Source organism: Bos taurus, chromosome 9 (assembly GCF_002263795.3).
Source record: "Bos taurus isolate L1 Dominette 01449 registration number 42190680 breed Hereford chromosome 9, ARS-UCD2.0, whole genome shotgun sequence".
Taxonomy (NCBI): domain Eukaryota; kingdom Metazoa; phylum Chordata; class Mammalia; order Artiodactyla; family Bovidae; genus Bos; species Bos taurus.
Window position 1 is genome coordinate 39,421,361 of NC_037336.1, and position 243,793 is coordinate 39,665,153.

Sequence of the window (243,793 nt, forward strand, 5' to 3'; positions counted from 1 at the left end):
AAATACATGGGTTCAACCTCTCAAAACGTTGTACTTATGAAAGCATTAAGTGATTCAATTTAGTTTCAGAGCTGGGATGGGGAAGGAAACCCTACTCTTTAGTGAAAAAAATCTGGATGGTAGTTAAACTACCTAGAGTAACGCTTCATTGCTTAGGTAGTGGTATAAGGGAACTTTCTTTGGTCCTGATGTGGCTGTGGGCCAAGAGTGTACATTCTTAAAACTTGTAAAAGATTTGTATATATCAACTTTTTGTAAATCTGACCTAATGAGGTGTGTGTAGCAGATAGTTCAGTGTACCAGAGCAGAACTGAGGACTCTGAAGCTAGAGTGTGATGGTTCAAGGAGAAATTTGAGTATACATCCAATTTAGATGTTTAATTATAAATATCAACCTATTTGGGGGGCTTCTAACTCACGTGTGTTGTCAGTTGCTCAGTTGTGTCTGACTCTTTGTGACCCCATGGACTGTAGCCCGCCCGGCTCCTCTGTCCATGGGACCCTCCAGGCGAAAAATATTGGAGTAGGCTGCCATGTCCTACTTCAACAGCATATGGGACATCTCTTGACACTGCCAAAAGTTTTCTTCCAATCTGAGTTACATCACAAACCTCTCTGACTCTGCCTCAATTTCATCCTAGGTTTCTGGTTTGGGCACTCAGGAAAATGCTGGATTACAAGTAGTTTGAAGATGGTTCAGTTTGGGAATAAGAACTGACATTTCTTGCATTGTAAAGGACTAACAAAGTAAATCCTAAGGAGCAAATGGACGTGGGGAGAAACTAGGGAAGTAAAACAAACTGATGGGGATCAACAGTGGACATGCCTGCAGTGGCCTCCTGTAGTCTCTAAAGGTAGAAATGGGTGGGTAGGAATTCAAAGGACTAACACTTCTTCCACTGTAACAATAAGAGAAAGGCAGATGAAAACGTCAAGTTTGAAGGTGGGTAGCTGGGAAGTGGTGTTATCTGGCTAAGACGATACAAGTCTTTTCTCTTTCATAGTGTGTCACATTTACCACATTCAGATTATGTCCCTGAATCTCATCAGTTAACACCAGGTGTTTGCCGAACAAGCCACCTGTCCCTATAAAAAAATCTGGCACTGTAGGACTGCACACACCTTTAGCATCTTGCTTTTCTAAGATCAACCTTTTCTTTTTAGAGCTGGGCTCTGTGGCACTCAGGAATCTTGGTTCACTGACTAGAGAGCTAACCTGTGCCCTCTGCACTGGGAGCACAGAGTCTTAACCAATGGACCGCCAGGGAGGTCCCTAAGATCAACCCTTTTTAACTCAGATTTTGGACAATATTCTGATAAGCTTATTTTAAGAAAGATCTGAATATAATAAAGATTCCAGTTTTTAGCTTATTGTATATGAGACTGAAGAACTGAAATTTCGCCAAATGATGAGATACGTATCTGCATGGCACAAAGATCAAAAGCTTTTAACTATGTTCTAGTTGCAAGAACTGAATTAAACTCTGCTCCCCACCCACCAGGAAGTACCTATTCCATAATAAATGCTGGAATATTCCATCTCCAAACTTTTCTAGTTCCAAACTCTAGCATTCTTATTCTACTTACACTTTTCCTACTCTGATGACCTGGGATACAGCCCAGATGATTTCCTTTCAGCTTCAGTTATGAAGCTACTATCAACAACAAACGTTTAAAACTGTTCTCCCAGAACTTAAAGATCTTTATAACATCTCCCATAACCTTAAAAAAAAACATTAAATATTGATTCCTTCAATTAATTATAAAAACTTTATATAGAGTCTACTATTTGGTCATGTATACTATTTAAAAAAATACATTGACAGAAAACTTTCTGAATGTCACTAGACAATGAATTAAGCAAACCTTTATTGAATCTTAAATTGTGGGTACAGAAATACATTCCAAGTGATTTATGTCCAACACCATGAAGAGAGAAATTATGGCACCAAAATTTTCCCTCCTCTATCATACATATTAGGATTAATTTAGATTACTAGTCAATCTATTTTTCATTTTTTTCTAGGCTTTGTTCCATACAAAATTTGTGCAGGTCTTCAACATGAAATAGAAATCTTTTAAATCTATTAGGGGAAGGAAAATCAGACCTCAAGCCAATAAATGTCATCAAATCTACTGGGACGCTGTTCAAGAACAAAATCCACTTTGAGCATTGGTCCTCATAATAGCACCAAAACATTAGGTACTGTGCGTAATTATAGAAAATCAGAATGATTCATTGATTGAAAGCTTCTTCAATGAAGCTTTGAATCAACAATGCATTTAAAATAAAAGTCAAGTGTTCCAACCACTTGATTTCAAATCAAGCAGATTTTATGTTCAGAAACACTAAAAAAGAAGTGTTTCCATTATAAATACGGAAGGAACAAAAGCATCACTGCATCACTCCAGAAAGAATCAAAAATTGTTTGAGGACAAGAAGAAATACAAAATTGAGTCAACTTTGCTCTTTTATCAACTGCTTAAATGTCCATGTTAGCAAATACAGCTAAAAGATGCCAACTCTTTTATGCCTGTATTTTTAGGTCATTTCCCAGCAATGATTTTGTAATTTTGTGTGTAACGTTTTGTGGATAGCATTCTGCTGCACTGAATATGTCTGAATAACCTTAACAGTTCTCATTCATCACCTGATCCTATTCCATGGTGAAAGGAATACAAACAAGCAAGAGGAAAGTCAGAACACTATTACATGTAGCATAAAGTCATGGAACTTTTAAGTCACAAGATGGAAAAGACATTGACTCTGCTTTGAACCAAAGTTCATGGCATATCATTAACAGAAATTAGTGGAAATGGCTACGAAAGTAAAAGTTAAGGTGAATCATCTGACCTGACTTGATTTGTTGAAACCGATACCTTTATCTTAAATCTCGTTAATAAATTGTGATAAAAATGCTTTTGTACTACTGAGCAAGTTAATAACGACATGGTACTTATGAGAAGCTCATTTCATTTAATGGGGGACACCAAATGGCACAGTTTCCATACAGTTCTACCAATATTCCCTAGTACCAATCTACGCCGTCTTTGCTAATCAACAATAGTTTATTCCAAAAGAGTGCATGGCAATGAAAAATGTCAAATTCCATTGACCTTAAAAGAAAATTAAGCCTAGGGTCTACCCCCGCCTTCCCCCTCTGGGGTATAGATTCGTATAAAACCCACAGTGTAACAGTGTATTGCTTTATTGAGGGGGTGTGGTTGGGAGGGGAGACACCATGGTAACAGTAGGAATCCAAGTAATACAAGTACAGGAAGCAGTGTTAAAATATAAATACACAGAAGGGATAGTTTTCTTAGAGGACTCCACTCGTGGAAGAAAAACTTTAATTGCTGTTGCAAAAACATCTGTATGAAGTAGAAATTGGTTTCAATAACGTTAGTAGAGAATATGTTCTAGAAACTGGAGGTAACTGGATGTAAAATCCTGGCAGCAATTAATAGAACAGTCCCAGATGGCTAGGCTGAGGCCAACACCTAATGAGGACGAAAGCCTTGTCTGTGGGGAATTTTGGATGACACCTGGAGAAATATTACACTGTGCGTAAACCAAATTGAATTGTTTTCACAAGTGTTGTAAAGTTTCGTATAGTAAAAGGTTTTTTCTACATGCACTTCAATTTCACAGCAAGAGTGGCATAGGATACCTAAACACAGAAGAGAGCATTCATGCAAGATATCTAACTCCTTGATATAATAATGCATACAATTCAAAATGATTACACTATCATTACATCTAGGGCTTTCTGCAACTACGAGGTGGTGGTTATGGAAAGCATGGCCCTTGGTATCAATATCTAAAAAGCAGCCACCACCTTCTTCTATGTGTGTTCTCTTTTTGCGTTTTTTCTTCATGTTTCTTAATCAACTCTGCTGTTGTTGCTGCTTCTTAGCAAAACTGGTAAAAACAAAATTGTAATCATTGAACAAAGCGCTCTGGCAATCAAGACGTTTAAAACCTTCAATCTTCTGGGGTGAGGAAAGCACTGTGCGACATTTAGAACTCTGGGGGAAAATGAAATTAACCATTAGCGTTTCCAATATGCAGTAATATTTTCAAACAAAGTATTTAAGACTGCTATTTTAGTCAGACTGTAGCACTGGGGGCTTCCCTGGTGGCTCAGAGTGATAAATAATCTGCCTGCCAGTGCAGGAGACACAGGTTTGATCCCTGATCCAGGAAGATCCCACATGCCACAGATCAAGTTAAGTCCATGTACCATGACTGAGCCCTTGTGCCCTACAGCCCGTGATCCACAACAAGAGAAGCCACCATTAATGGGAAGCCCACGCCCTGCAACGAAGAGCAGCCCCTGCTCTCTACAACTAGAGAAAAGCTTGTGTAGCAACGAAAACCCAGCACAACGAAAAATAAATAAATAAAATTAAAAAACCAAAACAACAACAACAAAACCAACCCCATGGAAATGAAATATTTTAGCTGACTTCCTAGGGGCTGGATGCAGTGGGACACTTTATGTCTTCTGGCACCACCATCCCCAAGGTCTATCAACAGGGAAAATAGATAGGATAAGAGGAGCTCACGAACTGGGCTAGATATAAAGTCTAATGATAGGCATAAAGCTTCTCATCTACCAAACACCTCAATTAGTAGTATCTCTGGTTATCTCTGGCTGATTATATGGCATCTCAGAATACATTTTATGACATGCCTCACTATCCTTATTTTCTGTCAGATTTTATTGTCGATGAAAAAAATGTATTACCTGATTTACAAACAGGGTGGTCACAAATTTTCCTGGCTTGAAGACTTCCACAACTTTCCTGATCAGGTCATCATAGGAGGTCTGACTTAAGTTTGTTTCAAAGCTAACATAAGAAAATTCTGGTTCTGGAGTGATGTGAATAGTCCAATAAGTTCCCTTAAGAGAAATAGCTTTGTGTTAATAATGGAAAGGGCACACTTAAAGGTTTAAATTATTAAGCAAGATATTCTTACTTACATCCGATTTCATCCCATTCATTGAATACCCACAAGGATTGAACATTGTGGCATCAATGACAGAACCTGGTATCAGGTCACGAATTCCACTCTCCTGGGAAAAAAGCCAAAGACTGATTTAAAAGCAAATCTGGAAAAGAAATAGAGAATGAGCCAAAATATTTAGCTGCCAAGCAGGATACAGAATTATTATTGAAAATGCTTACACGAGTGACATCCTTTGCAGTAACACCATCTTTCATGTAGAACTGGTCCATAACTGCTGGGTCAAGCTCACTCATCAGAATTTCCAGGGTTTGATCTGGCTGATTGATTACCCTACTCTCTGGGAAATCCAAAGTATACAAGTACCTATATAAAAGTACAAAATAGTTTCTAAAAATGACAACTGCAAGTTTAAAAAGAAATCTTATATAAAACAAAACTTCCATCAGATTGGGTCCAACATACCAACAGTCAGAATTCATGCGTCCCATACAATATGCTGCTCCATCTGTTGAGGCAGGAGAACAAAAAATAAATTTAACAGATCCATCTGATAGCAAGTAGGCAGGATCCCCCCCCCCCTTTAAGAAAACATTTTATTGGCTGTCATTTAGAGATGCTCTTCAGCTAATAAGCCAGTCTGAATGGTGCTGAGAAAACTATGGTTTACTCTCCCCTAAGACTCCATCAGGTGATGGAGTTTGGTCGCCTATTTACCTACTCTCTCCAGGAAATGAAGTTATGCAGTGCGTCCTCCTTTCCATGGTGTTTCAAAGCCTCACTCAACAAAGTTAACAGCTGGTTGAAATTTAAACTAAATTATGCACGGCACCCTGATATAGCCTAGTATAAAGGATGAGGTAATAACAGGTAGGATGGAAATCTTTTAAAGATTTTCTTTTTCAAAATCACCCTTGTGAATGACTCTGCGCCAGGTTACTAAAATCATCTTAGGTTTTTAGCCTCTTCTAGGGTATAAGGGTGTTAGATTAGGTAACCTTTATTTCCCTGTCCTTGAAGCTCAAAAAGGAAGGTCTATAAATAAAAGCTTATATAAATGGATAGAAGTAAATCTTGCCAATTTAGTTGAAGCGACACTACAAACTCACTTCGGTTGACCATTCTTAAGCCAGCTCAACTCCTGTACAGCATGGTAGACAGTTTCTTAACATGGACCAGTGTCTTAGCATGGGTTTATGAAGTCATGGGGCATTTTTCTGGATGAAGGGATCACAGCCTTCATACCCACTAAAACAGACATAAATGACAGCAACTGGCTAGAAGATGAGTCCTCCATCTGGCAGATGATCAGTTACTTGATTTTTTTCTCCCATCATTTCAACAGTTACACAAGAATACTCAAAAATTTGTAATCAGCTAAACTGATACATTTAACTTAACTATATATAGTGCTATGTTTGATACACAGGCACACACACACACACATCCAACTTCAAGAAGCAGGACTCAATTCTACTTAAACTTACTTGGGAAAATTGCATTAAGGAACTCTATTTCTTCCTGGAAATTCCGGTGTGGGTACCCTTGGTGAGAAGGCTTCATGAAATTCTTACGAGAATAAAAGAAGCTCTAAAAGACAGACAGATAATTTCACACACAGAATTCTATCACCTTTCCTAAACCAATATACTATTTTCTACATATACATATCAAAACCAAAACTATCTCCACAAATATTCTTTCCCAGTGACACTTAACATATATTGTAGTGCTTTATGTGTGCGTATGCTCAGTCGTTCAGTTGCGTCCAGCTCTTTGCGACCCCGTGGACTATAGCGCACTTTGCTGGCTGACAAAGAAAAACGAAGGCCGCTGTGTCAAAGAGCAAAGTTTCACACCAATACCCATGAGTTAGTGTTATATAGAGACACAGAGTCCTAACCACTGGACCACCAGGGGATTCCCTAGGGCAGGAGTTTGTGAGCTTTAAAACAAGCATGTAATAAAAATTTTGTGGGAAAATATGTATTGTATATATTTAGTTTCAAAAGAGTGATCCAAAAATTAACATATTGCTCAATTTAGATCTTATAAGGATCAACAAAAACAGTTTTAGGTCCCAATGACAGCTGTCCTTTGCCCTAGGACAAACTGAGTAAATTATTTACTAATATTTACAAATTAAGTTAAATATTAAAATTCAACATCTTATCACAATAATTAAAATCCAAGTATAAAGTCTGATAGCATTCAAGAATTAACTGACTATTGCTCTTTAATACAATCAGTTCTTTATTATGAAGTCTAGATGATTTTCCTTGCTTTCCCTTCTTTTCTTACTTTCTCCACCATTCATAGTAATAATGTTAAAGAATTAACTACTGAAAGTATCTGGTTTTCTTTTCTTTCATTTTGAGTTTTATCCCAATTCCTTCTCTGGTTCCTCCACATTTTCTGTTGTCCATGAGTAACAGGCATTCTTTCTCTCCATAGTGTGAGTGTCCTTAGTCATTACAATTGAACAAGTATACAAATTTATTTACCAGGCACATCACCGAACTCTTAACGTTTATACCCGACCAAAGGATAAATGTTTTTTTGACTACTTACTTGAATTGAGTCAAACCCACTGTAATCCCTAGCAAGTTTCAACAGGGGAACCAGTGCTTTCAGCAAGAGGGTGGTACCACATGTCTTCAAAATGAAACGTCTCTTGGAGACAAACATGCTACTCTCACTGCAGTTTAAAAGAAAGTCACAATATTATAACAATGTTTATGTACTACTGAGATGCTTAATCTATTATTATTGGACTATCATTTAAAGTGTAAATTTTTGGCTAATAATTTTAAACATTAAGTTCTCAAGGAAGCAAATAATTCTTCCTCTTCTATTACATGAAAGATCCCACAGAAACATAAACTAGGTATAAAGCATACTAACTCATTACACAAACCTTCTTTTACAGGTCAATTTTCCTCCACACCTAACCTAACCTAGGACACTTACTAAATTCATTCTTTACCTCGTCTTGAACTGCCTGCTCTCATGTGTACGTCTGTAACCATCTCATTACTTTTTACTGGATAATAAGTTCCATGAGGAAAGGAATGTTTGCTTTTACTATTATATCCCTAGGGCCTGGCACCTAATAGGCATTTGATAAACATCTGTATATGTCAAATATAGACTTAGTAAAAGCAGGCACCGTGTTCAATACAATAGCCTCAAGGCCCAAAATTCTATCTCTGTACCTAAAAAAGAACTCCATGGCTTTCGTCTCTTAAATAACAGCAATCCTATTTCTATGGTAAAGCTAATTTTCACTCTGCTTCAAGCTTTGATAGAGAAGCACATACTAAAAATAAAAGAAGTGAGGGCAAGGGAACAATGCCATTCAATCCTCTTTTACAGAAACTCCCTGCTAACTCCAGGGTAAAAAAGATGGCAGCCACCTTGAAGAGCTATTAGGTAAGACTTCAAAAACCCTACTGCCTAGGGACACCTGAAGTAAACATTTTATTTTACACCGTATTTTTTTTTAAAAAAGGTAAAAACAATTATAGAACCAGTATACAGAGAAACAATTAACTCTTCCACATAAAGTATGATTCATACTGAAATCGGTTAACCAATACTATTTCAGAGGACTTACCTGAGTACATAAGCTTCCTGCTTGTCAGTTTTTGTCACACTTATGATTGAACATTGCACATCCTTCAAAAGTATGTCCCACTCGGATCTATTATTTAACCAAAAAGAGGATGATTAATTTATAACAGTACTTGCCTACTCTCATAAAAATTACAAAAGTCTCACCATGATTTAAAATCATACTTTGTATTTTTTGTCTCATTCTTGCTCCACCTTCTCTTATGAATGATATGTTAATGAAGTAACTTTTGGAAGCAAGTGAGGTTGGACGCTTGTTGCCAGGAAGGCCCACCTTGTGATTAGAAGGCTGGAATGTCTTATCCAGCCCCTGACCTATGGATGGGGAGAAGGGCTGGAGATTAAGTTCAATCACTATGCTGCATGCCTGCTAAGCTGTCCAACTCTTGGCAACCCCATGGACTGTAGCCTCCAGGATCCTCTGTCCGCTGAATTCTCCAGGCAATACTGCAGTGGATTGCTGTGCCCTCCCTCCAGGGGATTTTCCTTCTTTTATGAATACCGACATTTAATTTTCTTTCAAAACAATCTACATTGACATATACACCAAGTAAGATGGATGCATTTTGCTACAGCATGTTAAGAAGCAAACCAAAATCCAGGAAAGTATACTATGTATTTGCAATTTATTATGAAAAAGACAAATAAGACCCAAATAAGACATTTCTCCAAAGACGACATACAGATAGCCAACAAACACATGCTCAACATCACTAATTAAAAGAAATGCAAATCAAAACTACAATGAAACATCACCTCATACCCATCAGAATGGCCATCATGGAGGGGGTGTGAAGAAAAAGGAACTAACTCTTCTTGCACTGTTGGTGGGAATATAAATCAATACAGCCACTATGGAGAACAGGATGGAGGTTCTTTAAAAAACTAAAAATAGAGCTACCATATGAACCGTGAACTTCCAGATGTTCAAGCTGGATTTAGGAAATGCAGAGGAACAGAGATCAAATTGCCAACATCCACTGGCTGGATCATGGAAAAAGCAAGAGAGTTCCAGAAAAACATTTACTTCTGCTTTATTGACTACACCAAATCCTTTGACTGTGTGGATCACAACAAACTGTGGAAAATTCTGAAAGAGATGGGAATACCAGACCACCTGACCTGACTCCTGAGAAATCTGTATGCAGGTCAAGAAGCAACAGTTGGAACTGGACATGGAACAACAGACTGGTTACAAATTGGGAAAGGAGTACATCAAGGCTGCATTTTGTCACCCTGCTTATTTAACCTATATGCAGAGTACATCAGGAGAAATGCCAGGATGGATGAAGCACAAGCTGGAATCAAGATTGCTGGGAGAAATATCAATAACCTCAGATATGCAAATGACAGCACCCTTATGGCAGAAAGCAAAGAACTAAAGAGTCTCTTAGTGAAAGAGGACAGTGAAAAAGTTGGCTTAAAACTGAACATTCAGAAAACTAAGATCATGGCATCTGGTCCCATCACTTCATGGCAAATCGATGGAGGTACAATGGAACAGTGGAAGACTATTTTGGGGGGCTCCAAAATCACTGCAGATGGTGACTGCAGCCATGAAATTAAAAGACTCTTGCTTCTTGAAAGAAAAGTTATGACCAACCTAAACAGTATATTAAAAAGCAGAGACATGACTTTGCCAACAAAGGTCTGTCTAGTGAAAGCTATGGTTTTTCTAGTAGTCATGTATGGATGTGAGAGCTGGACTATAAAGAAAGCTGAGCGCCAAAGAATTGATGCCTTTGAACTGTGGTGTTGGAGAAGACTGTTCAGAGTCCCCCGGACTGCAAGGAGATCCAACCAGTCCATTGTAAAGGAGATCAGTCCTGGGTGTTCATTGGAAGGACTGATGCTGAAGCTGAAGCTCCAATACTTTGGCCACCTGATGAGAAGAACTGACTCTTTTGAAAAGACCCTGGTGCTGGGAAAGATTGAAGGCAGGAGGAGAAGGGGATGACAGAGCATGAGATGGTTGGATGGTATCACCGACACAATGGACATGAGTTTGAGTATCTCCAGGAGTTGGTGATGGTCAGGGAGGCCCGGGGTGCTGCAGTCCATGGGGTAGCAAAGAGTCGGACATGACTGAGCGACTGAACTGAACTGATGAACCAGTAGTCTCACTCCTGGGCATATACATATATATATCTGGAGAAAAATATGGCTCCAAAAAATATATGCACCCCAGTGTTCATTGCAGCACTGTTTACAATAGCTAAGACATGGAAACAACCTAAATGTTCATTGACAGAGGAATGGAAAAAGATGTGGTACAGGTATGCAATGGAATTATTACTCAGCCATGAAAAAGAACGTAATAATGCCATTTGTATCAATATGCATGGACCTAGAATTGTCATATTGAGTGAAGTCAGCCAGAGAAGAAATATCTAATGACATGCCTTACATGTACAATCTAAAAAGAAATGGTACAAATGAACTTATTAACTAAACAGAAACAGATTGGCAGATTTAGAGGAAGAATTTATGGTTAGGGCGGAAAGAACAGGGAAAAGGCATAGTTAGAGTGTCTGGGATCAGCATGTACACAATGCTATATTTAAAATGTATAACCAACAAGGTCGTGCTGTGTAGCACAGGGAACTCTGCTCAGTGTTATGTGGCAGCCCGGATGGGAGACAAATTCAATGGATACATGTATATGTACGGCTGCCTTCCTCTGCTATCCACCTGCAACTATCACAACATTATTAATCAACTATACCTCAACATAAAAAAAAGTTTAAAAAAAAGAAAAAAAAACTAAATTCCTACATGATCCTTTACTGTTTCTTAAAATGTCACCCTCAGGGTGGGTTATTAAAAATATTCATTTAACAGAATTATTCTGTTAAAGCACCAGATATATATATATATTCCACTTGAAATGTTATCTTATTTTAATCTACATAAGTGAAGCTTACTCATTTCATTGCTAATATCTTAGCTGTTTATAGAACCCATCCATAAACTTAAACATAGATTATTTTTTCAAATATTTTTTCCATAATACACTCTTCTGTCAATCTGACACAAAATGCTAAAATGTTTGACCAGGATTTGTTCATTTTCAGTGTCCATCTGAAATTTTTTCTTAACATTGTTCCAACTGGGCCATTCCTACTGATCTATCTTCAGTTCACTCACTCTTTTGTCATTATTCTACAAGCCCATCCAGTAAACTTTCTATTCCAGTAGTTATTTTTCAGTTTCATCTTCTGCTTCTTTGCTAAGATTTGTTATTACTTCTTATAGCATGGTTATGATAACTGCTTTTAAATCCTGACCTGCACCACCTTGAGGTTGAAGTCTACTAGACTATCTCCCTTTGAGGCAATTTCCTTATTGTTTTTTATTTTTACATAAGGAAAAATTTGTGATTGCATCCTGGATATCACATTATATGATTTTAAATCTTCAAACCCTATGGAGCATGCTGATTTTTAAAAAACTATGTTAGCAGACAGCTGAAATGGTTAAGTTCAGTCTTCTTGTTCTTATCCAACTTCTATGTGTTAGGTTACTATCTCCATAATCTCCATGACAACGCCTAGCTCAATAGTTGGGGGGGGAGAGGGGTGGGGGTGGGGTGGTGAAGATGGCCTGCTTCTTGGTCCGCTGGCTAGAAAGCCCAGGCTTTAGTTCCCGGCTCTGCAGCAGTCTACTACAGGACTGCCTGAGCTACAGCAGCAAAGAACAGGGTAAAAAAAAGCAAAGCAATACAAAAACAAAAAAGGGATTTTCCCCACTCTCTCTAACCCAAAGGGGCCCCCTTCCATTCCTTGTCCACATTCCAGAAAAAGACCTAAGAGCTCAGTTTGTGTGCAGTTCCGGGTTTATGGCAGCTTTTGAGACCATCCCAGGAGATACCAAGAGAAAAAAGAAACAAACTCATGGATATTTCAGTGATGTTTTGAGTTTTGGCTTCCTTCTCCAATGCACCTAACTTTTACTTTCCAGAGTCCTCAGCTGCTGCATGCATTCTGTCCAGGGTTTCTAGATGCATTCAGTGAGAGTAGAGTGTGCTTACTCCACCTTGATGGAAACAAGAATCCTCCTGCACTCATTCTAGCATTGTTAATAAAGTCTGCAACCATACTCTTCCTCACCTAAAAGAAACCCTTAAGTAGTCAGTACTTTTCAAAGTCATGGTATGAAAGGAACTGCTTTAAAACATTCTAAGTCAAACACAGTTGAATAGTCTATCAACCAAGTGATTATAAAAACAATCTAGAGAACTGCTGGCTCAAAAAACACAGGGCAGGAAAAATGTGACAGATTTAGAGTTGAAGAAGTCAATACAATGCTATCCATAAACATAAAGAGGAGAGAGAAAACAGTTGAGAATTTCAGCAAATTATTAAAATCACATTTTGGTAGAAAAATAAGCCCCTTATTTTTTTCCTAAATAAAGCTTTTTTGGATCCTAGCCCCACCCAGATCATGATAAATCTCTCAAATACTATGCTCTTTACAAATGATAGTACATGGACTGAATGATCTTAGTCACTCTGCCAGAAAAGTAATACATAAATGGCATGCCATATTTTATTTATTTTTAATCAGTTAGTTAATTTGTGGTTGAGCTGAATCTTTGTTGCTGCATGTGGGCTGTTCTCTAGTTGCAGCGCATGGGCTTCTCACGGCGGTGGCTTCTCCAGGTGCACCGGCTTTAGCAGCTGCAGCAGGCAGGCTCTAGAACACAGGCTTCAGTAGTTGTGGCTCACGGGCTTCGTTGCTCTGAGGCATGTGGATCAAACCCTTGTCCCCTCCATTGGCAGGCAGATTCTTATCCACTGTACCACCAGGTAAGTCCCATATTTTACATTAAAAGTTTTTAGTCTGTGGTTTAATAAAAATAGAACAAATTGAAGTGTTTACATGGGAAAACATACAATTAAGATAAGAGACTTCTATGTCATCTGACTAAGTAAGACTAGAAATGGCTAACCGGCTACTTTTTTTCCCCCCTGATGTGGACCATTTTTAAAGCCTTTATTTCAATGTTGCTTCTGTTTTATGTTTTAGTTTTTTGGCCCCAGGGTATATGGGATCTTAGCCCCCTGACCAGGGAATCAAACCAGCAACCCCTGCATTGGAAGGCCAAGTCCCAACTACTGGACTACCAGGGACGTCCCGTATCCTTTTTTTGGGGGGTTGGGGGTGGCAAGCAGAACAGATTGTGGATTGGGAAAAGATAGTCTCTTGGGCAACTGGTGTTGGGAAAACTGGATCTGCACACAGAAGAATGAAATGGAATCCTTACCTTACACTGCATAACTCAAAATGGATTTAAACACCTCAATTAAGACACAAAACTATAAAACTCTTAGAAGAAAACATGGGGAAAAACTTTATGATATTGGACTTGGCAAAGCTTTCTTGGATGTTACACAAAAAACACAGGCAACAAAAGCAAAAATAGGCAAATAGAACTGCATCAAACTTAACTTCTGTATATCAGAGGAAAACATTCAACAGAGTGAAAAGACAAGGTACAGAACTGGAAAAGTACCTGCAAATCTTACATCTTATAAGAGGTTAATATCCGGAATAAATAAGGAACTCCAACAAGAAAAACAAATAACCTAATTTAAAAGTAAGCAAAAGGTCTTAAATAGACAATTCCCCTCCCCTCAAAAAAGATATACAAATGGCCAATAAGCACATAAAAAGATGCTCAATGCCACTAATCATAAGACAATGTGAATCACAATCATGATACCACCTTGTGCTCATTAGGATGTCAGATACTGAAAAGGAAAGATGGAAGAACAAGTGTTGGCAAATGCAGAGAAATTTTAACACTTGTGAATTACTACTGGTGAACGGATGGATGAAGCACAAGCTGGAATCAAGATATATCAATAACCTCCATATGCAGATGACACCACACTTATGGCAGAAAGTGAAGAACAACTAAAGAGCCACTTGATGAAAGTGAAAGAGGAGAGTGAAAAAGTTGGCTTAAAACTCAACATTCAGAAAACTAAGGTCATGGCATCTAGTCCCATCACTTCGTGGCAAATCGATGGGGAAACAATGGAAACAGTGAAAGACTATTTTGGGGGGCTCCAAAATCACTTCAGATGGTGACTGCAGCCATGAAATTAAAAGACGCTTGCTCCTTGGAAGGAAAGTTATGACCAACCTAGACAGCATATTAAAAGGCAGAGACATGACTTTGCCAACAAAGGTCTGTCTAGTCAAAGTAATAGTTTTTCCAGTAGTCACGTATGGATGTGAGAGTTGGACTATAAAGAAAGCTGAGCGCCGAAGAACTGATGCTTTTGAAGTGTGGTGTTGGAGAAGACTCTTGAGTCCCTTGGACTGCAAGGAGATCAAACCAGTCCATCCTAAAGGAAATCAGTCCTGAATATTCATTGGAAGGACTGATGCTGAAGCTCCAATACTTTGGCCACCTGATGCGAAGAACTGACTCATTTGAAAAGACCCTGATGCTGGGAAAGACTGAAGGCAGGAGAAGAAAGGGATGACAGGATAAGATGGTTGGATGGCATCACCAACTCAATGGACATGAGTATGAGTAAACTCCGGGAGTCTGGTGATGGACAGGGGGTGCTGGCATGCTGCAGTCCATGGGGTCACAAAGAGTCAGACATGACTGAGTGAATGGAACTACTGGTGAAAATGTAAAATGGTACAGCCATTATGGAAAAATTATGAACATTCCTCAAAAAACCATAAAAACAGAACTACCACATGATCTAACAATTCTACTTGTGTGTGTGTGTGTGTGTGTGTAAATAGTCCAAGACAGGATCTGGAAGAGCCATTTCCACATCCATGTTCATTGTTATTCACAACTGTCAAGAGAAGCAAGCAACCCAAATGTCCATCAAGGGATTAATGGATAAAGACAATGTGGTGTATGCAAAAAATGGCTTATGTGGCCTTAAAGGAAAGTTTATCACATGCTTCAATGTGAATGAACCTAAGAATTTCATGCTAAGTGAATCATACCAGTCAGAAAAGGATGAGTATCACCAGAAAAGGATATAGGTTTCCACTTATATAAGGTATTCATCTCACACATTCATATGAAGTATCCAAAGTAGTCAAATCATAAGGAAAGGTGACTGATAAAGGCTGGAGGAAGAGGGGAGGGAAAATTAACCTTTAATGGGTAGTTTCAGTTTTGCAAAATGAAAAGTTCTACAGATCTCTTGCACAACAATGTGAATACATTTAATACTGAATGTTCACTTAAAATGGTTAAACTTAATGTTAGACCTTCATTTTTTAATAATTATTTATTTTTGGCTGTGCCAGGTCTTCACTGCTGTGTACAGGCTTTCTTTAGTTGTGGTAAGCAGGGGGCTTCTCACTGTGGTGACTTGTCTTGTTGCGGGGCACAGGCTCTACGGTGAGTGGGCTTCAGTAGTTGTGGAACATGGGCTCAGCTGCCCTGTGGCATGTGGGATCTTCCCAGGCCAGGGATTGAACCGGTGTCCTTTGCATTGCAAGGCGAATTCTTAAACACTGGATCAACAGGGAAGCCAATGTTAGACTTTTAAAGAAGTAAATTATAGAGGGAACAGAATGCTGCTGGCAGATGCAAAAAACCCTTTAGAACAGTTTTGCTTTTATCCCTTGGATTCTACCCTCAGATATAGTGGGCCAGAAACTGTGCAGATGGTGCCTGGAAACCTGCATTTATTTAAAAGGCCTCCATGTGATTAGGTTCCTCTAACAGATTTCCTCCTTTAAGCAAAAATCTCTGATTTCAGAGTTATCAAGTAATTTACCCCAAAAGTTACCCAACTGAACTATTTGAACTTTCCTGAAGGGTGACCTTAGTCAACAGCCTGACTCATCTGTTTCAGACACTATTTATCACCTTGCATTCAGACCTCAACACCACAGCCAAGGTGGTAGCAGTCGTAAGAGCAGTCTGAGTCAAATGCATCCTAAAACATGAGATTACTCTTCAGCGAAGTCTAGGCTGACCAGAATTTAATTCAGATATCCAGAGAAATAAGCTTTCATCTTCTGTTCAAAGCAATCAACCCAGAATGCACTGTTAATTATAATCAGAGTAACTTAAGTTCTCCACCTCAAACTTTCACTGAAAAATTAAATTAGCATCATTACTGCTACATTGATTTATTACTATCATGTGTACCTCTCAAAAAAGGGTGGTTTGAAGATAGCAGTTCAAGTTTTTTGAAACTGCTGTGAGGAATGTATTGAGAAGCTTAATTCAATAGGAAGCCCTTCTACTCCAAAATATTTACCCTAAAAGGTTTTTGGCAAGGGGTTGTAAATTCCTTCAGTGTAAATTACTGATATTGCAATATGGTGCAATGATATAGTCAAGTAAGGCATGAGTTCTGGGAAAATTAATGCTGAGGTGTAATTTACTATTTTTGCAACTGCTCCCAGTCCTTTGCTGAAGATTTTATCATATAAAATTTGAGTGAAGGAAAGTAAGAATAGCAGAAAATACCAGTAGTCCTAAATGTCTTGCCCAATATTAACATTACAGATTGTAGTTTTCATACTTTCACATAGCTAAAATACATCTAGCTTTCCACAGTTAATAAACATTTACTCTTTACCTCCATTTACTACAATTTCCCATGTGAACCCATTTCCTTACTAAGAGTCCAGGTCTGTGATGAATTCTAAAGCAGAAAGGAAAGTCAATTTTAGAGCCCTGAAAGATCAAACTATCGTTCCTCACCAAAATTTCTTATTTTCTAACAGACTTCCTCCCCATAGCTGCCATTTCTTTTAAAAAGGTTTTTGTCTGGTCCAGCATTTTAGTCCAGCAACTCTTAAGAAATTATAGAAACAGAAATAAAGGTCTATTTCTATTCAACATCATTTGAAATCTGAAAATTCTAGTAGAGAAACCTGCAGGTTAAACCTAATATACTACTCCCTCTTTTTATATTTCAACCTTAATTACTTTGTGAAGTAGTCACTTTTAGAAAACATCACCTGTCTTATTCATTTGGATATCTGGACTATTGCTTTTCTCCAACATATTGTTAATCAGTCTTATTTAATCCAAGCCATGCCAGAAAAGATAAAAGCTTCTCACTTCATTCAGATTACACTGAAGGGAAATTCTACTAAGTGGCCTACAGGACAGTGGGAAATGTTAATAGACAGTGGGTTCCAGCTTGGAGTTAAAGTTTGGAAAGATGGGCCAATTTTGCTTCAAGTGTGTTCTATTCCTTCATACCGTATTAAAAAAATTCCAGATGGGCTGCAGATCTAAATATGAGAAGTAAAACAAAGTTTACAGGGAAAAAAGAACATCTTCATTACCTCCGGATGAGCAAAGATCATTTTAAACAGGACAGAAAAACCACGAACCATTAGTGAAAACACTGATAAATGAGACATTAAAATTATGAACTATTTTCTAAACTGTCATTAATAAAATGAAAAAGGAAACCAGAGGACAGAAAATGTTTGCAATATACATATTGGAGAGATAATTCATCTATAATATATTAAAGAACTCCTGCAAACTGAAAAATCATCCCTAAAGAAAAAGAAGTGGACTTGAACAAGCATTTCACAAAAGATAGCCAAATGGTGGATAAAGATATAAAAGGATGTTCAACTCCATTAGTCTGAAGGGAAATACACAGACCACTATACACCCACAAAACAGCTAAAATTAAAAAGACAACACAAATGTTAAATGAAGATATTGAGCAACTGCACCCTTATGCTGAATATATGCACCCTGTACCGTGTAGTCTCAAACTGTGTCTGACTCTCTGGACCCCGTGGACTGTGTAGCCCGCCAGGCGCCTCTGTCCATGGGGATTCTCTAGGTAGGAATGCTCCAGTAGGTTGCCATCCCTCCTCCAAGGGATCTTCCCAACCCAGGAGTCAAACTCAGGTCTCCCGCATTGCAGGCAGATTGCATTGCAGGCAGATTCTTTACCGTCTGAGCCACCAGGGAAGTCCAAGAATACTGGAACTGGCAGCATATCCCCTCTCCAGGGGAACTTTCCTAACCCAGGAGCTTTACTAAACACAGAAGCACTATATGTACCCTATGACTTAGCAGCTCCATTCCTCGGTGTGTGTGTATCTAACAGGAGAGCATACATGCTGTTTACAAAAAGACATTTAAACTAGTGTTCATAGCAATGTATTTGTATTAGCAAACTGGAAATTATTGATGTAAACAGTAGACTTGATAAATTGTGGTATATGGACACAAAAATACTATACAACACTGAGAACGAACTAAAAAAACCCCAAACATAATGCTGACCAAAGGAGGCATATAATACATAACAAATGATTCCATGTTATAAAAAAAACTAGGGAAAACCATGGTGTGTTAAAACTCAGGATAGTGGTGTTCCCTTAGCTGGAGAGCGGAATAGGTTATAATTGGAAGGAGGCACAGGGGGACTGCTGACTAGTTACATTCCTTAGATATGAAGGCTGGTTACATGATGGGATCAATTTGTCAAAATCTGAGATGTACTTACGACTTTCATAACTTTTATGACTGTAGCCTGCCAGGCTCCTCTGTCCATGGGAATTCTCTAGGCAAGAATACTTTAGTGGGCTGTCATGCCCTCCTCCAAGGGAACTTTCCGTCCCAGGAATTGAACCCTGGTCTCCTGCATTCCAGGTGGATTACCATCTGAGCTTTGGCAGATTAGTATCACCCCTAAAAGTTCCGTCATGCCTCTCTGTAATCCACCATTCTCCCTTAACTCTCATCCTTTGCCTATCGTGTATGTATTTTCTGGTTTTATAGACATGAAATCTTATAGTATAGGACTTCTCATGGGGCTTATTATTGTTTGTTCTCCAGCACAATCATTTGTTGCATGTGTCAATAGCAGTTCATCGTTCTTTTTTTAACTACCAAGTAGTATTCTATAGGATGAATACAGAGACTTGTTTTCAGTTCTGGAGCTATTGCAAAATAAAGCTTCTAAGAACGTATTCATGTAAAAGTCTTTGTATGGATATATTTCCTGTTCACTTGGGCAAACACATGAGTGGACTAGACTGGCTAGATCATATGAGAGATGTATTAACTTAGTGCTTCCCAGGTGGCTCCAGTGGTAAAGAACCTGCCTGCCAATGCAGGTGACATAAGAGATGCGGGTTCAACTTCTGGGTTGGGAAGATCCCCTGGAGTAGGAAATGGCAACCCATTCCAATATTCCTGCCTGGAAAATCCCATGGACAAAGGAGCCTGGCAGGCTATAGTCATAGGGTCACAAAGAGTCAGACACAACTGAAGCAATTTAGCAGGCACAGTAACTTATTAAGAAACTGCCAAACCATTTTCCCAAGTGGATACACTGTTTTCCATTCCCATCTGCAGTGCATGAAAATCCTGATTCCTTCACAGCTCTAGTCAGGGTGTGGTATCAAAATTATACAAACCCCAAAAGGAACTGTGATATGTGTTCCCTCTCTATTAACTAATTAGAATGTAATACTATGAATGTAAAGTATGAAAAAGGTCTTTAGTTTCTTTAGGTAGATATATTCCTAAGTATTTTATTCTTTCCGTTGCAATGGTGAATGGAATTGTTTCCTTAATTTCTCTTTCTGTTTTCTCATTATTAGTGTATAGGAATGCAAGGGATTTCTGTGTGTTAATTTTATATCCTGCAACTTTACTATAATCATTGATTAGTTCTAGTAATTTTCTGGTGGAGTCTTTAGGGTTTTCTATGTAGAGGATCATGTCATCTGCAAATAGTGAGAGTTTTACTTCTTCTTTTCCAATTTGGATTCCTTTTATTTCTTTTTCTGCTCTGATTGCTGAGGCCAAAACTTCCAAAACTATGTTGAATAGTAATGGTGAAAGTGGGCACCCTTGTCTTGTTCCTGACTTTAGAGGAAATGCTTTCAATTTTTCACCATTCAGGATAATGTTTGCTGTGGGTTTGTCATATATAGCTTTTATTATGTTGAGGTATGTTCCTTCTATTCCTGCTTTCTGCAGAGTTTTTATCATAAATGGGTGTTGAATTTTGTCAAAGGCTTTCTCTGCATCTATTGAGATAATCATATGTTTTTTGTTTTTCAATTTGTTAATGTGGTGTATTACATTGATTGATTTGCAGATATTGAAGAATCCTTGCATCCCTGGGATAAAGCCCACTTGGTCATGGTGTATGATCTTTTTAATGTGTTGTTGGATTCTGATTGCTAGAATTTTGTTTAGGATTTTTGCATCTATGTTCATCAGTGATAACGGTAACCCTGTATACGAGACAGCAAAAGAGACACTGATGTATAGAACAGGCTTATGGACTCTGTGGGAGAGGGAGAGGGTGGGAAGATTTGGGAGAATGGCATTGAAACATTTAAAATATCATGTATGAAACGAGATGCCAGTCCAGGTTCAATGCACGATGCTGGATGCTTGGGGCTGGTGCACTGGGACGACCCAGAGGGATGGTATGGGGAGGGAGGAGGGAGGAGGGTTCAGGATGGGGAACACGTGTTTTAAAATTATTAAATTAAAAAAAAAAAAAAAAAGAAAGAAAAAAAATAAATAAAAATAGTATCCTAGCCTAACTGAGAATTTGAATTAAAAAAAAAAAAAAAAAGTATGAAAAAGGTTGGAATTATTTCTTGAATGTTAGAATACTCCAGTGTAACCATCTGGGCCTAGATTTTTCTTTATGGGTGATTAAGTCAATTCATGCAGTGGTTATAGGACTATTAGGATTTCTATTTCTTCTTGCATCGATGTGGGAAGGTACTTTCCTAGGAACTTTCCTGTAATATGCTGCCTTTTAAATGTCTTTAGCATTGGTAGTGACACCCTCTTAGGACATCTTAACTCCTACCATGCCCTTAGGTTTTATGTTTTATAAACCGTATAGTTATTTTATTCCAGTTTGTGAATGTCTTTTGACTGACTTTCTTCTATTTGCATTTTAGTGTAATTACTGAGGTTGGAGATGTGAGGCAAGTAAAAAGAAGGATTTTCTGGCTTCCTAACATTTATATCGTTAAATAAAAACAAAGCTACTAAAGATTATTCCATGGAAGAATTAAGGTTTAACTTCATTAAGCAATCTAAAGCTCACCATCTCTTCTACTTGAATAAAAATACATCAAATTGCTAGGGCACCATGTAATTTTAAATTGCCTATTAGACTATAATCTGAAATACTTTCTCCTCCAGCCTGGTTTGCTTAAAAACAAGGAGAAGAGAAAAAGATTCTGTCCTTAAGGTAAAGAATGGAAGATGAAGATTTTAAGGCTTACAGAGTGGTTACTATGTCTCAGACAGTTCTAAGTACTGTATATGTATTAACCCACTTAACCCTCACAATTACACCCATGAAGAGGTACCATTATTTTCTCCATTTTGGAGAGGCAAAAATATCAAACAGCTAGCTATTAGATGATGTTTGAACTCAAATCTAGACATGCCATAGGCAATGTACTAACCATTTCATTATGCATTACTCTTCTAGATGACTGATAACTCTTCTATGGGATTTAACGAATTCCAAGTATCTACAAAACTTACACTTAATCACACTTAATCACAGATTCAACAAAACCAACATTCTGTCCCTGAAGGTATAATCTTTGCCATCACTTTAAGATCCATGCTGAAGCAGTAAAACAATTTCAGTTGATCAAAGTGCAAAAGTCGTTCTCGAACATTTAAAAGCAAGCAAGCTGCCTATTTATAAGCCTTTCTCCTCCTTCATTCGGATAACTAATTCTTAACCAAAAAAGCTTAAATTCAGGCGTTTTTGCCCAAGAACTCGGGGAGGAAACACTCCCTTCCCTTTATTAAGAACGGGTGCTAACTAACAAAGCTTCAACTCATTTAACGAGCCGGAGCAGAAAATTTTGTTATTCATTTTATGATTTGTTTTTTGCACATTAGTTCTTCCTGACAGTATTTCCTAGATAATCCTATCACAATCGTCTTACCAAAGGCATATCACCAACACGAGGGAGCTCTTCCATCTGTGAAATGGAGGAAATACTAAGCTTCCCCATATTTATAAGTAACTGCTTCCTAGAGTAGGGGCCATATTACGACCTCTTAAGTGTCGCACAAAGCTTGAAAAATGAAACTGGTCACATTTTAGCTAACAGGAGGTTTTCCTACGGGAGATTCCTTCAAGTGAGACCGCCTTAAAAGTCCCAGCAGCACGTGTCCGCCTAGATTCCCTTCTCCAGTTGCTTTTTGTCAGGAAAAGCGGCGAGCGCAGCCAACATTCCTGAAACGCCCATTGGCCTACACCCCGGGGCAGGCTCCGGGTCCGGCCCAGCAGCTCTTTGGTCGCTGCCTTTCAATGAAGCGGCCGCGCCGGCTCCTCCGCCTCAAGGCACACTAGCGGCACTTATGCACCCAGGAGCCTAGAATGACGAGAGATGTCTAGTGGTCCGAGCGCCCGGGAGGGGAAGCCGGCCCCGCCACCATCGGGGTCGCTCGCGTCATCTGCGCTGGGATCGAGACCACTGCAAGCCTTATCTTTTTCTGCGCGGTCGCCCAGCTCTCTCGCATGACTGCCCGGGGTGGGAGGCTGGAGCCCCAGATTCCTTTGCAGGATTAGGCATTAAAGGCATTATGTCCGAGCTCCGACCCGCCTCTAGCCCGTAAACGCAGGCTAGCCTCATTCCACTCTGGACTCCGCCGACTCGGTAACAGGTTACACAGCCCAAGGTCAAGAGACTCGGGCGCCAGTCTCGGTGGGCTCTCCGGCCGTCTTCCCGGGCAGCCCCGAAAGGGCTCTGGTGCAGAGCACATTAGGGCGGCGGTGCGGCCCAGCCACTGCGGCACAGCTGCTCCCGCCCAATCCCCGCCGCCCGGGCGCCACATGCTGCCAGCGCCGACCACGGGCGGGGAGGCCTGTTAGTCAGCCCCTCGGCCCCAGCCGGGCCGCCCCCCCCCCCCCCAACACACACCCCTTCCCGCCGCACGCGAGAGGACGAATCCGGCTCCCGATCCGCTCCGCTCCCTCCCTCCTCCACTCCCGAGGCGGACACGCCCGAATTAGCGCCTGACTAAGCCCGCCGAGCCACACCTGCCGGGAGGGAGCCCGCGCGGCCTCCACCTCCGGACACCCCACCCAGGGTCCCCGACCGCCAAATCTGGCCGATGGGGAGTAAGTCGGGAGATGAGGGCCGCTAAACTACCCGGAACGGCGCTGCCCGCCGCCCCGCACGCCGCGCCGGGGACGTTACCTGAGCACGCGGCTGCGCCGGCCTCCTCCCCTCCCCCCGGGCAGCGCCCTGCCCGGCAACGGTGGCGGGAGAAGCTGGATCGGGCCCCGCGTGGACCTTTGGCTGCTCACCCCCAGCGCCGGGGCCCTTTCCACGACTGCCAAAACGACCTCCCGCACGCGGACCTGCCCCCACCTGAAGACTGTGGGAACCCAACCCTCGGCCCCCAGCCTCAGGCTGGTGCCTCCCAGGCGGCGACAGTCCCCCAGACTCGACTGTGGGCGAGAGCCCCGAGCACTCACCTTGGGATGGTGCGAAGATCCCCAGATCCTTGGTTTGCGTCGGGTTGCTGCCTGGAGAACCAAACCTCCAGCAGTTTCTCGGTCCCTTCGAAAAAATGTGCAGCTTCCATCACCGTGAGACTAGCGAACAACCAACAACCACAGAAAATCAACTAAATTAAATCTCTTCTCCCGCCGCCGCCGCCGCCGCTGCGGATTGTTCCAGCTGTGTTACTAAAGTTCAGGTTCCTTTTTTTTTTTGCTATAATTTTATATTAACTTTTTTTAAAAAAAGGATTAATAAAATTTCCCCGGCTTTGTTGTGTGGGTGAGCGAAAGTTGAACGTGAGTCTGTTGGAAATAGAGGCAGATACAGCTCAGTCTCTTGTAGTCCGCTGTTTCCCCGTTAGAGAGAGTAGAGCGAGCGCTAGCTAATGTCGCCGGCCATACTGTGGGAGCGAGAGCACTGCGTGAGCACCAAATTTATATACCCCGGCTAATCCCAAAAGAACAGGAAGTGACGCAACGTCCCGCCCTTGCAGCTGATTGCTCCAGGATCCTGTCAATCACCAGCCGCCCAGTTGCGGCTGGCTGGCCGCCCGCCCGCTAGCAGCGCGGGGAGCAGCCAGCCGCGTTGCGGTTCAGGGTTCGGGGTGGCCGCTGGGCGGGAGTCGGCGATCTGTTGTCCTACTGGGGACTAAGAGCCTGGGGTCGAATGCGGAGTGGGTGGGAGAGCGGGGACGTAGGGAGGGAAGACTGTGTAGCGCTGCGTAAAGCAACTGGTTATAGCGGGGAACAAGGGTGGGTCCTCTAGAGAGTTGGCGGGGTTCGGCGGGGGCTGTGGCCACTGCTGGGATGGCGTGGTCGTTTTGATCCCGTGCACTTCGCCGATATTGCTGAGGTACTCGGCCATTCTCTTAAGTGTGCTTCCCCAAGGCGAACGAAGCCAGGCATTAAAACTCAACATTAGTCCGTGACGCACACGTTGCCAAAGGATCGGATTAGAAGGCGCTTTAATTCTGATCACGCTTTAGCTGATGTGCGGATGAACGCAGTTCTCGGTCGATTTACACAATAGCCAGAAGCGTTGTCTCCCTATTCAAAAAGGGAAAAGCAACGTGGCGCCCAGCCTTGAAGGGCTCCGGCTCTTACCTACCTCCCACCATGTGGCTCGCCAAGCCTCGGAGTTGGCCGAGCTCAGTAGCTGCCATGAAGCACTGGCAACAACGTGCTCAATTAGGTCAACTGGTGGGAATTTATTCTGCAAAACTGTTTCTAGAACCTGCTTTATTAAATAGAATCTGAAATTGGGGCGTAAATGGGTAGGGGAAAGAGAGGGGATTATATGAAATCATCTCTGTGAAACTCTTGAATATTGTGAAGCGCTATAGCATTTAAAGAATGGTCATTCAACAAAAAATGGTAAAAATTAAATATCTGAAATTGAGTGGAAATTAAGGATTCAGAGTGATGATTACTCGTGATTTAGAGTCATGAATCTAATTTCAGTGATCAAGTAAAATGAAAAAGTTATCAAGTAGTAGTCAAACAGTTTGACCCCAGGTGGCAAAATTGTGGTAACAAAGTTGTGACTTTTACTTAGAAATATGGGAGAAAAAAACCCAACCTGACATAAAAATCAGCACTGTTACCAGACAAAGGATTTTTCCTTATCATCTTTGCTGCTACGCTACGTCGCTTCAGTCGTATCCGACCCTGTGTGACCCCAGAGACGGCAGCCCACCAGGCTCCCCTGTCCCTGGGATTCTCCAGGCAAGAACACTGGAGTGGGTTGCCATTTCCTTCTCCAATGCATGAAAGTGAAAAGTGAAAGTGAAGTCGCTCAATCGTGTCCGACTCTTAGCGACCCCTCCGTCCATGGGATTTTCCAGGCAAGAGTACTGGAGTGGGTTGCCATTGCCTTCTCCCCTTATCATCCTTAGAGAAAGACTTATTCAACTACAAGTGAAATAAGACAATGTTGTAAGCATGAAAAACTTAATGAAGAAGATGTAGTTTGAGTGTGTACTCTAAATTCCCTGCTGGGTAGTTAGTACTTGTCTTACAAGAACATGAATTTGTTCACATTTCTATGTCAAGTCTGTTGAAAGAAACTTTTGTGCAGAAGGTGATACATACAGCTACTCTTGCCATGTTTTTAAAAGCATCCAACTCAGACTGGGGATTGGGACAAAAGATAATGACTTGCTCATTTTATTATAATAATAATTCAAAGAATGTGGTGGTTATACTTGGAATAAAGATAAAAGAGGTATTTATGTGTTTTACAAGCTATTCAATTATTTGATGGTTGCTTATTGAAATGAAGACTTAGTCTACTAAACCACCTCAAACACTAATTGTGGTATAAACATAATTTGGCTTGTAATTGCTTATAATTAGTTGCTTTTCCATTACTATTATGCTTTTTCCCAATGTAATTTTAAGTGAATATAAAAGTGCCAAGAATCTTGGCAAGGTAAGGCCTTGTTAATTTGATACAGAATAATTTAAATGCTGTCTACCAACTGAACTGATCTTTTGTAAAATATCTTTCTTAAGCATCATTACTGTCATGAAGCTCAAAGTCTCTTGTACTAATTACCAAGTTAGTCAGTTAATCTAACTATTTCACTGAACTTAATATGTCCAAAACACATCTGTCATTCTTTTATCATCAGCCCTGTTTCTATCATTGAAGATCTTTCCCACTTCACCAGTCTAAAAACAAAAAATTCTTAACATTTTTTTGCTTTGCACATGAAGGATTGCCTAAAGAACTTAAAGTGAGTCCCATCCCCCAGACCTTCTTAAAGCACCTCAAATTGTTCTCCTTATCCCTCATTCTCTTTAGTAATCCTTCTATTGAAATCTTATTGAAATTTAAAAAAAATCCTTACTTGATCCCACTTCTGCCTTCAGCTAACACCCAATTTTTCTGCCCTCCTTCACAGCAAAACTCCCTAAAAGACATGTCTATACTTTCCGTCTCTAACCTCATCTTTTCTTCAAACCCTTGAAATGGATATTTCTCAAAGCCCACATCTTGTCAAAGCTAGTGGCTCAAATAATGGTGTCAGTCCTCATTTAACTCGTTCAGTAGCTTGTGATACAACTAACTATACCCTCCTTCTTGAAACAATTCTCTCGACTTTTGTGACACATCTCTTCTTTGGTTTTCCTTTGACACATGTAGATCCTATCCAACACTCCAACGCCCTTGGCTTCCTCTCTGCTACTTCTCCATGTGCACTTTCTTCCTGAGTGACCTGCATGGCTTTGTGACATCCATACACTGCTGCTGCTGCTGCTGCTGCTGCTAAGTCGCTTCAGTCGTGTCCGACTCTGTGCGACCCCATAGACGGCAGCCCACCAGGCTCCGCCGTCCCTGGGATTCTCCAGGCAAGAACACTGGAGTGGGTTGCCATTTCCTTCTCCAATGCATGAAAGTGAAAAGTGAAAGTGAAGTCGCTCAGTTGTGTCCGACTCTCAGCGACCTCATGGACTACAGCCTACCAGGCTCCTCCGTCCATGGGATTTTCCAGGCAAGAGTACTGGAGTGGGGTGCCATTGCCTTCTCCATCCATATACTAATGACTTTCAAATCTGTATCTCCAGCCCAATCATCTCGTTTGAATTCCAGATCTTTGGGACACTTGCCTACCTGACGTTTCTGTTTGAATGTCTAATAAGCATCTTGAAGCTAATGTGGCTAAGAGAGCCATTCCTTTTCATGCAAAACTTGCCTGCTCTTCACAAAAAGAAAAATAAAATACCCAGCTGTCCTCCATTCAAGCTTTCTGGCTGACCTCTCTCCTCTGCTCTTGTTTGTGTATGGTCCATCCTTCTAGCAGCAACTATCTCATTAAATAGCAGTTGCTCAAGCCCAAAGTTACCCTTGATCCCACTCTTTCCTGCTTTCCTACCAATCCAATCTATCATTAGCCTTGTTGATGATATTCCTAAAACATTTCAAGTGTTTCTTTTCTATCTTCACTACTACCTGAGTTGAGAACACTGAAATTCATTCCCCTGGACTACTGCAGTAGTTTTCTAAACAATCTCTCTGCTTACACATTGGTCCTCTCAGATGATTTACCACTGAGCAGCAAGAGTGATTTTTTAAAGTCCAATTATGACACTTCTCTTATTTTAATATTATAAAATTCTCCAATGGTTTCCCATAACACTTAAAATAAAAATGCCCTACCTTAGCCTTGAAACCTCTATATGATCTGGTCCCAGACTAATTCTCCAAGCTCATCTCTACCATTCATTCTCTGTTCCCAGCCATACCAACTGTATGCCAATAAAAAAAATTTTTTAATAAAAATATAAAATTTGCATTTTCTGAGGATAAATATTTATAGAAATTCAGTTATTTTGCTTATTGCTTATGGAAAGGTTTTAAGTAGTATGTATGGGAAGTATGTTCTTTTGAATATTTAATTTATAAATTCTTAGAGAAAATTAGCCCTATTCTCCCCTCCCCCCAGGTCTAAGGGTTAATAATCAGAAAGCAGAATCAAGTTTATATCCCAGAGTTTGGAGGCTTCTACTCAGTAGAAACGCAGTAGCTCAAGTGAAAGAACTCACCTACAGACATTTGAGGCTCATTTCAATTAAAAATAAACACAACTTGGTATTCCTATGGTGAGATCCACAAAACCAGAAATCAATAGCTTACCATCTGTTTTGTGGTGCTTCACACTTAAATACTAATAGCCAACTATCAGTCATTTGAAGAAAGCCTTCAATGTTTGAAAAGAGACCAAAGTAAATATTAATAGGAAAAAAAGGAAAATAATTATAGGAAGTAGAAACAAACTTCTAAGAAAAAAAGACCATAATTATACTCCATAGGGATGAGAGAAGATAGTTTATCCATAAAAACCAAACCAAACAAAAACGGAATACTAAATAAAGAAACATTCAAAGATGTTTGTTTGAAACAAAACAACAAAAATAAAAGAAAACAGTGCTTGGAAATTAAAAACAGGATAGCTGACAGTGTTTAAAAAAAAGAAAAAAAGGTGGGGGATAAATTTAATGTAGTCTCTGAGAAAGTAGGAAAAGCCAGAGTTGAAAGATAGGAGAAAAAAGATAGAACATTAGTTGACAAATACAAGAGTCCCCAAACTCAAATAATAAGAGTTCTAGAAAGAAAGAAGAGGGAGGAGGTGATTATCAAAGAAATAATAATAAAAATTTCAGAACAGAAGGACATTGATTGAAAGGACTCCCCTATTACCTCATACAATAAAAAAAAAAAAAAAATCCAGACCAAGATACATAATTGTGAAATTTCAGAATACTTTGGATAAAGATTTTAAAAGTTTCCAAGACCAAAAAAAGGGTCAAAATCAGAAGATAAAGAATCAGAGAGCACTGGACTTTTAAATAGTAACATTGGAAGCTTAAAGACAGGGGAGCAACATCTTTAAACTTTTCAGGAAAATGTATTTTTACCTGAGAACTCTATACCTAGTCTCAAGCAGTACCTAGACTGGCTTTTTTTCATTTTTCTTTTTTGTCAATTATTTATTCTTTTGTTGAGGTATAACTAACATATAACATTATATTAGTTTCAGGTGTACAATACAATGATTTTATATTTATATGCGTTGTAAATAAGTCTAGTTATCATTCGCTACCATCAATAGTTACAAATAATTTCTTTTCTTTTATGATGAGGACTTTTAAGATTGACTCTTTAGCAACTTTCAAATATGTAATACAGTATTACTTTATTAATTATAGTTGCCATGCTGTACATAATTAGTGCCTTAGTTTCTTGATAGACACTGTGCTAAACTGAATGCAAAGCACTAGTAAAAGCAAATTGTTACTACAACTTATTATAACCTATTAAAAGTTAATTAACAAAAGCAAGTGATCCTTATAAACTATTAAAAATCTGAAGCCAAATGTGATTGTTCTGTTTTCATCACAGATAGAATGGTATTATAGTTAGGGTGTGTGTGCATTCTAAGTCTCTTCAGTCATGTCTGACTCTTTGTGACGCTATGGACTATATAGCCTGTCAGGCTCCTCTGTCTATGGAACTCTCCAGGCAAGAATACTGGAATGGGTTGCCATGCCCTCCTTCAGGGGATTTTTGCCAGCCAGGGATTGAACTGGTATCTCTTATATAACTTTCCTGCATTGGCCAGTGGGTTCTTTTTACCACTAGCGCCACCTGGGCAATGGAACCAAAATATTAAAGAATTAAGTTCTGTTCATGGCTTTTTCTCTTGTACTCTTCTTGTTTGAGAAAGACAATTAAAGGAATAATTGGATCAATAAACTATCAGTATTGATATGTTGGGCTTCCCTGGTGGCTCAGTTGGTAGAGAATCTACCTGCAATGTAGGAGACCTGGGTTCAATCCCTGGGTTGGGAAGATCTCCTGGAAAAGGGTATGGCAACCCACCCAGTATTCTTGCCTGGAGAATCCCCATGGACAGAGGAGCCAGGCGGGCTACAGTCCATGGGGTCACAAAGAGTTAGACACAACTGAGCAATTAAGTACACGTTGATGTGTTCTCTCTCTTAGGATGTCTTTGTTTGGAGCTTTAGAACAAAAGCTATTCTGGCACCTGGAAACAGGTTTTAGTTGGTTACCCAAAGCTTCCTCTCATCCTGGACACTAGAAAATTCCTTGGGAAACAAGTAGCCTTAGTATACCCACCTCCCATTTTTAATAGACTAAGCTATAGTTGCCATATACCAGAATCCTACCTTGTTTTGGAATAAGGAGAATATGCTGATATGATTAGACTCTTCTGTCTTCCATAGCCTGAACTTCCAACTTGAAAGAAACAAAAAAACAACTGAGAAAGTCCAACTTCCAACATATCCTGTATCTGGGAACTTGAGATAGTAATTGTTTCATTCTTACCCACATGCCCTCCTGGGAGAGTCAGCCCCACCCACAGTCCATGGTAGGGGCAGCCCTATGGGCATTAGACCTTGTCTCCTAAGCCACAGCTGATTGGAACAGAGGAGAACACCAGGTTTTTGTGTGTGTGTGATCAGTTGAATCTAGAGACCTAGATACTGAGTAACTCCATGGAGGGTGTAGAGCATAAAGTGAGGTGGAGTCGGGACAGGCAGTCATTTTTATGCCTTATGCATGCAAATAAAGAGAGAAAACTGGTCTTCAGAAATACCCCATAACCTAGATGTACCAAAGGAAGCAAAGATCATACAGCCTTAGAGAAAGAAAACAGTGGTCTGTCAGATATGACCATTTCTGTATTTATGTTTGGGATCCATGAGATTTCCCTCTGGATTTCTAACTTAGTGCTTTTTAAATGAATTAATTTAATATAGCTTCTTTTTGCTTATAACCAAAGAATCTTTGACTCGACAGTTGTTAAATATGCATTTTTGGAACCCCACACTTTTTCATTTTCATACCTCTTGTAACCCATGTTAAGTTGGTTGTGGGCATGGAAATATCAGAGAGGAGAAGACATTTCCTTTGCAATGTCCCATAGAAGAGATGCCTGGATCCTTCTAGTCACAGGGATTCAGAGCTTTTCAGCAGTTCTGGTAGATGCTAGAAGAAACCAGATGACCAGCCACCTGACTAATAACTTATATAATTGGATACCATTTATCAATTTATAATTATGTCAAACTATAATTTGGGAGTAAATATTGTTATAAAGTTATTAAATGTGTTATGGTTTGTTATTATTTCAGTACTGTTTTGGAAAATAAATCTATTAAATCTTAGTTGCAGGTTCTTAACCATCAGTTTTTCTGTAGATTTAATACATACAGTTACAGGTTTTTTTTTTTTTTTTTAATGTTTTAAGTATTTATTTGACTGTGGTTGGTCTTAGTTGCCACATGTGGGAGCTAGGACCTAGTTCCCTGACAAGGGATTGGACCCAGGCCCCCACACTGGGAGCTCAGAATCTTAGACACTGAACCACCAGGGAAGTCCCCAGTTACAGTTATTTAAGTATACATGCACATTTTTAGAAGTTCTTCACTTACTTCCTTGGTCTCAGGATTCTTAAAATTCTGTTGAAAAATAAGGAATTTTGCAAAAAACAAATTGAATGTGATTAAACTATCAACCTTGTTAGATTTTATCTGCTAGAGAGAGCAGATTCTAAAACTATAGTAGGGGGATTTCCCTGGACTTCCCTAGTGGCTAAGATTCCACTCCCAATGCAGGGGGCCCAAGGTTCCATCCCTGGTCAGGGGACTAGATCCCACATATTGATACTAAGAGTTCACATGCTGCATTCTGTGTATAGTAGTGAACCCATGCAGTTCAAAATCACGTTGTTCAGGGATCAACTGTATATACTTTGTGTGTATGTGCTCAGTCGCTCAGTTGTGTCCAACTCTTTGTGACCAGGTGCCTTGGTCCATAGAATTTTCCAGACAAGAATACTGGAGTGGGTTGCCATTTCCTCCTCCAGGGCATCTTTCCGACACAGGGATCAAACCTGTGGCTTCTGCGTCTCCTGCATTGGCAGGCGGATTCTTTACCACTGAGCCACCTGGGAAGCCCAAGTATATACTTTCCTCACTCAGAATTATGATTAATTAATAATTAACACTCAAGGAGTATTTACTTTATCGACTCAGATTTACACTTACGTCTAAGGAGTTATATAGAAAGGAGTCATTCCTTTCCCTTTTGCACTCATTTATTTTCCTTTTCGTGTACCTTAGTGACTTACATGAAAGTGAATTGTAACTCATTAAAATTCTAGTCTCCAGTGTGAAATAGTTTATTGCTTAACTCAACAAGGCTCTAACCGGGAGTGTGAGAAGGGGAGTGTCAGCATTTCCCAACAGCAAGGTCTTTAGCAATTAAGGCGTGGTACTAAAGAGCCCCATTCCAGTAAAACATGTTCCTGCTCTGCATCTTCTACTATGCAGTAAACAAATACGTTTGTTCTAATCCTTAAATAAAGGGAAAAAACTAGAGAAAAAAAAAAAAAACACTATCCAAAACCAAAAGTCATCTATAGCCTCAGAAATTTCCTGGACATAAACTATCAGTCACTGGATTTTCCTTCATCCCTGCCAAGTTCCACAGCCTCTGAGCAGGTTTCCCAACAGGAGATGAGAGAGGAGGGGCAGGCAAATGTTGCTAAGTAACACACAGGGTACAGTTGTGCAGTGGGCCTATCAGATGACACAATCTTGAGCTTTGTGCTGGTTCACAATCATTCCACGAAGTAATACAAGAGCTGCAGTATTATGTAGATACAGAGAGGCAAGATAGATCATTCTTAACCCCAATAGTTACTTCTGAAAGATCACGTAATTTAAGAAAGATAACAGTTACTTACACCTATGAATTTTTTTTGTTAGTCTTATCTTTCCCTGGAACATTTTCAGGGGTAGGTATCATCTTTTCGTATTTGTGAATTAACAAATTAGTTCAATCACTTATTCATTCAACAACTATTCATCCAGTACCTATTAAAGCATTGTTACAACTTAAGTATTAAAATTGAGACTCACTGATATCATGAATTTTCTTTAGAAGTTGGTTATAAAAATGAAAAAGAAAAAAAAAGAGGGAAAAAGCATAAAGATCAAAATCAGCAATTCCTTAAAATATTTATTATTGTTGTATTTTATTTTTAAGCTTAGAATGTATGCTTTTATTTGATATGCTATGGGTTACAAAAACAGGTTTTTCCCAATTATTATGGAACTCCAAACATGAATAGCTACATAATACACATTGGAAAAGACATTGTTATAGAAGCATTTACCAGAATTCCCTTTTAAACAAAGCACTGTTTTGTAATCCAATTTATACACATTTTAAAAAGCATAATATTGTCTAAAGTGACCTGTGCCTGTTATTTACTTATACATATTTATCCCCTATTCTATACCTAGGATAAGTTTACTTTTTTGGGGGGGGGGAACAAATTTATTATGCCTAAAATATATACACAATGCTAATATTTATTGAACATCTAATTTATACAAGCTGGAGTGATGTTAATTACGCATGCTTTGTCTCCTTTACGTTTTAAGAAGTAGATACTGTCATCATCTCCACTTTACAGATAGTAAAACTAAGGTTAAGTAAATTGTGTAAAGTCATAAAGCTTGAGTTACCAGAAGCAGACCTGGGCAGTCTGTCTCTAGAACCCTCCCTATTAATCACTATACTATACAACTCCCCATTAGCTTCATTGTATTTACTGATCAAAATTTCATATGGTACACTGAGATGTTTCTAAGACTTAAGAGTGTTGACTAAAAAAAAAAAATTAAAAAAAAAAAGAGTGTTGACTAGAGAACTCTATCTTCCCTCCATTCTTTCCCTCTGGTAATCAGAAGTTCATTTTGAGTCTATGAGTCTGTTTCTGTTTCGTACACAAGTTTATTTGTGTAATTTCAGATTCTGCATACAAGAAATGTCATACAGTAATTGTCCTTCTCTGACTTACTTCACTTAGCATAACACTGATTCACTGAGTCTTGACTGGGCCCAGGAATCTCATTGCTAACCATCTCTTAGGTAAGTCTTACTATTTGGGGTAGGAAATCTCTCTGCTATGTCTGTTTTCATACATTCTCTTTGTCTTTGGCATTCTGAAGTTTCATCATGATATGACTATAGATTTTGGCTAGGCACAAGTTCTTTTTATTCTACTTAAAATTGATTGAGATTCTTGGACATGTGGATTAATGTCTGTGGTAGGCAGAATAATGAACCCTCAAAGATGTCCATGTCATAATCTTCAAAACCTGTGACTCTTAGGTTACTTGACATAGAGAGATTAAGGTTGCAAATGAAAATAAGATTGCTAATCAGATGACTTTAGAGAGAGTATCTTGGATTATCCAGGTGGGCCCAATTTAATCACAAAGGTCCTTCATCATGGAAAAGGAAGGCAGAAAAGGAAGGGTCAGATATGAGAAAAACTTGACCTGCTGTTGCTACTTCTGAAGATGGAGGAAGAGGGCTGGGAACCAAGGAATACAGGCAGCCTCTAGCAGCCGCAGGGCTTCCCAGGTGGCTCAGTGATAAAGAATCCACCTGCCAATGCAGGATCCTCAGGAGATGTGGGTTTCATCCCTGGCTTGAGGGAATCCCCTGGAGAAGGGCATGGCAACCCACTCCAGTATTCCTGCCTGGAGAATCCCATGGACAGAGGAGCCTGACAGGCTACAGCCCATAAGGTCACAAAGAGTTGGACACAGCTGACCAACTGAGCACGCACACACACAGAAGCTGCAAAAGTCAAGAAAACAGATGCCCTCCTGGAGACTCCAGAAAGGAACACAGACCTGCCAATATCTTGCTTTTAGCCCAGTGAGATGCGAACTGGACTTCTCACCTACAGAATTTTAAGATAATAAATTTGTGTAGTTTTAAGCCATTATGGTATGCTAATTTGTTATTAAATACATTGTGGTTCAGTTCAGTTCAGTTGCTCAGTCGTGTCCGACTCTTTGCGACCCCATGAACCACAGTTGCCAGGCCTCCCTGTCCATCACCAACTCCCGGAGTACACCCAAACCCATATCCATTGAGTCGGTGATGCCATCCAACCATCTCATCCTCTGTCGTCTCCTTCTCCTCCTGCCCTCAATCTTTCCAAGCATCAGGGTCTTTTCCAATGACTCAGCTCTTTGCATCAGGTGGCCAAAGTATTGGGGTTTCAGCTTCAACATCAGTCCTTCCAATGAACAGCCAGGACTGATCTCCTTTAGGATGGACTGGTTGGATCTCCTTGCAGTCCAAGGGACTCTCAAGAGTCTTCTCCAACACCACAGTTCAAAAGCATCAATTCTTTGGGGCTCAGCTTTCTTTATAGTCCAACTCTCACATCCATACATGACCACTGGAACAACCATAGCCTTGACTAGATGGACCTTTGTTGACAAAGTAATGTCTTTGCTTTTTAATATGCTGTCTAGGTTGGTCATAACTTTCCTTCCAAGGAGTAAGCGTCTTTTAATTTCATGGCTGCAATCACCATCTGCAGTGATTTTGGAGCCCCCCAAAATAAAGTCAGCCACTGTTTCCCCATCTATTTCCCATGAAGTGATGGGACCGGATGCCATGATCTTCGTTTTCTGAATGTTGAGCTTTAAGCCAACTTATTCACTCTCCTCTTTCACTTCCATCAGGAGGCTCTTTAGTTCTTCTTTACTTTCTGCCATAAGGGTGGTGTCATCTGCATATCTCAGGTTATTGATCTTCTTTCACCACTTCTGGAAAAATTTCAGCCATTATCACTTTTAATATTGCTTCTTCATTGTTTCTTTTCTTTTGGAACTCTAATTCAACGTATATCAACCTTTTAATTCATTTTTCGTGGCTCATAATTTTGCTTTTGGATCTGCTCTCTTTTATATTCTTTAGATCTATTTTCGTGTACTAATTCTCTTTTCAGTTACATTTCTAATGATGTTTAACCTGATCATTAAAATTTTCATTCAACAATAACATATTTCCTTTTTAAAAGTCTTATTTGGTTCCTTTGCAAACTTCATTGGTCATTTTTTTAACATTTTCTTGTTTCTTATTCAAATTTTCAACCTTACTTTTTTAATTTCTTTAAAGATAATAAACACACTTATTTTATATTCTGTAACAATCTAATATCTGAAGCTTTTCTATAAGAAAGTATTAGTCACTCAATTGTGTCCGACTTTGTGACCACATGGGCTGTAGCTTGTCAGACTCCTCTGTCCATGGAATTCTCCAGGCAAGAATACTGGACTGGGTAGCCTTTCCCTTCTCCAGAGGATCTTCCTAAACCAGGGACTGAACCCCTTGCATTGCAGGCAGATTCTTTACTACCTGAGCCACCAGGGGAGCCTTCCTTAAATTGCTTCTAATTCATGGTACCTTGTTTTCTAGTGTGTTTTATACATTGACTTAAAGCTCATGGTTCCTGTGGGAACTGTTTGAGGCTGGAGTTGAAGGATGTTCTCCAGAGAGGGACATCCTTTTGCTTATACTAGCTGCCTGAGAGTAGTACCAACTTAGGACAACTCTCATATAAATTTTCAGCATACAGTGTTTGGGACCACTTAGACATTAAGACGGAGAAGGCAATAGCACCCCACTCCAGTACTCTTGCCTGGGAAATCCCATGGATGGAGGAGCCTGGTGGGCTACACAGTCCATAGGGTTGCTAAGAGTCGGACACGACAGAGCGACTTCACTTTCACTTTTCACTTTCATGCATTGGAGAAGGAAATGGCAACCCACTCCAGTGTTTTTGCCTGGAGAATCCCAGGGACGGGGGAGCCTGGTGGGCTGCTGTCTATGGGGTCGCACAGAGTTGGACACAACTGAAGCGACTGAGCAGCAGCAGCAGCAGACATTAAGAACTGTTAAAGGGTTGAGATTTTACCCTGCTATAGTTAGCCTGCCATAATTGCACGACTTTTAGAAGACATGTGACCCTTGGTTCAGAGACTAAGGACAGGTTATTACTCAAAGCAATAACAGTAGCCAGAGTGTCAGCATTTGTGTTGGTTCCTCACATCCCAATCCCCACAGGGCACACAATGTGGGTTAGGTGACATCTATACATGCAGTAAGTTGCATTATAGAAAAGGAACACTGAACTTATAGGACATGGATATTTTATAATGGGCAGAAAACATGCCTGCCTTTTTTTCACAGAGGTAGACATGGCTATCTTCCAAGGTTGTAAGTAAATCTGTCTCTAGAGGGAGATATTATCAGTATCCTCCAAAACTATAAAAACTGTTGAAAAGATAGTCTGGAACAAAGACAGTTCCAGAAACTTAAGACAGTCATGAAGAATTCTCTCTTAAGAGGAGGTAGTTTTAATTGGGCCATGAATCTCTGCTTGTGTTTGCAAATTATTAGTATAGCTTTTCCTTCCCTTCTATCCAGAGCCAAGGTCAAGACTGGTAAGGTGTCCAAGTTTGTGTGTGTGTATATATATGTATGTATTTGTGAGAATCTCCTATTAGATACCCTACCTTGACGAGGATTTTGGATTTGTCTCCTGTCCCTACATCCTTCGTGACCATCAGAACTCTAGTTCAAGTTCATCAGAATTTAGAAGATACTCCCCCATAAAATCTTCCTTATGCGTTTACCTCTCCAAATCCCTGCTTTCACTTGGCATTTGGCCTTTCTTAACTCTTTGCTAGTTCAGTAATGTATTTGAACAGATGTTTCTTATGTTCTATCCAGTTTTGTGTGTGTGTGTGTGAGAGAGAGAGGGTTATTCTGTGTCTCTAATCTCCCATACTGCCAGGATGGCTAAAATGGAGGGAAGATAATAATGACTGAAGTTCAGGGTATCATGAGTCATCTGTATGAGTGCTGGATTCATCCAGAAAGCTGGCAGGCTTAGACAAGAATATACTTAACCAACATGATTAGGAAATTGGGTTTTTCAGTTAACTAGATTTTTCCACCAGTTATCTGAAGAACTCTCTGCTCTGAGAGTAATATCACCCCACAAAGGCTGGTATACACAGGAAGCAAAGCTTCAGTTTTATCTGAGTTGTATGTAGTCACTGCACGCAGGTGAGAAACAGGAGGGAAAGGGGCAGGGCACAACCTTTAAAAAATAACATTGCTGTTGAAGATAAGACATAAACTGGTTAGAACTGATTAGACCCAAGATGGTGGAAGATTTGACTTCCAGTAGACCTTGAGCTTCATTATATGCTCATTGCAATACAGAAGCATGCTCAATCACACACCCTCAGGTGTCAAGACAGTTCCGAGGCTGACCATAAAAGAACAAAAAGTGGACGGTGGTCCAATACCTGGAAATCTCTATCCCTTCTTCAAAATAGATGGAATAATCCTCCCATTCCTTAGCCTTTGAAATTACTCCGCCCATATAAAGTAACCACCCTGTATTTGGGGGCCTCACTTTCTGAGATGGCCCACACTCTGTCTATGGAGTGTGTATCTCCTTAAATAAATCTGCTTTAACACTTAGTTCTCAGAGCAGAGCCCCCTTGCCTGCCCACTTATATCCCTCACAAGTGTCCTATATTAACACAACTACTTCTTGCCTATCACTTTGTTTCTCACTGAATTCCTTCTGCACTGAGACATAAAGAACCTAAGCTTCAGCAAGTCCAGACACCAGGTAAGTGATTTTAATTAAAAGACAGTGGGTTCCAGATGCAGACATAGAGAACAAACTTGTGGACCCAGTGGGAGAAGCAGAGGGTGGGACAAATGGAGAGAATAGCATTGAAACATAGACATTACCATATGGTAAAATAGATAGCTAGTGGGAAGCTGCTGTATAATACACGGAGCTCAACACAGTGGTCTATGACAACCTAGAGGGGTGGGATGGAGTGGAGAGTGGGAGGGAGGGCCACGAGGGAGGGGAGATATGTAGACTTATTGCTGATTCATGTTGTATGGCAGAAACCAACACAACATTGTAAACCAATTATCCTCCAATTAAAAAATAAATTAAAAGAATTAAAAAAAAAAAGACAGTGGGTTTGAGTCCCAGACTGTGGATTCAAGTTTCAGTCTGAGTTTTGGCTGGGTTTGAATCCCATCTGAGGCGCGATTGGGTTTGAGTCTCAGTGTGAAACTAGGTGTGTGGTTTCAGCTGTAGTCACTAATTATTTTGTTGGCAATTTTAGAGATGCTGCATGTATTCAATTTCATACTTTTGACATAGTAACTATTTAGTCACCTTTGACCTAGTAACTACTAGGTCACTGCAGGTGTTCAGACACTCTGAAAATTTGCTCCTCTGAGTGGCCCAGGATTAGCAGCATTGGCATCAAGACCACCTGCAGTGCAGATAGAAATGTAAATCTTAGTCCTCTGCCCAGCCCTACAAGAATCAAAATCTTCACTTTAGTCAGATCTTCAGATGGTTCATTTGTGCATTAATGTTTGAAAAGTACTGCCCTAGAAAAATACTTTAAAGGTATAGTTGCTTATGACTCTATCAGTAATAAAATTTGGAGGTGGTTATAATAGGATGGAGAAGGCATGGTTAAAACTGCAAGGAGATCAAACCAGTCCATTCTAAAGGAAACCAACCCGGAATATTCATTAGAAGGACTGATGTTGAAGCTGAAGCTCTAATACTTTGGCCACCTAATACGAAGAGCTGACTCACTAGAAAAGACCCTGATGCTGGGGAAGATTGAGGGCAGGAGGAGAAGGGGACACCAGAGGATGAGATGGTTGGATGGAATCACTGACTCAGGGGACATGAGTTTGAGCAAACTCCAGGAGATAGTGAAGAACGGAGGATCCTGGCATGCTGCAGTCCATGGGGTCGCAAAGAGTCAGACATGACTTAGTGACTGAACAACAAGAAAAGAATCAGAATCTAGGAATTCCCTGTGGTCCAGTGGTTAGGACTCTGAGCTTTCACTACTGAGGGTGCAAGCTGAATCCCTGGTTGGGGAAGAAAACCATGCTGTATAGCCAAAAAAAAAAAAAAATAACAAATCAGAATCTGAGGCCCACTTCTAAGTAACAGTGTAACAGTCAGCGAATCACTTAACATATCTAAATGTGGGATCAAAAAAAAAAAAAAGTGCCTATGACAGGGCCTTCCTGCTGGCTCAGTGGTAGAGTCCACCTGCCAATGTAGGAGATATTAGAAAACTTAATTTAGACAATCAGAGGAATACTTTATGTATCAGCTACAGGCAGGGATACTAAAACTTCAGTCAGAATTCTTCTAATTTCTATAGAAGGAAGAAATATTTTCTGGAAGAGAATATTCTTTTGTACCTACTAAGAGGGACCAACTCTTCATCAGGTTATATATATTATTAACTTTCTTTTCTCATGAGGTTCATTCTCAGTAAAATAAAGGTGTATATATATATATTTAAAACCTCTGAACTTAAGCCAGTTGATGTCATGTTTTACTACAATTTTAAAATGAAAATATTAACAAATTAAAAAAATAAAATTAAAACATTAGCATAGAATTCTTATGAATTTACTAACAGTTTGAAATAAAACAGTTTGAAATAAAAATGCATGATCAAAAATGTTTGAGAGATACTCTATATAAAAAAATTATGGCAAATTACCCACAGTCTATATACTATTGTGAGTTTTGCTTGTTTGATGTTTACTCCACAGTATGAATGGACATCCCTTCCTATTAATATGTTTCCTTATTGGCTCAAACAGTAAAGAATCTGCCTGCAATGTGGCAGACCTAGGTTCGATCCCTGGGTTGGGAAGATCCCCTGGAGGAGGGCATGGCAACCCACTCCAGTATTCTTGCTTGGAGAATCCCATGGACAGAAGAGGTGCAGTCCATGGGTCACAAAGAGTCAGACACGACTGAGCGACTATGCACACGGCACAGTGGCTCAGATGGTAAAGAACCTGCCTGCAGTACAGGAGACTAGGTTTGATCCCTGGGTCAGGAAGATACCCTGGAGAAAGGAATGGCAACCCACTTCAGTTCTAGCCTGGAGAATTCCATGGACAGAGGAACCTGGTGATACAAATTAGATTTATACCATTTAAAAAAAATATTTCATTTTAATTTTTTTGGTCATGTCCCAAGACATGTGGGATCTTAGTTACCCAACAAGGAATCAAACCTGTGCCCCTGAACTGGAAGCACTGAGTTTGAACTGCCAGAGAAATCCCATAAACCATTCTTGTAAACAGCTATGACATAATCCACTGAAAGGATGTGCTATTATTTATTTAACCATATTTTAACTCTTTCTAATTTTTATCATAAAAACCATGGTCATGTACATCTTTGTACATATGACTTTGCACACCTGCCTGATTATTTTCTTTTTGTCCACTTAAGTTAGTGCTTTATTTTTTCATTCTCCATAGAATACTAACACTGTGATTTTCTAACACTGAATAGTCTGATATGTACCATTACAGCAAAACTTCCACATTCTGAAAGATTAGGATAAATAGATCATCAAGGATATAACTAGTGCATTTACTAAAACATATCATAATGATAAAAACAAATGATCACACAATAATCTTCACATTGACATAAAATTGATATTGTCCCTGTTGAATAAATTTTGCATTTCATCTTTATTATGTTCTAATACTCTTACTGATTTATCTTAGTTTCAACTAATAAAGAATTAATATTTCAAACTGTTAAGACTGATCAGTGTCATTGCCTACATATATTGATCACCTGCCAAAGACACTAGCTTGCCTGATTACTTCTTTTCAAAACTGAAGTAAAGTCGACTTACAATATTGTCTTAGTTTCAGGTGTACAACACAGTGATTTAGTCATATATATACATATATTTTTTTCAGATTATTTTCCATTATAGGTTATTATAAGATACTAAATACAGTTCCCTGTGCTACACACAAAATCTTTGTTGCTTGATTACTTTTTTGAAAGTTCTCATAAGTAGAATTGTTAAGTCAAAAGAGAAATATATTTAAAATTTGAGGGGTTCTGGGGGTCCAGTGGTTAAGAATCTGCCTGCTAATGCAGGGGACACAGGTTTGACCCCTGGGCCCAGAGGATCCGCCCACATGCCACGGAGCAGCTAAGCCTGTGTGCCACAGCTACCGAGCCTGCACTCTAGAGCCCATGCTCCAAAACTACAGAAGCCACTGCAGTGGGAAGCCTGCACGTGCAACGAAGAGTAGCTCCCACTCGCCACAACTAAAGAAAGCCTGTGTGTAGAATGAAGACCCAGCACGGCCGAAAAATAAAAAAATAAATACATTTTTAAATGCATATTGCCAGAACGCTTCTGAGAAAGTAATTTTGTTGTTTAGTCACTAAGTCATGTCTGACTCTTTGCAAATGGACAACGTGGACTGCAGCACACCAGGTTCACCTGGCCTTCACTATCTCCCGGAGTTTGCTCAAGCTCACGTCCATTGAGCCTGTGATGCTATCTATCCACCTCATCCTCTGTCACCCCCTTCTCCTCCTGCCCTCAATCTTTCCCAACATCAGGGTCTTTTCCAATAAGCCAGCTCTTTGCATCAGGTAGCCAAATTGTTGGAGCTTCAGCATTAGTCCATCCAGTGAATATGCAGGGTTGATTTCCTTTAGGATTGACTGGTTTGATCTCCTTGCAGTCCAAGGGACTCTCAAGAATCTTCTCCAACACCACACTTCAAAAGCATCAATTCTTTGGTGCTCAGCCTTCTTTGTGGTCCAATTCACATATCCATACATGACTACTGGAAAAACCATAGCTTTGACTATAAATGGATGTTTGTCGGCAAAGTGACATCTCTGCTTTTTAATACACTGTCTAGGTTTGACAAAGCTTTTCTTCCAAGGAGCAAATGCCTTTTAATTTCATGGTTTCAATCACTGTCCTCAGTGATTTTGGAGAAAAGTATAACATTGCTCAATTTCCCTTTCTTTAGTGAAAATCAAGCAGCAATATTTGCCAATCATGAGAGGTGACAAGTGATTCAGGAATTATTTAAGGCTGTGCTCTCAAAAGAAAGGGGGTGAGGTAAAAAGGATGAGTAGGAAAAAAGTTGTCAACCTGATCCCAAGGGGAGCACTGGAATATGGCTTGCCCCACAAGGGGACTGATTTTTTGTACTACACTATCTGCTGGTCATTAGTGGTGAGCCGCCTCTGGGCATATACTGTCTTGGATTAAATAGTTCCTTTTGTCAAGGGTCATTCTTTAGACTCTAGGGAAAGGAGAGCTGTGAACTTTTAGCTGCCAACACTCACAGAAACTCCAGAATGGGTATACCCTCCTGTAGGGAATATTGGTGGCTGTAGTTGAGTTGTATCCCTTCAAGTTCATGTCTACCAGAACCTCAGAATGTGACCTTATTTGATGAATAGCTCTTTGTAGGATGTAATTAGTTATAAGGTAGATGAGGCTCAGGATACACCACCTCAACATATGGCACTTAGCGTATTTTCACCTGAAGGAGTTTGAGAAAACCGCAGAAGTAGGAAGGTCATTGTGAACAATCCACCACTCCCAAAGCAGGCCAAAAAACTTTCTTGTGAAAGGTGCCTTCCCTATATCTAGAGGAAGGGAGCATTCTTATCTCTTGAAGACAAAGGAATGCTGAGAAGAATGTGAAAAAACAAGCCTTGCTAGTTTGTTCCCCATTTTACTATACTTACCCTATACACATCAAGTTATCATTCAGTCCAGTTCAGTCGCTCAGTCGTGTCCGACTCTTTGCGACCCCATGAATCGCAGCACGCCAGGCCTCCCTGTCCATCACAATTCCTGGAGTTCACTCAGACTCATGTCCATCGAGGCGGTGATGCCATCCAGCCATCTCATCCTCTGTCGTCCCCTTCTCCTCCTGCCCCCAATCCCTCCCAGCATCAGAGTCTTTTCGAATAAGTCAACACTTCGCATGAGGTGGCCAAAGTACTGGAGTTTCAGCTTTAGCATCATTCCTTCCAATGAACACCCAGGACTGAGTCTTCTCCAATACCACAGTTCAAAAGCATCAATTCTTTGGCGCTCAGCTTTCTTCACAGTCCAACTCTCGCATCCATACACGACTACATAGCCTTGACTAGATGGACTTTTGTTGGCAAAGTAATGTCTCTGCTTTTCAATATGCTATCTAGGTTGGTCATAACTTTCCTTCCAAGGAGTAAGCGTCTTTTAATTTCATGGCTGCAATTATCATCTGCAGTGATTTTGGAGCCCCAAAAAATAAAGTCTGACACTGTTTCCACTGTTTCCCCATTTGTTTCCCATGAACTGATGGGACCAGATGCCATGATCTTAGTTTTCTGCATGTTGAGCTTTAAGCCAATTTGTTCACTCTCCTCTTTCACTTTCATCAAGAGACTTTTTAGTTCCTCTTCATTTTCTGCCATAAGGGTGGTATCATCTGCATATCTGAGGTTATTGATATTTCTCCCAGTAATCTTGACTCCAGCTTGTGCTTCTTCCAGCCCAGCGTTTCTCATGATGTACTCTGCATAGAAGTTAAATAAGCAGGGTGACAATATACAGCCTTGACGTACTCCTTTTCCTATTTGGAACCAGTCTGTTGTTCCATGTCCAGTTCGAACTGTTGCTTCCTGACCTGCATATAGGTTTCTCAAGAGGCAGGTCAAGTGGTCTGGTATTCCCATCTCTTTCAGAATTTTCCACAGTTTATTGTGATCCACACAGTCAAAGGCTTTGGCATAGTCAATAAAGCAGAAATAGATGCTTTTCTGGAACTCTCTTGCTTTTTTGATGATCCAGTGGATGTTGGTAATTTGATCTCTGGTTCCTCTGCCTTTTCTAAAACCAGCTTGAATATCAGGAAGTTCACGGTTCACATATTGCTGAAACCTGGCTTGGAGAATTTTGAGCATTACTTTACTAGCATGTCATGAAATTAAAAGACGCTTACTCCTTGGAAGGAAAGTTATGACCAACCTAGATAGCATATTCAAAAGCAGAGACATTACTTTGCCAACAAAGGTTCGTCTAGTCAAGGCTATGGTTTTTCCTGTGGTCATGTATGGATGTGAGAGTTGGACTGTGAAGAAGGCTGAGCACTGAAGAATTGATGCTTTTGAACTGTGGTGTTGGGAAGACTCTTGAGAGTCCCTTGGACTGCAAGGAGATCCAACCAGTCCATTCTGAAGGAGATCAGCCCTGGGATTTCTTTGGAAGGAATGATGCTAAAGCTGAAACTCCAGTACTTTGGCCACCTCATGCGAAGAGTTGACTCATTGGAAAAGACTCTGATGCTGGGAGGGATTGGGGGCAGGAGGAGAAGGGGACGACAGAGGATGAGATGGCTGGATGGCATCACTGACTCAATGGACGTGAGTCTGAGTGAACTCCGGGAGTTGGTGATGGACAGGGAGGCCTGGCGTGCTGCGATTCATGGGGTCGCAAAGAGTCGGACACAACTGAGCAACTGATCTGATCTGATCTTACTAGCGTGTGAGTTGAGTGCAATTGTGCAGTAGTTTGAGCATTCTTTGGCATTGCCTTTCTTTGGGATTGGAATGAAAACTGACCTAACCCAACTCTAAGCCTATAATCATAAGGGATTCCTAAATCAAATTAGTTCTAGTGGTTTTCCTTACTTTCTTCAATTTAAGTCTGAATTTGGCAATAAGGAGTTCATGATCTGAGCCACAGTCAGCTCCTGGTCTTGTTTTTGCTGACTGTATAGAGCTTCTTCATGTTTGGCTGCAAAGAATATCAATCTGATTTCAGTGTTGACCATCTGGTGATGTCCATGTGTAGAGTCTTCTCTCGTGTTGTTGGAAAAGGGTGTTTGCTCTGACCCATGCGTTCTCCTGGCAAAACTCTATTAGCCTTTGCCCTGCTTCATTCCGTATTCCAATGCCAAATTTGCCTGTTACCCCAGGTGTTTCTTGACTTCCTACTTTTGCATTCCAGTCCCCTATAATGAAAAGGACATCTTTTTTGGGTGTTAGTTCTAAAAGGTCTTGTAGGTCTTCATAGAACTGTTCAACTTCAGCTTCTTGAGTGTTACTGGTTGGGGCATAGGCTTGGATCACCATGATATTGAATGGTTTGCCTTGGAAACGAACAGAGATCATTCTGTCATTTTTGAGATTGCATCTAAGTACTGCATTTCGGACTCTTGTTGACCATGATGGCTACTCCATTTCTTCTAAGGGATTCCTGCCCACAGTGTAGATATATAGGTCATCTGAGTTAAATTCATCCATTCCAGTCCATTTTAGTTCGCTGATTCCTAGAATGTCGACGTTCACTCTTGCCATCTCCAGTTTGATCACTTCCAATTTGCCTTGATTCATGGACCTGACATTCCAGGTTCCTATGCAATATTGCTCTTTACAGCATTGGACCTTGCTTCCATCACCAGTCACATCCACAACTGAGTATTGTTTTTGCTTTGGGTCCATCCCTTCATTCTTTCTGGTGTTATTTCTCCACTGATCTCTAGTAGCATATTGGGCACCTACTGACCTGGGGAGTTCCTCTTTCAGTATCCTATCATTTTGCCTTTTCATACTGTTCATGGGGTTCTCAAGCCAAAAATAATGAAGTGGTTTGCCATTCCCTTCCCCAGTGGACCACATTCTGTCAGACCTCTCCACCATAAACCGCCCATCTTGGGTGGCCCCACATGGCATGGCTTAGTTTCACTGAGTTAGACAAGGCTGTGGTCTGTGTGATCAGATTGACTAGTTTTCTGTGATTATGGTTTCAGTGTGTCTGCCCTCTGATGCCCTCTCGCAACACCTACCATCTTACTTGGAAGTGCAGCCACTGCTTTTTTTGTCATGCCTCAAGGCATTCAGGATCTTAGTTCCTCTACCAGCGATTGACCCCATGCTCCCTGCAGTGGCAGCGAGGAGTCCTAACCACTGGACTGCCAGGGAAGTCCCAAAATATTTCTAAAAGACTATTCTGACAGATATAATAGAGGAAGCTGGAATCTTCATCTAAAAGGCTAGAGAGATGCAGGTGGTCTGCCATAAACCTCTGAGAAGTTCTGGGGCTGCTGGAATTGGCATACAAGGGAGTGCACCAACAGACTTAAGAACCGGGATGTTAGTTGGAGAATTGCATATAGGTCTGCTGACCCTCCCTTATTAGCGCCTTTCCTCCTACAGGCAAAATTGTCAAATCAAGGGCATCAGACATTTAGCCAAAAACAGAAGTGCTCTATTCTGAGAGGAGGGAAATGCTAAGCCTCCTAACATAAATAGTAGCTCTGCAGAGGAAGATAAAGAGACAACTGATAAGAGGCATTAAGAGTCAGTCTGCAGGAGACTTCCCTGGTGGCTCAGTGGTAAAGAATCTATCTGCCAATGCAGAAGACACAGGTTCGATCCCTGGTCCTGGAAGATCCCACATGCCCTGGGGCAACTAAGCCTGTGCTCTACAACTACTGAAGTCCCTGCATCCTAAAGCCTGCACTCCACAGCAAGAAAAGCCGCAACAATGAGAACCCGGCACACTGCAACTAGAGAAAAGCCCACTCCGCAACGTGCACCCAGCACAGCCAAAATTAAATAAAGTTAAAACAAAACAAAACAAAAAAGAATCAGTCTGCAAGGCAATGAGAGTCTAAAGTCAAAGGGTGGAAAAAACGGGGAAGTGACATGATAGCACTGGAGAAGAGGAAGGAAAATACCAGAGAGATTAAGAGAGAAAAATGAATGGAAAATACCCTCATAAAAGATCGTATCTTCAAGATTACAGAACAGGGACTTCCCTGCTAGTCCAGTGGCTAAGACTCTGCCATGCAAGGGGCCAGAGTTTGACCTCTGGTCAGGCAACAAGATCTCACGGGTCACAAACGTGAGTTCACATGCTTCAGCAAAGATGTGCTGCAACCCCGTGTGCCGCAGTTAAGACCCAGTGCAGCCAAAAAATAACCCAAGAGAGATTACAGATCACATGCTAGACATTTCTATGGAAAAAACAGGACACTTAAAAAAGGTTAGGTAAAACAGTCTTAAAACACATCTGAACCACTGAATGTTAGACAATAGGTAATACCTTCATGGTTCTGAGGAAAATTAATTTTTAACTTGGAATTGTATACCTAGACCAAAACTAAAAAATATCAAATGTAAGAATGTGGAAAGCAACCAGTCTAATCCTGGTTCATTGAGAAACTCATAGCCCATTTGGGAAGAAAGACACGTAAACGTGATACACATAAGATAAGCAAAGTGTAGAGAGGTCTCACAGGATGTCATCATTATGAATGCTGCTGCTGCTGCTAAGTCGCTTCAGTCATGTCCGACTCTGTGCAACCCCATAGACTCCCACCAGGCTCCTCTGTCCCTGGGATTCTCTAGGCAAGAATACTGAAGGGGGTTGCCATTTCCTTCTCCAATGAATGAAAGTGAAAAGTTAAAGTGAAGTCGCTCAGTCAGGTCTGACTCTTCATGACCCCATGGACTATAGCCTACCAGGCCCCTCCGTCCATGGGATTCTCCAGGCAAGAGTACTGGAGTGGGTTGCCATGTCCTTCTCCACATTATGAATGAGGGGCACCCAAACTTGTCTCAAGGTAGGAGAAGACTTCTTGAAAGAGATGATCCTGAGCTGAGCCTTAAACCATGAGGAAACAACTCAGTGAATCTCTTCAACAAATTTCCCTGACTTAGATAAGACTGTGTTAAGAGAAATTTTATTCATATTCAAATTTGACTTTCACATAGCTTAGAATCTGGTCATGACTAAGGGCATAAGTATTAAAAAAAAGTCATGACTTTGCTTACTATTCCCATCACATATTCACAGAACCTGATACACAAGATCTGCAGCTCAGTTCTCCTCATGACTAATCCATTGTAAGTCGGGCATACCCACATTTTGACTTGAACAAACTGTTGAAACCATCACTTTTTTCTTTCATTGAAGTTCTCTACCTATGTCAAATGAACTAAATTTGTAATGTTTAGATAAAACTTTTCAAAGTCCTTACTGGCATGTGATTAGGCCTTACTAATTTCTGGGTGGTTATCATTTATTTTTTTGTTTGTTTGTTGGAAACTTAGGGCAGGCTCCTTTCTGGTGTCAGGGAATAATTAATACTATAGAGGGGCTAAGAAGTTTAAAGAATGACTGGCAAAGTCATATTTGTGGACTTTTTCTTTTTTTGTATGTTTTCCTGAAAACACAGTAAGCCAAAGAAACGAATAAGGTTCCAATGTAGTCTTTCATGTATTCCTTCCTACTTGGAATTCATTTTTAATTCTCTTTTTTTTTAATTTTTAATTTTCTGAATAAAAAAGTCCCCTCAGCAATCAAAATGAATTAAGCATCCACGGTGAGACTGATTAACCTATTTTTTAATTTTTTTGTAGCATATTGTAGTTATCATATATTTGAGGACACCTGATATTTTTCTGTACATGAACTACCAAAACAAAGACAATGAAAAAGATTTTGTAATCTGTCTGCAGAAAATTCTAATCTTTAAGGATCAAATTTATTCACCATGATGTTTTAGTTATTAGAATAGAGAGATTCAGCTAAAAGATAAAGAGGGAGTGTTTTAGTAACATTCTTGTAGTTAGATTCCCCTTTATGAAAAGAAAAAATGTAAATTAAAAGCCCTAGTCTGGGGATGGGAGAAGGCAATGGCACCCCATTCCAGTACTCTTGCCTGGAAAATCCCATGGACGGAGGAGCCTGGTAGGCTGCAGTCCATGGGGTTGCTATGAGTCGGACACGACTGAAGCGACTTAGCAGCAGCAGCAGCAGCAGTCTGGGGATACCAAAAAGTCCCTCCCACGCCCACTGATTGCGATGTAGTCAAGGACCATTTTCTTCTCCTTTTCAGGATGGGGGTTTCCCTCGTAGCTCAATCGGTAAAGAGTTTGCCTGCAATGCAGGAGACCCGGGTTCGATTCCTGTGTTGGGAAGATCCCCTGGAGAAGGAAATGGCAACCCACTCCAATATTCTTGCCTGGAGAATCCCATGAACAGCGAAGCCTGGCAGGCTACAGTCTATGGGGTTGCAAGAGTCGGACGGATGGAGAGACAAACAAAGACAGGGTCAAAACTCAGGCTGTGTCCTGGGTTAAATAGTGTCTCCTCCAAACTTCATGGCCACCTGGAAGCTGAGTGTGATCTTATTTTGGAAATAAGGTCTTTATAGATGTATCCAAGTTATGATGCAGTCATACTGTATTAAGGTTTGGGCCATAATCCAATGACTGATGTCCTTTTAAGAGGGGAATCTGGACACAGACACAAATGAATGAAGAGCATGATAAGAAAGAGGCAGAGATTGGAGTTATCCTGCCACAAGCCAAGGATTGTCAAGGATTACTGCTAACCACCAGAAATGAAGACAAGAGGCATGGAGCAGATTTTCCCTCTGGGTCTCTGAAAGGTACCAACCTTATATACACCTTGATTTTAGACTTCTGGCCTCTAGAGTTACAAGAGAATAAATTCTTTTCTTTTTAAGCCACTCAGTTTACCGTAATTTGTTAGAAGAGTGCCAGGAAACTGACATAGGCATGAACCTCTTCCTCCACTGGATCAGCACCAGATGGGCATCCCTCTCTTGATCTGGCCTGCATCCTCATTCCAGTAGGTAGAGAGGTCTGATTCCTAATCCCATTGCCTCCAATTCCTCTTCTTCAGCTTCCCTGGCACTGACTTTGTACTCAAGAGTCTAGAATCTGCTTCCCCACTAGCCTTTAAACTTGAAGCTTTATTCCCAGACTTTAAAATCAATGTTTAAGTAAACTAAATATGCCTTCCAGAAGAGTAACAGGTATTTACATAGCAGCTAATACTCTGAAACTTGACTGACTAGAGAACTGCTGCTGGTTGCGTGGAAACAGCAAAGGCAAGGAAAGCCTCTTACATATACTGAGAAAATGAACATCTCAGTGGCAGTGGCAACTATAAGTTCTGTGTATTTCATAAGTCCTATGGCTCAGATGGCTTCCCTGGTGGCTCAGATGGTAAAGAATCCACCTGCAATGCAGGAGACCTGGATTTGAACCCTGGGCTGGGAAGATCCTCTGGAGAAGGAAATGGCAACCCACTCCAGTATTCCTGCCTGGAGAATCCCATGGACAGAGGAACCTGGTGGGCTACAGTCCATGGGGTTACAAAGAGTTGGACACGACTAACAACTTTCACTTTCATAAGCCCTGTGACTCTTCTATGCACTGAGAAGGGGGACCTAGTGACTGATATCAATCAAATATGAAGGAAACGAAAACAGACATGGTAACTTTAACATATAAAAGTAGAGTCAATGACAAAGAGGATGAATGTCTCAACGGGATAATTTAATCTTGATTTCGCTCAGTTGTGTCTGACTGTTTGTGACCCCATGGACTATACAGTCCATGGAATTCTCCAGGCCAGAATACTGGAGTGGGTAGCTGTTTCCTTCTCCAGGGGATCTTCCCAACCCAGGGATTGAATCCAGGTCTCCTGCATTGCAGGTAGATTCTTTACCAGCTGAGCTACCAGGAAAGCCCAATGTACACTAACAATACTTGGCAGTGCAGTCTATCCTCTATTGTCTTAGAGACCTGGGATTAAATTGTATCACTGACGGACCATACAAATTATCCTCCTGGAGCCCCAGTATTGTTATCTGTAAAATGGAGATAATGCATAACTTCCTCACAGAGTACTCGTTAAGGATTACATTAGCTAGCTTATATAAAATACCTGCTGCTGCTGCTGCTGCTAAGTTGCTTTAGTCGTGTCCAACTCTGTGCAACCCCATAGACGGCAGCCCACCAGGCTCCCCCGTCCCTGGGATTCTCCAGGCAAGAACACTGGAGTGGGTTGCCATTTCCTTCTCCAATGCATGAAAGTGAAAAGTGAAAGTGAAGTCGCTCAGTCGTGTCTGACTCTTAGCGACCCCAAGGACTGCAGCCTACCAGGCTGCTCTGTCCATGGGATTTTTCAGGCAAGAGTACTGGAGTGGGGTGCCATTGCCTTCTCCGATATAAAATACCTAGGATTCAGTAAACATTAGCTCTCATTCTCACTCTACTTACTTGCCAAAGATTGTCATTTTTTTCCTCAAGCCACCTGCCCTTACTCCCACTGATTCTTTTGTCCTCTGCACTTGATCGTGCTTCCCACATCATATAGAAATGAAAAGTACAGATCTTCCTCAGTTTACGATGGGATTATGTCCCATAAAAACCCATCGTTAAATTGAAAATAAAATGAATTTAATACACCTATCCCACTGAACATTAGAGCTCAGCCTGGCCTACCTTAAATGTGCTCAGAATATTCACATTAGGCTACAGTTGGGTGAAATCATTGAATGCAAACCCTATTTAATAGTGTTGAATATCACCTGTAATTAATTGAATATTATACTGAAAGTGAAAAACAGGATGGCTGTAAGTGTATTGGTTTCACCTTTTTTTCCTCCACTAGCTCGTCTCCTTCAATATATGAGAAGTTCCTTCCTCTTATTAAAAACAAACTAATAACAAAACAAAACTCTGAACTTTTCTTGACTATGGTAGCTACAATCCTAGCTTTCTCTTACCTTTTTTAGCCAAGTTCCTAAATTTTTCATTTAAATTTTATTTACCTTTTGGAAAAACATTACATGAATCAAAATTCCAAAAGGTATGCAGTACAAATTCTCCCTCCTGTCTCTGATTCTCAAGCAGTTTTTCTCCCCTGATCAGTTTCTTGTGGTCCTTTTAGAGATAAGTCATGCCTATATAAGCAAGTATATATATATTTTTTTCTTTGTTTAAAAATGTTATCATATTAGGGACAATCTTCTAATTCTTGCTTTTTTTCCATTTAAAAATATATATTAGAGGTCTTTCCATTTAATTACCTAAACAACTGCCTCATGGTTTAGGTCTTCTGAAAAGCACATGATGCCAAGATACAATTAGACCTGTAAGAGACTTACTGGAGGAAATGCCTATGTGAGTGAGAAAGGAGGGAGCTGAAGGAGCTGTCAGGTCCTGATGATCTGCTCTTGTGAAGGAGAGCGGGAAGGAAGGAGGGTTGGGTAGGCAATGACTCAGACTGCAACACAGTTCTAAGAAAGTTTCAGATAGGCTTAAATCTGAGGAGTTTTTAAGCTAGAGTCACTTTCAGAGGAACCTGGCATCTTACACGAATGGACCTGTCTCAGTATCCTGCTATGTTCAGTCATAGGCTAGGAGCAATTGTTGGGCACTGTGAGCTTACTGCAAATGCAGTGGTAGATTCAAAGCTTAGCAGCTGGGGCCTTCCTGCAAGGAAGAAATCAGAGAGGCACATTCATAGCTTTTACAATACTTTTAGGGCCTTATAATAATCCATTGGTGCATGTACTATAATTTATCCATTCTTCTTCTAATGAACATTTTTGTTGTTTCCCAGTCCTTTCCTTGGAGAAGGCAATGGCAACCCACTCCAGTACTCTTGCCTGGAAAATCCCATGGATGGAGGAGCCTGGTAGGCTGCAGTCCAAAGGTCTCGAAGAGCCAGACACGACTGAGTGACTTCTTTCATTTTTCACTTTCATGCATTGGAGAAGGAAATGGCAACCCACTCCAGTGTTCTTGCCTGGAGAATCCCAGGGACAGGGGAGCCTGGTGGGCTGCCATCTATGCGGTTGCACAGAATTGGACACGACTGAAGCGACTTAGCAGCTTAGCAGCAGCAGTCCTTTCCTAGTAGAAACAATGCTCAATGAATAACCTTAAGGTATATCATCTTGCACACATAGGGAATTCCACAAATTGGGCTCTTGGGGAAATACACGTTGAGATGGAGATTAACATGAGATCAGTTAATTACAGAATGTTGATGAGATCAATACTTCTGGAAGGAAAAGGAAGAAAGCTGGATGGGGGAGACTGACAAATTGGTCTAGGATGCATGCTCAGTGACGGCCTGAGTCAACCCAACTTGGCTTAAGAGTCTTCAATGGCTTTCGACTGCCTATAGAATGAGGAAATCTAAAGTGTCCACTTACTATATATAACTCTTCATAATCTGAACTTTTGTTTATCTCTCCAGTCATTTCTTAACCAACCCCTTTTCCTGCCTTAATTAATCTGTAATGTTCAAGCTAGTTGCATTGAATATATTAGGTTCTCTCATGATACATGCACATGCCATTTTGCGAGAAAAAATTCTCTGTTCTTTACTTCTCCACTTGTTCTCCACATAAGATTCTTCAAATTTTGGCGAAAAAGCTACCTCCTTCATGACGCCTACCCTAACCCCTCCGGAAGTCCTCCTATTCTATTGCTCTTTGTAGCCACACAGTTTGTTTTTAATTTGCTTGCATGTTTATTACTTCAATACGTTTTAATCCCTAATGAAAAAGACCAGTTTTCAATCTGGTATCTCCAGCACTCATGCCGGGAAACAACAGAAACTCAGATACTTCATGATTTACATCAAGATCTGAGGAAGTTTCCCAGGAAACTTTGTAATAAATAAACGGTCCTCTTTCCTCCTCCCTCCAGGTTTCCAGGTTTCCTCCAAAACCTAGCAGGCAGGTCACTATTAACTTTCCTTGCCACCTCAGGTGGAATTGGCTATTTCCTCCTCTGCTGCTGCGGCTGCTAAGTCGCTTCAGTCGTGTCCGACCGTGTGTGACCCCATAGACGGCAGCACACCAGGCTCCCCCATCCCTGGGATTCTCTAGGCAAGAATACTGGAGTGGGTTGCCATTCCTTCTCCAATGCATGAAAGTGAAAAGTGAAAGTGAAGTCGCTCAGTACCAGGCCCCTCAGTCCATGGGATTTTCCAGGCAAGAGTACTGGAGTGGGGTGCCATTGCCTTCTCCTCTATGTAAGTCCTATTCTAGCACTAACCAGGTTTAAGATTGTATCACAAGCATCTGATACATTTTATGCACGAGACTTTCTTGAACATTCTAGGAAAACGTCACTATTATGCAAAAATCACACAAAACCAAAAACCCCTCAACAGTCCAATCCAAATGATTGTTTTCAAACGCTTCATCCCGCAGATACTTTTATTGTCCTTAGACAGATGGCCAAAACCTTGGCTACATATGCTATGAAGAGACCATGATTAGAATGCTAAGAAAACGAAGACTTGCTGCTGGGGCGCGAAAGTTCTCTAGCTGATGACTAGGAGGAAACCGCTGAATGTTCAGCTTTTGAAATACGGTTTTTGCATAGCAAAGAAAAAAGATTAACCTATCAGGAAGAACCGAGCACATCCAATTACCAATCAAGAGCCGGAAAGAAGCCAAAGCCAGGGGATACCCACGTATCAACGAGAACGTCATTCTCTCTTCTTCGCCAATGAGCAGTCGGATGGGGCGGGGCAAGAGGCGGGCCAATGGCCATAAAAAACAAACAACAATCTTCAGTACAACTACCCTAACCCCAGTCCTTGCCTAGCAAACCTCTGGAGCAAACTCCTGGGCAAGGCGCTTGTTAAATACTTTCCACTCTCCTTCTCGCCCGGGGACAGTTTTAATAGAATACTTTCCTTACATCAGAACAAGGGCCTTCTTTCCACCAGCTCCCACAGATTCGCAGAAACCACACTTCAACTTTGCGCTTTCTACCTTCTCAGGAACTGGCAGTCCAGCGCTACCTGAGGTGGGGGCGACCTTAGTGCGCAGGCGTACATGCCTCCTGGAGGCGGGGCTATAGCGACCCATGTCAGCATGGGAGTTGTATTTCTTTCGGCCGCAAAACTCAATTATCTCGGAGGCAAAAGGAACTACATTTCCCGGGAGTCTCCGTGACTGCGGGGCGGGCGGGCTGATTCGTTAATGAGCTCGAGGAAGCCGCGGCGCGGCCCACCAGGTTCCAAAACAAGGAAATGAAGGGGGGAGGCGGGACTGGGGGTGCCTGCGGGAGCTGCCGCCGCCGCCGCCGCCGCCGCGGAGGAGGAGGAGGTGGAGGAGGTGGCTGCAGCGGCCGCCGAGAAGTCCCTTGCTGAAGGCAAATCGCAGGGCGGCGGGCGGCGCGCGCGCGCGCGCGCGCCCGAGAGGTGGCTGTTGAAGAAGTGGAGCGGCGGTCGCGGGGGGAGGAGGAGGAGGAGGAGGGACTGAGCGGCGGCGGCCCCCGCGTCCCGGTGCCTCTATGGGGAAAGCAGACAATGGATTATGATTTCAAGGCGAAGCTGGCGGCGGAGCGGGAGCGGGTGGAGGATTTGTTTGAGTACGAAGGGTGCAAAGTGGGACGCGGCACCTACGGGCACGTCTACAAGGCGAGGCGAAAAGATGGGTAAGAGCAGGGGCGGGGGGAGAAGGCTTGCTCGGGTCCTCGCCCAGCCCGCGACCTCGCGGGATGGGTGGGTCGAAGCCCAGTCGGGCCGTGCCCGGGCTGGGGGCGAGGCGGAGGTGGTCTCGGGGCTGCGTCCCGGGGCAGACTCTCAGGGACGCGGGTTCTGCCAGACCCCAGCGTCGCGCCCGTCGAACTCCCGCGGCGCAGCGTGGTTGGGGGGCGTAGGTCTGGTCCCGAAGGGCGCTCTCCGCGTGCCAGGAGCTGGCGGCGGGAGTCGAGTTGGGACCTCGGTTGGAGGTGGAGTTTGGGGCGGGGGGGATGTCTGGTCTCCAGGGGAGACGCGGAGGGCTGGGAGAGCTCCGCCGAGGAGTTGCCGCTCCGGCCCTGGGCTGCTGGTGACGGTCGTGGTGGAACTTCCAATCGGCTGAGCGCCTCCCGGGGGCGGCGGTTTGAAACCTCGCGGAGGAGTCTGTCGGGCCGCCCAGAGCGCCTGGGTCCTCGCCAGCCTCATCAGTGTGAGCCGTTGGGCACCTTGGCCCTGGGGGCTAGCCAGCCCGCTGGTCCCTCGGCGCGGTCCCTTCTGTCCCTGTCGTGTGCCTGGCGGCCACTTCTTCACGCCGCTTCGCCAGGCTGCGAGTTCTCTTTCTCCCATTCTCAATTTCCAGTTCCGCGCCTTCCCCTCGAATGTAGGACCTTCTGAGAGAGGAACCGCGTTTTACTGGCAGAACTTCCGAGTTGGTTCTTGTACCTCATTTCGCCGCACCTTGGGTATTCTTACGTACTCCACTGCATCCTCTGCCAGAAGACTGCGTGCTGAGGTTTATCGGGCACCTAGATTATCCAGAACGGAATTCGAGTGACACAGTGCTGGGCCTGAATCTTTGTTTTCGTGGCCTGAGATAATTTTAGGGACCCCTTAGTAAGCTCTTACTGATTGTTCTCTTAGGAGAAGAGCTGGACGTTGTATTGAAAAACGCCTGTCCTTAGTCCTGGAGGGCACGAGGCTCGTACTCCAGGACAGGTGGAACCAGTTCCCTGCCTGAGAAGCGTGGGTTAAGTCAGTCATCACCTGAGAGCCCATCCTGGCAGGAATTCCCCTTCCCCAGAGTTAGGGAGCCCAGGAACATCTGCCTATCCCGCTTAAACTTTAAAGACGGTCAAACTATGTGGAAGAGAGTTTTTAGGATCGTAGCGAAACATTTCTGAATGAACTGATTATCAGCCATAACGAAGATGGAAAGATCTGAAGTCCTACTTATCGTTCTGCGCACGCTTTTGTAATTGACATGGCTGATCGATGGACTCAAGGATCAAAGTAGTAGTAGTATGTGGGTGTGTGTGTGCGCGCTTGCTTACTTGCTGATTTCATACGGGGAAGGAGCAAGCACAGCTTTATAAACTTTTATCATGAAGGATGGTGAAAACTACAAGGTACTTTGCAAGCGTAAAGGATTGTTATTATTGCAAATAACTTTTTTCTCTTGTTATAGCTGAATGGGCCCCAGAGTATTTAGTTGTTTGTAAACTTTTCTCATAATTCCTTTAGTTAATTGCCAGGTGTCCTTGAATTAATATCTTGGAGTGCGAAATACTATAATTGTATTTTGTTTTTTGGAATATTTATGCTGCTTGTTATACTGGTGTTCCTGTGGGAGTCTTAGCAGATATATTTGGGGAAAGAACATCTAGCTTTTCTGTTTGGACGATAGTGTTACAAGACAAATCAGAGGTGGTGTTTTTCATATTCCTCATGCTAACTTCTAATATATTTGAACTGGAATTTTTAAAATGTATTTTAATTTTGTTGTTAAAAAAGATTAAAAAATTTTTTAAGCAGGCAACTTTTGAAAAAAGTTAAAATTCTGCTTCTGAATTGTATTTGAATAGCACAGGCTACAACACCGAATAGATTATTTAATTCCTGCTTCTATTCTTTTTGAATATTTTCCCCTCTAATAAAATTTTTGATTTGAATACACTTCCTTCTTGAGTGATATTTGATTAGAATTAATAAAGCCTCTTTGGTAGAGTAAGATCAGTTGGTGTGTCTTCAAAATATTATACTTAAAACTGTTAGGATCTGAAAGCATTAGTTTAAATAAAAATTACATGTAAGAAAAATCAATATAAAGACTTTTTTCTTAGACAAAGAGTCTAGTTGAAATTTGAGGCTTTATAGTGAACACCCACATCTCTTGTGGCTTGGTAGCAAGATTAGTTCTGTGTTCATTGATACCAGCTGATTTGAAAGAACAGAAAGTTTTTAGTGATGACTCTAAACTGATACAGATTTGCATCCTAAAGCATTTTACACTCTGATCATGGTAAATTACAGTGTAGCTCTTTCCAGAACTTATTTTGGTTAACTCAGAAGTATAATGCTATTTTAGGGAGCAAGAGAGAAATCACATGAGTACCTTAAAGAGGAACTATTCTGGTGTATATAATGTAGCATATAGGCAAAAAATTGTTCAGGTCTCTGGAAGAAACACTAGAAGAAGTAACATTCATTAGAAAAGCTTCTGGTTATAGTTCAATAGTAGAGTTTACAAAACCATAGAATGTTATTTCCTTTGAAACATGACTTTAACTTAGGCCCTGTTAATTATGCTACATAAATTTGTAACAGAATGGAGATGCAAGATTTACAACTGGGTTTTTCACGTTTAATAAAAATGAGATTTGTTTCATCTTTTTGTTCTGAAGGAAGGGGATTTTTTTTGACTCTTTGACTCAACTTTTTTTTTTTTAATCAGTCATAAAAGTTATTCTTGAAGAGAAACTAGACTTTCTAGACTTTATGAGCAAGAATTTGTAGTACAGTATTTTTTTCAACATTAAGAAAAACTCATAACAGTATGGTTACAAATCTCAAGACCACATTTATCACATTTGAAACACTTCTTGTTTTCTTTGATAAAGGAATATTGTTAAAAATGTTCTTTTGTAAGAGATTCAGGCAAATACAGTTCCATACTAGCGTTATGTCTGAAAACTGTTATACCCAACAATAATACCATTCAACTTTGCAGACATTCATTTAGCTCTTTGAAACCACTCCAATAAAAGAATGCTCCTTTTTGGGGATATTTTGAAATACAGTAATTGAAAGTGAAATGGCTGACAGAGCCATCTTACAGAGTTTCAGTTTTGCCTAAGGGTTTCAGATGAGAAGTAGTTGGTAACTACATGTCTTAATGTCTGTCATGAAATCCTTCACAATAAATGTAATCAGTCCATGTAGATACATTTAGGTAAATGATAGGTACAATAGTGTCTGCCTATTTTTGATGGGTTTTTCACATTAGTTTGTAGTTAATATAGGGGATAGTATTTGCGTTTTTGGAGACCTCCCAAAGATTTAAGATACGTTATTAACGATCATAATATTTTAGAACTTTCAAAGGTTTTAGGTAATCTAGTCTAATTTCTTTTTACAAATGAGAAAACCAAAGTTTTAAGAGATTGTCATGCCCATAGTTTTGGCAAAGACACGCCTATATTCCTGGTTTCTTGAATCTGAGTTCCTGCATTTTCTAATGTGTTTTCCCTCCTAATACCTTGGGAGAAAAAGTGAAGAAGACCATATTGCTTCCAGTTTTGACTATCTTTTTGTGTAAACTTTCCATGCAAAAGATAGTACATCTATATTGAAAAAATATGGACAAGGGAAAGTGTCCCATATGAGGGGCATTTTAAAAAAGTAGACGTTCAGGCCAGTAGATGCTGCCTCATGTAGTTGCTTCTCTTCATCTGGTTTCTCTTCATCTTCACTATCATCGGCTTTGACCATCATCTCTGATTTGCACGATAGCCGAACTGGTCTCTGCCATTAGTCTTTTCTCACTGTAGTCCTAGATCCAAGTTGCTGCCAGTGTTACTTTCCTACGAAATAAAATCAATCATGTCGTATCTCTTCTTGGAAAACTGTACATTCTCTGTGGCTCATCTGGTTCCATCAGATCTTAATTCCCTAGTTTGGCATGTAAAAACCGTTTGCATTTGGATCCTAAAGTCTTTAGTCTTTACAGCCTTTATGCCTGCCACCACCTCCCTCCTCTTTCAGTGTGTTCAAGCCATATGCTTCTGTAGCATTCAACTGCTCATATTTTTCTAGGATTTGCTAAGTCCTTTTCATGTCTCATTTTGTTTTTTCTATACTCAAGCCAAAATGGTGTTGCTCTGTGATTTCTCTCTTCTCTTTCCCCCTCACACAAACCTGGGAAACTCCTGCTCACAGTTCAGTACCCAATTCAAATAGCTTTTCTTTAGAAGTCTTCCTTAGTCACCCAGTGTACTCATCTGTGTTTCTGCCCCTCTTGTTCTTGTATGTATAATATCACTGTGATATTAATCTGTTCTGTAAACTATTAGGTACAAATGGGTCATTGTCATCCTCCTGTCCCCACCTTGCATAGGGTAGAGCATGTAAGAACGCTCAAAAATTGCATTAAAATTTAAAAAATGCCCTAAATTGGAAAAAATATATATTTTTTCTTTTCAGGTAAACATACTTAACCTATGTTTTCAGTATTTGTTTTGAAAGCCTGAAATATAGTGATATTACATGAGATAAGCAGTTCAATGTAAATATTTCTATAGCATTAACTAGGTCCAGTGTAATTTTTTTCTCAAAGAAATTATATACTGTTTTTCAAGATAGTCCAAACATTTCTTTTAATAGATTGATAAGTAATGTGGGTAATTTTTGAATTATTGAACATTTTTCCCCCTCTTAGGCCACCTCTTCTAAAATTGCTAACTGTAGGAATCTGTCTTCTGTGCTTTTACTATCGGTTTTATAGAGAAGCTTAGAAAATGTCAGCATTCAGACATTTTAGGAAATTTTTTGATATGGATTCATGTTAAAAAATTAAGTACCTTTAGCACTTAGCAAATAAGGTGACCACGAGCTTGTTTAATTGGTTCTTCATTTGTGCACTTCAGGCCTTCAAAACTTTGTTTTTGAGGCCCAGAGGGAATACTCTTTTCAATGAAATTTGATTGTCCAGAGCAGTGGTTGACAAACTTTTCCTCTAAAGAGGCAGAAACTAAATATTTAGGTTTTGTGGACCAGACCATCTATGTCAAAATTACTTGAATCTAACATTGTAGTGCCAAAGTATCCGCAGACAATGTATAAATGAACACAAATTAAAATGTCTGTGTTCCAGTAGGAAAAAAACCAGGTAGTGGGCTGTATTTGGCCCACAGGCTATAATTTGGCACCCCTTAGTCTAGAACAGTGATGTCCAATAGGATTTTCTGCAGTGATGAAAATGCATCTGTGCTGTCTAGTAAGGCAGCCGCTAGCCACACGTGGCTCAAGAAAGGTGGTTAGTGTGACCAAGAGACTGGCCAGTAGCAATGATACTGGACTTAGCAGGAAAAAAACTTGAGTTTTTTTTTTTTTTTTTTTGAGCAGGTGGCTTAGCAACAGTTCTTAAATCCATGAAGTGACCTTTCTATGAAAATGAGTGACAGTGTGAACAAATGAAATCAGAAGGTTTGGGTCTTTTCTTTCAAGATAGTAGAAGAAAATTTGAGGCTGAAATAATTTGATAAAGCAAACAAGTACTTGAACTGAAAAGCTTTCAATTTATGAGTGGAATCAAGGATAGTTGATTACTTTTAAAAAAAGTGTTTCATTAAAAAAAGTGTATGTATTTAGTAGTAAATGCACACGCATAAAAAGATTATACAATCTGGTTGCCACCCTTTATATTTTACCAAATCGCTGTAATTTGTGTACGTTCGATGAGTTTGTTCCAAGCCAAAAAAAATAACGTTTGCACGATGTATTGAAAGTTTTCCTTTTCCCAGTCACCCTTTTCTCTTTCTCAAGGCAGCCATTCTTGGTTTTCCTTTTTAGAGAAATTTTCTTGGGAGTATATGTGTTTAATAAGTTGTAGTGTGCTTTAAGTGGGATTTCCAGGTGGTTCAGTGGATATCAGTATGGATGAATTAAGAATTTTTAGTTTTGTATACTGTATTTTGAACTGGATATGCTGGATCAAAAATTAATATATGATGTTAAATTATATTTGTTTTTTTTCAGAATTCTCAAGTAGTGTAGTGAAAGTTGGACATCAATATAGAAAGCTTGAAGGGAATATATTACAATTTGGAATTTTCTTGGTGGTAAATGTCTAAGAGTATTTGACTAATGTGTTTTTAAAGATCCACTTATTTCTTTACTTGTGATACTGTGAGTATATAGTTTTGTGCAGCGTTGGATTCCAAAATAAAGGTACACAGTCTTTGCTTTTTTCAAAGAGCATTATAACATTTTGAATTACCAACGTGAGTATTTCTTTAAAAACAGGTAGTTTTTAAGGTCTAGAACCATAAAGAGGTAGCTGAGAGAACTATTTAAAGATTTTTGTCCGTTTATAAATAGCAGATAGTCCAACACTTCCTGTAATAGCCATTTTGAGCATGCATTGTGCAGGATAAAAGAGAGTCTCCAGAGAGAGGACAGGATGTAATTCAAGATACAAATGTGGAGCAGTAGTTTTTTATTGAGGGTTTAGTTCTTATACAGAAGTGGGTAATGGATCAAAGAGAAATAAAAACCTGTAAAGTTCTCAAACAATTTATGTCTCTATAAAATATCTTTAATTTCTAATAGAATAAGTCTTTCTAAGGGAAAAATATACCCTCCTTTATAGAGGTTTGAAACTTATGTATTTTCAATTTAAAGAGATTATTTCAGTGAGACTTTGGTAACTGATCAGTTACTAATATGAATATGATTAGGATATGGATTTAATTACCATGTAGGCCAGCTAATTTTGTTGTGTTCTGTGACCACAGACCAAAGTCCTGTCATGGCAAACTATTTTACAGCTATTTATAGATATTTACATTTGAACAGAAAGGTAAGTCTGTGGCTGCTGGAAAAATAAGGTAAAACTTTCCTCATAGAGGGGTTAGTTGTATCTTTCTGTAGAAAAGTAATTTTTTGTTATGATTGTTAAATAAATTCACTTGGTAAAAAACCTAAGCAGTTTGAGGCACAAACTGTGTTGCTTTTTACAAAAGTTAGTTTCCTTTTTCCGCTTTCCCTTTTACAATTATATTTGCATTTTAAGAGTCTTAGACACTGAGCGAGTCCTATTGTTTTGGATTATAGTGCAAATTAAAAAAATCTTTTTGACTTTCTTTTCTTCTGCATATATGTAATTTGAGCTTGTGTAACTTAGAAAACCAGAGTTCTATTAAGTTATTAATATTAAGTTCTATTAAGTAATTTCTCAGCAGTCTTTTCATATTTATAGTATGTTTGTATCAAAGTAGAAATATTTTTTTTGTGCTATTAAAATTTATCAAGTAATAATTGCAGACGAGTAAAAAACAACTCCCAACAATTTATTGCTATGTAAAATGAAGACTAAAAGCCTGCCTTCTTACTGTCTATTCCCAGCCCCCTTGACTTCTCAGAGATAACCTGTATTAACTGTTTCTGTTTTAAGTTTTGCTGATGCTTCCCATTATAACTCTAAGAAACGTATGTATAATTCTGTCTTGGTTTATCAATTTTAGGCAGTGTCTGTTGACTTTCCTAGAAAAGCTGGGCAATTTTGTGAGATTTCACTATCTCATCTTTTCTCTTTTTCCATCTCAAGCTTCAAATTTATTACCTTTGTTGTTTAAAGATTTTTGTGAGTTCTTTTATGACTTTGAAGTGTAAACTTAGATGTCTTTAATTTTTTAGTTTGTCAACTTACATGTTATCTGTGATCTTCCTGATATGAATGTTAAGGAAAGTAACAAAATTTTTTCCTGCTCTTTTCCTCAGAGTCTTGGATTTTTAAAGTATAATTTTTATAACTATAAGTTATAAAGTTTTTAAGTTTTATAATTTTTATAACTTCCTAGTTGATCCACTGCTTTTTGTCAATGGGTTGATTTTTTAAAAGTGAACTCTGGAAACCACTCAACAGCTTTAAAATATTATGATTATGGAATTTATTGCTGAATTAATTAGCATACTGAGACCCATAGGGAGGGAAATGTGGACTTGTGTACCAAATAAGTGCTGCTTGCAACAATTTTCCAAGTATCAATGCCCAGTGGATCTTCTTCTTTTGCCCTTTCTTCAAGTCTTTTGGGTTGTACTCAGCTAGCAGTTTTTCTTTATATCCTGTGGTTGGTTTTTCCTGGATTGTCTTTTGTTGTTGTTGGTTAGCTGAAGATATCTTTTTAATTAGCTTTTTCATATAGGATGTGCAGATTTTTGAGTTCTTGCATATCAGATAATGTTTTTTTGTCCTCATACTTTATTGATTGTTGGGCTGAATATAGAATTCTATATTAAGAAAATTTCTTTTTCTTAGAACCCAAAACTAAGCTTCATGGCTTTTGGCATTTCTTGTTGCTCATGGGAAGTTTCTATATTAGAAACTTGGTTTTCTCCTCTCTCAGCAGTTTTCACTTATCCATGAATTCTAAAGTTTCACCAGAGTCTGTCTAGAATGTGTAGATCTTTTTTTTCCTTTCCATTTATCTAGCTTTGTTTCTTGTGTCTTTTACAGATTATTTTTTGAATAGATGATCTATGAACATAGTTGAACTTCAGAAGTTAAAAAGTGGTATACGGTGGCTTTAGTTTCATCTTGCTACCTTCACTCCTTCATTGCCATTTTCCAATCCTGCTAGTTTCTTAAGGATCTTTTAAGTGGGCCTTTCTTTTCTTAGGTTTAGGGCAATTTTTATTTCCTGTTATTTAGTTCTTCTCCTTCTGTTTCCACTTTTGTTCTGTTCTTCAGATATGTTTATTAAGAAATGTTGACCTTTTATGCTCTGTCTTCCCTGTCTCTTAAATTCATTCTCAAAATTTTCAACTCCTCCTCTCTATAAGACATTTGAGAAGATTTACTTTATTTAATCTTCTACATTACCAATTTGGTCCTCAGTTGGGGTTGCTATTCGTTTGTAAAAATTTTTATTTATTTATTTTTTGGCTGCACTGGGTCTTCATTGCTGCGTGGGCTTTCTCTAGTTGTGGTGAGTGGTGGCTACTTTCTAGGTGTACTGCGCGAGCTTCTCGTTGTGGTGGTTTCTGTTGTGGAGGTTTCTGTTGTGGAGCTCAGGCTCCGTGTGCGAGGGCTCAGTAGGGATCTCTGAAAGGCGAAAGGGACCAGTAGAAAGGTCAGTTAGCAAAGACTGACACTTTTTTTGGCCTCCCCACATGGCTTGTGAAATCTTAGTTCCCTGACCAGGGATTAAACCTGGGTCCTCAACAGAGAAAGCATGGAGTCCTAACCACTGAACAGCCAAATAATTCCCAAGAGGACCACTTTGAAGTCATGTGGTAGTAATTTCTCAATAACATTCATCTCTGCATGTGTTCATCCACCAATCTGTTCTCTATCCAAGTTTCCATCTGTCCAGTCTTCATCTACCTATCTTTTAGCCATCTGTCCATTATCTCTTTTCACCTGTTTTCCACTTTTCTGGCTTTCCATTCATTTATCCATCCTTTACTGTTTATTGTTTGATTCCTTTCTATGAGCCAAGTATAATGCCATAGGTAATGAGGATACAAGAGTAAATGACATGTAATCTCTGCTACAAAGACTGAAACTGGATATATTCACAATAATTTACTAATAGTTGATTGTTGGAATGAAATTTGGGTTGAGAGGAAGACATTTGAAAAGAGATGTGAGAGATGAGGGTTCAGTCCCTGGGTCGGGAAGATTCCCTGTTGGAGGGCATGGCAACCCACCCCAGTATTCTTGCCTGGAGAATCCCATGGACAGAGTAGCCTGGCAAGCTACAGTCAGTGGGGTCACAAGGAGTTGGACACGACTAAAGCAACTTAGCACACTGGGGAGAGAGCAAATTAGCCATGATGGCATGGTCAGGCTCTCTTGCCCCACTGCCTCTTGCTCTTGCCCCACGTTTTGCAAATGACTGTGTAACAGCTGAGATCCTTTACAGCACTGTGCATGCGTGTCTTGAGGTACTTGCTTGGTCACAGGCTACTTTGTGCTGTATACATACATGAGCTCCACCTAGAAAGCGGCGGCATTACTGCTGTGTCACAGCTGTGTCTGTTGGGTCAGCCACGAGAGGAGAGAATATAGCGTGTCTAGTGCTATGGCTGCTGTGTCAGCCAGGAGAGAGGTTGTGTCGTGTTAGGTTATGCTACGGTTGCTGCATCTGCCAGAAGAGAAAAACTTGTCTGCGGTTCCTACAGCTCGTCGAGTCTTCTTCCAGCCTCTTCTTCGAGCCTTGCCTACCCTGGGTTCAGCAAACAGTGTGCACAGTGAGACACAGCAAGGCAGTTGGTGTCACGAACAGGATGAAGAGCGATACACATACATACTCTTAGATTATTTGAAAAATATCTATGTATGTTTATTTTACTATGTATATACTATCTATTCTAAAGAATAAAACATTTAAGAAATAGAGTGTATATAACTTTTATTATTGGAAAAAGGCAAGTATCTTTTAAAAACAAAGCAGGTTTTATTTTCTTATAAAAGTCAACATGTTAACAGAAACCCCGTATGTGTTCATTAAAGAACAGTTGAGGGGGGATACATTAGAAGTTTGGTATTAATATATACACGCTGCTGCTGCTGTCGCTTCAGTCATGTTCGACTCTGTGCAACCCCATAGATGGCAGCCCACCAGGCTCCCCCGTCCCTGGGATTCTCCAGGCAAGAACACTGGAGTGGGTTGCCATTTCCTTCTCCAGTGCATGAAAGTGAAAAGTGAAAGTGAAGTCGCTCAGTCGTGTCCGACTCTTTACGACCCCATGGACTGTAGCCTACCAGGCTCCTCCGTTCATGGGATTTTCCAGGCAAGAGTACTGGAGTGGGGTGCCATTGCCTTCTCCGAATATATACAGGCTACTATATATATAAAATAGATAACTGACAGATACCTACTGTATAGAACAGGGAATCATATTGAGAAACTGATAATAATCTATAATGGAAAGGAATCCAAAAAAGAAAAAAATATAAATCACTTTGCTGTTCACCTGAAACATTGTAAATTAACTATATTTTCATTTATTTGTTTATTTTTGGCTGCACTGGGTTTTCGACGCTGTGCAAGCTTTTCTCTAGTTGCAACACGCTGGGACTGCTCTCGAGTTGTGGTGCATGGGCTTCTCTTGCTGCAGAACTCAGGCTCTAGATGCATGGGTTAGTAGTTGTGGCTCACAGGCTCTAGAGCACAGGCTTGGTAGTTACAGTATGGGCTTAGCTGCCCCATGGCATGTGGAATCTTCCCCAACCAGGTGTACAGGTAATGTAGATATACAGCCAAGTGATTCAGTAATACATATGTGCTTAGTCAGTCAGTCGTGTCCAACTCTTTGCAATACCATGGACTGTAGCCCGCCAGGCTCCTCTGTCCATGGGATTTTTCAGGCAAGAATACTGGAGTGGGTTGCCATGTCCTCCTCCTGGGGATCTTCCCTAGCCAGGGATTGAACCTGCATTTTCTGTGTCTCCTGCATTGCAGATGGATCCTTTACCCACTAGGCCATTAGCAGAGCCCCTCATTTATACATATATTCATTTTTAAGATTATTTTCTCATACAGATTATCACAGGATATTGGGTGAAGTTCCTTGTACTGTACAGTAGGTCCTTGTTGGTATTTGTCTTGTATATAGTAGTATGTTGGAGAAGGAAATGGCAACCCACTCACTCCAGTATTCTTGCCTGGAGAATCCCATGGACAGAAGTGCCTGGCGGGCTCCAGTCCATGGGGTTGCAAAGAGTCAGACATGACTGAAGCGACTTAGCATGCATGCATGCATAGTAGTGTGTATGTGTTCATCCCAAGCTCCTGATTTATCTGTCCCTCCCTATCACGTTTCCCCTTGGTAACCGTAAGTTTGTTTTCAATATCTATAAGTCTTCTTCTGTTTAGTAAATAAGTTCATTTACATCTTTTTAAAAATTAGATTCTACATTTGAGTGGTATATATATTTGTCTTTCTCTGTCTGACTTCACTTAGTATGATAATTTCTAGGTCCATCCATGTTGCTTCAAGTGGCATTATTTCATTGTTTTTTATAGCTGAATAATATTACGTTGTGTGTGTTACACCATATTTTCTTTATCCATTTGTCAGCCAATGGAAACTTGGGTTGTTTCCATGACTTGGTTGTTGTAAAGAACACTGCAGTGAGCATGGAGGTATAGGATATTTCTTTGAGATAGTGATTTTGTTTCCTTTGGAGATATACCTAGAAGTGGGATTATTGGATAATCTGGTAGTTCTGTTTTTAATTTTTAAAAAATTTATTTATTTTTGGCTGTGCTGGGTCTTTGTTGTCTCTAGTTCTGGCTAGCAGGGGTTACTCTCTAGTTGTGGTGCACGGGCTGCTCATTGTGGTGGCTTCTCTTGTTGCAGAGCACAGGCTCCAGGCCGTGTGGGCTTCAGTAGTTGTGGGTGCCAGGCTCTGGAGCACAGGCTTAATAGCTGTGGCCCATGGGCTTAGTTGCTCCAGGGCATGTAGGGCATCTTCCTGGATCAGGGATTGAACCCTTGTCTCCTGTATTGGCAGGCAGGTTCTTGACCACTGAGCTACCAGGGAAACCCTGTTTTTAATTTTTGGAGAAACCTTCATACTGAAATTGTTAGGTAGGTATCTCTTTGGACCTGGCGGTGCCATGAACAAATTACTAAAATACCTAGAGCACTATGAATGAAGTTGGGATCCTCTGGCTTAAGGTATGATTAATGTTTATACATATTATCCAGTTTCCTTCAAAGACTTGATTTTGGGTGGATATCTGTGTTAGTCTGTCATGTGGCTATTTAATGCTTTAGTTAGCGCTTTCTAATTATTGAACATTTAAGTTCTTTCCAGTATTTTAATAATATAAATAATAGTAATAGATGTTTCCATATATAAATCTTAGTCCATGTATCTGATTCCTTTTTTTTTTTTAAATAGAGTCAAAAGGCGTAAGTTGTTTTAAGGCTCTTAATACATTTATCTCTTTTTTTAATAGGGAAAGAGAACAAATACGTTGAGATGTTCCAAGGACCCTCTGAAAATCTCAAAGTTAGTTGGAGGTCAAAAATGCTTCATTTAGAATTCAGTTTCAGGGAATTTGTCAAAATATCAAAGGTTTTAAACACTTGACTAAAAATGATTCAGATCATTATGAAAATTATCCATTTAACGCAAGTGACAATTAAGGATTTTCAAAGGCAAATACAGAAGACCTCATAGTTCTGAGCAAAACTTTAATATCAAGAAGAATTAGGTTTGCTAATTAATCAAAGACGTGATAAAGATAGTATGAGACAGAGGAAATTATCTTGATAAAACACAAAATTGTTACTTTCTAGACAGATTACTTAGAAAGGAAAAACCTTCATAGTAGCTTATCAAGAGTGACCCTTAGTACAATAAAACTTTGCCTTTTTAGCAAATGAAAGAAGATTAAGTTTTAGTTTTATGTAAGTAGAGTATTGGTATTAAAACTTATTTTAAAAACTCTTAGAATTACACTTCAGTTTTTAGCCAGTTTGATCACACAAGATTCCTGGTCTCCCTCCCTCTCTCCCTCCTCACTTCCCTCTCTCTCTCTTCAACTTCTCTGTCCATAGTTTGTCCCTTATTTTCCTCTTTCCCGTACTGAAATAGCCATCTTTACTTTAGAACATTACCTTCTTCCCTCTTAACAAAAATACATCTCCATTACTCACGTGTTTTCTTTTTGAAAACACACATCCTACTTGCCTTGCATACAGAGATATTTCTCTTATTTCTAGTCATTTTGAATTATTTATATTTTTAATTCTTAAAAATTAAGGTTTTTTAATTCTTAAAAATCTGATTTCTAGTTAAAATTAAGTAAATAGTTGTGAACTTTTACTGGCAAATTTGTGAATACATTTCATAATTTCTTAAGCATATTTCTCATATCAGTGTGGCACAAAATATGTTTAATATAAGACCCAAATATTTTTAGTTCCTTTGTAAAAGGATGTGTTCAGCAATTAATGTTTTAGTATTTTATTTTCTTTGGGAATGATCTAGATAGTCAATAAATAGCCATCATTTAACTTATCTCAATATAACTTTAAGGTTTCAAGTAACCAAAAAAATTTTGAAAAGTATTTTTAAGTACACATACCATAAAAAAAAAGTATTTTTAAGTACACATACCATAAAGCACAATTATTGTTGGAAAGTTTACTTATAAAGCTTATCTTAGATCTGTTTTATGTCTCTTGTTCTTAACAATTATGTTTAGATTACTCATGAGACTTACGTAAGACATTAATAGCTAACCATTATCTTAAGTTGATAGATTCTTGTTGATTCTGTAACAGAGATAGCATGAACTTGACTTTTGTTAAATCTTGGTAGAGTAGATTTTATATTTCATGTTGATAACTCTAAGATCTTGCCTATATGAATTAAACCAACAAACACACTGGCTTTAAAAAATTTTTTATTTATTTATTTTTGGCTGTGCAGGGTCTTTGCTGCTGCTCAGGCTTTTCTCTAGTTGTGGAGAGAGGAAGCTACTCTCTAGTTCTACGGGCTTTTCATTGCGGTGACTTCTCTTGTGGAACACAGGCTCTAGGGTGCGTGGGCTCCCGGCCTCTGGAGCACAGGCTCATTATTGCCGCGCAGGGGCTTAGTAGCTCCCGGGCATGTAGGGTCTTCCTGGATCAGGGAGCCAACCCGTGTCTCCTGCATTGGCAGGTGGGTTCTTTACTACTGAGCCAGGGAAGCCCTGGACTGGCTTTTATTTACTAAAGATTTATCCTGGATCACATGAACTTGTGGGAAAAAAATGAGTTTTTGTATTTCTGACAGTATACTTGTTTTATATAGTAGCACTTGTTTGTTTTTAAGCCAGTTAAATCTTTTCACAGATAAATTTTAGCAATATCATCTGAAGATAAGAAAATACCCCACACATAGACATTCATAAACATTTAGACTGCAAACAGACCTTACAGTTTCTGTTCCAGCATTTTAGCTATGAGATAGGTATGATAATGCAAAAATAGAAATTAGTAAAAGAACGGTTGGGTCCATGTTTTGTTTCTGGTAGATGGAATGAATTCAGGGTACCTACTCAGAAGCTTACACTTTTTACTAACATGGACACAGTTTTTCATTCGCCTGGTTTTCAGATAGCCTTTCATTCCTCTTTTTTTCTTTACTTTTGGTAAGAACTACCTCTTTGAAGTTTTGTTTCAAAGACAGGACCTTCAGTTTCTAGAGAAAACCAGGTAGAACATCTATATCTCAAAAGCGCAGAGAAAGAATGAAAGTTCCTCCTAAATGGACTTTTGGTTCCTAAGGGGAATTTTAATAATAAACTACAAGCTTCCTGATGAAGGTGAAAGAAGAGAGTGAAAAAGCTGGCTTAAAGCTCAACATTCAAAAAACTAAGATGGCATCTGGTCCCTTCACTTTATGGCAAATGGATGGGGAAAGAATGGAAACAGTGACAGATTTTATTTTCTTGGGCTCCAAAATCACCGCGGATTGTGCCTGCAGCCTTGCAATTAAAAGATGCTTGCTCCTTGGAAAAAAAGCAATGACAAACCTAGACAGCATGTTAAAAAGCAGAGACATCACTTTGCTGATAAAGGTCTGTCTAGTCAAAGCAATGGTTTTTCCAGTAGTTGTGTATGGATATGAGAGTTGGACCATAAAGAAGGCTGAGCACTGAAGAATTAATGCTTTTGAACTGTGGTGTTGGGGAAGACTCTTGAGAATCTCTTGGACAGCAAGATCAAACCAGTCAATCCTAAAGGAAATCAACCTGAATATTCATTGGAAAGACAGATGTTGAAGTTGAAGCTCTTAATACTTTGGCCACCTTATGCGAAGAGCCGACTCATTTGAAAAACCTCTGATATTGGGAAAGATTGAAGGCAGGAGGAGAAGGGATGACAGAGAATGAGATGGTTGGATGGCATCACTGAGTCAATAGACATGAGTTTGAGCAAACTTCAGGAGATAGTGAAGGACAGGGAAGCCTGACATTTTGCAGTCCATGGGGTTGCAAAGAGTCAGACACTATTGAGTGATTGAACAGCAAAAGTCTTTTTAGATGAATAGGGGAGGTTTGGAGATTTGAAAAAAGATAGACTTTGAATTTCTTCTTGAGCTGCATTTTCTGTTCTTATAAAGACTCAATTTATAAGATGAGGACAGTTACTTTTTAATTCCTTGAAGAGTTAAAGAGAGAAAGAGAAGTTGCTCAGTCATGTCCGACTCTTTGCAACCCCATGGACTGTAGCCCACCAGGCTTCTCCAACCGTGGAATTTTCTAGGCAAAAGTACTGGAGTGGGTTTCCATTTCCTTCTCCAGGGGATCTTCCCGACCCAGGGATTAAACCCCGGTCTCCCGCATTGCGGGCAGATGCTTGAAGAGTTAAATTGCAACCAAAATGACTTCAAAGAGCTGATCTCTCCATCCGTCTGGCTTTTCAATTTGCTTCCTTTTGTCAGAGAGAAGATCTTCAACTGAGATAGCAATCAGAAGATTCCTGTGTTCTAGATCTAAGCCTGTTTGTCTTTGGAATATTTCCTACCTCTCTGGGTCCATAGTTGCGTTTCATATCAGCTTAGGGGAGAAGGCCTAAAGTAAAGTTTCTGTCAGGCTTTGAGTATCAGCTTACAGTTTGGCCAACTTCTGACCCAGAGAGCTACTTAAAAAAAAAGTCCTTTCAAATGTCTTACCTGGTTTCAGTCGAGACAAACAGTAAATATTCCTGGCAGTGTTGGATAACCCCTTAGACTCGAGGCATCTCCAAAGATGGTGCAAAATACACTATCTTCTCAAGACCCTGAGTCACTCCCAAAGGTAGCCAGAAGAACGAACGAAAGACTTATACAATCCTCAGGACCCAGAAAGACATACAAGAAGGCAATAACTGTCTCTAGGAGAGGAAAGATTAATAACCAATGGGTCTGGATTTGGAAAGGAAAGGATGACATTAAATTTTACCTTTCTCAACTGGGCACTAGAAACATGTTCAGGAGAGGTGATTCTGGCAAGAATTCTCATCCTTTGCCAGCTTCTGACAATTTCCCCAGGATCACATCTGTAGGCTTCAGAGTGGATGTTAAAGTAAAGAGTGTACCTTTGATGTCTACCTGGATTTGGCAAGGTTTTTCATTAATTTTAGTTTCCCACTGGCTGTTTAAGGGAATAACCAGAAAATCCCTCAGAGTCTTGTCAACCCTGAGAGAGGCCTAGCTGGGGGCCCTCCTTGAGGGTAAATATGGGGGTGTTTGTAAGGCCATTTATTGGGAGATTTTTGTTTATGGTCTTGTAGTCTCTTCATAGTGGAAGGATGATTCAGACAGAGGATGAGTTAGTTGAATGAGTGCTCAAGTAAAGTAGGGTAGAGTGGGGTAGTAGGAGTCATGTCAGTCTTGGGGTGGTGGTTCAGTTGCTGAGTCGTGTCCCACTCTTTGTGACAGTCAGTCTTGTAGTCTTTTGTTTTAGGTGCCTCTTGTGTCTCTAATTTTTCATTAGCATTTTACAAAGAATCTTTTAATGAAGCTATTTAGAATCTTGAAGCTTTTTTGAGGCTTCTGCACGCATCCTGTTCTGTTTGCTTGCTTTGCAAGTTCTTGCTTCCAGGTGCACCTTTTAAATGGATGATCTTGTTTAGTTGGAATATCCTCCTCAATGGCCATTGTAATTCTAGGTTGTCTTTGTAAGATTTTGCCATTTTCCTAGGTATCAACAGCTTCCAGGACCACAGTTCGTAGAATTAAAATAAGCAATTGTGTCAGAAGGTGGTGTGCTCAGTCCTTTGAACCTTGAGGATTCCATTTAGCTATGCTTTAGGTCTGTAGGAGCCAAATTAATACCTGACAGGAATGTGCTGCTGGGTTGGGGGTGTGTGATTGATGTTTTAAAGTGTATCTTGTTGCACAGTAATTTTCTTGAGATTGGTGGGTGACCTGGTGTTAATCTAAGCTCTTCCATGACCAACTTATTCCAGCATGAGTCTCTTAGAGTTCGGTGGTGAGTACTGTGACAGCTTTTAAGTATCTGTCTTGTACTCATCAATGTTGTCACTTTGGCTTCTGAGGTTCCCAGTCACAGTATATATGTTATTCCTTGACCTCATGTGCATAGTAACAGAAACTAACAGTAGCCAAGGAAATGGAACTGTGGACACCAGCAGTAACCAAAGAGATGGCATTGTGGACTTGTCAAGGGAAGGCCTTATGTGTTCCTAAGTGGAACCATTGGTAGTTGCTAATGTAGAATTTTGAAGTGAACTAGTAAATCCCAACAAATGGGCACTGTGCACTAACCAAGAGCTGGAAAGTCACATTCCAAGTGGAACTGTTTGGAAGCTCAAACTGACCCCCTCAGCTTGGACTCAAAGGATTCACAAGTACCAATGCCTTTGTTTCTCATCCCCAGAGTCGGTAAAAATCTCCTTTGGATCCCATCATTGCCACCAAAGTGTTTAAAAGCAAAATTCAACTGAATATATTTTAAAGATCTTACTGGATTTATTCAGTGATTCAAGAATTGAGCAGCATTCAGTCTTAACAGAAAGGTGTGCCAAGGGGCTATACAAAAGGAAAGAGCTCTAAGCAGAAGGGACCAGGAACAAGGAAGTTATAGTAGACCAAAAGTGGATTGGTTATGGAAAGTGGAATGGTTATGGCAAGGTCACATTCCTTTAGGAGATGGCAGACATCTTTAAGGCAGATTATCTAACTAGTGCTGATCGAGTGATTCTTGATTGGTTTAGCATTCCATTTCTGAAGGAGACCAAAACTGTAAGTCTCAGTTTATTACCATGGGACTTTGCAAAAATGACTCCATTTGGGGCCTGTTGTCTTGTTTTTTTACAAAGCTTAGTAATCACCAAAGGGCTTAATGATAAATATGGTTAATGAATCATCATTGTCTCTCACACTGTGTAAAGACTTTCCATAATTAACCAAATTTTATAGATCTTCAAGTTCATATAAATATAAAAGTTTAAAATTAAGGTGGATAAAGATGTGTTTTTAAATAAAGTTATATTGCATCATGGGAGTCCTTATCTTTTTGTACAAATGATAGGAAAATGTAACAGAAATTTGGTGCTTTTAGCACCAAAGAATAGAAGTTAGACATGTTAAATTTTACGTGTGACCCTTGCTCCACGCCAGCTGACTAAGCTTTTCAGACTAGTTTATTGAGGTTGCAAATTCACTGCCTTTATCAGAAGGATATTTTCCAGTCACAAAGGCCCTTAAATAAAGTACTTTGGGGCTCAAATGATTTTTTTAAAAAGTCTATTCCTTCTTAAAGAACTATGTGAATTTTCCTTTCTCACAGAGGGATTTTTACTTCAGATTCTCAATAAAGATACATATAAATGAAAAGCACAACTATAGTATAAGGAAAACTTGAAATTGGAAACCCATATTTCAAATTTGGGCTAATACTCTCTAGCTATGGTATTTTGGTTAAATAATATATCTGAACCTCAGTTTCTTTACCTGTAAAATGTATATGATGATAAATTACTCTCATATGGTCTCTATGAGGAGTAATTAAATCATAATGTATAAAAGTCCTTAGCAAAGTGGTTTATTTTTTTCTCCAAAAATATAAGGGGGTTTCCGTGATAAATTTCCCTGCAGCTTAAATTAGCAATAAAAAGGGTAGGTATTGAGAAAAAATTACAATCACCTGGTGGTTTTGAAAATGAGGATTGACCTTATTAGGTTTAGTAGGAAGATAGAATTTTTTTCTCCACCTACAATTAGTTGTTGTAAGAAACTTTATTAGAAAGAAAAAATGCATTCCGTGATGGGCTATTTTACTTTAAGCCTTCAAACTAAAGAAAATAGATTAAAGAGGAGAGTCTTAAGTTTTTTAATTAAAAATTTCTTCTTATAAGTAAAACATGTTTAAGAAAAATTAAAAAAAAATAAGTACACACATATTTTTAGCTATGAGATAATGGATGTATTAACAACCTTATTGTGATAATCAGCAGTATGTATACATAAACTGTCACATTGTACACCTTAAATTTATATAATTTTCAAAGCTGGAAAAAATAACCAAAAAGGATTAAAATAGATGAACACTATGAATGGTGTAGGATATATTTTTATACATATTTTTGTGGGCAAATATATGCTTATATTTTCTCAAGAATGTGATCATGTTCTACATGACTTTTGGTATCTTGTGTTTTCTATTTAACATTGTATAATGGATATGGTCTCAATTCATTAAATACATTTTTTTCAGCTGTGGTTTAACTGTTTCCATGTACAAGCCTTCGATCAATTAAGTATCAATTATATGTAGTTATGCAGTTATTCTTGAGGATATGGGTTAAAAGTCTGCTTTCTGACTTTTCTGCAGAAAGTCACTGTTCTGTTTTTTATTTTTCTTTTTTATTCTATGTTTTTAATGACTATGTTTCGCTGTATAGAGGTGCCATTATTTGTTTAACCAGTTTACTTTGTTGATTGATGCTTAGGTTGTAACTTTTTATTATTCCAAGTAGCACTGTGATCAATAGACACTTAGTTAAAACTTTTTCTGAGAAAGGGAACTTTCTCAAGGGAAAACTGTAAAGTGAAAAGATGAGCATACATAAATCAAGCTGTGCTTAACAATATTTGACTTTAAAGTGGAGGTCCTGATTAGGAAACTTCAAAGTTAACTGGTGTTTCCTAGTACTCCCCAGTATTCCTATATTGATCTGCATAAAGTTGGGGTTTTAAGAACTATACAATTTAATTAAAAATTTAAGTATCTCTTTTTAGATATGCTTATAGGTAGCAATCAAAAACATAACATAAGCTTTTAGAACTTCATGGAATCTTATATCTTGATCAAATTACTTGCCTTAAAAGAACAGAAATTTTAAAATACTTCCCTTAAGATTCCATAGTATGTTTCAGTTTCTAATATATTAGTATCCTTGTCTAATTCCTACCTAAACACTCTTATCTGTAACAAGATGTCTAATATAAAGGTAATGAGAACTGTTTGCCTATGGGACATCCATGATGATTAATGAAGAGACTGATAAAGGCAAATTAATTATTGTCAGTTGTCAGGATGTACTTTTCTGTAAATTTCTAAGGTATTGATTGATAAGTTACTGTATTTTTCATCATTGAAATATTTATTTAGGTCCATTGTAGTGCAGATGTTTTTATTTTTTGACAGTTCACTGGTTTTAGTATATTCATAGAATTGTGTTATCGTTACCAGTATCTAATTTTAGAACATTTTATCATCCCCAAAAGAAGCCCTTTACTCATTAGCAGTAGTCTCTATTTCCCCATTCTTCTTGCTCCTGGAAGTGAAGTGAAGTCGCTCAGTCGTGTCCGACTCTTTGCGACCCCATGGACTGTAGCCTACCAGGCTTCTCCATCCATGGGATTTTCCAGGCAAGGGTACTGGAGTGGGTTGCTATGCTCCTGGAAAGCACTAATCTTCTTTCTATCTCTAAGGATTTATCTAATCTGGACATTTCATACAAATGAAATCATACTATATGTATACTATCTACTATATAGTATGATTTCATATAAATAAATCATGCTATATTTATTTCTAACTTGTTTCACTTAGCAGAATGTATGAGTACCTCACTCTTGTAAGTGGCTGAAGAATATTCTATTGCATGGACATACCATATTTTGTTTATGCATTCATCACTTTGGTTGGTTCCACTTTTTGGCTATTGTGAATAATGCTGCTATGAACATTTATGTGGAAGTTTTTGTTAGACCATGTTTTAAGTTGTTGGCTATATACATGTGAGTGGAATTGCTAGGTTGTATGTTAGCTCTATATTTAACCCTTTTGAGGAACTCTTGATACCAACTGTTTTGCAAAGCAGCTGCACCAATTTACATTTCCAAATGCAATGTGTGAGGGTTCCAATTTCTTTGTTAGAATTTGTTTTTTTTTTTTTTTTTTTTCTTATAGCCATCCTGCCTTGCCTGTGTGGTTAGTCATGTCTGACTCTTTGCAACCCTGTGGACTGTAGCCCACCAGGCACCTCTATCCATGGGGATTCTCCAGGCAAGAATACTGGAGCGGGTTGCCATTTCCTTTTCCAGGGTATCTTCCCAACCCAGGGATCGAACCCATGTCTCCTGTGTTTCCCGTGTTGCAGGTGGATTCTTTATCTGCTGAGCCATTGGGAAGCCCCTTTAACCATCCTAGTGGGTATAAAATGGTATCACATTATAGTTTTGTTTGTGTTTCCCAAATAACTAATGATACTGAGCATCTTTTCATGTGTTTTTTGGGCCATTTGTGTATAGTCTTTGGAGAAATGTCTGTTCAAATCCTTTTCCCTTTTAAAAAATTGGGTTGTCTTTTTAGTCTTTGTAGTTGTTGAGTTGTAAGAGTTTTCTGGATACTAGACCCTTGTCTGATTTATGATTTGCAAATATTTTCTCTCATTTTGTGGATTGGTTTTTCACTTTCTTGATGATGCCCTTTGAGGCATAGAAGGCTTTAGTTTTGACAATGTCCAATTTGTCCTTTTTGTTGTTGCTTATACTAGAAAACTGCTGCTTGATCTTAGATTGTGAAGATTTAATTCTTTGTTTTCTTCCAAGAGTTTTGTAGTGTTAGGTCTTTTTTTTATCTGATAGTGTTTTTTCTTTTTTTAAAGAAATTTTTTTAAAGTAAAAGGACATGTGACAAAATTTCCAGCCTTTAAGGATTTATAATATATTTGGCTAAATTAAAAATATATGGTGAAAAAAGATAACTGGCAATATCATTCATTCATTTATTTGACACTTACTGGATAACCCTATGTAGGAATTAGGAGTGTAAGGATAAAAGACATAGATCCTTTTCTTATAATCTAGTGAGAGAATGAAAGAGATTACAGTACAGGGCTATAAATTCTGTTTTCCAGGTATACACAGGATGCTGAGAGGGTGACCAGGAAAGACAATGAATTGACCTAGGAGTGTACAGGTGATTTGGAAAGCTTTCAAGAACAAGGAAAGCTATGATAGCTGAGTTTTGAGGGATGAAGAGTGAGCCAGAGTAGTGATTTTTAGTAGAACGAGTGGTAAATATATAGTGTAGAGGTGAAAGGAATAATAAACTCAGAGATCTAGAGATTTTGGGCAAGATAAATTCTAATTGTGTATTAAAAAAAATTTTTTTTAATACCTAGGGCAGAACCAGGAAGGTTTAGGGTCTGAAAACTCTGTAGAAATGGGGGTAGTGATGTTTCCTTATGAGTTGTGAGAAATAAAGGAGATAATGCTTTTGTACTATAAATAATATATGTGTTAATCCAATTACCATTAATTTTCTAGCATGAGTTTTTGATGATTGTTGGCTCTTTAGTATCTTTATTTCTAGGATGTCATGAAGTCCTTAACAAGTTGTTCCAAACTCCTTAATTAAATACACAGTGCATGTTATAAAGAAATGGTTGTGCATGATTTAAATGAGGAAATAGTAATTATAGAGATGTGAAAAGCAAGTATTTAAAATTGACTATGGTTTTTAAAAATAGTAATATAAGTTACGCAATTAGGAAAAGTAATTAGGTAATAAGGAAATAAGGAGAAAGTAAGAAATATTCAAAACCCCACCACTTTAATATTAAGAAATTAGAGATGATTGCTTAATATTTTGGTTCATTTCCCTCCTGACATCTTTTCATCCATTTGTGGTCTGTACACAGACACACATACTCACTTAAAAATTTACAGAAGTGCAATCATCCTATATATGTGGTTTTAATCTGTTCTTTTTTTAAACCTAAATGCTATGTGTGGTTATATCTTTCTGTGTTAGTAATATAGATTTATATAATCACTTTGAATGACTTTATGGTATTCCATTGTTTGTATTTTACTGTTATTGATAAACATTTAGGTTGTTTCTAGTTGTTTTTTTTTATGATAGTAAATAATGCTTAGCATATTTGCCCACTTGTCTATCTCTTTAGCATAAATTCTTAGAAGCAGAATTGTTGGATTACAGCATATGCTCATTTTGAATTTAGGAGCATATTGCCACACCTTTGACTTTACTTACACATCTATCAGAAGGACACAGTGCTGCTTCTTTCTCCTTACTCTTGCTCACGTTAGCTTTTTTCTGTTTATCTAGTTGACAGGCAGATGATATTCTGCTTTTATTTAATTTTTCAGTTCAGTTCAGTCGCTCAGTCGTGTCTGACTCTTTGCGACCCCCTGAATCACAGCATGCCAGGCCTCCCTGTCCATCACCAACTCCCAGACTCCCTGTCCATCGAGTCAGTGATGCCATCCAGCCATCTCATCCTCTGTCGTCCCCTTCTCCTCCTGCCCCCAATCCCTCCCAGCATCAGAGTCTTTTCCAATGAGTCAACTCTTCGCATGAGGTGGCCAAAGTACTGGACTTTCAGCTTTAGCATCATTCCTTCCAAAGAAATCCCGGGGCTGATCTCCTTCAGAATGGACTGGTTGGATCTCCTTGCAGTCCAAGGGACTTTCAAGAGTCTTCTCCAACACCACAGTTCAAAAGCATCAATTCTTTGGCACTCAGCCTTCTTTACAGTCCAACTCTCACATCCATACATGACCACAGGAAAAACCATAGCCTTGACTAGACGGACCTTTGTTGGCAAAGTAATGTCTCTGCTTTTGAATATGCTATCTAGGTTGGTCATAACTTTCCTTCCAAGGAGTAAGCGTCTTTTAATTTCATGGCTGCATCTGCATGTGATTAATTTCACCATCTGCAGTGATTTTGGAGCCCCAAAAAATAAAGTCTGACACTGTTTCCACTGTTTCCCCATTTATTTCCCATGAAGTAATGGGACCAGATGCCATGATCTTCGTTTTCTGAATGTTTAACTTTAAGCCAACTTTTTCACTCTCTTCTTTCACTTTCATCAAGAGGCTTTTTAGTTCCTCTTCACTTTCTGCCATAAGGGTGGTGTCATCTGCATATCTGAGGTTATTGATATTTCTCCTGGCAATCTTGATTACAGCTTGTGCTTCTTCCAGCCCAGCGTTTCTCATGATGTACTCTGCATAGAAGTTAAATAAGCAGGGTGACAATATACAGCCTTGACGTACTCCTTTTCCTATTTGGAACCAGTCTGTTGTTCCATGTCCAGTTCTAACTGTTGCTTCCTGACCTGCATACAGATTTCTCAAGAGGCAGGTCAGGTGGTCTGGTATTCCCATCTCTTTATTATTTTATAACCAGAGAGATTGAATGTCTTCATTTGTGTATTGGTTCTGTGTATTCATCTTTGGAGTATTTTGTCCTTTTTTCCAACAGGCAGAATTGTATGGTGATTCCGATTGAGCTTTGAAGTTTTATCTGAATTCATAATCCCTGTTATACCATTTATTAGCTGCATGACTTGGGCAAATTAACTCTGTGTCTTAGTTTCCTCACATGTAAAATGGGGAGTATAGTAGTCCTTAGCTCCTAGGATTGTTGTGGGGATTGCATGACAGGTGAAGTGCTTGCATCATTGTCTGACAGGTAAGCACTTCTACTAATCTTTGCATACTTGGGTATTTCTATAGGATAGGTATAGAGTAGGAGTGTTTAAAAGTAGATATCACCAAATTGCTGTCCTAAAAAGTTGTTTGTTCTGTACCCCAAACAGCGTAATAGTGTTTTTAGAATCATATCAGTATTATGATTGTATCCAAGCTCTGTGTTTCAATGATCTGTTTCTGTATTCATCTGTATTCTAGAGAAATCAAAAGATTTTTGTATAAAAGTGTATGTTTTTCTACCTTTTTATTGAAAAATTTCAAACATACAGAAAAGCTTGAAGACTTGATTCTGTGATCACCTGTATATCCACTGTCTACATCAGGACTTAGCAATTTTTTTTCCATAAAGGGTCAGATATTTGCTGTACTTCTGTAATGGGCCAGTAAATATTTTAGGCTTTGGAGGTCACATAGTCTCTGTTACAGCTATTTGACTGTGTAGCTGTAGAGAAAAAGCAGCTGTAGACAACAGGTGAATGAGTGGGCATGGCAGTGTTCTAGTAGGTTTATTTACAAAAACAGGCTCAGCTGGATTTGGCTTGGGCTGTGGTTTGCCATCCTCAAGTCCAGATTAAATCGTTAACAGGTTGCTGTATTTGCTTTGTCTGTAAATATGTTGGTACATACTTAAATATTTTTTCAGAACCACTTGAAAGTAAGTTGCAATCATCATGCACTATACGCTTTAGTATTTTAACATGCATCTCTTAAACGCATTCTTCTGCATAGCCATAATTCCATTATTATAGCTAAGAACCTGTTCTTTTTAATAAAACTTATATAGTGTAACACAAAAAGTATGAAAATCCTTAGATTTGCTCCTTAGCTACTGCAACCTGTTAAGCTTTTTTTGTCCTCACCCCTCTTTCCCTAACTTTTCTTCATTTATTTCTCTAGGTAGAAATGTGTATTGGGTAATGCTGTTTGCTGGTTTCATTTGACCCAATTACACAATCAAATGAAAGGAATGTCTTCTTTTTTTTTTTCTTTCATGTGTTTGGTTTATATTTTTAAAAATCTGGGTTTTGTGTCTTTTTTATGCAGTTTGAAAGAGAATTATATGTAATTTATAATTAGAAGAAGAGATCTCATTAAGTTACATACAGTCTCTGTAATTTCCATATGGTTGTTTGTACTTGTTTACATAATATAAGAAACTGAAGGAAGGTAAATCCAATTATGTGCTTTGAAAAAGTGGCCAACTTTTGAATTTTCATGCTAAAAGAAGGAGGGAAATAATATAAATACTTGTACTATTTTCCAGTTTAACTTTATTATGCCTTTACTTGATAAAGATTTATAACACTTGAGATATAGCTGTTCCACTCTCCAAGAAGTTGTGCTGAAGATTTATCCAGGGTACTTGACCTGTTTTTCTCTACTCTTCAATCCCCCTACCCAAATTTAGCACGCTGCATCGTGCCTCTTCCCATGTCATCTCTTAGACTATGGATGCAAAGTGCCGTCTTATTTATCCTTTTAAAAACAGCAATTTCTTTCTGGTTAGAAGGAAAGAATTTAGTGTGTTGGTACAACTGTGGGACTGTAGGCTACAGTTAGAAATTATGTGGTGCACGATGAGGTAGATAAACCTGTTTTTTCTTTAATGACATAACTGTTAGTGGGCGCTTCCTGATGGGAGGGACTGGCTGTGGGGAAAACTGGGTCTTGCTCTGTGGGCAAGGCCATGCTCAGTAATTTAAATTTAAAGATTTAAATTGGATTAAATCTTTAATCCAATTTCTGCTGATGGGTGGTGCTGTGTTCCCTCCCTGAGGCCAAATGGTAGGGATAATGGCAACCTCCTCCAAAAGGACTTATGCCAGTCAGTGTCCCTGTCCCCACAGCAGGCCACTGTTGACTCATGCCTCTGCCAGAGACTCCCAAACACTCATAGGAAAGTCTGGCTCACTCTCTTGTGGGGTCACTGCTCCCTTCTCCTGGGTCCTGGTGCGTACAAAATTTTGTTTGTGCCATTACTTCACCAAAAAAGTCTGTGTAGTCAAAGCAGTGGTTTTTCTAGTAGTCATGTATGAATGTGAGAGTTGGACAGTACAGAAGGCTGAGCACCAAAGAATTGATGACTTTGAATTTTAGCACTGAAGACGACTCTTGAGAGTCCCTTGGACAGCAAGGAGATCAAACCAGTCAATCCTAAAGGAAATCAACCCTGAAAATTCATTGGAAGGATTGATGCTGAAGCTGAAAGTCCGATACTTTGGCCACCTGATGGGAAGAGCCAACTCACTGGAAAAGACCCTGGTGCTTTGAAAGATAGAAGGCAGGAGGACAAGGGGACGACAGAGGATGAGATGGTTGGATGGCATCACCGACTCAATGGACATGAATTTGAGCAAGCTCCAGGAGATGGTGAAGGACAGGGAAGCCTGGTGTGCTGCGGTCCATGGGGTCGCAAAGAGTCAGACATGACTGAGCGACTGAACAACAAAATTAGTGAGAGGCAGTTTGATTATTAGGAACAGACTCAAGATTATTGTTATATTTCTGTATTCCAAATGGAGGATGCTTCCTCTGTGTATAAAATTAGAATATTAAGGAACATAATAGTAAGTAATTCAGGATGGCTAAAGTATTCAGTATGTACTAGGGATGGAGGTTAGAAATATGTCAGAGAAAGGCAGAGCAGGGTTAGCCTGTGCCTGGCTCAAGAATGTGGCCTTTAACGTGATGTTAAAGTGGGATTTTGGATTCCAAATGGAATAGACTTTAATAGTTCCCCCAAATGGAAATAATAAAATTTTTTTCTGATTGTAAAAGGGCACTTGCTTGTTATAAAATGCAAACAACACAGAAATGTAGGCATTCACTAGAGATAACCACTGCTGACAGTTGGGTGTGTAGCCTTGTTGAATGGAATTTCTTGATTAGTTTTGTAGCAATGTGGATGGTGGAGAGGACAGGAGAGGGGGGAGAGTGAAACAGGAGGCTATTAGAGAGTTCCAGGTGAATGAAACACGAGGCGGACCTGCTTCTTAGAGGCGGCAGTGAGGGTGGAAGGAGGGTAAAGCTGCATTTGCAGCATTGGTTGGGCCTGGAGATGGCCGTACTCAGTGGGCTCGGTCAGACAGAGAAAGGCAAGTACCACATGATACCGCTTATATGCCGAATCTAAAAATAAAAAAGAACAAATAGACTGATAGGTTTAGAAAACAAACTTAAGGTTAGCAAGGGGAGAAATGGGAATGGGGAGGGATAAATTAGGTGTTTGGGACTGACATGTACAAACTACGATATTTAAAAGAGATAACCAACAAGGACCTACTATCATGGATAACTCTGCTCAGTATTCTGTAATAACCTAAATGGGAAAAGAATTTGAAAAAGAATAGATATATGTATATGTAAAAGTGAGTCACTTTGCTGTACGCCTGACACTGACACAACACTGTAACTCAATGATAGTCCGGTATAAAATCAACATTTTTTAAAATGGGACAAAGCTAGGAGGAAGATAAAAAAATATTTAGGGGAGAGGTGGGATTCAGTGATCAGTTGGATGTGTGGGGGTGGGGAGTCTTCACACCTCCAGAATGGCCAGAAAGGTAGCTGAGTAGATTGCCAGAATTTGGGTCCAAATTGTGGGGTCATTGAGGTGGTATGGAGAAGGCAATGGCACCCCACTCCAGTACTCTTGCCTGGAGAATCCCATGGACGGAGGAGCTTGGTAGGCTGCAGTCCATGGAGTTGCTAAGAGTTGGACATGACTGAGCGACTTCACTTTCACTTTTCACTTTCATGCATTGGAGAAGGAAATGGCAACCCACTCCAGTGTTCTTGCCTGGAGAATCCCAGGGACGGGGGAGCCTTAGTCACACAGAGTCGCACGCGATTGAAGTGACTTAGCAGCAGTAGCAGCAGCAGCTGGGGTGGTATAAAAGGAAAAATAGCAGTTTTTCCATCTGCATAATTCCAGAGTGGAAAGTGTATCTTTTGTTCTTATTTTCTTCTTGTAGTTACAAGTTTGTTTAGAAAGGGAGTGTAAAAGTAAGAATTCTGTTTTGACAAATAAGAGCTATTATATCATATCCTTTTCTCCTAATTGTGTTTTTCCCTTAAATTATTAATAGTTGAAGATAGGAGTTTCCTTTAAGAACTTGCTTCTGTTTTGGTGTACAACTGTAGCATTAGCTTTTATATTTCACAGATTCCTGTTGGAATCTTTCAATTTTAATTCTGAGGAATTGGGATCAGAGTGCGGTGAGAGAGGCTTTTGGGCAAGTTGTTGGCAGGGGTTCTTTGACCCTGAATTAAGGATAGTTTGGGTCTCTGAGTAGGATCTGACTTTCACCAGGTTTTGCTGTGTGTCTGGCTGTTGGGAACAGGGCTATAGAATTCAGTGGGAAACCTCTTCTATGTTGTATAACAGTATGCATAGCAAGGCAGTATTAGTGTGGACTTGAAAGCTGAGCACCGAAGAATTGATGCTTTTGAACTGTGGTTGTTGGAGAAGACTCTTGAGAGTCCCTTGGACTGCAAGGAAATCCAACCAGTCCATCCTAAAGGAGATCAGTCCTGGCTGTTCTTTGGAAGGACTGATGTTGAGGCTGAAACTCCAATACTTTGGCCACCTGATGCGAAGAGCTGACTCATTGGAAAAGACCTTGATGCTGGGAAAGATTGAGGGTAGGAGGAGAAGGGGACGACAGAGGATGAGATGGTTGGATCGCATCATTGATTCAATGGACATGGGTTTGGGTTGACTCCGGGAGTTGGTGATGGACAGGGAGGCCTGGCATGCTGCTGTTCATGGGGTCGCAGAGAGTCGGACACGACTGAGTGACTGAACTGAACTGAACTTGAGTTCTGGGAGCCAGTGAAGGATCTTCAGTATCCAGGTAATGAAAAGATGATTGGTGGCTTAATGTCTGGGGGTTACTGAACTAAGGCATTTGCCTTTGGTCCTGGGTGAGAAAGGCATGGGTTGCTGATGCCAACCTCTTTTGTTTTCAGATAGGATTAAACATGAACTTTCATATAGATAAAATTTTCTGAATTTTTAAGTATTCCTGTAGGAGGAAATTTAATACTCTTTTGATTATTCATCTTTGCATTAAACCATCCTCCTTGTCAGGAGCCTTTATCTAACTGAAATGCCTTGTGTCACCATTTTGGGGGCACTTCTTGTTTAGTTTTATGTTATGTCCTTTCATGAACCTCTTAAAAAGAATTGCCTGAATACACACACTGTCATAATAATACATCTCTTTTGAGGTTTGAGAAGATCTGGGTATGGATTGTCGAATCCCAAGATCACAGCATTACATTAATTTTTTCCCTAGAGTTATTTTCTTGTTTAGACTCTGTTATTCAATATGTTTACTAACCTTTTAATGGATGTAGTTACTCATCTAAGGTATTACTCTAAATATTATGTGGTGAGAAATAGGCAGGGTCACTGATTGGGATTGTTGAACATACATAGAATTTAGGAGAGACACTGTCCCCTGCAGTGTATTCTCTTACTTAATACTGGAGGGAATGAGAGAAGATTGTAATGAGAAAGATTTATTCTGGAATTTTGCTGTTAGTTTTTATTTATGCTTTAAAGCTTATTTCAGAAAGTTTGAATTTTGATTCTGTCAGTCATGCTCTTATATCCTCATCACTTAAAAACTGGCTTCCTTGTAACTCAGCTAAACTGTTGTAAATAGTGATGAAGCATATGGAGGCTGAGTTAATTGGTGAGTTATTTATCGATAATTCTCTCTTGGCCACTATATTTTATGTTTATATCTAAAAATTTAAGAGCTAATATGTAATGAATATCAGTTGTTAGAAGCAGATATTTCTGAGGTCAGAGCCTAGCTATTTAACAAATTATGTACTTCTTAGCCTTTAAAATGAGGTTAAGAACTATCTCATAGAAACTTTATGAGGCTTGAAAGAATTAAATATAAGGAACCTGATACAGGGCTGTCTGTGCTGTGCTGTGCTCAGTTGCTCAGTTGTGTCTGACTCTTTGTGACCCCATGGACTGTAGCCTGCTAGGCTCCTCTGTCCATGAGGATTCTCCAGGCAAGAATACCAGAGTGGGTTGCCATGCCCTTCTCCAGGACAGGGCTGTCCAGTGGGCACTAAAATTAAATCTCTCCTTTTCTTAATTTTCATTTTTCCTTAAAAATCTAAATGCCATCTCTTCTAAGGTTTCTCATATCATGTCTTCTAATGTATTCTTTGATATCAGAATTTTTGTGATGGGAAATGGAGGCAAGAGTGTGCCTTTAAGTGTTTGAGAACATGAAATTTTTGAAGTGTTTAACAATGGCCGTCTCTCTGAACTTCACTGACTCACCCAACAGTTACTGAATTTGCATTCTAGACTCTGTGCTAAGGGTTATGGAAAGCCAAAGAATTACTGATGGTCTTTGTCCTTAGGGACTTTCACTTTAGTGGCAAAAGCAGATAAGAAAACTAAAATTACCTTATAATTGGAAAGGACAGTAGTACCTATATAAGAAAAGTTCAGTTCAGTTGCTCAGTTGCGTCCAACTCTTTGCAACCCCATGGATTGCAGCATGCCATGCCTCCCTGTCCATCACCAACTCCCAGAGTTTACTCAAACTCATGTCCAATGAGTTGGTGATGCCATCCAGCCATCTCATCCTCTGTCATCCCCTTCTCCTCCCGCCTTCAATCTTTCCCAGCATCAGGGTCTTTTCAAATGAGTCAGTTCTTTGCATCAGGTGGCCAAAGTATTGGAGTTTCAGCTTCAGCATCAATCCTTCCAATGAACACCCAGGACTGATCTCCTTTAGGATGGACTGGTTGGATCTTCTTGCAGTCCAAGGGACTCTCAAGAGTCTTCTCCAACACCACAGTTCAAAAGCATCAATTCTTCGGCACTCAGCATTCTTTGTAGTCCAACTCTCACATCCATACATGAAAAGTAGTCAGCAGTAAAAGTAGGAAGAGTGTCTATTCATATTTGTTGCACAAATGTGTTGTCTGTACCTGTGTCTGTGATGGGTGCAGTAAGAAAGCTTTTTGTAGGAGCTGAGGCTTGAGGGATGGATAGAGAAAGGTTTAGGAGAAGGGTATTACAAGCAGCTTGTGCAAAGGCTACAAGTGGTTCAGTTTGTTTCTTTTTTTTTTTTTTTTCAGTGTAGGCAAAAGTTTTAGTATACCTTTCATAGTAAATGATACAATATACTTAGGAACCTTTGGGATTTTGACAATTTAGATGACACAGTTAATAAAGTTAATCTAATGGCATGGATAGTGTACTATATCCTAAGTGCAGAATACATATTTTCTCTTTCTTTTTATCATATCACCAGGGGCTTCCCTGGTGGGTCAGTGGTAAAGTCCACCTACCAATGCAGGAGAATCAGTTTCCATTCCTGAGTTGGGAAGATCCCCTGGAGAAGGAAATGGCAACCCACTCCTGTATTATTGCCTGGAAAGTTCCATGGACAGAGGGGCCTAGCGAGCTGCTGTCCATGGGGTTACAAAATAGTCAGACTTGACTTAGTGACTGAAGAACAACAATGTATAGGTACGAAATTCTTTTTTCTTATGATGAGAACTTTTAAGATCTATTCCCTTAGCAACTTACAGATATACAACACAGTATTATTAATGATTGTCACCATCCTACATGTGGTTCTTTATGGCTGGAGCTTAAGGCTAAGGTAAGGCTTCAGAAATAAGTAGAGGCCGAAGAAGTTATGAAAGGGCCCATGTGGAAAGATAAAGATTTTGACAGTTATGATTTGCATGTTAGAAAGATCAGTGATCAGTCCCCTTTAAGTAGCTTTCCTGGAAGTCCCATCCAGTGACTTCCACTTCTAGCTCACTTACCAGTCCTAGCAGTGAGGAAGGCTAGGATGTATAGACCCTTGCTTGGGTACATGCTGCCTAGAATAAAACCAGGATCTGTTACTAAGGAACAGGAAGGGAGAATAGGTATATGGTAGGCAGCCATGTATATGGTATATGTACCAGGTATATGGTACGTGTGCAACAAAAAGGATTGAGAACAGAAGTAGGGAGACCAATTTAATATAATACCTAAGTAGTAGTACATGTATAATGTCTTACAAAAGAGATTTGACTGACATTCTTAAAATAATGAGAATGTAATCTTTAAGCTCTTCTGCTGGGAAATCTAGAGGATTTAAACCGTTATTTTGTTATAAGAACTCTTAGGTTCTTGGAGCAAAAAATTATGCTTTAATTATTTTAACCTTTTAGTTAAAAAGTTTCTTTTTCCAATTAAACATTAGTAAAATTAAGTTGTTGCTTAGTCACTAAATTGTGTCTGACTCTTTTGAGACCCCATGGACAGTAGCCTGCCAGGCTTCTCTGTCCCTGGGATTTTCCAGGCAAGAATACTGGAGTGGGTTGCCATTTCCTTCTTCAGGGGATCTTCCCAGACCAGGGATCGAACCCGCATCTCTTGAATTGGTAGGCAGATTCTTTACCAGTGAGCCACCAAGGAGTACTAAGGAGATTAACATTGGTAAGCACGGCCTTGATAGAAATCACTTTAAATATATATATATATATAGTATACTTTTTTTAACCATATAGCAATCATACATTAAAAAGGGATTTACATTAGTTTTTCTGGAAGATGAAATAACACATAATTTTTTTATACATATCTTTTTGGATGTTATACAATTAGCACCTATTACTGTTTTAAAGAATTGTGATGACATACGTGTATATAAAATAAAATTTACCATTTTAATCTTTTTAAGTATACAGCGATGTTGAATGCATTATTTGTGCCACCATCACTTCCATCTATCCACAGAATTCTTTTCATCTTGTAAAACTGAAACCCTATACCAAAGAATAACTCCCCAATTTTCCCCTTTACCCAACCCATAGCAAACACTATCCCACTTCCCTGCATTGGCAGGTGGATTCTTTACTGCTGAGCTACCTGGGAAGCCCCTACTTTCTATTTGTATGAATTGGACTACCCCAGGTACCTCTCTCGGAGAAGGCAATGGCACCCCACTCCAGTACTCTTGCCTGGAAAATCCCATGGACAGAGGAGCCTGGTAGGCTGCAGTCCATGGGGTTGTGAAGAGTCGGACACGACTGAGCGACTTTACTTTCACTTTTCACTTTCATGCATTGGAGAAGGAAATGGCAACCCACTCCAGTATTCTTGCCTGGAGAATCCCAGGGACGGGGAATCCTGGTGGGCTGCCCTCTATGGGGTCGCACAGAGTCGGACACTACTGAAGCGACTTAGCAGCAGCAGCAGCAGCAGCAGGTACCTCTATAAGATGGATCATGCACTATTTGTTCTTTGGGGACTTCCTTATTTTATCTAGCATAATGTCCTCAAGATTATTCTATGTTGTAGTAATGTGCAGGCTTTTCTTTTTCAAGAAAAGCTCCACTGAGTGTGTATGTGTGTGCGTGCGTGTGTGTGCGTGTATGTATGTGTATGTGTATATATCTTGTTTATCCATTTATCTGTCAGTGAAGAGTTGAATGGCTTCCACCTTTTGGCTATTGTGAATTCTGTTATGAACATGAGTGTACAGATATTTCTTTGAGAATCCTCACTTTTAAAACTTTTTGCTATATACCCAAAAGTGGCATTTCTGAATAATCATTCTATTTTTAATTTTTTGAAGCATTGCCATACTGTTTTCTATAGCAACTGCACCATTTTACATTCTTACCAACCGTACACAGGGGTTCCAGTTTCTTCACATCCTTGCCAACACTTGTTTTAGTCCTTGAATTTTTTTTTTTTTTATAGTATTAATAGCTGTCCTAATGGGTATGGGTTAGTATCCATTTTATTGAATTTTTTTTGAAGGTTTAAAAATATGAAAGTGTGAGTTTAGTGTAATCACATGGCAGTAAGTCTTAATAAATGGAAATGGAATCACTCAATTTTGCTACTCTAATAAAAATATTGTTTGAATGTTATTTGGATATATGTTCTTCAGTCTTTTTCAGGCCTTTAAATTTTTTTTGAATTTTTTCTTTTGGTTTTATGTTGTAAGCATTTCTCATTTTTTAAACATGTTTTGTACAACCATCATTTGAATTTTAATTTTCCAAGGAAATGTTGCAAATGCAACATGATTGAATACTTAAGAACATTTTGTAATTGTTTTTTATGTATAGCTAAGTGCTTGGTTTGTGTGATTTTAATTTCATAGAAGACTGGATGATATAGCGACTAAAAGTGTAGTCTAGAAGTAGGCAGTCTGGGTTTGAATTGCACGTCTGCCACTTCAGGCTGTGTGCATTTAGGCAAGTTTCTTAAGCTCCCTGTGTCTCAATTTCTTCATCTGTTAAGTGAGGATAATAACAGAACTTATCTCAAAGTTGTGAAGACCAAATGAGTTAGTACTTGTAGATCTTTAGGACAGTGACTAGCTCATCATACATCCTATATAAGCCTTTTCTGCATAATTGTTTTATTAGGTGAGATCGTATCTCTTTGACTTTTAAAAAATATATGCGATATATAAGAAGTTACTGTGTCTTGGGTCTTTAGTTTAAAATGTCACAAGCACTGACTTAGAGGAGGGTGTAGTCTATTAAGGTTGTTTTGGGAGTTAAGAGAAGGTACATCTGAGGCAGATAGTGCTGGGCAAATTGCTGAATTAGTAACATGATATAACCATCTTTTGGGAACTGTGACCTTCTGGCAGGCATTTAGCCTTGTCAACTACTTTAGGCTCTTTTGACCAGCTCAGCCCTTTTGCTTTGCATCTTTGGGTTTCCTTGCCCACACAGCTCCCCAGATTTCTTGGCTTGGCACTTTATGTTTCCTCTGTTGCTGTTTAGTTGCTAAGTCGTGTCTGACTCTTTCGCGACCCCATGCACCGTAGCCTGCCAGGTTCCTCTGTCCGTGGGATTTCCCAGGCAAGAACACTGGAGTGGGTTGCCGTTTCTTTTTCCAGATAGTCCCTCTGTTTCTTAGTTAGCAACTTTTGTTGTTAATTTATGTCAAATGCAGAATATAAAATTTTTGCAAAATGTAACATTCTGTGATTGTAATACCACATTTCATTTCATTCTCAGTAGCAGTCTGAGAGAGTAAAGTCAGTACAGGTTGGAGAGGTAAAGTCCTCATTGAACAACTCTCGTTATATGAGAGATTAAGTGACCTGTCTGATGTCACAAAGCAGTTAAGTGATTTAGCTGGAACTTGAATTCAAGCCACTTTTCTTTTTTTCCTAATTATTTGATAATATTTTAAATAATTTTTCTATATTACATAAAGATAACATCCCTCCCTCTTTTAAATTTAATAGCTAGTAAAATTTATCTGACTCCTTTTCTCATATACCAGCTGCATTTTGTAGTCCTTAAGCCCAGTATCAGTAAAGAATGAGATGAAGTCTGAGATCTATGTATTTTACCTGATTAAGTTCTTAATCTTTTACATGAATGTTTTCTGAAAAGAGTTTCATGTTTCGTGCTTATGTTTATTTTATACTATTCGAACAAGGTAGATTTCCCCCATACTGCCTAGCATATGTAGTATCTGGCTCATTTCAACATTGCTGTCAGACTTAAATTAAATCTTGGCATTAGAGTATCTTTACAGTCTACTTTTCCCCTTCCCTCTCTGCAGATCTGTTTTTAATTATTTTTTTCTATATTCTGAACAGTCTCTGGTTCTAAGAATGTACCTTGAGCTGTCGAGTCTAGCATAGTTCATTATGTGAAGTATATTTTTCTACTTAATTTCTTATGTATTCCTTATATTGGCTCTCTCACGTGATTTAAAAAATTTGTTGTTAGGATTTTCGATAGTGTAAATCACCTGTATTGGTGAGAATTATAATTAGTTAACTTTTGTTTTTTTTCCCACATAATTAGTCATGTATACTAAACTCTGAATGATATCAATATATTATTGATTTATTCATTGTCAAATCCCAAATCTGGTTTCCTTGGCAGACGTATAGACTTGTGATAGGCATTTGGCATTTTGTGTTTTGGGCAGTGTGACTTTAAATCTACATAAACTTCTCTGCCTTTTGCCTCTGCTGTGTTCATAGATTCCAGGAGGGCTTCGTGTATGGACCTCAAGCGTTGGAGGTAGCAGACTTTTCAGCAGAAGGTAAAGCAGAGTGTTGCCTTCTGGTGTCATTGTGTGTGTGTGCTGGGATGGGCATGGGACAGGTTCCAGAGCTTTGCACAAATGTCATCACAAAATAATTTATAATGGTGCTTTTCACAAAATGTAAAACCAAGCTAATACTTGGAAATTTTATTCAGTATTACTAAAATACATAAAAAGTAGAAAAGTTTAAATAGAACTCCAGACAAAATTTCAGTCTCTCTGCTGTTAACTGAAGAGGAAGAATGTATAGTGCATGCTATCTAACTTTCTTAGACTTAGTTTTACTATGATTTCTTCCTGGGAAGGTATCCAAATCATTATTCATATGCTGTATTCTTCCTTGCTGCTCCTTTTACTGAAAGATTGCTTCACAGTAAATAGGCAGCCTCGTTGGTGACTCATGACTGGAGGACAGACATTTTTACTCTAGGTCCCATGTGCCAAAAATCTTTGTTTCTAACACGCTAATTACCTCTCTTCAGAACTTGTTAATATGCTCTTCTCTCAAGTTAGTTCTTGTTTCAGTAGAGAAACAAACACATCCCACTCATTTGTAAAATATGTTTTTATGGAGACCTTCTTAATGAGTTATTTTTAAGAAAATAATATGACATAACTTTCCTGGGTAATGCTTCTTTGATTTTTTAAAAAAATACAAATATTTTGCCATTTAGGTGCCAGATATTATAGATATTACTTTCTTTGAATTTATGAAACCATTTATGAATTTTATTCAGATGATACTTAAATGCAGGTTTTTTTTTTTTAAAGACCTATAGCAGCTAATAATGTTGCATTCTTAAACTTAATAAGTTTTTAGATATATTCCTAATGGAATTAGAGGAATGGTTTTCTTATGTCTTCCTGGAATTATATTTGTATTGCTATCAAGTGGCTGCATCTTATACTTTTTTTTTTTTTGCATTTTATACTGTATATTAAGGACATACACCTTATGTGATATGGGGTATTTATTAAATAGCTACTCTGTGCCCTACACAGAGTCTTTCCATGTTACAGTCAACTTAGTTTCACTATTTCATTTTTTTCCTATTCAGAGATACTGCTTTCCTTAGCTAGAAGAGTTTCAGGCTGTTTATTGAGGTTAGCTGCAATTTTACCACTGAAGCCCTTTCTCCTTTCTTTGGTTCTCTTCACTGGCCATTTGGAGGATATTTTGTATTTACCAACAATAGATTGGAAGTAATTTCTTGAAGGCCCTTTCATACTTCATTTTTAGGCTAGTCCGCTGTTTTCACTGCTATTGAATTATGCAGCCTTCTATTTGTTTAGCTAATCTTTCTCTGGTGTATTTTGTTATCAGTTGAGTATCTCAATAGATTTTCTAGTGACTAACATAGAAAATGTAAAGTAAACTGCTCATATCAAGGCACAGAAAGACTCTTCCCCAGGTCCTCATCTCTACAACTTCTGTGAGAAGGATGTGATGAAATGGTTACAAACAGTAGTTTCTCAAAGATAATTTATTTTTTAGAGCTGTTTTAGGTTTACAGAAAGATTAAGTGGAAAGTAAAGAGAATTCCCATATGCCCCTTTACCACCTCAACCTCATTCTCCCCACCCCCCATCTCCCTGTGACTAACATCTTGCTGTAGTGGTATGTTTGCTGCAATTGAACCAGTAGTGTTACATTATTATTAACTAAATCCCCAGTTTTACCTTAAAGTTCACTCTTTGTGTTGTATATTTTATAGGTCTGACAAATATATAACATGTATCAACCATTACAGTATCACGTGGAATAATTTTACTGCTCTAAACATACGCTGTGTTATAGGAGAAAGGGGCACAAGAGGATGGTCATGTCACAAGTCTTGGGCAAGTCCCTGGAATGGGCAGCCTAGTGAGAGTCCTTGGCTTTGTGCAGGAAAGAATTCAAGCCATAGTAAAGTGAACACAAATTTATTTAGATACATATTCCATAGGCACAATGTGAATGTCTCGGAAAGCAAGAGTGGCCCCTCACTGTGGGCAGTTTATTTCTGTGGGAAAAAGTGGGAAGAATATTCTAACTATCTTGGATAAGGGTTGGGGATTTCTGGGAATCAGCCACTACCTACGTTTTGACCTTTTATGGTCAGTGTCTGAACTGTCATGGTGCCTGTGGGTGTATAGCAAGGCTGTATAGTGAGGCGACAGGTAGACTGGAAGTAGAATCTTCCTCCGTCTTGGGGCTAGTTGGTTCTAACCAATACTTGTCATATCCCTGTACGGCTGTGTCATTCTTTTAATGCTTGTGCCCTGCCCCCTTCCGTCCTCTCTCACCTGTGGTCCATCCATTCATCCCTGCCTTCCTTCCTTTGAGCCCCCAGCAAGCACAGATATTTTTTTGTCTATATAGTTTCCTCTTTTCAGAACATCATAGTTGTATAATGTAGTTTGTAGTCTTTTCAGTTTTGCTTCTTTCACTTAGTGGTAAGCATTTAAGCTTCTTCTCTATGCCTTTCCATGGTTTGATAGCTCATTTCTTCTTAGTGCTGAATAACGCTGCATTATCTGGGTATACCACAGTTAATCTATCCATTCACGTACTGAAACATATGGTTGCTTCCAAGTTTTGGCAATTATGAATAAAGCTGCTATAAACGTTCATGTGCAGATTTTTATGGGGACACAAGTTTTCAATTCATTTTGGTGAATGCCATGGAGTGCAATTGCTTTATCATATGAAAAAAGTATGTTTACTTTTGTAAGAAACTGTCTCCATTATTACCATATCAACTTGAGTTTGTCAATGTCCACAAAAAAAAACTGGTTGGAATTTCGATTGGGACTATGTTGAATCTATAGATCAAATTGAGAAGAATTGACATCTTGACAATTTTAGGCCTTCTTTGCTATATACATGGAATATCTCTCAGATCTTTTTTGATTTCCTTTTTCACTTTTATCGTTTTCCTTGTATAGACCCTGTACATGTTTTGTTAGTCATAACTAGGTAATTCATTTTTGGACCTGCTGTTGTAAATGTTAAATTGTGTTTTTAATTTCTAGTTCCAACTTTTCATTGCTGGTATATAAGAAAGTATTGGCTTTTGCATATTAACCTTCATCCTGCAGCTTTGCTATAATTGTTTATTTGTTCCAGGGGTTTGCTTGTTGTTCTTGGAATTTTCTCCAAAGACAGTTATACAAATACACTTTTATTTCTTGCTTAATCTCTGTAATTTTAATTTCCTTCCACATTTTATTGCATTGGCTAGGACTTCCAGTATGATTTTGAATAGGAATGGTGAGAGCAGATATTCTTGTCTTGTTCCTGATCTAATTGGGGAAGTCATCAGTTTTTCTTCATGAGCTATGATAACCACAATAGATTATTCTACTCAGGAGTATAGAAGATGTAAAGTATTGCTTATATCAGGCCACAGGAGGATTCATTCTCCCTCCCCACACTCCCTTTCCCTCACCTAAACTTCTTTGAGAAAAATAGGATTAAATTGATGGTTATAAAAATATTTTAAATGAGGGAATTAAGGCAGTTTTAAGGGGAAGACAGAGGATGAGATGGCTGGATGGCATCACTGACTTGATGGAAGTGAGTCTCAGTGAACTCCAGGAGTTGGTGATGGACAGGGAGGCCTGGCGTGCTGCGATTCATGGGGTCGCAGAGTCGGACACGACTGAGCGACTGATCTTATCTGATCTGATGAATATTACTTAGTTCCTTTACTCTCTTGTGAACTTCTATAGGTTTCAACTTCTATGAAATTGTGAATTTCAGTATATTATTACAACCCTTGTAGTGTCCAGTATGCACTACAATTGGCATAACTATTTGTTGAATGAAAAACTTAATTTTTAGACTCTTAACTGTAAACCTCTATCTTATTAGAAAAGGCAGAAAACCGATAGCATTAGATCTCTAATATATTCAGTCAATCAGATACTTGACAGTTGCAAGGTATCGTGATGGCTACAAAAGATACAAATAATAATGATACCTCCTCTCAGAAAACTTATTACCCATTTAGGAAAGGTTAATTTCAAATTTCATGTTTCATTTTTGCTGATATGCATTTCTCAGAAGCTCTTATTTCTATATTTCTTTTAAGCATTCCAACTGAAATATCTGTTTGTGGACTTCTTGGGTAGAAGAAGTGGGTAGTGGACACTGTGCTAGATATTTTACATATATGATCTCATTTATCTTGAAAATTGTGCAGTGTTATTATTTTCAATTAACAGGTGTAAAAACTGGTAATATGAGACTATGCGTAATTTCTTTGTTGTCTGATTTAATATATTAGGTGTATAATTCCATACCTTAAGCTCTTTAAATCACATACTGTGAAAAAGTAACTTTACAGAGTGGTATATGATGAATGTTGGGTGTATAGTATAGAAATGTGCTTGGTGAACACAGAGAAGAAAGCTTTGACCTCAGAATAGAACTAGTTCATAAAATTTCTGGAAAGCTTGACCTTGTCTGATGGATCGAAGACTAAGGCAAAGAGAGATCAGGAAGATCAGCCAATGTAGAAAAGACTGAGGGCCAAAAAGAACAAGTATTTTGTGATTTGACAGTGTAATATAAAAATGTAAAAATTTCTACTGTTGTAGTAAAAGAAATAGAACAAATTTTGTCTATTATCTTAAACAAGAACTACTCCATTTTTCTCTTAAAGTAATTTCCACTGAGTTTGCTTATTGTTTGTTGAAGACGAGAGAATAGATCACAGAACCACTGTGTAAATCTCATGTCATCAGTTGCCAAGGACGTCTTTGTCTGCTGAGTTCCAGTGATCAGTACAGCAAGTGCGGAGGGATTAAAAGCATGGAGGAAAAATGGAAGATCAAAGGAATCCAAAATAAAGGACTTTCCTAAAGTCAAGTGTATTTTATTTAGTCTTTTCCCATATCTCAGTGGTTAAGTACCCCAGAAATTGCCTTTAACATGCTAAAATTTGTGGAGTTGCAATGGTGTCCTTGCTTTCAGTGAAGTTAGTGTATTTTTGGGAAGACCAGAGTATGGTTAACATAATTAGAAACCACTCAGCCGTGGGCTTCCCTGGTGGCTCAGTTGGTAAAGAATCTGCCTACGATGCTGGAGACCACCTGCAATGAAGGAGACCTAGGTTCAGTCCTTGGATAGGGAAGATCCCCTGGAGAAGGAAATGGTCACCCACTCCAGTAATCTTGCCTGGAAAATCCCATGGACAGAGGAAACTGGAAGGCTACAGTCCATGGAGTCACAAGAGTTGGACATGACATAGCAACTGCACCATCACCACCAGTCGTGTTAAGCACCATATAATGTAGACTGTTAATACTGTGGGGTCTTTCTCCTTAAATAATGTTCTTCAGGGTTCTCTTCTCTTTGCTATTCTCATAATTTTAATTTCTATCTATTTTCACACTCTGTCCTAGCCCATGTCTTCCTTCTAAGCAGTAGATTTATCCAAATGCCTTTTGGACATCTTCATTTAGACCAGGACCACAGTCCACTCAGCTTCAACTTACAAAAGCTTTTGTCTGTTCTTTTTGACTCAGTGTATGGCACCCAGTTGACCAAGTGAAAAACTGACCCTCATTCTTACTTTACTTCCTCATTTCTAACCACATGTTCTGTTGATCAGTTCAGTTCAATTGCTCAGTCATGTCAGACCCTTTGCAACCCCATGTACTGTAGCATACCAGGCCTCTCTGTCCATCACCAACTCCCAGAGCTTGCTCAAACTCATGTTCATCGATTGGTGATGCCATCCAACCATCTCTGTCGTCCCCTTCTCCTGCCTTCAGTCTTTCCCAGCATTAGGATCTTTTCAAATGATGCAGTTCTTTGCGTCAGGTGGCCAAAGCATCAGTCCTTCCAATGAAAACTTAGGACTGACTTCCTTTAGAATGGATTGGTTTGATCTCCTTGCAGTCCAAGGGACTCAAGAGTCTTCTCCAACACCACAGTTCAAAAACATCAGTTCTTTGGCGCTCAGCTTTCTTTATGGTCCAACTTTCATATCCAAATATGACTACCAGAAAAACCATAGCTTTGACTAGACAGAGCTTTGTTGGCAAAGTAATGTTTCTGCTTTTTAATATGCTGTCTAGGTTAGTCACAGCTTTTCTTCCAAGGAGCAAGCATCTTTTAATTTCATGGCTGCAGTCACCATCAGTGATTTTGGAACCCAAGAAAATAAAGTCTGTCACTATTTCCATTGTTTCCCCATCTATTTGCCATGAAGTGATGGGACCAGATGCCACGATCTTCCTTTTTTGAATGTTGAGTTTTTGCCAGCTTTTTCACTCTCCTCTTTGACTTTCATCACGAGGCTCTTTAAGTTCCTCTCTGCTTTCTGCCATAATGGTGGTGTCATCTGCATATCTGAGGTTATTGATATTGTTCCCAGCAATCTTGATTCCAATTTGTGTTTCATCCAGCCCGGCATTTCACATGACGTACTCCGCATATAAGTTAAATAAGCAGGGTGACAATATACAGCCTTGATATACTTCTTTTCATATTTGGAAGCAGTCTTTTGTTCCATGTTCAGTTCTAACTGTTGCTTCTTGATCTGCATACAGATTTCTCAGGAGGCAGGTCAGGTGGTCTGGTATTCCCATCTCTTTAAGAATTTTTCACAGTTTGTTGTGATCCACACAGTCAAAGGCTTTGACATAGTCAATAAAGGAAAAATAGATGTTTTTCTGGAATTCTCTTGCTTTTTCTGTGATCCAGTGATGTTGGCAATTTGATCTCTAGTTCCTCTGCCTGTTGATACTGTTTCCTTATCATCTTTCAGATCCATCTACTTTTGTTTCCTCTGCCACCATCCTAATTTTGACTGTAGTCATCTCTTAAATTACTGCAGAGGTCTTCTGTTTACTTAATTAATTTTTATTGGAGTATAGTTGCTTTGCAGTGTTGTGTTTCTGCTGTGCAGCAAAGTGAATCAGCTATATCGCTCTCCCATTTTTGGATTTCCTACCCTTTTATGTCACCATAGCAGAGACCTTTTAATGTTATTCTCCCTGTTCTCTCCTCACCTCCTACCTATTCACAAAAGCACAGTTTGCTTAAAATCCTTTTCTTCTTGGGATGCAGTCCAGTTTCCTTAATGTGGCTTACCTGTTCTGTTTGAACTGGCCCTGCTTGGTTTTCCTTCAGCTTTATCTTGCTTTCCCCTTTCTAAACCAGCTTTACTAAAGTTCACATGCATTGTTCTCTTTTGCCTCTGAGCCTTGACACATTTTGTTCCTTTTCTCCAGTAGGGGAGAGAGAAGACATGAAGCTGTAGTGACCAGAAGCACTGACTCAGGTGAATCTTGGATCTGCTCCTTAACTAGCTGTGTCATCTAGAATGATCTAACCTCTCTGCTTTCAGTGTCCTCATTTGTAACAATGGAGAGAGTATAGTACTAGCTCCTTGGCTTGTTAATGAGGATTAAAAGAGTTAATGTAGTTGAGGTTCTAGGAATTGATGCCTACCTCATACTGAGTACTATAGAAATATAGCTATTTTTTATAATTCTTACTATAAATGTGTTGGGATAGTAGACAGCATAACTTTTTATATTTTAAAGATGATTTAATGACAAATATGCTTTTTTCCCCTTCATAAATTACAAGTTGATTGGCTCATTATTATTGGTATTTTTGTTCTTGGCTGGGCAACAGCTTCCTTTTTCTAACCTCTTGTTTTTCAGTTTTTTAGGTTTTTAGTGACTAGAATTTGATCTTAGGTTGACTTTCCTGTGAAATGGATCATCTGACATGGATCATTAGGTCTACCTGAATTTTTATACAAACTAATCCAGGTCAACCTATATGGAAACTAAAAGAAAATTAATTCTTAATAACTAATAGCTGACTTTTTACTTCATGATATATGTCATGTTGATTTAAGTTTCAAGTAAAATCCTTTAAAGGAATTCACTTTTTCCATATTTCAGATTGTGGATTATAATGGTTCAAATGGTTTGAATTCTAGCAAAGATACTATGTTAGGAATAGACTCTCTGAAAGGAAGAACTCTGTTTTTCTCGGTATTCATAATTCTGCTTACACTGAATACTTCCCAGAATACTTCTGACACCAGAAATGTACAGGTTTTTTTCCCATACTGACCAGTTCTCAGACACCAGCTGGGAATCCTACGATTTAACTCAGTTTCGACACTAATTGCTCAGAGTTGATACAGAGCCAAGATTAAGGGCTTAGTCCCACTAGACTGCCCCTCTTCAGATGCTGGTGGCAACTGATGGGTCCCCAAGTTGCCCACAACCTCTCACTCAGCTACCAACTAGAGGTTCCCGCGACTCTCTCCTCAGGTTCAGTCATGTACTAGCATGGCTCATAGAACTCAGGAAAACAGTTTACTTACTGGGTTACTTGTTTATTACAAAGGATATATTAAAGGATACAAATGAACAGCCAGATGAAGAATATATAGGGTTAGGTCTATGTCTGGAAGTGTCCCAAGCACAGGAGCTTATATTCCTGTGGAATTTTGGGATGTGGCAACCGCCCGCCCCTCCCCAGCAAGTGGATGGGTTCTTATTCACTAACCCAGAAGCTCTCTGAACTCTGTACTTTGGGGATTTTTATGGAGGCTTCATTATGTAGACATGATAGATTAAATTACTGACCATTGGTGGATAATTAAATCCCCAGGTCCCATTTGGGTTGGGGCAGCAGTAGGGGACACTGAAAGTTCTAATCACCTGGTTTGTTCCCCTTGCAGCCGGTCCCCATCCAGGGGCTATCTAGGGACTTTCTGAAAATCACCTTTATAACATAAACTCAGATGTGGTTGAGAGGGGTTTGTTATAAATAACTGAAGAGCTTCTTTGATTTTTATCCTTCTGGAGATACTCCTATGCTCTAATTGCTTAGGAAATTACAAGTATTTTAGGAGCTGTGATCCAGGAGCCCTGGAGGAAGACCCCACAGTATGTTTCTTACTCTATTACAATATCACATTCTCTATTATCATGGTACTTAAAATCAGCCAGGAGAAACATGCAGAAACTTAAATCTTATCAAAAGAGGATTCCTCAGTGGTCTAGATTTGGCTGAACTTGTAGTAATACGGTGAAAAATGTGTATGTATTTAAATTTTAAATGTTTATTTTGGTATCTTGCTAGTTTCTCTTTTGAATATTTGTTTTTCATTGATACTTACAATTTGATATAACTTTGTGAAGACTGACATCTAAAAGTGTAACTAAAGAAGCTGGTTGATGATCTAGTTCTTTCTGTTCTGATGGTGCTAGACTAGAGAATGACAAAATATTGATACTTTTCTTCTCTCCTAGGAGATTGTTGCTTTCTGGTGAAATTTTAAATATGCATACATTTCCAATAGATACCGGTGTTTGATTCTTACTGTCATTTGAATTTTATTCCCCAGAATATATTTTTTTTTATCTTTAGGATATACATTTTTAAAAGAAGATTTTCCAGATTTTCTGTTATGCTGAAAATATTTTTTAAGTTGATCAAGGCTAATAAACAAGTTTATTTCAGTGCAACAAATGTTTAGTTTCTGCTATTTGTGAGGTACTTTGTTAGCTCCTAAAAAATATACAAAATGAGTAAGATATTTCTTCTCCATCTCCAAAACAGGGAGGAGACTATGAGTCAATTTTAGGTAAGTGTAATAACAAAATAGAGTTTGTACAGTTTTTTTGTTTTCCTTTGAGAGAATTTTGAACAGAATCTTTGCTCTACTAATCATGCTCTTTCGAAACATCAGCAACTGTTGATATGACCACCTCCTTTCCGTTCTTTCCAGTTTGACTTCCCTTCTGCATTTGATGCTTTTGCCACTTACTTTTTGATACTGTTCTTTGGCTTCTATATACAATTTACTCTTTTTCTTTTCCTTCTCTAACTACTGTTTATTAGTTGCTTCCCTCCTCGGTTTTGTTTGTTTGTTTTTTTAATTAAGAAAAATTTTGTACATAAATAAATAAGGGAATAATTACATTATTTGAAAATTCTTTAGGTTTAGTCAGAATTTGCAATAACCCCATGATTGCAGTGAGTCCGGTTTAATTATGCCATACAGCAGTCTGTGCCTAGATTCTTCGGTTTTACCATTTATGGTTTTATAAAAGCTATCCATATGGGTCCACTTGGTTTGGACTCATAGACAAATTGGTCTCCAGCCAGATACTCCATCTTGTTATGTATCACACCTCTCCGTAGAGCTGAAATGCTCCCTTAAAGAGAAACTTTAAAAAACCCCACAAACTCCAGTTTAGATTTGGCAGTCACTGTACTGTGGTGTTTGAGTATTTTTGACTTAGCAATAAATAGTGTTTAAAAAAAAAAAAAGATTTTATAAAATCAGAGATGTTCAAAGTTCAAACTCTAGAACAATAATACCCATATAAGCTCCATCTAGGTTTAACTGTTATCATTTTTGTATGTTTTTTCTCTTACTCTTTTTATATACGTAAATTATTTTTTGTTATCATAGAACCATATGAAATTAAGTTGCCACTGTCATGACATGGTACTCCAAAATACTTCTATATCTCCTAAGAGTAAAGATATTCTCCTGCATAACCATGATGCCATTGTCCTGTGTTTAAAACAAGTAATTAAAAAAGAAAATTTACCACGGTAAAATAATATATAATATCTAGTCTATGTTTAAAATTTCCCAGGTGTCCTGAAAATACATTCTTGTAGCTATTTTTAATGTGAATCACAATCTAGCCAAGGTTTTCATGCATAATTGCTTGTTACATGTCTTGAGTAGACTGATTCTCTGCCTTTTTTTTGAGTCCTTTTTGGTTTGTTTTTATTTTTTAGAAGGCAGACCAATTTTCTGGTAGTGTCTTACATCTAGATTTGCCTGTTATCAAGGACCCTGATGTTTCCTACAACCTGTTGAAGAGTGGCATTCAGTAGAGACGGGCCTTTGAACCCCTGTGGCTTTGCTACTGTGAATAGGTTATGAGTCCCATTATTAATCATCTTAAGTTCTTTGGCCACTGGTGAAATTTGGGTCAGCGAAAGCCCATGCGTCCTTTCGCCTCCACCCATGAGCATTGTCAGTTTACTCTGGTAAACAATATACATGTTAACATTAGGTAGGTGCCAGGCTGAAGGTGAAGTTCCAGTACTTTGGCCACCTGATGCGAAGAGCAGACTAATTGGAAAAGACCTTGATGCTGGGAGAGATTGAAGGCAAAAGGAGGATGAAATGGTTGAATGGCATCACCAACTCAATGGACATGAGTTTGAGCAATCTCCGGGAGATGGTAAAGGACAGGGAAGCCTGGTGTGCTGCAGTCCATAGGGAGGCAAAGAGTTGGACATGACTGAGCAACTGAGCAACAACAACAGGATGTGAAGAGCCCAGGCCACCACCTTTCAGCTCTTTTCTTCTGTATTCTTTCTCTTTGTGGCCACGTTTACTCCTCTGATTTTAACAGTTGCCTGTGTAATGAAGTTTTCTAGATTGCACTTTATTTCCTTTTGTTCATCTTCTCCTGGCTATCCAGTAGTCACCCTAAAATTTACACTCCAAAATGAATTTATTCTTTACTTGCTAACTGGCTCATTGTCAGTACTGTGCTCTGTGTGAGTCAGTGGGAGTAGAGGTATAGTGTAACTAGCCTTGCTTTCATTGAGACAACACACCGACTGGAAACCTCAGTCTTCAGCTGTTTCTCTGCTTAGCACTCTCATTTACATGTACACATATGTGCATATGTATTTATTCATCAAATACTTCTTTAAGTACAATGTTTCTATATATATTTGGCCACAGTAGATAAGACTATATCTGGATGGCCTCTTGAATGGATTCCTTCCATTCTTACCATATTTATTCTAATTTTGGTCTTCATCAATCCTTCCTAGAACTTTTACAATGTTCTCTCTACCTCTGGCTTAAACCCTGTGATTCATTCTACATTCTGTCTTATTGAGAATACTTGCTTGATCATGTTTCTTCTTTTTTTTTTTTTGATCATATGTTTCTCTTGCTTGAAAACCTCTGATGGCTTCCCATATTATACAGGAAAAATGCTATCTTTTTAGCATATCATACAAGACTATGCTAATTCCATCTTTTTGTTCTTTTTATGTATTTCTTCATCTTTTGGGTTCTAGCTATACCTGTCTTCTGCTGATTTCTTGAGTATAATGTGGATTTACTCTTCAAACTTTGTTCATACATTTCTGGTGTCCATAAGGCTCTGACCCCTCTTCTTTGTTTAATGAAATCCTGCTTATGTTTCAAGGTCAGCTTGGAGTGTTCCCTTTGAAAATTATTTACCTCTATCTACTCCCTGCACCAAACCAAACCCTTAACATTCTTTTCTGATGTACTTTGCACATTTGTCTGTTATAGTGCTTATCAGATTGTATGCCTTGCTTTTGTGTTTCTCAGTGTAAAGGTTCACAAGGGAAAGAATCATCTTGTTTTTTCTTCTGTTCTTAGAGCACAAAGCCTGGCACATAGCACATGCTTGGTAAAGCATTTCTGAAAGGAAAGTCTGACATTCCATGTTACTTTACTTTCTGTAGCAGGTGAGTCTAATTTGAGATCATGAGTTCTCAAAGGAAGGTGATAGTTTATATAAAGTAATTGGTTTACACTAAATATCTGCTAATGATTGAGTTTAGTTCAGTTGCTCAGTCGTGTCCAACTTTTCGTGACCCCATGAACCACAGCATGCCAGGCCTTCCCGTCCATCACCAGCTCCCAGAGTTTACCTGAACTCATGTCCATTGAGTCGGTGATGTCATCCAACCGTCTCATCCTCTGTCGTCCCCTTCTCCTCCTGCCCTCAATATCTCCCAGCATTAGGGTCTTTTCAAATGAGTCAGCTCTTTGCATCAGGTGGCCAAAGTATTGCAGTTTCAGCTTCAACATCAGTTCTTCCAATGAACACCCAGGACTGATCTCCTTTAGAATGGACTGGTTGGATCTCCTTGCAGTCCAGGGACTCTCGAGTCTTCTCCAACACCACAGTTCAAAAGCATCAATTCTTTGGTGCTCAGCTTTCTTCACAGTCCAACTCTCACATCCATACGTGACTACTGGGAAAATCATAACCTTGACTAGACGGACCTTTGTGGACAAAGTAATATCTCTGCTTTTGAATATGCTATCTAGGTTGGTCATAACTTTCCTTCCAAGGAGTAAGTGTCTTTTAATTTCATGGCTGCAGTCACCATCTGCAGTGATTTTGGAGCCCACAAAAATGAAGTCAGCCACTGTTTCCACTGTTCCCCATCTATTTGCCATGAAGTGATGGGACCGGATGCCATGATCTTAGTTTTCTGAATGTTGAGCTTTAAGTCAACTTTTTCACTCTTCCTCTTTCACTTTCATCAAGAGGCTCTTTAGTTCTTCTTCACTTTCTGCTATAAGGGTGGTATCATCTGCATATCTGAGATTATTGATATTTTTCCCAGCAGTCTTGATTCCAGCTTGTGCTTCATCCAGCCCAACATTTCTCATGATGTACTCTGTATATAAGTTAAATAAGCAGGGTGATAATATACAGCCTTGATGTACTCCTTTCCCAATTTGGAACCAGTCTGTTGTTCATGTCCAGTTCTAACTGTTGCCTCCTGACCTGCATACAGGTTTCTCAGGAGGCAGGTCAGGTGGTCTGGTATTCCCATCTCTTTCAGAATTTTCCACAGTTTGTTGTGATCCACACTGTCAAAGGCTTTAGCATAGTCAGTAGAGCAGAAGTAGATGTTTTTCTGGAACTCTTGCTTTTTCGATGATCTAATGGATGTTGGCAATTTGATCTCTGGTTCCTCTACGCTTTCTAAATCCAGCTTGAACATCTGGAAGTTCACAGTTCACGTAATGTTGAAGCCTGGCTTGGAGAATTTTGAGTGTTACTTTGCTAGCATGTAAGATGAGTGCAATTGTGCGGTAGTTTGAGCATTCTTTGGCATTGCCTTTCTTTGGAATTGGAATGAAAACTGACCTTTTCCAGTCCTGTGGCCACTGCTGAGTTTTCCAAATTTGCTGGCATATTGAGTGCAGCACTTTCACAGCATCATCTTTTAAACTTAACACTTAAATATTTGTTTATTTTTGTCTCCGCTGGGTCTTCATTGCCGGGTGTGGCTTTCTCTAGTTCTGGTGAGTGGGGGCTACTCTCTAGTTGTGGTGCGTTGGCTTCTCATTGTGGTGGTTTCTCTTGTTGCAGAGCATGGACTCTGGGGCACTCAGGCTAAATAGTTGTGGTGCATGGGCTTAGTCTACCTCATAATGTGTGGAATCTTCCTGGACCAGGAATTGACCCATGTCCCCTGCATTGGCAGGTGGATTCTTAATCACCGGACCACCAAAGAAGCCCCTATTTTTGATACCTGAACCCAAAAGCATTACTGCAGATATGTTTGTTTTAATTAAAATCACTTCTGAGCAGTAAGAATTTGCCATAAATAGGAGTTTCTGAAATTTTATTATTTTAGAGCTTTTAAAATAGTAAATGTTTATCTGTAGTAAATGTTTATCTGAATTAGAATTCTGAATGAAACAAATAGTATAAAATGAACATTGTTTAGAGAAAGAGAAGTATATTAATTAATAAATCAGTTTTAAGAAAAGAGATTAAATAAAAGTGGTCTTTCTAAAGAATGGAGGTTAAAAAATAGTCAGATTTCCATGTTGCAAGGAAATACTGGACTTGAATAAGGGAGACTTTAACTGTACTTTGGTGATGTTTAGAGAATGAGTAGGTGAAATATATGACAGATGAAACATAAAGAAGGTGCTGGTGTTATTTGACATTATTTGTTAATAAGGGGAATACAAAATAATAACAATACCCTGTGGTGGTGGTGGTGGTTGTTTATTTGCTAAGTCTGGTCTGATTCTTTGCAACCCCATGGACTGCAGCACTCCAGGCTCCTCTGCCCTCCACTATCTCCTGGAGTTCACTGAACTTCATGTCCATTGAGTTGGTTAACCCTGTACAAGACTTTTAATATTTTAGAATTATTTTTGAAGGAATATTGTCATTTAAATTAAAAATCCTGCTAATTAACAATGCTATGGTGTTGAATTTTATGGCAAGTCAAATGATATGACGTCTGGGCTTTGTTTGAAAATAATCAAGAAAAGTGGAGGTAGTAGGAATAAGACTGGCCATGTGTTGATAATTGTTGTAGCTATATGATAGAGTATCACTATCATTTATTTTGTAAAGGGTTTCCAAATAAGGACTCAATACTGAGTGAATATAGAGTGATATTGAGTAATTCAGAATTACCAGTGTAAAACTAAATGATACTTCTTTAGTTTTGTTTTCCAAGTTTTTATTCCATATTGTTTTGTTCTTCTTTTTCTATGAGATATGGAAGCCTCTTAAATTGCTAAGCCAAATCATCACATATTGAGGGAAAGAGATATAACATTGATTTATGGCAGCATTCTTCTTGAATAAAACAATTATTGACAAGCCCACAGCTAACATCATACTCAGTGGTGAAAAGCTGAAAGCACTGTAAGATCAGGAATAAGATGAGAATGCCCACTCTCACCATGTTTATTCAGCATAGTTTTGGAAGTCCTAGCCATAGCAATCAGAGTAGAAAAAGAAATAAAAGGAATCCAAATTGGAAAGGAAGAAGTAAAACTGCAGATGACATGATAGTCTCTGCAGTTTTACTGCAGATAGTCTAGAGACAAGATGTCTCTAGAAAACTACTAGAGCTCATCAATGAGTTCAGTAAAGTTGCTAGATTCAAAATAAGTACCCAGAAATCTTTTGCATTTCTATACACTATCATCAAAATACTAGAAAGATGAATTAAGGAAACAGTTCCATTTACTGTCGCAACAAAAAGAATAAATACCTAGGAATAAACCTACCTAAGGGGGCAAAAGATCTGTACTCCAAAATCTGTCAGACACACAAAAAAGATGATGCATGTGGAAAGATAAACCATGTTCTTGGATGGGAAGAATCGGTATTGTTAAAATCACCATACTGCCCAATGCAGTCTACTGATTGTATGCCATCCCTATCAAATTACCAATAACATTTTTCACAGAACTGGAACAAAAAATCTAAAAGTTTGTGCAGAAACACAAAAGACCTTGAATAGCCAAAACAGTCTTGAGAAAGAGTACTGTATTTCTGGTGATTTCATTAATTTGAATTATGTTCTTAAAGTTTGGCAAAGAAAAAGGACGAATTCATAGAATTGTTTGTTTTCTTAAGGGATGTGAGACAGCAGTTCAGAAATTGTTCTTTCTTCTTCCTGTTCTCTTTTTCTCCTTTCCTCATTCCCATGTTGCCTCAGTTTCTTTTTGAGGTGCCAAAAAAATTATCTATGTGCTGCTTCCTCCAATCCAGTATCACATCTGTGGGCTCAAGTCCTTTAAATCTGAAACTCCCTCAGTAAATTTTTTTTTTTTTTAACTGAGGTATATTGACAAGCAATACTGGTTCCAGGTGTAAAACACTGTAATGATTTAATATTTGTATATATTGTGAAATGATCACCACAATAAGCCTGTTAACATCTTTAGGGCATCTCCCTTTTGGACTTCTCAGATATTTTATTTTTGATTAGAGTTTTTCTTTCTAGCTAAAAGAAAGATTTACAAGCTGAAGAATCCTCAGAGATGTGACCCGAGTCTCCTTAATGGTATCATCCCCTGCATCAACCAAGCTCAAGAAACCCAGACTTATCCTGGATTCAGACTTCTTAATTTTCATTATTTGTTCATTTGGTCCTGCCAATTCCTCTTCTAAAATGACTATCACAAGTATTCCTTCTTTTTGCCAGTCTTACTATTGCCATTCTGTTTTGGAGAATGTTGTGCTTGGAAAGTTTCATCTGAGATCTGCTTCTGGCTGCCAGCCTAGCTTCTTCATTTTCATGAGGAGGTTTTAACAGGATTGTCGTAAGCCCCTTTTGGAAGCTAACATTCTGTTATGCTGATCCAGGGTCTTTCCTTGTCACACTTTCATTGCAGTAATCTCCTAGTTGTTTTCCATACCTCTAATCTCAGTCCTTTCTAATAAGATTAAGCTTTGTACATAACTTTGCTTGCCATTAGGATAAAATCTTATATATTTACTGGTCTCTATTCATGTTATCATTTTTCTGCTTAGTTGTTATTGGCACAATTAGACAAAATGGAAGTTTCACCCATCTTCATAGTCTTTCTCTCCTTCACCTACATAATCAAATTAGTTACTAAATTCTGTCACCCCTAATGTTATTCAGTTGCCAAGTCATGTCCGACTTCTTGTGACCCCATGAACTGCAGCACGCCAAGCTTTTCTGTCCTTCACTGTCTCCAGAGTTTGTTGAAGTTCATGTCCATTGAGTTGGTGATTCTAACTAACTAACTCATCCTCTGCCACCCTCTTCTCCTTTTGCCTTCAGTTTTTCCCAGCATCAGGGTCTTTTTCAGTGAGTTGGCTCTTCACATCAGGTGGTCAAAGTATTGGAGCTTCAGCAGCAGTGTTTCCAGTTCATATTAAGGGTTGATTTCCTTTAGGATTGATTAGTTTGATCTTGCTGTCCAGGGGACTACTCAGGAGTCTTCCTCAGCACCACAGTTGGAAAGCATCAATTCTTTGATGCTCAGCCTTCTTTATGGTCCAACTCTCACATCTGTACATGACTACTGGAAAAACCATAGCCTTGACAATACGGACCTTTTGTTGGCAAAGTGCTGTCTCTGCTATTTAATATGCTGTCTAGGTTTGTCATAGCTTTTCTTCCAAGGAGTAAGCATTTTTTAATTTCATGGCTGCAGTCAGTCCATAGTGATTTTGGAGCCTAAGAAAATAAAATCTGTCACTTGCCACTTTTCCCCCTTCTATTTGCCATGAAGTGATAGGACTGGATGCCATAATCTTAGTTTTTTGAATGTTGAGTTTTATGTCAGCTTTTCCACTCTCTTCTTTCACCTTCATCAAGAGGCTCTTCAGTTCCTTTTCCCTTTCTGCGATTGGAGTGGTATCATCTGCATCTGAGGTTGTTGATATTTCTCCTGGCAATCTTGATAGTGATTTATCCAACTCAACATTTCACATGATGTACTCTGCATATAAGTTAAATAAGCAAGGTGGCTATATACAGTCTTAACATACTCCTTTCACAATTTGGAACCAGTCCGTTGTTCCATGTCCAGTTCTAACTGTTGCTTCTTGGCTTATGTACAGATTTCTCAGGAGGCAGGTAAGGCTGTCTGGTATTCCCATCTCTTTAAGAATTTTCCACATTTTCTTGTGATCCACACAATCAAAGACTTTAGCATAGTCAATAAAGCGGAAGTAGATGTTTTTCTGGAATTTCCTTGCTTTCTCTGTGACCCAACAAATATTGGCAGTTTGATCTGGTTCTTCTGCTTTTTCTAAACCCAGCTTGTACATCTGGAAGTTCTCGGTTCATGTACTGCTGAAGCCTGTCTTGAAAGATTTTGAGAATAACTTTGTTAGCATGTGAAATGAGTTCAATTGTATGGTAGTTTGAATGTTCTTTGGCATTGCCTTTCTTTGGGATTGAAATGAAAACTGACCTTTTCCTGTCCTGTGGCCACTGCTGAGTTTTCCAAATTTGCTGGCATATTGAGTGCAGCACTTTCACAGCATCATCTTTTACAAATTGAAATAGCTCACCTGGAATTCTACTATGTCCACTAGCTTTGTTTGTTTTAATGCTTCCTAAAGCCCACTTGACTTTACACTCCAGGATGTCTGGTTCTAGGTGAGTGGCCATACTATCGTGATCAACTGATTCATTAAGACTTTTTTGGTATAGTTCTGTGTATTCTTGCCACCTCTTCTTAATCTCTTCTGCTGCTGTTAGGTCCTTGTTGTTTCTGTCCTTTATTGTGCTGATCCTTGCATGAAATGTACCCTTGATCTCCAGTTTTCTTGAAGAGATTTCTGGTCTTTCTCGTTATATTGTTTTCCTCTATGTCTTTGTCTGTGTTCACTTAAGAAGGCTTTTCGTGATATTCTGTGGAACTCTGCATTCAGTTGGGTATACATGCATGCATGCTAAGTAGCTTCAGTAGCGTCCAACTCTGTGCGACTCTATGGACTGTAACCCGAAAGGCTCCTCTGTCCATAGGATTCTCCAGGCAAGAATACTGAAATGGATTGCCACGCCTTCCTCCAGGGGATCTTCTTGACCCAGGGATCAAACCTGCATCTCTTAAGTCTCCTGCATTGACAGGTGGGTTCTTTACCACTAGCGCCACCTGGGAAGCCCTTAGTTGGATGTATCTTTCCCTTTTTCCCCTTGCCTTTTGCTTCTTTTCTTTCCTCAACTATTTGTTAAGTCTTGTCAGAGAACTACTTTGCCTTCTTGCATTTCTTTTGCTTTGAGACGGTTTTGGTCCCCACTTCCTGTACAGTGTAATGAATCTCTGTCCATAGTTCTTCAGTCACTCTGTCTACTAGATCTAATTCCTTGAATCAAATCCTCACTTCCACTGTATAATCATAAAATATTTGATTTAGGTCATACCTGAATGGCCTAGTGGTTTTCCCTACTTTCTTCAATTTAAGTCTGAATTTCGCAATAAGGAACTGATGGTCTGAGCCACAGTCAGCTCCAGGTCTTGTTTTTGCTGACTGTATAGAGAGCTTCTTCATGTTCGGCTGCAAATAATGTAATTAACCCGTTTTCAGTATTGGCCATCTTGTGATATCTACATGTAGACTTGTCTCTTGTGTTTTTGGAAGAGAGTGTTTGCTCTGACCAGTATGTTCTCTTTACAAAACTCTGTTAGCCTTCGCCCTGCTTCATTTTGTACTCCAAGGCCAAACTTGCCTGTTACTCCAGGTGTATCTTGACTTCCTGCTTTTGCATTCCAGTCCCCAATGACGAAAAGAACATCATTTTTGGTGTTAGTTCTAGAAGGTCTTGTAGGTCTTCATGGAACCAGTCAACTTCAGCTTCTTTGGCATTAGTAGTTGGAGCATAGATTTAGATTACTGTTGAATGGTTACTGTTGAATAGATTACTGATGTTGAATGGTTTGCGTTGGAAACAAACCAAAATCATTCTGTCATTTTTGAGGCTGCACCCAGTACTCCATTTCAGAGTCTTTTGTTGACTATGAGGGCTACTCCATTTCTTTCTAAAGGGTTCTTCCCCACAGTAGTAGATGTAATGGTCATCTGAATTAAATTTGCCCATTCCTGTCCATCTTAGTTCACTGATTCCTAAGATGTTGATGTTCACTCTTGCCATCTCTTGTTTGATCAAGTTCAATTTACCTTGATTCATGGACCTAACATTCCGGGTTCCTATGCGATATTGTTCTTTACAACCTTGGACTTTCACCATGAGACACATCCATGACTGAGCATTGTTTCTGCTTTGGCTGAGCCTCTTCATTCCTTCTGGATCTTTTAGGTATTGCCCTCTGCCCTTCCTCAGTAGCATATTAGACCCCTTCTGACCTTTTTGCTCCTCACTATTTACATAAGAAGTACACGTTATTTTGTGGCACTTCCTTGGTTCCTTCCCTCTTCTTTTCCAACCTAATCTCGTCTCTTGCCCTTTGTCATAGTGCCCTCAGCTTCCAGCTATACTGAATACCAGCTCTTTCCTGAATATGCCTCTGTTAGTTTTTTCATGCCCTACTTCTGCCTGAAATTCTCTGACCCTCCCATCGTCCCTTCTCTTTCCAGGAAACTCTTCCCTCAAAGGCATTACTCTGTAGTTATCTTCCTTAAATACCAGTGGCATTTTCTCTGTGCTCATAGTGCATATATATTGGGCACAGAGTCAGTCGTATCAGAGTTATCTGTTTATGTTTCCTACTCACTCAAAATCTCTTTTCAGGTGGGTTGTGAACTCTGATATCTAGGGTAGCTAGTCTCTAATTTTGTTCATCCTCAGAATTTGGCACAGTGTTGGAATGTAAAATATTGACTCTGCGTTTGTTTGTTGCTTGATGTAAAGTAAAATAGTAAGGACCTTCTGTTTTCCTTTGAAGCAAAAAGAATTTTAACCCTGTAGTTTGAAGACTGAAAAATTTCCCTTGACTTTGCTTGCGCCTGAATTCCCTCATCTTTTCTTTTTTTTAAAAAATTTATTTTAATTGAAGCTAATTAAAATATTGTGGGTTTTGCCTCCCTCATCTTTTCTTAAAAGATTCTTCTAAATTGTTTGTTTGTCATACATTCTTGGGACCAAAGATGGCCCAGGCTGAGCTGGACAGCTGGTAGTATTATTGATAGGAGCCAGAAAGCCCTGGACATGTCTAATTATAACAAGTGAGGTTTGGCCAAATCTTAACTGCACTCATGCATACAGGCTGTTGAATGATTCTTCAGCTTGCTAAAAGTGACTGGTTGCTGGATACCAAGTTTGAGCATTTCTGAAAAATATAAGACTATGTTTTTCATTAAACTGGTTCCTAATATTTCAGTCAAAAGATGAACCTGCTTCTTGAGGCTTGAGAAGTTCTTCCCTGAATTGCATTTAAAATTTCCCATTGAACCTAGTTTTCTAACTGGGATAAAGCTTTCATTTTAAGGCTGCCATTTCTACAATTTGCACAAGTATGTGCTTCTTATTTTTTTCTACTATCTATAGAATTGCTTGCATCAAGAGTTTTCCAGAACATAGTGTCTCAGATGGAAAATGTAATAGAATCCCAGTCTCTGCCAAATTAATTTTTCTATTTTGTTGTTATATAATGTTCCCATTGAACAACTTTGTGTGTGTGTGTATGTGTGTGTGTGATGAATGCTGAGAAGGAAGCTGGCATGCTTTTGATACAAATTGCAGATGTATAGGAGAAATGTCTTAAAGCATTTTTTTTTAATTTATTCTTTTTGGCTCTGTTGCATGGCATGTGGGATCTTAGTTCCCCGATCAGGGATCAAACTTACACCCCCTGAAGTGGAAGCTCAGATTCTTAACCACTGGACAACCAGGGGAGTCTCAGGAGAAATGTCTTTAAAGCATTCTGTATTAAATAAAACCAGGTTTATACTATATATTTACTTTTAATTCACCTGGATTTACTTAGTAAACTCCTTTAATTATTTTCAATGTGCAGTTGCTCTAACTGTAGTATCTAATATACGCTAAAATTTAGCAAGCAGTTTCCCTGAAGGCTTTGGAATTACTTTGTCTGTCTTTATTATAGTAAATAATAACTTCTTTTATTTTAGAAATAAAATAGTTTTAAGAAAGAATTAAGCTGCCTCTAAAAACTAGGTCATCATAGCCATGGAGGCCAGGTTCACCTGAGTTTCAGCCTTTTCAGGTAAAAGAGTAAATTATACCTTTATGATACTTCATATTATCTGTGCCTGAAACATATGAGCTGTGTGGTATGAATTTTCACATGAATCCTGGAGAGGGGCTCTCACATGGGATGGGAGTGATGAAGCTTCTGTGTCCCTTGTGCTAGTCATCAAAATACTTGTGGGCATTGTGGGAAAGGACAGATCTTCAGTGTTCATAACTAAGGTATTGGCATCTGACCACAGATTGGCATTGACATAGTGCAGTGATGAAAGTGAGTCCATATGCCCTCTGGGTTTCTGCCAGTTCTTCATATGGTGAACCTCAGAGGTGCCACATCATCATTTTATCATCTACAGTTAACATAGAAGAGAACTGGTAATCATGTATGCATCTTCCTTCATTCTCAACACAAAAGCTGCAGATAAGCCTCAAGTCTGCAGATCTTTGAGTATTTTATTAATTCAGCAGATGGAAGTTATATTTAAACTTATTAAGTGAAATAATTACTGGGTTTGTTCATAGATCCTATCCATATAATTCAGAGCAAGAGGCCTATGTTTCAATCTATTCTGCTCAAGCTTTCAAATTCCTTTGACAGCCTGGATGTGAAATTCAAAAGTCATTAATGTGATGTGTTAATTTTGCACTTTTTGACTTACTGCAAAAATCTTATAGTTTCCATAGCAACAATAACCTATCCAGATTGTGTAATATTCTTTACAGTATTAAAAATAAAACTATGCAATTACATGAGCTTCTGGAGCACTTCATTTAGGGAACTGAGGATTGGAATATTTCTTTAAAAAGAAAAGTATAATTTCATGTGAAGATTTTGTCAGAAATAGTTTTTAACTTTAGGAATTTATTTAATTAAATACTTAGTAGTAGATACCTGATGGTAAATTTAATTACTGATTGTGTGAAATTTGCATTGTAAGCATTGTGTTAAGCACCGCAGACACAAAACGCTTTCACAGGCATACCCACATGTATTTTCAAGGTAGGGGGGATATTTGGCTTTAATTACATTCAGTCACCTGCTGCTGGTGTTGATACTTCTGAGTGGCTTGTCGGGGGTCTGAAAAACGTTTAGTTTTATGTTTGGAGGAAACAGGATAGAAGAAAAGGAAAATGGGATCACCTATCTTTGACGTTGCTCTTTAAAACATGTCTGAAACATGCCTAAGATATTACTTTGAAAATACTAAAGATTATTTTAATAGTCAACTGTTTTCAAAGCGTCAAATTACTTTTTTATTTTTCCCCTCTAATTTAAGAGACAATATGATACTAGTACTAAAGCTGGTTAACATAACTTTCCACATCTTAACACAACTGTTTTTCTTTTTATGTATCACCTTCAGTGGTCTTCAAGCCTGGTAGCTCAGTTGGTAAAGAGCCTGCCTGCAATGCGGGAGACCTGGGTTCAATCCCTGGATTGGGAAGATCCCCTGGAGAAGGAAATAGCAACCCACTCCAGTATTCTTGCCTGGAGAATTCCATGGACAGAGGAGCCTGATGGGCTACAGTCCATGGGGTCACAAAGAGTCTGACATGACTGACTGACTAACACTTTCACTTTTCACCTTCAGTATATTCACACACACTCGTATATCTGAGTGTGTGTATTTTTTTAATACAGTATAATTTATATATTTTCTCAGCAGTGTATGATAAACATTTTCATGTTTCTAATGATTTTCATGATTATCATTTTAGTAATTGCAGAGCAGTCTGTTGACATGTGGTACAAATTCTGTTTATCAAAATGCTGCTTGTTTCCTGAATGGCATATATTGGAAGAAAAATGTGTATAATATTCAGACTGTTGGAAAAAGTAACCGTAACTCAATTATTTGCCCAAAACACAGATGATTGTGAAAATCTTTAAAATGCACATGAAATGATGTTTTAAAATGCATATTATGAATACACTCTTAAACTGCTTTATCTGCTAGTAACAGAGTGGGGAAAATGAGCAATAGGTAAGTAAGACGTTGAGGCACTACTGAGGTACTATCATTTGACGAAATCTTTATGATATGATGATACAGTGTTGAAGCTCTAATGTAATCAAAAGGCAAAACTCGGAGGGCATGGGTTATATTCCTCTTGTCAGAATAACCAGTGATAGGACTCACATTTGTTACATTCAGCTGGGGCCTTGCTTTGGCTGGTCCTGTTGTTGGTACTCTGAAGATACCTCATTGCACTGGACACTCATTGATACTATTTTTATGGATGGTATCCCCATTATTGAGCCACTGTCTTCCCTTGGTTAAGCACCCTGGTAACTACTGACACCAGAGTCTCCCAGAATTCCTAATCCTACCTCCATTAATTGGAAAATTCACTGTAACTACCAAGATTTTCCTAGGGATCTTGAGAATGAGGTGTTGGTGGCTAGTTTTGAAGTCTTTCCAAGGCTTTTGGTTGAGGTCTTAGGGCTTTTGAATGTTGCCTATCCTTGGTGAAAACTAGTGTGCCTCAGTGGGTCAACAAGGCTTCCCTGGTGGCTCAGATGGTAAGGAATATGCCTGAATTGCAGGAGACCTGGGTTTGATACCTGGGTCGGGAAGATCCTCTGGAGGAGAAAAGAGCAATCAAGTATTCTTGTGTGTAGAATTCCATGGACAGAGGAGCCTGATGGGCTACAGTCCATGGGGTTGCAAAGAGTCAGACGACTGAGTGATTCACACACACACACACACACACACACACACACACACACACAGTGGGTCAACATTCTTCTATAACTCCTCCATTTATTACATGGGTCTTATACTGTGAAATTATTTTGAATAAATATAGAAGTTTACATCTGTCATTTATTTTTAAATTAATGTTTATAACAGAATGCTTTCATAGACTCCAGATAATTAAGACAGTAGAATTATCTTACAATATGCTTGAGTTTATATTTATGCTTGTTTACTTTTTGAAACTCGTGTTGTGTTTAGTATCCTGTTCATTTCAATTTTGTAGTTTGTGTTTTGGCTCTATCTAATGTTTTCATTGTGACATGAATTTCTTTTGATATTTTACATTTTATAATTGAAATGTTATCAGAAATAATAAGCAATGCATGCATAGTGAGAGTGTTTACATATCACTGAGGCTGGTGCATTTCATTTTTCTTATAGTTAAAATTTTGAATCTGAAAATATATAGAAATAAATAATATTTTTTGTTCCTATGCAGAAAAGATGAAAAAGAATATGCATTGAAGCAAATTGAAGGCACAGGAATATCTATGTCGGCTTGTAGAGAGATTGCAGTAAGTGGACATAAATGTTATTTATTTTGTTATTTATATTCGGTGATGATATTAATATAAATGTTTCATTAATATATACAATGCATGGTTATTTCAAAGATGTTAGTTTAAGAAAATTTTCTATGAGAAAGGTTGCATAAACTTTTTAATTACTTAAAAGTAGTCTTTGAACATTCTCTTAATTATATTTAGGATGTATAATCTTAAGAATACAGAACTGAATGATTTTTTGAATTTATTTAATTTATAATTGAGTATAACTGTTAAATTAGTAATTAATGTCTGTCTTTCCTGTAATTTTAGGACTGATACATGTCTTTATAGAGAAGGGGGTGATACTGTTAGATAGTGTGCATATTAAACATTTTCTGAAGAGTTCATGTTTTAGTGTTACATTTTGCTAGTTGCTAAAAAAAATGACTATCATAATAATAGGATAATTGCTTAAAGATCATTCTTTTTTTTTTTTTATCTTTATATGACACACCTGTACATTTAAGAAATGATTGTCCATAAGAACACCTAACGTTTCTTGAGTATTTACCAGATACTATGCTTACTAAGTGCTTTTAAGTATTAATTTAATTTTCCTAACAATCATATGAAATAAATACTTTTAGTATTTCCATTTTACAAATCAGTAAGCAGAGGCAAAATCCTAATTATGGCTTAGAAGTCTTAATATTATATTACCTTATTTTAGTTCTTCAGTTTCTTATTTTAGTGCTTTAGTTTCTTATTGGGCCTTTATCATGATATCACCAATCTATTAGGAATTTCTGTCTCTAAATTATTAAACATATTGTCCGTATTCATTAGGCATTTCTGTCTCAAATTTGGTAACTATCTCATGTTTTACTCACAGCTCCTTATTTGTAGTTCACTCACATTGAAGCACTCCATCATCACTAATGAGAAAATGAATAGTGCAAAGAGCACACGAGGTGGGATTTCTGTAGACCTGAGTGTCTGTTTGCCTTTGTGGTTTAAACTAGCTGTGAGTCTCAGTTTCCTTATATTGAAATAAGGGAACTATAAGATCCTTCTACTCATAAATTCTTTGATTTCAGAATGGGAGCTTCTCACTAGGCTGTGTACACTTTGGGGGTAGGGACCTTGTCTTTTTGTCCCTAGTTTCTTGCATAGTACCTGGCACATAGCAGGTGCCCCATAAATGCTTGTTGAATAAATTAATGAATAAACAACAAAGTTCTATATAATCCTTAGTTTGCTTTAGAATATAAATTTATTGTTTAAAGTGTTCATTTTGTCATTTTTCCATTAATTATAAATTGGTAATGCCCTACCAGAGTGAGCATTTGATAATTGATTTTTAACTTGCTAAAATTCATAGAGTATTATTTCAACCAATGTGAATATCACTGGTTTGCAATTTTGCTAGAGTTCCATAATTTAATACAGCATTAAGTCAATGTCCATGAATTAATTGGGTAAATAGCTGAATTTAAGGTATTGATTATTAGGAAATGAAAATCTAATTCTAGATATCTTCTGAGGAATTCATGGATTCCCTTTTCTCAGCATCCCCACTAACATTTGTTACATCTTGTCTTTATGGTGGTAGTTATTTTAACAGATGTGAGGTGATATCTCACTGTGGTTTTGATTGTATTTCCTTGACGATTAATGACATTGTGCACTTGATGTATCTGCTGGCCATCTGTGCATCTTCTTTGGAAGAAGTCCTTGTTCAGTTCCTTTACCCATTTTTGAATTGAATGATGATATTGATGCTTTTTGCTGTTAAGTTGAGTACATTCCTGATATGTTTTGGATACTAACCACTTATCAGATAAACAGTTTGCAAATAGCTTCTCATACTTTGTACTTCTCATACTTTCCTTTTTATTTTGTTCATTGTTTCTTGTTGTGCAGAAGCTGACAAAACGTAACTCTGAAACTCATTTACAGTCTTCATATTTTTATTGAGGGTTTGCTTAGTAGAACTTTAGAAAGTATGCAGTTTCTGAGTTGAATAATTTTTTATATTACCTGGATGACTTAGCCCCAACATGATAGGGATTTCGACATGAGTTTAACATGTATGTTGCTGCATAGTGGCTAAGTGCATACATCTTTGTACATTATAAGCTCACAAACATAGCTTTGTAATTATTGCTTAATGCAGTTGTCTTTTAAATCACATAGAAGAAAAATAGTTAAAATATATTTAATGCTATTTCTTCTATTTACTTATGTTGTTACCGTTGCCAGTGATCTTTATTTTATGTGTAGATATAAGGTACTTAAAAGTCCTTTTATTTTAACCAAAAGTCTCCATTTAGTATTTTTTTTGTAGCACAGATCTTCTAGGAGTGAATTTTCTGTTTTTGTATTTAGGAATATCTTAATTTCTTCTCTTTTTCTTTTTATCACTTGTTTCTCCTTTGTTTTTTGCAGAATAGTTTTGCCACATATAGAGTTCTTGAATGACAGTCTTTCTTTTTTCACTTTGACTATGTTATCTCACTGCCTTTTGGCCACCATGGTTTCTGATGAAAAGTCAGCTGTTAATTCATGAGAATCTCTTGTATGTGAGGAGTTATTTTCTTGGTACTCTCAAGATTTTCTTTTTGTGTTTGTCTTTTGACAATTGGACTATGATATGTGTAGATGTGAAATCTAATTGGAGTTTGTTGTTTCTTGGGTGTAGAGAGTAATGTTTTTCATCAAATTTGGGAAATTTCCAGCCATTATTTCTTCAGATATTCTTCCAGCCCTCTCTCCTCTCTGTTTGAGACTGCCATTATGTGTATGTTTTCAGTCTTGATGGTGTCCCAAAGGGCACTGACGCACTGATGATTTTTGCTAATTCTTTTTCTGTTTATTGCTTAGACAGGATACTTTTAATTGCCTGTCTTCATTTGCTGATTATATCTTTTGCCAGCTCAATATGCTCCTAAGCCTCTCTCCAGTGAAATATTCATTTTAGTTATTTTACTTTTCAATTCCAAAATTGCTATATGGTTCTTTTTTCTTTGAATAGACTTTATTTTTTAGAGTAGTTTTACATTTACAGCAAGACTGAGTAGAAGTTCTAGAGATTTCCTATACACTCCCTACCATCACACATGCACAGCCTAACTCATTATCAACCTCCTCCACCAGAGTAGTATGTTTGTTATAATTGATGAACCTGTGTTGATACCCAAAGACAATAGTTTACATTAGGGTTCACTCTTGGTGTTGTATATTTTATGGGTTTGGACAAACGTCTAATGACATGTATCCACCATTATGATATCATGCAGAATAGTTCCCCTGCCCTCAAAATCCTCAGTGTTCTATTGATTCATCCTAGACCATCCACCTCCTCAGGTAATCACAGATCTTTTTACTGTTTACATAATTTTGCCTTTTCCAGAATGTCATATAGTTGAAACCCTATAGTATGTAGCCTTTTGAGATTGGCTTCTTTCACTTAGTAATAGGCATTTAGGATTCATCCGTATCTATCATGACTTAATAGCTCATATCTTTTTAGGACTGAATAGTATTCCATCATCTGGATGTATTACAGTTTGTTTACACATTGATTTACCAAAGTACATCTTGGTTGCTTCAAAGATTTGGCAGTTATGAGTACAGCTGCTGTAAACCCTGTGTGTTGGCTTTTGTGTGGACATAACTTTTCAATTCCTTTGGGTAAATATCAAGGAGCAGAATTTCTGGACTGCCTGGTAATAGTGTGTTTGCCTGTCTTCCTAAGTGACTAGACTCAGCAATGGGTGAGAGTTTCTTTTGCTCCACAACCTTGCCAAATTTGTTGCTGTCAGTGTTCTGGATTTAGTGTTCTAATAGGTTTGTACTGGTATCTCATTGTTATTTAATAAAACTGTGCTTTAGCCATTAAGTCGTGCTTGTATGGCTTTAAGAGCTATGCGATTAGAGTCTTTCAGATAGTTCCTGGACATACCCACAGCTTTGCATATGGACATGGTTACAGTCTTTACTACCTAGTTCCATTTATAGAAAATTCTAGAAAGTGCGCACTAATCTGTAGTGGTGGACAGTTGATCAGTGGCTGTGTGCGGGTAGGAAAGAAACGGGTGTATTACAAAGGAGTATGAGGAGCCTCTTGGAGGTGATGTAAATCTTCATTATTGTGATTGTCATGATGGTTTCATGGGTTTATATCCATAATAAAACTTGAAGATGGTATACAGTTATACCTCAGTAAATTTGGGGGAAAATCAATAAAGGTGTATGAGATTATTAGTGGGTCAAGGGTCGGTTAAAGAGGAATTTATAAGATTTTGTGGATCACAAGACAGCTGGAGGGATTGGCCTTGAATAGGAAATGGAACAGATAGTTTATCCTCTGAAACTACAGAGGCAGAAGAAAGGATAATGTCAACATTAGTCAGTTTACTAGGGAGATGATGAAGTAGGTGCATTCTTGTGTGCCTCTCTTTGTGTGTGTGGATCTTAAATGATGAGTGTTTTTAATTATTGATGAAGGCTCTGTGAAAATTTGCTGATCAAAGATAAGATTATAGAAGTCTTATAGTCTACCTAAAGTAGGAGACCAGTCATGTCACTAGTCTGGCATGACTGTGTTGTTTTCTTTATTATAGGCCCAGTATAAGAAGGGAGAATTAGAGTTTTTCTGGTTGATGAGGTGGAAGGACGGACAATGTAAAGCGGTTGAGAGTCAGAGAGGTTAGGAGGGACTGATAGGTTGGGGAGAATGTAGACAACACCATAAATTAAAAAGCAGATAAAACTTGTTCTTTGCCTTTTCTTCTATGTCCCATAATATTATACCTCCTGGAATTTTCTAGTTTATATACAGGCCTTAGATAAGAGGCGTTTGATTTGGAGAAGATTAGTAATATTTCATTCATTACTCTAAAATGATGGGACTGTGATTAAGACACCTTCTGAGAGCAGAGTTGGATGATGAGTAGAGAAGTCAGAATTTGTAACCATGGAATGAACTTGAAGAATGTGTACAGAATGGGAGGATGTTTAAGAACTAGAATGAGGGACTTCCCTAGTGGTACAGTGAATAGGAATCCACTTGCCAATGCAGGGGACAGGGGTTCAATCCCTGGTCCCAGAAGATTCCACATGCCTCAGAGCAGCTAAGCCTGTGCGCCACAATTACTGAGCCCTCATTCTAGGGCCTGCGAGCTACAACTAAGAAAGCTCACGCTCTATAGAGCCTGTGCCCCGCAACAAGAGATGTCATTGCGATGGAAGCCCCACACATTGCAACGAAGAGGAGCCCCCCACTCACCGCAACTAAAGAAAGCCCACACATAGCAACAAAGACCCAGTACAGCCCAAAATAAAAGAAATAAATTAAAAAAGAAACTGTCATTACTATAAATAAACTAGAATGCATTGCTACCTCAAGTCTCACTAATAAAAGTCATTTCACATTTTAATTTCATTTGAATCTTATTGACCAGAGGTGAATTATAATACCATATCTTTGTACAGTGCTTTACAGTTAACAATATACCATAACAAGGAATAATTCTGGGTGATGAACATACTAGGAGCATGTAAACATGAACCCTTTTAGTCTGAGATTACAGGGGAGTTCTAATTTGATGTTTTTTACATTTGTGGCCTGTGTAATCATAAGGTTGCTAGGCTGGAAATGTGGTAAACAGCATTAATTCTGATCCCATTTGTTTCCTGATTTTACAATTCAAATATGTTTATTATAAAACTCTCAATGTGGAAAAAGCATGTTAAGAGCATCTGTTACACTAACACTTAGAAATAATCACTATTATTAATATTTTGTGTATGGTCTTCTAGACTCTTTCCTTTATAAAAAAACTGAAGATTTTTTTCTGTAAGAGTGGAGAGTCCATTATTTTTTATAAAATGTAATTTCATCCATGGTAATACAAAGCTAAATTTTTAACTATCAAAATAATAATCATGCTAGTTCTGTGGGATATAAGAAAGATTATAAGATCTAACTCCTGAGTACTTTTCAAAAGATTGACACGGTCCCAAAGAAAGTGAAGATAGACTGAAAGGAAAATTAGTCAAAGGGAATAGGGTGGAGGGCATAGATTGAAGAAGGAAGAGAGAGAAAACCTCACTTCACACCAGAGTGCTGTCTTCCTCAGTTTTGGCTTGAGAAGCCACCGCCTCAGACCCCTCTGCCCAGCTTAGCCCAGCGTGTGTCCACCAGCATCCCAGCGTGGATGCTCCCATGGTGACACGTGGCCTCAGCTGTCATGGACTGTCACTTGCAGTCTTTCTCATAGCACAGAGCAGGCAAGGTAGAATGGCAGTTAAAAGATTATTTGCTATGTTTTTTTTTTTCCCCTCTTTTGCCACCATGGTGGTTTAGCAGGCTGCTATGTCAATATCAGTGGAATGCTTGGAACTTCCCCTTGTCTTCAAGGAATAAGCCCCCCCCCCCTTTTTTTAAATTTATGAAGGGGAAATGATAAAATATATGTTTGCTGTAGATACCTTGAGAACTATAAACTGTCTATAAGCATGGCTCTAATTCTTACTAATACTTTTCTAAATTTTTTTTTTTTTTTTTAAATTTTTGGCTGTGCTGGGTCTTTGTTGCTGCGTGGGCTTTTCTCTGTAGTCCCAGTGAGTGGGGGCTACTGTCCAGCTGTGTTCCGTGAGCTTTTCATAGTAGTGATTTCTCTTGCTGCTGAGCTCGGGCTCTAGGGCACGAAGGCTTCCGTAGCTGTGGCTCAAGGGCTCTAGAGCACAGACTCAATAGTTGTGGCCGGGCACGTGGGATCTTCCTGGATTAGAGATCGAAGTTGTGTCTCATGCATTGGCAAGTGGATTCTTTACCACCAAATCAGCAGGGAAGCCCCTTACTAATACATTTATTTTTATCAACCTTAAAATTATTTTGTTAAATTTCATAAATTGAGAACTGCCTGTTGATTCTCATTTAGATTATTTAATTATATCTCAGTTGCTTTTATGTTGCACTGAATGCAAATTTTGCTTTTAACATGTGTTCAATTTTATTAGAGTGTATAGATTTGTGGAAATACACCTGTGATTCAGGTAATTTACCCTTTCTATGTCTGGGACAAAATCAAAGTATTTTTGTGAAAAATATTAAAGGTAGAAAAAGTTTTCTTTTTTCAGTAGGCTTTAAACATGATCTTTAATAATTATTTTCATAAAAAGTTTGCATGATTTTGGAGACTGGAACTAAATCATATATGAAATCATCTTTGAGCAAAAATCTGTTCTTTGGTATAATCCTTGTGTTTGCCTTAGAAACAAACAGAAGTTTACTCTTGGGATTGAAGATTCAGGATATATATATATTTTTCTTCTTTAAAATGTGTGTGTGTTTTTTCCCCTTTTCATTGGATAGTAATAGTTACTACTTTTCTCATTAATATATGTAGTTTATTTGGCATTTAGATATATATATTCTTACTGACTCATAATGAAAAGTGAAATCTTGTATGAGTTGGGGAATGATTTGGGATTATTATAGGATGAACCTGGGAGATGCATATAGAGTCAGCACATAGGGAGGGACCAGCATAGGATGGAAAAGAAATCTTTTTAAAAGCTAGAAAGGGACAAGGGGCAAGTAAAAGGAGTTAACCAGCAGACAGATTCTCTAGTCCTCTGGTGTATCTATCTATCTTGCTATAGATGTTAAGTTTTGAGTCTTTTAAAAGTTATTATTGGACTTCGCTGAAGGTCCAGAAATTAAAACTCTGTGTTCCCAGTGCTGGGGGTATGGGTTTGATCCCTGGTTGAGGAAGATCCTTGCATGCTGTGTGGCATGGCAAAAAAAAAAATAAGAAAGAAAATGATTTGTGTGAGTGCATGCATGCCCCTTTTGGAGTATATTTCAGGTTGCTTTGTTTCCTCTGAGAAGACTAAGTGACCAATCTTTGTATTCTCAGAAGCAGATTTAAATACTGTGCCATATGTAGGTATCTAGGGTTTTGTTTAAAGATGGCAAAAGTGAGAAGGAACCGTGAGAAGAGATAATACTGTTTTTGCTCACCAGTTTCTCATGTGTGTGTATTTGCATGTGTGTGTGTGTTACTGTGAAGGAAGATGGGTTGATGTGGTAACACTAGTCACAGAAGTAACTCAAAGCTCTCCACTTCTCTCTTTCCCAACTCTAGGGGAATAGACTAGTTGGTTAAAGTAGTACCTTTAGGCACCTATGGTTGCTGTGACTCCTTTCTCTCTGCCAAGAACTGGTAGGTTATCGTCAAAGAGTTGACTGTGTCAGTAAATCCCTCCCTACTTAAGAAAATCAGTTATTTCAGTTCTCTTAAAAATATGAAAATGATCAATTTCATATTCCTGCTCTGATTAGATTAGATTTAATTGACTATTAATTCCCTATTTTTAGTGTTGTTTCTCTTTGTCTTGAATAATTTTGAAGCAAAAGTATGCTGATGATATAATGCAGAGTAAAGAACTGAAAATAAATCTGACAGTATTCAAAGGGGCTTAGCTCAGAACCTGAAAAATATTGATAAATGCACAGTAAATGTTGCTTTATTATATTATTCGTAATAACTTTATCCTATTTAAACTGTAATAAAAATATAATTTTTAGTTAAAATTGTTTTCACCAGTCAAAGTAAATTACTTTTAGCATCTATACATTTCATTTTTAAGGTGTATTATTATAAAAAATAAAGTATATTATTATAGAAGGTACTGAATTATACAATTTAACGTAAATTTGTTAATTCTAGATTCAAAATAAAGGATTGATATGGGAAAATAAAGTAACTTATTTTAAAAATGTGCCTTAGGCTTCAGGTTGTAAAGTGGGAGAGAATATGGACTTGAATATCAGATAGACTTGATGATGTATCTGAACTTCACCCTTTTTCCTCCATATCTTGGGCAAGTTGCTCCTAGATGAAGCCGTTTTCAGGGGGAATGAGGCTGTATCAGTTTTGCTTTGAGGGCTGGCAGTACCAAGGAAGCAGGCCATGTGGCAAGCCACAGATTGCCCCGACTCTCAGAATCCCTGAGCGTCTTCACTTGCTAATGTCCCAGGCCATTCTCAGCTTCACCCTCTAACCAGAATCTCATCTCATGGAATGTTTGACAAAGCACACCTTTCCATATATGTTCAGGAGTCGTATCATTTTTTAGGAGGGAGGAGTTGCCTGTGAAAGGTGAGTCTGACCCTTGCATATATATTAGTGGTATATGCTGCATCTAAGTTCTTGGATTAAAATATGGCTAATTTCTACTTTTATTTCTAGTTCACCTTTCATATTCCTTACTCTGATTTATCTGGATTTGGAATTCAGTATCATTCTCAATCTGTGCAATTTCTCTTTTTCTTTTTTGGCCTAATTATTACTCCTATAAACCAACTTCAACATACCTGATTTTTGTGAACCTTAGTTTATTCACATCTAAAATTGACTTAATAGTTCCTAATTTCACAGAATTGTAGTAAGGATGTATGTAAGCCTCTTGACTCATAATCAGTTCCCAGTGAAAGCTTAGTTTTCTTCCTTTCTCTTAAGTTGAATTCGTTAGTGTCATAAAAAAGTAAATTGTGGGCCTCCTTAGCTTAGATCAGTAATAATAAATAAGAGGCCAGGAAATGTGTTTTAAAAATTTAGTGACTTTGCCCTGGTCTTTGAATGTTAAATTACATTTAAAATGTACTATAGCAGCAGATACAGTTGTTCCTCCACCTCAAATATATCAGTCAGTTAACAGATACTGATCAGTGCTTGTAACACATAGTGTTGCTTGCTGAGAGAATAGTATTTTCAGTAAGGTGGCAGTCTTTTAAAGTCAGTTATTTGGAATGTGAAATACTTTTTTCCCTTAGGAAACATTGATATGAATGATGCCTAGCTTAACTATCTACCCCACCAAAACTGGCCTCCCCCACCATTTTTGGCCTGTGGGTAACCATGGTACTCTAGTGTCATAGTACTTGAGGACTGATAATAACATTGTCTCTATGGAGAAACACATTCAGAATTAGAAGCATACACCTTGCCTTGCCATAATTTTTAAAATGAGAATAGGCTCTTCAGATCCAGGTCACTAGGGAGATAAGTTGTGTCACAAGATAGGTAGGTGGTTTTATGGCAACCAGAGTTGGAACAGAAATTGTGTTATCCAAGCAGTGGGAATTGGGAGCTAGGTCTCTACCTGGGGGAGAAAGAGTTGGGTTATAGTTAGGGCAGGCTGGCAGACCTGGGAGGCAGCTGGTTGAGTTTCAGGTAGAAACCAGGAAAACGAGGAATGGAGACACTTGGCCACTCAGTAGCCGTCTGGAGTCAGTGGAGCGAGCTAGTGGATAGGGTAATCTAAAGTGATATGGATCATGAACACGGAAAGCCTGTAATTAGGATTTTGGTATTATAGCAAAGAATTTAGCATATTTGGGGAAAGAAGTTTAGTTCCTTCAAGTATCAGTAGATTTATCATAATGAAATAATCTCACATATTATTCTTCTCTTACTTTGGCCTCACATGACCTCTGGTGACACAAACTGTTCACATTTTTAGTATAGATCTTTGACTTAATAAACAAAACCCAATCAGAACAGTGCACAGTCAAGATAAAGTAGAACTTCAACAGATTACAAACAAGAGAATAGTCTGCATTTTTAAAGGATGAAGATTATAGTTTAAAAATAAATAATTGTATTTTATTAACAATGGGCAGTTGTATATTATTATAACAGGACTGAGATAAGATGATAAAATATAGATATTGGTTTACAAGTTTACTAGTATACTCAGCAGCTTGGTGATTTCAAAGTTTGAATGGGCTATTTGTCTAATTGTGTAAAGAATGTTCTCATTAATTGGCAAATTCTTCAGTTTGTAGATTTTAGTGTTGTTAGATAACATAGCATTCAGATAATTGAAGGAAATAAGTATTTAAAACAAAATGACTGTCAAAGGATTTTTTTGTTGTCATTGTTTTAAAATTTATTTATTTTTAATTGGAAGATAATTGCTTTACAATACTGTGTTGGTTTCTGCCATACATCAGCATGAAGCAGCCATAGTTATACATATGTCCCCTTCCTCTTGAACCTCCCTCCCACCTCCTACCCCATCTCACCCCTGTAGGTTGTCAGAGCACTGGGTAGAGTTCCTTAAATCATATTGCAAATTCCCACTGGCTGTCTGTTCTACACATGGTAATGTATATGTTTTCAGTGCCCCGCTGTCAATTCGTCCCACCCTCTCCTCCTGCCACCCCCACCCCCACCGCACTGTGTCCACAAATCTGTTCTGTATGTCTGTGTCTCTTGCTGCACTGCAAATAGGTTGATCAGTACCATTTTTCTAGAGATAATGCTCAGTATTCTTGACAGCAAAATAATATCAGAAAAGAAAGATATTTGAAAATCTTATTTTCAGAGTAGTAAGTAACTGAGGTTTAGGTATAAACTGGATTTTCTTTTTTTTTTTATTTATTGACATATAGTTCATTTATAGGTACAGGCTGTTTTGTCACCTTTTTTCTCTATAAATACTAAATTTTTTTTAAAAGTGCTTTTTCTTTTTTCCCTGAATTGCCTGCCTGTCTTTTGTTTTCCTTTCAACTTGCTACCTGTTTGATTAATAAGTTTAACTTTATTTATGGTCTTTGGATGTTCCTGACATGGTTTTCAATTTAATCCTCCTCAGAAAGAATTTTTAAAGTCAGAGTGTTTTAATCCAATAGAAAAATAGGCTAGAGAGTTAAACAGGAACTTAAAAAAATTTGAAACATTAATAGCCAATACATAAAAAAAGATGCTCAGTTATACTAATGATCAGAAAAAAAAAATAAAACCACAATAAGATATATTTTTTGCTCTCCAAATCAGTAACGGTAACTGGCAATGATGTAGAATATTGGGGAACTGGCATATAGTGTTAGTGGAATTGTAAATTATTATATTGCAACCCTGAGGAGAACAAGTTATTTACCTAAAAAAATTAGTATACCTTGTTACTCAGTAATTTCACTCCTAGACATCTATGCTATAGCACTGTTTCTCAGCCCCAGTGGACCCAGTCCCCTGTTTTATAATAATTAATCTCCAGTCCCCTTTACCATCCTGAACTGAAATTCATAGATGATGTTCATAATTTAAAAAATCATTATAATGCCTTACTTTATTATAACAGAAAATAATTTATAATGAAATCATTTATTTAAATATGTCAGAATCACACATTTTTATTATATCTAAATGCTAATCAAGTCATAGATGCATGCCACTGTTGGCCATGTAACTGAATTGATGCTCAGTGTGTGGTTTGGGTAGTGATGCATTACTATTTTGTGTGTGTCTTTCTCTAAGTCTATACTGTGGTACATGTGAATCGATGAACTTGTGGCTTCACAATTCAATAGGAGATCCTGAAGAGAGATTTCAGGTGTTTCCCAGATTCTTATCTTGAATTCAAAACACTGAAGCTTATTATTTTGCTAAGTAATATTTTTATCCTATCATTTTATTTTTCATTTTATTTCTTTTTCTTCTGTTGCTTAGCCTATTTGTTGTTTTCTTATTTTTTTCTTTATGTCTTATGTAAATATTTTCGTTTTTCCTACTATTTGCCAAAAGTAGGCCTGTCCCTTGACTGTAACTGTTTGTGACTCCACGAAGAATGTCTGTACTTGTTTTATCTGTTTTTCTTCTTATTTGGGACTGTCTTACTATCTATTCAGTTATGCATGGTATGTAGGTTAATACTCAGATGGTATGTAGGTTCATATGTAGGATTTCCCCTGAAGCATAAGGAAATTTTTTATTATATAAATAATAGCTGAACTGAGTTATTAATTAATAATTTGAAATGCTTTCATTTTCCTGTAAAACAAAAGTTAACAATTCAGGGGGCTTTATGGAGTTGAGATTATCCTTGTTGTGGGTTTTTTTTTGATTCATGCCTGTTGTTTTAGTCTCTAAGTCATGTCCAACTCTTGTGACTCCATGGACTGTAGCCAGCCAGGCTTCTCTCTCTATGGGATTTCCCAGACAAGAATATTGGAATGGGTTGTCATTTACTTCTCCAGGGGATCTTTCTGACCCAGGGATTGAACCTGCGTCTCCTGCATTGGGGCAGTTTCTTTACCGCTAAACCACCTGGGAAGCCCTCGTTGTTTGTATATTAGCATTTTAAAAATAGTGTAGATTGTCTTTGCCTTTATAAAATTAAGGTCAGGGATTATATCTGATATGTTCACTTTTGAGTCCTTGGGTTCTATCTAATACTGTGCTTAGAACAAAGTGGGCCCTTAATATATTACTTAATAAATGAAATAGTTTATTTGAATTAGTTATTTTAACAATATTAACAATGGTTAATCTTGTTGTTGACTCCTAATGAAGTCAGAAATAGAGGCATAGTTACCCATAGCAAGGCTCACCTTATACTAGTAAGGAGCCTTGCTTCACATCAATGGAAGCCCGTTTCCCTAGCTATTTAGTTCCAAGACAACTACCTCTCTATTTCTGGGACCTAGTTAGTAACCCTGCTATGTGGGTTAACTCAGTGGATGCATATCTCCAAATTAAAAGAAACTCTGAAGAATTTGTTTGCCATTATTCTTTATCTTAACGTTCAGTTCAGTTCAGTTGTGTCCAACTCTTTGTGACCCCATGAATTGCAGCACGCCAGGCCTCCCTGTCCATCACCAGCTCCCGGAGTTTACCCAAACTCATGTCCATCGAGTTGGTGATGCCATCCAGCCATCTCATCCTCTGTCGTCCCCTTCTCCTCCTGCCCCCAATCCCTCCCAGCATCACTTTTCCAATGAGTCAACTCCTTCGCATGAGGTGGCCAAAGTACTGGAGTTTCAGCTTTAGCATCATTCCTTCCAAGGAACATCCAGGGCTGATCTCCTTTAGAATGGAGTGGTTGGATCTCCTTGCAGTCCAAGGGACTCTCAAGAGTCTTCTCCAACACCACAGTTCAAAAGCATCAATTTTTCGGTTCTCAGCTTTCTTCACAGTCCAACTCTCACATCCATACATGACCACTGGAAAAACCATAGCCTTGACTAGATGGACCTTTGTTGGCAAAGTAATGTCTCTGCTTTTGAATATGCTATCTAGGTTGGTCATAACTTTCCTTCCAAGGAGTAAGCATCTTTTAATTTCACGGCTGCAATCACCATCTGCAGTGATTTTGGAGCCCCCCAAAATAAAGTCTGACACTGTTTCCACTGTTTCCCCATCTATTTTCCATGAAGTGATGGGACCAGATGCCATCTTCGTTTCTGAATGTTGAGCTTTAAGCCAACTTTTTCACTCTCCTCTTTCACTTTCATCAAGAGGCTTTTTAGTTCCTCTTCACTCTCTGCCATATGGGTGGTATCATCTGCATATCTGAGGTTATTGATATTTCTCCCGGCAGTCTTGATTCCAGCTTGTGCTTCTTCCAGCCCAGTGTTTCTCATGATGTACTCTGCATAGAAGTTAAATAAGCAGGGTGACAATATACAGCCTTGATGTTCTCCTTTTCCTATTTGGAACCAGTCTGTTGTTCCGTGTCCAGTTCTCAATGTTGCTTCCTGACCTGCATATAGGTTTCTCAAGAGGCAGGTCATGTGGTCCGGTATATCTTAGTGTAAAAGTATCTTAGCAGGTATACTAAGCAGATAGATATCTGCTTAGTTTGAGTAGACATTTAAAATTATCAACAAATATATATTTAGTCCCATAGGTAATGGTTTGAGGGAGGCAAATTCAGTGATGGTAATAAGAAGGATGAGTTTGACAGATTGAAGTTCCTGTCGTAGCTCTTAATACTTAGTGGCCCTGTGATCTTGGATAAATTACTAATCTCTCTTCATCTGTAAAAACAGGGATAATAATATTATTTACTTAATAGGGATTTGGAAGATCAAATGAGCTAATGGATGGAAAGATTTAACATAGTGTCCAGTATATATGCTGTGTGCTAGGCTCTGTAAGTCTGTTGGGGAAGATAGTTAATAAGCAAATCTTTAAATAAACACATATTTGCACAATTTGACAAGAGCTAAGGAAAAGCACGTGGTGGAATAACTAGAGTATATTAGTTGATCCCCCAAGTAAGCGATGCTCGTGCAGGGTTTGAAGGATGAGTAAGCACTGACTAGGCAGAGAAGAGGGAGCTTGTGTACAAGCATGAGGCAGCATGGCACTTTTGAGGGTACAGAGGATGCCAGGGTGCCTGGAATGACAGGTGAGGGTGAAAGTGACCTAAGAGAGAAAGATTCCTTAACAGCACCAGCACTTGCAGCTGTGTAGTCTATGTGGAAGATTTGGGACATGAGCAAATTTGTTTATTTTTAAATTACTGCTCTCATCTGGTGTCAACAGATGAGAGTGGAGAAGAGGAAGAAGATGTAGGGAGGATAGTTAGAAAATTATCACAGAAGTCCAGTCTACAGGAGGTAGAAAGAAGTGGAAAAATTTGAGATACTTCGAGGTCAATTGATGTGGGCCGTGAGGAAGAGAGAGATGGCTTAGAGTTTCTAGATTTCTCTGGCTCTAATAGCTAGTTTAGTAGATGGTGATGGCTTTTTTTGAGAGGGGAATCCTGGAAGAGAACTAAGTTGCAGAGGGGAAGGAGGGATTTTTCTTTTTAAGATGTTGAGTTTGAGATGCCTAGAGGAGGAGGAGGGAGAGGAGACAAGGACAATCTGGATGGTGAAGATGATTGTACAACAGATTGTAAAAATAATATGGTTCTTTCCCTCACTGAGTTTGTATGTTGGTCAGGGAACTAAGTCACATTTTCAAGTGTAATTAGTACTATGATGATGTGAATGAATACATTCTGAAAGAATAGTACAGTAAGTGGAGTGAGGCCACTTAGGACAGGCATTCTCAAAGTTTCATAGATTAAAAACAAAAAAAACCAGTTAAGTAGGCTTTAAAGGATGAGTAGTGAGGAGGGGAGAGGAAAGCATTACAACAGTAAATGGGGAAAAGGTCAGTGGAAAGAAGGGAATAACAAGGGTCTGGGTGGTCAGTTAACTATTAACAGTTCAGTATTTGTCACAGCTCAAAGAATTTTTGGTACCTAAGTTTGATATCCCTCATGAGGAATTTTCTTAAATAGCATAATTCTATCTTGTATGGTTCTGCCTTTCCTATTTATTGGATAGTTCATACTATTTAAAGTCTGTATTATTAATATATTGTTGACTTACATGCTTTTTAATGCTGTTTAGATGTGCTGTAGTTATCTTTCCAGCCCTACATTTTAAGTGGGAAAATATGAGAGTACATTGTAGACTTGTATGAAATTATGCAGATGCAAATTGTTATTGTTATGAACTCTTCCATATATTCCATTTGTCAGTCTCCAGAACCTAGAAGTAAATATTTTCTGTAGCAAAAGGACCACAATCAGTGGACTTTTCTCTCCTAAATCTTTGTCTAACTTTGGGGTCTGAAGAGCCTATTCTTTTCAGGCAAGGTTCATTTTGAAAGTATTTAGTACTCTTTCTTTCCCACTTAAGTATGGTTTATTTGCTATAAACAAAAATATAGTTGTCTATTACTACAGGTAAACTTAAGCCACTAGTTTAAAGTATTTTTCTAAATTACCTGATGAAGGGAAAAAATTACCCATTAAGGGAAAATTTTAAAAATTTAAAAAAAATTTAAAAATTCTAAACTACCCATTAAGGGAAAAAATTAGGTATCTCGAATTAGGTATGGAACATCTTAGGCTCTTCCTCTTAATTGATTCGCCCTGCCCCATTTTCTTCTGGCCTGAGCTTAGAGAACATCCGTCCTTTGATCCTGAGGGCTTTGCCGGATTATGAGTGGGGATGGTCCTTTAGTAGTTGTACCTCATGTCAGGATCCCTTTCTTTAACTGTTGAGAGAAGGACCTCATAGCATCTGTTTATTCTTCCTCAAAACAGCTGGAATTAATTTGGCTTTGTTAATACTCTCCTGTTAGCTCTTAAAGTGTCTCCTAATACTTTCCCTCTAAAGTACAGAATGGAAAAAGTTTGCGAAGCTCTGTTGCAGCATGATTATAATAGTTGTATTGCAAAATACTAGGATGATCTTTTCCTCTTTTCTTTTACCTCATTGTTCTTTGAAGCTACTGGTGTTTTAAAATGATATTAAAATATTGTTGTCATAGCAACACCCTACCAATTTCTTATGGCAACTACTATATCTTTTACAAATGGGGTTGAAAAAAACAAAAGCTTTCTGAAAGAGTTTATTTATAAAATCAAGCCAACAGAATGTAACTTTATTTTTTTAAAAGTATTTTTAAGCAGACTGTAACAAAGAATTTTACATATTGATGTAAAGTGAGCTTTCCAGTGAGCTTTTTAGTTATGTAAAAGTTCACTTTTGAATTTGTCTTAAATCTATTTTTCCCCTCATATTAGACTTGAGCAGTTTAAATTAAAACAATGAAATCCTGCTAAATTTCAGTTAAATAATTCCTAAAGTTCTACTTAAATGTAATGCTTGTATCCAGAAGTTTATAGGCTGCTTATGAGACTGTTAGAGCAGCCCATAATACCCTTATGGTGATGTTCTAACCTCTTAAGCTGCACTGTGGATTTTGTTCCGGATCTGTTCTTCTGATTTATTTATTAATTTGGTCTATCAATTTTGTAAAGTAAATGTCAAGATATTTTAAATCTTTTTACATTTAAATTATATTACCCATTTTAAGCTGCTTCTTACTATCACTTATTATTGATCTTTAGTAATACTCAGTTTCATCTCAGCATTTAATTCATTATTTTTTCAAGAGGATTTGGGAGAGACATATTTATAATTAAACTTGTTTTTCTCTAGTTACTTTAGTTTTCTCCCTCATAGTTTGGTTTAGTTTCTATTAACTCAGACTTTTTGGCTTTTTCTAGATTCCAAGAGCACAAACTAATTCCATGTGTTCTAGTTCGGCTGCCATTCTTTTTCGTTTCCATTCTTGATGGGATTTTTGAAAGCTATGAATCCATAAGAAATCCTTTGAAGCTATCATAGATTGTATTTTATGGAAATTTTACTTAATGTACTTTAATCACTGGTTCATTCAATAAATTCCAGATGGTAGAGCTACAACAGTGAAAAAAACATACAATAATAATTCTGTCCTACTGTAGCTTACTTGGTGGATGGATTTCAGCCTGAGACTTAACTCTTTCGAAGGCTTTTGTCAAGACCCTTTGCATTTGCTTACCTGACGCTACTCATGTCTGTATTCACAGTGCCATTTTCAAAGACTCTACTGGTGGATACCATCTTTATCTCTGTATAATTTGGAATTCTAGGTGATTGTGTATATGTCATTTCCAGCTAGATGCTTGTATATTAATGCTCCCTGATTTTGCACTATAGTTTCATATTTAATTCAGGCATGTAAACCAAAAATTTTTCTTGTCTAGCTATGGATCTTCTTTAATCTATTTGAAAGGAGTTTTTTATATAATCAGTTCAGTTCACTTCAGTCACTCACTTGTGTCCGACTCTTTGCAACCCAAGCCTTCCTGTCCATCACCAACTCCTGGAGTTTATTCACACTCATGTCCATCAAGTTGGTGATGCCATCCAACCATCTTATCCTCTGTCATCCCCTTCTCCTCCCACCTTCAATCTTTCCCAGCATCAGGGTCTTTTCAAATGAGTGAGCTCTTCACATCAGGTGGCCAAAGTATTGGAGTTTCAGCTTCAACATCAGTCCTTCTAATCAGTCCAGTCCAATATTCAGGACTGATTTCCTTTAGGATTGACTGGTTTGATCTCCTTACAGTCCAAGGGACTCTCAAGAGTCTTCTCTAACACCATAGTTCAAAAGCATCCATTCTTTGGTGCTCAGCTTTCTTTATGGTCTCACTGTCCCATCCATACATGACTACTAGAAAAACCATAGCTTCGACCTTTGTTGGCAAAGTAATGTCTCTGCTTTTTAATATGCTGTCCAGGTTGGTCATGGCTTTTTTTCCAAGGAGGAAGTGTCTTTTAATTTCATGCCTCCAGTTACCATCTGCAGTGATTTTGTAGCCCAAGAAAATAAAGTCTGTCACTGTTTACATTGTTTCCCCATCTATTTTCCATGAAGTGATCGGACCAGATGCCATGATCTTCCTTTTTTGAATGTTGAATTTTAAGCCAACTTCTTCACTCTCCTCTTTCACTTTCATCAAGAGGCTCTTTAGTTCCTCTTTGCTTTCTGCCATAAGGGTGGTGTCATCAGCATATCTGAGGTTACTGATATTTTTCCCAGCCATCTTGATTCCAGCTGTGCTTCATCCAGCCCAGTGTTTCTCATGATGTACTCTGCATAGAAGTTAAATAAGCAGGGTGACAGTATGCAGTCTTGATGTACTCCTTTCCCAATTTGGAACCAGTCTGTTGTTCCATGTCTGGTTCTAACTGCTGCTTCTTGACCTGCATACAGATTTCTCAGGAAGCAGGTAAGATGGTCTGATATTCCTATCTCTTTAAGAATTTTCCACAGTATGTTGTGATCCACACAGTCAAAGGCTTTGGCATAATCAATAAAGCAGAAGTAGATGTTTTTCTGGAATTCTCTTAATTTTTCTCAAATCCAGCTGATGTTGGCAATTTGATCTCTGGTTCCTCTGCTTTTTCTAAATCCAGCTTGAACATCTGGGAGGTCTTGGTTCACATACTCTTGAAGTCTAACTTGGAGAATTTTGAGCATTACTTTGCTAGCATGTGAGATGAGTACGATTGTGTGGTAATTTGAACATTCTTTGGCATTGCCTTTCTTTGGGATTGGAATGAAAACTGACTTCGCAAGGATTTTTATTATTTCCTTTTAAATCTGGTTTGTTTAGAATGTTAGTGTATTTTCTTAGCTTTCGCAGTAAATGACTGCCATCGATTGTAGACTATATATAAAAGACTTAGTAGGATTTATCAAGTTTTGTTAGTCATTCTAAATAATGCGAAGATAATACTCAGCAGGGGAAAATATCACAATTTATATGAGCAGTTTATCTAGGATATGGGCCATGATTTTGTTGTTATAATTTCTGTGGGACTTATTTAAGAGTTGAAGTATAGGGAATTTCCTGGAGGCCCAGTAGTTAGGACTTAGTGCTTTCGCTGCCATGGGCCTGAGTTTCTTTCCTGGTTGGGGAACTAAGATCCTGCAAGCTGTGCAGTGTGGCCAAAAAAAAAAAGTGTATTTAAAAAATAATATTAAAGATCTTTAATGTCAGTTGTGAAAATCAGGAGTTGCTGTTAATAGTATGATTTATGGGAACCCTCCTACACTGTTCGTAGGAATGTAAGTTGGTGTGGCCACTGTGGAAAACAGTATGGAGTTTTCCTCAGAAAACTAAAATTAGAACTACCATATGAGTCAGCAGTCTTACTCCTAGGCATGCAGTTGTGCATGTATGCTAAATTGCTTCATTCTTGATTGACTCTTTTGAGACCCTATGGACTGTAGCCTGCCAGACTTTCTGTCCATTGGATTCTCCAGGCAAGAGTACCGGAGTGGGTTGTCATGCCCTTTCCAGGGGATCTTCCCAACCCAAGAATCAAACCTCTTATGTCTCCTGTATTGCAGGTGGATTCTTTACTGCTGAGCTACCAGGGAAGCTTGCTTCTAGGCATATATCCAGATAAAACTTTAATCCAAAATGATACATGTACTCCTATGTTCATAGCAGCATTATTCACAATATTCAAGACATGGAAACAACATAAATGCCCATCAATAAATGAATGGATAAAGAAGTGGTACATACATACAGTGGAATTCTACTCAGTCATAAAGAATAAAATAATGCCATTTGTAGCAACATGGATACAATTAGAGATTATCATATTAAATGAAGTAAGTCAGAAAGAAAAAGACAAATACCATGTGGTATCATTAATATGTGAAATCTAAAATATGACACAAATGAACCTATCTCCAAAACACAAACCATACCACGGAATAGAGAACAGACTTGTGGGTGCCAGGGGGAGGGGACTGGGGCAGGGATGGGTTGCGAGTTGGATGTTAGCAGGTGTAAGCTATATAATATATATTAATAGGATGGATAAACACAGAGAACTCTATTTGGCATTCTATGATAAACTGAAAGTGAAAGTGTTAGTCGCTCAGTCGTGTTCTACTAGGAATGAGATTTAATTTCCCCATCTGAGATAGCTGTTCCAGTTAGAGTTGCAACTGAACACCTAGTCCAAAACGTAGAGGCATAAAAAACCTTTTTTATTATTTATGGATTCTGTTGAGTTGGGGACTCCAAAAGGGCACAGCAGGGATGGTTTTTCCAGCTGTATGATGGTTGGGGTTTCAGTTGGGAAGACTTGAAGGTTGGGATCAACTGCTGGGGCTGGAATAATTTGAATAAGCACTTGATAATTTGAAGGCTTGTTCACCACCATGTCTGGTGCTTGGGCGGGGAGAACTTGAACAAGCTGGGACTGTTGACCGCAGTGCCTACCTGTGGCCTTGCTTCTGCATGGCATGGTGGCCTCAGAAAGCTGGGCATTGTTACTTTCACTCACTGCGTTGGTGGTTCCAGCTGAGGCACTTACACACCTGAGTGTGTCACCTCTTGCTGGGAGAGTTCTGCAGTTTTAGAAGACCATGTGGTACCAGAGTTACTGTTGTGGCCGTCTTGGAAAACAACATTCTGCCACAACAGTCAGGCCCAATACTTGCCAGTTTTTTTCTTTGTTTGTTTCAGATCCATATTTTATGGCTTGAGAGATAAGAAATCAGGAATTCTTTGCTCATATCCCTGAATAGAGTTTAAGACTTTAGGAGTTTGTGAACTGAATGTTGAAAACAATTTTTTTTAAAGGTTTTTAAAAAAATGTTTTTCTATTACTTTGAAAATTGCCTTTTTAAAGTCTTTCTTCCCCTTAAAGTCAAAACTGCATAGGTATTTTTTTCCCCCTTCCCTTACTTTAAACAAGTAAATGGATCATTAGTGTATCCCTTTAAATTGTGTGTAGTTTTCATTGTTGCTGTGTGTATAGGAGACTATATTGAACGGTTTCCCATTGATAAGAATCAATGAAAATGTACCATGTCTTATTTATGCAGAGTCAAGTTTAGATGGAAAAAATACTATATTAAAAAAGGAAAGGAGAAAAGAGAAACCAAAAAAGAAAGTTGGACAAAACTTGCGTGTTTTTTTGTCTTAACTATAAAAGGTTGAGGGTGCAGGCATACAGAACTGTGCTTTTGCTTGTCTGACAAGGTTCTTGGTAACAGAAGCTGGAAGCCACAAAGCTCAAGAGGCCCCTAAACCTGCCCAGATAGAAAACTTACTGGATAGTGTGAATTGTTTTGACAAGAAGGTGGCTTAATTTGAAAAGGCTGGAACCTTACCTCAACTTGGAATTTCCCCAACTCACAAGCCTTATCTTACAAAATCTTGTAAGCTAAAGTAGCAGTAAGATTGGAGAGGCCTAGGTGAAGCTCTCTGAACTCTGGATGGTTCGTGATCAGGAGCGGAACAATGAGGACCTCTTCTAGAATCATGAACATTTTTTCCTCATAGTCTTTCAAACAAGGCTTTAAAAGAGTCAGCAGTTACTCTATTTTCTTTCAGCATGTAGCCGAATGAATGCTGATGATACTTAGTGAAGCTAGTTTCTCTTTTTTGTCCTTTAAGAGCGTGCTGATGCCATCAAGAATTCTTGTTTTGTGAGCTCGTTTTGAATACTGGAAAGACCATTGAGAGATAAATTGGTGAAAAGTGGCTTGCCGTCAAAGCTGCTGGAGTACCTGGTCCCACATCTGGTTTTGCTGTTTTGGTGAAGGAAGAAGCTCCCATAGTTCTCTATGAATCATTGCTTTTACATTAGCACTAGAGATTCTGCCAAGTATTCTGAAAGAAGTCTTGTCCAGTGTCTTGAAAGTCACAATTTATCCCAGTCAGGGCCTTGAATCACTGCCTTGTCAAGAGCTTCTTTTGAGAAATAGGAGTGGAATATAAGGTTGTTTTCTATTGCAGAGAAGTTCATTGATTCTCCAAAGAACAAGTCTCAAAGCACTGGGGAATTCAGATTCCATTTGCTGTTACACAGCTTTATGAATCGGGATTTTCAGAACACTTGTAATCTATCAGATTGTTAAAACCACTGGCCTGTTAAAAACCATTCTGCTTACTATTCTAGCTCTTTATTCCTAAGAAATAGCAACAGCCTTCTAATTGAAATGCATTTGTGTGGAATTATTATTTTTAAAAATTATTTTTTATTGAGTTGTAGTTGATGTACAATATTATATAAATTTCAGATGTACAATACAGTGATTCACAAATTTTAAAGTGGAAATATTTTTAGTTCTCCTAAATTTAGTATCTTTTTCTTGTCTAAGCATCCTTTTTGGATTGGGAAAATTTAATGTTTACATTAATTTGCTTGTTTGTATATTTAGATTTATTTCTGTCTTATTCTCATGTTTTCTAGTCTCATGCATTGATTTCCCCATCCCCCGTTCTGACTTCTAAAGTATAGATTGAGTTTTCCTTGTTTCCTTTTTTTCTAAACTTCTGATTTGGAAATAACTTATATCCTTTCTGGGCTTCCCTGGTGGCACAGATGGTAAAGAATCTGCCTGCAATGTGGGAGACCCAGGTTTGATCCCTGGGTTGGGAAGATCCCCTGGAGAAGGGAATGAATGGCAACCCACTCCAATATTCTTGCCTGGAGAATCCCATGGACAGAGGAGCCTGGTGGGCTACAGTCCATGGGGTTGCAAAGAGTAGGACATGACTGAGTGACTGCAGTTACACTTTGTATCCTTTCTGATTAGTAATTATAATTACTCTTGCATTTTTACATACACAGTTGACTTAAATTTTCAAGTTTTCCCAGCTTCCTCCAAGTATAAGGATGTTAAAACTCTTTAACTCAGTTTTCTCTCTCCTATTATTTCTGTTATTTTCTTCTACCTTCTTTTTATTTAACCACTGCACCACCACCTCCTACTCCTGCCCTGTATATTTTTAGTTTCTTTACAATCGGTTTATTTCAGTTCATTTCAGTTCAGTCACTCAGTCGTGTCCGACTCTTTGCAACCCCATGAACTGCAGCATGCCAGGCCTCCCTGTCCATCACCAACTCCCAGAGTTCACCCAAACTCATGTCCATTGAGTAGGTGATGCCATCCAGTCATCTCATCCTCTGTCGTCCCCTTCTCCTCCTGCCCCCAATCCCTCCCAGTATCAGAGTCTTTCCCAATAAGTCAGCTCTTTGCATCAGGTGGCCAAAGTACTGGAGTTTCAGCTTTAGCATCAGTCCTTCCAATGAACACCTGGGACTGATCTCCTTTAGGATGGACTGGTTGAATCTCCTTGCAGTCCAAGGGACTGTCAAGAATCTTTTCCAACATCACAGTTCAAAAGCATCAATTCTTCGGCGCTCAGCTTTCTTCACAGTCCAACTCTCACATCCATACATGACCGCTGGAAAAACTATACCTTGACTATACGGACCTTTGTTGGCAAAGTAATGTCTCTGCTCTTTAATATGTTATCTAGGTTTATTTAGATTTACTTAAATAATTCTTTTTTGGTGCACACTCCTTATTGAGGTATATTTTTAGTGTTTTTTCATCAAGGTCTTGTTTAATGACTTTTTTTTTTAGTCTTCAACTGAAAATGTCTATTTTGCCCTCACTTTTGAAATAGAATTTAGCTGGATATATAATAAGAAGTTAATTTTTTCAGCAGTTTGAAGGTTTCTCCATGGTCCTTTGGCTGATGTGATGTTTGCTGTCACTGTAACATCTTGCCTTTCTGAATAATCTGTTTTCTCTCTGATTTTGAGGTTTTCTCTTTGCCTTTGATGTTTTTTACGTACTGCATAACTCAAGGCCCAGGACAAGCAGCAGACTTCTTACTGCTTTGCCAGGCCAGTGGAGGAAGCTTTTCTAGTCCCCTTTTCACCACTTCTCACTGTCATTCTCTCTGGGCTGTGTCGGGGAGGCTCATTCCAGTGCCTCAGACTTACGCACCTAGATAGCATCTTCTGTTTTTGAGGGGGAATTTAGAACCCCAGTTCCTAGGGCCATATCCCGGTCTCAAATCCCCATGGGCTTTTCGTATGAGCTTATTCTTTTGTCTCTGATTCAGTTTCTCTCTTCAATCCTGGCACCTGGTAATTTCCCTTTTTGTCTCTTCACATTCACCATTTAAAATGTGTTCAACAGGAGGAATCAAAAAAATGTGAGTCTTGAAAACAAGTTATTTTCTAATGGAACTGAAGACTTTTGAAATGAGATTTATTTCTCCATCTCAGATTTCCAGAGTGCTATTGTAAATGTTAGTTGAAGTGTATAATATGAACAGAGCTCTAAGTTCTTATTGATTGATTGTCTGCTTTATTCCACCAGAGGATTTAAAAGGCTGTTTTGAGAAATACATAGGCTTTGTGGAATGCTACACTTGAGCTCCAGTTCCCTGTTTAACATGAGTGAGTCTATCAAAGCCTGCAGCTATCCTAGGCCTATCTGATTAAATATTCTAGAAAGATTATTTAATACTCTTTAAATGTGTCTTTCTGTAGGAAGACTCTTTGCCATGATCTGAGATAGTGGTTCTCACAGTGTGGTTCCTGAATCCTCAGCACCAGGCTTACCTGGGATCACATAGTAAACACTGTTCCCAAGCCATTTATTAGATATTCTTCTTTAAAAAATTTTTTTTGAAGTATAGTTGCTTTACAGTGTTGTGTTATTTTCTGCTGTACATCAAAGTGAATCAGCCATAATTTATACATGTATGCCTTCTTTTTGGATTTCTTTTACGTTGAGGTTACCACAGAACATTGAGTAGAGTGCCTGTGCAATACAGTAGGTTCTTATTAGTTATCTGTTTTATACATGGTGGATATAGGTCAATCCCAGTTTCCTGATTCATCCACCTCTTCTTCCCTTCCTTGGTGTCCATGTTTATTCTCTATATCTGTGTCTCTATTTCTGCTCTGCAAATAGATTGATCTGTATCATTTTGTATTAGTGTATGATATTTGTTCTTCTCTTTCTGATTTGCTTCACCCTGTATGATAGTCTCTAGGTCCATCCACATCTCTGCAAATTTCATTCTTTTTTATGGCTGAGTAATATTCCGTTGTATAAGTGTGCCACATCTTCTTTATACATTCCTCTGTTGATGAACATTAAACTTGCTTCCACGTCCTGGCCATTGTAAATAGTGCTGCAGTAAACACTGAAATGCATGTGTCTTTTTCAGTTATGTTTTTTTCTGGATATATGCCCAGGATTGGAATTGCCGGATCATATGGTAGTTCTATGTTTAGTTTTTTAAGGAACCTCCACACTGCTTTCCATATTGGCTGCACTGATCCACATTCCCAACAACAGTGCAGGAGGGTTCCCTTTTCTCCATACCCTCTCCAGCATTTATTGTTTGCACATTTTTGATGATGGCCTAGGTATTCTTCTTTGTCATGATTTTCAAATTAAAGTTTGATAAATGCTTGAAGTCATAGGTGGTTCAGTGATGGGTACTTTTTATAAATAAATGAAGTATGAGTTTTATGACTTGATTTATTTATTTTTTATATCCAGAGAGAGTGCTTTTAATTCTACTGTATAATATCATGGTAAATGCTCTGATAAAAATGATAAACATGTTGGTAAATTTGTAATTACAAATTTGCTTGAGTATTACTTATATTTAAAAAATCCTTAAAAGTGTTAGATACGGAATTAAGGAAACATTTTACTTTCTGTAGATTAATTACCTTGTATACATTTTTCATTATCTGCCTATCCCAAGCTCAGAAGAGAAGTTACAATATTACTTATGTAACTCCACTTGATGGTCCCCATGGATTAAAAACACAATTAGCATTGTTATACTTCCTTCCATAGAGAAAATGTATGCTTTCTTAGTAAATGTAATATGCTTTTGTTCATGAAGAATGTGACCGAGTAGTGCCAACTATGTTAGGATGCTAAAATAAAAGTATTTACAATCCAAAAACACCTTAAAATTACTCTTACGAAAGAAAGATATTCCATTGTTTTTGGTTGATTACTTAATCATATAAAAATGCTGTTAGAAACAAACAACATAACATTTCAAGATTCAGAGATTTGATGATGGTTTAAATAAAGTTTTTGCCAAGGAACTGAATACACAAAATGAATGACAGCAGCTTTGTAAAGATAAGTTAGATACCGTGAAGTCAAAGCTGCTGTGAGATCCCGTTTCATATCCACTGGTATAGCAGCAACAATAATAATAAAATGGAAAGTAATAACTGTTGATGAGGACATGGAGGATGGAACCCTCGTACATTGCTGGTGGGAATGTAAAATAGTTTAGATGCTGTTGAAAATATATTGATGGTTATTCCAAAATTTAAACGTAGAATTAAGATACAATCCCAAAGTTCCACTCCTATATATATACCCAAGAGAACTGAAAACAAATGTTCAAAGAAAAACTTGTACACAGATGTTTATAGTTGCATTATTCATAATAGCCAAAATATGGAAACAACTCACATGTCTAACAGCTGATGACTGGATAAACAAAATGTGGTATCTTCATATAGTGAGTATTATTCACCTATAAGAAGGCATGATGTACTGATACTTGCTGCAATATGGATGAACCTCAGTAACATTAAGTGAAAGAAGCCAGACACAGAGAGCCACATATTATATGAAATGTCCAGAATAGGCAAATCCATAGAGTCAGAAAGCAGATTAATGGTTACCAGGGGCTGGGAGGAGGGAAGAATGGGGAGTAATTGTGTAATGAGTATGGAATTTGTTTTGGGAGGATGAAAATATTCTGGAATTAGATGGTGGTGATGGTTGCACAGTACTTTGAATGTACTTGAAGTCACTGAATTGTATACTTTATAATGATCAAGTATGTGTTATATAAATTTTAGCACAGTAAAAAAAAAAGTATATTCAGTATGATTATAATGATTATAATCCCTTTCTTGGTAAAGTATTACCAAAGTAGAAATTTTAAAATTAAAAGAAACTTTATTTCAACATTGTTATTTTGTGCTTATGAAATTTACAAAACATTATGTTTGGTGAAAATATTTATGAAGTCAAATTAACCTTTTTTTAGAGCTATCACTTAAAGATATGCCTGTCTTGGGCCTTATTCACAGGAGTTTTGTGAGGTACAAAGAACCTTAGAATGGCTGTCTTATGTGGGGTATTGTGCCTCGTCCATGGATTTTTTTACTAGCCAGCTCTCTTTTCAGGGATGAACAGTGTCTCGTGACCTTCTGTCCTTTACTTGCTAAAAGTTACTCTACATCTGCTTGGTTTCCTAATGTTCTGAGCTTCATGCGTGCCTTTCTGACATGAAACTGTATTCTTGATTAGCACTGACCTAGCTCCCTTGTTTCCTGCCGCTGTGGATAAACATCTTATTTATCTTGCTTCCCCATGGTCCTGTTCACTTACACAGATCCATTTGTTTCATCATCTATGCTTCCTCTGCCTTACCAAGAAAACCTGGGTAGCAAGGACCCTAAAGTCAGGAATAAGAAAGAGGGGAGAATGAAAGCTAATAAATCAAAGGCCCTGTCTTCTTTATGAAATCTGTTAGAAATTGTCTGTAGATGATAGCATTGTGGTTCCACATAGACCTTTGATTTCAAAAGAGCCAATGTTACTTAATATTTATTATATGGCTTATCTAGTAAATTTTTAAAAAAATTTAATTATTTATGGCTGTGCTGTGTCTTTGTTGCTCTGTGGGCTTTTCTCTAGTTGCGGAGCGGAGGCTTCTCATTGTAGTGGCTTCTCTTATTTTGGAGCACGGGCGTGCCGGGCTTCAGTGGTTGTGGCTCCTGGCCTCTAGAGCACAGACTCAATAGTTATGGGACGGGGGCTTAGCTACTCTGCGGGTATGGGATCTTCCTGGATCAGGAATTGAACCCGTGTTTCCTGCACTGAAAGACTGATTCTTCACTACTGAGCCACCAGGAAAGCCCTTATCTAGTAAATTTATGTTTCTACTCAACATAGAACATGTGGTTGTCTGGAGAGTAGTATTTCTCTCCCAAATTATGTTCCACTGAATAGTGATACCCGCAGATAACGTGGGAAGCTCTGCTTTAGACAGGGGAGGAACCGTGCTCAAATATCTTAGCAAAGGTTGCTGGAGGCCCATAGCATACCTCAGTATGGTAAGGGCTAGAGATGTAAGCTAGAGACATTACTTTGCCAACAAAGATCCATCTAGTCAAGGCTGTGGTTTTTCCAGTGGTCATGTATGGATGTGAGTTGGACTGTGAAGAAAGCTGAGTGCCGAAGAATTGATGCTTTTGAAATGTGGTGTTGGAGAAGACTCTTGAGAGTCCAATGGACAGCAGGGAGATCCAACCAGTCCATTCTAAAGGAGATCAGTCCTGGGTGTTCATTGGAAGGACTAATGCTAAAGCAGAAACTCCAATACTATGACCACCACATGCGAAGAGTTGACTCATTGGAAAAAACTCGGATGCTGGGAGGGATTGGGGGCAGGAGGAGAAGGGGACAACAGAGGATGAGATGGCTGGATGGCATCACCAACTTGATGGACATGAGTTTGAGTAAACTCTGGGAGTTGGTGATGGACAGGGAGGCCTGGTGTGCTGCGGTTCATGGGGTCGCAAAGAGTTGGACACGACTGAGAGACTGAACTGAATATAGCTATCAGTGTCTTACATTAAGAGTGTCAGTTGGGGAGACACTGTCTCAGGGCATTGCAAATCTGTACAACTGTAGTTTGTTTTTTTTTTTTAAAAGCTACTCTTATCAGCTGGTACCAAAAACTACCCGTGGATCATATGATCTGTTGAATAAACTTCAGTTCAGTTGCTTGGTTGTGTCCGACTCTTTGCGACCCCATGGATAGCAGCCTGCCAGGCTTCCCTGTCCATCACCAACTCCCAGAGTCCACCCAAACTCACGTCCATCAAGTCGGTGATGCCATCCAACCATCTCATCCTCTGTCGTCCCCTTCTCCTCCTGCCTTCAATGTTTCCTAGCATCAGGGTCTTTTCAAATGAGTCAGCTCTTTGCATCAGGTGGCCAAAGTATTGGAGCTTCAGCTTCAGCAATCAGTCCATCCAATGAATATTCAGGACTGATTTCCTTTAGGATGGACTGGTTTGATCTCCTTGCAGTCCAGGGAACTCTCAAGAGTCTTCTCCAACACCACAGTTCAAAAGCATCCGTTCTTCAGTGCTCAGCCTTCTTTATGGTCCAACTCTCACATCCATACATGACTACTGGAAAAACCACAGCTTTGACTAGACAGATATTGATTGGTAAAGTAAATCTCTGCTTTTTAATGTGCTATCTAGGTTGGTTGTAGCTTTTCTCCCAAGGAGCAAGCATCTTTTAATTTCATGTCTTCAGTCAACATCTGTAGTGATTTTGGAGCCCCTAAAAATAAAGTCTGTCACTGTTTCCCCATCTATTTGCCATGAAGTGATGGAACCAGAGGCTATGATCTTAGTTTTTTGAATGTTGAGTTTTAAGACAGCTTTTTCACTCTCCTCTTTCACTTTGATCAAGAGGCTTTTTAGTTCCTCTTCACTTTCTGCCATAAGGATGGTGTCATCTGCATGTTGATATTTCTCCCAGCAATCTTGATTCCAGCTTGTGCTTCATCCAGCCCCGCATTTTGCATGATGTACTCTGCATATAAGTTAAATAAGCAGGGTGACAATATACAGCCTTGATGTACTCCTTTCCCAATTTGGAACCAGTCTGTTGTTCCATGTCTGGTTCTAACTGTTGCTTCTTGACCTGCATACAGATTTCTCAGGTGGCAGATAAGGTGGTCTGGTATTCCTATCTCTTTAAAAATTTTCCACAGTTGGTTGTAATCCACACAATAACATAGTCAAAAGCTTTGGCGTAGTCAATAGAGCAGAAGTAGATGTTTTTCTGGAACTCTCTTGCTTTTTCAGTGATCCAGCGGATGTTGGCAATTTGATCTTTGGTTCCTCTACCTTTTCTAAATCCAGCTTGAACATCTGGAAGTACTCGGTTCACATACTGTTGAGGCCTGGCTTGAACAATTTTGAGCATTACTTTGCTAGCGTGTGAGATGAGTGCAGTTGTGCAGTAATTTGAACATTTGTTGGCATTGCCTTTCTTTGGGATTAGAATGAAAACTCACCTTTTCCTTGGTGTTGGTCTTGATCATTGCCTCCTGTACAATGTCACGAACCTCTGTCCATAGTTCTTCAGGCACTCTATCTATCAGATCTGATTCCTTGAATCTATTTGTCACTTCCACTGTATAAATGTAAGAGATTTGATTTAGGTCATACCTGAATGGTATAGTGGTTTTCCCTACTTCCTTCAGTTTAAGTCTGAATTTGGCAATAAGGTAGGAGTGCATGATCTGAACCACAGCCATCTCCCTGTCTTGTTTTTGCTGACTGTACAGAGCTTCTCCATCTTCAGCTGCAAAGAATATCGTCAGTCTGATTTAAGTATTGACCATCTAGTGATGTCTATGTGTAGTGTTGTCTCTTGTGTTGTTGAAAGAGGGTGTTTGCTATGACCGGTGCGTCCTCTTGGCAAAAGCCTTTGCCCTGCTTCATTTTATACTCCAAGGCCAAACTTTAATAAACTTACTGTACATATATTTAGTTAGCCTATAAATTCTCCATCAAGATATATCTTGTTTTTTTTTTTTTTATTTTACTTAAAAGCATCAGGTGGTTGTCTTTCAGTGATTTTCTTGCTCCTTCTTACTTAATCATACTGAAATATTTTTTTGAGGGAGTGGATAAAGCACTAGGACTTTCCCAGTTTTAATTGGTAAGTAAATTTGCTTACTTACCTCTGTTAAAGCTGTAGTACATAAAAGTCTATTTGTGAAAGCTGTAGATCATAAAAGTCTATTTATTGAACTGGGTATAAAATGTAAGACTTGTGTAATTCAAATGCTCTTTGAAATCCAAATCATGTTTTCATTTACTTAGCATTTTTGTCAAGACAAGCCCTTCTTTTAAAAAGCAATTAGCCTTGTGTGCAGAAGGTATAATTAATAAATAGGCATATTTCATTACTTCGTTAATCCTTCCCTATAGCACATAGCTGGCATTCAGTGTTTATCTATTAGCATATAAATATGTAGACACTAATATTACATAATATATCCCTAAGACACCTATAATAGGTATCATTTTTTTCTCTTTTCATTAAGTTTAATTGGTGTAGGATTTTAATCTTAAAAAGCTTCAGCTTTTTCATATACTTGAATTTCTTTTCTCTGTAAAATGCCTTGCATTTCTTACATTGTCTTTCTTGCTTTTGAGAACTTCACAGGTTATAGTGGCCACCTCTAGCAGTCATAAATTATTTTTAAACTCTTATTATAGACAGGATAAGATTAGATCAGTTGTGGCTTGCCCTTTTTTTTTTTTTTCTTTTGTTTTTTGGATGCAGTACTTAAGTCTAGTGGGAAGTGAAGTCTGCAGCATTGTGGACTAAATTCCTCTTGTGTGTTTTAGGGGTGTATTATATTTCTATTTAGACCTGCTCTATCTTTTGACTGGTGACTCAGGGCACTATTAGAGTTGTTTCTATGTGGTTGGCTCCTCATCCCATATACAAGTCAGCTGGGTCTAGCAGTCATAGAACATGGTGGTTCAAAAGCTTCTTCCACATGAGCTAAAATGACTCCCAGGTGAGCTATTGAAGAGCCAGAACGGATCATCCTTCACAAGACAGTTTTGGCACTGAGATGAAGCATAAAGTGAAGGCTTATATAACAAAGCTGTTTTTGTTTGAGTTGGCTTGAAGACTAATCTTGTTTGTTTAGAAATTAAAGTCCTTGTATTGTTTTTGCTTTCTCTAGTCACAAGCAAGCTTTCTTCTTAGGTGGTGTCTAGTATGTACTTTGCATTGTTAAATATGATCTACTAGTTGTATGTCATGGGCTTTCCAGGTGGCTCAGTGGTAAAGAATCAGCCTGTCAAGCAGGAGATGCAGAAGATGCTGGTTCAATCCCTGGGTCAGAAAGATCCCCTGGAGAAGGAAATGGCAACCCACTCCAGTATTCTTGCCTGGGAAATCCCATGGTCAGAGGAGCCTGGTGGCCTTAGGACAGTCCATGGGATCACAAAGAGTTGGACAAAACTTAGCAACTAAACTATCAATTTCATATTGCAAGGTAGTGATTCACCTTTTATACTCTTACCAGTTTTCTGTTGAAAGAATCCAAATGGTAGAATTCAGAACAGTTTATTTTACCCTTGGAAAATTAAAAAAGGGCCTCATTCCAAAGGATCATCATACTGAAGAGCTTTGGTACAAAACAGTAAAACCAAGAGCAGTTAGGGCGCACATCACCTTCCAGTTGTCAGCCAGGAACATGCTGGTCAAGGTTGGTCAGACAGCCTGCCCCTCCATATAAACCTAGTAACATGTTCAGGCTGGGAGATAGGGCTAGAGACAAGAATAGGAACAGTGATGTCAGTAGGTAAATCTCAATCTACTAGCCTAGGGGAAGCTGCAGGAGGAGGGAGCTGACACTCAAGACCCATCCATGTGCCGCAACTGTAGGATCAGTGCAGAAGTCACCGTGGAGGGTGGTCCTCAAGAGTAAGTGGGTGTAGAGGGGCTTCCTACCCCAACCAGCTTCACGTTAAGAGGTAGAACAATGATCTTCATGATCTAGAACATTCTAGACCAGCACTGTCAAGTGGAACTCTTCGCAGTAAGGGAAATGTTAAATATCTGTGCTGTCCAATATGGTAGCCACTAGTTGTAGGACTTTTGAGCACTTGAACTGTAGTTAGGAACTGAATAAGTACTAAAAGCCTTAAAAAGAGCTTTTCTCTTTTGGTTCTTTTTATCTTACGGAGTTAATTAGACAAGTGTACAAAACTATTTATCATAGCATTATTTATAATATTAAAAAGCTTGTATTGGAGTAACACAAATGTACAATTTAAAGCAGTTTATTTGATAACCAGATAGTGGACAACTGTGTAGCTGTTAATAATGCTGATATAGATAGACGTTTATTGACAGAAAAGTTGTTTCTAATATGTTAGGTGGAAAAAAGTTGGTTACAAAACTGTGGTTAGTGTGTTCCTATATTTTGGTGTACATATTAGCAAATATTATGTGTATGTGTTACCCGCACATGTACGTGGATAGGATCTGGAACCTAGGCATCAAAAGGTGTATCTTAATACTTGTTCTGCCATCTATTACCTTTGTGACTTTGTGTAAGTTGCCTGACCTCTGAGCCTCCTTAGGGTTTTTATATATAATATTTACCTAGCTGCGCCAGGTCTTAGTTGTGGCATGTGGGATCTTTGATCTTCCTTGTGGCGTGTGGACTCTTCGCTGTGGCCCGTGAATTCACTCCTGTGACACGTGGCATGTAATTCCCTGACCAGGGATTGAACCTGGGCCCCCTGCCTTGGGAGTGTGGAGTCTTAGCCACTGGACCACCAGGGAAATCCCAAGCCTCCTTCATTTTTCTACTGTGAAAGAGAGGGAGAAACAGTACCTGTCTCATTGAATTCTCTTAAAGATTAAATGAAATAATGTGGCTGAATTACTTAGCTTAGTTCCTGTATAATTCTGTGATAAGGTCATAATAAATGGCAGCTTTTTCATGGTCATACTGATGGCTATTATTATCTCATGTGTGTGTGCACAGGAGAAAGTTTAGGAGGTACATATCACAGTATTACCAAGTTGTCTTTGGTGGGATTACAGGTGATTTGTATTTGCTTCTTTGTGATTTTCTGTGTCTTCTGATTCAAATCTTGAAATTGAGCGTATATTAATTACCTTTACAATTTAAAAATGTTTCAAACTTTCTGTGTCATTAACATAAGACATACCAGTTAAGCAAAAATGACTTATGGAAAAACCAAAAGAGTTCCAGAAAAACATCTATTTCTGCTTTATTGACTATGCCAAAGCCTTTGACTGTGTGGATCACAATAAACTGTGGAAAATTCTGAAAGAGATGGGAATACCAGACCACCTGACCTGCCTCTTGAGAAACCTATATGTAGGTCAGGAAGCAACAGTTAGAACTGGACATGGAACAACAGACTGGTTCCAAATAGGAAAAGGAGTACATCAAGGCTGTATATTGTCACCCTGCTTATTTAACTTCTATGCAGAGTACATCATGAGAAACGCTGGACTGGAAGAAGCACAAACTGGAATCAAGATTACCAGGAGAAATATCCATAACCTCAGATATGCAGATGACACCATCCTTATGGCAGAAAGTGAAGAGGAACTAAAAAGCCTCTTGATGAAAGTGAAAGAGGAGAGTGAAAAAGTTGGCTTAAAGCTCAACATTCAGAAAACGAAGATCATGGCATCTGGTCCCATCACTTCATAGGAAATAGATGGGGAAACAGTGGAAACAGTGGCTGACTTTATTTTGGGGGGCTCCAAAATCACTGCAGATGGTGATTGCAGCCGTGAAATTAAAAGATGCTTACTCCTTGGAAGGAAAGTTATGACCAACCTAGATAGCATATTCAAAAGCAGAGACATTACTTTGCCAACAAAGGTCCATCTAATCAAGGTATGGTTTTTCCAGTAGTCATGTATGGATGTGAGAGTTGGACTGTGAAGAAGGCTGAGCGCCAAAGAATTGATGCTTTTGAACTGTGGTGTTGGAGAAGACTCTTGAGAGTCCCTTGGACTGCAAGGAGATCCAACCAGTCCATTCTAAAAGAGATCAGCCCTGGGATTTCTTTGGAAGGAATGATGCTAAAGCTGAAACTCCAGTACTTTGGCCTCCTCATGCGAAGAGTTAACTCATTGGAAAAGACTCTGATGCTGGGAGGGATTGGGGGCAGGAGGAGAAGGGGACGACAGAGGATGAGATGGCTGGATGGCATCACCGACTTGATGGATGTGAGTTTGAGTGAACCCGTGAGTTGGTGATGGACAGGGAGGCCTGGCGTGCTGCAATTCATGGGGTCGCAAAGAGTCGGACACAACTGAGCGACTGAACTGAACTGATGTGACTGAAAGATTTATGAGTTATAGATTTCGTCACTCTTTTTAGAACTGTAACAACCATTTTTGTGGCTATAGAAAATCTGTAAAATTATGGCCAATGGAAATATAGTAATATAGTTGAAACACATTCCTGCACGTAGAATTATAGTTTTAATCACATTTAAATCTGGGAAGAAACATAGTATACACTGAGTTACGTTTTAACCTGCCTCCTTCATAATCAAAGCAAAAAATGTACATTTATTTCTATTTGGAAATGTTTCTGTTTTGTAATTGCTTATTTCTAGGGCCCAAATTCAGTAGCTCTAATGGTGGATTGTTGGCAAAGCAATAGATATCTAGTTAGGGTGTTGCTTTGGTGGATAGTCTTGAATTTTGTATTTATAAAATTTTTGACAAGTAGTCTTTTATACTTCACTTTGCTTAGAGTTCACGTTACATGTCAAGTTCTGTCCTAGGCTCTGGGGAATAAGATGAATGAAAAAGGAGGATTCCTGCCTAGAACAGTGTCTGATCAGATTCTGTAAAACAGTGAGATGGTATAAGTGGTATGATAGAGAGAGAAGTAAGAATAGTAAGGTATGTCAAAAACCAAAGTCTGCATACTCAGTAAAACAAAGCAGAAAGATGAGTTTATTGTGAGGCTTCAACTTGTAAACTGGGAAACTCAAGGCTATGGGAGCAATGAGTTCTGAGTTGCTCGTAGACTAAGGAATTTTTATGGGATAAATGTGGAAGTTTTTGGCTTTTTCAGTTGATTCGTTGCCTGGTGGTTTTCTTTTTTGACTTTGGATGGTTGGCTGAGTCATGTGAACAAGAAAGTCCAGGAATGGCATGAAAGACTTGGCACTTGGGAATTGGCTGGTGTCCTCCATTGATTTCTGATAGGAGCTATAAATTCCTGTAAGTCAGGTTGCCTTTTTACTTACAGTTGATCAACTTGGGTTGATCAACTTCACTTTATCTCTTTATAAGAGACTCTGTTTTGTTTTGGTTCTTTAGGTACTAATGAAGAGTGCTCAGCTGTGTGTTGAGAGAGGGTGGGTGGTGGGCAGAGAAAGATAAAAAGGGGCTATCAGGAAAAGGCTTCGAAAGGACAATATGCTTGAGCTATTAATAAATCTTGAAGCTGAGTATATGAGCATTTGCAGATTGGTGGATTACTTTCTGGAGTGAAGGTATGAGGCAGCGTGGTGCATCAGGTAGCCTAGGGGTGGTTTGGTGTGGCCTGAGGTAGAAAGCAAGCGAGAGGCCAGCCAGTGAGAAAGCAGGAGAATCAGGGCTGTCCAGGAGCGTCAGTGCTGATATTTTCAGGAATATTTTTAGGATAAGAGAAACTGCTGACAAAGTAGCATTATTTTCTTTGATCAGATCTTTTTTAAAAAGTACTCACATTTAACAGATTGTGTAGATTTAGAACTGAGGAGTTCTGAACCATGGGAGTTCATGTGAGATCACGTTTTTTGTTTTTTTATGTGAGTGGATCTTACCATATCACTACATTGACAACTGAAACTATGTTAGGAGTTCCTGACTTGAGAATACCCTTCCTGAAGGATCTTTCAGCTCCTTCTTCTTCTTTCCCTATTGTCTTAGTTCTTCCCCCTCCTCACCACCTCAGCCTTACCAACCAATGACTTTCACAAGGTCTTGTTGCCACTGTTACAGGGACACCTTTAAAGAATTTGTGGGTTTACAAGTTAAGGAAGGGAAAGAAGTTGGAAAAAGATATCAGGGTTTAATAGTTGATTTTGCCATACTGACTTGCTCTTAAGGAGGCCATTCTGTTCTGTATCATAATCCTATGTTGCTTGATTTGGTTTTTTCCTACTCTTTTTAAAATATCAAATCTTCAACCAATTAGATATTCATTTGGGCTAATGTTAGCAAAAATTCTAGAAAGGGTCGTAAGTGAACATCTGAGCATTCCTTCCCTATGAATTTTTCTGTCTCCATATTTAAAAAATATTGAAGTCTTACCCATTGTAACAGAGCAAAACATATAAAACCACCTCTCTGAGCCATTTGTGCCCCTCTATTCATAGCCAAGTGGTTTCTCCTCACCAGTGACTATCAAGGGCAGCCTGGCTTTTATTGTTATCTGGCGTTGTTTCTACCTTTCACCTTGGTTCAAAAAGTACGGATTGCCCACCACATGACTGGCCTTGTTCTTCTCCTTGCAGTAAATAACATAAGGCAAGCATGATATCTGTCCTCATGGAATTGATAGTTTCAGTGGAGAAAACTGTTCCTTTTAAGCTTCCTGAATACCTCTGATAGAAGTTGACAAATCAATAGACATTTCTCTCAACAGTTGAAATCATGATCTGTTTTCCCTTCTGAGAGAAAGGAAATTCTTTTTGAGTTTTACAACTGTACATATTCTTTCCTGGGAGAAGGCAGCTTCTACTTCTTGAGCACATATTTTGAGTCTTTGTGTGATCCTCTTTCTCTTAAGTATCTCTTTTGCAGTTCCTTAAATTTTTTTTTTTCTTTTTTTCTCCCCTCAGAATAGCTCTCTGCTAATCAACCTTCTCATCTTCTGATGAAAACATTTCCTAGCAGTTTCATCTCTATGCTGAAAAGCTGGCAAGGGTAGTGGAGGATGGGGGGTGGATAAAAGGGAGAAAAAGATAATGGAAGGTAAGTAGTAAGTTGAAGTTAGTAAAATTAAAAAGCAAGCTTTCTGTGGATGCTCTGGCTGCACAAAATATCTGATGTGGTTGCCATGTTAGTGAAAACAGTCTTTTTTTAAAATTTAATTTTTATTTTATATTGAAGTAATGTTGATTTACAATTTGTGTTAGTTTCAAGTGTATAGCAAAGTGGTTCAGTTATACATATATGTGTATCCATTCTTTTTCAGATTCTTTTCCCATTTAGGTTATTACAGAATATTGAGCAGAGTTCCCTGTGCTATACAGTAGGTTCTTATTGACTCTTTTGTTTATAGTAGTGTGTGTGTTGGAGAAGGCGATGGCACCCCACTCCAGTACTCTTGCCTGGAAAATCCCATGGACGGAGGAGCTGGTAGGCTGCAGTCCATGGGGTCGCGAGGAGTCAGACACGACTGAGCGACTTCCCTTTCACTTTTCACTTTCATGCATTGGAGAAGGAAATGGCAACCCACTCCAGTGTTCTTGCCTGGAGAATCCCAGGGACGGGGGAGCCTGGTGGGCTTCCGTCTATGGGGTCGCACAGAGTTGGACACGACTGAAGTGACGCAGCAGCAGCAGCAGTGTGTGTGTGTTAATCCCAAACTCCTAATTTATCTTCCCCCGTACCTTTCCCCTTTAGTAGCCATAAGTGAAAACACAGTCTTTTGATTTCATTCCCCTGCAGTCCTTTAATTTTACTTAATTTAGGTACTGGACTATGTTCTGAGTCCTAGCTAGTCATTTTGTAGTTATCTGCCCTTATCAAACAGGTGATTGGGCAATAAATTGCAACCAGAACAAACACATCCTTCGACACCAAAAAACACACAAAATACATGCCTCATGATTATTGTACATGCTGTACTTGTATCTCAGCTATTTGATCTTTTGTCATCATTGTAAAATTCTGAGATAGCCTAGCATTTTTAAAAGTCTGTTATTTAACTTTGTATCTACTTTTGTGAAATGTCTATTCAAATTCTGTACCCACTGTTGAAGGGTTTTTCTTTTTTTCTTAATGATTTTTCATAAGCTCTTTAAATCAAGCAAATTAGTCCCCTGATGGCTTACAATTTGGTGATATTTTCCAAGTTTGTTGTTAGCCTTTGTTTAGAATATGTTTTCTGTACAAGATAGTTTTATAGTCAGATTAATCCACCTTTTCCCTGTGGATTTTATTTAAAAGGAGCTTTCCCTAAAGTGGATGTTTAAGTTTACTGAAGAGTGGAATCAGAATTTATGTTGGAGAAGAACATTTCAAAGAGGACAGTCTAGTAATTTTGACATTTTATATGTTCATTGTAAGGAGCCTTGAGTAGACATTAAATTTCAAAGCTCCAAAATCATTCCAAGAAAGCTTACTTTAAGATTAATTTGTCCTTTTTGCATATGTGCTCTGCTAAACACAAAATTATGGAAAATGGTAATACTGTGAACTATTTTAACTATTATAGTGATTTCTAGTTTTTTCCTAATCATTGTTTAACATATTTTCATAAAAACCACATATGTCAGTCACATTGTGGCTCTTTTAAAAAATTAAAGTTACACTCAGAAGAAATAGAATTTATTGATTAAATCAAATAGACCTTTAATATAAAAGAAATCATTTATTTCATTGTGGAAACTCATCCCCCTCAGTGTTTTCTCATAATACACATAAAGATTTCTTAGCAGAGTAGGAAGGAAATAGTCTTTCCATTTAATGGAAACAATGTAGGGGACATTTCCTGAGTTATATTTTGCTCAGATCATGTAGTAGCTTTCCTTATTACTGTTGTGAAAATTCCTGTGAGATCTTCAGGAACTATAAATGGTTAATTTATTTGAGCCTTGACTTTACTGCTTTTATCTTCTCTAGAAGCACAGTGATATGAAATATGTTGAATTATTGGTACTGGTAATTTAGCCATTAATACTTAATCAAACCCATACCTATAAATTGTGTTAGTACATTTTCTTGAAAGATCTGGGGTAGGTTGTCTGACAATTGATAATGCCTGTCATTGTGAGAAGTGGAATATCTAACATGTGTTATTAGATAAGTTCCTTCAGAAAGAAAAAGTCCTTCCTTCTCCCTATACATCCTCAGTCAGCACCTTCTAGGACCTGGGGGTGGGAGGGAAGAGATGAATGCCAGGGCTACTTGGTTGCCTGGTTTTACTAAAGAAAGTGGAAACTGTACATTTTTAGAAATGTAAGTTATGAAAATATGAGTTAGAGGTAATACCAGGTAACTTGAGAGTATACCGACCTAAACATAAGGTTTATCTAGGATAAAACTTGATAAAACTACTACTACTTTATTTTGCTGAATTAATTAATTACCAATTTCAAGTTATTTTTTAGGCTTATGAAATTTCTTGAACATTCTTACCTAATTTTGTTTGAAAGTTTCTTGTTGATAAAAAAAATAATGGCATTTTTGAAAACAGTATTCTCTCAATGTGGAATAAATGTCATGTAACCATGGTGTTGGAAATCACTTCTTGTACTATTGTTTTCATTTTCTTATTCAACAGAACTTGTTGAGTGCGTACTTTGTGCCCAGGTCCTGTGCTGTAAGTGGCTTTATAAATATTCATCTGAAAAGAAGAAGAGCTCCGTTATAGATCATAGAAGTCTGCCATGGCAGATTTAGAATATAGAGGGATTTCATTTGACACTTGCTCCTAGAAGATGAATAGTAGAGGAGTTCTTCGATTCAGTGTATTCATGGCCTGATGAGAATGTCTGTTAGTACACTCTTCTTGCTGGTTGAATCTCTGTCATTCTCCGTTCTCTCTTTCCAACAAGCATACTTCATTAGGAGTACCTTCTCTGATTTTCCAGACTAGGTCATGTCTGCGTATATGCCTATTCTGTATTTTTCTTAATAGCCTCATCGTGATTATAGTTTTAAAATTTGATTAATCTCTTAATCTGCTTGTCTCTGTTAAGCCATTAAGAGAGGCTTAACAGAGGCTCCCTGTGCCTGAAATTTGCTGGGCACTTAAATATTTATTAATGAACTGTGACTTTTAAGTCATTGCTACCTGCTGGGTATCTTCCAACATGGTTTTGCTTCATCTCCACGCCCCAGGGCAAGGTTTTACAGGAGATGATAGGTAATGGGCAGAATTCTGTGCAGTGGAGACCTTGGGAATCCGATCGAGATTGTATAGGGAGTATTCCGAAGGTGAAGGCCGCAGTGTATGTCAGTTATGACACCCACTTTACTAGGGCAAAGTTCACTGTTCCTAACCTGGGTCTTATCTACCTGCCTCATCTTTGGTTAAAATCTTTACATTCTAGTTTTATCTTGAATCTCAGGTTCTCCCCCTGTCAATAAATTATTTATAAGAAAAATAGATTTAGCCTTTGGCATGCATGCGTGCATGCTAAGTCGCATCAGTTCTGTCCGACTCTTTGCAACCCTGTGGACCGCAGCCCACCCAGTTCCTCAATCCATGGGATTCTCTAGGCAAGAATACTGGAGTGGGTTGACATTTCCTACTCCAGCCTTTGCTGTAGATAGTCTTAAATGTTTTATTTCCAGGTTTAACCTTTGGAGCCATTCAAGATTTTAGGATGGGAGAGTTAACATTATTAGACTTCTTATTTTAGTAAGATATTTTGATTTCAATACATGGGATGTAGTAGGTGATATGCATGTCAGTGCATGAGGAGATAGTTGACAGGTCCTCACTCAGTTAATTCAGCCAGCATTTGTTGAATACCTACCCTGTGTCTGGCTTGTTGACAGGGGAAATGTAGAGATGGAAGATAGTTCCTACATACTAGAACCAGACCAGTTCGATCAAACCAGTCAATCATAAAGGAAATCAACCCTGAATATTCACTGGAAGGACTAATGCTGAAGCTCCACTACTTTGGCCACCTGATGCAAAGAGCTGACCCATTTGAAAAGACCCTGATGCTGGGAAAGATAGAAGGCAGAAGGAGAAGGGGACAACAGAGGACGAGATGGTTGGATGGCATCACCAACTCAATGGACATGAGTTTGATCAAGTTCCGGGAGATGGTGATGGACAGGGAAGCCTGGCGTGCTGCAGTCCATGGGGTTGCAAAGATTCAGACACAACTGAGCAATTGAACAACAGCAAAGAACCATGTAGTCTATTGAGGCAGGGCTCAATAATTAAGCTATGTCCTAATTTAATTAATGTCGTGTTCAGAGAAATACAGTATGGAAGGAACACAGGAGAGGTAACCACTGAAACTAGGAGTTTCAGGGGAGGCTTTTTAGAGGCAGTGATAAACCAGTCCTTTCTAAAATGCAAGTAGGGGTTAATCAGGCAAAGAGGATAGGAAAAATCTGTCCAGGCAGAGACAAGAGCACATGTGTAAATACCAGTTAAGGGTTTATTTAGATTATTAGGTGAGAATTCCTGAGTGATATTTAAAAGATGTCATATACAGCACTTGAACACTGATTGGTTTTAAGGTTTTGCTTGCCTTGGTGACTGGGACATACTGATGTAATTCTGAGAACAGTGGACCCACCAAGAGGTAGAGATGAGTGAGTGATATTCAGTTTTGGATCTGTGGTTTTTGAGGCACAGTGGGATTTCCATATGGATTTATGAATGCACAGTTGGAAACTAGTGTGAGTTTAAGGGTGAGATGAAGGGTAAAGATTGAGATTTGGGATTCTCCATAGGAGTCGTGGCTAAACCTCAGGTACATGGGTAAGATATCAAAAGAGACTGCAGAATAGAAGAGAAGAAAAAGAAGAGGACTAGAGACAGAGGAGAATGAGAAAATTCTTTTTTCCTTTTTAAGGCCGGATCTAAATAAGGAGTTTTAAGTTAGTTTATTTTTTCTCCTCATTATATTTCAAGGAGAAAAAAAGAATAAATGAGGAAATACATATTTGTTCACATTTATTGAAACCCTAAGACATTAAAAATATGCCTAAAGTCAAAGATAAATTTAGTTTTGATCATTGTGAAGGTAGGGAACATTTTCGGCAAGGATCATTGAAGCAAGAAAAGATTTTCAGATAATCCCTCAGTGAAACAGAATGCTTCTGAGAATTCCAGATAATTGAGATTTTACTTTATTAGCTCTTTATTTTGAATTGCATCTGTTTTTTCAAATATTTTAACTTCATATATTCAGAATGCTATTGATTTATAAGAAGTGTATTCCATTTTCTCATGGACTACATTGCATAAAAGGTTAAACACTCACACTTTTAAAAGAACATATATGTAATCATAGTCACAGAATGTAAACTTCTTATTTATAAGAAGTTATACAGCTTATACAGCTCTCACTTGGTTTCAGGTCTCTTTCTCAGACCAAGTACTTAAAGTCAGAGAAAAGGAAACTAGATTGTTGCAAAGTGTAAAGTGAAATGACCTTATAACTATACTGTATAGAATCTACTGGAGTCTCAGGCACTTTGGGAAGGAGATGCGATGGCAGGAGGTGGTATGATGGCATTCCCCGTCGCAGCATCTCTCTTGCAAACAAGTATCTCTGACTGCCTGAAGTGCTTAGCCTTTCTCACTTACGTACAGTAATAACAACTATTGCTTATCATGAACTTGTTGCATGCCATGCACGGTACATGTATCATCTCATTCAGTCCTCATAACATCCTTGCCAGGAGTGGTTGGTGTAAGAATAACAACTGTAATTTGCCAAATATTTAATATTTTCCAAGCATTGTGTTTGGAGAAGCCAATGGCAAACCACTCCAGTACTCTTGCCTGGAAAATCCCATGGATGGAGGAGCCTGGTGGGCTGCAGTCCATGGGGACGCTAAGGGTCGGACATGACTGAGTGACTTCACTTTCACTTTTCACTTTCATGCATTGGAGAAGGAAATGGCAACCCACTCCAGTGTTCCTGCCTGGGGAATCCCAGGGACGGGGGAGCCTGGTGGGCTGCCGTCTATGGGGTCGCACAGAGTCGGACATGACTGAAGCGACTTAGCAGCAGCAGCAGCAGCAGCAGCAGCAGCAGCAGCAAGCATTGTGTTATTTAATGTACATTCATTTAATCCTTACAGAAACTATATGTTTGTCAGTAGATATTTTTATTCCTCCATGAGGCTCAGAGGGGTTGAGCAACTTGCTTTATGTCATACAGCTATGGTCAGGGCTCAAACTCAGGTCTCTGAATTCTAAAATCTGTACTCTTTGCATTATACCTGCTATCTCACTATTAACTTTCGTTGGGTGGTGATGGGGAACACCGACCTCCTAGAACCTTATGACAAGTACCTAAGCAGTGTTAATAGAATAAAAGAAAGCAAACAATTTAGGGCCACCTTGAACCAGGGCTGGTGTACTGTTTTCTAGACCCCTCTTCAGAGTGTGAGTGCCACCTGCTGGAAGGTTGTAATGTTTCTGTGTGCTTGTGGAGTCCTGAGAAGGTTGCCACAGGTGTGAAAGTGTCAGGTTTCAAAACGCTAATTCTTAAATTTCAGTTCAGGAATGCTAGGGCATTTTGAAGTTAGGTGAATCTCCTGTTTGCCATAAAGTTTGTTTCCTCTTTTATCTTCTTTTTTTTTTTTTTGCAGAGAGGGAAGGGTTACACACTTTAAAAAAAGATACACTCAATGAATGCTTTCTAAAATAAAGTTTTCTAAAAATAAAGATCAATGGTCAAATGAATCATACTGTTACTTATAACAGATCAAATAAGAATAAAAAATTGGAGTTACTTTGAGATAAGTGAGTTATTGAAGTTTATAAGAGGACCCTTTCCATTTAGATACCCTGAAAAAGGAATCTGGAAGCCCTGGGGGCATCAGAGACTTAGAGAAAAGAAAGTACAGATGAAAGAGGAAGAAAGATGTATGGATAAAAATACAAATGGATTCTGTAATTGTTAGTCTAGCACAAGGCTCCCCAAATGGAGTCAGAATTCTAAATAGTGCTTTAGAGAAAAAAGTTTAGGATTATAGCTTTAGATTGTTTAGGACAGTGAAAAGTAGACACTTTTTATAGTCACTTAGATGCCCGCATGGAAGGGGGACCAGATAAAGTCTTGGCATGCCCCCTGCACATTCTTCATTAAGGCTTCTTTGGGATCATGTTAGTGCTCTGTAAGTGTCTGGCACAGGAGATGTTATGACTTACTGTGGCACTTTCACAGGAAAATCATGCTATACTAAACTGCTGTTTGTGTGATTAAGGCATATTTATAGTTGTATGAGGTCATGTTGAACAAATATCTGTGTGACAAGAGATTAAAGTTCATTGGTAAAATCTGATATTGCCAAGAATTTGGGGAAGTACAAGTACAAGCATCTCCTTTCTTTTATCCCTTCTCAGATCAACTGTATAAGAAGCTTAGCTTGCATGATAGTATCTTATCTTAGCAGGTAGAATTCTGCAGAGAAGGAGCTGTTGGTGTGTGTGTGTATGCATGTGTGTAAAACATAAATGTAATGCTCATTATAGAAAACTTGTAAAGTAGAAAAATAGGAAGAAAGAAAAAAAATCACACATTATTCACTATCCAGAGATAATTATATTAATGTTGTGGTATATTTCCTCTTTTATAAATGTATTTTATATTTTGCATATTTTATTTTTTTTAATGGAAAAGCATACAAATTTTATTTGATGTTAAGCTTTGTGTGACACAGGGGCCTTCCTAGAAGTGAAAATGCCAAGAAATGGGTAGGCCTGAGACCTGATATGCCATTTTTAACAAAGAGCAATTAATTGTAGGGACGTGACAAGACAAAGGAAAGGGTTTAAGACTTGGAGGGGCTGCACAGTGTGGGAAGGTGAATATGTAGGGGAAACCAATGGAAGATAAGGGCTGTCTTAGCATAGTTTGTCTGTGCTGGTCCAGGGCAGTGCCGACTTTCTGTCTTTGTCATGGTCGTAAAACTTCCCTGGGAGAGGGGATTTATGGCAGTCCTCAGTTCTTATTGTCTACTTTTAGTCAGATAAGGGAACCTCCAGGACGGCTTCTTTCTTCATCTCTTGAACCACACATGCCTTCACTGCAGACTCACTCTTATGCCAGAGTGTCACATTTTGGGCTGGTATGTTCTAATCCCCTTCACCTTCCCCCCGAATAAAAGATGAAATTTAGATCTGATGAAGGCGAAGAAATGGGAAATTTTGTTCCAGCTTGCCTGGTTGGGGGTGGAGGGGGGACACACTGTTTCCCTTTCTTAATTTTTTTTTTTTAAATGGAAGTATATTTGACCTACAACACTATCTTTGTTCCAGGTGCACACCATGGTAATTTGATATTTCTGTATGTTGCAAAATGATCACGCCATAGCCTTTTTATATCACATCACAGTATTATAGCATAAGTCCTTTTTCATGTATTTTAAAACTCTTGACATATATATTTGAGACTGTGATATATGGATATACCATAATTTACTTATCAGTTTTTTTAGTATTGGCCATTTGTGTTGTTTACTGTTTTTGTTTATTTGTTCCTTCAGTAGATAGAGAATGCATTTGTGTGGCATTTGTAGCATATTTATTTTTTGCTAGCCTTGGAAGTAATCACTGATTTGATCAAGCTGTTTCAATTCCTCAAGTGTCTTCCTTTGTTTCCTGTTCTTTGTATCATTTTCTTCAGGATTTTGTAGCATTTATTGCATTCACAGCCCTTTTAAGGAATACCCTCATAGTACCCCTTTGCTTTTCCAATTCTATACCAGGTTAAATATCTCACCCTGAGCCATTAAGAGCTATGTTTCTGTTCTTTACATCAAGCCAGCACCCTTATACTTTTGCTAAGAGTGGGTGCTAGTTGAGAGAACAATTCCTTTTTAAGCCTAAAGTAAATGTAGCTTGTGGAAAGTTTGAGTCCCTAGAAGAACTATGTTAGACATAGTCTAGTCAACTTATTAAAAAGACAAAATCATTCAAAATGCCTTTTGAAAAGATAGCAACGTTTTATAATATTCCAAGCTACTTACTGCTTGATTTTTGTAAGAATCAGGTACATTCAGTAGATTTAATTCTTTCAACAAATATTTATTGAGTACTTACTGTGTGCTCATGACCATATTAAGCCCTAGGAATATAAAACCAGCAGAAACTTTGCCTTCTTGGAGCTTGTATATTAATGGAGAGAGACACACAATAAATAATATAAAATAAATAAACAATACCTAGGTCCCCTACTCCTTAAATGAAGCCTTGTGAACAGATGTATTTTCAATAGTTTTTTTTTTTAATTCTAGAAAGATAATATTGTGTGTGTGTATGTGTATATATATTACCTAATACCAGGGGGAATTCTGATGCACCAATCAAATCTAGTAGTTTCTCTTTCATATTAAAAGAATGAGCATTTGCACTCAGTTGGATAAATAAAGACTATAGCAGCTTCATGTTATTGCTAATGAGATACTTCTGTGAAATGAATATTAAAGAATAGTTTTCAAAGCAGATAAAATTATGACTGATATAAAATGAGCACATTTTAAAGATTTTATGTAACTTACTAAATGAAGGAACCTAGTAGAATTATAACCTGTTCAAAGAAGAATCTGTGGGCTTCCCAGGTAGTGCTGGTGGGAAAGAACCTGCCTGCTAATGCAGGAGACATAAGAGATGTGGGTTCAATCCCTGGGCTTGGAAGATCCCCTGGAGGAGGAAATAGCAACCCACTCCAGTATTCTTGCCTGGAGAATCCCATGGAGAGGAGCCTGGCAGGTTATAGTCCATAGGATCACAAAGCCTCAGACATAACTGAAGTGACTGAGCATACAAAGAAGAGTATAGGATAGATAAATTTGTAGATCAGGAATATTAAAATGATGTCCAATTTAAGGTAACTTTAACATCTTCCACGAGAGTGAATGTAGATAAGCAAGAATTATTCTGTGTTATCATCAGTTATCTATAATGTATAGAGTTGTACAATAGCTTCCATAGCATCAGAATCAGATAACCTGAAAGAATGTGCCTTTCTTTTTCTCCATTGAAGTGTAAAAATTTTTTTCCTACCCGAGTTACTAGAAAACTTTTGGTTTTCTAAGCTCTCTAGAATTATACCTAAGGGATATAGAGCTATATGCTATGTTCAGTAGTGATAATACTTTGCATAAAAATAAAGAAGCAGAGGGGTGGTTGTAATTTTAAATAGAAGGACCAGAAAAGACCTGAGGAGGATTGAGAACTTTTGCCTGAGTAACTGGAATGATGGAGTTGCTATTAACTGAGGCTGGGGAAGAGCAGTTGGGGTAGAGGGCAGGAGAGGTGAAGATGACAACCTCAGTGTGACTTTCAGATGTTCAAGTAGAGATGTTGAGGCATTTTAGATATATATACATAGCTGGACTTCAGGGAATATGCGTTGACTAGAAATAAACGTTTGGGAGTTAATGTGTATAGGTGACATTTAAAACTTCCAAACTGGATGAGATCACTTAGAAAAGCTCCTTCTACATGCCATACCTTGTGCTAGTTCCTGTAGAGATAAATTTAAAATTGTCTTTGCCCTCAAGGAGCTTATGGTCTACCAGGGGAGGCAGATGTAAAGTTAAAACAGTATAAAAGTATATCAATACAACTATACATCAAGTACACATAATTCGGTAAAGTCATATCTGAGTCATCCTAAACTCCATCACCCTCAGAGTCGCTTGTTCAGTGGCCCAGCCATCAGACATACACAGAAGAAAGTCACAGCGTGGTACCTTTTATATCAGCTGGCTTCTCCCCTAACCCACTGCACCCAGCATGTTTCTAGTGATACTGGAGAACCTCACTGTAGAACCTCTCCTCACTGGAGAACTGTGACAGTTCTGCATGGCCTGTAAGCCTCCTCATTATTTGGCCTTTGCCTTATTGCTTGCTTTAATTCCTCAGTTCTGTCCCTAGTGACAGAGATGATCAGTTTTGTATTTTTTTTATTGCTGTATGATTGATGTACAATATTATATAGGTTACCAGTGTACAGTATAGTGATTCACAATTTTAAAAGGTTATACTCCATTTATAGTCATTATAAAATTTTGGCTGCATCCTCCGTGTTGTACAATACATCCTTGTAGCTTATTTTGCACCTAATAATTTGTGCCTCTTAATCCCGTATCCCTATATTGACCGCCCCCTCCATTGGCTACCACTAGTTATTCTCTTTACCTGTGAGTCTGCTTCTTTTTGTTATGTTTACTAGTTTGTTGTATTTTTTAGCTTCCACGTGTAAGTGATGCATACAGTATTTGTCTTTCTCTGACTTATTTCACTTAGCATAATGCCCTCCAAGTCCATTCATGTTGCTGCAAATGGCAAAATTTCCTTCTTTTTTATGCTTGTAGTCTGTATTTTGAAACACCATTCTGATTGTAGAGTGAAAAATGAATGCGGAAAGGGAATAAAACAAACATAGTTTGCTATTTCTTACTCTTTGCTTGCCTTCACATTGATATTTAGTGATTTATAAAGACCTGTAGGGTTGGAATTCTCTGGTGGTACAGTGTTTAGGACTGCACGCTTTCATTGCAGTGCTTATGGGTTCAATCCCCAGTCAGGGAACTAAGATCCCAAATACCATGTCACATGCCCCCTGCCAAAAAAAAGACTGGAAGGGTAGAAAAAGTGTAATAGGTATGCAGAAATTGCAAGTGTATATTGCTATACAGTGCAATTTTGGGGATTAGGGGAAATTTTCTAGTAAATGCATGGTGTTGCAAACTTTACCCTCTTCCCTCCTGTATTTCATAGAAAAGGTAACCTGAATGGCAATTGCTAAAAAAAAAAATCAAATATAAAATTACTATAGGATCCAGCAATTCTACTTTTTGAGTATATTTAAAAAATTGAAAGCAAAGACTCAAATAGATGTTTGTATATCAGTCTTCAAGGCAGTGTTATTCATAATAACCAAAGGTGAAATCAACCCAAATGTCCATAGGGTGATGGGAGGGATGCATGAATAAGCAAAGGTGGTATATGCATACAATGAAATATTATTAATATGTACCCTTAAAAAGAAAGGGAATTCTTTCCTACATGGATACATCCATACAACATGGATGAATCTTGAAGACACGTGAAGTGAAGGAAGCCAGACACAAAAGAACAAATACTGAACAATTGCATTTATATGAAGTACTTGGCATCGTCAGATTTCTAGAGACAGAAAGCAGAACCGGAGGAGATGGGAATGGGAGATACCGTGTGTCATGGGACAGAGTTCCAGCCTTTTCTTCTCTAGAAAAGGCTCTAGAGAAGGGATAGAGTGGCGGTTCTGAAACACAGTGTACTTAATGCCACTGAGCTACACACTTAAAAATAGTTAGAATGGTAAATTTTATGTATATTTTACCACGAAAAAGTGACCTGGAAATACCTTGGCGTTGTAAGAAAGAACCAGAAAGGTTTCTATAAACTAATACTGTGCTGAATAATGAAAGATTTATAAGAAAGTAAAACATAAGTGCTATCTTTTGTGTAAATATTCATACTTGCTTTCATTTGCATAAATAGTTGGAAGACTCACCAAGCAACTAAAAAAAGTTCCTTCTAGGAGGGAGGCCAGCCTGTGGTCCCTTGGGGAAGGAGTGGTGATGAGGCATTTCAATGTGTTTCCTTTAACGTACATTTGATTTTTGAACTGTGTAGATGTATTACCTATTCGAAATAATGTTTAAACATGGAACTTAAGGTGGATTCACTGTAGAGAGATCAATAATTTGTAGTCACAAAAAACCCTAATTTTTTAGAGGTGTTGATTAAATACTGCTACATGTGACATACCCTCCCCCAGACAGATGGAGTCCAGGGTTCAGGGGTCTGTGCCAGTGTTTGGTGTTTTGGGAGCTTGGTTTAGGTACAGAAGTGTTTTACCTTCCTTTCCCCTGCGGGCAGGAAAGAGGACATACTCTGGGTAGACATTTAATAAAGTCAAACTCTCTAATATTTTTCTCTGCCTCGTTGATCTGTTTGTATGTCTGTCTTCCCTTCTACATTGTGGGAACAGATGACAAGGACTTTAGCTGAACTGGAAAAAGCATGGACTTTGGAATCAGGCAGAACTATTTAAATCCAAAGCTCTTCTCTTTCTAATGTTTGACTTTGGTCAAGTTATTTTTTTACACTGAACCCGAGCTTCTGTGTGCATCATAGGGTTGTTGGAAGGATTAAGTGAGAGAAAAAACAGGTACATGCAATCACCTTGCGCATAGAAATTATTCAGTAGGAGCTTTGTCCCCTCTTCCTTTGTGTATTTTCCACGGAGCTTTACATTTAAAAGGCATTTGAAGTGTTTAACCAATTGAGTGTGTTTATACCTATTAAGTCTGAACCCTGGTTAAGGACAGTGTGAGGTGGGCATATTTAGAAGACTTCCACCTTGAACAGCTAATGTTATTGTTGATAAACATTTTATCAAGCAACTGCCTGTTATGGGCCAAGAACTAAGTTTTCACTTGCTGATATGGTCTGTCTTTCCTTCTTATTATCAGAGTCCAGCTTGAAGCTTTCTGCTTTGTGAAAGGCCTAGTCGTTTCTCTGTTTATAGGACCTCTTTTTCATACCAGTTTTATCAGTGGGTTTGAGACTCATTCTTTTACGCTCAGTACTCTTCTGTAAAACCTGTCTCATGTTCTCGGCATGGGTAAGTTAGTTAGGGATTGTTAAATATCTTTCTGCCTTTTGTCAAATTGAGCACATACTATGCTGGAGTGGATATAAACAGTATTCCTGCTTCCCTAGCAGCCTTTCCTGTAGTTTAAAAAAAAAAAATTACACACATGCCAAAATACACTTCATTATTTAGCAATATGGTATTACTTTTGTTTACTATTTTACATCTTACCATGTAAAAGGATCCCGTTTTCCAAACATACATATTACAGAGAAAGGATTGGAAAGAGATGTACCAAGATGTGGACAGAGTTTATCTCTAAGTTATGGTATTTGGGTGATGGTGTTGCTTTTTTTTTTTTTTTAACGCTAGTTATCTGGATTGTCTAAATTTTCAAAAATTTCACTTTGAAGTTATGGGAGTACATTATTCTCTGCTAACAGAATACTGACCCTTCTCTTCCTCTTGCCTTCAGCTTTTGCGAGAATTGAAGCACCCTAATGTGATCGCCCTGCAGAAGGTGTTCCTTTCTCACAGTGACAGGAAGGTGTGGCTGCTGTTTGATTATGCAGAACATGATTTATGGGTAAGTCTAAACTCACTTTATTTTTAGGATAATAATTTTATATAGGTATGAAGAATAAATGTATGTGCTCCATACTGCTAATGTACAGAAAGGAAAACTTGCTCTGTTGACCATAGTTTCAAAATAAATATGCTAAAGGTAAATTTTGATTTAAAAGAATTAGAGCAATAAACACTAACATCCTGTTTTATAGTATTTGTCACATTCAGAAATTTCACTTCAAAAAATGTTCCTGAGTGGGAGATTGTAGTTTTAGGTAATGAATGGCAGTTTCCTAATATGTTCTAGGGAAATTACTTTCTTTTGCACTGTACACATATTTAACTGTTCATATTTAACAGTCATGTGCTTGTGAATAGTTTTCCTCTCTAAGTGAAGGTCCTCTCTTGCAGCATTTTGCCATTTAAAATTCACCCCACCAAATAAATATGTACAGGTCTGCAAATATTAGGGTTTTTTTTTAAAACAATATATAAAAGAAGCCAAAAATTCTAATTTCACATGTTTAAAATTAGGAATCAAGTCATTTAAACATTTTATCCCAGGACCTCCCAAAAGTAAAAAACAAATTCAAACTTGGCGGTAAGTTCAAACTTTGGATAATTAAATTTTGATTCAATAGAATGTGGTTTGTCATTTTTATAAATTATAACTCTTTTCAAGAATAACTTTAACAGACTAATAGGTCTTGAAAGAAATTTCCTTATAGCAGATATTGACAAGAACCTCTTCTGTCACGGATATCTAGTACCCATGTTGGCATGTTTTGGGCAAATGTTGGATGGAGATGGAGGTGGATGTGGGAGTGCAGGGGGCAGATGGAATTTCTTCCCCTTCCACAATATAACATGTGTACATAAAAATTTGGATATGATGATTCAGTTTATATTTATTTCAATGCAATTGAGTTCCCCATTTTTCTCTTCCTGCTTGTGTCTAGTGATTTGCTATTTACTATTGACTACTAAGACTAGATCCTAATTTCATTATGTAAGGTGGAACTTTCCAATAATTCTGATATACATGCAGTCAGTAATGTTACCCAAATGCACTAAGTACTAACTTTATTTTATAGAACAGTAAAGATTTACAGAGTTTTTTTCCCTTTCTGTCAGTAGAGAATACAATTAATGCTATTTTAAGGCAGGTTTTAAATTATAAACCCTTTTTACTTCTTGGTTTTACTTAATGCAAATCTTAATGGTTTCAGTAAGTCATCACAACAACCACATTAATAATCTCACATTCACCCTCAATATAGATTCTGTTTTGGTTTGAGCTTATTATTTATTTTTCTTTGTGTTATTATTGGCCCTTAATACGTAATCTTAAAATGTACTTATTGCAGCCTTTATTGTGTTTTGTTGACATAGGCAAAGACTATGTTACTCTAATATATATTTTCTAATTTTTAGCATATTATTAAGTTTCACCGTGCATCAAAAGCAAATAAAAAGCCCATGCAGTTGCCAAGATCTATGGTTAAATCATTACTTTACCAGATTCTTGATGGGATCCATTACCTCCATGCAAATTGGGTGCTTCACAGAGATCTGGTAAGTATGTTTCTTTTAAATTGATCAATGTTTTCTTCTCTCCTTATAAAAATAAGTTTTCTTCTTGGTACAGTTATGATGAACATTAATTATATAAAAATTTGAAAATGCGCAAAAAGAAGGAAATAAAAATCACCCATAAGCCTATGATCAAAAGATTACCATTATTAACTTTTAGTGTATGTTCTTTCCTTGCATTGACACACAACTGTAAAATGTCAATGTGGTTTTTAACAAATGACCTGCATAATCTTCATGAGATGGCTGTATGTAAAACAAATACCTTTTAATCCATTTGTTTTTCATAATTTTGCTTACTTTTAGTAAAAATGTTAATAATTAAAGACCGAGTTCGTATTGTTTTCAAAGCTAAACTGAAATAATGACATTGTATCCAGTAAGTAGAATTAAGTAAATGAATAAATCTAACAGGGGAAATATACTTATTAGGCGTATTAACCACAATTCAAATATTTGATTTTACTTTTTTACTCAGCACACACATAACAAAAATTTATTAACATCAAATTATATGTTACACATCTTTTCATTGTTATCTAAATTTAGTTTATGTTGATGAAATTCTTTTGTTTGTTCTTAAGAAATATGGGTGCTGAATAGCTGTAATACCCATGAGTTTCTAATTGGAAGTTTTATTTTGCTTAGGCTTTTGGAGATTCTAGGGATATAGTAGGGATAAATCTAAGTCGACTCAGTTCTTATAATTGAGAGGAAGTATTTATTATAGAAAGGAATGGTACCTTGCCACTTAGACCTAGTCTTCTGACTTGAGCATCTCGTGATATGGCATTTAAGTTAAATTGGGGCCAAATGGCAGCACAGAGCTGCATTTACCATTTCAACAGAAGCATTTCACCTCATAATTTTAAACTGAGGTTCTCATTGCGTTCCACGTATCTGCTTTACTATTACCTGTGAATCAGCATGTATGAAAATAATTCTTGGGTACATGAAGTTCTAGGTCAAACCCTCCTTCATAAATGGTTTTAGATTTTAATTTGCTACTTAATATAGCCTATGTGAGTTATATTTTTGAGGTCATATTCATGTTTGAATCATTTATCAGAATCCTTTGCTGAAGATTAATCTCAACTCTTTTTTCATAAAATTGTATATTTCTTCTAAATAGGATGTGGTGTTAGTGTGTTAGTCGCTCAGTCCTGTCCAACTCTTGGCAGCCCCATGAACTGTAGCTTTAATGAAGATTAATCTCAACTCTTTTTTCATAAAATTTTATATTTTTTCTAAATAGGATAGTTCAACACATTTTATTTGTGATGGCACTACCTGCATATCCAGTAGTACTAAAACCTGATATCACCAGGATTCAGTTTTCACCCACCCAAACTTGCTGCTGCTTTAATGTCCTCTATCCTGATGACTCAGATGATAAAGAATCTGCCCACAATGCAGGAGATCCGGGTTCGATCCCTGCATTGGGAAGATCCCCTGGAGAAGGAAAGGCTACGCGGTCCAGTCTTCTTGCCTGGAGAGTTTCATAGACCGAGGAGCCTAGTGGGCTACAGTCCATGGGGTTGCAGAGTCAGACACACTGAGCGACTAATACTTACAGACATCCTGGTGATGGCACAACCCTCCTTCTAGCCTAGAAACTTCTTTTACCACTTGCAGGCCCTTGTACTCCACATCTGGAACGTGTCTGGTCCTGCCAGTCTCCCCACTGAAATCTCTCTTCCATTCCTCTGTTTCCATTCCTAGTGCCTCATTCCTAGTTCAGGCCTTTACTATCCTTTTCTCGTGGGATGGTGCTAGCCTCTTGTCTCCTTGTCAACCATCCTTTTCCCTTCCAGTTCACTGTAGACCTTTAGAATAATTACTCAGTCCCTGCTCAGGAACTTTGAAACAGTTCCTCACTGCTTAGAGACTAAAGCTCTCATTCCTTTTTTGGCTTCTGAGGTCTTGTCAGGTATACCTATAGCTGCCTTTAAAGTTTTTCTCCGATATCCCTATAATCTCTCACATGCAGTATACGGATGAACTACTGATGATTCTTTAGATCCTCCTGAGATTTCCTGCCTCAGTGGCATTTATTTCTCTTGTCTTAAAACACTTTACCCTGTCTCTACATATTCAGATATTACCTGTTCTTCAGAACTTGCACAAATGTTAAACTTATCCTCATATCCATCCCTACTTGAAAATAATCTGTCCTCCTTGTTGGTTACTGTTATACTTCATCTTTGCTCCTCTTCTGGCATTTGTCTGTTAGCACTATAGTAATTTATATAGATGTCTAGAAGATGTTCTAGGCCATAAAGTTATTGAGAGAGTGGGGTCAGTGGTTCATTTTGGTATACTACTGCTCCGGTATACAGTAGATACTGAGTGAAAATTTCCTTTGGAGAAGGCAATGGCACCCCACTCCAGTACTCTTGCCTGGAAAATCCCATGGACAGAGGAGCCTGGTAGGCTGCAGTCCATGGGGTCGCTAAGAGTCGGATGCGACTGAGCCACTTCACTTTCACTTTTCACTTTCATGCATTGGAGAAGAAAATGGCAACCCACTCCAGTATTCTTGCCTGGAGAATCCCAGGGACAGAGGAGCCTAGTGGGCTGCCATCTATGGGGTTGCACAGAGTCGGACATGACTGAAGTGACTTAGCAGCAGCACCAAATATTTCCTTAATGAATGAGTATCAGTAAGAATATTGATTATTACAGCATGTTTTTTATTTCCTTGTATTAATATGTGCAAAGCATGGACTGGTGAGGACAGTACAAACATAACTATATCAAGACCTTCTTAGGAATTTAGTTTGAGAGAAGAAATATAACATGTACGCAAACAATTATACTACAAGACAGATGAGAGAGATTGTGATCATGGCAATGTGAGAAGTACAGACTAAATGCTACTCAAGGTTAAAAGAGGTTCTGAATGGGGGGATAAGGGAAAGGTTCAGAGGGTGCCATTTAGAATTTAAAGAGAGATTTGGGAGACGAGGGTAACCTGTTGGAGTGTTGGATGTGACATTTCTGCGGGGAGAAAGCACTTGAATTATCTCAGAAAGAATGTGTATTTCTGTCAGGTTCAGAAATGGATAAGCTGAATTAGGGTAGTATGAAGTCAGGCTAGGAAGATAGGAGTTGGAGCCTGATTGAGGAAGCCCCTAAATATCAGGCTAGGGAGTTCGTTTGTTTTTAAGTACTGAAAGTTTGTAAGCAACAGAATTAAGGGTTTTTTTCCTGATTAAATTATTATTCCCTATTAAAGAAGCCACCACTGATTATTATTACCTCTTACATAGCATGGACTAGATACACACACACACATACATATATATACATACATATACACTCAATATATATATTATATATATTAGTGAATTATAGTTGATTTGCAGTGTTAATTTCTGCTGTACAACAAGGTGATTCAGCTACACATACACTTTTTTTTAGTATTCTTTTCCTTTATGGTTTATCATAGGATATTGAATATGTTCCCTGTGCTGTAGGACCTTATTGTTTATCCATTTTACGTAGAATAGCTTTCATCTGCTAACCCCAGCCTCCCATTCCATCCTTCCCCCAACCCTCTTCCCCTTGGCAACCACAAGTCTGTTCTGTATGTCTGTGAAACTGCTTTTGTTTCATAGTTAGGTTCATTTGTTTCATATTTTAGATTCTGCATACAAGGGATATAATGCCATGTTTGTCTTTCTCTTTCTGACTTAATTTCACTTAGTATGATAGCCTCTAGTGGCATCCATGTTGCTGCAGATGGCATTGGTGTTTCCTTTTTTATGGCTGAGTGGTATTCCATTGTATATATGTGCCACATCTTATCTATCTCTTCTTCTTGTCAGTGGGCTTTTAGGTTGTTTCCATGTCTTGGCTGTTGTGAATAGTGCTGCTGTGAACATAGGTGTGCATATATCTTTTTGAATTACAGTTTTGTCTGGATATATATCCAGGAATATATCCAGACAAAACTGTAATTTCCAGAAGTTGGATTGCTGGGTCATATGATAACACTATTTTCAGTTTTTAAGGAATCTCCATACTGTTTTCCATAGTAACTGCACCAACTCACATTCCCACCAACAGTGTAGGAGGATTCCCTTTTCTCTGCATCCTCTTCAGCATTTGTTATTTGTAGGCTTTTTAATCATGGCCATTCTGACTGGTATGAGATGGTACCTCACTGTAGTTTTGATTTGCATTTCTCTAATAATTAGAGATGTGAAGCCTCTTTTCATGTGCCATTGTGCCATTATTGGCTGTCTGTATTAGCATGGACACAGTATTGAATTCGTGTTCTGAATGTGGTTCTGACCGAGTATAATATTTGTTTATATTTTACCTGTACAGTCCCCTAGTGCCTCTCCTCCTTAAATAAGTAACTCTAACAAGATTTGAAGCTTTAAACCAGTAAGAATAGAGTCTTTGGTAGCCTCCTTAGTTCTTTTACTGATTGTGAGGCCTGCTATCTGGACCATATTGTTGTACTGTCATGGTTTTGCCAAAAAATTTTCTGGAATAGATTTAAAACCATATGTTTACTTTATAGATACATTCTGCAGTAGATATAGAAATATGAATATGGTTAAAAGGGATATGATGGAGACTTTTGAAAAACTGTTTTTTTGTATGAGCTTAAGAGTAGAGTTGCAGTTTTAGTCAATGAGTAGGTTTTTTAAATGCTTCATTTCCTACTACTGTAGGAAATTTGGGTTTATACTGTTAGTCACAACTGTTTCAGAGTGTGTACCATCTCTAAATTTTAATTTTGTGTGAGAAATGTAGGAAATTCATACAATTAAAAGTGTTAGAGTAAATATAAAACTGCAGTGTAAAGGTATATCTCAACAAATTAAAAAAGTAAATAAAAATCAGTGTTTTGGACTTCACACATAGAAGTACATCAGTGGGGTTGATGTTTTTCATTGTGATTGAATGCATATCTGGAAAAATAATTATGTCATTTGGGTCCTAGAATGTAATACAGAAATAGAGAATTTAAATAAAGTCATCAAAAGTGTTACTTACATTGAGAAATTGTTTTAAGAGAAAAGGAGCTAAATGTATTCAACTTAGCAAAGAGACAGTAAAATAGAGACATAAGTCTATAAATATATGGAAGTTGTAAACACCAAGGGAGGAAAGATGTATTTTAATTTTACAACAGGATATTGCCAAGAGTAAGAAGATGAACTATAGGATGACTCATTTTTATGACATTATTATTCTGGTAGCCTGGAAGAATGCCAGGATATAGTTTATCTTTTTATCAAAATTATGAACTTCTTGAGAGCAGGAATCAGATCTCACTAATTTTTGTATTCCTAGTGTTGGCGTAATGTTTGTACTCATAAGTTACTTGAATTTTAGCAAAGCATCTGGCAATTGCACATTATTCTTTAGCAAAGGTAGAGAAATGTGGGCTAAATGGTAGTATTGTTAAGTGGATTTATGGCTCCTTTGTTACAGAATCTTGCTACCGGATCAGCGGCATAAACTGAACTATAAGTTAAACTTTTTTTTTTCCCTTCATATCTCTGTGCTTAGCAGATGATAAATGCTAGGTCTTTATTAAATGAAGGGTTTGAATGAATGCTCTAGGGTTCTAACCCTAGCTCTGTCTTTTAAAAAATATGGCAGTTCCATTGCAAAATTCTAACTTGAGTTTTATATGGTAATTATTCTTCACAATAGTGGGCTAGTAGTGGGTCATTTGAAGTTCACAGGCACAAATAGCTAGTATATGGTATGCAAACATGGTACGTGCAAGTTTTTGTGAGATCCAGTTGGAGAAAATAATTTTACATCCTGTAATCTTTAGAGTTTTATTATTAACTAACCATCTATGGAACAGTTTTGGATTGGTATAAAGTTACTTCCGTTTCAGACCTAGAAAGTGAAAGTATTACTCACTCAGTTGTGTCCAACTCTTTTTGACCCCGTGGACTGAAGCCCACCAGGCTCCTCTGTCAGTTAAATTCTCCAGGGAAGAATACTGGAGTGGGTCGCCATTCCCTTCTCCAGGGGATCTTCCTGACCCAGGGATGAAACCTGGGTCTCCTGCATTGTAGGCAGCTTCTTTATCATCTTGAACTACCAGTAGGCTCGGTTATAGCCCTGAAGACATTTATTCTATTAGAGTCACAGTTTTCTTAAGTTAATCGTGAAAGTGACAGCTCATTATTTTTGCTGTATTCTGTTCATTACAAGTCACTAGGCATAGCCCATGTTTGTCCTCCCTGGTGGCTTGGTAGTAGAGAACCCACCTGCCAATGCAGGAGACACAGGTTCAATCCCTAGGTTGGAAAGATTCCTTGGAGGAGGAAATGACTACCTACTCTGGTATTCTTACCTGGGAAATCCCATGGACAGAGGAGCCTGACGGGCTACAGTCTATGGGGTTGCAAAAGAGCTGGACATGACTTGGCAGCTGAGGACACAGGCACAGCCATATTCAACAGGAACAGCTACATAAGAGTGTGTGTACCGGGGGTGGGGATGATTGGAAACTATGTCTGAAGCTGCCTACCGTAGGTCTGAGAGGCTTTTAAATGATGTTTGGATCCTGTTATTGTCCTTTTTATTTAGTTAAAATACAGTAAAGAAAATGCAAAAAGTCCCCTCCTTTCATATACAGCCTCTTCCATGTATAAAAGCTACTTGCGTAGTTAGAATTTCAGGATAGTTCTAGTTCTAAAGAGTAGTGAAACATTATAAAGTACCAATTATTCCTTCCCTCTTCCATTCTTCAGTGATTTACTTGCAGAATTTGGTATACATTCCTTACTTTTGCCCTCCTCGCCTCTCCCATCACTCTTTCCCCACCCTGCTATTAGATCACAAGTTTAATCCACGTAAACCTAGAGGGTGTGTGCAACTGAGATCCAGGAGTTTTCACTTTGAACATACTGAGAGGTTCTTTCTTTGTTATGCAGTCTGAGGCATATTCTTATCACTAATATTAGTACCTATTATTATGTTTGTTTTTCTTTTTCACTCATTTATGTAAAGCAATAGCAAAAATGCAAGGAAAAACTTAAATGATGACAAAAACATTGTTTTCCAAGGTTGTTCATGCTGTTGAGTTCTACCAACTAGCTGACAAGCAGTAAAAGGACAGCGTGAAATATAGTCCTTTAGCCAAAAAGAGCATTTGAAGACTCTTTAGGAACATCATTACAGGAAAGTGCTATATATGAAATCAAAGATGTCTTTCTGTTTTCTACTCAACTGGAAAAAAAGTGCTGTGCTGTTCTTCTTTGTGAAAGTTTGATTAAAGTATTAAATGCTTGGTTGTTGGAGAACTGTCTAGAAAATCTCTCTGTGCCTCACAGCTTCTCCTTGTATCTTGTGTGACAAGGAGATGCATCAAAGTCTTTAATTTTGCCTATGCTAAACAGGGCCCGATAAGGGAAATGTTTATACTCCAAAGAAACCCTTAAAATCTTACTGTAGCCATCATTTCAGCATTTTGTAGGCATTTTGATAATGTTTTAGAGTTTTAGCTTTGGTCTTATGGTATGGGAGCTTTGAGATCCTAGATTTAAAAAAAAAATTATTTCTAAGATGGTTAATCTTGCTCCTCAAGCCTTAGTTTATTCATTTGTGAAATGGCAGTGATAGGTGCTTTACATGGCTGTTGAGTCTGTAGTGTTAGCTCTAGAGTTCCTGAATTCCTGATTTTCTGAAGAAGCTTCTTCCGTACATTCTTCTGAATATCATCAGCAATCCAGTATTGCCCTTGCTTTTAACTGCTTTCTTCTCTGGAATTCCTTTAGCCTGATGCTCTTCCTAGTCCCTTCTGGTTTACAGAGTAGAGCCCTACTATAAATATGTGAAACATGCTTCTTGGTATTTAAAAAAAAAGGTAGGCCATGTTTCATCTGGTTTATATTTAAATATTGCTAATATTTTTTGCCAAGTCTTGTATTTAAGAATACAAGAAACTTGCTTAAATGAGATCAAAGTTAGTGTTTCACATAACTTTTCATTCAAACAATTCCATGTTAATCAAATGACTATTATTTTTCATTTGATTTATTAAGAATTGTGACAGAAAGTAGTATTTATTTTAATATGATTTAATCACCCTAATTTCTTTCAGAATGCAGAGCTAACAATGAAAAAAGTTAAATGTGGCCTGTTTATTCTAACCTGTAATTTTAGGTGATTCTGGATAGTCACAGATCTTGTCACACTGAAGATTCACACTAGGGCTTTTGTGGGTGACCTTTGATTCCTTAGAGCTAGTCCTCCACGGTCAGTGGCTCAGCTGCTCCTGACGGCAGTCTGAAGGCCTTTGACTGTGGTGACGCCATCTGTGTGCGGTGACTCCTGTCCTGCTCCCTCTGTACAGCCCTTGTGAAGATAGGTAAGGGAATGTTTCTTACAATACTCTGGATCCTGCCACACATATTTCACAAATGTAAGAAGAGATTATTGAAGTGCTTTCTAGATGTGGGGCTGCAATTCATTTTGGCATGTCAGTTTTTCCATCATCCATACCCATAGCCTAGTCACTGGAGTTTCCAGCAGAGTCCCGTACATCTGTCGGTTTGAGTGAGAGCGTAATGCTCTACCATCTGTTGCACAGGCAGGTGATACATACTAAGAATCACACTTCTTAGAAGGTCAGCTTCAAAGGGGACATGGTTTGACTCTCAGTGGCCTGTAAGGCCTCTTGAGCTTCAGCTCAGGGTCAAGATTCTTTTGATGATCGCTGAGTTCAGTATAGTTTTATTGCCTACACTCACAAACACATGATATAGAAGGTTATTTGCCAAGTTAACTTCATAGTCCCTAAAAGGGTATATAGTCAAGATATCTTCCACAGTGACGGCCATGGCAGAAACTGGTGAGGAACCAGGGCATACAGAAGGAGCCGCAGTACTTTGAGTCCTATGTTTAAAACTGAAGAATTAATTCAGGCATACTGTTTTATTACTTTTATTGAAGTAGAATTTGTATACAATAAAATGCACCCATTTTAATTACAAATTGATGAATTAGGACAAATATATATACTGCCACGGGCATTCTTTTTTTTATTGTTTTTTTATTGAAGTATAATTGGCTTGCAACACTCCATTGGTTCTAGGTACACAACATAATGATTTGATATTTCTATACATCACAAAATGATCACAATAAGTCAATAGCAAATTTAGGGCAGTTTTCAAAGACCGAAGTCACCATACAAAGTTATTATAAAATGTTGACTGTATTCCCCATGATTTACTTTCATTCCCATGACTTATTTGTTTTGTGACTGGAAGTTTGTGCCTCTTAATCTCCCTCACCTATTTCACTCATCCCCTCCCACCCCTCCCCTCTGGAAGCCACCCATTTGTTCTCTGTGTCTTGGAGTTTGTTTCTGTTTTGTTATGTTTTTTCATTTGTTTTGCTTTTCATATTCCATATATAAATGAAATCATTTTGTATTTGTCTTTGATTTACTTCACTTAGCATAATACCTTCCAGGTTAACTGATATTGTTGGAAATGCAAGATTTTATTCTTTTTTGTGACTTGAGTAATATTCCATGGTTTGTGCGTGTGTACACCACATCTTCTTTATCCGTGTATCAGTGGACACTTAGGTTGCTTCTATATCTTGGCTATTATAAATAATGCTGCACTCAACATAGGGGTGCTGATATCTTTCTGAATTACTGTTTTTGTTTTTTTCTGAAAAAATACCTAGGAATGGAACTGCTGGATTGTATGCTATGCTAAGTCACTTCAGTCGTGTCCGACTCTGTGCGACCCCAGAGATGGCAGCCCACCAGGCTCCCCTGTCCCTGGGATTCTCCAGGCAAGAACACTGGAGTGGGTTGCCATTTCCTTCTCCAGTGCATGAAAGTGAAAAGTAAAAGTGAAATCACTCAGTCGTATCCAACTCTTAGCAACCCATGGACTGCAGCCTACCAGGTTCCTCTGTCCATGGGATTTTCCAGGCAAGAGTACTGGAGTGGGTTGCCATTGCTTTCTCTGGCTGGATTGTAAGAGATGTAGGTTCAATCCCTGGGTCCAGAAGATCCCCTGGAGGAGTGCATGGCAACCCACTCCAGTATTCTTGCCTGGAGAATCCCCTGGACAGAGGAACCTGACAGGCTGCAATCCACAGAGTTGCAAGGAATTGGACACAACTGAAGTGACTTAGCACACACGCATGCAGATACCAAAGAAGGGCCTGATCATTTAGCTGTGAAAGATTTAAAGACCCAATAGTGGGTGGGAACAACAGGGGTTAGCAAATGACATTTACCTTTTAAGTCGGTGGCAAATTCAGGGTAGCTCTCAAAGACCAAAGTAAACTAAAGGTTTTAGTTTAATACAGCACAATAAACATTATTAAGAGCTGTTTGCACCTGATATTATGGATTGAACAGATACAGATGCTCTCATTAGGTAGGTCACTTCCAAGCCTTCAGATCTTGACTTTGGTCAAGACTAGACTCTTGAGAGGCAACTGAGACTATGCTTCCAAATAAAATTAAACTCAGTGCATTAGTTTCCTATTACTGCTGTAACAAATTGCCACAAATTTAGTGGCTTAAGACACACAAAGTTTCTTAGAGTTAAGAAATCCAAAATGGGTCTCATTGAACTAATAATCAAGGTGTTGGCAAGGCTTTGTTTCTTTGTGGAGACCCTAGGGAAGAATCTGCTTTCTTGCCTTTCCTGTCTTCTTGAGATCACCTGCATTCTTTGATCTTGGTTTACTGCCTTTTAGCTTTGAAACCAGCAATGGCTGGTCGAGTCCTTTTCATTGCTTCACTCTGATGCTGATTCTTCCCTGCTTTCCACATTTAAGGATTATTGTGATTCCATTGGGCTCACCTGAGCAACCTTATTCTATTTGCTACCTTAATTCCTTTTTGCCATGTGATATAACATAGTTACAGGCTTCTGGAATTAAGACGTGGACATCTTTGGGGGTGAGGGCAGGCCACCATTCTGCCCACCGCAGGCAATATCACGGCTCATTTGGGGTGTTTCATCCAGAGCAAGGGTTCAACAGCTGCTGTCAGAACTGCCCCATGCAAAGGGCATCTTCACCTTCTGATCTGTGAGGAAGAGCGAAGAACAAGGATCATTAATTTATTCATTCTTGCTACCTACCATGCAACTCTCACAAGTATTTGTTTTGGTCCTTGTGTTGTAGATGTGGGGAATACAGTGGTGTGCAAAATGAACAAGAAAGGTTCCTAAACCTGATTTTAGACTAGGAGGGAAATAGACATTAAACAGTCACATGACTAAATATATGATAATTTGAAAAAAACCTGTGGTAAGTTCAATAAAGGAAAAGATCAAAGTGCTTTGAGAGGATTTAAGGTGTGAACTGACCTAATCCAGGAGGTCAGAAAGTCTTCTTTGAAACTGGTGTTTGAGCTGAGCTGGAAAGGATGAGGTAGGAGTTGAGTGGTTGTGTGGCATGTGCAAAAGCCCCTGCCCACCACTGACATTCTATTTGAGCAGCACTGTAGGATGATTCAGGGCTTCCCTGGGGGCTCAGATGGTAAAGAATCCACCTGCAGTGCAGAAGACCTGGCTTTGATTCTTGAGTTGGGAAGATCCCCTGGAGAAGGGAATGGCAACCCACTCCAGTACTCTTACCTGGAGAATTCCCTGGTCTGAGAAGCCTGGCGGGTTATAGTCCATGAGTTTCGAAAGAGTCGGACACAACTGAGTGACTGACACACACACACATACAGGATGATTCCGATCCCTTGTTGGGAATGGCAGTATCTTCATCAAGAAGGGATCTTACATTTAAGGACTGATGGTTCATTTCACTAGGAGATTACTTATGATGGTTATTTTGTGTGATTATATTTTTACCTAAGTACCATCAGAGTAGAAGTCTTTTCTTGGTGAGCGCTGCAAGCCAATTAAGTATTGTTCATTTGCCACGTGTGCTTTTGTTCTCATAAGCTTGGCCTAGAGCGCACCACTGAGAGACTTGGGTTCTAATCCTGGGTCTGCCACTGTGTGGACAGTGAACTTAGTTGAGGTTGGAGGTGTTGTTTGTTTGTTTGTTTTCTTTGCATTTCTTCATGAGTAAACTGAGAGGGCTCAGCTTCTTAATTTCTACCTCTGACATTCTTAATTTCTCAAGGTAATAAGACTGAATTCTTTGATTTGAATATGAATGTCACAAATGTAAAAAGAAAACTACTTTCTACCAGTGTTGCTTCTCTGCAGATGGATTGTAGTAGTTAATAAATAGGATAGCATCTGAATGTCTTTGTGGCTTTATTTCCTGGCCTTGCTGTCAATGTGGAATATATCTTGATTATACACTGTTGGTGACCTTGAAGTTACTTAGGTAAATAGCCTTCTGGATACATGTGTTTGTCTTGCATTAAGCTTTTTATAAAGGCTGCTTTTTATTGGTTCTTGTTAGAGAAAAGAAAACCTTATCTCTGCTGTTCAGGCCTGTGACCACTCCTAAAAGGCAAAGACAAAGAAGTGCATTGTTCACTGTCTTGCAGTGCTGGGTTGGCAGCTGTTTACCATGAATACCAAGGTTTAATTAACAAGGATGCCCGTTACCTCTAGACCATTTTAAAGTAAAATGAAATTAATCATAGCATTTAATATTATAGACTGCTCCCATTTTAAGACCGCCTGCATCTTGTTATAAATACATAGTTTCTAACTGGGAAGGAATTTTTGCTTAGAAGTGGCACTTTAAATTGTGGTTAGGTTCTCTTGAATACAAAGGCCTATTTAACCCACAATACACTGAAAGTATGACACTTACAGAATTATGGAACCTAATGCCATTTTCCTGGATTTCTGTGGGAGAAGTACCGGTTTTTAGATTTAGAGTATTTGCTTTATAAACACATTTCATCCTTCTAAGGTGTTCCAGACAGTAGGCTGGGCACTGAGACTACAGGCACAGATGAAATACAGTCCCTTTCCTAATGAATGCATGGGGGTAGGGGGAGATACACATAAATGGATAGTCATAAAGGAAATTTCTTTTAAAAAAGAAATTATAAGGTATATTCAGGGATCAGCTATGTACAAGATGCTGAGAGCACAAAAGAATACATAACCAGGGGCTCTCCTGGAGGACTCACACTGAGCTGAATCTGAAACGATGAGGAGAAATTTATAAGAATGAACTGGGGGGCCGTGGGTGGGGAGAGCATTCCAGGCAGAGGGGACAGCATGAATAAGGGCATGGGGTAAGAAACTGTTAGTCACTCAGTCGTGTCTGACTCTTTGTGACCCCATGGACTGGGGCCCGCCAAGCTTCTCCATCCATGGGATTTTCCAGGTAAGAAGACTGGGGTGGGTTGCCATTTCCTTCTCCAGGGGTAAGAAACTGGGAGCACTTTAATATTACTGGTGCAAAACAAGAAGTAGTGAAAGAGGAGGAAGGAGAAGTGGGCACCAGATTACAGTAGACTTAAAAATTTTTTTTTTTTAGGCTGTGCTGGGTTTTCATTGCTGCACGGGCTTTTCTCTAACTTGGGGGAGAGAAACTACTTTCTAGTTGCCATCTGCAGGCTTCTCATCGCAGTGGCGTCTTTTGTTGTGGAGCATGGGCCCTAGGGGGCTACATAGGTAGCGTTAGTGGTCAAGAGCCCACCTGCCAGGAAGGGGTCAGGAAGATCCCCTGGAGGAGGGCATGGCAACCCACTCCAGTATTCTTGCCTGGAGAATCCCATGGACAGAGGAGCATGGCGGGCTACAGTTCATGGAGTCACAAAGAGTCAGACACAACTGAAGCAACTCAGCACGCACGCATGCACACCCAGGTTCTAGATGCTGGGGCTTCAGTAGTTGTGGTTCCTGGGCTCTAGAGCACAGCCCCAGTGGTTATGGTGCACAGGCTTAGTTGCTCTGGGGCATGTGGAGTCTTCCCAGATCAGGGATTGAACCTGTGTCTCCTGTTTTAGCAGGCAGGTTCTTTACCACCGATAGAGAAGAGAAGTAAGTGCATGAAGGACAGATGTGGTGGTTTAGTCATTAACTCGTGTCTGACTCTTTGCTACCCCATGGACTGAAGGCCACTCTGACCATGGGATTTCCCAGGCAAGAATACTGGAGTGGGTTGCCATTTCCTTCTCTAAGGGATCTTCCCAACCCAGGGATCGAATCTAGGTCTCCTGTATTGCAGGCAGATTGGGGATGCTAATAATAGATCATGTGTGTGTGCTCAGTCCTGTCCAGCTCTTTGCAACCCCACGGACTGTAGCCTACCAGGTTCCTCTGTCCATGGGATTTTCCAGACAAGAATACTGGAGCAGGTTGTCATTTGCTTCCCAAGGGGATCTTCCTGACCCAGGGATCTAACCTACATCTCCTGCGTTGCAGGTGGATTCTTTACCACTGAGCCACCAGGGAAGCCCAGAGAGGAGGAGATAGTAGATAAATCTTTAGGAGGTAAGATAATCAAACCTGAGGACTGATTAGATTTGAGGAATAAAGGACAGGTGCTCAGACTTCTGTTTTTGTTGACTGAGTGACTGAGAAGGGGGATACCATCAGAGAGGTAGGGAAAATTCAGTTTGAACATGTTGAATCTGAGATGGTTGTGGAGATGACCAGCATACAGCTGACATATCTCTAGATATATAGGGACTCAGAGGAACAGATTTTGGAATCATTGGCCATGAGTGATTATTGAAACCCTGGAATAAAGTAAAATTAGGACTTAAAAAGTGTGTTCAGAAGTGAGCTTGGCATATTTCAGGGTAAGTGTTAATTCTAGTTTCTTACAGTTTCCTTTAAAATGTAGAACTTGCCTATCAAAGGACCATGATTACTGACCATTGGCAATTTTCACTCATTCATTTATTTGTTCATTCATCCAGCAAATCAACAGATACATAAAGTGGTGACAGAAATATCTTCCCTGCTTTTTAGGAGGTTGCAGTCACAATAATCAGATACTCTATATTTTTAAAACAATTACTATCAAGTTATTTTAAAGGGTAAATGTATGATAAGACTGATGCTACTAGCAATTGAGTGTTGTATTTCAGAAAAAAAGCATTTTTTTGCCCTGTTTGTTGCAACACAGAATCTTGTTTGTTCAAGGTGAACAATGGAGAACAGTGTAAACAAAGGAACATAAACTGAGGATTTTCTCCTGGGAACGTACTTCTGTATCAGATGTGACGAGAGTTGCGCCACTTCTGTATTTAAAGAAAAGAATAGTTGTAGCCACTAATATTAGGCTAGCACTGTTCATTGTTCAGAAACTAGTCTGATTGATATCTGATTGGTTTTTCCTGTCATTCAGGATTGTAGACAATTGTGTTTGTGTTTTTCTGTCTTCTTTATTGGTACTGATGAGAGTCATCTTGTGGGTTTCTTATTTTTGTTCCAAATGTCCTGGGGTAGGGAATGTAAAGCAAATTAATAGGATAAATTGTATATTGTTAGGCTGTTCTATTCATGATGTGCCAATTAACTGAAATAAACTTAAGCCTGTGAAAAACAATTGATTCTATAAAAGGAAAAAACCTATCTAAGATACACGTAAAACATCATGAATGTACATTCAACAATTAACTAAATTCTTGTAAAATGCAGATATTTCAAGAAAAATTTCTGAGTAATCATATGGTTTATCTCATTATTTCCCTGACTTTTGCCTCTTAAATACAATTTAACTAAAATGAACCCTGCAGCCTTGATTTGTCTATCCAATTTTATTGCTGATAAGTTAAATACGAGGTTTCCAACTCCTGCCATTTTTACTGTTTCTATGGTAACTAAAGTGTGCAAACCCAGCAGTATCACTTTCTTTCACAGCTGGCATTTTGTGTTCACAGTAAGAAGAGGGGTTTTAGTACAGCATCGTCTGTGTTAATTGGAATGTAACTAGGTCAGGACCGTTTTGGTATCCTCTTTCCATTCTTTCAGGTTTATGTGTGGGGGTGTGTGCATGAGCTGCAGTTTCCTTTGTTTTTTTTTTAATAGCATATACCTTCAGTTAATTAATCACTGTCAAAGTTAGTCTTTTGAAAATTCAGCATAATATCTGTAAACACACCTGAGTGTGGAATCTTGAGGGTTAGATGGAGTTGTTCTGAGACGTGCCCCCAGCCCTGTATTTCTTGAGTAATTCTCCTAAAAAAAAAAACCAGGGAAATTGATGTGAAAATGCTTTGAAAAGTTAAAAGCATCTTATTTTTGTTTTCTTTTCCATTATGATTTATGACAGGATATTGAAGATAGTTCCCTAGGTTAAATGCATTTTCATGGGTGATCACATTATTTTGTTGTTATTTTCAAACATCAAATATCTTATGACCTTAACAATTATTTACCTATTCTGAAGGGGATAGTTAATCCCAGTTAAGAGGTGTGCATTTCAAAATGATTCCCTCTGCGATTCCAGATTTTAACTTGACTACAGGAACCCTTCTCTGTGGATACTGCCCAAACTCTGGGTTTCTTAGCCTGTACAAAAGAGCTGACAGTCACTGCTCTCCCAAACCATGTCACCACTTCTGCCCTCATCTCAGGCTCTATCTACATGGAGATCCCACACTCACAGCTTCCCTGGGCTTCCAACAGACGTGTCAAAATCATTCTCTACTGACTTCAGAACTCGCTAGATCCTTGTCTCTCTCTCCTTATCCTCATTCCACTGTGCTGCTCCTGTTCATATTCCCTGTTTCCGTATAGCACAACTACAGAACTTCTAACCAGAGTTAGCTAACAGTGATCAAGACTGGCTTCCTGGTTTTCTCCCATTCAGCAGCTCATAATCTACTTTCATTTCGTCTTTTTTTTTTTTTGACTGCACCGCAGGGCATGTGGTGTGGGGTCTTAGTTCTCTCATGAGGAATTGAACCCATGTCCCCTGCAGTGCCTAGTCTTAACCACTGGATCGGCATTTTCATTTCTTATGTGAAACAATTTTTGTTCCTTTGTCACATACTTGTATTTTTATCTTTCCTCTTTATTTTTTTTTTTTAAAGGATTTAAGCTCAAATTTTAGGAACTGCAAATAATGTAACAAATGGTACATAAATACTTGATACTTTTACAATTTTAAAAACTGTTATATCCCAGAGATTGCCATTCTCACTAAGGCCTTGAAAAATGTACTCTAAATCTCCCTTTACTAGGCATTCCACACTTTCACTACTGAGGGCCCAGATTCAATCCCTGGTTAGGGAACTAAGGTCCTGCATGCCACAGAGCATGGCAAAAAAAAAACACCAAACCTAAATTTGCCTTTGCCTGTTTCCCGCTTATTTGGGTCTCATTTACTGCAGCTACCTTCTGTAAATGCACAGAAATTATTTTTTCTAAGTCACCAATGACCTTCTGATTGTCTCTAAGTTGCCTCTTCTCAGCTTGCATTCTGCTGTTCCTGAAGACCATCTTTTCCTTTTTAAGCTCTTAGCTTCTAGAAGCCTATGCTACCTTTGTTTTCTTACCTTGGATGCTCCTTCACTAGTTCTTTTATTGGCTCTTGTTCTTCTACCCTTTATTCCTCTCAGCATTATTTTTTTTTCTTATTAAAAATACTGCTTCTCTAATTACAAACAATACCAAAACATACAAAGTCAAACATTATGGAAATATATAATATAGTAGAAAATAACAATCTCTCCAAACCCTGCCATCAGAGATTGAACAGGACACACATATATCAGTTCAGTTCAGGCGCTCAGTTGCGTCTGACTCTTTGCAACCCCATGGACTGCAGCACGCCAGGCTTCCCTGTCCATCACCAACTCCCAGAGTTTACTCATACTCATGTCCATTGAGTCGGTGATGCCAGCCAACTATCACATCCTCTGTCGTCCCCTTCTCCTCCTGCCTTCGATCTTTCCCAGAATCAGGGTCTTTTCAAATGAGTCAGTTCATCGCATCGAGTGGCCAAAGTATTGGAGTTTCAGCTTCAGCATCAGTCCTTCCAATGAATGTTCAGGGTTGATTTCCTTTAGGATGGACTGGTTGGATTTCCTTGCAGTCTAAGAGATTCTCAAAAGTCTTCTCCAGCAGCACAGTTCAAAAGCATCAATTCTTCGGCACTCAGCTTTCTTCACAGTCCAACTCTCACATCCATACATGACCACTGGAAAAACCATAGTCTTGACTAGACGGACCTTTGTTAGCAAAGTAATGTCTCTGCTTTTGAATATGCTATCTAGGTTGGTCATAACTTTCCTTCCAAGGAGTAAGTGTCTTCTAATTTCATGGCTGCAGTCACCATCTGCAGTGATTTTGGTGTCCAGAAAAATAAAGTCTGACACTGTTTCCACTGTTTCTCTATCTATTTCCCATGAAATGATGGGACCAGATGCCATGATCTTCGTTTTCTGAGTGTTGAGCTTTAAGCCAACTTTTTCACTCTCCGCTTTCACTTTCATCAAGAGGCTTTTGAGTTCCTCTTCACTTTCTGCCATAGGGTGATGTCATCTGCATATCTGAGGTTATTGATATTTCTCCCAGCAATCTTGATTCCAGCTTGTACTTCTTCCAGCCCAGCGTTTCTCATGATGTACTCTGCATAGAAGTTAAATAAGCAGGGTGACAATATACAGCCTTGATATACTCCTTTTCCTTTTTGGAACCCGTCTGTTGTTCCATGTCCAGTTCGAACTGTTGCTTCCTGACCTGCATACAGGTTTCTCAGGAGGCAGGTCAGGGGGTCTGGTATACCCGTCTCTTTCAGAATTATCCACAGTTTATTGTGATCACACAGTCAAGGGCTTTGGCATAATAAAGCAGAAGTAGATGTTTTTCTGGAACGCTCTTGCTTTTTCTATGATCCAGTGGATGTTGGCAATTTGATCTCTGGTTCCTCTGCCTTTTCTAAAACCAGCTTGAACATCTGGAAGCTCACGGTTCACATACTGTTGAAGCCTAGCTTGGAGAATTTTGAGCATTACTCTATTAGTGTTTGAGATGAGTGAGATTGTGTGGTGGTTTGAGCCTTTATTTTGGCATTGCCTTTCTTTGGGATTGGAATGAAAACTGACCAGTCCTGTGGCCATGAGTTTTCCAAATTTGCTGGCATGTTGAGTGCAGCACTTTCACAGCATCATCTTTCAGGATTTGGAATAGCTCAACTGGAATTCCATCACCTCCACTAGCTTTGTTCATAGTGATGCTTCTAAGGCCCACTTGACTTTGCGTTCTGGGATGTCTGGCTCTAGGTTAGTGATCACACCATCGAGATTATCTGGGTCATGAAGATCTTTTTTGTATAGTTCTTCTGTGTATTCTTGCTACCTCTTCTTAATATCTTCTGCTTCTGTTAGATCCATACCATTTCTGTCCTTTATTGTGCCCATCTCTGCATGAAATGTTCCCTTGGTATCTCTAATTTTCTTGAAGAGCTCTCTGTTGTTTTCCTCTATTTCTTTGTACTGATCTCTGAGGAATGCTTTCTTATCTCTCCTTGCTGTTCTTTGGAACTCTGCATTTCAGATGGGTACATCTTTCTTTTTCTCCTTTGCTTTTTGCTTCTCTTCTTTTCACAGCTATTTGTAAGGCCTCCTCAGACAGCCATTTTGCTTTTTTGCATTTCTTTTTCTTGGGGATGGTCTTGATCCCTGTCTCCTGTACAGTGTCACGAACCTCCATCCATAGTTCTTCAGGCACTCTGTCTATCAGATCTAATCCCTGGAATCTATTTCTTACTTACACTGTATAATTTTAAGGGATTTGATTTAGGTCATACTTGGTCTAGTGGTTTTCCCTACTTTCTTCAGTTCAGTTCAGTTGTTCAGTCATGTCTGACTCTTTACAACCCCATAGACTGCAGCATGCCAGGCCTCTCTGTCCATCGCCAACTCCTGGAGTTTACTCAGACTCATGTCCATTGAGTCGGTGATGCCATCCACCATCTCATCCTCTGTTGTCCCTCTCCTCCCACCTTCAATCCTTCCCAGCATTAGGGTCTTTTCAAATGATTCAACTCTTCACATCATATGGCCAAAGTATTGGCGTTAGTTTCAGCATCAGTCCTTCAAATGAATATTTAGGACTGATTTCCTTTAGGATGGACTGGTTGTATCTCCTTGCAGTCCAAATGACTCTTTAAGAGTCCTCCAACACCACAGTTCAAAAGCATCAATTCTTTGGCACTCAGCTTGCTTTATAGTCTGACTCTCACATCCATACATGACTATTGGAAAAACCACAGTTTTGACTATTTAAGTCTGAATTTAGCAATAAGGAGTTCATGATCTGAGCCACAGTCAGCTCCAAATCTTGTTTTTGCTGACTATAGAGCTTCTCCATCTTTGGCTGCAAAGAATGTAATCAGTCTGATTTCGGTATTGACCATCTGGTGATGTCCATGTGAGGAGTCTTCTCTTATGTTGTTGGAAGAGAGTGTTTGCTATGACCCGTTCTCTTGGCAAAACTCTTATTAGCCTTTGCCCTGCTTCATTCTGTATTCCAAGGCCAAATTTGCCTGTTACTCCAGATGTTTCTTGACTTCCTACTTTTGCATTCCAGTCCCCTAGACATCTTTTTTTGGTGTTCTAGGTCTTGTAGGTCTTAATAGAACTGTTCAACTTCAGCTTCTTCTGCGTTACTGGTCGGGGCATAGACTCGGATTACTGTGATATCGAATGGTTTGCCTTGGAAATGAACAGAGATCATTCTGTCGTTTTCGAGACTGCAGCCAAGTACTTTGCTTTGGACTCTTGTTGACTATGATGGCTACTTCATTTCTTCTAAGGGATTCTTGCCCACAGTAGTAGATATAATGGGCATCTGAGTTAAATTCATCCATTCCAGTTTTTAGTTCGCTGATTCCTAAAATGTCGACATCACTCTTGCCATCTCCTGTTTGACCAGTTCCAATTTGCCTTGATTCATGGACCTAACATTCCAGGTTCCTATGCAATATTGCTCTTTACACACACACATAATAAATCATGCAATTTGTAAAAATTATGGATAAGACAGATAACAAAATGATGCTTATTCTAGTTATGTAAAACCTAGTCTTTCCACGTCCCCACATTGTGATGGGCAGCTCCCTCTAACCTTTGCCTTACCCCTTCTCTGCTGCTCTTCTCACATGGACTCCAACCACATTGACCCTTTTGCTTTTTCTCCAGTTAGCCAGCCTGCCAGCTCACCAGTGTTTTTCCTGACTGCTCCAAACAACCATGACCTTGGCCTACTGGTAATCTTACTGCAGCCCTCATAACTTTCAGAGCACAGGCCAGACGTGGTCAAGAACCTATCCAGTTCTGGTACCGAAATGACTTGTTCCAAAGCAGAACCATTGGAAAGAGCAGCCCAGCCCTCCCTCGGGCTTCCTTCTGTTTAGAATCATCAGTGCCGTATCACTCTATTCTGCCCAGTACCCACTGTCCTCCCTGGTGTGTCTGCAGTTCACCCGTCTTCAGGCATTGAACTGCTCTTCCCTTATTACTGCACTTCTGTCAGGTCTTATCCCAAATATGACCTTCTCATGGAAGTATTGTCTAAGTAATTTAAAAGAATGCTTGCTAAGTCACTTCAGTCGTGTCCGACTCTGCGTGACCCCATAGACAGCAGCCCACCAGGCTCTCCCATCCCTGGGATTCTCCCCATCCCTGGTGTTCTCCACCCCAGAACACTGGAGTGGGTTGCCATTTCCTTCTCCAATGCATGAAAGTGAAAAGTGAAAGTGAAGTCGCTCAGTCGTGTCCGACCCTCAGCGACCCCATGGACTGCAGCCTTCCAGGCTCCTCCATCCATGGGATTTTCCAGGCAAGAGTGCTGGAGTGGGGTGCCATTGCCTTCTCCGAAAGAATGCTTAAGTAATGTTAAAAATAACACCCTTCTAACCCACTGTCATCAGTACCTTATCCCTATTCCTTTACTTTTTGTCTGTATTATCTTAGTGTGTGATAAACACAAAAAGAATATTCGACAGATTTGTATGTATCTTATTACATGGTGAAACAGTCGAGAGCCTATCACTTAACCCAGTAACTGGAACATTACCAATAGCTTGTTTCTGTTTTATCTTTTCCCCCTTATCCTGTCCCGCTTCCTCCCAAGAAGTAACAAAACATCCTGAATTTTGAACCTATCATACACCCCTTCAAAAGTAATAGGTTTATCACATTTGTATATATGCCTAGACAGTACATTTTTAAGCTATTTTTTAGCTTTGCTTGGTTTTAAGTTTTATGAAAATGGCATCCTGCTATATATAGTCTTCTGAAATGTGCTTTTTTCCCTTCAACATAGTGCTTCCAAGATCTGAACATTTTTTACCTTTATTTGTAATTCAGTGATTTTCACTGCTATTTTTAAAATTCATTGTGTGACTCTATCACATTTAATTTCTCCATTTTCCTATTAGCTAGAAATTTGGGTTGTGTCCAGATTTTTTTTTTCTTTTTTGAGGATTACAAAATGCACTATGGATATTCTTTAGTGTATCTAAAAAGGGAATTACTCAGTTGAAGGGTATGCAATTGTTCAGTTTTGCAAGATGATGCCAAATTGTTTTCCAAAGAAGTTGTACCAGTTTATTCTCCCACCAGCAGTATACTGGAATTTCCCCTGACCTATTTCCTACTCAACTGTTCTTAATTGTTAACCAGTCTGCTAGGTATAATAAAATGGTGTCTCAATAGGATTTTCATTTGCATTTCCCCCATTATTGATACAGTGTGGCATCTTTTCATATGCTTAGTGGTTAAACTGTTTTCTTCTTTTTTAAAATTCCTGTGCAGACATGTTGTCCATTTTTCCCTTATGTTGTTTTTCATCTTGATTTGTAGAAGTTCTTTATTCTGGATACTAAACCTTTGTGGCTGATCCATGTTGCAAATAGTTCTGCCTGTTTGTCTTTTTATTTTCCTGATCTTTGGTGATTGGAAGTTGCTTTAATTGCCAAGTTTATCAGTCCTTCCTTTTATGGTTATTCTTTGTATCTTGTTTAAGATATTCTTCCCTACTTTAGGGTCAGAAAGATATACTCCAGGTTTTTACTTCCTTCAGTTTTAAAGTTTTGTTTTTCACATTTAATTTCTTAATCCTCCTGAAATTACTGTATATATGGTATGAGGTGAGGATTTGTTTTACTTACTTTTTCCCCATTTGGATAACTTGCTATGCCAGCACTGTTTATTGATTAATTCTTCCATTCGCCACTGATCTGAGGTTCTTATTCTCTCAGTTCTCCATTCTCTCCCATTGATCAGTCTTATCTATCTCTGTACCAGTCCCATAATGTTTTAATTACGATAGCTTTAAAATAAATCATGAGCCAGATTCTTCTCTTCATCCCCTCCTTCTAATACCTTGTGAATCTCTTGGCTATTCTTAGCTGTTTGCTCTTCCACATACATTTTAAAATCAGGCTTTCAAGTCCCACAAGGAAACTCTGATGGAATTTTGATGGAAATTGTATTGAATATATAGATAAGTATGGGGAGAATTGATGTCTTTACTATATTGAGTCTTCTTATGTATAAACATGAGCTCTTAATTTATTTAGAACTTCTTAATGTCATTTAAGATAAGGTTTCAAGGTGTTCTATATAAAAATCGTATAAATCATTTGATATATTTATTCCTAGGCATCTTACAGGTTTTTGTTTTGTTTTTGCTATAGAAATGCTGCTTTTGAAAAACTGTATCTCCTACCTTTTTTTTCATGACATATAGAAGTACAGTTGACTTGTTCATACTGTTCAAGTAGCCATATCTCCTGTTAAACTTTTTTACTATTGCTAATAATTTGTCTGTAAATACTTTGGGCTTTCTATGTAGATAATTATATGACCTGAAAATAACAGTAGTTTTGTTTCTGCCTTTCTAATGCGTATGTCTTTAACTATTGTTTTATAGTACTGGACTTATGTTGATTTCAAAAAAAGCTGAAAGTAAAAGGCTATTAAAAGATATAGCACACAAACTGCTAAAAGAATCAACTACAGTAGTGTTATATAAAATAGCTTTTAAGACAAGAGCATTATTAAGAGTGGGCTTCCCTGGCAGCTCAGTTGGTAAAGAATCTACCTGCAATGTGGGAGACCCAGGTTTGATCCCTGGGTTGGGAAGATCCTCTGGAGAAGGGAATGGCAACCCACTCTAGTATTCTTGCTGGAGAATTCCATGGACAGAAGTCAGCCATAAAACTAGATGCAGAAATCTCTTATATTCTCCTTATTATTTTTCCACGGAACTGATCAATACTGATGTACTGTATATTTGTTATTATCCTTTTTTCCCCACTGGAATATAAGCTCATGAGGTTAAGGATTTTGCCTGGTTTTGTGTAGTATAATATCTCTAGGATCTAAATTACTGCTAGATGCTCAGTCGGTATTTGTTGAACGAATGACTATGGAGGGTAGAGAAAGTGGTGCAAAAAAAGCAATGCCAAATCTTGAGCTTTTACCTTGAAATGCTCTTATATGTTCCCCCATGACTGTTGTCACAAGTTAACTTTTCCCCAGTTGTAGTCCGCTTCCGACTGGCTTCTGTCTTTACTTCGTGGTCCATCTGTCTTTTCCAGTTCATCCTTCATAATACTACCAGAATTTTTTTTTTCCTAAATATTGATCTGATTATCTCAGTGTCTTGTCTCGGCTCAGCCTATAGAATAAATTGTAGTTTCTCTAATGTGACATTTATTTCTTCACTGAGCTTTCTATGCTCTAGTCACATCATACCACTTATAGGCTCTTCAGCATGCTATGTCTGTGGGTTTTCTTTGTGACTGTGCTCTTAACTTTTGGGTTCTCTGAGCCTGAAAGTCATTCTTTTGTTTATGCTTATCAAAATCTTAGTCATTCTTAAATTCATCTAAAGTCATTTCCTTCCTAAAGACTACCCTGATATTCACTGAGAAGAATCATCTAATCCCAGCAATTTCTTTTGCTGTTTTGGTACTTTCTGTAATCTGCCCTGTACTCTAAAAAGTTATCTCTCTTTCCCTACTAGCTATTAAGCTCTTTGAAGATAATGCTTCATGTTTTATTTTTCTTTGTTTCCCGAAAGTCTGCAATATAGTGTTTTATACATAATGGAGCTTTGATAAATAGTTGTCAGACTTATTTTGAAGGTTTGGTTTTTGTCTTATGCTGTTTTTCTCTTTCTGCTAACTAATCATGTCTCATGTCTTCAATTATCACACTCCAGTGACAATAAACTTCAAATCTGAATCTTCCTATTTCCACTGTCCTGACTAGTGCGACCAGGCCTCTGACACAACTCCATGTGTCATCTTCTCTTTCTTGTTCCCCCTCCCAAATCAGTACCTCTCATAAATTTCCTATCACAAAGACACCATTCTTCCAGTCACATGACCTCAAAACCTTGGTGAAATCTTTATCACCCTTTGTCTTCTGCCTTCAACTAGTCAGTAAGTCCTGTTAATTTCTCCTTTAAAATGATCCTCAGCTCCATAACTCCGTCTTCATTTCCGCTGAGCAGTCCTTGGGTGGAGCCCTTATGACCCATACCCAGTTCTGACACCTCCCCCTTTCCTGTGCTTCCTTGGTGGCTCAGCTGGTAAAGAATCCGTCTGCAATGCAGGAGACCCTGGTTCAGTCCCTGGGTTGGGAAGATCCCCTGGAGAAGGAAAAGGCTACCCACTCCAGGACTCTGGCCTGGAGAATCCCATGGGCTGTATAGTCCATAGGGTCACAAAGAGTCGGACATGACTAATCGACTTTCACTCATACTTCGTGTAATCTCGCCACCTGTAATATAAAGATCAGATTACTTCACCTGGCGTTTAAGACAATGCAGGGTCTAGGTTCATTCTGCTGCCTACGACATTTGTCCTCTGCTTTCTCTCGTCAGACTTCTTACTTTCTCCCAAGCTTGTATCATTACCTTTCATGTGCTCTACTGTGCTATCTCCTGCTCATTTTTTAGGATCTGGACAATGGACATCACCCCTGCCCCCCACCTTTAGTAAACATTTCCCTTAACAATGGAAACTAATCATTTCCTCCCTGTTCATTTTTATTTTTAGTGCTTATTGTTTTCATTGAGACTTCCAGCAGATTGGAAGAGATCTTAAAAGTAATCTAGTTTAACCTCTAACCCAAGACCTCAGTCTTCTTTATAATTCATAATTAGCATTAGCTTCTAGTATTACACAAAGCTTCTGATATTTCTATTTATATAGTGAACATCTGGAAGTTAGGAATTTGGTTTCATGTGCTTTTATTTTTCCCTTTAGTTCTTAGCATGGTTCACTGTCCTGGAAGATACTAAAAATATATTCATTGATTGGATAAATGAATCATAAATTTTCTCTTCAGAGAATTTACAGAGGACGCTTACTTGCCCAAAAGCCTCTCTGCCTTCAACTAGTCACAAAATCCTGTTAATTTCTCCTTTAAAATGTTACTCAAATGTCTACAAATAAGAATGACTTTTAAAAAAGTCTTAAAAGATGGCGGATACATTTTCAGCCTACCCTTTTCTTTATATGCCTCTGTATTAGCCTTGACTTTTATTTTCTTTCTTCTTGAGATTATACTTGGAATTTCACTTTTGCATGAACTATAAGGTATGTGAATTTTAATGGAGTCTGTTGAATGTTGACCATGTTTTCCTACAGTAGTTTAGAACTATTTAGCAAGAAATATTCCACTTGACTCATTTAAATGAAGGTAATTATCTATTGTGGCTGGGAATTTATATAAAAATTTTCAACCACAAAAGCCCTTTGTTGTGGGCAGTAATAGAACAGCTTATAATTTGTAAAGGTTTAAAAATTATTACTAGTCATTACTTCTGAGGGGTAAATAGAAATGATAGCTTTAATTCCTTTGTGATTATTTGTATGATACAATTTTGAAAATAAGATGTTTCTACAGCAAGGATGTTTTTGGAAAGTTAGTGCTAACTTCAAGTATGTCAAATGCTTAATGTAGAGGGTACTTGCTATTCAATTATAGTTTTGATGAAAATCCAAAAGTGACATTTTCATATTATAAGAACTTTTTTCCATTTTAGAGCATGTCAAAAGAATATAGTAATTTGAATGCTCTATTTTTATTTCTAGAAACCAGCAAATATCCTAGTAATGGGAGAAGGTCCTGAGAGGGGGAGAGTCAAAATAGGTAGGTAATTATTTCTAAAATACCTTATTAAGAAACTAAAGTGACTGCAAAGATGGTTTCCCTTTTTAATACTCTTATTTAAGGAATTTTAAAATTAATTCCTCATAATATTCATAGACAAGATGTTGGGAAATGTAGGTAGTTTATAAAATCCCTCAGATTTATTCCCAAAATAAGGTTCTATAATTCTAAGCTGAGGCAAGCAAAAATTCATTCCCATCCAATACTCCAAGCATGTGTTTCTGCTACTATTACTGTAATGCTACTATTACAGTCACTCTAAACATAATCCCGTGAATCTTACTTTTGTCTCAGCTTTACCAAATGTTGTTTCCCGGAGTCCATCCTTCCCACCCTGACCCTGATTTATACACACAGATCCTCCCAGACACCTCCCTGCCCTCCCCTCTCCCTGCTGCATGTCTTGTGCCAGGTACCAACATATCTTTTCCAAATGAATATATATGTGTATAGACTCTCACTTGCCAGTCTTAGATTAAGGCACTGGCAGAAGTCTTGTTTCTGTACTAAAAATTTCTCTGCAACCTTGAAAGTTCTAAAAGAAACTGGTATCATTTATACTTGTGACATATTTGGGGAGAAAATAAGCTGAGAAATGCTTTATTCTAAATTTTTTTATAATAGAACTTACATTTATTCAGTGTTCAGTGCTTTTAAGAAAGATTTTAGAGTAAATTTTATCAAGCTGCTTTCTTTGCTATTAGAATTTATTGTGCTAGAAATGATCCAGAATTGTGCTGCAATTTTGCCTGCTGCAAATTCATTCTGTCCTGCCCCAACCAAGCACGCCCTGCTGCCTGGTCTTCTGCTTCTTCCGTTAATTCACTAGCCCAATTCCTGAAGAAGCTGTTCTAAACCAACTTTTCTTTCTTTAACCTCTACTCTGAGTTTGAGATTGAATCATAAAAAAATTCTGTTGATGTTAAGAACCGAGTGTCTGCTTTCTTTCCCTCTCATCCCCTTTCTACCCTTCCTCACTGGTTTCTGTTTCACCCTCACACTTTTATCGAGTACCAAGTTTTTGCTGGTCACTCGGGAAGTAAAGGATGGTCCTCCTGTGGGGGACACTAAAATGGACACTTCGGTATGCCATCTCATTTGTTTTACACAGCCACCCTCTGGTAGGTACTGCAGATAAGTAAAGCTGGATTTACAGAGGGGGCAGCTTACTCGGCCTTTCAAAGGAAGGACTTGAATTCCAAGTCTGGGGTCTCTTTCACAAAACATTGCTGCCTAGTGATAGCAAAGCTATCTGGTATGACCTGACTGACCACCTTTTGTCAGCACAGCTCTGCCTTTGAAGCAGCCTCAGAAGCAGTCTGTTTCTCCTCAGTCCTATCCCATGCCCTTCTAGCTTCTAAATACCTTCCTGCTATACTTTAGTCCTTCTAATTACAGTTTTTCCGTTCTTTCCTTCTCAAGTTTCTCCTCTTCACCTTTAAACACTCATAATCCAATTTTAACATAAATTTTCTCATATCCATTTTGTTTTCTTTACCATTTGTTCAATTTTTTCCCCTTGTTCCTCTACTTCTAAAATCATTTACATATTAGTTTCACGTACCCTAATCTGTTATTATGTTATTATTTTTTTTTTCCTGACATCAATTCTGTTCCTCTATTGAAACTGCTATCTACAAGGCTACCTCTGGTCTTTATCTTACCACGTCAGTAGCCTGTGTTTAGTCTCCGTTTTCCTTTTTACTGCCTTGTCATTTGTTCTTCTAGCTAGTCTGGTGGTGTGAGTGTCTTTATTTTGGTCTCTGTGACATCACATAATTCTGTTTTTCTATTACTTTTGCTGTGACTTCTGCATTTTATTCATTCTTATCTCTTATTCCTACTAACCTTCTGTTTCAAGACACCCTAGGCACTGGCTCGAGACATGGCCTTCCTCTACAGTTACTTCTTTAGGTAATTGATAAGTTATGGCCTTAAAATTTTGGGTTTTATGAAAATGATTTTAAGATCTGGATCTCAAATTCTGTTCTCTCACTCTAACTCTCTATTTGGATGTCTTGGTGGCAACCTATATTCCATTAATTCCAAACCAAATTCATCATCCTCATCTTATACTCTCCAATGCTGTCATCATATTTATCCCAGTCTTCTCCTTAGTATCCCAAGTAGCTCTGCTATTCAACATGAATTCTGCATTCTAGCCAGGCCAGTTAGTTGCCTTATTGTTAAGAATTTAGGATTATAATTCTACCCAAGATTAGAGAGAAAGTCAGGGTTAAAAGTAAACAACAATTAGTATTAAAGGTCTGGTGGACAGTTACAGTTAACCTAGTTGATTAAATTGATTTTCTATTTTGTTTTACTAGCACCTTATTTTTTCAAACAGTAATGCTTTGACATCTATGCTTAGCACTTTAATATAGCTCTCTTTTGATTGAAAGAAAAAGCATAGTTGACTGAAAACACATCGTGCCCTCCCTGTACCAGAGGCTTCCGCTCCCAGCACCAGGACCCGCGGGCCTTTCCTAAAATGCTCGTTGCCTTCTTTACTGTTCACAGTGGTTCCTCCTTCAGAAGCCAGCTCGCGTTCCACTTTCCATATAGTCCACTTCTGCAAATGTTTATCAGACATTGTTCCAGATAAAACCATGGAGACACAATCTCTTGCTGCAATAAGACTCTTTGAGTCTAATAGAAACCAGTAGCAACTTTCCTTTTAGTCTTACAGTACTTACCCTTTTTATCTACTCTATGAATGAAAAGTCATCTCACCTTTATGTAAGCTTCTTGAATGTAGACGTTGCCTTCTGCTGCTTTTCTGTTGATACTAATCAGCACCCACACCACAATTTTACTACCTCTGTTGAACTGAATAATTTATCTCATATCCAGCTTTAGGAAAATAGGTGTTAGTAACATTTAGGCTAGTTACATTTAGTCTAAATTACTAATCATTTGAAAAATGGTTTGAAACTCCTTTGAAGTTCATACAATAGATGGGAATTATTTTAAAGAGTATTGTTTCTCTGGGCTTGATTTCATTTTTCAGTGAATTGATGTGGCTTACATAAAGCTAAGAAGGTAGAGTATAACGGGAGAAATATTGGCTTTAGCCTTTACTTAAAAATAGGAGCTTTTCAATGGAGGGAAGAGTATTCCATATTACTTTGCCATCAACAACAGTCAACATCTATTCAATATATAAAGCAGTGCTTTGAGGTAGGTGTAATATTGGTAGACTGGTTTTGACTATTTTTGTTTGCTATAGGGAATTTTGGTTTAAAAAGTGTAGGCATCAGCACAGGCATCCTTGGATAGCTTTATTTTTTAAGACCTATGTTCTCCAAAGCATTCTCAGAAAGTTCTGTAAATTAGTCAAACTCTAAAGAAATAAAATCACTGTAAATTAAAAGTTTAATGCATATCATAGCCTATTGGTTCTAGATTAAATGATACTCTATAGTTGCAACTTTAATGTACTACTTGTGCACTGTATGATACATGAGGGACCATTATACAATCAGAATATACTGTATGTATTACCTACTTCAAATTATAGAGGCTTATATTTGTGATTTTTTTTACCTTTGTGACGTGCAATTATCGTATGTATAATTTGTTGTATATCAGATCCATGGTTAAGAACATAGCTGCTAAATTATAACATGGTTTTTGCTTGAGTAGTGGCATTTTTACTTCCTATCCCTGTGACTTTGGGCAAGTCATGGAACTGCTTTGGGCCTTAGATTCTTCATCACAGAAGTGGGGGTAGGGGGAGAATACTTATTAAACCAGCATTCTTATAAGGATTAAATGAAGCGATAAATGATGTATATGAAAATCATTTGTAAGCTCTGAAATGCTTTATAGATATATATTCTTTAGGAAATCTTAAGAAAATTAGATAGTAACCAGTACATTATTATATCAGTAGTAATAATCTTTTTACTACTTTTGTAGACCTCTAATATTTAAATTAGTTAGGTTTGATATAGAGCTTTGTTAAATGCTGAGTTGTAACAAATTCTTTTACGTATTCTATATATGTTCTTGAACACATGTATGTGATGTTCTGGTAACTATACAACAGCTGGCTCTCTGGGGGAAAAAAAGTCACCCCAGTTTATAGCATGCACTGTTTTTTGTGATGTAAATACTCCCACCATAGCCAATTTCAAGCCACAAACATGACATTACTGAACACTGTGTTGGGAAGATACTTAAAACGGCTCTCCTGAGTCCATAAAAGCCAACTCCAGCACAGGTTGAACTAAGATAGACTCAAGATTTTAGATATATAGGCATATAGAAGTCATAATCATGAAAACTTTTAGACTTTATTTTAAAAACATACATAAATATTATTCTGTCTCTGAAAGCCAGGAATCTGGAACCAGACCTGGATTTTTATTCTGACTCTCTACTTACTAATTCTGTGAGTTTGGACAAGGCAGAGTATCTCTAAATCCTTAGTCTCTTCATCAGTCAAATAGGCACAATAACAGTATCTCCCTCAGAAGGGGAGACCTGGTGCTGGTACAGACCACGGGTTGGAAAGGATTGCTTTGTAAGGTTAGTGGCTATTGTCATCATGGTTATAATAGCGTGCCACACTGAGTTCTTATTAATTGATTTTATTTTTTAGCTGACATGGGCTTTGCCAGATTATTCAATTCTCCTCTAAAGCCACTAGCAGACTTGGATCCTGTAGTTGTGACTTTCTGGTATCGGGCTCCAGAACTTTTGCTTGGTGCAAGGCATTATACAAAGGCCATTGGTAAGTTAGTGTGAAATGGTTTACTTGTAATTGGTAAGTATTATATCATTATTGTATGATACTGCATTTATGATAAATACTAAATGGCATAATAAAGCTGCTTTGTAAAAGCCACTTTGTATGGCTTTGTAAAAGTCCTGTTGTCATCTATATGCCCAGATTTTATATTCTTGTAGCTCTGGATTTTCAGCTGTTTAGGAGAATATGATTCTTTTTTTTTTTAAAGAAAGCATTTTCTTTTTTTAATTATTTATTTTTAATTGGAGGGTAATTGCTTTACAATGTTGTGTTGGTTTCTGCTGTGCAACAGTGTGAATCAGCCATCAGTATACATGTATCTCCTCCCTCTTGGGCCTAAAAGAAAGCATTTGCTTTCAGAGAATACAAGTGTCTGATCTTGTTATGTTGCCTAGAAATGATAAAATGCAGATTTTGTTTTGCGCCTACCTACTATTGATCAGAAGAACTGGAGAGGGGTTTAGAATTTTCTTCACAAAAAGAAAAACAGAAAAACTGAAGTAGTGTAGTTACTGGAGGGAGCCCCTGCTATTTGGGAAAAAGTTAATCAGTCAGTCCTTTCCTAAGCAAGAAACAATATGACTAATCCTTTTCTCTTGCCATTATAGTTATCAGAATGGCAGTTTCTCCATTAAGGTAGGAAATAGAACCTGGGTAGACTAGCTGTGCTCAGCATCTTGCCATCTCACCAAGCGTAAACGCTGAACAAGAAAACCTGTTAAAAACACAATCTGTAGGATTTAAAGTCTGCTTCAGAACAGAGGCGTCAGAGATTTCGCTGCCTGGCCCTGTAGTGTCCTCACAGGGCCCAGCTGCCAACTGAGGGAGTCGGGAAGAGAGAGCTGCCCTTAGACCTAGGTACTGCTTTAAAAGAGGTGAAAAGAGAAGACAGGGAGGGAGGAAGTGGGGCCATTAATGTGAAGGCCTAGTTCTGTAAGGTACCTACATTTTGCTCACTGTGTTTCTTTAAAGTTTCCATTTCTTGAATTCTGTTTACTTGTATTAGACTAGTTTTGACTGCATTTAGCTCCTTTGGTCAAGTTCTATTTGATAAAGACACTTAAATTATAAAATTATTAAAAATAGACAAGCACAATCCTTTCTCTGTTAAGCTTATGAAAAATCTGAAAAGAACTATCAAAGAGTTATCAAGGAAGTTCTCACATTTGAAGAGATCAGACTCATAATTAACCTCTTCATGGGTAGAAACGGAAACAAAAATTAAAATATGGTAATGTCCTCATTCATCAGGAGGTCTGATTTCTACAAAACTTAGATACCCAGGACACATTTATACTTCCTTTGTCTAGGGATTGAGACACTAGCACAGTGTGGAATATTGTTAATTCTTCATAAGTACTACTGAAGGATTTTGTTAAATTAGTGAAAAAGGCTATGAGTGGCCACAGCACCATAAGGAAAACCATATGTGTTTGATAGTAGAGGCATGTGAGACTGACCTCAGACCCATCCCCTGGCAGCTGAGCCTGTAGTAATAAGACCCCTGACCAGAGGCTGTCACCGTTACAAGCCAAGGGCAGTGGCAGCTGTCTGTGAAGGTGGGAGAACTTTTTTTTGATACGAAAAGTAAATGGAAGGGATAGAGCAGGGGTCCCCAACCTCTGGGCCGTGGACTGGTACCTCCTGTCAGATCAGTGGTGGCATTAGATTAGAAATAAAGTAAGCCAGAAAGAAAAACACCAATACAGTATAATAACACATATATATGGAATTTAGAAAGATGGTAACGATAACCCTGTATGCGAGACAGCAAAAGAGACACAGATGTATAGAACAGTCTTTTGGACTCTGTGGGAGAGGGTGAGGGTGGGATGATTTGGGAGAATGGCATTGAAACATGTATATTATCATATGTGAAACAAATCGCCAGTCCAGGTTCGATGCATGATACAGGCTGCTCGGAGCTGGTGCACTGGGATGACCCAGAGGGATGGGATGGGGAGGGAGGAGGGAGGGGGGTTCAGGATGGGGAACATGTGTATACCCATGGTGGATTCATGTCAATGTATGGCAAAACCAATACAATATTGTAACTAGCCTCCAATTAAAATAAATTTATATTTAAAAAAGAAAGTGCATAATAAATGTAATGCGCTTGGATTATCCCATCTCTGGTCCATGGAAAAATCGTCTTCCACAAAACTGGTCCCTGGTGCCAAAAAGGTTGGGGACCACTGGGAGAGAGCAGTTCTTAAAATAAGCCTGACTCTGTTTCCATTCCAGTGGGTGCACTGAGGGGCTTTATTTTTGAGACATTTACCATTATGGTTGCTTCTTCTGGTATTAGTTCTCTCTCTTGAGAACAATAAAATCTAGACAATCTCAGAAGGTACCAGAGGCTAGGAAGGGGCCAAAAGTTAAGACAGAGAAAAGGGGAGTGCTAGCTGGGAGCAACAGTTGGTGCTTTAGAACAGGACTGGTGGTGAGATAATGCCGGGCACAGGGCGGGAGTACAGGATGTGATAACAGCATAACCTCCCGTGCGCTGGGTTCTTACCTAGCACTGTGCAGTCTGTGTCAGAAGGGAGACTCCAGGAAGAAAAGGAAGACTCAGCCAGAAACCTTGTTAAACAAAATGACGCCCCACCAAAGAATGTCTCACTTTCAGAGATTGCTAGCAAACCCACAGCCTGTGTCTAACATGTCCCTCTGGTGATTCTGCTGTGTGTGGTCCCCACACTTTGAGAAGTATAGTTCTATGAATATTTTCTGATTAACTGTTCTACTGTTGTAATAAAAAATAGTTGTGAGTTTTGGAAATAAAGGTAATTGGGTATGAACTGGAAACCAACTATATTTCTAATTTCCTCAGGGTAAGGAGAACTGAAATTGAATTTTAACCAGCTTGTGACTTACTAGCTCAGTAAAAATGAGACTTAGCAATTAAAGATAAAAACCTAATCACTGATTTCTAATTTTAGTCATCCCAATTATTTATTCTGGATAGAAGTGAGGAAAAAAGTTAAGATAGAAAAATAATAATCCCCACATTAGTTAGCTTATGTATTCATAGCAGACATAAATATACAGTTACTCATTCTTAGAATTCTGTGTACCTGGTTCATATCAGAAATGAGTATTATTTCTATTCAGAGCATATAAAAGAGAGTTTTTTGGCATCAGTGAAAATTTATGAAATGAGATTTAGCCCAGGAGGTGAGTGGTGGTGGTTGTGGTATGTGTGAGACACACACACACACGGGGAGTGGGGCAGGGGGAGGCAGGGAGGAGAGGGGAGAGGAAGAGAGAGAAAAGTACAAGTCATTGATAAAGGAAAGAGCTGAGAAATGGGTATAGATGGTGCTGGAGCCAGGTGATCATTTAAAATTAGATGCTAATATGAGGCAAGACACCCTAGAATTTAATACTGCCCGCTACATTGAGGTTCCTCCTCTTAGCGGTTCTTCAGGAAATCTAGATACAGGCCCCTGTCCTTGATTAGAAGGCAAACCAGGAACTGTGTGGCCAGCAACATACAGTAGTTGTCTCCATTGACTGCATAGTAGAGGCAGCTTCAGGAAGACTTGGGACAGTCAGAGGCTGCCATATCAGGGCCAAGGGGACAGCCAACATGACATGGCAGAGAAAAAAATGACAAAGTAGACACTGAACAGTATTATTATTCTCCTCTTTAGTGATGGATCTTCATAATGAGGATGATTAAGTTATATTTTATAGCCTCTTAAGATGGCAGGTAATAACGTAATAAAAATGGTTATTGAAAGGATATATTCCCATTATCCGGAAGGCTAACTTGTGTGGAAGGAGACCATCCCTGAATGGAGTCAGATACATGAGACATTACTATATATGTAATAGTAGAATGTAGAATAGTAGAATGGGATTGCTATGTTTAGAAGACTTCTAAACACTGTACTTTTCTATGCTATCCCATAGTCTCTGTGTTATTAATTTTAAAAATACTTACTAAGTGGCATTAAGTGGGAAAGTATGAATATACATCTCACAAAAATTAATTCACATGTACATTTGGCAAAGCATTATAAATGTTACAGTCTTAGAATCTAGATTAAAACTATAGTTTTTCAATGTGTAAAATCCAAGTAGAATCATCTTTACCTGGTTATTTGAAGTAGTTAATAAAACTCTGAAAGATGCCTCAGTGTATCTTGGCATGGTGGAGTTGGGGCAGCATCTAAGTGAGTATGTTCAGATTACTTCTCTTTACTGGTGTTATGTAGTACTTGTATATACTTGTATTTATCAGCTTCTAGAAATGGCAGCCCACTCCAGTATTCTTGCCTAGAGAATCCTGTGGACAGAGGAGCCTGGTGGGCTGCCGTCTATGGGGTCACACAGAATCGGACATGACTGAAGTGACTTAGCACGCATGCACGTATTGGAGAAGGAAATGGCAACCCACTCCAGTATTCTTGCCTGGAGAATCCCAGGGATGGAGGAGCCTGGTGGGCTGCCATCTGTGAGGTCGTACAGAGTCAGACACGACTGAAGCGACTTAGCAGCAGCAGCAGATCTTACCACTTCTTGAAAAAACTGTAGGTGGTATCTTTCAGACAAAAGTTGAGTTTTTCCAAATTATTTTGTGTAATCTGTACCATCTAGACCGACAACTCAAAAATTCTAGTCGTTATGTATTTGATTGCTTTAAAGAAACATATCACCATACCTGATCATATTATTTTATTCTATCACATCTTGAGTGTTATGCCTTGTATTAGATTATCAGTTGAATGCTTCAGCAATTAAATTATTAATAGTGGTTAGAAAGGCTTTTGCCTAAAGGTAAAGAAAACTTATTGCTTGCTAAATTGAGTTCCCCAAGTTTATCTTGATCAGGAAATTTACAAGTAAATGTTTTTTATTTGACTTTCAGTCTGTTATGTGATGGTATAGCTGTGCTGTGTTCAGTCGCTCAGTCGTGTCCAACTCTTTGCGACCCCATGGACTGTAGCTCTTCAAGCTCCTCTATCCATGGGGATTCTGCAGGCAAGAATACTGGAATGGGTTGCCATGCCCTCCTCCAGGAGATCTTTCCAACCCAGGGATCACACCCAGGTCTCCCACATTGCAGGCAGATTCTTTACTGTCTGAGCCACCAGGGAAGCCCAATGATATAGCTATTTCATATCATATATGTTTTCTTAATATACTTACTGTATTCACTGAAAAGTTTTAAAATTTATTTGGGGGATTCTTTTCTTTTTAAAAGCTATACTTAATATGCAGTTTTATATTAAGATATATGACATATATAATTTTTATATGTTGCAAAATAATCATCACTGTAAGTCCAGTTACCATCTGTCACCATTGTAAAGTTATTACAATACCATTGACTTTATTCCCTTTGTGTACATTTTATCCCTGTAACATCCTTGGAAGTTTGTACCTCTTAAGCTCTTTTACCTATTTCATCCATCTGCCTACCTTGAAAAATATTTTTATATGTAGGTTGTGATTATACCAAGAAATTATAACCAAAGAAATATAATAAATATGTACAAAAAGTTGTTTTTCTTCCTTCATAGATATATGGGCAATAGGTTGCATATTTGCTGAACTGTTGACTTCAGAACCTATTTTTCACTGTCGTCAGGAAGATATAAAAACAAGCAATCCTTTTCATCATGATCAACTAGACCGAATATTTAGTGTCATGGGATTTCCTGCAGGTAATTTTTTTTTTTTTCAAAATAATACTTGAGTCATATTTCAAAAACATTCTTTTTGAAAAGGATATTTTAAGTATTTTTATGTATATTTTTAAGCTAAAATAACTAGATTTTTGATAAGTGACATTATTTCCTATAACAACATTCAATATTTTATTTTGCCTAAGATAAAGACTGGGAAGATATTAGAAAGATGCCAGAATACCCAACACTTCAGAAAGACTTTAGAAGAACAACGTAAGTAATACCATATTACATACAAGTAACATCCAGTGGGAATGTTTAAACTAATCCTTTTAAAAACCAGATAGATTATTGTTTAAACCAGAAACTTAGATGTTAGTATATTAATTATGTTTATGGATTTAAAGAAGATATTTCAAATGCTGTTAATGTATATGCCAGGCTCAGGCATATATTTATTTAAAAACTTTTAATAATTTAAGGGTCAATAGACAGTTTAAAAGTCTCTTCCGTTTAGCTTGGAAAGGGGCTCAGTTCAAGGCCTTAATGGTAGTTTTGTCTTTATCTGTGTCATGAGTTGTGTCTGAAATGCTGGGCTAGGCAACCAGCAAGGGTGGCAGGAGGAAGAACACATGGCTAGGATCTGAGTAAAACGAACTGGTGGAATGTCTATGCTGAGTGGAAATGAGAGGAGTTTGTTATAAATATGTGCACCTAGAGGAAAAGGTGGAAGAGAGTCTCGTTTGGGAAACGTAACAGAACAATTTCAGGACAGGAATGGCTTGTAGGAATAGAAGCAGACATGATAAAGCAGCAGCGAATGGCACTTGATCATTTGGGGCCTCTCTTTCACACAGTCCTAGGTAGGGGTCCTTGCCTCCACGCAGCTCCTAAAGAGAGTGCTGACATTGCTCAGGTGTCTGAATTGGGCTCTCTTCTCACCCTAGACATTTCCCTAGACAGTCTCTGTGATTTTGATGGCTACAGCGTACCAGTTATGCTGGTGGCTCCCAATTTATACATTCTACTCTGACTTCCTTTCCAAGTTTCAGACCCATGTATCTAACTGCTTTTTGGAATCCCAAATTGAGTGTCCCATAAATACTTCAAAATACATGTCCCAAACTGAGCTCATCATCCATCCTCCTAAACTTTTCCTCCCACTATATTCCTTATCTTAGGAAATGGCTCCATGATTTACCTAATTGTTCAAGCCAAAGACCTTAAAGATGTCCCTGATCCTTCTCCTCTCTCATTGTCTTCCATTTTATCCCCTAGTGTCTAAACGATTAGCAAATCTAGTAAATTCTTTGTTTCAATATCCTTCAGATCTCTGTATTTCTCTCCATCTACCCTGCCACTATTATAGACCAGACTACCACCCTCTCTCTCACCTGGGATCCTGCACTAGCCTCATAAGTGGTATTTCTACCTTCAGTTTTCATTCTGACTCACTGCCTGTTCTGCAGTCATTGCCAAAAGCACATCTGAGCTTGTCAGTCTTCACGTTGCTTTCAGTTTTTAAATATGGCTTACAAAAGCCTGGGCATCACCAAATTTATCTCCTAAACCTCTGTCCACTTTGTACTCTGTGGGCTGCACATCATAAATTTCTTTAAGATCCTCAAAACCCCTGAGCTTTCTTGGACCCCTGGGTTTTTACACATGCTGTTCCCTCAGGATATATTGATACCATCCTCCCACCCATTTCATCAGATAACTCCTATTTATCCTTTCTATCCCTATGCAGTCTCCCCTTGCCCTTCTAGTCAGGTGCTCCCCCTCTGCACTCCTGTGGCATATCCTGAGCTGCTTCTCTCAGCACACATCACTTTGCTCAACAGTTGGCTTTTGAACACTTATCTGCCTTTCCCTCTAGAATATGGATCGTGCCCATTGTAGGCACCGTTAGAGGCATCTCCAGGGCCTGGTATATGGTGCATGTTCATTAGTTACTTGTCAAATGGGTATTAAATGAAAGTGGTTCAAGTAATTGAAGATAAGCTGGTAATATAAAAGAGAAAATTAATTAAGACACAACGTTTTATCTTAGTATTTAAAGGCCAAAGGAAGAGTTTTACAAATGATAGTATTTACAATAACCAGAAATAACAGGAGAGAAATTTAGAAAGATAAATGACATTTAGTTAAAAATTAACAGAAAAAGATAAGAGCCCATACTTTCTAAGCAAACAATTTTATCCACATAAAAGCTGCCTACTAATACATAACACAAAAAGGAATTTATTAATTAGCTAAATATAATGCAGTTTACATACAAGTCACTAAAGTATAATAAAAAATTCCAGATAATATTATTTCAAATGACATTAAAAAATAAACAAATAACTTTTCATTATATCAGATAAAAAGAACCAAAAAAATTACTCTTGATGTGAATTGTGAAGGGTAACAATAGAATTTTTTCTGTAATCTTTCCAAAGTGTCAGCTCTTGTTAGCTCATTAGAAGGCAAGGTGAGAACAGAATTAAAAGGAAATAAGTTGACTTTAAAAATTGAATGTTTGAATAAACATGCTGATAAAATGCTTTATAATGTATATAGAGAGTTTGAAAATTGTTCAGCTCCTAAACTGTAGTAAATCTAGAAGAGGATAATACAGAAAATGACAATTTATCTTATTTGTAATATTAGGAAAAATAAGAAACCACAACGGGAATCAAGCAATAGGATTTTTCAACTTCAAGACCTTTTATATTATGATAGGAACAACTTTAGGATCGGGAGTTAACTCAAGAAATCAGTTGATTCAACATAAAGATCCAAGCTATGTTGACGGACTCCATTTTAAGTTAATATACATGGCAAAGATTTTCTTAAAAATACCTGGTGTTGGCAAGGGCATAATAAAATGGGCATCCTTACTTATTAGCTATTGAGGAGAATGAATGCTTCTCAGACATTAAGGTATCCACAGATCACCTGGAGACCTTGTTAAAGATTCTGATTCAGAATCTGGAATAGGGCCTGAGTACCTGCATTCCTAGTGCAGGCTTTCTGCTGCCCATGCTGCTGGTCTGAGGGCCAGGTTCATGTAGCAAGTTCTAGAACACACAAAAATGGCTTTGGCATGTACTTACCCTTTGACCTAATAATTCTAAGACTTTATCCTGAAAAAGCGTCAAAGCAGCCACACATAGCTAAGATGAGGCACCTCAAGGCTTTCATAGAGATTAACTAACTGCCCAAGATCACACAACTGGTAAATGACTGAGTCAGGGTCTGGGAGGGGCCTCTGATTCTCACCTGCCATGCAGTCCTGTCCCGCTGAATGTGTACCAGATTTACCTACAAGGATCTGTACTTTCTAGCTGTTGTGAAACAAGCGTCATTAGTAACAGTAGAAAATGTTCAACCAGTACAGATAATAAGCTTAAAGAGCGTTTGGCAAGAGAAAATGCTTATAAAACAACATTAAGTAAGAAAAGGACAACTTATGTATACTATGATTCCAATTTTATAAAAATAGAAATACTTCTTTGTGTGTATATATATGTATGCACAGAAAAAATGCCAAAGGAAAATTATCAAATCTTGATGCTAGAGTTTTTTAAATTGCTTCATAGCTTGATTATGAGTGTTTTCAATTTTTCTTTTATACTTTTTTATATTCTCTAAATTTTCTACCATAAACATATATTACCTATTTCTTGAACTTTTAAATTTGAAATATTTCATATGTAGGAAAGAATATACATGATGAAAACATGTAGTCTATTTAGAATAATAAAATGAATACCCATTTACTCACCCCTCAGCCTGAGCAGTTGATATCCTGATATAGAATATGTACATAGGAAGGAATTGCTGGATCATAGGATAGTCACATTTTCAGCTCTAATGGTTAATGCATTATTATTTTCCAAAGTAATTCTAACAGTATAAACTCCTACATGCAGTGTGTAACAATTCTTACTTCTTTTTTTACACATTTACCAACATTTGGTTTTTGTGTTCCTTTTTAATCAGGAAAAAAACCCAAAAACAATGGCTTAAATGAATACATACCTCATAGGAAAACCAACCTTGGAACCTTCCATTAAAAGATGTCAATTGTGTGAATGTCCTCAATAGTGTGTGGATGTCATGTCTTTGCAGGTACGCCAACAGCAGCCTCATAAAGTACATGGAGAAACACAAGGTCAAGCCTGACAGCAAAGTATTCCTTTTGGTAGGTGCATCTCTCCAGAGTGGGAAGGTGATCCTTAGCATAGCTCTCACCCCACCCCACTTACCGTGAAATTGTCCCAGCTCTTTCTCCTCTTCAGGAAAAAAAGAAACTGGTGGATGTTGGGGCAAAATTAAATCTTTTTCCTTTGAGACATCACCCTTGACTTTTAGCCTTGTTTCCAGTGGTTTACCAGTAAGGGAAAAAAAAATTCTAAAACAGCTTTACTGCTAATCATTTCTGTCAGTTTCACATAAATGTGTGTGGTGTATGAATAAGCTAGCACTTGATGTTAATTCTGTTAGACATTAACACCGTCAGAACATTGACCTGGAAGCAAACTCATGTGCTGTCAATTTCTTATGTGTTGCTCTAGCTTCAGAAGCTCCTCACGATGGATCCAACGAAGAGGATTACCTCCGAGCAGGCTCTGCAGGATCCCTATTTTCAGGAGGACCCCTTGCCGACATTAGAGTATGTGTCCTTCCTTTTCTGTGCACTTTGCTCCAGGTTGAGGGTGTGCGGTGGCAGCTAAAGGCAAGGGAAGCACTTGTTACTCGAGCCTTTTATTTCCTTGGTTAATACCACCTCAGGGAAAAACTAGTCGAGAGGTCCTGTATTTTGAAACAGGCAAAGCTGTAAAGAGGTGTGAATGAAAACAAGTTTACGGAATGGTCATTAATCAGTTTTACAGACAAAAACTAAAGCTGAGAACAGATGGGACTTTTATTATAGATCGGTCAGCCAGAACAGTTTACACCAAACCAATAGGGAACTGAGCTTTTAAAATTCTGTGTCTCTGCTGCATTATTATACCCCTCCATTTCCCCATCCTTATTATACCCACAGATATAGATTGTGCTTGGACTTACTGATATTAGAGGTACAGCTTTTCTTGAGAAAAAAATTACTTTCATTGTTGAAGCAAATACACAGTCAGCTCTTTTAAGTGCTGATGAAGTGTGTATGGAGAAATTTCTGCATTACATACGTCAACTAGCTAAACGCAGTTTTAAGATTTGTTATTAAAAGTGGCAGTTTTACCAGTGTAAAACTTAGATGACAAATTGTTCTTTTCTTATTGCTTAAATTGTGTTGAGAGGCATACCAGCCACAGATGAAGAATAGGAAATAAGAAAAAAAAAAAGTGGAATTTTAAATGCACAAGGTCAATCATATTATAGATTTTAGGTCATGACTTGTATTTTTTTTTTTTTCCTTCAATGATTTGTAGTGTGTTTGCTGGCTGCCAGATTCCATACCCCAAACGAGAATTCCTTAATGAAGATGAACCTGAAGAAAAAGGTGACAAGGTATAAACTGCACTTAGGGAAGGATAAATGTAGTCATTCCTATATATTTAACTGCATTTTATTTAATTGTGTATTTACTTTATTGTACTCTGCAGTTTGAAATATGCATTCACAGATAAATGAACTTCCTGATTTGTTTTACAGTCTATTTTATTCCCCGATTCTTGATTCTTGCTTTTGTTTGTTCAGTGTCATTGCCATCATTTTATGCAGGCTGCTTTTAAAGCATCTCTCTGTGCTTTGCTTTGATTGTACTGACTCCTCCCCACACAGCCCTTCTTTTTCCAAATTGACTGAAAAGACTGTTGGAGCTGTTTTAAGGAGTTGCTCTTTCCTCTGGGCCTGCGTCTTCAGTGGGATGTCTGTCCCTGACAGGAAGGATTACTGTGCAATCTAAATGAACTTCAGAGAACGAGTCCTCTTTGGGGCTCTGTACTCACCTGTGGGGGTGCTGTAGTCCCTGGCTGCTCCATTCTCCAGGCATGCCAGTCACTTTGGTGTCCCACATAGGTTTCTCCCCAGGTTGGCTGACAGTCTCATATGCATATCCTACAATGACAGGCGTGATTTCGTTCCATACCAAGCTTGCCATTTTTTTCTCTTTTCATAAGAACCAGCAACAGCAGCAGAACCAACATCAGCAGCCCACAGCCCCTCCACAGCAGGCGGCTGCCCCCCCGCAGGCACCCCCACAGCAGCAGAACAGCACCCAGACCAACGGGACTGCGGGAGGTGCAGGGGCCGGTCCGGCCGGAGCAGGGCTGCAGCATAGCCAGGACTCCGGCCTTAACCAGGTGCCTCCCAACAAGAAACCGCGGCTGGGGCCTTCAGGCACAAACTCGGGCGGGCCTGTTATGCCCTCAGATTATCAGGTACTCCCCTCAATGCTGTACTTTTTCATGTTGACATACCGTCAGAAAACAGAATGCAACTGAGCAAATTTTAAAGGTTCATTGGCTGCATTCAGTGATTCATGTATCAGGTAGCAGCTCATATAGCATATAGAAAAAGGCTCTGAAGAGCTGTACAAGATGAAAGACTTCTGGACTTCTATAGGTAGAAGGAGGTGGGACCGGATGTTACTTTAGCAGAGAGCTGATCATGTCAGGCCAGGGCACCTTCCTCTGGGGACCACAGGAGTCTACCAGGTAGATTACTTCTCAAGTGCTGAGCAGAGATTGCAGACCGACTGGGGAAGAGTACATTCCTGGGAGGGGCTGAAACTGCAATTAGGTTAGGTATTAAGTCTCAGTTTGGTTACATGGGCTTAACACAAATGACTCCATTTTGAGTCTGTCGTCTCTTTTTTTAGCAATACATTTTATGAAATGTTAAGTATACATATGGGCTTTCCAGGTAGCTCAGTGGTAAAGAATCCGCTTGCCAAGCAAGAGATGCAGGTACCATCCTTGGGTCATGAAGATTCTCCTAGAGAAGGAAATGACAGCCTACTCCAGTATTCTTGCTGGGAAAATCCCATGAACAGAGGAGTCTGGTGGGCTGCAGTCCATGGGGGTCACCAAGAGTCAGACACGACTGAGTGACTAGAGAACAACAATACTTAAAATAGATCCTTTTAGAAATAAGCAGTACTTAACTCTAAAGTTTGATTTTACAGTTCTAATCTTTCTAGGGCATTATATGAAAATGAAGATTTTTGTCATTTCATGTAATTGCAAGATATTTTGTTTTTTGTTTATCTTACAACCCTGAGGAGGGAAGGTGAGGTAGGCAGCTCCTCCTCAACATTTCTCATTTTACCCTTCCATCTGTCTGTCGGGTTTGGGTCAGAAAAAGACCCCTAGATAAGCAGTTGAAAGGGAGAGGAATGGTGCCTTACAGTGAACAAAGCAAGCAGTACACTTCAGAAGGATTTGCCATCACTGGGAGGAAATAATCAGTACATAGCCACATGACAGAAGAGAGAGGGACCAAGACTTGTCAGGAATAACTGTTAAATCTCACAAGAAATAATTTTGAGACAAGAAAATACATTTGTTGAGATTCAAACGAAAACTACAATTGTATTACCATTCAAGAAATTAAAGGAAGAAACCCTAAGGATTGATGTTTGGAGAGACAGGTAAAAATACAGGTGAAAACCGTAGGGAATCTTGGGGGAAAAAAAAAGTTTTCAAGGTAGTAACAAACTTAAGATCTAAGAAGGGAAACAAAAAACTTTAAAAAAAGGTTTAGAACCACAGTCCCTCAGGGAACTGGTGGAGAAGGAGCATGTAGGAGAGAGATAATAGAAAACAAAACCACAGGCAACGAAGACATAAACTCACTGATTAGGAACTGGAAACCAGAGAAACGCTAACAAGAAAGACATAATAAATAGCTGTTTAAACTGGCTTTACATTTTGAATATCTCAACACAACTACTTTGAAAACTTCTCTTGGAAGATTCCCTGTAAGCAGCAGAGTATATAAAAGCACTTCCACTGGTTCCAATTAAACTAATCAAGGCATCAGTTTGGTCTGCAAAGCAGCTTGCTATTTGGGTAGTAGTGATGAACGTATGGAGAAGGCAATGGCACCCCACTCCAGTACTCTTGCCTGGAAGATCCCAGGGACAGAGGACCCTGGTGGGCTGCAGTCCATGGGGTCGCTAAGAGTCGGACAAGACTGAGCGACTTCACTTTGACTTTTCACTTTCATGCATTGGAGAAGGAAATGGCAACCCACTCCAGTGTTCTTGCCTGCAGAGTCCCAGGGACGGGGGAGCCTGGTGGGCTGCCGTCTATGGGGTCGCACAGAGTCGGACACGACTGAAGCGACTTAGCAGCAGCAGCAGTAGCAGTAGCAGCACGAACGTATTTGAATTTTACTATAAAGTCAGCTTTCCCCTAACATTAGTTTATTCCTATTGTATTATATGAGCAACAAACCTTTATCATGTACTAGTGCATCTTGGTGTCTCTGATTATGTTATATTAGACTGATTATAGTCAGTCATGGACAGATTACTTAACTGTATTTACTCCTTTCAAATCTAGGAGTTCTTCAAATGTTTTTCTTTGTCCATACTGAGCTGTCTACTTAAAAATAAACCAGCATATCTGTGACATGGATAGCTTTCTCAGCTATTTAGTTGGAAAGATTAGCATGAAGGGTGAGGGTGAGAGACCTCTTTGCAGCTCTCATAGTATCAGCACTGCTGCTGCTGCTGCTGCTAAGTCGCTTCAGTCATGTCTGACTCTGTGCAACCCCACAGATGGCAGCCCACCAGGCTCCTCTGTCCCTGGGATTCTCCAGGCAAGAATACTGGAGTGGGTTGCCATTTCCTTCTCCAATGCATGCATACATGCTAAGTCACTTCATTCGTGTCCGACTCTTTCCGACGCTATGGACAGCAACCCACCAGGCTCCTCTGTCCACGGGATTCTCTAGGCAAGAATACTGGAGTGGGTTGCCATTTCCTTCTCCAATGCATGCATACATGCTAAGTCACTTCATTTGTGTCTGACTCTTTCCGACGCTATGGACAGCAACCCACCAGGCTCCTCTATCCACGGGATTCTCTAGGCAAGAATACTGGAGTGGGTTGCCATTTCCTTCTCCCACATTTGTTCTTTATCCAGTATGGAGGAGCTATTGTGCAGAGTCTAATCTGCTAAAGTAAAAGCAGTCACAGGCAGCCTAACAACTGTAGGCCTTGTGAATGGAAAGAACATTTTTTTTTTTCCATAATAAACTTACAATAAATGTTGTTAAGATTTGTCAAGGCTTCTTACAATAATACGACTAAGAGTTGTGTAACAAAGGAAGGAATTAAGTGGCATTATTTTTAACCAAAACTATCTTATTGCCCTGTTTTCTTGGACCAGATGTTGCAAGTCCAGTTTGGCTGCCTCTCGTGCACTGAGTGGGGCAGCCTTGCTGATTTGTCCTTCATTAAACCCGCCAATGCCACCTCAAGGTCATTTACATTTTAAACTCCCAAGTAATAGCTTTATTGGGCTTCCCTGGTGGTTCAGACGGTAAAGAATCTGCCTGCAATGCAGGAGACCTGGGTTTGATCCCTTGGTTGGGAAGATCTCCTGGAAGAGGGCATGGCGACCCACTCCAGTATTCTTGCTTGGGAAATCCTACAGGCAGAGGAGCCTGGTGGGCTACAGTCCGTGGGGTCGCAAAGAGTCAGATACGACTGAGCGACTAACACTTTCACAATAGCTTTATTACATAGGATCTTGTCATGCTTTGCTCACAGGAAGAACCAGTCTTCTGGGCAGAGCCAAAGACACAGCTGCAGTTAACCAAGCACTGCTTATAGTTAACCAACCACTATATTCTATTTCTATAGATGAATTTTTCTTTTACGTATTTTTTCATATTTGCCCTTGATACCATGAAGATGAATGTTTCATTTAAGGTAATAAAAATACACTTAATTGAAATACATTTGTCGTAGCCTTCTCGAGGAAATTTTCACATACAATTTTTTTTTTTTTTTTTAAATTCTAAATGTTATCTGAAGTTGATTTTTAAAAAAGCACCTATTTGCTGCTACCTTGTCTTGCTTTGTCAGGTAGGTGGTGCTGCTGAGGCTACTCTAGCCTCTACCTGAGGCTACTCTAGCCTCTACCTGAGGAAACTCTTTTCTAAAAACGATTTCTTAGTCACAGCTTTGTTATTTATAATGAGAAAATTAACAGCACATCAGTATACATTATGAACACCACCGGATCAAAATGCCAAATTGATTCTTCTTGTTTGCAAATCTCAGTTATGCAAAGAATCTCTAACCAGAATTAGTCAGCATCAATTTCCCCTCTACCTCTCATTGCCCGTGTAGCTTATCTTCCAAAGACATCCAGCCAGCTTTTGTGCACGCCAGAACAGTGGTAGCAGGCTATGAGGTGAAATCAGCAAAACATACTGACACATGGAATTAGCTGTCAGCTACCATGGGTCAGAACCCACAGCCCTCTGTGTCCTATTGCGATGAACATCTTGAGCTGCTCTCGTACCCCATAGGTCATCCCCTTTTCCTGTTTCCTCTCCTAGCACTCCAGCTCGCGCCTGAATTACCAAAGCAGCGTCCAGGGATCCTCTCAGTCCCAGAGCACACTAGGCTACTCCTCCTCGTCTCAGCAGAGCGCACAGTACCACCCATCTCACCAGGCCCACCGCTACTGACCGGCCGCAGCCCAGAGCACAGACTCCAGCAATATGATGTCTGCATTGAAGAGAACCAAAAATGCAAGCTCTGATGCTGCCAGCCACTTAGGAGGAGAACTATTTACAGAGCGTTTTGCAAGACTGACTGATGTCTCTTCTTTAGTGACTTAAAGAAGATTTTTGTGAAGTTTCCCCAACAGCCTTTCCCTGCATGTGTTCCATTGTGACTTCTCTGATAAAGCGTCTGATCTAATCCCAGCACTTAACTTCTGTAACCTTCAGCATCTTTGGGAAGGATTTCCTGGTGCACCTTTCTCATGCTGTAGCAATCGCTATGATTTATCTTTTCAAAGCTCTTTTATTAGGATTTTAATGTTTTGGAAACAAGACTCCAGTGGTGTATAGTTTTATACTTCATGAACTGACCTAGCAACACAGGTAAATATGCACCTTTTAAAGCACTACGTGGTTTTCACAGAATCTAACTCTTTTGTTCATGGAAATCTTAAACAGGAACTGTTACTGTCCCAAAGTACCTTACTATTACATTTTTATTTATCTAGTTTCAGGGAAGGTCTAGTAAAAAGACAAGTGGTGGGACAGTGGGAACCTGCAACCAAAAACAGCCTAGATCTTTGCAGTTACTATGCTTTATGCTATGAAGAACTAAAACATGTGGTAATTTTTATATAATCCTTCATATGGAACTTAGTTCCCAGAATCATCTTATTCTGAATAGTATTCAGTAATTAAGAATGATAATTTTAAACTTCATGTAGCTTAAGTCTACTTTAAAAAGGGTTTCAAGAGCTTTGATGAAATACAGTCCTCTGGTGACCCACACCAGAAAACTGAAGAGAGTATTAACTGCACTTGGATTTCTTTAAGAGTAATGCTGATCAAAGGATGTATTGCTTCCCTTTGAAGGAAAAGCTTTTCTTGTGTATTGTACATATAGTTGGCTTCTCTAAAGAACTGTTGGTTTCTTCACATCTGGGTCAGCTTGAGTAACTTTCTTACATAATCAAGGGTACTCAAATAGAAGCCTGCAAATTAATCTGCTTTTAAAACAAAAAGCAGTGTTCTCCATTCGTATTTGTGTTAGACATAGAGTGACTATTTTTAAAGCATGTTAAAAGTTTAGGTTTTGTTCATGTTTCAAGTATGTATGATGTATGCATAATTTTGCTGTTATTACTGAAACTTAATTCTATCAAGAATCTTTTCATTGCACTGAATGCTTGCTTTTGCCCCTAGGAGAAAACTTAACAATTGTGCCTAAACTATGGGCAGATAGTATACGACTATATTATCTAAGTACATATTTACATTTCTATGATCTATGAATTAGAGGCTGAGTTTGCTCTTAGCCAGTGAGTTCTTTCTTAGCCAGCATAAGGAAGCTCCCCAGAGTCCCACAGAAATGTAAAGACTTGAGCTTCCATCGTAATGTAAGGGGCAAGAAATTTGTGTTCTTCTAAATGCTACTAGCAGCACCAGCCTTGTTTTAATGTTTTCTTGAGCTAGAAGAAATAGCTGATCGTTGTTATATGCAAGTTATATGCATTTTTTTACTCTTCCTTGTGAACTTATCTACCTGGTTATCTACTCTGGGTCCATACACAAGTAAAATAAGATTTTAGACAGAAGCCAGTATACATTTTGCACTATTGATGTGATACTGTAGCCAGCAAGGACCTTCCTGATCTCAGCATAATAATGCTTATTAATAACAAAGACTGTGTAGGGATGCTGATGAACACTGAAGATGAAACAGTTGACATGCTCCACTGGAAGGAATTTGATTGTCTCCATGGTGATTTACTGCTTCCGCTGTTAAAAATGAGAAATTAGTAGCCCTCTGCATAATGTAGCTACCTGTGTGAAGTTCTGTCCTGGGCCCTGAAGCCTCAGTGGCATCAGATCCTCACAGTACCCTCCCCCTGTGCCCAGCATCATGCTGGGGGAGATAGGAAGGGCAAGACATACTTCCTGTCCTTGAAGAGCTCATGACTGAGTCCATGACAGGAAGCGTTCCTGGGATGACAGGCTTATAAATGAAACCATCTTAGAACATGAGGTCTCTTCGTCTACTTCTAAACCCTCTTGAAGAGAGTTATCCCAAATTTTGCCCTATAATAAACAAGTATCATAGAGAGGTTTCTTTGTTTATCTACCTTCAAGAAAGCCAACAATTAAGTATCACCACAGGCATTAATATATATTTGAAATGTTTACAGCAGCCTTTCAACAACAATTGGGTGGCCCTTGTAGGCAGAACATACTCAACTAAGTTGAGTTTGTAGGAAATTACAGTGAAAAGATAAGCTCTGTTCCTACCCTTGAGCGGGGCATACATTTAATAAAAGACAAACCCAAATATGCACATGAATCAAAATATCATGCCCTTTAATACACTTTGATATAAGTCATTGTGATACGTGCTTATGTGATCACAGGACTACCCTGCTTTCTTTGCATGTAGTGAATTTTAGTGGCAGAACTGATACAGAAACTGGTGGGGACTTTATCAGTTGTTCCCAGTGTTCTTCACACAGGGTCTAGCCAGACATGCCCATTACACACGTGACTCTTTCTGGTCACTGCACCGGTACTGGCGCTTTCCTCCTGTGGTCTTGCCTCAGAGTTGGTGATGCCCACTGGTGCCCATTACCCTTTGAAATAATTTTGGTTCACAATTTCCTTTTCCTTGTAAAGGAGAACAAAGCCTTTAACATAGGCATGGGCCCTAAAACTGTGGGCCCTTGAAGGAAACCTGTGAAGATTTTTGAGGTTAAAATTTACTTTGGTGTTCCCCAAATAACCACATTCCTCTTCAAAAATTTATTACGATCAGTGTCCCCTGAGAACGCAGGGTGAACATCCAAACCAGGGGAAGTTACTGAAAGGAGGGGAGGAATCAAAGCAAAGGTTTTCTGCATTTCATATTACAAATCAGTTTTTGAGTTAGCTTTTTGTTAAGGTGTGTATTTAGGAAAAAGTATTCTCGAGTTTCAGGACAGCTGAGCTCACAGGTAAGGCAGCCTGGCGGCAGGACGGACACTATGAGGCTGAAACAATCCTTAAGATGAAGCAGATCATGCAGGAACATACAAAAGCCAAGGACATGTATATTTTTATATCTGTGTGGTTTTAAAACTTTAGTACTTAGAATTTTGGCCTTCTGCACTACTCTTTTGCTCTTGTAAACACAATTTACATTTAAGAATGGAAAGGGATGACATTTACTTACGTGTTCACTGCCTCATTCCTGAAGAAGCAACTGCTAGTTGTATGCCTCTATAATGATGCTCTTGTCTCTGCTGAAGAGAAATAGTTGGACAATAAGACTTGCAGCTTAATCTGCTTGGAATGCTTGTGTGTGACAAACTGTCAATGAAGGAACAGTCTACGAGAATTACAAATGCTAACCTCTGTAATGGTATCTTTCTGGGGAATGGAGAAAGGCAGTGAAATGGCAGACTAAAGGAAGCTTGAAGGACTCAAGTATAAATAATATTTTATATAAAACATAGCTGTTTAGGTTTCCTTAATCTTCAAGAATAGTCACAAATATCATAAGGCAAAGTTCATTGTTTTAGGGTTTTTTAAAAATGTGTTGTACCTAAGGCCATACTTACTCTTCTATGCTATCACTGCGAAGGAGTGATATGTATGTATTATATGAAAAAAAATCCTTAATGCACTGTTATCTCCTAAATATTTAGTAAATTAATACTATTTAATTTTTTTAAAAATTTGTCTGTGTAGACACTAAAAGTATTACACAAAATCTGGACTGAAGATGTCCTTTTTAACAACAATTTAAAGTACTTTTTATATATGTTATGTAGTATATCCTTTCTAAACTGCCTAGTTTGTATTTCCCATAATTCCTCTATGTGAAGTGTACCTGTTCTTGTCTCTTTTCAGCCATTTTTCTGCACGCATCCCTGTTTGTACGACTTTAGACATGACTGTGTATGCTTTGCCACGCCCTGTGAGGTGTGCATTGAAAGCCGGCTGCCCCCAGCGGGGCCTGCTCCCCGGGTGCAGGACAAGCTTGCAGCTTTGGAGCCAAGTGTTTCTCGCTTTTGAGTTTTCCTGACATCCTTCTTGAAATGACTGTTAGAAATGAATTACATTGCATTTATTTTATATTCTTGGTTGTAATAAAATTTAATTGACTTTGTGTCACTGTGGATTTTTTAAGTGTAGGAAAAACTCTTGTTACAACAAGTTTTAGTGTTAAAATCTGATGTGTGTGCCTCAAAGCTTTTCAGATTACACTTGTCCTGCAGAGATGCAGAGTCTCCCTGTGAGCTGCAGTATGTTATCTTATTTAGGATGCTTATGATGTCACAAAACCAAAGAGGCAAGGCTTGCAAATACCTCAGAAGCAAAATTACAGTTTTTTAAACATCTCTAGGGGAGATACCCTTTTTTTAAAAAAAAAAATGAAATTTAGAAAGGTGTTTTAGAAAAAGCAAATAGCGTTTTGTGGGAAGATGGCCCTGGAAGTTTCTTTTCTGAGGACATTATGTTGTGCCTGGCTGCCCCCTCCTACAGTTTACCTGATGAATCGTCTGTGGTTATTCCAATGGTTAAAGGCATCGTGGAGTGAACTGAAGAATGTTTAAGTGACATAAGCATTCAACATAAAACGTGAACTCTGGGACTTCTTTGGTGGTCTGGTGGATAAGATTCCATGCTCCCAATGTAGGGGGCCTGGGCTTGACCCCTAGTTGGAGAACAAAGATCCCACACGCCACAACTAAGCCTGTGAACCATGACAAAGATCCAGTGCAGTCGAAATAATAAATTAAAAAAATCACTCTATTTAAAATAGATATTGCTTCACCACTTGACACAGACTCTATATTTAACACTGTGACACACACAGGGTAGAGCTTCTCTTGGGGAACAGTTTTTGACCACAGCTGCCTTTCTAACCAGCCACCTGGGTAAGAGAAAGTGGATGACTGTGCAAACCCCTTATCACTCCTGGGAAAACAGCTCGAAGGTATCGGGCTATCTCCCTAGCCAACTGTAAGTTCTTTGTGGACAAGGTCTGGGTTTTATTCTTTCACTCCCAGCACCTGGCATGATGCCCAGCACAGCAGATAATATGGTGAGTCCTTAGCATCAGCTTTGTTCATTGACATACGATTCCTTGATACGCCATATTTGTGTATGAACAGGGAGAGGAACCTATATATTTTTGTTCTGTGAATAAGGAAAAGGCATTTCTTTTTTATTTATCTGTTGTTGAGGTATAGTTGAAGTACAGTATTATATAAGTTTCAGGTGTACCACACACAGTGAATCATAATTTTTAAAGGTTATACTCCATTTATAGTTATTATAGTGACTTATTTCCTGTGTTATACAGTATATCCTTGTAGCTTGTTTCTTTTATACAGAGTAGTTTATATCTCTTAATCCCCTACTCCTATCATGCCCTTCCCCCGTCTCTCTCCTTTCTCCACTGTTAACCACTAGTTCTCTGTATCTGTGAGTCAGTTTCTTTTTTTTTAACATTCACTAGTGTGTTGTATTTTTTAGAGTCCACATATAAGTGATACAGTTTCTCTGTCTGACCTATCTCATTAAGCATTGTTGTTCAGTTGCTAAATCATGTCCTACTGTTTGCCAGCCCATAGACTGCAGCGTGACAGACTTCCCTCTTCTTCACTGTCTCCCAGAGTTTGCTCAAAATCACGTCCATTGAACTGGGGATGCCATCCAATCGTCTCATCTTCTGTTGTCGCCTTCTCCTTTTGCCTTCAGTCACTAAGCATAATGTCCTTCAAGTCTATCCATGTTGCAAATGGCAAAATCTCGTTCTTTTTTATGGCTGAGTACTATCCCATTATATATAAAATACATAAGGGGATATATATTATATATATACACATCTCATACCATCTTTATTCCTCTGTTGAAGGACACTTACATTGCTTCCATATCTCAGCAATTTTAAGTAATGCTGCTCTGAACATTGGGGTGCATATATCTTTTTGAATTAGCATTTTCATTTTATCTGGAAAGATAGGAGTAGAACTGCTGGATCATATAGTATTTCTATTTGTTAGTTTTTTGAGGAAACGCCATACTTTTTTCACAGTGGCTGCACCAATTTCCATTCCCACTGACAGTGTACAGGGTTCCCTTGGGGCATTATTTTCTTAAAATAGGTTCATATCTTATATTTTTGGTTCCAAAGTCATAATATCACTCTAGAGGAACAAATAGTTCAAACAGCATTTGAGTAAAAGATTAAGCCAAGTTAGCTGTCCTCTTTAGAAGCCATCTTTCCTTTGGTTCTTCAAGAGGAGGGCATCTATATTAAAACCTCACATAGCATTTATCTAGCAGGTAGTAGAAAGCCAGCTTGGACAAGCAACACACAAAACAGGAACATTTGTTCATTTGATCTAAATGAGAGAACAGAACAGAGGGGAAAGAAATGAAAATACTGGCCTAAAACATTAATATATATTTAGCACAACCCTTCTGACTTTTCACTTTCTGCTCTTCAGGCTTACAGAATTTTTTTCACACAAAGAAGCTATTAAGGACTGGATGTTTGTGTCCTCCCCTGATTTTTATGTTGAAGACCTTATCCCCAGTGTGGCAGTATTGGAGATGGCGTGTTTGTGGACGTAACCAAGGTTCAGTGAGGTCACACAGGTGGGCCCTGATCCAATAACATCGGTGTCCCAGTAAGAAGAGGCACTAGGGCGCATGCGCAGGCTCTCCCTTCTGTCGCCCTGCTCCCTCCTCCCTCCTTTTTCTCCTCCCTCTTTTTCTTCCCTCCTTTCTCTCTCTCCCCCACAACCCATCTTCCCACCATGTGAGGACACAGCAAGAAGGCAATCATTTGCAAGCCAGGAAGGCAGTGTTTACTGAAAACTTGACTCTGCCAGACTGATCTTGGACTTCACAGCCTCCAGAACTCAGAAAATAAATTTCTGTGATTTAAGCCACCCAGTCTATGGTATTTTGTTACAGAAACCTGAGCAAACTAATACATACTTTGGACCAAGAAGTGGGCTGTGGCAGTAACAAACATCTAAAAATATAGAAGGGGCTTCGGAACTGGGTAGTAGGTAGAGGCTGGAAGATGTGTGTGCTAGAAACATAAAAGGTTAAGGGCAATTCTAGTGCGGGCTCAGAAGGAAAGAGAGCCGAGGGAAAGCTTCCGTCTTCTTAGAATAAAGAGTGTAAGTAATCAGGAACAGAATTCTGGTAGGAATATGAACATTAAAAACCATTCTGGTGAGTTCTCAGATGGAAATGAGAAACAGGAGAAAGGAAATTGGAAACTGAAGAAGCAGCAATCCTCGTTACAGAGTGGCAAAGAACTCGGCTGAACTGTGCTCCAGTGTTTTATGAAAAGTAGAATTTTCGAGCTATGAAATTGCTCTTAAAAGATCTCTCGTGTGGTGGTGGGGGAAATGGACACAGAGTATGGTAGAAGGAATATTGAGAAGGAAGAAGACACACTAAACATTTCCGACTTTTGCCTTCCTCGGGTCTTGTCCTCTGCATTCATTCTCTTGTATGCATTGGTTGGTCCTGGGAGTCCCTCTTTGAAAGATCTGGTCCTTCAAGAAAATGCTAACATGTAACAAGCTTTTCTTTTGGTTGTAAGATTAACCTAAATTAATTGAAACCTACAGACCTTAAATTATAAACAAGATGTTCAAGATGTGACTGAATTCAGCTGCAGGTGCCATATTTTAGTTGTATGACTAAATACCTATTGACATAACTCATAAGCAGCACGATGAAGACATCGTAACTATACAGTTCAAAGGACTCTGAGAACTTCCTAGGTGCGGCATGTGTGCTCAGCTGTGTCCGACTCTTTGCAACCCCATGGACTGTAGCCTGCCAGGCTCCTCTGTCCATGGAATTTTCCCAGTAATAATCTTGGGTGGGTTGCCATTTCCTACTCCAGGGGATCTTCCCAACCCAGGGATCAAGCCCTTGTCTCCTGCATTGGCAGACAGATTCTTAGCACTGAGCCACCTGGGAAGCCCATATATCCTTATAACAAAGCCCAAATCAAGAAGCAGGACACATTCATCACTCCAGAAAATTCCCTCATTCTCCTTTCTAGCTAATACCCCACACTCACAAAGGCAACCACTGTTCTGTTTTCTATCACCAAATATTAGTTTTGTCTTTTTAGAATTCCATTTAAATAGAATCATGCAGTTTGTACTCTTTTGTGTCTGGATTCTTTGGCACAACATCATGTTTTAAGATTTACCCATATTGGATATATCAGCTTGTTTCTTTTTATTTCTGAATAATATTCCATTGTATAACTATACCACTATTTAGTCATTTGTCTGTTGATGGACATTTGGGGTTCTTTCTGTTTGGGGCTACTGTGAATCATGCTACTATAAACTTTTGTATAAGTTTTGTTGAGAACATATATTTTCATTTATTTTGTAGAAAGAATAGTTAGAAATGGAATTGTTACATCATAAGATATATTTTCTCTTTAAAATAAATTGCCTAAGAGTTTTCTAATTTTATGTAATTTTCTACTCTGAGTAGTTCATGAGAATCCAGTTGCTTTGAAATTCAGTAACATTTAATATTGTCAATCTTCTTGTAAGTTGTACCAATGCTTTCTTATGTCAGTCTCCCAAATCAATAGAAATAAGAACAAACATTAACAACTGGGACCTAGTCAAACTTACAAGCTTTTACACAGCAAGGCAAACCATAAACAAAATGAAAACACAACCTACAGAATGGAGAAAATATTTGCAAATGATGAGACCAACAAGGGACTAACTTCCAAAATATACAAACAGCTCACAACTCAAAAATAAAAAACAAACAACCCTATTAAAAAATGGGTAGGAGACCTAAATAGACATTTCTCCAAAGAAGGCATACAGATGGTCAATAGGTGCACGAAAAGATGCTCAACATCACTAATTATTAGAGAAATGCAAAGCAAAACTACGAGGTGTCACCTCCCACCAGTGAGAATGGCCACCATCAAAAAGTCTGCAAATAATAAATGCTAGAGTGGACGTGGAGGAAAGGGAACCCTTCGACACTATTGGGAGGAACGTAAGCTGGTACAGCCACTACAGACAAAAGTATGGAGGTTCCTTAAAAAACTAAAAATAGAGCTACCATATGACCTAGCAATCCCACTCCTGGGCATATATCTGGAGAAAACGGTACCTCAGAAGGATACATGCACCCCAGTGTTCACTTTAGTACTATTTACAATAGCCAAGACATGAAGGCAACTTAAATGCCCATCAACAGAGAGATGGATACAGAAGATGTAGTGTGTGTGTGTGTATATATATATATATAATGGAATATTATTAAACCATAAAAATAACCAAATAGTGCCATTTGCAGCAACACAGATGGACCTAGAGATTGTCATAATGAATGAAGTCAAAGACAGATATCATATGATACTGCTTATACATGGAAATCTAAAAATAAGGGTACAAATGAACTTATCTACAAAACAGAAAGAGAGTTTCCGAAAACAAAAGCAACCTTATGTTTCTAAGGGGTAAGCAGGGGAGGAATAAATTGGGAGGTTGGGATTGACATATACACAGTACTATATGTATATATAAAATAGATAACTAATAAGGACAGAGTGCATAGCACTGGGAACTCTACTCTGCAATGACTTATACAGGAAAAGAATCTAAAAAAGAGTGGATGTATGTATAACGGATTCACTTTGCTGTACACCTGAAACTAATACAACATCGTAAATCAATTATATTCTAATAAAAATTCAAAAAGCAAAAACCATGCTCTCTTCTCAAGGTATGATTAATATGATTTGTTTTACTCACGATATGCTTACATGAATCTTAACTAGTTTAAAAAACTGGGCTGAAGACCTAAATAGACATTTCTCCAAAGAAGACATACAGATGGCCAACAGGCATATGAAAAGATGCTCAACATCACTAATTATTAGAGAAATGCAAATAAGAGCTACAATGAGGTACCACATCAAGCCAGTCAGAATGGCCATTACTAAAAGTTGACAAATAACAAAAGCTGGAGAGGACGTGGAAAAAAGGAAACTCTCTTACACTGTTGGTAGGATGTTAGTTGGTGTAGCTACTAACAGTATGGAGGTCCTCAGAAAATGAAAAACAGAATTAGCATATGATCCAGCAATCCCATTCTTGGGAATATATACAGACAAAACCATAATTCAAAAAGATACATGCACCCTCCACCCACTATGTTCATAACAGCACTATTCACAATAGCCAAGGTATGGAAACAATCTAAATGTCATTGGACAGATGAATAGATAAAGAATATGTGGTATAAATACACAAGGAAGTATTACTCACCCATAAAAAAGAAATGCCATTTGCAGCAACATGGATACAACTAGAGATTATATGTAAGTAGAGATTCATACCAAATGAAGTTAAGTCAGAAAGACAAATACCATATGATATCACTTATATTTGGAATCTAAAATATGACAGAAACCATAATGGAAAAGAATATATAAAAATGAATGTATTATTATATGTGTAACTGCATCACTTTGCTGTACAGCAATAATTGACATTGTAAATAATCTATACTTCAATCAAAATATATTAAAAATATCATCAATCTTTTAAAAAATTTTAGCAATTCTAATACATATGTACTGGTATCTCAATATGGCTTTAATTTGCATTTCCAAGCTGACCAATGATGTTGAACCTTTTTTCAGGTGCTTATTAGTACATGAAAGATCATTAGTATCATCAGCCTTCTGTGTAGTGTCTAAGGCGTCTTTCTACTTTTAAGGTGTTTTATGCATTCTTTACATATTCTGAATATAAGTCCTTTGTCATATACATGCATCACAAATATTTTTTAATTTTGATGAGGTCCAATTTTTCCATTTTTAGTATGTGTATATATATATCCTAAGAAACGCTTGACTACCCCAAGGTGTGAAGATAGTCACCTCTATTTCCTTCTAATAGATTTTAGTTTTAGCTTTTTTCTCTGAGCCACCTCGAAATAATTTTTGTGTAAGATGTGAGGTCAAGGATCTTTTTTCTTATACAAATATCTAGGAGTAGGGAGAAGCAATAGGAAGTAAATTAATACAGGACATCACGGTACCAGTGTGCTGACCATCGGTGAGGATGACAGACACAGAAGCAGCGGAGATTTGTGGTCACCCCAAGGGGTAGCTTCAAAAGCGTTTGAAGGGGGCTCCCCTGGGGGCCTAGTGTTTAAGAATCCACCTTGCAATGCAGGGGACACTGGTTTGATCCCTGGTCCAGGAAGATCCCACATGCCTCAGGGCAACGAAGCTCATGGACCACAACTACCGAGCCAGCACTCTAGAGCCCTTGCACGGCAACTGCTGAGCCCATGTGCTGCAACTATTAGAGCCTGTGTGCCTAGAGTCCATGCTCCCCAACGAGAGAAGCCACTGCCATGAGAAGCCCACACACTGCAACTAGGGAGTAGCCCCCACTCGCCGCAACTAGAGGAAAGCCTGTGTGCAGCAACAGACTCACCACAGCCATAAATAAATACATCTTAAAAAAAAGAAAAAAGTGTTTGGGGGAAGCCAATTCCCAACCTCAACATTGTTTAGGAAGGAATACCTTTCTAATGTCCAAGAGCAGAAAAGGGCTTCCCAAGTAGCCCACTGGTAAAGAATCCACCTGCCAATGCAGGAGGCTCAGGAGAGGCAGGTCCTGTCTCTAGGTCGGGAAGATCTCCTGGAAAAGGAAATGGCAACCCACTCCTGTATTTTTGCCTGGGAAATCCCATGGACAGGGGAGCCTGTGGGGCTACAGCCCATGGGGTCACAAAGAGATGGACATAACAGCACAAAATCCTTCCTAATGTCCAAGAACAGAAAAAGCTTGATTAACAAGGGTCCCCATGGGACTTTTTTGGTGGTCCAGTGGCTAAGACTCCATGCTCCCAACGCAGGGGGCCCCGGTTTGATCCCAGATCAGGGAACCAGATCCTTACATGCTGCAACTGAAGATCGAAGATCATGCATGCTGCAACTAAGACCCAGTGCGGCCAAATAAGTAAATAAAAAGACAACTGATATTCTAAAAACAAAACAAAACAAGGGTCCCCATGAGTTGATTCCATGATGTTTCCCATTATATTCTCATCTCATTGCAGAAAAGAACATAGACATTGAGCTGGTTAAATTTCACAAGACTAATGCCACTTGTGATCCCTAATAACTGAGTTCTAACATTCACCTCCACATCAGCCATATCAACAAGGTGCAACAGAAGGAACACGAATTTTGGAGACAGACTTAGGCTTGAAATCTGGCCCTTCTGCCTTTGCTGCAGTTCATGGGGTCACAAAGAGTTGGACATGACCTAGTGACTGAACAACAGCAACTGCCTTTGAACTGTGCAGCCTTGGATAAGTTACTGAAACTTACTTTGTTTTCTTATCTATTCTTGTTTTATTATCTATAAAATGCCAAAAATAGCATCTATCTCAGAGCTTAAGGATTAAATAAGAAATATGTGTTGTGCCCAGCAGATGCCTGGCCCATAGTAGACTCTCAATAAATGTGCATTCTACTGTTTTTCTCTTTCCTCTGCAATTTCTATGCGCTTGAATATGTGTTTCTAGTGTAAATAATATGTTTAATACCCTTTATTTCATTCATTTGATGGTCTATCTTAAGACAGAAGATGACATCTACAGATTTCCTTTTCTTGGGCTCTAAAATCACTGTGGATGATGACTGTAGCCATGAAATTGGAAGATGATTGCTTCTTGGCAGGAAAGCTATGACAAACCTAGACTGTGTTAAAAAGCAAAGAAATCACTTTGCTGACAAAGGTCTGTATAGTCAAGACTACGGTCTTTCAAAATTCAGACTTAATTGAAGAAAGTAGGGAAAACCATTAGGCCATTAAGCTATGACCTAAATCAAATCCCTTATGATTATACAGTGGAACTGACAAACAGATTCAAGGGATTAAACCCGATAGAGTGCCTGAAGAACTATGGATGGAAGTTCATGACACTGTATGGGAGGTGGTGATCAAAAGCATCCCCAACAAAAAGGAATTCAAAAAGGCAAAATGGCTGTCTGAAGAGGCTTTACAAACTGCTGAGAAAAGAAGAGAAGCAAAATGCAAGGAGAAAAGGGAAGATATACCCGTCAAAATGCAGAGTTCCAAAGAATATCAAAGAGAGATTAGAAAGTCTTCCTAAGTGAAAAATGCAAAGAAATAGAGGAAAACAAAGAATGGGAAAAACTAGAGATCTCTTCAAGAAAATTAGAGATTCCAAGGGAACATTTCATGCACAGATGGTGTGCACACAATAAAGGGCAGAAATGGTAAGGACCTGACAGAAGCAGAAGATATTAAGAAGAGGTGGCAAGAATACACAGAAGAACTGTATAAAAAAGATCTTAATAACCCAGATAATCACGACGGTGTGATCACTCACCTAGAGCCAGACATCGTGGAGTGCGAAGTCAAGTGGGCCTTAAGAAGCATCACTACAAACAAAGCTAGTGGAGGTGATGGAATTCCAGCTAAGCTATTTCAAATCATAAAAGGTGGTGCTGTGAAAGTGCTGCACTCGATGTGCCAGCAAATTTGGAAAACTCAGCAGTGGCCACAGGACTGGAAAAGGTCAGTTTTCATTCCAATCCCAAAGAAAGGCAACACTAAAGAATGTTCAAGCTACTGCACAATTGCACTCATTTCACATGTTAGCAAAGTAATGCTCAAAATTCTCCAAGTCAGGTTTGAACAGTATGTGAACTGAGAATTCCCAGATGTTCACACTGGATTTAGGAAAGGCAGAGCAGCAGAGATCAAATTTCCAACATCCATTGGATCAAAGAAAAATCAAGAGAGTTTCAGAAAAACATCTACTACTGCTTCAGTGACAACATTAAAGCCTTTAACTGTATGGATCACAACAAACTGGAAAATTCTTAGAGAGATGGGAATACCAGACCACCTTACCTGCCTCCTGCAAAACCTGTATGCAGGTCAAGAAGCAACAGTTAGAACTGGACATGGAACAACAGACTGGTTCCAAATTGGGAAAGGAATACGTCAAGGCTGTATACTGTCACCCTGTTTATTTAACTTATATTCAGAGTACATCATGTGAAATGCTGGGCTGGAGGAAGCACAAGCTAGAATCAAGATTTTGGGGAGAAATATCAATGTCAGATATGCAGATGACACCACTTTTATGGCAGAAAGTGAAGGGGAACACTAAAGAGCCTCTTGATGAAAGTGAGAGAGGAGAGTGAAAAAGCTGGCTTAAAACTCAACATTCAGAAAACTAAGATCATGGCATCTGGTTTCATCACTTCATGGCAAATAGATGGGGAAACAATGGAAACAGTGACAGACTTTATTTTGGGGGGCTCCAAAATCACAGCAGATGGTGACTACAGCCATGAAATTAAAAGACGCTTGCTCCTTGGAAGAATAGCTATGACCAACCTGGACAGCATATTAAAAAGCAGAGGCATTACTTTGCCAACAAAGGTCTGTTAAGGCAAAGCTGTGGTTTTTCCAGTAGTCATGTATGGATGTGAGAGTTGGACCATAAAGAAGGCTGAGCGCCAAAGAATTGATGCTTTGAAACTGTGGTACTGGAGAAGACTCTTGAGAGCCCTTTGGAAAGTAAGGAGGTCAAACCGGTCAATCCTAAAGGAAATCAATCCTGAATATTCATTAGAAGGACTAATGCTGAAGCTGAAGCTCCAAATCTTTGGCTACCTGATGCGAAGAGCTGACTCACTGGAAAAGACACTGATGCTAGGAAAGACTGAAGGCAGGAGGAGAAGTGGATGACAGAGGATGAGATGGTCACTGACTCTATGGACATGAATTTGAGCAAACTCTGGGAGATGGAGGACAGAGAAGCCTGGCATGCTGCAGTCCATGGGGTCACAAAGAGTTGGACACGACTGAGCGAATGAACAACAGCATGGTCTTTCCAATAGTCGGGTACAGTTGTGAGAGCCAGGCAATGAAGAAGGCAGAGTGCCGAAGAATTTATGCTTTTGAATTGTAGTGCTGGAGAAGACTCTTGAGAGTCCCTTGGAAATCAAGGAGGTCAAACCAGTCAATCTTAAAAGAAATCAACCCTGAATGCTCTTTAGAAGGACTGATGCTGAAGCTGAATCTTCAATACTTTGGCTACCTGATGTGAACAGCTGACTCATTGGAAAAGGCCCTGATGCAGGGAAAGACTGAAGGTAGAAGGAGAAGGGGGTTACAGAGGATGAGATGGTTGGATGGCATCACCAATTCAATGGACATGAACTTGGGCAAACTCCAGGAGATGGTGAGGGACAGGAAGCCTGGCATGCTGCAGTCCATGGGGTCGCAAAGAGTTGGACATGACTGAGCGATTGAACAACAACCACAACAATGACGACATCTTCATCTATATAGACTACTAGGTTACTCACTTACAGGTCAAGAAGGACACCACCCTTCATGCCAGGGAGCACTCTTACAAGCAGAAGGTTATGTAACAGGCATCCAGGTTCAGCTTCTTTAATGAAATTCTACTAAAAATGGACATCTTTTTTTTTTGGGTGGGGGTGTTAGTTCTAAAAGGTCTTGTAGGTCTTCATAGAACCGTTCAACTTCAGCTTCTTCAGCATTACTGGTTGGGGCATAGACTGGGATTACTGTGATATTGAATGGTTTGCTTTGGAAACGAACAGAGATCATTCTGTTGTTTTTGAGATTGCATCCAAGTACTGCATTTCGGACTCTTTTGTTGACCATGATGGCCACTCCATTTATTCTGAGGGATTCCTGCCCGCAGTAGTAGATATAATGGTCATCTGAGTTAAATTCACCCATTCCAGTCCATTTCAGTTCACTGATTCCTAGAATGTCAACATTCACTCTTGCCATCTCTTGTTTGATGACTTCCAATTTGCCTTGATTCATGGACCTGACATTCCAGGTTCCTATGCAATATTGCTCTTTACAGCATCGGACCTTGCTTCTATCACCAGTCACATCCACAGCTGGGTATTCTTTTTGCCTTGGCTCCTTTTAGAACTAACACCCAAAAAAGATGTCCTTTTCATTATAGGGAACTGCAATGCAAAAGTAGGAAGTCAAGAAACACCTGGACTAACAGGCAAATTTGGCCTTGCAATACGGAATGAAGCAGGGCAAAGACTAATAGAGTTTTGCCAAGAAAATGCACTGGTCATAACAAACACCCTCTTCCAACAACACAAGAGAAGACTCTATACATGGACATCACCAGATGGTCAACACCAAAATCAGATTGATTATATTCTTTGCAGCCAAAGATGGAGAAGCTCTATACAGTCAGCAAAAACAAGACCAGGAGCTGACTGTGGCTCAGACCATGAACTCCTTATTGTCAAATTCAGACTGAAGTTGAAGAAAGTAGGGAAAACCACTAGACCATTCAGGTATGACCTAAATCAAATCCCTTATGATTATACAGTGGAAGTGAGAAATAGATTTAAGGGCCTAGATCTGATAGATAGAGTGCCTGATGAACTATGGAATAAGGTTCGTGACATTGTACAGGAGACAGGGATCAAGACCATCCCCATGGAAAAGAAATGCAAAAAAGCAAAATGGCTGTCTGGGGAGGCCTTACAAATAGCTGTGAAAAGAAGAGAAGCGAAAAGCAAAGGAGAAGGGGAAAGATATAAACATCCGAATGCAGAGTTCCAAAGAATAGCAAGAAGAGATAAGAAAGCCTTCTTCAGCGAACAATGCAAAGAAATAGAGGAAAACAACAGAATGGGAAAGACTAGAGATCTCTTCAAGAAAATCAGAGATACCAAAGAACCATTTCATGCAAAGATGGGCTCGATAAAGGACAGAAATGGTATGGACCTAATAGAAGCAGAAGATATTAAGAGATGGCAAGAATACACAGAAGAACTGTACAAAAAAGATCTTCACAACCCAGATAATCACGATGGTGTGATCACTGACCTAGAGCCAGACATCCTGGAATGTGAAGTCAAGTGGGCCTTAGAAAGCATCACTACGAACAAAGCTAGTGGAGGTGATGGAATTCCAGTTGAGCTATTCCAAATCCTGAAAGATGATGCTGTGAAAGTGCTGCACTCAACATACCAGCAAATTTGGAAAACTCAGCAGTGGCCACAGGACTGGAAAAGGTCAGTTTTCATTCCAATCCCAAAGAAAGGCAATGCCAAAGAATGCTCAAACTACTGCATGATTGCACTCATCTCACACGCTAGTAAAGTAATGCTTAAAATTCTCCAAGCCAGGCTTCAGCAATACATGAACCGTGAACTTCCTGATATTCAAGCTGGTTTTAGAAAAGGCAGAGGAACCAGAGATCAAATTACCAACATCTGCTGGATCATAGAAAAAGCAAGAGAGTTCCAGAAAAACATCTATTTCTGCTTTATTGACTATGCCAAAGCCTTTGACTGTGTGGATCACAATAAACTGTGGAAAATTCTGAAGGAGATGGGAATACCAGACCACTTGACCTGCTTCTTGAGAAATTTGTATGCAGGTCAGGAAGCAACAGTTAGAACTGGACATGGAACAACAGACTGGTTCCAAATAGGAAAAGGAGTTCATCAAGGCTATGTATTGTCACCCTGTTTATTTAACTTCTATGCAGAGTACATCATGAGAAACGCTGGACTGGAAGAAACACAAGATGGAATCAAGATTGCCGGGAGAAATATCAATAACCTTAGATATGCAGATGATACCACCCTTATGGCAGAAAGTGAAGAGGAACTCAAAGCCTCTTGATGAAAGTGAAAGTGGAGAGTGAAAAAGTTGACTTAAAGCTCAACATTCAGTAAATGAATATCATGGCATCTGGTCCCACCACTTCATGAGAAATAGATGGGGAAACAGTGGAAACAGTGTCAGACTTTATTTTTCTGGGCTCCAAAATCACTACAGATGGTGACTGCAGCCATGAAATTAAAAGATGCTTACTCCTTGGAAGGAAAGTTATGACCAACCTAGATAGCATATTCAAAAGCAGAGACATTACTTTGCCAACAAAGGTCCGTCTAGTCAAGGCTATGGTTTTTCCTGTGGTCATGTATGGATGTGAGAGTTGGACTGTGACGAAGGCTAAGTGCCGAAGAATTGATGCTTTTGAACTGTGGTGTTGGAGAAGACTCTTGAGAGTCCCTTGGACTGCAAGGAGATCCAACCAGTCCATTCTGAAGGAGATCAGCCCTGGGATTTCTTTGGAAGGAATGATGCTAAAGCTGAAACTCCAGTACTTTGGCCACCCCATGCGAAGAGTTGACTCATTGGAAAAGACTCTGATGCTGGGAGGGATTGGGGGCAGGAGGAGAAGGGAACGACAGAGGATGAGATGGCTGGATGGCATCACTGACTCGATGGACACAAGTCTCAGTGAACTCCTGGAGTTGGTGATGGACAGGGAGGCCTGGCGTGCTATGATTCATGGGGTCGCAAAGAGTCGGACACGACTGAGTGACTGATCTGATCTGACTAAAAAATGAGGCACTACTTCACTATGTTTTGGTAGATTCACCCATCATCTCCTTTTTTCTACCTCAACAAGAAGTTCATTAAATTGTCTTTCATACCACTTATACCTAGAGCTATACCAATGAGAGCAACTGTCATTTCTGGACAAACAATTGCAATATGAAGTAGAAACCATCTACCCAGTCTGGATCCAAAAAGTACATCATTCCTCCACTTCTCCAATGCAGTTCTTGTGAATTACTTTCAGCTCCTGAGTGATCCAGTTCCTGTGTACTTCCAGCTCCTGAGTGATCAGATCTCAAAAAGACATGGTCCAGAGATATGTAACACTCCTAACTATCAATACTCTTGTACCATTCACATGCGAAAGACTGCGGGAACAAAAAGAGCTCCTGAGTTTTGCCTTTTAGTCCCTGTATGCTGGGTTTGGAACGTCTGGCCCACTAAGGGGTGAGGGGGAAAGAGATGAAGAGGAAGAGATGCTCTCTCTGTGATAGTACAAGGAGTTGTTCTGAGAAGAGCAGCCTGTAGTGGGTGAGCCTGGCTGTTCCAGCACCCCAGCCTGCTGGTCAGTGTTCTGGCAGAAAGGCCTGATGGAGTTGAAGTGGTTTGAGCCCAAACTCCTATCCAATAAAATAAAGTTCCCTTCCAAAAGGTCCTGCACTTAGGAGAAACTGCTAGAAGCATCATCCAAATTGAGCAAGGCATGAGCAACGAAGCCAAAGGGAAGAACAGGTCCACATGAAAACAGGGGAGGGAGCAGAAGAGGTGGGTCCAGAAAATCCAAAGTAATTTTCCCCCTCATCTATTCATAGAAACTAAAACATATCTCAAAATCTTTTCTAAAAACCCCCACTTTCTTGATGTACCAATGGTTTAAAAAGTTTCACATATTTTTCTATATAAGAAACAGATTTATATTTGCTTCTCTACTCACACTATGTATATAAAAGCTCTTTTGGTATGAACAAGGAGCTTAGCATTGACTGTAATATAATGTATGTGTATAATTACTTATTTGTAATTCATAGGAAGAAGACAATCCAAAAGAGAACCACAAGTTAAGCAGGGGTCCCTGCCAACTAAATTATGTTAACAGTTCTTTTATGATGGTTTGTAACATGTTCTTTGTTTCTAGTGAGGACTAGAAATAGGAAAATAACCTTTCAAGCAGAAATTCAAGGTGGGTCTCATGTAGCCTTAATAATATCTGGTGACTTTCTTCTGAAATTTCCCTATATCATTTAGCTATCCTATTATTTTTAATGTTTGGTCTTGTATCTTGACACCAATTAGGTAGTGCACTTGTTAAAGCAATGACCATGCTTCTGATTTTGTTCACCTTTGAATCTCCCAGGGCTTTGTACATATAAAGAATGTCCAAGTATATTGTTAAGTGAGCAGGTTGGGCACATGGAACAACTTCCTAAGTTGAAAGTTCTAAAATTGGTTAGTGGCCTAAGTGAGGCCACCTATTCTTATTGTTGGACACTATTAACCCTGGTGGCTCCAACGGTAAAGCGTCTGCCTACTATGTGGGAGACTTGGGTTCAATCCCTGGGTTGGGAAGATCCCCTGGAGAAGGGAATGGCAACCCACTCCAGCATTCTTGCCTGGAGAATCCCATGGACAGAGGAGCCTGGTGGGCTACAGTCCATGGGGTCACAGAGTCGGACACGACTGAGTGACTTCACACACACACATTAACCATCATGTTGCCCTTGGGTGGCCTAATCCATGTGACTTGCGTAGTCTCTTTGCATTGTTCTTTTCCCTGTGTTCTGCAGGAACACAAAATAATAAAAAGGCTGGACATCTTATCTGGAACTCACCCTAGCCAACAGAATTAACTTTTGTTTGCTCCAAAGACTAAAGAATGAAAACAACGGATCTCGAATCTAGATCTTTTCACAGATCTAGTTTCAGCAAACAAGTCAGTCTCAAGCCCAGCCCAGCCACCGCACCCTCTCTAATTCAGAGAAGTGAACAAATGAATTCTGCAACGTTTTAATGCTCTTTAAAAAAGTAGGAAGATACTCCAAATTAAAGCCGTCTAAAATTCTTCCCACGTACCTGCACAAAAACTTATTGACACCTAACTTAAAATATTGTTACCAAAACCAAATGAATATCCAGTATTCAATCCAGTGTCTCACAAACAGATGTTTCATGGAACACCACTTCAAAGATTTAAAAAAACAGAAGTTTACATGGTGAAATATGTCTGAAAAAATCTGGGATAAACTCAAAGTACAGGCTTTCTCAGAGCCTTTAATATGCTGATGACATTGTGGATTTCTAGGAAGTGATATAATGCACCCTTTTCCATGTTTATTGACCAAAGAACTCCTTTTTTCCCTGCACCTCCAAAGAATGCTCAACAGAAAACAATTTGGAAATCCTTATAGTTGCCTCCTCCACAACTTTGCTCTGCTTCTTCTTGCTGTCAGCAGCCTGACTGGTTCATTTCAACCACTCCTTCCATGGTGACTAAGACCCTCCCCTCGGACAGTGATTAGACCAAACCCAACACATTTGATCTTATCCCCTTGGTTCAAGCATGAGCATGTCATACAAATCTGGCTGATAAAATCTGAGAGAAAATCTTTTGAGGAGTTTTCTAGGAGGATTTCTCTCAAATTAAAAAAAAAAAAAGAAAACCAAGACAATCACATTCCTTTTTCTGTGTCTGGGCTTCTCTGTATGAGCTGGCAACTGTTGCCACATCTCAGGATCACAGAGGGAGCCAACTTCAAAGGCTAAGCTGAATTGCCCAGAATCACTGAGAAGAAAGAGGGAGACAGCCAGGATCCTTGAGGGCAGTAAATCACTGATTTTACCAGCCCAGGAACTGTCCTGTCTTCGGAATTCTCTTCTGGGACATTACAGAAGTCCTTATTTTAAAAGTCAGCTTTAATTGTTCTGTTTTCTTAAAAAGTATTTGCAGTCAAAAGCATCCAGATATGGGGGTCTAACTAGTTAGAGCTTGAATGCCACTGGTACAAGTATGGAACATTTAAAATATGTGTTGCTGCTAAGTCGCGTCAGTCGTGTCCGACTGTGTGTGACCCCATGGACTGTAGCCTACCATGCTCCTCCATCCATGGGAT

At 38.8% G+C, this 243,793-nt stretch overlaps 2 protein-coding genes and 2 long non-coding RNA genes across 6 annotated transcripts; 1 reads left to right on the forward strand and 3 right to left on the reverse strand.

The window, feature by feature from the left end:
• Window positions 1-3,193: 3,193 nt before the first annotated feature.
• Window positions 3,194-24,502, reverse strand: AMD1 (adenosylmethionine decarboxylase 1). The gene is given in 9 exon segments (NM_173990.2): window positions 3,194-4,029; window positions 4,752-4,907; window positions 4,989-5,081; window positions 5,194-5,338; window positions 5,438-5,480; window positions 6,460-6,562; window positions 7,544-7,670; window positions 8,589-8,675; window positions 24,082-24,502. Coding segments are annotated over 9 exon segments (1,005 nt in total). The 5' UTR covers window positions 24,192-24,502; the 3' UTR covers window positions 3,194-3,888.
• Window positions 24,503-56,559: 32,057 nt separating this feature from the next.
• On the forward strand, window positions 56,560-226,327 carry CDK19 (cyclin dependent kinase 19). Of its 2 annotated transcripts, XM_005210778.5 has the most exons (14): window positions 56,602-56,687; window positions 94,216-94,277; window positions 119,680-119,755; window positions 172,378-172,488; window positions 173,904-174,044; window positions 201,036-201,093; window positions 205,721-205,852; window positions 211,402-211,545; window positions 211,713-211,782; window positions 215,629-215,701; window positions 216,075-216,172; window positions 216,933-217,011; window positions 217,623-217,883; window positions 222,022-226,327. In XM_005210778.5, the coding sequence occupies exons 3-14, from the start codon at window positions 119,732-119,734 to the stop codon at window positions 222,151-222,153; spliced, it is 1,323 nt and encodes a 440-aa protein (XP_005210835.1). In that variant the 5' UTR covers window positions 56,602-56,687; window positions 94,216-94,277; window positions 119,680-119,731; the 3' UTR covers window positions 222,154-226,327. The 2 variants fall into 2 exon arrangements, with proteins under 2 accessions (NP_001192636.1, XP_005210835.1); NM_001205707.1 differs by lacking the exon at window positions 94,216-94,277 and having other exon boundaries at window positions 56,560-56,687; window positions 222,022-223,273.
• Window positions 183,260-191,142, reverse strand: LOC112448039 (uncharacterized). The gene is made up of 2 exons (XR_003036367.2): window positions 190,074-191,142; window positions 183,260-185,115 (listed from the first exon to the last, which is right to left on the reverse strand). It is a non-coding gene; the product is annotated as an uncharacterized lncRNA (long non-coding RNA).
• Window positions 216,138-225,458, reverse strand: LOC132346098 (uncharacterized). Of its 2 annotated transcripts, none has more exons than XR_009495806.1 (3): window positions 225,389-225,458; window positions 217,452-217,560; window positions 216,138-216,229 (listed from the first exon to the last, which is right to left on the reverse strand). It is a non-coding gene; the product is annotated as an uncharacterized lncRNA (long non-coding RNA). The 2 variants fall into 2 exon arrangements; XR_009495805.1 differs by lacking the exon at window positions 216,138-216,229 and adding an exon at window positions 216,401-216,991.
• Window positions 226,328-243,793: the final 17,466 nt, after the last annotated feature.

Bases quoted from the DNA above. Each gene is read 5' to 3' on its own strand.
- CDK19 (NM_001205707.1), top strand. From the start codon at position 56,560: ATGGATTATGATTTCAAGGCGAAGCTGGCGGCGGAGCGGGAGCGGGTG. The intron at 56,688-119,679 runs GTAAGAGCAGGG...GTTCCTATGCAG, and splicing joins AAGGCGAGGCGAAAAGATGG to AAAAGATGAAAAAGAATATG. The intron at 174,045-201,035 runs GTAAGTATGTTT...TTTTATTTCTAG, and splicing joins GGGTGCTTCACAGAGATCTG to AAACCAGCAAATATCCTAGT.